General features: G+C 42.8%; 1 protein-coding gene and 1 pseudogene across 1 annotated transcript; both read right to left on the reverse strand.

Annotated features, from left to right (window-relative positions):
- Nucleotides 1–6,430: 6,430 nt before the first annotated feature.
- Nucleotides 6,431–203,079, reverse strand: ABLIM3 (actin binding LIM protein family member 3). Its single transcript, XM_054977806.1, has 21 exons — nt 202,300–203,079; nt 97,612–97,752; nt 83,703–83,886; nt 72,949–73,061; nt 60,630–60,756; nt 55,984–56,077; nt 47,127–47,214; nt 41,964–42,022; nt 40,687–40,758; nt 39,986–40,141; nt 35,246–35,275; nt 34,767–34,896; nt 19,764–19,898; nt 18,936–19,000; nt 18,255–18,402; nt 15,335–15,364; nt 14,779–14,837; nt 13,026–13,086; nt 12,097–12,104; nt 11,012–11,092; nt 6,431–8,689 (listed from the first exon to the last, which is right to left on the reverse strand). The coding sequence occupies exons 1-21, from the start codon at nt 202,310–202,312 to the stop codon at nt 8,576–8,578; spliced, it is 1,908 nt and encodes a 635-aa protein (XP_054833781.1). The 5' UTR covers nt 202,313–203,079; the 3' UTR covers nt 6,431–8,575.
- A 7,827-nt stretch (nt 203,080–210,906) lies between these two features.
- On the reverse strand, nt 210,907–213,859 carry LOC129327591 (uncharacterized protein K02A2.6-like; annotated as a pseudogene).
- Nucleotides 213,860–238,350: the final 24,491 nt, after the last annotated feature.

Below are 238,350 nucleotides of genomic sequence, written 5' to 3' on the forward strand. Positions count from 1 at the left end.
ATGCATTGTGTAGTCTAATCCTGTGTATGTTTACTTGAAAGCTTAAAGCTTGCTGGGCTACATTACACATACTCAAGAGTAAGCTCCATTAAATTTAGTGGGACTTTTTTGAGGGAGCATGTTTCGGCTTGTTCTTTACAGACTTATTATTTGGAAACAACCGCCTCTGAAAAGAGTGGCTCTTATTTCTGTGTAAACATGCATACGATAAAGCTGCTGAAATACCAGACAGAAGCTGACTGAGACTTTGTTTAATAAATGGAGTGTCCTGAACCACAATAATGCCTTTGTTATCTATGGAAGAACATAGCCTAGAGCTGCCAATTTCTTTACTGACAGATGCTCTGTTAGGAACAAGATGGCAGTAAGAACTTACAACAGGTGCAGCCAAGTCCCCTGCTGTGAATATGTAAAGAAGGAGAAAATGGAACCGGTGAATTCTTACCTGCATGCAGCTATTGAAGACCCGATGCTTATGTCAGGAAAGGACTGCAGCTTTAGTGCATAACCAGCCATTTCAGTGGGAAAAAGAAGATATTTGGCTTGTGCATTAGGAGAACGTGTAGCCTCTGGGAGGATACTAGTACAGTTCTTAAAACATGAGAGGGAGAGATTGTAAGGAGGCTATGGATTTTGGTTCTCTTTGATGAAAAGGGTCCCCAAATATGATAGTATATTGAATAAATAGCTAGCAGCACATTACTGCTGGGGACAGCCTTGGGAGGAGGGCAAGCTACAGAAGTGGTTAACCTGAGGGCAAAGTATGTGCAAGCCTTCAGAGGGAAACTAGCACCCAACAGAATGATTAAGGCCATCTACCTGTCTTTCAGGACAGATAGTTCCTACCCTCCATTTTCTTTACCTGTGTCAGCATTTCTGATTTTCCTTTGGCATTTCAGTAATTGTTATTCAGTTATTTTAAGAGAAAAAGTAATCCCAAACATATCTTTGAAGTATGATTCATAGACCACTCAGCCTTATATTGTCCTGCTGAATTCATGTTTCATGATTCATTTGATGGGCTGTCACAAACTAGCAAAATAGCTTTATTGCAAAAAGCTTTTTCACTTTGCAGTCGTATAATCCACCTGTGGTGGTGGTAGTAGTCCAGGCATCCTGGCGCATGAATTAGAAATTAAAGGTAAAACTTCAGGGCTGGTGTATAAGAGATGTGCAAGTCATTGGGCTCAGTTGTCTTTGCAAAAATATTCATCATTCTGTCTTAATGGTTTACGTAATGATAGATTTTACAATTCACTAGAGAAATAAGACTCATCACAAACTTTGTTGAACATTGGAGGTTAGTTTGAGTGTACATGTGTAGGTCGGCTTCTGTATACCCTTACTTGCCCAATGCAGAGTCCATATATAGTGTAGTGGGATTACAGCATTTGGTAGGACAAGACATTGGAGCTGGAGCAGCAACAGGCTTTAGGAACAAATACTGGTCCCAATGACTATGTGAAATGTATGAGGGAAAGCTATTTTAATTCTAGAATGTTGCCTGATTTGAACTTGGCAATCTGAGGGTACAGATTCATCTAGTAATTGTTTAAGTAAGTGGAAAGGCCAAAGAATGTAATGTACCAGAGAATCCACTTACAGTGAAGATGGCATCAGTCAATGGATTCAGCTTTTCTTGCCAATAAGCATTCATTGTAAATATTAGAGAATCTATATTGGCCACACTCCCTGGAAGTATGCATTCAGATTTTGGCCTATTGATTTTAGTTGACTAAACAGTTTTGGTTTCACCTATAATACTAAAAATATATTCAAAGATATATGAAATGCAAAACTCTCAAATTTTCCTGCCATTAATTGGAAGAAAAATGTTATGTTGTAGATATTTGTGCTTTTAACAAACTAGTACATTAAAAAAACCAGACAGTTTGCCACAATCCAACAGAGCAGTGCCATCCTAAATAGAGTTACACCCTTCTATGCCTGTTGACTTCAATGGTCTTTAGAAGGGTGTAAATCTGTGTAGTACTGCATTGTTAAGCAGATCACAGATATTTCTCCAAAGGAAAATATTATGAGCACTCTGAGAGTGTAACTTTGATACTTTAAAATGGGACAGTCCTGAATGAAGGATGACAAATGAGCAACAGGTTTCATTGCTACATTACAGCGAGGTGTGATATGTGCCTTGCTCATGAGCAGCTTTTGTAAAAGTGTTAACCTTTGTCCCTTAAGACAAATACAAAATAGAATGTAATGTTTCTTTTAAAAAAAGAGAGCTGCAAGGTTATACCATTTTACACAACTACTTTAGATGGTGTGTGGCTTGTTCAGATGAGAGGTTGCCATTGATTAACAAACCCCCGCTTTACACTAATTTCAGTAGTGATCAGTGAGCAAAAGCAAGCATATTGTTTTCCTTCCTATTCAGCCCTATTCTCTTGACAGTGGGACTTGTTATTTCTTCTGTGTGTGTGTCTGTGAGCTCATCAGCCTGTCCTGATTCATGTACATTGTTGTGCTCTTCAGCTGAAGCCAGAAGGAACAGGAGACAGATGCCAAAGCAGAACCACGTCACTATTGTACAGCAAAGGTTGTGCAAGTAGAGGAATACCTATATTCATCTACAATTAAGCAACCTAGCTTTCCTTTTACTATTATTGTACTATACAGTAGACGTTAATCATTACCTGATAACTAGAAGTTGTCTATCAATGCTCTCCAGAATTGCAGGAGCCATGATGGCTGCATCTTCCCTGATTACTCATAGAAGGATATTCAAAGGAGAAATTCTTAGTATGGGACTAGCAAAACGGGTGTTTTTCAGATTGAATGTGATCTGTTATAGTTCAGGATTCAATCAACATCATAACTGCAACTAACAGCAACATTCCTATCTTTAATGGATTAAGGTTGCATCTTCATTGTGTTTCATGTGCATTTATATTAACCGTACATTTCAGGAACACAATTTAGAGATTAAATGAAATGCAGGGTTAACATTGCAAACTTTTCCTTGTCATATGAAGTATGTGTAGTATACATTGTTATAACTATAATGGAAACCTGTCTTACAGTGGCATTCTGGGGGCATAACATTTGTATGAACTAAGTCCATAGAAAATAGTTTTGAGTTCTGAGCCTGTGTGCTTTGACAGCCGCACAAATCCAAATTTGCAGTCTGTAAGTTAATGGAGTTCAGCAAAGAAAATCAGCATCAGCAAGTATATTCTTAGGAAAGATACAATATTTTTTAAACAGGACGGTGCTTTACAAAAGGGGCAGTGGTGATTTGAATCAAATCTGTGGCACTGGAAGACAAGAAGTTTTAATCCTTCCCGTTGTCCCAGCTTCAAGGCAAAACCAGCATTTTTGGATTAACAGGTCCCTGGAAATTGTTTTAAAAATGGAACACACTCCAGCTGTACCGAGATGTTGGTATGAAGACGTTTACTCAGAAGCTCTGTATTTCCCTGAGTTTTTATCTGGCACTTCACCTATGGGTCCAACTAAACAAGAAGACTTTTTGAGCGTACTCTCATACCATTAGCCATGCATGGCACTCCTGAGAACTCACTTCCCCAGAATGCAAGGCTCAATTGGGATGAAGACTGTGGTGCAGGGTAAGAATAGACTTCAGGCTTCCCTCTCCCACTGACTTGACTTGAAACAGCCCCAGGGTGCTTTATTTGCCCCACTGAGGAGCTGCATGTATACTTGCTCACAAAAAACTTATAAAACAGCAGGTGATTTGTAGGATGATCATGTTCTTGAGTTATGCCTGATGGGAACAATATGATAGTTCCTTTCTATCTGATCCAATGGAGCACAGTGTTACATCAGTGGGGAGAAACACCCCTTTACACTAATGGGACAAACAAACAGCCTTTGCACTAACGGGATAGATACAACCATTCACACACTTTGAGGAGTGGAACTTTTCCACTTCCCTCTGCTGCTGCAGTCCACTGAGCCTTCTGAATATGAGCCCCACTCACCCAGAACAGCATGGGGGACAAATTGTGGGAGGGGGAAATAACTGCTTCTTTTCCCAAAGACTGAATTGCCCGGTGGAGGGAGGAGTAATGCTCAGAAGGCCTTATGCTTGTTCAGGACTTGTGATTACCCTCTGTGATGGCATAATGTTACATTTGCTAAGGAAGTGACACAAGATGACTGCCCCATCAAGCTCACCAGCTGTACCCTTACATCTGGGTTTATGACTCCTCAGCCTATCCCTACATACCAGCAAGGATACATATGAACCAGCCAGGAATATCTAATATCATAGTTCATGGTATAGTGGTTAGTGTCGGACTAGGATCTAGGAGAACTAGGTTCAAATCCCCATTCTAGCATGGAAGCTTGCTGGGTGAGCTTGGACCAATCACTCTCTCTCAGCTTATTCTATCTCACAAGGTTGTTGTCAAGATAAAATGGAGGAGAGGAGAATTATGTAAGCCACCTTGGGTCCCTGTTGGAGGAAAAGGTGGGGTATAAATAAAATAAATAGATGGTGTTACCTTACTCGGTCCTCCTGTCTACAGAACTTCAAATATACAAGGGGGAAGGAAATTGGAAATGAGTACTTCAAGGGCACAGCTAAGGCTCTCAACCAAGTAGTAAGAGCATACTGTTAAGGGTGCAACTAAAGGAGATAGTGAGAGATCCATGATTGAATGTTCCATGGTTTCCATATAGTGAATTGCACATGGTGAATTTCACATGGTGAGGTCTGCAGCCCTGAGGGAACTACAAAATATAACTCCTTGTATCTATGTTTTCTCTGGGGGATCAAATAGCAGCTACTGTGTATGTGTGGAGGGGCATTTAATTCAAGAGAATGGCTGGAAAAATGGCTTAAATCATGCTTCCACAATACCAATTGGAATCCCACCCACCCCCAGCTATTAACTTTTTTAAAAAATAGTAAGAAATCCAATAGCAGAACTTCCTTCATCATATCTGGTTTGGCTTGCTTGTGTGTGCGTGTGCACACATGTTTTGCATCTTTGTGGATGCTTGATTGTACTCAGTATGTGAAAGGTGTGTGTGTTTTGTGGGTGGGTCACATAGTGGGATTATTCAGCCCTCTCTGTGTATTGATTGCTGTGTTCTTTATATGCTTAACATGGGAGGGGGATGTGAGGGTTCACAATCAATGTTGCAATGCCCACAGTTATAGTTGTGTTGCCTGTTGCTGTGTTAAGCTGGTGTTAGCTCCAGCGAAGTCACATTACAGAATTACCCTTTCAGATAGGTTGATGGAGGTATCGCATGAGGGAAATCATTATAAATATGATGAGCTGTGTTTACTACTGTGCTGAAGTAGACAGAAGCAATTACTGACCCAATATTACAGCCATCAGTTCATTCCCCAGCTCATTATATGATGGCATAAAAGGATTCATGGCTCCTTCCTGACAAGATATTTTTTCTCTTTTTGTTACCCTCTTGTGGTGTCTGTGAAAGGGATACTTAACAGTAGCCAAAGACATGACAAATGGTCTTTAAGCCCAGAGGGGTGATGCAAGATCGGTAGCTTCCTGAGCTCACATTGGTTTAATGCAATTTCAATTTGTTGTGTAATGGCTTGCTGGTGTCAACTTGGGCTATAGTAAAGATATAAATAACCCCTCCAGAGGGAAAGTCATCATGTCTTTCTATTATCTAAAGCTGGTGGTAGAAAAGAATGAAAATTTGGAAATTCCCATAGCAAGGTTTTAAGTTATCAAACAGATAACACCTGAGGCATCTTTCTATGGTGGAATATGCCTGTTTTGTAAAAAATAAATTAAAAAAATTAGTCAGTTAGTACAACATGGGTAGAAATGGTTGTTGTGGATTTTCTGGGCTGTATAGCCGTGGTCTTGGCATTGTAGTTCCTGACGTTTCGCCAGCAGCTGTGGCTGGCATCTTCAGAGGTGTAGCTCCAAAAGACAGTCATTCAGGTGATACTGAAAGATCTCTGTCTTTTGTAGCTACACCTCTGAAGATGCCATTCACAGCTGCTGGCGAAACGTCAGGAACCACAATGCCAAGACTACAGCTATACAGCCCGGAAAATCCACAACAACCATCGTTCTCCGGCCGTGAAAGCCTTCGACAATACATGGGTGGAAATATTCATCAATCTTTCTGGCCGAATAGGAAATCACAGGAGAGAGACGTTATAGTGTAGTGGTCAGAATATCAGACTAGGATGGGGGTATATGTGTGGAGACCCAGATACAAATACCCACTTGGCCGTGGAAGTTCACTGACTGAACTTGGGCTACTCATTCTTTCTCAACCAAAATCATTGCAGAGAAAAAGAGACAAAGGATAGGGTATGTAATACTTGGAATGAAATATAATATGTAGCTTTGTGGCTATGATGTTTCAGATCTCGCCCCCCCCCTGCCCCCCGGCCCAAAAAGTTGCTGACTGACAAAAATATGAGACAATACACAATTCTTTTGTTCAAACAGCATATTAGGTAAGAAATCTTTTTTTTTTTAAGAAAGCAGAATAAGGTTACAATTTCCCACAGATAGACATTCCATGTACATTTCTTCATTCAGAAGGCTACCGTACTGATTGGATCTTTTATAGGAGGTATTGCTAGTGGCCAAGAAAGGCAGAAAGAGTCCAATAAAAACAATATAAAGCTAAGAGAAACATGTTCCAATAGGTACCAAGGCCTCTCTAAACTCACCTCCTTTTCTTATGATACAGCTATTTTTAGGCTTAACTGAAATCTTAGTATTAAATACCTTATTTATGACAAAGGCCAACAAACCTCAAGTTTCAGACAAAAATGCCTCCACATTTACACTGGTTTAGATATTATTTCATCACAGAATTTATGTAAAGCCAAGAGAGCGCTACATCTGTTTCTTTTTGTAATGGGTTTGAGATAGTGATACTGGCTATTCCCAGCAAAAAAAAAAAAGGAAAAAAAGATTTATAAGACTGTGAGGTCTCCCATGAGAATGCTTTAACTCAACTGGCTGCTAAATCTTTCCAAGCATGGCAGATAGGGGATGAAGCAAGGAAAGGGGTCCACTTTTAATCAGGTACATTCATTGATGGTCTCAGGACACAACCAAGGCAGGGTATGTTCCAGGAATCTGTGTGAAGCATGCACAATTTAGTACGGAGTGACAATGTTTAGCACCCTCAAGGAGGACCAATAGCCCAGAACTTTGAGTTGGGATGGAGTCTGGGTACAACTGAGAAAACGGAGGAGGGGAAAGCTGCCTGTCACAAGGTTGAGAGTAGGTAGGAGCTTGACTGAAGCATTTGCTCTGAAGGCATACCACCACTCCCCTCCTCACACCAGGCAAGACCAAGACACAGTATGACACAGATGGAGCCTTTCAGACCAAGCAGCCTGACAGTCTACTAGAGGTGTACTGCATATCTTCCACACCACAGTCCAACCCAAGAAACAAATGATGGGAGTGTCAAGTATTTTCAGGCATGCACTCAAGCAGCTTACACTTAGAAGTGGGAAGGGGTGAGTGGGCATTAATTTGAACAAAGGAATGTTGGAGGGGGGGCTAGGTCCCCATAGACTGCCCCATAGTTGTGGGCCTGATCAAAGGCATCTTAGCTTTTATATTTTAATAAATTGATTTACTGGAGTGGGGTTCAGTGAGTTTTTAAGTCATCATAGGACTGGGATAGGTATGTACTGCCATGACCAAGAGGAGAATAATTGACATATGCTAATATAGGTGTTTTCCTGGAGAATAGGTCTATTCATGGCTACTGGCAATGGCTACAAAATGAAATCTCCATTCAGAGGCAGCATATTTCTAATTAACAGAGGCTTGGAACGAGTGTATAAAGAACAAATGGCTGCAGTTGGGAAGAGAATGTTGGACTAAATGGAGCTTGGTCAGATCATGAGGGGCAATTCTTAAATCTTTCGTATGCAAACATGCTTACTTTACACAAGGCATACCTGCCAGAAGATTCCGTGGTTTTGATAAAAGAATTTTGATTTTTTTAAAAAGCTCAGTGCACACACAGGGACTAAGGCAAAGCAGTGGGAAGATGGAGCAGTGGAAATTTGACAGTAGAGACATAAGGCATCTGCTGCTTGGAAACAGGATGTGGGCTAGAGGGATCCTCCGTCTGACCCAGAAGGCTCTCATTACTTTCTTCAGTCAGGTTCAGGGCATCAGTGGGTCAGAGATGGACAAGGACATTGGCTCCTTTTTAAGTAGATGCCCCGTGACCACCACCTTCTTGCCTCGCTTGGTCTGGACTTAGATTTAAGAGACTCAGGCATGAGATACTGCAATGCCAAAGACTGCCTGACATTCATATAAGAAAAAGCTCAGTATAAAAACAGGATCCTACCTCCCCAACTCTGAAAACATTCTCCAAATAACAGTTACATTTTAAAAAAGGAATTAAAGAAACAAAGAGCATAAAAATATCTGTGAGACTTCACTCTAAAGGCTTTCAAAGAGAGCACCTGGGGCTCCTACTGTACAACAAAAAGAGTTATACAGTTTCAATATAGAGATCTTTCTATATATATATATATATTATATATATAATAATATATATATATGTATATATTTATAGGTATGTATATATTTATAGTGCAGTGCTTTTAAAACAGCCGCGCCTGCTTCTTCAGCTCATTCCTCTTCCACAAAGCCAGGCGGTCGAACTCAGCAATCGTCATGCCAAACACCTGGTAAAATTCCTCTGGCGACAGATGGCGCTGAAGGGAGAACAGACTGGCATTAAGTTTTTTGCGTTTTTTAAACATGGATGTGTGAGTGGAGTGATGTGTGCGCTTGTGGTTCTGCAAAAAGAATTGTGAAGATCTAAAGCTGCTTTTCGCACGTGCTGAATAATGCACTTTCAATGCACTTCAGTGATCGTTTCCCAGTGGATTTTCCCATTTCACACAGGAAAATACAGTCGCGAAGTATGCTGAAAGGGATTTGTAATGATTTCAAGAAATGGGTGCATGTGTCTTTAAATGTTTGGTGAGATAGGTGAAGAGTGGGGGGTGAAAGAGAGAGATGAGTGAGTGATATGATTGGTTGATGACAGAGAGTGGGCGGAGTGAAGGCAGTTTTCAGTTATTGAGGGAGAGGAAAAAGATTCAGTTAGGGCAAGAGAGGCGAGCTGTGTGCAGCCTGAGTGTGTTCATGTATTTGTGAGGGAAAGGCAACCTGAGTGGAAGCCTGAACTGAATGTATCTGTGAGACTATATATTCATTCTATTTGAAGCAGGCAAACTGTGTGTGCGCCTGAGAGAGAGAAAGGTTTGAGAGTGAAAAGAAAACAGGCTAGCTGTGTGCTGTCTGAGGAGTTCTCTGTGAGAGAAATATAGAGCCTAGAGAAAGAGGCTAACTGTGTGTGAAGCCTTACAAGAGATCTGTGTGAATGAGTTTGGATAAAGCAACTAGAAGAACTAAGAACGACTTTTATGTAACCAATACGCTTCTTAAAAAAATAAACTTTGTTTTGTTATATCCCAGAGTTATCTCCCATTCCTATCCTCAGGGCCACATAGAACCACGAAGGAGCCTGACGCTCAAACACGTTACAAAAGGGAAAATTTAAATAAAACATTTTGGAATAATATATTCCTGGTGGCAGCAAACTACCCAGAGGGTGTAAGGGGGAGATTTAAAGCAAAATCCACCCTAAAGAAAGTAAAGATCATAACAGGATTTATTCAGCATGAGTGAAAGCAGCTTATGTGGACACTATTGTGCTCTATTCTTCTGACTTCAGTCCCACAACAGAAAGGGAAGCAAAAGACATCTTGTGTGCTTTCTTATGTTTGCCAAAATAGGGGTCTTCTGCATGGCAATGACTGGCTGTAGATTTTCCACTGCTGCTGCTGCAGCTACTGATTCAGTGCAGTGGCAACAGGGCTTCCAGATGATGCATTTCCCTGCACTTTCCCTGCCCCATTCCTCCTCAGCTGCCACTACACCCTTCACCACCAGGGATCTTGTTTTGGTTTCTTTAAAAATCAGCAGTGGATGGATTGCATGCTAAGCATTATAACAATCTACCTCTTTGGTTCTCCAAACTGCCAGGTTTCATTTTTTAAAGTTTCTATATCTTGGCAATGAAGTGGGCTAGAGACTTACTTTTAAATCCAGAGGACCTAATAGGTAGATCCAGGGGTCATTTTGTAGAAAAAGAGCTGGAGGAACTCATTAGCATAACTCATTAGCATGACTCATTAGCATATGTGATGCCTCTTGACATCATTGGAAGCGTGTCATTAACATAACTGATTTGCATATGCCACACCCCCTGACATCACCTATCCTGGCTGTTTTGGACTCAATTCTGGCCATTCAGGGCCGAAATTGAGCCCAAAATGGCAAAAAGTGGCTGAAAATGGCCGAAAAGGGGCCTAAAATGGTCAGGATCAGGCTGCTGCTGAGCGGAAGAGTGCTCCATCACCCATCAGAGGCCCAATCCGGGCCGTTTTGGCCTCAATCCAGGCTGAAACGGGCCCAAAATGGCCGAGAGTCAGGTGGGTGGGGCCACCTGACGTGACCTCTTTGGGGAACTGCCAGAACTGTGTTCCGGCATGTTCCCCCTCGAAATGAGCCCTGGGTAGATCATTATAACACTATACTGATCTAACTATTGTCTTTTTTTAAAAAAATAGGAAACGGCACTTTTGAAGTGCAGTGCTCTTTCCAAATGCACTCTGGCTACCTATCAGCAAGAAATATCTGATCAAAGGAGGTTTGAGAAAGCGTGGATAAAGCACGGGAGTATCATAGAAAAGCAATGGATGGTAAGTGATGCTGTGTGGAAGCTCAGTAATAATCTGCTGTAGTTGGGAGTTCAAACGAGCAAAAATCCCATGTGGAAGTCATGTAGATGTTACGGTCAGGAGAGATGTGAACACATCTGTATTTAGCTATTTATATTTAGAAAATAACTGGGGGCGGGGCTTTTCTCTCTCCACCATTCCTCCAATCACAGACAGCCCATTGATGCTACTATGGTGGGAAGACAAATGCAGTTGCCAGTAGAGGCGGTGGGAGGTTTTACTCACCTCTAACCGAGTTCTATCCACATCTTTGGGTAAGCGGTTTCTCCCCCTTGTTGTCACCAGAAGCAGCTCATAGGGGTATATCTACAAGCCAAGGGTGAAGAATAGATGGCTGAGGCATAGTGTTTTGATTCATAAGCATGAAAAGAAAGTACTGGGACATACAACTTTGATAGAACTTGTCAAATCCAGTGGAGCAGTAAGTTTTTTTTTTAATGCTTGGATGCTTTACTGGAATAGAAGCCATCCTTTGACTATGTTTAGTGTGGGCTAGTCTAGTGTAGATTAGTGTACCATAATGCAAGTTGACATGACAGCTCAAGAGACGCTGCACAAGGGCCTGTCCAAATCATCTCCAAAGGATGCAAAGATGGTTTTAGTTATTTTATGGCGCTTTTCATGGACTAAAGTTAACTCTTGGATCATTTCTCTGCATAACTCCTGCTACTATCCCAGAATAAAGAAAGAACATAATATAATCTACAGAGTCACCTGACACACTCCAGCCCTGCTCGTAAGTTACAGTGAGCACACACATAATTTGTGTACAGTGTACACTTGGAGCCTAAGCCTTGCTTCTGTTTGCTCTGCAGCTGGGGTTGGTCCTCTGCTGTGGAGCATGTTCCTCTGGGGCTAGGCACTGTTTGGCTCATTGAAAAACATTGGTCTTGCATGAGCGGAAGAGTTTAGCACCAGAGGGAAGCCTTCCATAGTGGAGGCCTGTTCTCACAACAGGAAAGGGCACAGCACAAGTGGAAGCAAGGCTTAAGAGCCAAGCCTCCATATTTCACAAGTTGTCCCACAGTATATACACCGTAAAATATGGCTCCTGGAGGCAGAATTTTAGAATCCACAAAAGCATGCTCTACCAGGCTATACCGAGGCCTTTATGGAGAAGAGGCTAAAACCTCTGAATATGCCCTTATCCAGATAGGAGCACTTGAAGGCACGCAGGGATAGATATTTTCTTCTTGCCCACTGTCCATATGGCTTCTCTGTAGTAGTAAACTGATGGCAGTTTGTTTGTTTTGCCAAAGAGAAAATGCCCAAGGCTCTAGACGACTATCGGATTCCTGTGGAAAGGTTACCTTATATTCTGTAATGGATGAGAAGAAAGAGAAAGAAAATAGAGAAGTCAGTGTCTAATCCCTGTTTTGCAATAAGAGGATCTTTACCACTTCAGAATTGTTAGAACTATTATAATAAACTTTCCAAAGTAAAGAACAGTGTGATGCTATGGCATCTGCAATGAGGGGCATTCACTGTATCCTATCGGACCATGATGCTCTTGAATAAGGGAGAACCTGCTAAAATGATAGGCATCTGGCAACCCTGAATGTCATGTATGCATTTCTGTAAGTTTCATTCCTGAATGGGGCTCTGAGCTATACAGGGACCAGAGCCTCCCCCTGCGCCCCTCCCCCCCTGCAAGCGAGAAATACTGAGATTCTCTCTTGCTTTGGAAACTACTCCGCACATGTTTCAGCCAATTTTTGCAAGCAAGAAAGTTAGAAATTAAGGGCACACTAAAGTCAAAATCAAGCAGTTTTCAACTTCACGGCTTTCATTGAGAGAAACTGATGGATGTGCTTAGCTGGGACTTAAAGTAGCTTAATTTGGGGCGTCGGGGGTTGCCAAATAACATTTTGATTCTCAGGATGCTGAACTCTGTAACTTTCCTGTGCTTGCAACACACAGTCCTGTCTATGCACATCTTTGGCTAAGTTGAAACCATTATCAGTTGTTTAGCTTACCATGACTATAGAATGCATCTCACTAGGGCCTGAGCTTCAGTTTGCTACGATTAAGTCAATGGACCCATTTCCTTTAAAAAAAATGTTCTGTGACTCCTTTTTTCCAGAAAGATTCATCTAATGGCCTTAATCTATTGAAATGTAATCTGCAGCAAAGTGAAGAAAATCTATGAGAGCCCCTTGAACAAGGAGACCAGCGTAGCCTCCTGAAGTACATGCTGTGGGATCCCTCAACATTTCAAGTCTGAAGTTCTTCCACTAACCTCGCATTCCCCAGTTGACGGCATTTGTGCTGTCGTAGTGGAAGAGTTCAGCGCTTGGTGGCTGCAGAGTAAATGACATTACAGAGAAGTGAGTGGTTAGTATTTGCACAATTATATTAAAAATCTGTCTCCACTTTGCTGCTTCCATCAGTGGGAGCTTAGGAAAAGTAGTTTGGTTAATGGCAGTGTTCTTAAATATTTGCTTGGATATGGGGGAAACAATAGTGCAACAGTCTGTGCAGTTGAGGAACCGGGAAGTATATCCCAAAGATCATGAAATCAATCTCTTAAACCATTTTTTTTAACAAAAACAAAATAAACTTTTATTTTTTCAAGAAGCGTATTGGTTTCATAAAAGTAGTTTTTGTTAAACCATTTTTTTAAAAAAGAAAATGTCCTCAACATCATATGTCAACAGCCCCCCAACTCACATATGGCTCCTATTTTGGGAGTCTATCAAGCTAACGTTTTGCCAGGTGAAAAGCAGATTTGTAGGAGAGTGGTACTGCAAGGAAGTGATTTCAAAGAGATCATAATTAAAGAGATAGGGACTATAGAATTTACTACTATGTACTGTCTGTTGCTTTAAGTATGATCCTACTGGATAGTTTCTACATTGTTGATCAGTCTTCAAATTGCTTATGCTCTGTTTCAGCATTTCTTCAATTCTGTATTGGATTTTTGCTGGTTTTAAATCTTTGCAAATTTGCATTTATATAACCAATTACATTGTTTATTGAAATACCTTTGAAATTGACCGTACTAACTCACACTGTGTAATCCGTCTTGAATCTCAGAGAGAAAGTTAGACTATAAATAATGTAAATTAAACAAACTAATATTCCAAGTAGTTCAGGGTAGTATACATGGGGTTGTTCACTTTCATTCTCTCAACAACATTTTGAGATGGGTAAGGTTGAGAGTGATCCTATTGGCTCTTAAGTACCATGCACTAACATATTCTGTGGAGTTCTGCATCTCTGAGAGGTGCTAATGATAGTTCACACAATCGCTCTGCAGTCTGTGTTCATACAAAGTGTGGCTAATACCCAACGAAGCATCAATAGAACACTGTGCAGTTCTGGGATTGTGGGATCAATGCAGGTGGGGCCAAGATTGCAGCAAAGAGGGGGAAGAACTCTTCCTCCCTCTTGCATCAAGGAAAATGCCATATGCCTTATAATGATGTTTGTTGGATACAAACCAATGTTTCACCAGGCAAATCTTACTCAGTTCTCTATTATATGACCACTATACTCTCATTTAGCAGCGGTGTATTGAATATTACACAGGAAGCCTAATACAGTCTAAAACCATGTGAGCCCTTGGCCTGAATTTGGACCATGAAACTGCTTCTCTAGCCCTTTATAGCAAAAACAGAGAAGAAGAGTTCTTGATTTAGCTGAACTCCAGAAGCCTGGAACCAGTTCAGAAATATGTGAAGATTTGGCCACTCCTGCATTTTCAGAAGTGGGTGTGGCTTTCTAAGTCCTTCACGCCCACTGGCAATCTAATCTGCTGGGAATCTCTGGCACTTTCTTGGCAACAATTTCCGAGACCTTCGACTTCTTGGTATGATGGGATTCATATAACCCAGGAAGATACAGTCCTCACTTTTGAAACTGGAACTGAAGATTCTGGGCTTAGAATTTGGTCTTTCTTTTCCCAACATCATTCAAAGGGGGCATGCATGCCCCTACCAATGAAGATGTTAACCAAGAATAGTCAGGTTTTTATCTAATGCATCACTTACCCGGTGCAACCCATTTCTTCTGTAAGCAGGAAGAGAGGCAGATTTTGAAATGAGAGGATCTGAAAAGCAAAACGACAACAATCTTTATAAACCACAAGTACAAGAAGACTAGCTTATTTGCCCAGGAAAAACCCCAATGGCAAACATGATTAAGGCCCATGCAGAACAGAAAATTGCCAAGGAAAAATTGATCAGTTTTAATTCCTGAAAATGTGAATGGTGACATCTTCACATGTACTCCAAAGTTGGTAAATCATAATAATATGCTAAATAATGACCTTCAATGACATTTCCAAACTTTGGCTTGTATGGTAGGCTCTCGCATCTTGGCCAATGGGAGGTCTGTCTCTGCCACTCCCTCCCCACCTTGAAGATTACAGACATACTTAAACCAACACAGGAGAATAATCCTTTATCAAGATCTATCACACCTCAGATTTCATAAAGCAAAATCTGCTTCAGCTACCTCCCATTAAATACAGGGCCCTTTGCCTTAAATGCACGAAAAACCACAGAGAGAGAGAGAGAGAGAGAGAGATGCAGGAGATGCCCATACCGCTGTCAGCCAGGTAATGCATCCGGGGAGCTGTAAAGAAAAAGAAAGCAGAAAGTCAGGCATGTGCTTGAGACATCTTCCTTTCACAAGAGCTCAGGTCCGAATGCATCCTTATGGCGGGCTCACACAACATTCACACAATTATGTACATGGACACGCAAACTAATAGAGGAAGGTTAGCATGAAGCAGGAGGCAAATGGAGGCAACAGCAGTGGAAAAATTACCATTATACTTTGGAAAAGGCAGCTAGCTATTGCCTTGTATTGCTAGGATTAACATTGATGCTTTTTATATGGTTTTATATTATCTACCATGCATGACCGTGGAAAAAATAAGTGTTGTTTGGTGGAGAGAGGTGAGAGCTGTTTAATATTTCTACTCAAAAATTTCCTTCAAAGCACCAGTGTGTGTGTGTGTTGTCATCCAATTGCAAATGACATTTAGCAACTCCATAGGGTTTTCAAAGCAAGAGATGTTCAGAGGTTGTTTGCCATTGCCTGCCTCAGCATAGCAACCCTGGCCTATGGACAGATGCAGGCAACTGCATCATCATACAAAAGGAGAATAAAATAGGCTGCTTAGGTGCCAATGGGACCATCTAGTGGCCAGCTATTATAACTGCAGAAGCACATCTGCAGTACAAGCAGCCCCTCCCCCATACCCTCTGCATGAGGGAAAAATGACTCTGGGATAGTGTGGCAGCCCATCAAAGATTAATGAGAGACTCCTTCAGGCTTAGGCTGGTTGGGTGCCCCAGGGAATTCTATAGCATGAGTGTGTACGTGGGTGAGAAAGGGTACATGTTCAGCCTGGAATGCATATCAAGAGGTATGGGCATAGACAAAGTGGTTTATGCAGACAGTCAAATAAACGCAGGTATATTTGTATGTATGATTCTTGTGAGCATTATTATATTGTCCCAAGCCATATGTAGAAACTGAAAACACTAGGTGGCAGCACATCTAACATTCCTCCACTTCCCTGAAGTGCTGAAAATGAATGTATGTGCACATACGTATACACACACACACACAGCCTTTTACTTAGCTTGGTACAATATTCCTGACACATAAAAAATGAATAAATGACAAGGAATCCCTCCAGACACCCACATCTACCAGCTGAATTAATACAGCTAAAGTCTATTTCTCTAAGTCAACTTGACCTTCTCAAACTTTTGATGGTCCCTACTTATAAGTCTCTCCTCTGTGCCATGTAAAAGGTGGAAGAGTCTAGTGTGACTAGGCAAGGGAATGGTGGTGAGAGAATGCAAAGCTAGAAAGAGGTTAAAGTCTGGGTTGTTGTTTTCTATGGAAACTCTTGCTTTGTCTATGTTTTTAATAGTTTTGCATGAGTGCAAGCTTTGGAAACTGCCTTGGGTCCACTGAGTGAGGAAAAATGGCATTTAAAATTTAAATTGATCAATCAGTCAATTGTATGCATATCACACCCAGTTACTGAGTTCAATTCAAGTTTCTGGTTATTGCCTACAATGCCCTTAGTGGCCTTGAACCTACAGGACCTCCTCTCCTGCTACGCTCCACTTCAACAGCTTCACTCATCTGAGCAAAGTCTTCTAAAGGTGCCACCCTGCAAATGGGTAAGATTGGCAGCTGCCCATTCGCATAAATTCTAAGTGGTTCCTTGTGGAACAGCCTGCCTATGGAGGTCAGAAAGACCTCCACACATCAATCATTCCACAGAATGTACAGAACAGAAATGTTTAGGTGGGTATTTTAAAAAAAGAGTTTAGAACTGTAGTAGAATGGAAAAGTCCAGGAGGACATCTTTATAATGGAATAGAATTGTAGACCAGTGCGATGATTATTGTAAGTATCACCTGCTTTCACTGAATTGTCCTATACCTTATAATCCACTTTCTGTATTGTTTATAGTACATCCCGCCTTAGTTTACTGTTCACATTGTTCTCTAATTCTGTAATCCTAGTCCTATTGCATTGTTCACTGGTTGTCTGATTGCACTGTTTAATATCCTGTAATCTGCTTTGAGTCCCTGTGAGAAAGGCTGACTATAAATAAACAAACAACAACAACAGAGTAGACATTACTGATATGCACAGAATCACTCCTTTAAGGAACCTGAGGGCACTCCATTACTGCCCATTATTAATTTCTTCATGTTCACTTCAGTTCTGTCTTCATCCGTTTCACAATTCCTACAAGGAAAGGCTGAGGGCCTTGGGAATGTTTAGTTTGGAAAAGAGGAGATTGAGGGGGGACATGATTATTCTCTTTAAATATTTGAAAGGCTGTCATTTGGAGGAGGGCAAGGAGCTGTTCCAGTTGGCAGCAGAGGGTAGGACCCGAAGCAATGGGCTTAAATTACATGCAGAAAGATACCAGCTAGATATTAGGAAAAACTTTTTCATGGTCAGAGTAGTTCAAAGGTGGAATCAGCTGCCTAGGGAGGTGATGAGCTCCCCTTCACCGGCAGTTTTCAAGAAGAGGCTAGATGAATATTTGTCAGGGATGCTTTAGGCTCATCCTGCATTGGGCAGGGGGTTGGACTAGAAGGTCTGTATGGCCCCTTCCAACTCTGTGATTATGTTGCAGCAAATCCTGCCTCCAGTTTAGCTTAGTGATAATTAGTAACCAACATGTTCACCATAAAGCTGACCAAGTCCAATTCAACTCTAGCAGGGACCTAGAAATGAATGTTTTTTTTTTCTAGCCATGCTAGTAATAATTGAGGTGCTGTGTTTTCCAGGGTCCCAGGTTCAACAGCTCGTTTGGGATTATTCTGCATGGTCTACAATACCAACAGGCAATGTTATCTCCCATACTACAGTGACTGATGGCTAATGCCCAGGAAACGGTAACTTTTCTGTGTTCTTAATTCACAGAAGCCAACCCTCTGCGGACATGTAGGGGTCATATGAAATTTTCATTGTTACTTACAGCCATTTAAGGAGCTTTCATAGCCAGTTGTGTGAAGTGCTTCTCTACTGCCGGTTGCGCTGCGGGGTGGTGTCCAGGGATCAGCATAGGAATTGGCTCGTGCCTTCATTTCTTCCTTCAGTATCAACCTACCAATGCCAGTCTGGAGCTACGTACCATAACATGTTAAAAGAAGAAATATGATTAACATGATTATGAATATGTGGACCGCTATTTCCCCCCACAAATTTAGATTCTGCTGATGATAATACATAACATTTCCCCAGAGAAATCCCCCAGCAATGGATTATTTCTTCTCAATGGAAGATAAAGAAAACAGCCAAAGGCCAAGTACAGCATCTCCTCTTAAAAGGTTCCTACTTGAATCCAATAGCACAAGCTAGCACAGTGTGGGTTCAGCTGGTGTCCTTTGAAGTCTCTAACCAGTCAAAGGGGAAAAGAACCAGTCAAAGGGGAAAAGAACCAGTCAAAGGGGAAAAGCTACCTGAGGAAGCTAAAATAGTATTTCCAAGTCCAGCAGTGCTTTTGGGGTTTTTAGAAAAGATGCTGGTACTCATATATAAGGTTGTTCTGATTTCCACCAGTTGCCACAACAGGACTTGTGAAAGCCTCCCCCTCCCCGCTCCAAAGGTGCTGGTACTAAGTACCAGCCACGGTGAAAGAATGAAGACTGGTACTCACTTTGTGCATCCCTCGATCAAACCCATCTTCTTCTCCACCGGAGGAGAATCTTCGAACTCGTGGTGCTACAAGGAAATGTGGCCAAGGACAATCAGTTCAGAGAAACAACTTGCACAACATCATATAACAGCTGCCCAAACCTGCGTAGTTTACTAGGTCTAGGTCCTAGATGTGGATGACCCTCCTGCACCAAGGCTGTTCATTCAATTGTTCATGCTTTTCAGCCCTCCAAGCGATGGAGACACTTCCAGCTTTAGGAATCATAGCTGGGAACTCACAGCATGAAATGCACTTAACAGGACTAGTATACACAAAGAAGCCTGAGGTTTCTGTATCTCCAAGAGCTGTCTAGAAAGGGGAGCTTAGCCAGTGCAGCTTTTCTTAATCCTACCATGCAACCAGTGCCAGCTAATTCTCCCTCTTTTTATACAACCTTTAAAGGTACAGAAGGAACCTAAATTTATTTTGCATGTGGGGTGCCCAGTTCCCTCCCGTGCAATATGTCCCCAGGGTGGTGCTATGGGCCTTGGCTGCATCTCAGTCTGGGTGATGATGGTGGTATTCATCATATGGAAAGAATGCTATAGATAAGCTGCTGTGGCACAGTGGTCAAGTGGTTTGGCTGCGAATCAGCACTCTACTGGTTTGAATCCCACTACTGCCATGAGCTCAGTAGGTGGCCTTGGGTGAGCCACTCCTCTCAGCCCCAGCTCCCCAGCTGTATTGTGGGGATAATAATAACACTCACTTGTTCAACACTCTGGGCGAGGCACTAATCTGTCTAGAAGAGCGGTATGTAAGTGCAGTTATTATTATTATTAATGTTACCTTTGGGTGACCCCTGGAAAGTCCAGTACTCGGTCTCTGAGTGGTAATATGGGTCTGGAGAATAGGCTGGGCTGTATTTGGAGGACTGGGCAATATCCTCACTGGTTTTACTTTTCGTAGCTGCAGATTGGTTATCTGCAAAAGCAACAACAACAACAAAAGGAAGCTTCAGCTATTTAGAAGACTCTGGATCAAACAACATGATGTAAAGAACGGGGGAGGCGTCAGATTTTCAATACAAAAGTGGCACATGCTTGTGTGGGGAGCCAAACCTTCCCCACACCCACTGTTTGCCAAGGGTGTCCCCAAGCTTGTCCCCAAGGCACTGGCAGTTTTCTCACTTATGGCATCAGGATTAAGCTGGGGGGAAAGGGACATTGGAATGAAGACTGTGGGGAGGTAAACTCTGGCCAGGATGAGGTCTTAGCACTCTCACAACACTTTTGTGCTAAAAATTGAGTCCCTGCCTGCATCTCCTCTTTGAGGAAGCCAAGGTTTAAGCAAATGGGTCCAGTTTGAACTTCTGTTCTAACCTACCAAGTGACAAACAAGATTTCCTCAAAATTTATCACAAAGGCAAACAGGCACAGTAATGGTAAGTGGCAGCCCCTTTAGAAAATCAAGGCTCTGGACTTCCGGTTTGGGATTTATGGAGGTCTAACGCAGCTCCATTTGCGGAGCTGACCGGACTGCCGTTTTAAGCGGCCGGCGGGGTGAAAATAGCCCGCGGCCGACTGCTCTCAGGCGGAGAGCAGGCAAAGAACGCTCGAGACCCTAGGGCGCGTTGATCTCGGACGAGGGGGGGCTCTACACAACGGGTCCCCTCCCGATCCTTGAGGTCCCACCCTGAGACGGGTCGGCTACAATCTCTGCGGCAGTTTTGGGGCCAACTCGGCTGGCATAAGACCTACATACCCAAGCTTCGATTGGGGGAAAGAAGTGGAAAGGAGAATCTGAAATCGAAACAGCGATTACAACCCGAGAAAAGTGAAGGGAAGGTAAAGATCACTATCTTCCGATACGGGACAGATTGATAAAAACAGAGAGGAAAAAAAGTAGACTTTTAAACTGCAACAGACTAGTGAAAAGGAGGGGAAGCTTCGGCAGGAGTTGTATTAGAAAAGAGACTAAGTTTAAAGAAGTTATTAAAGAAATCGGACTATTGTTTTGAATACCTGTGGCTTTGGAGCTGTGAGAAAAAGACACCATCGCGAGATCTGCTGTGGGAAGACGGGAGACAGGAAGTGCGTAACAACAATAGAGCGGCTGGAGAGAAGCGGCCCTGGCTGGAGGGCAGGAAGAAGGGAATCGCCATCTTTGAGAGGGGAAGGGCCGCGGCCTCAGCGGAAAAGGAAGTAGGCCATATTGGATTATAAAATCATAGAGAGACCATAGAGAAAAGACGCCCGACATTTTGGACCCTTTAAAATTAATTTATGCAAGAAGACCGGGACATTTGAAATAAAAAAGGTACTAAATTTAACGCCACGGAGTTAAGGAAGAGAGCGGACTCGTGGGAGCGAGCTAAAGCAAGCCCCACGATGTCGAAGAAAGAGTGGCAATCGGCAATAGAAAACCTGGATAAAAAACTTTTGGAGGTGATTAAAGAATTTAAAGACATGAAATTGGAGCTGATTAAAGAGGTTAAACAGACAGTAAAATCGGAGCTGTCAGAAGTAAAATCGGAGCTGTCAGAAGTGAAGAAAGGTATGGAAACAATACAAAGTGAATTACAAGGGACGCAGCAGAGAGTTAAAACAGTAGAAGGAGCGATGGAGAACTTAGCAGATACGCAACAAACAGAGATGAGGCTGATGAGGGGAAGGATGGCGGTTGCGGAAAGCAGACATATGGAGAAGCAGCTCAGATTTCGCGGCCTGCCGGAAGTGGAAGGAAAGACAGCGCAAGAACAGATGACGGAGGTGTTAGCTGAATACCTGGGGAAGGAGGAGGAGGATGTTGTGGCTATCCTAGATGTGGCATATCGTGTGAATTCAAGAATTGCAACCCAGAGGAAACTACCAAGAGACATGATTGTACAATTTACAACAAGAAACATGAAAGAGAAGATTGTGACTAAACAGTTTCAAGATCCATTGGAGATCGATGGCAAGACAATTATCATAATGAAGGAACTACCCAGATCAGTGCTACTAGATCGGAAAAAATATAAAGGGCTAATCCAGATGCTGAAGGACATGAAAATCAGGTACAGATGGGAGCTCCCAGAGGGTTTGTCCTTCGAATTTGGAGGCGCTAAAAAGCGTATCAGATCTGAGCGGGAGATGGAGCGATTTATAAGGGACAATGAAAAAGACTTACCAACAAGATTATGAATATGGAGTGTAAAGTATTATCTTGGAATGTAAATGGACTAAATTCACCGAATAAGAGAAAAAATATTTTTCACTGGCTATTAAAACAAAAATGTGATATTGTTTGTTTGCAAGAGACTCATATTCGAAAACAGGATGTAAAATATCTAAAACTGGGAAAATTGGGCAAAGACTTTGTAGCGGCCTCAAGTAAAAAAAAAAGAGGAGTGGTGTTGTATGTAAAAGAGGAGCTACAACCAAAATTTATAATGAAAGATGTGGAAGCCAGATTTGTAGCAGTGGAATGTACTTGGAATTTAAAGAGAGTGTTGGTAGTCGGAATCTATGCACCCAACGGTGCAAAAGAGAGCTTCTTTGAGGATTTGAGGAAGCATTTAGATGATCTTTCATATGACCAAATAATTCTTGCTGGAGACTTCAATGGAGTGACAGACTTGGAACTGGATAAAAAGACTACAATGACACAAAAGAAAAGAGGACTATTACCAAAGCTCTTTTTTGAGTTGATTCAACAAGAGACTCTTGAAGATGTATGGAGGAGAGAATATCCTAAAAGTAGGCAGTTTACTTTTTATTCTGCAAGGCATTCCACGTTATCAAGAATTGACATGATCTGGGCCTCAAAAGATTTGGCGTTATGGACTAAAGATGTAGAAATAATGCCGATGGTAGGCTCAGATCACAACCCAATTATGTGGAAGCTGGGGAAAAGGAGGAAAAGGAAAGCATGGAGAATAAATGAGGATTTGTTACAGGAAAAAGAGAATATGGAAATATTGAGAAGAGAGACAAAGTTTTTCATTCAATACAACGTGAATAAAGAAGTACCAACTGATAAAGTTTGGGATGCTTATAAGGCGGTTATAAGGGGCATACTAATGGACTTAAATGGTAGAGCAAGAAAGAAGAAAGAGGAGAAGAGACAAGAGATTGAGGAGAAAATTAAAACTAAGGAAATACAGCTAAAAAAGAGACCAGGGAAAAAGAAATTATATCAGGAAATTAAGATATTGCAAGAACAGCTAACAGCAATGAGTAATAAAGAATTGGAGTGGAATCTCAAAAGGCTGAATCAGGAAGTGTTTGAGGGTGCAAATAAACCTGGGAAGTACCTGGCATGGCAACTGAAGAAAAGAAGGGAAAAGAAAACAATAAATAAAATTTGTGAAGATGACAAAACGTATTTGGAACAGAATACCATTAGTAGAGCCTTTTATAAATTCTACGCTAAATTGTATAATAAGAAAGAAGTAAATAAAGACTCAATAGCGTCATATTTGGAGAAAATGACACTTCCAGAAATTTCGGACGCTTGGAGAAATAAATTGAACAGTGAAGTAATGGATGAGGAAATAAGTAAGGCAATACAATCTGCAAATCTAGGAAAGGCGCCAGGGCCAGACGGACTTACAGCTAAATTTTATAAGACTATGGCCAATGAGCTGGCACCATTCCTAAAGGAGGTGATCAATGGAGTTTTAAGGGATCAAAGGATTCCAGACACTTGGTCTGAAGCGAACATATCATTGATCCCAAAAGAGGGCCAAGACTTGACTAGTGTGAAAAACTACAGACCTATATCGTTACTCAACAATGACTATAAAATCTTTGCGAAGATACTGGCGGAGAGACTGAAGGGGTGGCTTTCGGAAGTTATAGAGGAGGAGCAAGCAGGCTTTCTGCCAGACAGACAAATAAGAGACAATTTAAGGACAGTGATTGATGCTATTGAATATTATGATAAGCGTTGTGATAAAGAGGTTGGTTTCTTCTTTGTTGACGCTGAAAAGGCATTTGACAATTTAAACTGGGACTTTATGTTTGCCACTATGGAAAAGCTACAATTAGGCGAAAGATTCATCAGAGCAATTAAGGAAATTTATAGAGACCAGACTGCAGCAATTGTGGTAAATGATGAACTGACCAAGAAATTGATTATAAGCAAAGGAACAAGACAAGGTTGCCCGTTGTCTCCACTGTTGTTCATTTTAGTATTGGAGATTCTGATGATACAAATACGACAAGATGAGGAAATTCGAGGAATAAAAATAAAGGACTATTCATACAAGGTCAGAGCATTTGCGGATGACATAATGTTAATTGTAGAGGACCCACTGGAGAACATGCCAAAAGTGATAGATAAGATCAAGGAGTTTGGGGATTTGGCAGGTTTCTTCATTAACAAAAAGAAGTCAAAGATAATATGTAAAAACATGACTAAGCAGAAACAACAATTGTTAATGGAAACAACGGATTGTGAAGTAACAAGTAAGGTGAAATATTTGGGAATTGAACTGACTGCAAAGAATATAGATTTGTTCAAGAATAATTATGAAAAATTGTGGATTCAGATTGAGAGAGACTTGATTAAATGGAATAGGCTCAATCTGTGATGGGTGGGTAGGATTGCAGCGGTTAAGATGAATGTGTTACCAAGAGTGATGTTTTTGCTACAGACAATACCAATCATCAGAGACTCTAAACAATTTGAAAAGTGGCAGAGGAAAATATCAGATTTTGTATGGGCAGGCAAGAAGCCTCGAGTGAAAATGAAAGTTTTACAAGATGCAAAAGAAAGAGGCGGAATGCAACTGCCCAATCTGAGACTTTATCACGATGCAATCTGCCTAGTTTGGCTGAAAGAGTGGATGACATTAAAGAACAAGAAACTATTAGCCCTAGAGGGATATAAAAAAATATTTGGATGGCATGCATACCTATGGCATGACAAAGTAAAGGTCAACTCGATGTTCCTGCACCATTTTGTACGGAGAAGTCTATACGCAATCTGGAAGAAGTACAGAATTTACCTACAAGAAGGAACTCCTTGGTGGGTGGTTCCATATGAGGTGATAGACCCGAGAGCTGTTGACAACGAACGACAATGTTTGACATATAAAGAAATAACTAAAATAGAAGCATCTAAACTTAGAATAAAGACGCAAGAGGAACTATCACCGAACTACGATTGGTTCCAGTATAGACAGATCAGAGATTTGTATAACTCGGACTCTGTAAAGGGAGGTATACGAATAGAGAATTCGGAACTAGAGCAGACCCTTTTTAAAGAGGACAAGAAAAGAATATCCAAGGTATACCAAGTACTGTTGAAATGGTATACTGAGGATGAGACAGTTAAAACACAAATGGTGAAATGGGCTATAAATTTTAATAAAGAGATAACAATGGAGGCATGGGAATACTTGTGGAAGACTACAATGAAGATAACGACATGTACAAATATTAAAGAGAATATTTACAAAATGATTTATCGTTGGTACATGACACCAAAGAAGATTGCGCTAGGGAACTTGAACACTTCTAATAAATGCTGGAAATGTAGGAAGCATGAGGGCTCCCTCTATCACATGTGGTGGTCGTGTGATGTAGCTAGGCAGTACTGGGGGGAAATAATAAGAGAAATGAGCGAAATTTTACAATTTCAAATAAATAAGAACCCAGAACTCCTGCTACTAAACTTGGGAATGGAGGGAATTCCAGCCCATCATAGGACGTTGATATTTTATATGACAGCAGCAGCCAGACTTTTGTATGCGCAAAAATGGAAAGTACAAGAAGTGCCAACTATTGAAGATTGGATTTACAAATTGCTGTACATGGCAGAAATGGACAAGATGACAAGAAAACTGAGAAATCTGGACTCAGGGCAGTTTAACACAGATTGGGAGAAGCTGAAACAATATCTGGAGAAGAAATGGGAGGTGGGAGGAAAACTGTGGCAGTTTGAGAACTACTGAAGTATAATAAAATGTAGAGGGGGGTGACTTTACCGGGGGGGGAAGAGATAAATGTGAATTTATAAGCAGTTAGAATAACAGATTGATATATATATAGATATATATAGGTTAATAGATAGAATATTGATAGAAAATAATTAATGATAAGGTTTAAATATAAGTATTGGGTAACCAACAATATTTTCTTTCTTTGATAAGATTTGTATGCACCAAACTGAATGTACAGAAGAGTCAAATTGATTGACTATGATATGAGTTATATAGAATTACTATAAAAAGATACAATGAGTAATATATAGAGAATAAGTTAAATTGTTTGATTTAAATGTAAGATTTTAAATGTAAGATTTTTATGGTTTATGATATATAGAAATATTTAAAACTGGAAATGGGATAAATTGTTTATCCAAGATAGAACCAAAGACTTACAGTTTGGGTATATAACAAGAAAAGTAGTTAAGGATGTACTGCTTAGTATAATGGAGAATGTATACTTGTTTTAGATAGAGGAATTTAATAGAAGTAAGGGAAAAGGGACAAAGGGTGGGAAAGCTGTTGGAAGTCAACAAAAGGGGGGGAAAGGGAGGGGGTTAGAAGTGAAAAAATTTGGGGAAAATTGAATGTAATGTAAAAAATAATGGATTCTAACCCAATAAAATTTTTTTTTCAAAAAAAAAAAATAGAAAATCAAGGCTCTAATGGACTAATGCAGATACGTAATCTTCCACTTGACAGTGCCAAGTAGTGCTTCTTTTCAGTGAACAGATGAGTAGCAAACTGTATTTGCGCCTCACCTATCTACTTGCACTGACTATCCATCTGAACATCTGCCCTGCTCATTTGAAGCCAGGTCTGGAACTACCCCTGCAGCAGATTCCAAGCCCGAAACACAATGCAGTTTCACTGTGCAGTTTTATGTCAGCTGCCAGCACAGGTTCATTCTTTACATAAAAGGGAAGGCAGAGAGCAAATTGGACAGACTACCTGGATAGTGCAGAACTGACAAAACAGCCAGTAGCAAAAGGAGAAATGGCAAAGGGAGGGGCAGAAGGGGCAAGTGGGGCAAGGGGGACAGCATCCTTTGAATGACTGCTTGCAAGGCTTAAGTAATATGCAGCCTATGTCTGATCAGTCAAATCCCACCTCCTTTCCCAGCACGTAACTGTGGACTAAGAAATGCCCAAGATTTAACTTCAGACATGATCTCGCAGACCTCACCTAGCTGAATATTGATCTTCTGGGGCCTGGTCTACATGTGCAGCAGTATGAACTCCAGATTGGTCTACTTCAGATGGCAGACTGGGTGATACCATTTTTGCCTACGTCTGTGCATCTCCAGAGCAACCAGGACCCCAGAATTTTGCTTCCTGATCTTGGCAACCCTGAATTTTTGAATGCTCCCTTACGTTCAAAAATAACATACTTAGACCACTCTCTACTATCCCTCCTCCTACTTGGAGGGAGTATATTTTTTAAAGAGAAGCATTCAAAATGATTCTCCACCTTCAGTCAGTTGTACCTCATTTGAGGGTAGCCAACTCCAGGTTGGTAAATTCTAGGAGACTGGGGGAGTGGAGCGAGAGAAGGGCAAGGTTTGAGGAAGGGAGTGACCTCGGCAAGGTATAATGCTATACAGTCCACCCTCCAAAGTAGCCATTTTCCCCAGGGGAATTGTTCTCTGTTGTCTGTATTGTAATTCTGGGAGCTCTCCAGACCCCACCTGGAGATTGGCAATTCTACCTCATTCTGTATGACATAGTATGATACAGGGAATGCTCTGGGGGAAATGGAAGAATTGTTCTCGAATTCCATGAGGTCTGTATCATAAATGAAGGTCAAGAGAGAAGGTATTAAATGGTCCTGCAGGGGTCACTAGATGCCCTAATATTAAGGCTACCCTTCCTTCCAAAATGAATTCAATGAGTGTCAAACTTTAAAATAAGTTTGGTGTATACCAAGTCTTTTAAAAAATGTGAAGCTGGCTACTACTAGATGATACTCAGGGCCTATAGCCTTTATCCCCCCACCCCTAAAACTGCTGAATATGTGCTGATTTAAGGCATAGTGGCCTTCCATCCATCCTCTGTCCAGACTGCACATCATAGATGCAACTGCAACTGCTATTGCAAAAGTAAAGCAAAAGATCAAAAGTTAGGTCCAGGACTCAAAGGATGAGTCAAAATGGTTGCCCTAGTAAAAAAGAACTGTAGAGAATAATACTGAAAGGAGGTATCATTAGGACATGGCTAAGGAACCAGGATGCTTTGCACACAATAGCTACAGTCACATTGCACAGCCTCGGCTAAGAAACAGATACAAGCCTCAGATCCTCTCTGTGTCCCAATTTCATTCTTTTGGAAAGCTGCACCAAATGGTGAAGAAAGATCATTTTCCGGAAGAGGTGGAGGTGGTAAGCTGTGATATTAACACTTAGCATGTTATTGTCTCTGGTCATACAAGTTTTGCAAGTTTTAGAGGTGCTTCAAAACCTTATGAAACTCGTCTGACAATAACAGCAGTAAAAAGAAAATTATATGCATTTTGGATAAAGTTGACTTAATCGTACTGGCTGGTATCCAGCCAATGCTTTTCCATTGGAGGTAGAGCTGTAGCATTGTTGGCAGAGGGGGACAATTTCTACCAATTCTCTTCCCCCCACATGGCAGACTTCTACACTGCTCCCATGTTGTTTGTGATGGTCCCCTGACTCCCAGGAGTAGTACTTTAGGGAGCTCAGCGGGTTGCAGTGGCAGATGGGAGGCAAGCCCATCCTGTGCTTTGTTACTTTCACAGTATGTTTGATACGGCATACCATCTTCAGGTCTTTTAAAAAGCTTTGTCTTTCTCAAGTCTAGCTGATATAGATACCCCCTCAAAAGACAGACATATACACAAAATCTTACTTTTGAAAAAAAAAACCCTTCACATTAATCCAAAGAAACAATCACTCCTTGAGACAGATCAAGATGGGTAGCCATGTTAGTCTGTCTGTAGTAGTAGAAAAGAGCAAGAGTCAAGTAGCACCTATAAGACTGACAAAATTTGTGGTAGGGTATGAGCTTTCGTGAGTCAAACTCACTTCTTCAGAACGTGACTCATGAAAGCTCATACTCTACCACAAATTTTGTTAGTCTTATAGGTGCTACTGCACTCCTTACAATCACTCCTTAGTAGAGATGGGCACGAACTGAAATACTAACCAAAATTCATGATGAACCAGGCTGGTTCATGGTTTGTAAACCAGTGGTTTGTCAGATCCCATTTCTGACAAACTGCCATGAACTTTAGGCTGGTTCGTTTGGTTTGTTTTGTTTTTCAGTTCATCACTGCAGACAGCCTGGCACCAATCAATGTGTCCTAGGCAACAAGGGAATAGACTTCTTGCAGACCTTCTGCTGACCCGTAAGTGATGATTTGCTGGCCTGGAAGTGACATTTTCACAAACTGATTCATGAACCGGGGCAGTTTCGTGAAAGTTCGTGGTTCGTGAAACATGAAACGTGATGAACCGTGAACCACATGGTTCATCTTTTTTTTCTGGTTCATGCCCATCTCTACTCCTTAGTTTTGGATTCAGCACCACTTGATTGTCCACCACCATACACACCACCATACACACAGGGTGATGCATTTTGACTGCAAATTAAGCTGGGACAATTCTCTTTCCTGGGGCCCCAACCAAATGAGACACTGAAGATCCATGCTTGGATCTCCCTTCTCTTGAAACTTTTTATTAATAAAAGTTGAGGGGGGATAACTTGGACTGGGATTGCAGTGTTTGGGAAGGGTTTTAAAAATATCTTCCCACTGATTTTTTCACAGTAAAATTTTCCCCCTCCAGTGCTATTTGACCTGTTAGGAGAAACATCCCTATCTGAGTAAATAGCAGCTTAGTTAAACATCCCTGAATAAACAGCAGTGTAGGGGAATTTTCATCAGGAAAACAGCTTAGGGAGTCCTGATCCAAATCACTGTCTCCTCTTCTCCCCCAAAATTCCATGGTTGCCACCAATGGAAATCTAAATAAACAGGTGGTCTGATCACAGATTTGCAATGTCTTGTCTAATTAAGCTTGGTTACAGGGCATTAAAGGATAACTGGTGAGTGGTTTTCTTTTTAATGTGTGCCCCTGAACATGCATCAAATGGACAAATCTCCTGACTGTGTGTGCAGCATACAGCCTTTAGGGATGCGTAATCTGCATTACATAATCTTAAGTAAGTATTTTTAATAAATTTTCAGAGAAAGCTATTGTGTGTCCTAAATTAAGAGCAGCAGTAAAAAAAATTTTTTTGCTCTTGTACTAGGGTATAAAATGGGTTTCTCTCAGAAGGTTCTTTCATAAAGACAAAGAAAGCACGTCCCCCTTCCCCCTACAGAATAGCAAACCCCATGTCATATTATTGCCACTCATGTTGCCCAAACCAGACCCAAGGCTTGCAGGGGGCAGTCCGAGCCGTTCTCAGAAACATGCTTGGGACTGATACACACGAGAGAGGCAAAGGTAAGCTACTTACAGCGCAGCAGGGTGCAGACAATCAGCAGGGCAAAGTGTTAGGCACACAGGAGAAGGAGGAAGGAAAGAGAGGAGATACAGTTACCACAATAAAGGGAAAGCCACACCACTTCTAAAACAAAAAGAACAGATTGGTGAACACAGAAGACCTTTCTCCTCACAGCTAGGACCTGCCCAGCAGAGGGCACTTCTCCATCTTCCGTGGCCTCAAAGCCTCACCCCCAAAGAGTAAAGAGAATTGCTTCCACAGTGTGCTTGCCGTGAGTGCACCACATATGCCTTGAAGTCTATTCCTGCCCTGCCTACAGTTCCCACTCCTCCCAAGTTTAGATCAGCTGTACTTCTGGCTTCTTCTGCATACCGTACGTTGCCTTTTGGTTAGGTAGAGCAGATGCTGTGATGTGCTGGCATCTAATGTTCTCAAGGGGATAGTGAGCTGAGCAGTTAGAACTTTAGTGACACCATACTTGTTTCTTGATCACTTATACTTTGGTTAAGCAGCTATGAACTACCATATCCTTGGAACTGATTTCCAAGGATATGCACTTAAAAATGCAGCCCCATTGAGCAATCCACTTCAGAATAAACTTGCACAGAATCCCCATTAGGCTTTGTCCGAGTGTTCTCATGGTTCTTCTAGAATTATGGCTTTCTGTTGGGATTAGTGTCTCTAAGCTTGTACAGGAAGGTGGCTGTTACTTGATGCACCTTCTTCACTGGCCCAGGAGGTGGCCACCATATGGGCTATGTGACCTCTTCTTTTGATATACTGATTGCCACTGCTGGGGAGGAGAGGCTATTGGGACAGTCCATATGTTTACTGACTTTACTTCCCTGAGCTCTTTTGTTAGGACTTGGAGGTGTTCTTTATATATGGCTTACAGTGCAGTGAAGCTACTTTCACCCCATGCTAACATTTAAAGGCCTGCAATTAAGTGTGTGAGTCTAGTTGCATGAGTATTTTCCAACTGTGTGGCAAAGACCCATGCATTCAAGTCCGCTTCATAAAGTAGTGGGCCTTCAGACATTGTATGAGATGCACCCATGGAGAAGTGGCTCCCATGGCACTGATACATAATCTAAAGGGCATCTTAATGCACAGGCCACATGGTCTGCTGCATTTCATTTCTTTTAGTTTAGATAATTCAGAGGCCAGCTAGCCATCCCATTGGTACTTTGCCTTGGTTATATTTGAGGAAGCCTGTAAAGGCTCTTTAGGGTAAAGAAGGTCCCTACACTAGAATGACACACCTTGATGGTTCCACCACACCCAGTCTGTTTTTCTGCATCCTTCTTATCTCTACCTCTAAGGCCAGAAATTCCTCAAAACTACACTCCCCTTCTTTCCAGGGTATATCATGTCCTGGTCTAGCACTGACATCAACTTTCTGTAAAAGCTCATGGAGATGTTCCTTGCGCAGCAATGTAACTGAAACAGAACTGGACTTCATTATGTGTGTCCAAATACGTGCCAAAGCCATGCCCAAACTGTACCGTGTCTTTTATAGATGGGGGGTTTCCGGTAGATGTTACTCTCTGCAGCAGCTGGAGGCAAAAAGAAAGAACATGAAGGAAAAGAGACAGAAACAGAGAATGGGAGTAGGACCAGTATATGAATGAGGCAAGTCACAGGAGCCACTATGTTTGCCCACCTGTGATCAAATCACCTGCTCACTCCATTAAGTATTCACACACACCCCTTTTCCACAGCTATGTGGAATAAAATGAAGCAGCTTTATTCTAGGTTTCTACAGAGCAGAGATAGTCTGGGAGCTGCTTTGATGGGGAAAGAATGAAACTTCTATTTGGAGTGATGTTTACCATAGACAGCCACATGACAAAGAATGTGTGCATGCATAAGAGGTCATGCTGTGAGCATGCTCACCATTAACAGTATGAAGGGTCAGGCAGGCTTTTCTCCTCTGGGCACTCTTAGAGGCTTGCCTCAGTTTAAGAGAAGGGATGGTGCTACAGACCACCATCTTTCTGTCTTCTGGTGGCCCCAAATGATCTGTGAACTGGTTTCTCAGAGATATAGGGATCACCCCCTCCCCATCCTTGCCAAAGAGCTAAGCAAGTCAGCCAGAGTTTCTTTATACAAGAGAAAAGCAAAGCAAGCTGGGAACAGGAGCTATCCTACCAGCACACAGGTTTATTGATACACTGGACTGGTGGAGCACACTGAGGGCCATCCATAAAAGACATCAGCAACAGCTACTGGGACACTGGCAATCTGAACACCATTTCTGGTAGTTGTGATGATAGGAGGGTAATGGCAGGGGAAAGTCCAGAAAGTCCAGGCCATTAGGTGACACAAAGCATTTCCTGTTAAACAAATTCATGGAGGCCTAAGTGGCACTGCATGACTCCAGGCCCATTTCATTCCCCTTTTACTCATCTAGAGAACAGATAATAAGATAGAGCGGCCTGCAATGGAGACTAGGTGTGCCTAATCCCAGGTGCTAGCTTGGTTTACTCTGGGTCTGTCTTCTGATGTCAGCCATAATGGAGCTGTATGTGCCCCTAGCTGAATCCTAAGGGACTTGTGCTCCTCTTCTCGGATTGTCTGAGATCAATATCTTGGAGCTGTTTTCAGTTTTCATTTCACATATGCGGCTGCATGTGAAGAAGCACTGGAAGGAATCCAGGTTTAACATGGTTTGGCTTGAGGCTGCAGGACTGAAGAACTGATGCTGCCAGGCATTTGGGCAGGTGTGGGCCTCACCTGCTTTGAGTAATGACATATTCTAGAGTTATTTTGCAAAGCTGATTTTCAGACAGTGCAGGCAGGCAGATGGGAAGGGCATTACATGTACCTACTTGCATAATGCAAGGGACAAGTGTCGATTTCCCTCCCTCCTTCGAGAAGGGGTGGGCAGCGGCCCTTACCTGGTGGCCCCTGGAGGCTCACCTGGAGGGGAGCAGCCATTTGGCAAGCCCAGAAAAAATTGAGGGAAGGGTGCAGCAGGCCCTGAGGGGAGCAGGAAGAGTATGAGATAAATTAGCTGTCAAGGATGGGTGTAGAAGAAGTCCTAACTGACAGACAAGCTTTGCCTTGTGGTCCTTGAGGGGAAAGAAAGGGAGGAAAGTAACAGGGTGGGTCTATTCTTTGTACAGGAGAGAGAAGCTGCAGTGGGGGGTGAAAACAGACTTTGCAGGAAGTGGGGTTAAGGCTGCAGGTCTTGTTTATGGATGGCCTTTACCATGAGAATGCATCTTGCTGTTGCTAGCTGACTCTAGACTGGCAATAGCACTAGTCATGCAATACACGTATTTGGTACATGCATACATGCATGCATGCATGAAAAACAAAAGGCACAGAGCTCCTCCACAGGCTGGCCAAAGGCCTCCAGAGCCTACCTGGAATGTGGAAATGCCTAGGAGCCTGGTATGAGGTTGGTGTGGAAGACCTCACATCTAACTGGCTATAGTAGGGGGAACTGCGTCCACTCTCTGTTCCTTGAAAGAGCAGATTTGAGGGAGCAGCAGAGAAAGAGAGAGAGAGGGAGTGGGAGAGAGGCAGAGGAAAACCAGTGTTAAAAGCAGCCATGTTAGAAGAGTAGCAAGCCACTTGTGAATCAATGACGGGGATGCATGGATGGAGGGGTGGTAGGGGCTCCTACACACCATGGTGAGGGAGGGGTGTTGGGTTCACAAATGAATAGGAAACAAAGGAAAATTCCCCAGGTGCATGTCATTAGTGACAGTTCTAAACCCATTCCAGGGATATCAAACTCCACATCAGGATCTAGCTTGCAGAACTGATATTGGTGGTGCAGGGTTCAGTAGCATGTGTACCAGAGTCTTCGTTTTGGCACAGGGCGAGGTTCCAGTAAGCAAATATATTAAAGAAGACCCAGATAAATTCTGCTGGATATTCTTTTGGGGTGTGTTTTTCTTCCCTGTTCTGGCAATGCCTTCATACAATATGTCAAAATTCAGATCTGGTTTGTGTTCATGCTGAAGGATTACTACCTAGCATCTCTGACTGTGGCTGCACATGAATCCTGTGGCACCTGTTGCTTCCCACACCATCCACTCCTTTCAGTTTCAGCTCTGGCAGAGTCACCCTTATTTGACTTTCCATAGAAAAGAAGACATTTATATATGGAGTGAAGTCCCAGTCAGTGATAAACTCTTCTCTGTCTTGAGGACAGATAATGTACTTGGCCACTTGACTGTTTCTCTGCCAAGAAGTGGTCCTGCTCAGCACAGAAAGCTACACATGATTTTCAAAAAGACATTGCAACGTAAAGTCTTCTGGGCATCGGAAGATGTTCTGGTCCCGAATGTGCCCCTGAGAGAAGTTTGAACGTCCAGATGATGTTGCCATACTGGTTTGTGTGCGGTCTCTGTACTGAGCTTATTCATGAGGAAAGAGTCCTCTCCTTACCTGAGCGGTAATAATGATGTGGCGAGCGAGGGATGGTGGGTGACATGCCTTGGCGGCTGTAGGTTGGGGAGTCAATGTAGCCTGGGCTGGAGGCTCGCCTCTGCCTGATGTCCATGCTTTCATAAATGTCCTAGGAAGTCAAAAGAGGAATGATAAAAGACTCAGCCCCTAGGGAGGCATGCACACAGGCCCATGGCAAAGATCTCAGTACTTTTACTTTTGACTCCATTCTGGGAAAACCACTCCCTTCCCCATCTGATGTAACGACATTACATGGACAATTGGCTCACTCTTCCATTTTAATATATTCTGGGGTCACCTTCTACAAGCTAACTCCAAAGTCTAACAGCAATATAGTTCAGGCCCCTCAGAACTGGGATCTTCTTGGCCTTTTTCTTAATGAATATTTCTTCAATCACTCACTCTATGAGGCCCAGCCACACAGACCCTCATATTACCCTGGCATGCCATTTGATTACCTGAGAATATGGAGACAAAGTTCCAAGAGACTGGAAGTGACAGGAGGCCAGAGACCAGCCATGATGGAGTGAAGAATGAGGAAGGAAGGAAAAAGAGGGGAAAATACAATTACAAGCTCACATTATTGCTCAGGGCTGCAGCACCGTTCATCTCTTTCCCCCATCCCTCTGTTACTGTCCATTTAGGAAAATGACAACCTGTCAGGGCACGGAGGAAAACCTGGTGAAAACTCCAGAAGAACAAAGTGGCCATGAAGAGAGGGCAAAGCTGGCTATATTTTCATCTCCAAATGCTGAGAGAAAAAACAGCCAAATAGCTCTCTTCCCCTCAGACAGATACACTTCTCCATACTGTATTATCCTCTCCAGCAGTAAACAGCCCTCACAGCCACAAGCTCTTCCTTTCCACTGCCCCCAGTAACGGTTTGTTTTAAGAGTGTGTGTAATGACTCCTACATTCAAACACACACAGCTCCAGCACAGGCTAACTGTAGATGCAACACCCCATTCTACAATGCTTCATATATTACATTGGGTTCTTAGGCACAAGTGTGACACACAAATCTGGTAGACTAGACTGAGCACCTCAAATTTCACTGGTTAAAGTTATATTTGATCCTTCATACATGATGAACATGCAGGTTTTCAGCCGTTTCCCTGCTTTTTCTAATCATGTTTTCATGCTGTCATTAGGAAAAATATCTCTGAAGCAGCCCTATCTCAGCTTTCAGATTCCTCTCAAGTTTTCTATTTCTTTTTCACAAATACAAAGGACATTTCCTGTATATATTCATGTGAGGAAAGTAGACAAGCTTTCTAAGTGCCATTTATTTTTGTCAAGACCTCTTTTTCCCCAGGTCCATGTCTGGATACTTCTAACTGCAGCAAATACCACTCCACACCTGGCAGAAATGCACTCAGTGTAGGCTATAAGTACTGCACAGAGTAATTCAATGCAAGAGAGATGCACCAGACCCAGGCTGACATGCATGTGCTGACCAGGGTTGCCAGGTCCCATGGGGGCCAAATGGAGGGATGGGGCAATGGTGGGTACTTGCCCTTCATTGCTGGAAAGTGACAGCATTTCCAGAATGACACAGAAGCAACAGGTTGCACTGGGACCTATTCTCTAAAAATCAGCCCAAAACTTAGCATTTGGGGCTGATTGTTAGAGAACTGGCCCATGGTACAACCTGTCATTTCTGCATCATGCCACAAATGATGATGGTCCAGGTGCGCTCACATCAATATTGGCTGTGTACTTCCCAGGCAGACTACACATGGTTGGCTGCTCCCTGCACCTTCCCGCCCTGCCACTGGCTAGGTGAGCGGAGGTGGAGGGTGGTGGCTAGTGGTGGGAGACGCCTCTGCTCCCAGCAGGAGTTTGGCAACCCCTGTGCTGATACCACATCAGCGTTGTTGCATTACAGCATTGGGTTTGCTTGAACAAGGAGAGAAACGGCATGTATGAAGTATACAAGGAGAGGGAACCTGTTGATTTCAACTTCCCTTTCTGCCTACCACTTGTGCTCCTATGCCTGGCTGTTTGACTAGGGTGGCAAAACTCAGAGAAGGACAAGACTCACATACCTTTACTTGCCAGATGCAGTTTTTCTCACATCTCTGCATGGCAAGATGCATTTGCCAAAATCATCTCTTCTGTCCAACTATTTAAGGAACATGAGCCCTGTCCTCTCTTGCAGTTGGACACCCTAAACTTGTCCAAGGAGATATCTGTTATAGCACCGCCAAGTCTGTTGCCTTCCTAGGAGGTCCTCCTGCCTTTGTAAGGCATCCTCTACCCTATTAACATGTTTTGAAATTACAAAGAGTAAGCAAGGCTGACGCTTCTGCCTTCAGTAGCAAGTTAAAGCACAACCTTATTCTGCATCTGGAAAAGATGGAACATGGACTAGAGAAGGAATCACCGAGGAAGGGATGCAGCCAGGATGGAATATGGGGAACCTGTTGCTGGTCTCAGCTCAAACACCGAATAAACTAAACTAAAGTGCTGGTCATGGAAAGCGCTTCTGCTGGTCAGAATCAGATCTGGCCTGGCCCCTCAGCTGAACATTAGCAGGGCATATCAAACAGGGAGTCGAGAATCCCAGAACAGAACAGCCTTGAAGAAAGACAAAGGAGCTACAGAACATTATAGACGCTAGTAGATTAGAAAAAGGCTTGCTCATATCAATAAATATAATATGAATTGGGGCCCAGGTGTGTGAAATCTCCGAGAGCGGTGAAAGTGTCCAGTCAAGGACAGAAAGGAATGTAAGAGTTCAAAGAAGGCCATACTGGTTGGCAGCCTACAGATAATTCTATGTACGAGAAGCCTGTAATGATTATTTTTCATATTCTTCGTTATGATTAAAAGTAGCAAGAATGTACTAACACAGCTTTTATATAAACTGAAGGACAGCTGAGCAAAAATGTACATCCTAGCAAGTGGGCCAGTTAACTATTGTAAGAAGATGATTCTGAAAGTCTATAAATATGGGAGTCGGAATTGATAATTAGCTTCTTCTTGGAAGAAGCTCTTTGCCTTGTGATCGTACTTACTCTTGGGTAAGACATTTAATGGAGTCATGTAATTGCACTCTCGTAATTATCTATTCAGAATTAATGGCTGGTATTATCATGTTCTTTTAAGATAGTCAGTGTTGCAGATGTTAATAGTCACATTTTAATAAAAGATAAAATGGAAGTCAAGATTGTCTAATAGTGTTTACTTGTGTTCTATACCAATAACAGCCCGGTGTATTGTTGGGTGTACCTCCTGCTTAGAGATTAATGATCTGATAGAGGATAACTACCCAGAGGCCTAAGACTTTTCAGGTGCACACCTACATCTGAATCCGGCCTGACAAGCATTATCCAGAACATGATCCTGAATATGATACTCCCAATATTTATAACAGAGGAATTAGTAAGATTTCAGTAGATGTAATGGTAATAAAGACACTGTTAACACCCAGAGCTGAATCTTGCAATCCATCAGCACAAGATACTGATGGTCATGGATTTTCCCGTGTTCTTCGCCCCACAGTACTACTTTCCAAACATGGGAAAGTTTATTACCAGGATTAGGGGACCCATGTGGAGCCATAGCTATGAAGGTACTACTGGGTACTGTCTGTTTATGTAGATATGCTCTTACTGGATAGTGCCCACATAGTTAAACATGTCTTATTTATTTACTATGCTTTGTTTCAGCAATGTTTCATCTCTGTATTCGGATTTATGCTTTTTTTCAAATTTCTTCAACCTATAACCATATTGTATTGTTCACTGAATGTCCTAGTTGTTGACTTGGGCTGAATCCACACTTACTGGCATAGCGCTAAACAGTCGGAATGATAGCGTCTTCCTGGCACGTTTTATGACGTCATCGTGCCACGAGAACAGCATCGTGGCGCGATGACATCATAAAACGCGCCAGGAAGACGCTATCATTCCGACTGTTTAGCGCTATGCCAGTAAGTGTGGATTCAGCGTTGCACTGTGTAATCTGCCTTGAGTCTCAGTCAGAAAGGTGGGCTATAAACAACCTAAGGAAGTAAATAATAAGGCTGCAGTGGGGAAGGGAAAGAGTGAAATTGCTCCTCTCTGCCTCTTTAGTGAATATAGCTCTGCTGATAGAAGAGAGAATTTTTTTAATCCCCTTTCCCCTTCAGCCTCTTGACTCATATGGCTGTTACTCCACATGTGTTCTGTGACACTGATAATAAGTTTTCTTAGTGTTGGAGAGGGGAACACAGGAAAAATCTGTGGTCCTTGCACCGACAGATCACAAGATTCAACCCATGTAGTTTCTTTCTTGATTCACAAAGCTGATAAAGCAGGAATGCAGTGGAGCTGTTTCTTCAGTTCTACTTACAGAGGAAACTATAGGATGGTTCCCAGGAAGAAAGGATAGGTAATTTGGCTGCTGCTGAGCCATGGTGCCCTATCCACAGAAGATGTTTCCAGTTGTCGATGCACATAATTTCAAAGACTACCTCTTGGCCATCTGGCTTTTGAGTGACAAACTGGGAACTGGGTGTCATGGCTTGCCAAACCCATGTACTTTGCTAGAATGGCACATTTCTCGCACTTGCTCCCCATTTCACAAAGAAATTTGTTCAACAGAAAGTCCAGGCTGGACTAATCTTGCTTCTTCTTCCGGCTCCTCTCCAAAATAAGGGTAATGGAATGTAATACAATAAGCTGCAGTTACAGGGCCAAATTTTCAACAGTATTATTTAACAAATCCAGCACATACAATACTTATTTTCTGTTTATCAAGACATCCATCCTCCTGGGTGTCTCTTGCTCATCAAGGAAATCTGGGCACATTGGGAAACTCTCCCCTTTTATATGACACATTGAGGGATAATTTTCTGAGGAAGCTCTTTTTCCTCAGATCATCACATTTCATCCCTTCTCCCACATCTGAAGGGCTATACAAGCTGGATTTGGGAGGCTTTGTGCTTTTTCCTGTGTTCCAGCTGCAGAAGAGTATGCTGGCAAGTATGTTCACATCCGGTCTCACTCAGACATTTTCAGCTTTTTGACAACATGGGTGCTAAACAGTGACATTGGGTTCTGCTGTTTGTTTTGTTTTGGCTGTATTGCAGCTCCCACCCCCATCAAAATCAATGGCATTTACACCTAGGGAGGCTAAATAGGCCTGTTTCCCTTGGAGATCTTTGACTTGACTGGCTCCGTGTCTCTGACAGAAGTGCTGAGAAGCTGTACCTCTCCATAGCTATATCTCTCCAGTGTCTCATCTGACGTGTATCTGTGATAGGGCTCATAGGAAATGAGGTCAGGGCGTTGCACCTCGTAGATGGCTTTAATCTTGGGAAGAGCTGCCAGGTCTTTGTAATTAAGGATTTCATTATCCACTTTAGCCTAAGGAAAGGGAAGACAGATACAGAGAGACAAAGACAGAGAAAACAGTAAAGAAACAGGCGTTGGGGAGAAAGGGCAGGTTGGAATACATGGAAATGAAGGTTTCATCAGAGCAAACATTCAAGCAAACACCCAGATTGTCACCTCAGAGGTGAGAAGAAGGAAGGGTTGCACTTTACAAGAGTCTACAGGGCTTTCTCCAGGTAGATGAAGGGAAAGAGCAGGGGAGCCTGGAGGTTGAGACCAATGCCATGGGCATATGCATCTGAGCTCTTCAGTCAGATGCCACTCCAAAAAAGCCATATCAGGCAGGCAGGCATTCAAGGATGGATGGACATGTCAGATGTCTGCCTTTGCATTGTTCATTCGGAAGACTCTGTCCCCACTATGACTCTTGTACTTAACAGGTGTGTAGTTGGATCGGATGATGTCTTCTCACCCCTCCTGGAAACTCTAGGGTATAGCTGCCCCGCTTGCACCTGTAGATGTTGTAAACTTTAGTTATAGATATCATGTGCCACCTTCGGCAATAGAGCTGTACTCACACAGATGACACGGTTGGGGGAACCAATACTGGAACCAGGTGGGGAGATGGATGTTTCTGAAGTTCTTCTATGCTGTGTGGAAATAAAAGCAACAAAAATGGATTATAAGTCAAACTTTTCACAGCCTCTGCCTAATCCATGTCATGGAAAGAGACTATTTAAAAATTCCTGAGTAGGCATGTCTTCAGCAATGGCAAAACATTCTTATCTGCTTGCCTATACTCCTTCTGTTTATGAAACTTTCATTATTTTATGTTTTTCTGTGCTCTCCCAGTTACTGAAATACTTTGCAGTTTTAACCCCAACACTCCATCCATGTAGTTTAACTTAACAGTTGCCATCAGAGTCAAACAACACATCCAATCTATTAATTCATGTTGGGAGGGTATCAAGTATTGGATTCTGCACAGGGCATTTGTGGTTTATTTATCACAATCATACCTCATCTTTTGTCAGTCATGAAATTCAAGGCAAAGTCCACTAGATTCTCAGGAGGTCTTTCATTTAGGCAGTGACTGGACCCAGACTTAACTTCAGCAAGGTTGATATATGATACACTTTCAGATCGTACTCTACAACCAATGACTGCTAACTAATTATGGTTAAGTGTGTTACAGAGGGTTCGCGGGGAGGGGGGAGACATCCCATGTGTCTCCCTAGTAATTTTTAGTAAAAGGAAGGTATAATGAGATGGAATTGTGTTCACTGTTCCCTCCTTCCCCCCACTCCAATACATGGAGGTAACAGTGAAATACTGAATACGATGATGTGACATCATGTATCTTTACCTCAAGGATCATCTACTCTCATATGAACTTACTTGTATATTGTCTACTGAGGTTCTGGTCTTCAAGTCTCTCATTCAGAGGTACGGTGGGTGACCACCACCACAGTCTACTGCTTATCCCCAAATGTTTGGAGATATACACTTCCCTTTCACACTGCGCCGTTATCACAGCAAATGCCACTGTGGTTGTAGCAACTATGACAGCTACATTGAGTATGAGGAGTCTCCAGGAGTCAAAACTAAGGCTGAAGCCCACAAAGATGGATTGTCCCCCTTATTTATGTTTTCAAAGCCATTTGGATATGTCATCTCAATCCAAGTAACCACATCCCTGCAGACATAAACCCTCAGATGCTACATACTTCCACTTCTTCCACAACTGCTTGATTAGTCATGGCTTTCTAGGCAGCCATAGAAATATTTCAGGTTAAGTAACACAATTATCCATTGCTAAATTTCTGCTTCCCATCCCCCCCCAACTTTCTTTTACCTTTAACTTCTTTTCTGCTCTTGCTGCTTGTTTGCAGATGGGGTGCCACACTTCTGAGCCTGAAACACAGGAAACCAGAACGTCAGAGCTACAAACTCCCTGAGTTCTAAGTGATTGTATGATGTTCTCAACCCATCCCTTCTCTTGGCCTAGAAAAATGGTTGGCGCGGTGTAAAATAGCATTATTATTTCTATCAAAAGGCAGCACAAAAGGCAGGAGGAGGATATACCTTTGTAACTAGCCAATACAATACGAAGTCAGCGGCTTTTGCCTGCATCTGTTATGCCCCAGGGATATTTTTCTTGCAGCATTAGTAAGCATTGCCACTACACAGTCAGAGGCTTCATTATTCCTGTGAACAAGCTTAGAAACTTTGCCTGCTGTAACGCAGTCTATGTCATACGTGCCATTAGGAATAATAATAATAAAATATAGGTAAAACTGGCAGAGACCTTACATATTTGCAAATATGTCAGTAATATAGAGCACAGAAATAGTAATACACTGGCCAGAATCTTTTCATGAGGTTAAGGATTTTTTTCTTTGGAGGCCAGTGAAAAAGTCAATATTATAGGGTTTTACTTCAACAAGAAGCCAAGTGGCTTTTGAGATTATGCAGTTCAGTATCTCAGGAAAGAAATGAGACTTTGCCTCTGCAGGCACTAGCCTCCTTAACAGGGATGTTTATCTTGTTATAGATACAGTCTTTGCAAAGTAGGATATCTATAGGTCCCTTAATGATGATGTCCGTTTGTGATCATTGCAGGAATTAATATGCTAGTAGCTCCTTTCGGAACAAGGTATCAAAGCAGTTATTCCATAGGCAATTTTTTTCCTTTTCTGGTGGGTAGTTTTATCCATATTTTTATTTATCCTTCATTCCAAATAAATTATGGATGCTATGAGCATATTACAGAACCATTTTCTGTGCCTTGGATGACTCATACTGGTTAAGTTTTTGAGCTAGATTTGGTTGTAAAACGAGATTTCAAAGAGATCCCAGGTTTCTATCAATCTTTTAAAGGAAAATAACAGCCTTGCACAGGCTGATTCAGACTGTGGCCATGTACGGGAGAGGGAAGTTTAACTCTTTCATTCTTGCATGATTTTGCTAACTCCCCCCCCCCCCCCTATTTTATTAGCTCTTTTAAGGAAAAGGAAACATCCACCTTTAGCTCATTTTTTTCATTAAAGGACTAATAGCATAAAGTTCTGTTCTGGTTTCCATTTGCAAAACTATGCACAGATGAAACAGTTAGATTCCTTCTTTTCCCATCCTCCACATGGCTTTGATCTGAATTGGGGCTGCATGTCTGCAACTGTAATTTAAAAAAAAAAGATACTGGAAGATCTGATCCCAAATCTCCCAGTATCTCATCCATTTTGAATATTAGCCTTACTAATTAGTTTTATTAGGCTAGTATAGGAGTTCTTTGGTGGGAGGGGTTTGGATTTTTTTAAATGTTTTGTTTGTTTTGAATTACTTTAGCACATGTATAATTAATGCTGGCATTTGCTGTTTGTGATATCTTATTCAGTATTTACTAATTTATTACCAAGTAAATTTGTCGACTAAATCATTCTTGTCTATCTGTTATACATGTAATCTTTACAACAATCCCCGAATGAAGAACTAATCTCTCAAAATGAGTTGGGATTTATCATATTGGTATCAATAAAAGTTTGTCCCCTGTACCAATTTGATTTCTGTCTCCTTATAACACGTACCCTGAATAAGACATCCAAGGTGGTACTTTTGAGTGAGGACTGTCATTAGCAGAGTGACTTTCGCAGTACACTCTTTCAACCCTCGTTCCCATTTTATAGTTGCCTTGTCTGACGGAAGGAGGAAAGGAGACAAGCTCTTAGACCTACTGATAACCCTGCATGTCATTCATTTGACGGGGCTTATTGACTTTCTTAAGATGCTTCCACCTTAATGGTGTGGTTACAGCACATACTATCCGCTGGTGCTGACAAGAATGCTAGGAAGAGACACAGCTCTGACAGTGTAATATGACTCCACATGCTTCAAATCTCTAGCTGTATTCACTTCCCAGGATCATTGCTACAGCCTCAGGCCTGAAGCTAGCTACTTCTGGCTGCCAGTAAAGGTCAGAGTAAGATCACAAGCTCCCCCCACCCGGCCCTTCGAATATACAGCACCTTCCACTATTTGAATTAGATATACTTGTGTCTTCTTCACTGTACAAAGAGATCATTCAAATTGCCAGAGGACTGAGATCCAGTGTGGTGTAGTGGTTAGAGTGGCAGATTAGGATTTGGGAGATCCAGTTTGAATCCCCGCTCTGCCATGGAAGCTTATGGGTAACCTTAGGCCAGTCACACACTCTCAGCGTTAGCTACCTTACAGGGTTGTTGTGAGAATAAAGTGGAGGAGAAAAAAATGATGTAAGCTGCTTTAGATCCCCGCTGGGGAGAAAGGCGAGGTATAAATAAATAAAAATAAAAAATGTCAAGAGCTGCTTTAGGCTCTAAACAGAATGGTGATTGGACCCCTTGTCAAGTAATTCAAATTAAAAAAAAACAGGCTGTGGGAAGAATCAATATGACTTGGATCTGCAGCATTGGGAAAGTGCAGGTTTACCACCCCCTATGCCGTTGTCCAGATTTAAAATGTCCCTTCTGGGCTGTTGCAAACCCTGCTAAGGAGTGAAGACAGGTACTTCTGCTGGCCTCAATGGAAAAGAAAATGCTCAGAAAAGCTGAAAGCAGTTGGAAAAGAGGAAGTCACCACATAAAATGGATCAATTCAATAAAGGGAGCCTCAGCCTTCATTTTGCAAAACCTGAGCAAGGCTGTCAATGACAGGACTTTTGAAGGCTGGTAATTCATAGGGCCACCAGCAGCTGGAAGCAACTTGACAGCACATAACACACCCCCTTGCACTGTGCTTGTCTCTTATTCCTGATCTCAAAATAGGAGACAGAAATTTTCAGCAGAGAAAGGTACAGGGGCAAAGAGTTAGCCTTCCTTCTCAAACATTATAGCCCTGATCCAACTTAATATCCCCCCCCCAACACACAGAAGACTGCTTTTCGTGGTTAAGATATAAAGCAGAGGAATCAGATCATTTCGGCCCTAAACGGAAACTGAATGAGCTGTCTTTGCAGGCAGCAAAATACAATAGGCATAATGAACTTCAGCAGAACAGTCAGTTTCCATTATACCAGCTTGCTAAGACTTGAGTTTAGAACTGTAGGAGATTAGAATTTTCCTGATCTGTTATTTCAGCTCAGTATAGAAGAAGGCAAAGGACTGCAAGTCTTTCCCATAGCAGCAAGGATAATGTGAGAGAATCCTGATGAATATCCTCCATCAGAGGCACAGCATGCAGAATCCATTTCCAGACTGGTCTGGCTATCAGTGATGCCTCGACTGTAGACAATTTGGGGAAACACTGAGGGCTGAGGATTGGATCAGTGAAGGCTGGGGAGGCTGGGTGCATCCGATGAGCATGTAACGTTGCACTGGATGTGCAGGTATGTTTTCATGGACAGCTTGTCACTAGTTTTCCCAGAGAAAATGTTAAACATTACAGGAAAATATCTGATAGTATTAAGCAAGCATACGCCACAGACTTCTTCCGTATTGACTTTTTAAAAAATCCACAGATGCACACATGTGTCTCAAGAGGTGTATAATGTAGGAAAGGTAACACATGCATCTATTGCCTAGCCAAGGCACATGTTCTCCAATCTGGTGTTCTGAGTTTTTATGAGTGGTTATCTTCTGTAAGAAACAGACATTACCCTTCCTACAATACATCTGTTCATAAGACGAGTGAATTCAAGAGTAAAGTAAGCAATGTAAAAGAAATGAGCTCAGCTTCAGAAGGGTGAACAGGAAGAGGAATTGAGGGTCATTAGAAAGCAGCTTGGAATTCAGGGTGAGAATGCAGCTTTAAGTCTATTCTGGGTACATGGTAATGAACTGTGCAGATGCATTTAAATACACCTGGAGTATTGAAAGAGTGCTAGGTTATCCTGACCCTCCTAGGACCATCCAGTTAGTCTTCTCCCAGCCACAGAATGATTCACTTGCTGCCACAGCCAGAGCTCTATTATCCTTCCCTCTCCCTACCCAGCTTTTAGGTGCCACACTCTTCAAAACCACTGTCACCATAGCAACAGGTAATTCTCACTGGCAGAAGATCCAGCATGATGGCCAGGTGCAGTACTTTGGGGGAGTTTCTCTTTCCCCACACCCGCATCTCAGGGGCAGGGTTTCTGCTGGTACCAAGTTGGCTGATGGGCCAATGTGACACTAATGGCACATCCACTCCTCCACAATGCGCTAAATGTCAACTGTCACCCCACATAAGAACCAACACATCCCTAAGCCAACATTCCTGTTGCGCGAGGGTGGTAAGGAACCAACCCTGCAATTAACACAGATAGACACAGGGTAATTAGTGACTCAGGGTGACAAACCACTAAAGTTTGTCTAAGGGACAAACAGCCTCCCCTCAGCTGCAAATAAATCTACAGAAAAAAACTAAACCTCCAGAGATACCCAGCCCCCTGGAATTAAACATTTAAGGCACATACAATAACTGATATTGTTACAACCAGAAATCTTGAATAAGTTTTCTTTGCAGTATAATTATGTATCCTCCATTTGAAAATCTTGACTCACTGCTCTGTTAAATGGGACTGATTAATATTATTCTCTGCTCCACGCAAAATGTCATCAAGATCAGTCAACAGCTCTTTAGGAAACGATCGAACCCATAATGAGTCCATGCCAACTTCCAGAAACAGGCTCTGTCCAGCTGTGTTCTCAACAGCTTTGAAACAATTTCAGAAGAGTAAGAGCGGAACTATAAGTGACAAAAGGCACAGATTGGACACTTGTCAGCTTCCCTCAAGTTTTGATGGGAAATGTAGGCAGCTTGGTGGAATGTTGGACAAGTGACAGTTGAAAAGTCCATTGGACAGCAGTCAGAGAGCCAAGCTGCAAGACTAGGATGCCTACATTTCCCATCAAAACTTGAGGGAAGCTGACAAGTGTCCAATCTGTGCCTTTTGTCACTTGTGGTTCTGCTCTAAGTTTTCATACCTGGTTACTCGTGAGGCATGGAGGAGAGCAGACAGCCCATTCCATACTGTGACCTTATGGCCCTTGAACTGGTTCCATACCTGTGAGGTACATCTCTTCACCTTCTGTGAACATCTGGTGGCAACGCACACATCGGGCACAAGTAGGGTGATAATGTTTTCCTCCTGCCTAAAAAGAATCGAGAACAGAAAAGAGTGTTGATGAGCAAACAGAACACCTACATTCTCATTTGTGAGGGATCTCCTAAGAATGAGTTCATACAGTTTATCATATTTCTACCCCACCTTTTATCCAAATGCCCATCAGGCATGGATATCAATAAGGACACAGCTACAAAGTACAACCAACCACTTAAAAACAATGTATGTCTAGTTCCAAAGGGAAATGGAAAGCCATGGCCAAAAAGGCCCTGGGCTTAGCAGTCCCCAACCACACATCCATCAAAGAAAGGATACAAAGTAAAGCCTCCCAAAGAAATTTTAAACTACAGGGAGGCTGATATGGGAAGTGGCCTTTTGAAATATGCAGGTAGTTTGGGGCTTTGAGACTGTTTTGAACTTAACACAAAAAAGACATTGGAAACCAGTGAAGTGCCTTCCACACTGTTATATGTTCCAAGAGCACAAACTAATATCTTGCTGCTGCATTTCAAACCAGTTACACTTTCTGAACAATCTCCATGTGTAACCTGTATTACATTATTTTAAATTGAAAGTTACAAAGGCATGGCTGATGCATACAAGTGTCTTTGAAGGGGCCCTATCCAACCTTGGTAAAGATAAACAATTACCCACCAGAGAGAGGGAGTGCATTTGGAGAGTTCTATTCTATTTAATTTCCATAGACACGCATAAAACTCCTGGAACAAATAATCTCCATAGACACACATAAAACTCCTGGAACACATCAACCACAAAAGTTCTCAGCATATTCCCAATAGGTTAGAGACTGACTAGTAGAGCAAAGGGTCACCACTGCTTTGTACTAAGTGCTATCACTTATACCTGGAAAACCTTGTGCACGTTCGTGAAATTTTATAATGACAGGGAAGCTAATCACTGAAATAAAAAGTTTGCTCTCCATGTAGAGATGTAGTAATCTTTGAAAACAATAGGCTCCATCAAGGACTACAATGAGTAAGAAATGCGTGGGATCCACCCAAATGTGACAAAGATATTTTTGAAATTGCTCAGAACTGCCACATTGATTAAAGGGACCGTGTTTGAACTTACTTTCCGCTTATGTCAATCCAGTGACTTGACAAGGATTGACAGGGGAACAAGACACAGCACAGGGACAGCCAGGATGTCATCATACCTGTGAACTACCACTGGAGTCATGTGACAGTCTTGTTCTAGAAGCTGTCATTACATGGTCACTCTCTCATGATACTGGGGAGATCGGCCACTGAGCAGGAGTTACACAAATGATTTTCAAGTTTTATGAGTTTCAAAGATTTAGATGCCATCTTCCCTATTTAGATTTTTAAAGCGGTTTGGAACATTTGGGGTATAGGACTAGGGCTGCCCCTACCTCACAGGTTTTCCCTGGACAGCTGGTTTAACGGCAGTTAGAAACTTCACTGGACATGGCTCAATGGAATGCCTTGTTCATGACAATGGTGTTTCTGGATATTTTGGTGGTCATAAGAAGGCAAAGAGCAACCAACCTTTACTGAAAAAAATCCATCTTAATCTGGGAACAGAGCAGATAACATCCAGAGTACAGGGCCATGGCTATTCCTGCCTCACAGTTCTTCCCAAGACTGCTTGCTTGATTTCATTCTAAATGTTCCCACCAAAGGGAACTTTTTCTGGTGCTTTCTGTGAGTCTGATACTCCAGGATTAGAAATAGCAACCTACTATTTCGCCCACTTGCAGTGTAGCAGGGCTGTTCTCCTTGCCCTTTGAGAAAGATAATAGGTTTAATTGGTAGCTTGTTTCCACTCAAAAGTGTCTGTGAAGATTTCAATTATAGACTCACTTTCAGGGCTCCAGAGCTCAGATGCAGCCAGTGGTTTACCTTGGCACTTCCACTACAATCAGCTCGGTGCTGTATAAAGCATTCCCCCAAAGGGACATTTTACAGCAATAATAATAATAATAATAATATAAGAGAGGATGAGGGATTATTAAAGGGTGTGGGGAGAAGAAGGCCTTTAATTTGAGATAAAACTTTTAAGTTAAAGCCACAATTCATGCTCATCAATGTTTTTTCAAGAAGTGGGTCTCATAAGGACGGAGAAGCTAGTTAGATGATGAGTGCACAATTCAGCACACAATTTTTTTCATTTCTGCCATCATATGGCTGGTCTAAAATTTTGTTGCCTAAAAGCCATTCTTCTACTGATTGAATACAAAAATGAGTTATTAGCATAGCCATGGTTAAAGACTGACTGTAGCAGCGTGGCAGGTATCTCAAGCTGTATCTGCACTGGCTGTATGTCCTGCAATACATCTTGGGAACAACTGACACAGTCTTCATGCCCTGTTTCCAAGCAGCAAACTGAGGAGTTATAGTCTAGTCAATTCACTCCTATGAATAAAAATCCAAGCTTCAAACAGATGCAAATAGGATCTTCTTCTCCTGAGTTATGAGACTGGTCATTGAAAAGGAAACAACTGCTACAACTCAAGATACCCATCTTGACCATTGGATGATGAAAGGTGTTTGATCCTAGACTGTATTAAATCAGCAGCCTACACTTGCAAAAAATATGGAGACAATGGCTATCACCATGCTGATTGCTGCCATTCCAAACAGCTAGCATCCATTGATACAGAAGAGCCATAATACACATGGTGGGGGAGATGCCATAATTTGTAATGTCAGTCTCCAGCATAGGGAGTGGCTCTTTAATAGGAGGCATTACTTCCACCTCTTCTGGCTTTGATCAGCACTTCATTTGTTGGGGAAAATGATGTCTACAAAATGATCTCAGTAATTACAGACCTTAACCAAAAATCCAGATGTCACAAGAATCAAAACCATGTTGAAAAGAAATGACAACTTAGGATAAGGAGAATAATTTCTGGGATAAAATCCTGTACTGGCACACAAACAGGAGAGGGTGGGGAATGAATTCACCCAACTTTAATCCATATTTTTTCATAGAAAACTAATTCGAATCACTTTCTTATGAGCACTCGAACCTGCTTTGGCTTCTAAAGACGAACAGACTTTTTTGATTTCATATACCTTCAAGATGAAGCACAATCACAACATCAAAATCAGATCAAAGCAAGTTTCAGAAAACTTGGATTAAGTCTTCATTAACTGCAAGAGAGCAGCATTTTATCCTTGACGTGTTTTAAACCTTTAAAAAATCTATGTTCAGGAGCCAAAGCAGATTGAAGAGCCTGTATGAAAGAAAACTGCCCTGTCCTGGATAGCCCAGGTGAGCCTGATCTCGGCAGATCTCAGAGCTAAGTAGGGTCAGCCTTGGTTAGTAATTGGATGGGAAACCTCCAGCAAAGACCAGGGTTGCAGAGACAGGCAATAGCAAACCACCTCTGTTAGTTTCTTGCCATGAAAACCAGCAAGGGATCGCCATAAGTCTATGATTTGAGGGCACTCTCCACCATCACCATGAAAGGAACCTAAGTGTTACAGGGGTTGTGCAGCTTCATCCAAACCATATCTCTACCACTAGTGGAGCTTAGTATGTGAATGTATGAGTTGTTGTCATCACATTTAGTATTTCTCTTACCCTTGCAAAGAATAGCCAATGATATGGAATGGGAGCATGACAATGCTGAATGCAACCTTACATATCTTTTTCACATGCTATGGGGAAATGTGTGAAGGAAACACAGGTTGGCAACATCCATGTGTCCTCCATAACATCTAGATAGGCCCAGAAAATGTCTTTAAAATGAAGACAGATGCCCAGTTTGCCCTCATCTCTACCTTTAGCCACTGTTTTGTGCGTGTGCTACAGTACTTCAGTAATCCAGAGGAGTTAGCCATGTTAGTCTGTAGTAGCAAAATCAAAAAAGAGTCCAGTAGCACCTTTAAGACAAACCAATTTTATTGTAGCATAAGCTTTCGAGAATCAAGTTCTCTTCGTCAGATGCATGGTACAGAAACTGGTCAACCAGTTTCTATACAGTACTTCAGTAAGTTTTTCTTCGCTCAAATAATGCAAGTCCTGCCCTGGCCCCCATTGCCAAGACTCAAAACCAGTTTTCTTGGAACTTTATTATGTATTTTACATTATCTAGAAAGGCTGAGTTATTTTTATGCTAGACACTTTCAGGAGCCAATTTGTCCAAATGCAAGTCTCATTCAAAACACTTCTTTTTAAAACTCTGAGCAATTCAAAAACTAACCATGCACAGCGTTTCAGTGGTTTCTTCCACTGCTGCATTATCTGATGTTTCTCCCTCACACTTTCATAGTTTTTGAGAATGGAAATTTGAAAATCAATGATAGTCATGCAAATGAGGTGAATGAATCATTGAGAGCATTGCAACGGAAAGCAACAAATATATTCTTTTCCAAAAATACTCCAATGCCTTCAGCAAGACAACCTTTTCTGCTAATTCATGTATTCTCTTGAACTCCACAAAGATTTATGAGAATTTGCTGGCTGAGGCACGGAAGGATTTGACTGCCACTAAGGTGATGGGAGTATAAAAATCAAAGGAGATTGATGCTGTCTAATGTAATTTTGCCAAGAATACCAGCTCCTGAAGACTACTGAGCCATTTACAGGTATTACATCCCAATACTGTGAGCCTCTAGACTGAAGATGCAGTTCAGATGGTCAAGCGCTAGTATCTCTCGGTGGACAAAACTGGCCCCTCTGTGCTGATCCCAGCCCTTACTTGAGTGGTGTGCTACTATATGCTAGCATTGCTGATTGGTAGGATACATCTGAGTGACATAACAATTGCCAAAATGGCAGGGTAAGGAGGACTCCTTAGAATTATGGGGAATTATGTAATTTTCTAGTTCCAGACCTGCATCAAATACATGATGGTCAGACCTAAGATTAATTCAGGGTGGGGATAAACAGAATAACTCCAAGACACCTCCAGGAGCTTTTCCGAGAAAAATACAGCACATATCTAAGAAAGGTAAACAGACAGATGACTGGCAGAGGAGCTGACTGCTTCTGTCCTGCTTGCTCTATTTAGTTGCAGGAGACAGCTCACTACTATGGGCGGAACTACATGAGACAAGTTACATGAGTTTGTGCAAGCGTTCTTACTTAACATGTGTTTTTCCATTTGTGTTCTGTACACTTGCTCCCGCAATCACACATCTCTTGATCTCGTGGATGGATGGCCGTGAATTTAATCCCAGTTCCTCTGATGCTGGGGGATTGCATCCCGTGTTGCACCTCATCTTTGTGCACAGGCATGGGAAGGGGGGGATGGCTTGCTTGATTTTTGCCAGCCACTACCTCCCAGGCTCACTTCTCCAGGCACAGCCACACCACGGCCGCTTTGCAGGAGGGCAGTTCAGCAGGGGAGCCAACCAGGCACCGGAGCTCATAGCTCCTTGCCTGCTCACTGACTTTTTAGTTTCCCCACTAACACCACCTGCAGCTGACAATGACAAAGGAACACACACACACAGGTTTATGAAGTATGGAGATGTCTTTCCACACAGTTAGAGCTGGGTCTTGTGTGTGCTACCTGGCACAACATCTTGTGAGATTCATCTTTGGTTTGGCCCGCATGTATAGTAAGTTTCCTCTCTAATGGAGGTTTTACATAAAGGAGAAGCAATTATCCAACAGAGCAGACCACAACAGCCTTGTTTATTTTATATTGATTAAAATTACAGTCATTGTGAAAGTCTGATGCTACCTACCATGAAGAGACTGCTTATTACAATTCAGGAGAAGGGGGAGTGTCGTTCCTTGAAGACTCATTAATCATCCACGGCTGGCTGCGCATCTTAAAGTCATCTGGGATACCCAGAGGCTTAAACATATGAAGGCTGATTATGGATGCAGATAGTTAAAAGCACTCTTATGCCAGACTGTCAAGAAGGATGATGGGAGCCTATTGCTTTTGAGGGCAGCAGCATCCTGGGTTTCTTGCCCCTAGGCAACCCAACTCCTACACATCCTGTCTGATCTGTGATCACCGTGGTTAGCTGGCTTATTGTCTACAAGACACTACCTTCAGCTTTAAGCAAGGGTAAGGAAAACTTTGGTTCGGTTTGCATGCCAATATATAACCGAGAGCGACTACTGGAAAGAGACTGTGCTCTGAATCTCTGAAAAGAGGGGTTATACAATGCCCACAGGATCTCTGAATCCTCCTATGGCTTGGTAATCTTCACTTCATGACACATCAAGCATAGCCTTCTTTCCCTGCACCGTGCTTAAGGATTGCAAACAGCATCTTCCCACAGCCCCACTGACCTATTTCCAGCCAATCCTATCATGACTATTCCTGAAGCTTCTCTTGGCCAGGCTCTAGGAATCCCATCAAGGTGAGATGCAATCCATGAAATAGAGAAGTAAAGGGGATGCCTAATAAGGGCAGCTTCACATGTTACGGAGATGACAAATTCCTCTTTGTCCACTCTGGAGCCATCTTCCGCAGTGTTTACTGCTGAGTCACCTAGTAGAGAAGCAGGAATTTACCTTTTCCATTACAAGTGAAGTAGCCCTTAGATAACGAACACAGCTGAGTGCAAACCCAAGAACATGTGCTGTATTGTCCCCATGAGAAATTGTCCTCAATTTCTGTGCATTACAGTGCACTCTGAAGTTCCTAGCTAGGTAATCTCTGCCACTGAGACTCAGCAATATTCAGGAGGTTGCATTCCTAATGCCTCTCCAGTGGGCAAGAGCTTAGAATCAGAACACTCCTTAGTACACAGTGCTACCCTCTATGTGCCAGACAGTACGGCTACAACACATTCCCAGTGCTGTTACACATGTCTTGGCTTGATTGTCTGGGGCAGACAGATGGAAAATAGAGGGGGACCTGAGTTACAGCCAGTAAGCAATGCCTGCATTCCCGGCCATCAGGGGCTGCTTTGTATGCTGTGGGTCCAAAGATCCTTTCAGCGTGGCTTTTGAATAATAAGATGGTTAGATGCATGGCAGGTTCATGTCAGTTTTACTCTGGAGACAGGCCTTTATTTATGTCTGAAAGCAGATGGCAAGTGCAGATTTAAGGAGGGAAAGGGATGTGAAACTGACAAGTGCCTAACCATGCAAAAGTGGCATGATCACAGATTGTCTACAAGAAAGGATAATCAGTGGCAGGACTGGAATGCTTCTCTTCCTCCCAGCAAGAGCTCAGTTTCCTAAAAGAGAGGCACTGGGGCTCATGCCTCCCTGCAATGCATGCCACCTGCCCTGAAAACCTTGCTCCTTAATCCTAAGCATAGTGGGGGTAATCTGAAATGGCTCAGTGGTTAAGAAAACAGACTTCATGAATTCTGAGGGTTTTTATGATAACTTTATGATTCCTTTGTTTCTAAGTTCCTTTATGATAACTTCCCATATGCATGCACTGGGTGTGGGAATCAATCTCCTATTACATTTGTTGAGCTGTTTAAAAAATGAAGACTCCAGATGTGCAGGGGCAACAAAGTAGTCAGACCATTCACATTGCTTTCCTATTAAAAGAAAAACCAGCAACATTTTGACCCACCCAACTTGTTGTGGCTATTAACAGAAAGTGTCTCCTGAGAAGCATGGCCGCAGAGTCTCTGCTTTCGCATTCTCATTCTACAGGCCCCACATGCCGGCTGCTGGAATGCTTGCCCTGGGCTCTCAAGTTCCCTTTTGGAGGCCCAGCTTCCATCCCTCTGGCTCCTTTAATCTGCTAGCATACCGCTATATGGCTAGCAGCTGTGCTGGATTTGTTGCCACAGCAACAGACAGAAGCAAGGTGGGGTCCTGCATACAGAGCATTCTCTCAGGTGGATGTATTTGAGGGAAACATCTGAAAAATGTGCCAGTATCACCTGAAGGGCAGGTAGAGTAATAGATGGTTATTTTAGAAGCCGACACAGTTGAGCAGTGTTGCTGAACTGCCGGGGAAATGAGAAGCAAGCCAGAAAAGTACCTTTTCTGTGGTGGTTATGATTAAAAATGGCAGACAAAAAATTCACAAGAAGTGATTCTTTAGTGGCAGACCAGGCCCTTCACGGACAAAATGCCTGCCACACAATCACAGGCTTTGTGCCATAGTTTAGGAATATTGTTCTACTGTCCAGGTTGCGCTGTGCTAAACAGAGATTGGCCTTAAATTGTTTTATCGACATAACTCATTTTTGATTGTACAATTGACCTTTCCAGAAATTAGAAACAGTTATACCAGTCTTTGTTGAAGACTGAAGGAGAAGAGTTGGGATTCAATGGTGGAATCATGAGGGTGGGAAATGAACTTGTACAAACCAAACAAAGCTCTGCCATTCACGATTTCACTGCCACCACCAGATTATAAATCAGAAGGTACATTCCATGCTCTGTAATGCAGACACAGCCACACCAAGTCTTAGTCCTTCCCGTTTCAACTATATATAGCCAGCTATATTTAGCATTCTCTGTGCTTGCCTATATATTTGTAATGAGCAGCTGCTTATTCTCCTCCTGCCATTCACATTCTGAATGAATGAACCTATTTCCCAGGAACCAGCCTTTTGTACTAATATTAATATAACCATCTCTATTTTACATATATAGGCAAAGGGGAGAGGGACCTACCTTCAGGGTACAGAGGAACCTAGAAAATACCAGGAACAGATTTTTCTCACCCTTCTGATCTCCATTGTTAAATGATCTCCACAGCCTTGGTTTGTAATGGGAAGTGTCAGGTGTTCTGGTGCCACTTTTATAATGTTGATTTGGGCAGAGAGACATCACAGAGGTCTGTAGATCTCTTCTGATCGCAAAGGCGTGGCTGAATGCTTCTCTGACATCATGACAGCAATTCAGTGTCATACAAAGGACTCACCTCCAGGACCCTGCCGCTGATGTACCGGTTGCAGGTTTCACATTTAATGCCAAACTGGGCATGGTAGTCAGATTCACAGTATGGAATGCCATCCCTGTTGGAAAGATTCAGCTTATGAGACACAACAAAGGGAAATGGACAGTGAAGAACACCTCCTTTCCTAAGTACAGAAAGCCACACAGTTTTGCCATGTAGGCAAACTGAAAGGGCCAATGACTAAATGCAGTAAGTGTGACTGCACTTGTATGTTGTTGAAAGCCCTGCTAAAGTGAAGAGGGATCTCCTGCTAGGTGTCTATTCTGGGGTCCAGGCAGTAAGCAAGGAATGGACTCTAGTACATGCAGAGAGCATGAAGACTGCTTTTACGCTGTTCTTCAGGCTTTCCCCAGCCTCAGTCTTTCCCTTCCTGCTCTCTCCTCAGGCCATCCATGCTATAGTATGCCCTACAGCCACCACAACACTGGCTTCTTCCGACTCTTCTCACACTACACAGAGAGAACACAAGGGTTGTGTTTCAGATTTCACATTCATGCCTCAGTGTTCAGCAAGCAGCAGCAGAAGGGCAGCTTCAAGAGCATGAGGAGACCCTGTGGCAGGAAAGGCAGCCACCAGTCATTTTAGTGCAGCATCATTCTCTTTGCTCTTGGGAGGTATTCAGGGATTTAGGCTGAGTTCTCCCATTGCCAAGGCCTCACACTTGCTACAGTGATAGAGCTGCTTCAGTCAGCTCCAAATGCTCATCATTACTGGTGGTAGGATAATTTGGGGGAAAATGAATCTGGGTGGGAGACTGTGTGGAATTTCAGAAGGATACAATGGAATGACATGTCTGTTATTGCCAGTCTGCTAATAGTTTGTTAGTGCCCATTCAGACCACAGTACAGCTGCCTGAAGTTGGCTCTTCTTCATGAGCCAGGGCGTGTGTCAGAGAACCTTTCCCTCAGTGTCTACTGTCAGTTGGATTAGACTGAGTCAGAAATAACAATAACAGGCCTGGGATAGAGCTTTTTCAGCAGCAGCCCCCTACCCTGTAGAATGGCTTTCCCGAGTGTGACCCTTACTTTGCTCTCATTCCAGAAAGTATTCAAAACCAGGAAGGGCTCTTCTGAAGGATGAGTTTTGAGATTTTGTGGTGGGTCCAAGGTTGGGATTTATTATGGTATTTTTCTTGGTTTGCGAATTTATTTCATTGCTGTGTTTTGAACAACACTGGAACCCCTCTTGAATCCTTTTTAAGGAGAAACACAAACTAAAAGTGCCATAAACAAGCAAACAAATAAAATGCATAAATACATAATGAACAATAAATAGGCCTAAGGCTGTGGCCATCAAATGGGTAGGAGAGAGCAGGGACTCTCCCCAGCCCGATGAGGGAAGCCTAATGACTCCAACTGGAATGAGTGCCATGTGATGTACAGAAGAGAAAAGAGTAGAGAGGTAGAGGTGGTAAAGGACAGAAAGAAAGCAGGAATGCATTAAATAACCAGTTTGCTCTTTCCGTAGTGGCAAGACTGAGAAAAAGCAGTTTTGCACATTACAATTTCTGACACAGTAATTAATACTCATTTTAGGGGGAAAACATGCACAGCTTACTGTTCATATCATTCTGTGAGAGACTTTTGCTCATTTCCAAGTGTATATATTTATTTTGTCTTATTTCTCTTAGGGGATTTATATCCCACTTTCCTATTCAAGAATTCATAGAACAGCTTAAAAAAACAAAAAAATTTACATAATACAATGATATATTCCCATCTCTGTCAGGAAACAAACTAGGCCCTCATATAGTTATTCACGTTAACTTTTTGCCTGCTTGCCCCAGAACAGGCATTTATCTCTGTGTGAAATAACCCAGAGTGGGAGGCCGTTTGCCCTAGCAGTCATGAATTGCTCCAGCGCTAAAAGTATTAATTGATTAATCAGTGTGATTGAGCAATTAAATCATTAATCACACAATAAAAATGTAATGCGGTTTTAAAATTAGATCTTAGTGGAGGCTGTCCAGTAAGTTTTCGTGCAGATGGCAATGTTACAAACAATTATCTTTAGTGAGTTCAAGGTAGTTTTAACCTCAATTTTTCTGTGTTATTTAGCTAAGAGAAAACATTGTTCTCATTATATAGCTTCAAATATCACCAAGCACTGCAACTTGTTAATATCATTGTAGTTAGCTCCTATCAATTTTCCTAGTAAAGATATAAGCAGCATTTCCTGCAGCATGTTTTGCACACTGATGAATGCACACAGTCGGTGTAAAAGCTGACCTGCTGGTTCCCTCCCCACTGGCTTGATGTCTGGCATCAACATTATCTGACTGCCCATGGACTTCTGAATCTATAGCAAGGCCATATCCAGATATATTGCAACAATGGGTGGCCTAAGGTTACATAAGGGGGGGACGTGATATGTAAAACACCAAAAGTCGAAATATAAAGTCTAAGATAGTGTGTTCTTGTTGCTCATCCTAGTGTCTTTGCACTTATTCATCAGAAAAACAGAAACCAAGAACTTCTTAAAGATACATTGGGAAGAATGAACAGGTGTTTTATTAGAAAGCTGTGTTAATTGATTGTGATTTTATCTTGTATATTTTATCTTCTGTTGTGACTCGCCCTGAGCCTGCTTGCGGGGAGGGCAGGATATAATAATAATAATAATAATAATAATAATAATAATAATAATAATAATAATAATAATAATAATAATAATAAGCTTGCTGGCCCATTTTTCTTTCTATCTCTGTTTTAAGAGGGACCAGGGCTTAGATCCTATGAATGAGTTCCCTGCATGTCTCTACTGCAGACTATACTTCCTCTTCCTCTAAATCTTCTATTTGCCCAAGATTAGTGATTTTCAATGGGCCTTTGCACAAACTGATGTTTTAGCAGAAGAGGAAGCACACCCCACGGTACAGACGCTAACAGAAGCTTCACACCTGCTAATGAATGGGGGAAGAATGAACAAGAAACTCATGCTTCTTGTGAAACATATGGGAGAGCGGCCAATCTAAGGACTGAAATACATGTTACTAAGTATGTAGGGATGCTCAAGTGAACCTCATTTCACATGTTCCCCCTCCCACTTCCCAAGTATTCATTCACACAGTCACACTTCCATTTGCTGCACTTGAGAACATTCACTCATTCGATACCAGTTCCTCCTTGACTGCTAAAAGTATCCCATTTATTGTGAGGCACCACTGTTTTCCATTTTTCCCTTCTGATAACAATGTGGTTTGAAATTGGTACAAACTGTTGCATTACATTTTTATAAAGAAAAAGCTCTGGCTATGCCTTTCTTTGCTACTCCTATAGGTAATCTTTGACAAAGAAATTCTCTGTTTAGAACTGCCCAAATCCCATTTTCCCCAACCTCCCACATCCATTCATTGAAATGCAAATCTTGACATTTTCTCACACCTTAAATAAATGCAAATCTGCAAGTCAAAGGAGCATATAGTACTTGTTCTTGCAATGAAAACAGAGCTGAATAGGCACTCTGCCCTCTGGACTTACTTGCAGATGTAGGGAGCACAAAGGGAGCGCCTGTGAAAATGACATGCATGTGAGCAGGGCCGGTGCCACTGTTGAGGCTGTGAGGCGAGGGCTGCGGGGTCGGAGGGGGCACCGGAAGGAGCCCCGGGGGTGGAGGCGTGCGTCCCGTGCCACCGCCGGCCAGCCCCGCTGCCAGCCAGCCCTGCGCCGCCGCCACCGCCGCCGCCCGCCCCCAGGCAGGCACAGCAGACACGGGCCAGGAACGACAGGCAGCTGGGGCGGCGTGCGTGCGGCCTCCTCACTCCACCCCAGCCACCCGCCGGTGGCACTGCGTGATGATGTCATTATGGGATGATGTCATCACGCAGTCTGGGGCTGTGCGTGCGCTGACTGGCCTCCAGCGCCAGAAACCCTGGCGCCGGGGCTGCATGTGAGCCAAGCAAGAGACAGCCTGCATGTGAAATATTGCACTTGAGCATCCCCAGGTACTCAGTAACATGTATTTCCACTCTAAGAAAAGCCTTTCTGAATCAGACCCAAGATCCATCTAGTCCAGAATCCTCTTTCCAACATCATTCAGCCAGATGCTAACAAAAAAACCCAGAGTGGGAAAACGGCCTTCCCCTGCTATTTGCCCTCAACCTCCCCCTCTCAACTAGTATCCACCAGCATCCTGCCTCTGAAACCAGACATTTCATTTAGCTATCATGGTTAAGAGCCAATGGTAAATTTCTCTGTCTTGCCTCCTTTTAAACCCAATGGCCATCAGTATATCTTGTTGGCGTGTAACCTTCCACATATGAAATGCATAAATTACTAATGCATGTGGAACTCATAGATCTCACTACTATAAGGAGTGGGCAACTCCTCACAATAAGGAATGGGCAACTCCAGGAAGAGGTTCTTTTTAATTCTTGCACAAGATGATGTTTTCTTGACCTCAAGTGCTCCCCACTTTTCAAGCTGCTGCTATGGGCAAAACATAAGGCAATCGATACGTTTCTCTTGTGCTATTTAATGCCCCCTCCCTATTCTCACACCGTATATGTGATCCAAGTTAGGAGCCCCTGCTGCCTTCTTTTCATGGATCTTCCAGCATTTTGAAGCAATCCCCATCCCACTCCCAGATGTGGGCCAGGAAAAGATACATACTTGCTAATGTATTCTCCAGTCAGGATGATTCCACAGGTTTGGCACTTGAAGCAGCTGACATGCCATTGTTTCTCTAGGGCAAGGAGTGACTGGCCTTGCTTGATTTCCTCCTTGCAACCTGCACATTCTAAGAAACAAGAGAAAAAAGAGAATTAACACAAGAACAGGAGAAATATCATGAACGTGCGGGCTCTTCAGTTGGACAGTGAAGGACAGCCCCAACCTTCCAGACACTGGATGAGATCCCACAGATCTTTCCCATATTCCCATCACCCCAGCAATCCTTTCAGATCAAGGGAAATTTTATTCCCGGGCTTGCAAAAAAGTGTGCTAATAACCACATGGGTCAGGAAGCTACAGTGGGGAGGGGGGAAAGGCACTGTGGCCTCTCAAATCACATGGTTGCAAATGCATGTGCAGTCCTGGATTATCCGATAGGCAGACTAAGCATGTGCTTTGCACACCAGCAAAGCAGGGACACCAAAAATTGAGATTTTTTTTTAAATTGATATTTCAAAAAAGCATCCAAGCAGTCATCATGAGAAAAACTATCAGATCTTTGTTGGGTTTCCTAATTAGAGATGGGCACGAACAGCAATACGAACCAAAAAAAGCCACCAACAGCCCAATCTGCTGTTTGCGAACAAGCTGTTCATGAGGCCCCATTCTAAACGAACAGGTGGTTGTTGCAAGCCTCGTTCATTGCTGGTCGTCAAGCCAGACAGTCTGGCACCTGCAACTCCCTTGGCAATGTAGACAGGGATTGTCTGAACTCTGTTTGAACTCCTGCTGTTGCCCTGGAAACCCCAATCTAAGTCCAATTTAGCTTGATAGGCAAGTCTTCCTTCCAAGTGTGGACTGAAGCTCCAAATTTGTTACAAGAGGAAAAGACCAGGGGGAATGGGGGCTCCCAGCTCTGGCTTTCAGGGAAAGACAGCTGCTGTTAGAGAGACAGGGTGAGTGCATTGGAGCTTGAATTTTCTTTGTGTGTGGTGGGATAGGGATCTACCCCTTCAGGTTCCAGGGCTGCTTCCAGGCTCTGGGGCCAAGCTATTATTTATTATTGGTAACTTTCCTGGTGTCTGCTCAGGTAGGGTTTCTGGGAGTGGTGCAGTAGGGATCTTGATGGCTGGAGGAGAGCCTGCTGGCCCCCATGAACAACGAACATGTTCATGACAGGATCATGTTCGTCAGTGTTCGTTGTTCATGGATGGCAACAAACAATGAACACCATGTTTGGTTTTTTTCTGTTCGTGCCCATGTCTATTCCTAATACTTCACTACACACTCTTCCCCCATTTTTTCTTCTCTTTTTATTACTTATCTCTACCTGAACCGGGGGCATCCTACTTATGTAGATCAAAATAATGCAAGGAAATCAGATCCTGCACGTGTTGCAATAAATATATGTTCTATTATTTATATATTCTTCTGAGGTATACATATGTAACCCTATGGGTTTGGCTCTCTGTTGGAGTTGGATGGAAGAGGTATTTTGTCCCTGAGAGGGAGTGGTAGGAGGGCCTTGAAAAGATTTCTGAAGGAAAATGGAATTTTCAACACACTAATGGGCAGTTCTTAAAACATATCTGGGCAATGATGGTGTGGTGAAATCTTTCTAATTCTTGCTGAGAGGCATATGCAGAAGCAAAAAATGCAATTCTGGAGTTCTACTCAAAAAATTGTGGATGCATTAGGAAGTATAGCTGAAAACCAATAATAAAAGGGCAGAAAGCATTACAAACAAGAAACAAGAATACAAGAGTTTGTATTAGTGTTAAATGAAATTTTACAACACTGTCACCATACAAGTCAAGTTCTCCAAGAAAAAAAGTAGTTTTGAAAATGTATGTAGACCTCTGTCAATCATTAGTAAACCACATAAACACTTGGAGGACCGATTTTTCAAGATTTGAAGACATATCAAAAGATATCTTTTCTGATACTAACTACAAAGAAACCTAGTCCCAAATCATAGGCTCATAGGGTTGGAAGGGACCTCTAGCCCAATCCCAAATCAGCAAATCAGGAAAAAAACTAAGCAAATGATGGCAGTGCACTAGAAACAACACTAATCTTACAGATGATTTGTGCATATCTACTTACTGCACTATCATTGATCCACTTGAAGCTTATATGAAGAGGAGAGGTGAAGTGTACAAAGCATCATATAGATTTTCTTTTCTAAATGATATGGACTTATCTGACAAACAATATTCACAAGGTTCCCAAAAGCTAATTGACTTGTACCCTGTTGACTTGAACATGAATTTCTATGGAGAACTGTAGCAGTTCCACCATTATAGGCAGGCAAAGTTTAATGAAATGGGAAATATGAAATTCACATCCTTTTGGCATGGTAAGTTTACAGTGATTCAGATTCGATTCCACTTCTCTTGATCTCCAGAGTTCTGCACAAAAGAAGGAGGCATGAGATACAGAATTGTACTTTCCCTAGCTTCTCTCTGACTTTTTCCCCTGCACACATATGAATACTTTTTTGAAACTACTGTCAAGTTGCTATTAATGCATATGTGTGCAGAAATTTTACTCCATTAGTGCTTCCTCTCTGCTTTTCCTTGCCCTGGGTGCTGATTGGTTGGTCACCCAGTGGAAACCACCCCCCCTCCCCAGCTCTTCACAGCCTCCCTTTTTTTAAAAAACGAGGGAAGGGTTAAAAAACGAGGGAAGGGTTATAAAGCTGCAACATCATTTCTCATGCAGCTGTATTGTGAAATCATGACTACAGTGCTAACTCATAACCTTGCAAACTGAGCCCACAAATTACATTTTTCTCATCTGACTGACTACTTGGCGGTAAGAGAAGCCGGACAACAAACCCCAAGCAACTGAGCAACCAACTCCTCCTCCTTTTTTTAATTAGAAGAGGGTGGCAATGCTATGACATCCATGCATTGTACCCCTTTGAGCACAAAGTCTGCCCCATTCCCCGACAGTGATCCACATTCCCCACCAATCATTTCTTGGGTTTACTTTATTTATTTATATCATATTTGTATTCTGCCCTCCCCGCAAGCGGGCTCAGGGCAGATAACAACCTTAAAATCATTTTAAAACGTTCCATATTAAAACATGAAAACATCATATAAAAATGTTTGACTTTGATTTACTTTCTTTATAACCAGGGCTCATAGTCACGGGGTGGGGGTGGGGGAGTGTTTGTCTTAAGAATCTGCCCTCCCCATCTCAGAACATGGTCACATGTTGTGAGGAGGCCAATGAGAACTCTGTTAGGGCAGCAACATTTGAACATTTTGCTCTGGCAGAAAGGTGCCATGTTGTGCCAGGCAGACAAATCAAACCACGCCAGAGCAATCACAAAGAACTGGAACGACTGCCAGAAGAATCTGCAAGTAGAACAAACACAAAAAGCACATCGTAGATTTCCCTCTAGAACTGCACCACCAATCATCTCTCCAGAATTTTTTTTAAAAAATTGGCAGGCAGAGGACTGTCCAGTCAGCGAACACAGGGAGAGAGGGGGGATGGTAGACACACACTGAGTTCCAACACTGAAACACAACACATGAGCTGAATTTTTTTTTAAAGTTATGTTGGCTGCAGCCCCAGCAAACGGCGGCTCCAAACAGACATATCTCAATACGTCTGTAATAAAAAAGCAAAAAAATGCTTCAGTGTTGTGCAGTGTGGAATGCAGGGAACCCACGCCGATTCAGCACCAGTTGGCATGAATACTCAGAAGCACCATTGATCTTCATGACACGATAGTAGAAGACGGAATTCAGTTTGTATTTTCAAATGCAGAGATCACATTACGAATTTTTCTAATATTGATGATTACTAACTGCTCTGCAGAACACTCTTTTTCTCAGCTGAAAATAACAACACCACCATTCAATTTATATATTGCCCTTCAGGACAACTTCACGCCCACTCAGAGTGGTTTACAAAGTATGCTATTATTATCCCCATAAGAGGTGGGTGGGGCTGAGAGAGCTCCAGAGAGCTGTGACTAGCCCAAGATCACCCAGCTGGCTTCAAGTGGAGGAGTGGGGAATCAAACCCAGCTCTCCAGATTAGAGTCCTGCGCTCTTAACCGCTGCACCAAACTGGCTCAGAGAACAACAATCTGTCAGGACAAACTTGATTCACTTTCACTTCTGTGTATAGAAGCAGACATGCTTTATTGAGTTAGCTTTTATGAACTTATCCAGAATTTTGCAATCAGAAAATCTGAAAAGAAGGTATTTTAATTTCAGCATACATGTAAGTTTGGTGTCATTATAAAAATAAAATTATTTTTACAGTTTAGCATTGTTTTTATTTACATATTGGGGGCCCTTTTCAGTGCTTAGGACCTCTAAAGGCTCTGTCCATATGGATCCCGTAATCCCAGGAATAAAATTTCACAGTCAGGACAACTGAGGCAGAGAGCAAGTATATGTAAGTATTTGTTTATTCCTATGGAGTGTATTTGGAGCTTCTCAACTATTTAACTGTAACAGATGATTGATCTTCACACCCAGCCTGTACATGTCTACACAGGCAGCCAAGTTGGTGGTGACCATAATGCAGGTGTTCTAAGGGAGCAATGTACTCTATAGACATAGCTGTTACTACTCAAACATTGTCCCCAATTCAAGATGCTTTTTTAACTGCAAAAAATGATTCACCTCAATGGCAGCAGGGATGCCCTCACAGTGTGGAAACTGGGGAAAGCATTCAAGTTACTCATCAGAGTACCCAGTTTGACCATCATCTTGTATGTCTGTACCTGATGGCTGTGTAGAGTTATGAGAGGAAAGTGACTGCTAATGGCAGCACTGGAAAAGATAGTGAAAATGGCACAAAATGATTCTGTTAATATTTTTGAGTGATTTGAATGCTGCTCAAACAATTATCTTCTTGGAATATATTAGAATTGACAACATTCAGCTCAGCCCCACAAAAAATGCTAATTCCAGGATAGTTCTACTTTTAGGCCATATTTACTGAGCTTGGCTTGCTTTTGCATATTTTACTGTTGTCAGTATTGTGTTGTCGTGATGAAATATATCTGAACAAATAGCTCTAGTGATTCAGTTTGCTGCTAGTTTCCATCTCTTCCATCCTGGTGAATTGCATATTGTCATTTTAGCTCTTGTTCCAGCCGTTACAGTCAATTCTGTTACAATATTAAACATAGTCGGGAAGGGGGGAGAGAGAAACCCCCTAAATGAAATGCTGTGAAAACCTGGCACAGACACAAAGGAAAACTGGGGCGAAACCCTGTACATAAGGCTAGTGGGCAGAGCTGCTATACATCACCAGGTTTCGAAGATGCCAGGAGCCACTTTGCTTAATTTCTACACTGTTGAACTATTATGCGCAAGGGCTGGGAATACAGTGGTTTACTTGTGGCAGCCTTCCTCTGTGCTCCGTCTGAGTCCTCTGGAAATGATAGAAATAGAAGGACGTTTTTGGCCACAAGCGAGTGTAGGAAGAGCTGTTCCCTAACCTCTGTCTATCTTGGCCATGTCCGGCCTGCGGAGATATTTACTGGCCTCCCTTCCTTTCCCATTTCCCTTGCTGCCTGAGACCAGTGGCAGGAAGCATATGGGCTTGGAAGCTATGACCCTGATTTTGCTCTAAATGGCTCTTTCCTTCTCTCTCTTCCTTCGGCACTTTGAATTCTCCCAATTTTCAAGGAGTCTCTTTAGCACATGAGCAGATTATAAGACTTTCTGCTTTAAAAAAAAAAAAAAACCTCCGTTGTTCTTTTGGAAGGTTATTTCAGTAATCCCCAGCAAATGCAATGAGACAAAACATTGCATGCCATTGACAATGGCATGAAATGGGCAGTACTGATGCTGTACTTTCCTCTGACATGCCCGCAGCACAAATACTAGTGAGATATTTTGAGAACACAAAGCAGATCTGCACACCCTTTCTGTGTGCTTTCTTTAAATCTAGATCTTAATTCATTTGTGAATACCATCCCAAGTTTGAGGCTCATCCTTTACATACAGACCACTATTAGGGGGTGTTCGAGGAGTCTGTATATACTGTGGGTCCTTCTCACCTGAGAGCCTAAGCCTTCCAATAGTACACCCTTCCTTAACTCCTTTTTGAAATCACTACTAGATGCCCTTTTGGCAGCACTAGTGGAAGCACTTTAAATGAGGTAGCTACAAGTGCAGGAAGAGAGGCAGAGAGATGCTTTCTTAGCCTGTGTATATCTTGCATGCAACATGCAGCCAGTTATGAATAATGCATGGTGCCCTTGAGTAACCTGAGCCATTCAGCCTAGGAAAGAGATACATCTAGGAGTGAATTTCAGGGGAGGATGTGGTCTTCAGGTCACCTGACAGTGGTTCAGCACGAAGGAGAAGAGAGAGCAAAAACCATATATCGGTCTTTGCACATATTGGTCTCAGGGGTCTCTAAACAGGTTTCTGGAAATAAGGCAGGGATGAGAGATGGCGATGAGAGTCATTATTGCTGATCCAGCAGACTATGCTGCTGCCCTGCTTTGCTCCATCTCGTTCCTGGGCTCTCAGTAGAGGGCTTTGTTATCTAACACATCTGATTCTCAGAGGCCTGTTCCATTTATTTCTTGCAGTAGCAGAACCCTGCTTTGCCAAATCAGACACTTATTAACCCTGTAATCCTAAGAAGAGTTACAGCTTTCTAAGTCCACTGAAGTCAATGGGCTTAGAAGGGTGTATCTTCATTTAGGACTGTACTCTAAGTTGCTTACATTACAACATAGATCCACTTACAAAAAAGTAATTAAAACATTATAACAAAACTGAACCCACAAAAAATCAATAAATGTGACTAAGTAGTCAGAAGAGGGGGAAATAAAATCCAACAGATGAACACCAGTAGTCCTTCCAGAAGCCACACAAGCCCATTACAAAACCAAGACAAATAAATTTGACAAGTAACCTAACATCAGGGCAGACCAGGAAGGGAAAATGATTTTAGAAAAGGGTCTGGCCCCTAGGCCTGCTCTGCCCCACCAAAGGCGGGAGGGAGAAAGGTAGCCTGTCTTCCCAGCTGGGCAGGCACCTCTTTTCACATTTCATGCGAGGGTCAGGCCAGATGGGTGCCACCTCCCCTTATGGGCCCTTCTGTCATTTGGCTGGCCCAGTCCAGGTGTGTTGGAAGGAGGCCACTGGCCCATCTGAAGAAGTCTCGGAAGACATAATGGCCAATGATTAATGAACAATTCATCCCATGATAATCAACCTAAGCCAGAAGCCACCAGAAAAATAATCCCTTCTAAAAGACAAGAATGACTGGGCCTGATGGGCCTCAGAAGGAAGAGAATTCATAGTCCATGCTGCCACCAAGAAGAACCCTCTCAGGTGCAACCATCTGCCAAACCTCCAGTCTTCCTATCTACTATCTATGCTGGCAGTATATGGATCGAGCCATCTGCAGAGGATCTCAGTTTACAGGTAGGTTCACATTTGAATAAAGTAATACAGAAGACCTGGGGGACCTTAAAAGACTAACAACTTTTATACTGTTGTGAGACAAAGCACACTTCAGATGCTATGAAGATGCTGGAGCAAGCAGTCCTTCGTGTATCTCTTGATTTCTAACTGTTAGTGATTTCTATTTAGGTCAAACCACTGCTTTCCTCTGGAAAATGAATTTTATTCATTTTACTTCTTTGGTGATGAAAATCAGACCCTGGAGTAGCTTCAGGTTGGGTAGCCATGTTGGTCTGCAGTAGAAGAGCAAGATTTAAATCCAACAAGCTCCCTTAGTCAGTCAGATACAAGTAGAAGCATTTGCTCATTTGGAGTATTTGCTCAAAGAAAAGGCATTAACAGAATAATCTATTGGCACTCGTATTACATAAAACTCATTGTTATAAATATCACAAAGATAGATTTTATTTTATTTTATTATTATTGTGGTCCTTAAACCAGACATACAGGAGAAATACATATTTAAGAAATTTCACAATTAGACTAAAAAGGTAAAAAAACAGTTTAAAACTGATTAACATCTAAGTATGATAAAATTTTCTTAACCTAATTATTACCATACAGAAATTGGCTACTTGGTAAGTGATCTTTGGATCTTTGTCTGCTAAAAGAAAGTCAAGTTTAAATTTTTCAGAGAAATCCAGTTTTTTCTGGAGCAACGGGGTGATTAACTCTCTGCGTGCCACCTTATAGTGTAAGCATAAAAAACTCATTGCATAAAACTCATTGTTATAAATATCACAAAGATAGATTTTATTTTATTTTATTATTATTGTGGTCCTTAAACCAGACATACAGGAGAAATACATATTTAAGAAATTTCACAATTAGACTAAAAAGGTAAAAAAACAGTTTAAAACTGATTAACATCTAAGTATGATAAAATTTTCTTAACCTAATTATTACCATACAGAAATTGGCTACTTGGTAAGTGATCTTTGGATCTTTGTCTGCTAAAAGAAAGTCAAGTTTAATTTTTTCAGAGAAATCCAGTTTTTTCTGGAGCAACGGGGTGATTAACTCTCTGCGTGCCACCTTATAGTGTAAGCATAAAAAAAAAATGTGTTCCATAGTCTCCACCTCCCTTGACTGACGTACTGAGCCTTTCAGAAAAGGGGATGTTCTTGTACTTGCCTTCAAGTATGACAGAGGAAAGAGCGGAGCACCTGGCTAAAGTAAAGGCCCTTCTAAAACCCTTTATTTCCAAAGATGTTAAATAGTTTGCTGGTTCCACAGAGTATTTGACGTTTACCCACACCTTTATATTTTGTAAACTAGAGTAGTCAGATTGGTGTTCAATATCTTCGATTCTCTGCTTAACTAGTTTTTTTGCATGCTCTATTCCACAAGGAAGAAGCATTTGGGGAGAAAATCCAATTCTCAGCAGGTATCTCTGAACAGCCTTCAGCCAGTTTGATTGATAATTGTCACAAAATATCAGGGGGAACAGACCTTGTGGGTTGAGATTTCCCTTTAACCACATATATATAGATAGCATATGGACCCAGGCTTTGACTTTCAGATAGCCTGTCTCCAGTCTTACCCTGGCATTTGACACACACCTAGGGACCTGTAAAATGGCTCTTAAGAAGAACTTAGATTGAACTCTTTCCTGTGGTGCAAAGCATGAGCTGGGCGGCCCTATCACAAGGCTAGAAGGGCCAGCACAAAGCAAAAAATCCAAAGAACATCCTTCTTTCACAAATTTATATATAGCACAAGCCACTGAGAAATTCGCTTACATCCAAGGTTGTCAAATGATTGTTATAAATATCTTGGCCTGTTCTTGTGCCTTTGATGGTTGCTTGATCTGCAGATGGTAACAGATGATAATGTTTATCTGTTTCTTGAAAAGCTTCACCCCTGGTCCCTATAGATCAAAGGTCAAGTAAAGGCACAGGAATACTTGATTATTAAAAAGTTGGCTACCCTGACTTTATAAGCCTTGTTGAAATAAGCTATCATACATAACTATTCATTTTGACTGGACTCTGGCCCAAATTTGTCTATCTCCCACTCTGAAGCAGCCCTCTCATCTTACTTTGTTTAAGAATGTTTTTTGTAACTTGTAACTTGAAATGTCTGAAATTGCCAGAAAGCTGCCACCTGTATCATTCCAGAACTGCAGGGACAATTTGGATGGAATACAAAGCAAGATTTCATCACATTCTGTGACATCATATTGTGAGGTACCTCATAACAAGAAGGGCAAAAGAATGTGATGGCAGGGTGCAGTTACTCCATAGACCAGGCATGACTATGAGGTGGAGAGAGTGAATGCAAAAGCGAGTGAAGAGAAAGTATATTATCAAATACATATTTCTGTTTCCTCCTTATCAGTTGCCAATAGCAATAGGTTTATAGCATTCCAAGCAGGAAAAGGTCCTTTTCCCTTTTAACAGTTGTAAAACATGGCAAAGTCTGATGGGACAGCCTCTTCTTCCACTGGAGCATTTGTGTTGGGAACATTAAAATAAAGAAAGTCTGTAATCGATGGTTCTGGCTACCCAAGATGAGTCTCCCACCACTCCTAGCCATGGACAGACCAAAACATCATTAAGAAGCCATGACAAGTAAATGCACCCCCAATTCCCATTATTGTCTTTTATATCTCTTCTTATATGTTGTCCTTGATTATTCACATTGTGAAAGAGCAATTGAACTGATATTGCATAAGAATCTGGAGATTATCAGTAGGATACAAGGAGCCAGCCAGCCATATTCTCAGCTGTAGCCTACAGCTGCAGTAAATAAAACACAGAGGAGAACATATCCCGATTTCCAGATGATACGGATGTAATATAGTTCAGTTTGGTCATCCCAAGAGCAAATGGCCAGAGCACACCCCTCCCTCCAATCATTTCTAGAAATTTGGACAAGCTAGTCTTATGGATCCTCCTTTTGACTTTCCAGTAACAATGACAGAATTTTAAGTGGCAAGCAATTATATAAAATAAGGGCAGAAAAGGAGTAATCTTCCCAAATTCAGCCACACAAAACTGTACCCTGGTTCCTGGGGAGATTTAGGGAGATAACTTCCCTTCCCAACTTTTACATGTATGGGTCACAGTCCAATGTGCTGAAGCCCACTGAAATCAATGGACACAAGTGCTCAACTCCCCACTGCACTGTGGCCACAGACTTGTTTGGCAGCTCGCAGCAGTCTGGCCAGATACAGACTGCCACAGAAAAACACTGTTTTGTAACCACAGTGAAGCATTTTGTACAGTTCTTCTCTCAATCATCAATGTGTCTAAACAAACACTAGGGAACAGCAGCATCTGTTGCCTCCACTCTGATCCCACAGCCTACGGTGCAACTGCATCCAGCTGGTTCACAGCACAGTGTAGGATGCTCATCACAAGGCCCTTTAAAGGCAAGTCAGCATTGATAAATTTAGTGCCTCTGGCTTGATGGGCCGGGAATGGCATGATGTAGCCCATGAATGATAGTTTCACCTGGCTTTCTCTCCTTCTGGCTCTTGCAGCGCAACTTCCTTGGAGACTCCCCACTGATTGCCATATGTTATGCCTCATAGGTCTGTCTCTATCTTTTGTATCAAGACTTGGAAGAAAGGATGTAGGATAGAGAGAAAGTAAAAGAGAATATGCTCCATATATCCTTTCCACTGCCTTTCATTCAAGACTCTGCCACTATGTAAAGAAGGGGCAAGGCTGTGGCCCACTTCCTGCTTTTACTGACTATAATCCAAAACAATGGACCGTGGTGTATTAAACAGCTGCCTGTATCTTGCTCATTATGACCTTCAATTTGTCCTTTTTTATCTTTAATCGCTGTATTTATGCTTGTCTTGAATTTTGTTCTTGAATTGCTGTTAATTTGTGATTTTCTGTATATAAGTGTATGGTTCCACAGGATATTTTGTGAACTGTGTATATTATTTTTGCATTGTTATTTATTATAATAATTACACACAACAGAGGTCTTAATAAATTATTTAGTTGGAAAAAGTTTTCACAACGACTACTTGGAAATTTTTGAGTAGGCTTTCAGGAGTTAGCCTAACAGCCTGTGTATCATGTTGTGTATACATTCTTTACTGACTATCATGGTACATTTAAGACTCAGTGGTCTTGTGGGCTATGTCACTAATCCACCCTCCTGGAGGCCAAGGCTGGGCTTACACAAAGGAATGGAGCAAAGCCACAATGCTGCCACACCACTTAGAAGATCACAGGCATTTCTACTGTGCCCCATCAAGGACAGCTTGGTCTGCAGTCAGTTCTTGCAGGACAAAAGGCTTGTCCAAGGAGCCATTAAAGGAAGTTTGTGATCCCCCTCCCCAGCCCAGCCCCTCCCTTATCTGCCCAGACACTAAAACAAGCATGGCGAGTATATGAACACCAGATGTTCAGCATGGCCCAGAGACAGACACCAGGCTACCTTTAGTGTATATGACCACATCTCACCATGCAAGGTGTAGCCTTAGATAAGGACGCCATAGGATGATGGTTTTATATTTTTTTTTGTACATACCCAGCATAACCCAGAAGCCAATGAAAATAACCATGAGACATGTTTAAAAGAACCTTAGGATTTCAAAACCAGTTATGTTATCTTGGGGTCTTGCATGTAATTTTGGAAGATGCAGTTATGGGAAACCTATAATTATAATTATTTAAGATGAAACTTTTAGAAGGCAGGAATACAAATAGGTTTCTAAGCTTCACTGACATATACACTGGTTTCTCTGTTTCTGAGTCACAGAAACATATTCACATCTGCTCACAAAGATGGTCTCTGATACCACCAAGGTTTCCACAGCACTTCTACCCATTAGCCCTTTCTGGGTGCTGCAAAGGAGAGAATAAAGTTAAACGTGCTTGACTTACGGCTTGGTCCATGTATCTTGATGGGTTTGTTGCTGATCAGTGAATGGGAACAGGTTTGGCAAACACAGTCCTTGCCACTGAACGTAACTTTGTCTCCAATGGGGAATGGCTTTCTGAAACAGAGGGAAAGCCAGAAAAAGATCAGAAGTGCATGGATCCAAACAGAGATTAAATGGAGGACTTCAGATATCTGAGGATCTCCTTATTTTCTTGATGAATTATTGCCCTTTCTATTTATAGCAGCAAAAGTTGCAGTGGAGGGGCTACTTACAGAAAGACTAGTGACCTGGCTAAACTGTGAGATTTGTAAGCAAAAGTTTATCCAGGGTCCGCAGCCCAGCCCCCAGACTTACCTGGAGAAGAGGATGGAAGACCCTCAGGAGACAGATGCCCTGCTGCCCCAACAGACAGCCAGGTCCAGAACCTGCCAGCCACAAAGGGAAGGGAAGAGACACCCAAGCCTCAGAGGGTTAGAAGGAGCACGTGGAAGCCAGCCAGTCCCACCCTCTGCTGGAAGGCTGGGAGCCCTGGAAGGGAGAGTAAGGACAGCCAAGAGGGGTCCAGGGCCAGGGGAGAAGGCCCCAGAGATAGGGACAGCCAGCCATCAGACAGCAACCTTGCCGGCAGAGGAAGAAAGGCAGCAAAAACAGCCCAGGGCCATGCCCCAACCTGCAAACAGGAAGGAAGGGAATAATAGGGACCAGCTGGGAGCTCTGAGCAGGGGAGGTTTGGCAGCCAGCCAAGAGAGCACAGCTGTAGCTGCCCAGGGGCCTGAAACTCAGAGCAAAGGAGGCTTGGCAGCCAGCCAAGAGAGCCCAGCTGTAACTGCCCAAAGCAGCCAGACAAGCTACCCCAGGTGCAGCTGCTTGAGGCAGCCAAGGCCAGGGCTAGAGGGCAAATGAGGGGTGTGGCTGGCAGGTGGAGCCAGGAATAAGGGAAAGGATATAAGGGAAGTCCACCCACAGGGCATGGTGGGTTGTGTAAGAGGAGTAGGAGTTGTTGGAAGTTGGATGGAGAGAATGAGTGAGGAAAGAAGGCAGTGAAGATGATGATGAAGGAGGAAGGTGGACAGAGGGGCGGGGCTAGGTTGAGCAGACTTGCTGGTGACTTGAGAGGGTGCATGGGTGATGTATACCTCCCCTCCTACCACAAAGCGGGATCCTGCATAATCCCTAACGGCACCCCAACGATGAAGCCAGGTGCCCTGATGCTCGACACAGCAGCACCCAGGGGGAAAACCTGACAAAGTTGACACATCAAAGGCTGGAAACCAGAGGATTTTCTGGCAACCTCACTTTTGTGGATTCTGATAGCAGACCTTTGGATGATTCCCAGATTCTGTTCATACCAGTATTGGGGGCATAAAATATTATGCATGCTGCTGGTCAGAATTATTTGTTCAACAAACTTGATCTTAAACAGAGATTCTATGCTGGTTCTGTTTTCATGTCCTTTTATTTTTTGATATCTTTTTCTATATGACTATTTTGAATATTGCATTTTACTGAATATTTTAAATACAAATGGGGGGAAAGTAATTCTTTGAATGGGTTAATGCTGCTGCTAGGAGCACATTTTTTCCATTATATCTAGCTCATAAACTGGCCCCTTACTTTGCTGGCTTGGCTATGCTGATCCATGCTCCTGTAACTACCACATTGGACTACTGAAACACACTTAATGTGGGCCTACCCCTGAAGACATCTTGTACACTAAATGGGTACTAATTTTGGCAGTAGCGCTCCTCTGTGAGGTCAGCCATTTGGAATGTATAACTTCACTGCTACACTGGCTACCTATTTGCTTCCAAATCCCATTCAAAGTGCTAGTTACTTTTAAAGCCTTTCATGGCCCAGGGCCCTCATACTTATTGAACCACCTTAAGGTGCCTTCCCTATACGGCAACAGCAAGTTTTTTTCCATAGTGGGCCCAGTCTGCAGGAATGGCTTATAAGAGTGGGTGAGGAGGGTTAGGGTACCTTCACTGTCTACATTCAGGAAGGCTTGTGTGGCAGTTGTATTCCATAGACCATTCAGTGGGGAGTAAAATTGTTTCAGCAGATAATGGCTGCGCTTGTTCTGTTTCTCTGTATGTGTTTAATATAAATAAATAAATAAATTGCTGAAAACATCCCAAGTGCCCTGGATAGCAGCACCCATAGATCTGACTGCTTTTATGAAACATGTTATGGGACTCCATTATTAATCTCCTACCGTGACATTCTTTTAAAATAGCTAGCTAGTTCATTTTGCTGGCCCTGGCCCTGTCCCCTGCAGTCATTTTCTTCCCATGATGGATAGTGGAGCCCTGATCCTAATATGTCTCTTTATGATACTGTGCTTCCTCCCATAACTTTCTCTCTGTGTTTTCAGATTTGCTGATAACTCTGTGAGCTATCCTTTAAGAAGGTGCACTCCATCAATTCATGAAATACTCTGGTGAAACACCTATGTAATAGATCAACCTTCCCCATTTTTATTTATTTGACACATTTAGATACTGTCTTTTTACCATTGCATTCAAGGAGGTTTATAACTGAAAATGATGGCTACAATATAATATATACAAGGGGGGGGGGAAGGGGACAGAAAACGAAGAGGAAAACAAGCAAATCCAGGTACTAACTGTTAGATAACTTAAATAACTGTTCTTGTATATCTTGTTCCTAAATGGTAAACAAAAGTTAAAGTTATTTTTAGTGGTTCAAAGGTGATGCCTGCCCAGTGCTTGGTAATATTTTAAGAGGCTAGTCTTCTGTTTCTATTTTATGCCACAGTGGGAGGAAAAAGAGCTTTATTTGGGAGTTCCCAGTAGGGGTGTGCAACAACAACAAAAACAACATCCGGGTAATCCGGATCTGGGTTTCAGGGATACCAACCCCCCCCCCCCCCAAAACAGATTCTTTAATTTGTTAGAGAATCCTGAATTTTTCCAGCCATTATCCAAATTTATCTGGCCATTATTCTCTATGAGAAATAACGGGGAAAACTATCTGGGGGGCTGGAGAGGGAATAATTTTTAAACAAACGCCACCAAATTTGCAGGCTGAACCAACAAAGCCCAAAAGAATCAAAGTGAAGGAGGGGAACTCATGAGAGAATCCCAGTGTCCAACCAGAGAACCTCAGGTAGATATTCCTTCCTAACCCAAGGTGAAGCGGGGGTGGGGGTGAGGCTTGCTGGAGCCACATAATTTAAAAGGCAGTCAGCAGCAGCTTGAAGAGCTCTTTTGGAACTCAGGTGGGGGTAGAGGGGTGGGATGGGAATTTGCCTGCTGCCCCCTGTTCCCCATCAACCTCGCATAACTCTCCTGCCACAGTACAAAGCTTTCCTCCATTTCATTCTGCTGCCCTCTCACTCACTGGCTGTGCCTCCATCCCCTGCCAGGCTCGGAAGCTCAACAGCTCACCTGCTGTGGCGTGAAGCTTGCCTCAGCTTCACCCCACTGTCCTCTGCTGCTCTGCTGTGGCTGTCTGCGACCAAATAATCTGGCCCAGAAGAATCTGGTTGCCCGGATCTGATCCAGGATTTTCTTATGTGATCTGGCATAGCCTGTTTATGCTGGATCGGCATAAATCCAGCCATAAAACCAGATCATGAATCCTGGATCAGATACCGGTAGGCTCCAAATGTAATTTTTTAAAAAAAGGATGGCAACAGTTTTTACTCATTTCTCCAGCCCAGCAGCCCAGGATCAGAAAGATCAGAGGAGAAGAGATTCATGGTTGCACAGATACAAATAACCATCTCAGAAATCAACTGACTGAGTGTAGGGTGCATATATTTTGAATCAAATAAGTATGCTTTGAGAACAAAAAGGGAAATGCTTACACGAGAAACCAAACCATTAATCAAATCAATCTTGGTGAAGATGTGGCTTGCCCTCCAAAGCTACTGATATTATATACTTCATGGCCATATCCTGGACTAAAGACATACAGACAAACTGGGCTCATAAAGGGATGAGTGCTATATTCTGGGACACAGTGACCTTCAGGAAGACAGTACAGATAGCGATGATTGAGAAAAACTGCCCTAGGTGAATTAGGGCATATCTATAACACAAATAATACCTGTTTAACGCACCACTTTCAAACCTCTTTAATTCTTATGGCTTTCATCAGAAGAACCTTGGATATTGTATTGTATTATCAGTTGCCACTGATAATATTCAGTTCTTATCTTGTGCTTCCAATATATCTCAGGAAATCTGTGGAAACTTTGAACAGGTGCCTTGATGCAGTTTTGGGATGGATGTGAGCTAACAAACTGAAACTTAATCCTGACAAAATGGAGCCACTACTGGTAATGGGAAGGTTTGACCCAGGAACTGAGATATCTCCTGTTTTGGATGGTGTTCTACTCTAAAGGAGAAGGTTTGTAACTTTGGGGTGCTGCTGGACCCTGGATCACCCATTGAATAAACAGCTGGTAGTGGCACCCAGGGGGACCTCTCACCAGCTACAGCTGATGAACTGGCCGAGGCCGTTCTTCGGCAGGAAAGATCTTGCCATTGTGATGCATGCCTTGGTCACATCTGAATTAGATTACTGCAATGTGCTTCTACATGAGGCTGTGATTGAAGACTGCCTGGAAGCTACACTTAGTATAGAATGTTGTTGCTAGAATGCTGACTGAAGTGGGTCATAGGGATTGTATCACTCCACTCTTGTTCTATCTTCACGAGCTTCCAATTTGCCTTGGGACCAATTCAAGGTGTTGACCTTTAAGGCCCTATACAACTTGGGGCCTACATACCTGAAGGACCTACTCCCATATGAACCTAGCTGACCACTCGCGTCACCTTCAGAGGACCTGCATCAGGTGCCCCCATCTTCTAAGGGTGGACTGGTGGCAACCAGACAAAGGATTTTCTCTGTTGTGGCACTGAAACTTGGGAACTCCCCTTGGAGATTCATCTGTTTCCTTTTATTGCTGTCTTCCGCCAGCGGGTGAAGGCTTTTTGTTTTGTTTTGTTCCCTCACTAACTCTTATAGCCTTTCTTCCTGTTTTTATGTGTTCATGTGTTTATATTTTATGTCTTTATAATATGTTTTATTTAATTGTTTTAAGAATTTTAAATGCTTTTAATGGTTTACTGTTTGAAATGTTTAAATGTTGGTCACCTTAGGAAACATGAATTGGGTGGAAAGATGCCATAGAGATGTTTTAAATAAAAAAATAAAAATATAGTTTCAATATTCATTGGATGCTTTGTATATCTAATTCAGAAGGACAGCGCAGTAATTTGGTTATTTATTTTGCTGTGCATAGTCTCTCGCTGTCATGGGATTTCCTTCTTTTTTTTCCCCTGGACTTTTTTGCTATGTCATTGCTTTCTCCACAATCCAATATCTTAAAAAAGAGATGCAAATTGACAGGAAGGTAATGCTGTTACTTCATTCATGACATTTCAGTTTGAGAAAATATGCATAACTGGTTACTTAGGATCAGATATAATGGTTATATAATTTGTGACTTTGCTATAGAATTTGAAAATTTTAGTGCAGGCATCACTCAATGTTTGATTTACAATTAAGAAGTCTTAATGTCAATCTAAATATGAAAGGTCAATAATTAACAGATGCGGAGAATATGGAATTTAATTTTAAATTTAAAAAAAACCCTAATATTGCAAGAGTTGGCAATGCTTTTGTCCGCAAGCAAGCAAATCTGAGATGTTTGTCTACAGATGTAGACACAGGGTAGCAAACATGCAGGAACGCACACATATACCCAAAGGCATCAACACAAATTACAAAAATATTTTTTAAGACCCCACACACAGGTACCATGGCAGGCACAAACATGTATTCTTTGAGCTCCTGGGTGCTCGGTGATGCAAGGGACATCTCAAAAAATCTTGAGTTATGAGAAGAAAGAATAATGAATCTATTCTGAGGCTCTTTTTCATACATATGTGAGATCATGATTATGGCCAGAGAGACTAGGATTCAAATACACTCTTGGTCATGAAACTTTCTGGATGACCTTAGGTCAGTCCCTTTCAGCCTAACCTATCTCACAGAGTCGTCGTTGTTGTTGTGTGTGTGTATTGTGTGAAGACTCCTATTATATAAGAAATGGCTGCATATGGGCAAGCTTTTATGTTCAGATGGGTAGAATTGCTTGCCATGTGTACCATAATTTAATTCACAACTAAAGAGAAAGAAAAGTAAGCAATATTTATATTTATACTTATAAATAAGAGGAAGAAGGAAAATAGCCAGCAGCAAAGAAAATGCCATCAGGGAGGAGAAAAAGACCTGTATACCTACATGAAGTGTTACGTGCGAACACAGAGCATTCATACTTGAGGGACTGGATTTATTTCAGTATGCTAAATGGTTAAGCATTCTGAGGATTGAGCCGTTCTTTTTCTACTGAGTGCCAAAGCAATCACCATCCCATTAACCTTTTGGCCAGGGCAGGCAGTACACAGAAAGAGGTAGAGCTGCAGACTGGATATGAGGTCCCAGGGATCTCAAGTCCTAGACAGCAAATATGGATTCCTTCACTCTGAGCCTCCATGGCAGCTGATTGGTGGAAACAGATACTTCAGCTCAGAAGGGGAGAGATGGATCTGCTGATCTGGGCACTCAAATGACCCACAGGTGCCAATTACAGGACTCTGTGGGCTGCATGCACTTCCAGGATTTCCTTATTGCTCCAACATGAGCAGCAAAGAATTTTGGCTTTCCGTTGCTCCCTGCCTCATATTCACCTTGCCCAACTTGCACTTGCAAATTTGCATTGACAAGTATCCATCTAGGCAGGGGTCATTTCTTAGAAAAAGAGCGGCAGGAACTCATTAGCATAACTCATTATCATATGCCACGGCTCTTGCCATCACTGGAAGTGTGTCATTAGTACTACTGATTGGCATATGCCACACCCCCTGACATCACCTATCCTGGCTGTTTTGGACCAAATCCTGGCCATTCAGGGCCAAAATTGGGCCCAAAATGGTCAGGATTAGGCTGCTGCTGAGCAGGAGAGTGATCCACCATCTGTCAGAGGCCCGATCCTGGCTGTTTTGGGACCAATCCTGGATGTTTTGGGCCCAATTCTGGCCATTTTGGACACGAATTGAGCCCAAAATGGCTGAAAGGAGCCCAAAACGGCCAAGATTTGGCTACTGCCAAATGGGGGAGTATTTCCCCACCTGGCAGTGGCCCAATCAGGGCTGTTTTGGCCCCAATTTGGGATGAAAATGCCTGATCCAGGCTGAAATGGCCCCAAATGGCTCAAAATGGCCATTTGGGGCATGTTTTGGCCTGGATCAGGCCCCAAATGGCCCAGACCGGGTCTGTGCTGGGCGGCACTGGCCCAATCCAGGAGGTTTTGGCCCCGATCTGGTGCAAATGGGCCCCAAATGGCTGAAAATGGCCAGGATTCGGCCCAAAATGGGCGGGATTCAGCTGCTGCTAGATAGGAGAGTGTTCCCCCACCTAGTAGTGGCCCAATCAGGGCTGTTTTGGCCCCAATTCAGGACAAAAATGCCAGATCCAGGCCTAAATGGGCCCAAAACGGCTCAAAATAGCCATTTTGGGCATGTTTTAGCCGGGATTGGGCCCAAAACAGCCCAGATTGGGTCAGTGCTGGGTAGGGGAGGGGTCCCCCACTCGGCACCGACCTGATCCAGGCAGTTTCGGCCCCAATCCCAGGACCAATATGGTCCAGACCAGGTTGGTGCCGGGCAGGGGAGGGTTCCCCTGCCTGGCACCAACCCAATCCAGGCTGTTTTGGCCCCCATGCAGGCTGTTTTGGCCTGGATCCAGGCGGAAATGGGCCCAGAATGGCCGAAAATCAGGTGGGCTGGGCCACCAAACAAGTGACCTCTTTGGAGAACTGCCAGAAATGTGTTCTGGCACGTTCTCCCTCTAAATGAGCCCTGCATCTAGGTAGTCCCCATAAAACTGGAGGAAATTGTAGCTTCTTCATATTACTAGCAGCACATTAACAGCACACACATTTCCAGTCATGCTTCAAGAAAAAGGTATTATGTGACCAGGGCCAATTACACAATTACTTCCCATGTCTTCCTGTCCCTGATACTGGTGACAGTACTGGCAACATAAAAAGATATTGGCTATCTATATCTCTCTCATATTTTTATTCTACGTTCTCCAAAGAGTTAAAGTACCTTCCAAGTATATAGCTCCCTCTCCTCCATGAAGTAAGTTAGGCTGTGTGTATGAGTGGCCCAAGTTCACCCAATGAATTGAACAGGGACTTGAACTTTTTTTCTTCCAAGTACTAGTTTGATATTCACAGTATTGGCAACATATGAACTGAATTTCCAATGACAGTGAAACAGAGTCGCTTGTTTGCATGCAGTCTTCAACACTAACTAGGGTTGCCAGGCCCAGCCAGCAGCAATGAGTGGAACACCTGGTTGGGAGATATGGGAGGCTGGCCGTCAGCAGCGGCATGATGTCACTTCTGGGAAAAACTGGAAATGATGTCACACCTCTCTACTTATTTCTGGAAACTCTAAGTAAAACTATAGAGCTTTTGGTAATTCTTAGAGAGGACTGACATCACTTCTGAGTTTTTTGTGGAAGTGTTATCCATTCCCTCTAGGAATCTAGGTTTTACCAGGGTGTTTCCAGCTTTTCTCAGAAAGATATGATATCACTTTTAGGTTTTTCTGAAAACGATGTCATGCTGTCACTAACAGCAATTTTTTTAAAAAAAATGTGTCTCCTGCTTGCCGATGGAGTGCTGGTGGGCAAGGAGATTAATAACTGTTATTAAACAATGTGTGGGCCATAGGCTCAGCTTCTTTCACTATGGGCTCGTATTAGATTAACAAAGTATTTTTGAGTAACTGGAATGGAGCTGTGGTTGCTGCAGAGTGAATGAACAACCTCCTTAATAGAGATGTAAATTGTTAAACCCTTTACCATTAAATGATAAAGATTCAATTACCTTTTATACATTTCTGTAAACAATATTTATTGTTTAAACAATAAAGGCAATGATGAGCAGGGAAGTCTGCTATTAAGAACCAAGGGAAAAACTAGAGCATCTGCTGAGTTGATCCCCTCTCCCTGTATCTTAGGCTGTTTCTAATTAAATGACACAATTTTAATTGTTGTTTTCAAAAATAAAATTTTTATTTGTACTCCTTAATATAACTAAGCGGTCCCAGAACCATGGCAATGGTGGGGTCAGTGGGCATGCATGAATGTGGGCATGCTATATTGCTCGTGGAATTAAGATTAGGCTTCCTGTCACTCATGTTCACCCATCTCTCATTTTAATGCTTCCCTAATGCACTTCCAGTGGTATGAATGCCAAAATATAGACTTGTCCTGGAATAGTATATGGTATACAATGGCTTCATTGCTCCTTTGGGATACTCCCCGCCCCCCTCAGCCACCATTTGCAATTCCATCCATTCACACTCAAATTAATGATTAGATTAGCACAATGAGACATCAATACTAGCAAAATTACTCCACTCTTGCTTGACATGCTGTTTTGTGACACAACAGTAAATCACATAATCAGATCCTTTACAGAGACATGGTGATATTCATATTGCTTTTCTAGATGTAAGAATTATAACCTCATTTTCCCCTAGATTGCCCTCCCCATAGTATTTCCATTTTTCCTTTGCTTGCCAGTCCTCATATTCTGCCCTTCTCTTGCTACGTTCTCTCCTTCCTACCCAGCCACCCACCTTTTTATCTTCTCCTACATCTTGTCTGTTTTTATACATATTTATTCTCCACAATGGAGATGCAAAGCAGCATACATCATTCTGCTTCCCTTGATTTTATCCTCACAACAACCCTGTAAGGTAGGTTAGGCTGAGAATGTTTGTCTGGCCCAGAGCTTACATGACAAAGTGGGAATTTGAACCTGGATCTCCCAGATCCTGGTCTGAAACTATAACCGCTATACCACACTGGCTTTCTTGGGGTGTCTGATGTTGAACAGAAGCAAGCAGTGGCCCTTTTCACACTGCTTACCTGCTCCTGGAACGTTGCAAAATATTGCGCAAAAACCACGGAAGACAGCATCTTCTCCTTTTGTCAGGAGCTCCTTCTGTCAGTTTGTGTGTGTTTTAGATTTCAGATTTTTCTGCAAATCTGGGGCATTTTCCAGGTTTATAGAAAGATCTGGTTTGATCTGATCTCCATATTTATGTATCCTCTCACATGTGGATAGGTTGAGAATTTGATATATTGATGATGATATATATTTGAGTGAGGCATCAAAGATATATAGAGAGAGGTGTATTAACATGTCATTAGATATGCTGCTGTTGTATTATATTAATCATTTGCGAATGGATCTCCACCTACCTTAAGCAAGGCTACTCCACTTTTTCTCAAAATGTATTAGATTCATTTCTATGTACATTCTCAGGCCAATGCACAGAATCAGTTTAAAATGATGCACAAATATGCTTGGTTTTTCTCATTCCTTCACAGAATTGGCTGATGCATACATCAGGGGAAAGTTGTAATCCTCCAGAAAGTATGTATATAACCTATGAATATATGTATATAGTCTGAGAATGTATATACAGTGCATGAGAATTCCCCCTGCACTCTTGGTTCATCCTTTTATCTTGCAATACAAATAATGCAATAAAGGAAAAGAATTAATGGTGTAGTGCAGCAGTTTTACTGCACCAGCACTGCACCTTCTGCAGATGTAGGTTTAAGCACCACCTGATACACACAGTTCCCCAATGACTAATGACTACATATATTACCATCACAAATTCAACTCACCTGCACATGCTGCAAACAAAACATTTGGGGTGATAAGTCCGGCCCAAGGCTGAAATAACCTCTCCAGTGATAAAGTCCTGGCAACTGTCACAGCGGGTACCATAGAGCTGTTGATAGTCCTGGGTGCAGATGTATTCTCCATTTTTAAAGAAGAAGCCAGACTGAGCTAGGTCACAGCCACACACTGGAGAGGAGAAAACACAAGAGGGTCAGTTACCATCAAACTTTTGAAACACTTCTCTGAGGTCTCCCTACTGGGTTTTGATGGACAGAATGAACGTTCTTTGGCCAACTCAAAGACTCAAGTGTTAGAGGGAGTCAAGAGATCACAAGGTGATCTGCTTCATATTTGCAATGTCTACACTACTGTTATTCTGCTGTTTCCCACAGCAAACACAGAGCAGAGGCAAATTCCTTCAGACATGTGGTGTTGTGGATCCCTGACCTGTATGTACTGTGCATCTCTGCCATTCACACTTTTTCTGTTTGCTTCAGGAAGCACCAGAGCAAGGCTGGTGCAGCAACAGCAATCATGACCACTATATAAAGTATAAAGCATCTTTTTGGGCCAAACAGCACATTAGTCAGGAGATCTTGGTTTTCTTTAAGGCTTCAACAGGAGAGCTGGAGAGCTGGCTTGGGAAGGTAGTGCTGACAAGATTTTAAAACTCCCTTAGTGTTGTTTCTTCCAGTTGAAATCACCCTAATGAAATTGCAATGAGCCATAAAGGAGAAAAAATACAGCTAAAATATGTCCCTGTCTTTTTCTCCACCGTGGATCAGAGGAGCTCTTTACAATTGTTGTATTGTATAGGCAGTCCCAGTTCCTTACAAATGCCTGCTCTGAGAAGGCTTGTCACTTGTCCTGGTGCAAATGGGGTCACCATCCTGCACCCTCATGACATGGGGCCAGGGGCTATGTCCACAGAGGTAGTCAGCCAGTGGCTGGGAAGGCCAACTGCCATGCAGACGTCTGTAAGCCCTCACAAGGATAGCCCAGGTTAGCCCGACCTTGTCAGACCTTGGAAGATAAGCAGGTTCAGCCTTGGTTAATAATTGGGTGGGAGACCGCCAAGGAAAAGAAGGGTTGCTATGCAGAGGCAGGCAATGGTAAAGCACCTCTGTTAGTCTCTTGCCTTGAAACCCCCAGCAGGGGTTGCCATAACTTGGCTGTGACTTGACAGCACTTTCCACCACCATGTGATCTTCCCAATATGTGCAACTTTGTTTGAAAGGGATGGTGCGCATGTTTTCAGTCTTGGTACAAGCATACAATACAGAAAATACCTGCATTCTCCCTGGGGATTGAGGATATCAGGAGGATCACATTCTTCCCATAGGCTTGTTGAAATGTAATGACTGAAAAGGGCTTGAGGAATGATTAGAATCAGGGAAACAGCACAGGTGGAAAGAGCCAAAGTCTTCTTTCTCTCCCAGCACTGTAACCCGGATCCAACATTTCCCTCTTAACTGCTCTGAAGCTTTAAGATACTGTGAGGTCTGATCACGTTTTTTCCCATTAACATGTACATTGTTTCTTTAAAAAGTACAAGCAGCTTTAGTGCCAGCCTACATTAGGCATCATGTTTCTATGCCTGGCAGCTTACAGGAGAATTCTTGTGGTGCCATGGCTGCTCTATGTCGCCTCCTTCCTTCTCATCTCTAAAATGTATTTTCCAGGCTGGTTCACACAGTGTGTTTCTCTTGCACACAAGCAGTTCCCAGGCACATACTCCTATAAAGAAATGTATTGTATGAAATACCTGTTCCTGGGATTGCAGTAACTGGAGGCGGGGACTGCAGCAATCCCAAGTTGGCCATACAAGTGTAGCAGAACAAGAAAAAACAAACTGAAAGGTGTAGTGGGAAAATATAATTTATTCAACTTGACAATACTTACACCTATGTTTTGTCAGAGGTTCCGTGACATAGCATTGCCATACAGTCCAACTGCTGTGGGAACTTCCTGGCAATGCTATTTCACAGACCACCCTGATGAGGTATAGGCGAAATGTGTCGGGATTGTCAAGCTGAATACATCATTTTTCCCCACTGCACTTTTTTGTTTTTTTCTTGTTCTGGTTATTGGCTATTTTTCTTGTTCTGTTTTTTTGGTACTCCTGTGTAAGCGCACCACCTGCTTCAAACTTTCATTTATCTGAACTGTGTTGAGCATAACCTACACAACAGTTGCACAGAGAGTTCTGAATTCATTAATGTGGCTTGAAATCTATCAGTGAGCAAGGATGAAATTCTCTTTGGGACTTTTCCATCAACCACTGTAAAATATTTTGGGTCTCTTGAGCCTTTAAATATTTGGTTCCACTGTCAGCTGAACATGTGAAATAAATTGAGTGAAAAAAATCCGAGGTGATGAGCACTTAAGCCCTGTACAGTGTTAGAGCTGAGCTGGTCCATTCGTATATGCAAACCATCACTAGATGTTGATGGACATACATGTGTTAACCAGCCTTCAATCTCTGTCATGATCAATCAAGCCCCCTCACTGGGAATACAGCACAAGAACGCCGGGGATTTATTTTATTTTTTTGGTCACTGGTACCTCTCTTAATGAATTCTTTCTGCAGGGAAGTCCTCCCCCTTAAAAAACAACCCTAGACAGTCCAGCACTTCCTACAGCCCACAAGATGTCACTGTTCGGTTTCCGGCAAGATCCAGCAGAAAGACATGCTTTTTTGTGGAAGACCTAGGCCCTGCTGAGAGAAAACTTGGCTACTGCTTAGGGGAATTGTCTGTAACCCTTGGTGCATGATGGCAACAGACTGTGCCCTCTGTGATTGAACATTAGCAGCCAGCAAGATGCTCCCTGCGCAAAGCAGCTTGGCAAAGGGAGCATCTTGTTTCTGTTACTTCTGCTCAGGTAACACAATAAACCCATTCCATCCATGCTACTTCCCAGAATGCTGCAGGTGCATATCATTAGTTGCTACAGCAGCCGTTAGAAAGAACAAAAACATATGCAGCAGTGTTCCTTCTCTTCTGAGATGTTTGTGCCCAAACTCTGTAGTGAGACATGTAATGAGATGGGCAAAGGCCTAAGTCACCTGTGTCACACAGCTGTGGAAAGGTGGTAAGTGTGAATGTCAGCTTTCAAAGTGGCCTGCATCCTTGTGAAGCAGGCATGTTAACCTACCAGAGTTTCATGTGATTCTGCCAACTGGTCACCTAATCTACAAGATAGGAGCCTTCCATGTTCTTGTCATGTTCTTCCATGATCTACAGAACCATCACGTGGATACATTTGGGGTCCAGTTGGAGCCAAGTCAAGAGATATTTATATGACTGTCTTTTGAAAGCTGTCTTGGGCCCAAGATGAACAGGGATTCTAGCCCTGATTGCTAGGCTAAAACCTTCAAGCAAGATGCCAGAGAATTGACTGGGTTCCTGTTCTGAGGCCCATTTCTGCATGGTTGCCAAGTAAGGGAGCAAGCACAGAATGGAGGGAAGGCTCATGAGCAAACAAATAAAATCTTTTAGTACAAACTGTATGAGTTGCTGTGGTCTTGGCTAATAATAATCACATATAACTGCTGCAGCTCTGTGGGAAAGCAAGGGAAGCAGCGAGAGATATGGGAGGCTTATAGTCTGATCCTAGATGGAGTTAGGTGCAGCTAACACCACTGATTTCAACAGGCATGCCTATGCCTGCACTGGACAGGGCTGCCAATAGAAAGCATAGCTGAAATCAAATTGGCTGTGTAATCAGATGCAGGGTGGAGCAGAGAGAAGATGAGGGTGGATGGGGCGGAAACTATGAGGGCAAGACAGGTACAAGGATTTCCCTTTACTTTGGAAGCAGATGGAAAACACTGCCAAGTTCTCCCCAGCAGTTCTGCATTCTTTTTGAAGTTAGAGACAGTCTGGGCTCTTTGCCTGAGTTGTCTACACAAAACTCCAGAGGGCTGGAGACATACTTTTCTTATCAGGCCTTGCAAGCCAGCACAGTGAGAAGTATCACAAGAGAGAGCACAGGCTTGCCAAGTTGTTTGTATGAGGGTGGTTTCAGGTACAGTGTTTTGCCTTGGGTTGCCTGGTTACAACTCAAAGACCTGAACATTAGCATCAAAAATGTACCAGGAATGTGCAACTGCTGTCTCTCTTACTTGTTCTTTCTCCATTCCTCTGCTCCCCTTCCACCCCATCTAGCTTCAAGTGACTATCAGGAGGTCCCTTCTCTTCTGCTCCTGGCTTGGTGCCTCTTAGCTTTCAGAGGCCACCCGGCCACCCAATTCTTCCTTGGCTGTCTGAACCCTTTTTAACAGGAGGGCTTTAGTAGCGGCACCAGCTGCTGACCCACCCCTGGCTCCTCACCACCTGGGAGTTTCAAGGGAGGAAGGAGACCCCACCTGCTTCACCGAGGGAGCCTTTCCTTCAGGCAAGGAGATCCAACTGGCTACGGCCCATGTGGCTGCGTTCTCCCTCATCACTCTTTCCCTCCAGAGTCTCAGTACGGCAGGGGGAATTGCCAAGCATAATGGTCAGCCTCACTTTCCTCTCAAGTAACCTGCCTCCTCTATGGGCCCATCTGAACCATCTATTGCAGCCACTGTGAACTCCTGGACAGCTGATGGGTTGAGCTTTGATGACTGTCCTGTCACTGGGCACAGAGTACAGTCGGGGTGTGTGTGTGTGACCTCCTGACATAATGTTAAAAGTAGCATTCAGTTACTCAGGTTAGATCTGGCAGTTCTAATTGTATGGATGATTTTGTGGATGTATTCTAAATCAGGGTAGCACTGCCACTTGCAGACCATCCATTTGAATCAAGATCTCTGAGCTGGGCAGTCTACATGTACTAGAATAGTAAAGAGTCCAGTAGCACCTTTAAGACAAACCAACTTTATTGTAGCATAAGCTTTCGAGAATCACAGTTCTCTTCCTCAGATGCATCTGAGGAAGAGAACTGTGGTTGGTTGTTGTGGGTTTTCCGGGCTATATTGCCGTGGTCTTGGCATTGTAGTTCCTGACGTTTCGCCAGCAGCTGTGGCTGGCATCTTCAGAGGTGTAGCACCAAAAGACAGAGATCTCTCAGTGTCACAGTGTGGAAAAGATGTAGGTCATTTGTAGGTCAGTAGATACAAATGACCTACATCTTTTCCACACTGTGACACTGAGAGATCTCTGTCTTTTGGTGCTACACCTCTGAAGATGCCAGCCACAGCTGCTGGCGAAACGTCAGGAACTACAATGCCAAGACCACGGCAATACAGCCCGGAAAACCCACAACAACCATCGTTCTCCGGCCGTGAAAGCCTTCGACAATACATAGAACTGTGGTTCTCAAAAGCTTATGCTACAATGAAGTTGGTTAGTCTTAAAGGTTACTATTTTGTGACTACAGACTAACACAGCTAACTCCTCTGGATCCATGTACTAGAATGGCCTGAATATCACAACTGCGCTACCATCGTGACAGTAATGTTATGCCCCATAAGAGGAAGTACCTCTTCAATGAAATATTTCCTATTGCACCTCCTTGTCCCCCCAGTATAGTCAAGGCTCAGTGCAATGTTTGGAAGCATTCTGAGTATATACACAATGCAAGAGAGGGAATGGGTTCCCTAAGCTTTGGTAAATTGATCTCTCATTTGCCACCTGACTTATTCAATACCTCTCTGGCAGTGACCACAATGACTTCATATTTGATATGTTATCTAGCAAACTGTTAACAGTAAATGTGGAGTCATAAAAGAAGAATATCTGTTTTTCAGAAAAGGAACAAAATAAGGACTAGTTTGTGTACATAACAGATTTTCCTAGAAGCTATTTACTTCATGGGCTCTACATGCATCGGTTCAAAGTTTTATTGTTAGCCACAGGAAACTTTCAGCTTTCAGCTTCACAAGCATCTGGAAATCACAAATCCATTCTTTCATTCCCTGGTACCTTGCTGATTTTGGCATCTTCTCTGACTGAATCACAAACAATATGCTCTGCAACCTTGTTCTTGGGTCTAATCGCAGATTAGCTTCTTTCCCATGGACTTCAGCATTCAAGAAACATGCATGTGCTCACTCATTGATGTTTGCAGAAAAATAAGCACATCAGCTGGACTTGTGCCAGAGTCAAAACGATTACTCAGATTAAGCTAGCGCAGGATGCAGGTCTTTCTGTGCTACACCAATAAGCAGTGCCATGCTCCTACTTCTCAAAAGGAGAGAGGCTATATCCAAGAATTACCATAATGTTTACCAAGAATTACCCTTTTATTTGGTTATTAGTCAAAGTAACTTCCTTAAAGGAAAAGCCACTACCCCACAACACATGTATTTTACATATGAAAAGGAGGATTTATGTATAAATACCCATGAACTACAAATACGATGCTGAATTTAAAAGACTGCCCCCCCATGCAGGAGTTTGGACCCAGTCCAAATAATCCACAGTTGCTTTTAAGTGAAATTAAAGACTTCTTTCAGAAATCTCATCATAGATCTCTTATGTCTCGGGTCTCATCTGGTCTGGCACTCTCCTAATTTTGTTGTGGTTGGAAGCATTCGCCTCTGACACATCTGCTTTGCAGCAGCTTGACTGCCTGCCTGTCTTCCAGATGGTACAAGCAACACATTTACTCTCTCGCCTCTGAAGATGTGCTGTGTTTTGCAAGGTGACAAGATGCAGCATAGCCTTACCTCTGTTTCTGCACCCTACCCCAAACTTGCTTTCCAGAGGATAAAAGCATAATGTTTTCCTGTTCTCTGCAAGTGTGCTACCTATCATGGCTGGGTAGCCTTGTCCTCTGCAGCACCCACATTCAGAGCATACAAATAAAGCATTTGCTCTGTGTAGGCAAGTCCCATCACAAAGCACAGAATGCAAGCAAATAGGATCCACTGTTGTTTATACAGATCCAGAAAGTCTTCCTGAGGCCACTGAGACAGTGCAATGTTTGTGAAAGTGTGCACAAAACTTTGAGAACAATTATCTTTGGCAGAACCCTTTGCTAACTATTCTGGATGCAAGATTCTCCCAAGTCATTCAGATTAGCCGCTGAGTTACTCGCTCCTTTCAGTGACCACACACAGCCTGCACCTCATGCAACAGTGAAAAGCAGATAGCAAGTGCCAGAATAAATTTTCCAAAGTTTTCCAGAAATGACCTATTGTCATTACATATATAGTAAATCTATTTTTAAAAGAGCAGATTGGGTTTGGATCCTCCTTAATTTATATCTGAGTGTGCATCTGTAGGAAGTGCAAGTAAGATAAATACACCCAGTTGCTGATTGGGCTGTATTACCACACAGTCATGCTTCTCAGGAGAGGACCGATCCACCTTTTCTGTCCTCACAACCACATGAGAGAGGGAGAAACACTGCACAATGGGGACAGGATGATGTTTTCAGCTAAAGGCATGGCTATTAACTTTCGAATACAGAGACCAAGTTTTCAGAGAAGCTTGCTGAGTGGAAGAAGGAGAACAGTTCTGCCTGTAGCACACAGCAGGTGCAAACCCATCTGCTCATATTGTACTGGTAGGGTGAGTTACCATGGACCATGACACTTAAAGGTGCTAAGAAGAGAGGTGAAGAGATGTCATGTTCTTATATTAAGAATTTTCTGGCTCCAAAATGCAGTATAATATCAGATTAACTGTTTACATGAGCCATTATCAGAGGAAGAAAGAAACTATTTCTGCCTCAACATCTCCTGCTCAGAGGTCCTCAAGAGTCTCTCTTGAAGCACAACTCACTCACTGACAGTATACTCACAGGAGCCAAGGACTCAGCCTTTCTCAAGGTTTGAACAATTAAGCATCCTTGTTCCTTTGAGTTGTCATAGTGACTATCTGGACTTTTTGCAGGCCTGAATTGGCACTTTTGTTTTTGTTTTTTTACAATCTTGCTCTTGTTATCTTTTAAAAATCCACACATTATCTCAAAGAGATGCATTCTTACCCAAGGTTGACAATCACTGTAACACCTCCTTTTTGCCTCCTATTCTCTTGATGATTATTGTAACACCTTCATTTTCTGCCATCTTAAGAACTACTATTTCCCTCCCACTGACCTCCCATGGACCCATAAGAGTCCATCTCCACTGTACAAAAGAAGGTACAAATTTGGGAGCTGTCTCTCATCATCCCCGATTTTCTTGGCCTTCTGTCATCTCCACACTGCCACATGCACTCCTTGGCTTGTTCTGAGTGCAATTGTGTTTCAGAGATAATTGAATGTTGTGAATTACTTATGCTTATCCCTGCCCTGCTGATGGAAGGGGGGAACTGGGAGGAGCAAAAACGAGATGCTGTAAAAGCTAATGGACCGGAACAGATGTGAAAAGGGCTCCTTAATACAGTTACTGAAACAGCTGTTCTTATGGAGGGCTGTAACCAGATCTATAAATTGTACAGTGTGAATTACTAGAGCTTGGTAATGTGTCCTGTTAATTTCCAGTCCCACTGTCTTACACTGAGCAGAGAGTGCGGCATTCTCTCCATAGCAAGACTTTACTGCATCTGTGTCTGACAGCATACTACAAGGTACACAATACAACCCTAGGTACCAGAGTTGCCATTTAAATACCGTACCACCTCCTCCCTCTGCTCTGGAACCTGGAACGATGTCCCTGCCTTATATAGTATATCAATACTACAAATACACAATTGTCATAAATTCCACCAAAGAATACTAGGAATTGTAGTTTGGTGGAAGTGTAAATAACTCTGCTGGAGATCCCTAAATGAGAGATATAGACAAGTTAAGGTAATAGTGAGGGGGAAGGAGACACAGAAATGGGGGGGATTGAAATATGTGCAATATTCAATTCTAATGCTTCTACTTTACTATAAAATCCTTCATTAAGAACTTAGCATATCAATTGTACTACTTGGCATAGTTATGAAATTTAAATGTATAAATGCCTTAAAAGAATATTATTTATTTACTTCATTTATATCCTGCCTTTCTCCCCACTGGCCACTCAAAGCAGCTTACATGATTCTCTTCTCCATTTTATCCTCACAACAGCCCTGTGGGTTAGTCTGATAGTATGTAACTGGACCAAAATCACTCAGCAAGCATCAACAGCAGAGCGGGGATTTGAACCTGATTCTTCCAGGTCCTAGTCCAATACTCTAACCACAATACCACCTGGGCTCTCATAAGAATACAAGAAGAACTCTGCTGGTTCAGATCATATAGTCAAGGCTCTTGTTAGCAGCAAACCAGTTTCCTTGAAGGACCAACAACACAGCACAGCACAGAGACCAAGATGCAGCTCTGATGTTGCCTCCTAGTACTGGTATTCAGATGTTTATGGCCTCCTTTCAGTCCAGGAGTGCCATTCCACTGCCTGGGGCTCCCACTCTCCCCCCCCCACCGCTTACTTAGCCAGTGTGGGGGGTGCTTCTCAGGGTGCCCCCCGGGCGGCACAGCACACCCTTGGGCGGTGTGGCGCACCCCTGGGTGGCTCGGCACACTCCCACACCTGCAGCAGGCCTGATTATGACTGAATTGCATCCCACAACAGGCCGATTCAGCACCCTGGCAAGCGTGGGAGCACTGCCCCTTGATCCGTGCAATGATGTCACTTCCTGGAAGTGACATCATCATGCAAGCTGCACATGTACACACCATCGCCCCTATGCGAACACAGATACATGTATGAACCGCTGTGCAGTATGAACCGTAACATTTAATGCTTTTAAATGTTTTTAAATGTATTATTTAATGCTTTTAAATGTTTTAATGGTGGGTGATGTTTGTATTTTGTTATCCGCCTTGAGCCTGCGAAAGCGGGGAGGGCGGAATATAAATATAATAAATTAAATTAAATAGGAACCCAGGAATGGAGCGAGGTTAAGTGCCAGGCCCCTGATCTCCCACCGGGGGACCTGTCAACCTTATTTCAGTCACCCTGGCTAGTAGCCATTCATGGACCTTGTAAGTATACTCAGTACTAGAGAACTGCAAATTGCTGCATCCTAAACTACCTTAGCATATGTATCAACTTTTGTCATCTGATAGGTAGGAAAATATAAAAGTTGAAAATAGAGAACATCAATTTTATAGCAAATGAAAGCAATTGTATGATTTGGACAGAAGTAGTTTCATACAGTCAAAATCACATATTTGGATATTGAGATAAACCATGTAAGACTAAACACATGGAACTCCTCAGCAGATCACCATCATACACATTATAGCATGTTAATTACGGAAAAAATTAGTCACATTTAAACAATAAATATATTCTTGAAAATCTTATACACACAAGCATTATTATTCTCTAACTTTACACATTGTGTTACATAAAAAATATTCATATTACACATGTTGAGTGTGGAAAACTATGTCTTAAAAAGCATTTCACTCAAAGATTTCACATGAGGTTTTTCAACATGCTTAAATTTTCTGTAGAAGAATAATTGGGAAAAAAATCCTGAGGGAAAAAAGCCTACTCCTTCTGAGGGAAAAAAGCCTACTGTAAAACCATCATACAATGTAGTACACATACCACCATACATAACTCCCATTACAGAAATAATTGTCATCTCTCACAATCATCCCTGCATATATTATGAATCATGTTCCCAGTGCTGTTGCAATGGTATAGACAGGGCCGGCATGTCCATGGAGGCAATTCCGGCAACTGCCTTGAGTGCAGAGGCGCCAGAGCAGGTGCCGGGGGTGGGGGCATGCACTGCGGAGCAACTGAGCGGGAGGGCTGAGAGGACGCATGCACGCCAAGCATTCCCCCCTATCTCCTGCCTGTCGCCTCACAAACTGGAAAGGAGTGGAGGAAAAGTGATAAGTTTCTTTTGGGGGACTTGGTGGGAAGATGGGACGGAATAATGACAGAAGAAAGCAAAGGGGAAGGGAAAGGAGAAAGCAGGAAGGACCTAGAGAAACAGCTGCGCCTCAGGGTGTGCACTTTGAATGAGCTGCTGAAGACGCAAATCCTTCTTCCAGGCACAAGCCTGCTGAACATGAGGGCACCCAAAGACCATTCCAGGGTGGGCTGCTGCTCTCTCCCAGGATGCCCTTGCGTCAGGAGTGGGGAGGGGGGCTTGTGCCTGGAAGAAGGATTGCATCTTCAGCAGCTCATTCAAAGCGCACACCCTGAGGCACAGCTGTTTCTCTAGGTCCTTCCCGCTTTCTCCTTCCCCTTTGCTTTCTTCTGCCATTATTCCATCCCATCCCCCCCAGTCCCCCCAAAGAAACTTATCACTTTTCCTCCGCTCCTTTCCAGTTTGTGAGGCAACAGGTAGGAGATAGGGGGTGGAATGCTTTGGGGCTCCACCCCCACACACAAACACACACATTCAGAGAGGGCAGTGAGCAGTGGCAGAGAGGGGAAGCATCTCCTACATTTCCCAAGAAAACTTGCGCGAATCTCATCTCGTTTGGTCCGGCTCTAAGTTGCCCTGTGCTGCCACTGCCACTGCTAGCACACAGCTGCAGGCCAGGCACGGCAGGTGGCCAGGGCGGTGCGGGGCAACTGAACAGTCTGGGTGTGCATGCGCGCGCACGTGGCAGCGACAGCCCTGAAGCTGTCCCTGGCCTCGGGTGCCAGAAACTCTGGCACCGGCCCTGAGTATAGCCACACTAAGACTTTGCACATTTATATTCACAATGTTCCACTGTGAGACATGCCAGGTTAGGAAGGTGTCCCCTGAAAAGACACTATGCTGCACATACTAAAGTCAGTGTACTCTGTTCCTCAGACAAAGGTGGCAAAACGTCAAATCCTTAGGGACATGTGTGCTGCATATCTGAAAAATGCAGTCTTAGAAAGCATGCTCTAACTAGCACTAAACTAGCTCTAACTAGCACTAAAAGAATTTTTTCTCAGAAACTATGAATGCTGAATGTTTTCTAGAAGTTCTATGGATACTTGAATACTCTTCAAATTGTGGGTATCAGTAATTGATGCCTAGTGATATTTGATTTCAGTATTTGATATCTTATAATTTGATATCTTATAATCGTATTTGACAGCTGACATGCAATGGCATTTAGTATTTGACAGTATTGCTAGCTGATGCACAAAGTTATCACAGTAGTTTTTCAACTTTTTACTGCCAAGGAATACTTTTCATAGTCACCTCTGCCAGGAGCTTCTTTGTATCTGCCAGAGTTCTGGGCCATGTTCTGGGTACACAGTTCACACAGGGAAAGGTTGGGCCTCACCACTGCCGTTTGTGAATTAAGAAGCTTTTTTAGAATATATATACTCAGCATTCCTCTGTGGATGCATAATGCAGAAGATCAGTAGCAGGAGGCCAGATGTATGTCAGCTGTTCTTTTGAGAAACCCCTGATAAGCTTCCAAAGAATCAAGAACTTCTTGGAAAACAGTTCCAAAACCATATCATATTTGATTCTGTTTGATGGATGGATGGTAATAGTGTTTAACATTAAGTAGTATTTGATTGTTGACATATAATGGTATTTAGGGTTTGATAGCTGACAGCTTAATATATTTCATATTTTGAAGCGCACCAGAAGTGAAACAGCCAAGAGATGCTACCAGCTACATGTGAATTTTGAGGCAAAATGATCAAACTATTATTTTCCAATTCTGTTTACTAATTTCTCATTCCAAAACTTGAATACCAGAAAGACATGGTCTTATTATTTGCAAATAATCTTTTCCACTTTAGCTGTAATCAAAAGTAAAGCAGCTGGAACTTGGAACAGAAGATGTCATGGAACAGCCCCACTTTCCCACAAACCCTGTTCCAGCCCTCCAAGGCATCTAGGGACTCAGCAGCCACCCAGAGTCTCTGCCAGGCAATGTGACACTCTCCCGAGTCTGCCTGACTCTCAGAGGGGTTTTCTCATGTTTCTCTTTCGGTACACTGCCTCCAGCTAGACAATTTCAGAAATTTCTGCCAAGAGGGCCAGCACGCCTAGCTTTCCCTCCATGTTGCCATTTAAAGGCTCTGCCTAGTGCCCACATCTCCCACTACCCAATGACTGGTTACCACAGGGACAGTTTACCACATTTGAACACCCCCATGGAAATAACTATCTAGCAACCAACTGCCTCCCTTCCCTTTGCACCTGTTTTAGATACTGTGTTCAAATGGTGGAGTTTTACGAGTCTCGGAGAGCAACTACCATCATTTAAAGCAGAAGAGGGTTTATTGAAAAAGAAAAGTCCACACACATACTCTGCACAGCAATGGATCAAGCAAAGTATGCAAAAAAAGGTGCTGACATAAAGTTCTCCGTCTCTCATACCTACATATGCCCTACCTTGTTCCAAGCAGGCTCTTTAAACTTAAAAGGTACAACATTCTAAAAGCTTTCTGTTACCTTGGAGTCTTTATCTGGGCTGCCTGCCCTTTGTCTCCTCCTGCCACAGGATAGAGCCTGATAGGAGAGCTCTTTCCTGCAAACTATCCCCCAATGGAATAAGCCAAAATAGATGCTGTTCCTCCTTTGCCAAAGAAATTTATCTCCTCTTTTCCCCAACCTCTTGTGAGCCAAATCTTCCCTTCCTAGGGTCTCCAGTATCTCAAGTCTCTGTCAGATACCAGCTAAAGTCTAAGATAGTTGTTTCATTTTCTTTAGCGGAGGGAGCCATTTACGTTTACTCGACAGAGCAGTTGACACGATGGGTGATATTTGGTAGCAATTAAATTCCCCATTCCTGCCCATATTCTGTCTGCAGGGGGAAAAAAACATTTTAGAACCAAATGTGGTAGTAGGTGGGGATGCAGTCCCAAAATAAAGGGCATTTCTCCATAGGAGGCAAAATATTTCTTGCCTTTACCTCATTACAATGTTCACTAAATTGACATGCGAAGTCATATAACTTGTATGAATGTTGTTTGTCTCTTAGAGCTGTTGTTGTGAATCTTTGGGGAATGCTTCATTCTAACCTCTGTGTTCTTTCTGACCAAAAGAACTATAGACCTCCAGCAACACAAGCACTTACCTTGACAGGTAAAGCATCTGATATGGAAGTGATTGCTCTGAACACGCACCACTTCCCCTTTACAGGTATCTCCACAGCGATAACACTGGATAATAGTGGGACGGCCTCCAGCATTGTATGGAGTTTGTTGAAAAGGAACTGCTGGCAGAAAGAAAAGATAATACTTGTCAGTATGATCGACAAAAGGTATGAACAACCCAGTAAATCAACCAGTATGCTGAATATACTAGCTAATATTTCTTCTTTACAGAGATGAGCAAATGATAGGGGTCATAACCAAAGATTGAAGGAGACAGTGTGCTCAGGAGTGAGGAGAACAAAGGAACAGCAGACAAAGGAATGGCAGACTTAGCACTCCACATCCAATTCACATTCTGGCCTCCATCTCTCTTGGAAAAGACAAAGACAATGCCAAAGATGTTTAGCAAGAGAACAGAAATTATTACATCACCATAGCTCATGGGAAAGCATATGCCTTGCACATAGAACGGTCTCATATTTATATCTGGCACAGCTGGTAGACAGTACTGAGAAAGATTCACCTAAATTGATTCTACATAAGACAATTCTGTATATTAAAATATCTCAATAAGCTCTAATTGTTTCATAAAGTTTCCCATTCTATTCCTGGCACCTTCAGCAAAAAGGAACTACAATAGCTGGGGAAAGTCTCTGCCTGAGATAATGGGAGGCTGGTTTCAGCTACAGGAGACAATACTGGATCAGCAGTACAATCCTAAGCACTGATATCTATGGTCTTAGAAGAGTGTAAGAGTCCTTAGGGTTGCACTGTTAAGGAAGCAATGCCAAACTCAGTATAAAACAGCTCATTATAGCAATGATTACCTTTTGATTCTCTAGCCTTTAAATGCCAAAGATACATTTATTTTATTTATTTATTTTATCAAATTTATACCCCGCCCTCCCCATGAATGGGCTCAGGGCAGCTAACCACATATATTATGCATTAAAAACCATATACATCTCTAAAACTATATAAAAGCAATACAAAAGACTGGCATCATAAAGCATTCAGGCTATAATAATTATCTGAAAAACCCAGGGCAGCCACCAGCAAAGCATGAGATGTGTCAGAAAGGGGCAGTTCTCTAGTTCTCAACCAAAGACCCAGTGGAACATCTCTGTTTTACAAGTTCTGTGGAACTGTAACAGGTCCCACAGGTCCTGGATCTCAATCGGGAGTGTGTTCCACCATGCCAGGGCCAGGGCTGAAAAAGCCCTGGTCCTGGATGAAGCCAAGCGAATGTTCTGCAGACTAGGAACCACCAGGAGCTGCTTATCTGCAGAGTGCAAGGCTCTGTGGGAGACATAGTGGAAGAGGTGGCCCCACAGGTATGCAGGTCCCAGTCCGTAAAGGGCTTTAAACACTAAAGCCATCACCTTGAACTGGATCTGGAACTGAACTGGAAACCAGTGTAGCTGGTACAGCATAAGATGGGTATGTGCCCAAAATTGTGAAAATGTCTATGCGGACAAAATAAGGGCCTCAGTTTCATAGTTCCATAATTCCATTCATTCAGAACTGAAACTCAAACATTCAAAAAATTGTCTTCTCATATACACTTCGTCATCTACTCCCATCCATATTTGCCTAAACGGATACTGTGTAAAGCCACAGGTAAGTGCTACTTAAGCCAATGGACAAAAAAGCTGCTTGAAAAACAGGACCTCTTGCTAAGCATCATCTTTCCAAGGATGGACATTCGCAAGGGAATTTTCACATCAGATGCGCAGGTCAGATTTGTCAGGGTTAGTTTGACCAGATGCTTGGAATTTTTCAAGGAAACAGCTGACATGTGCCTGAGCTCTTTCCATCTAGGTAATAGATTGTTAAGTGTCCCTCTAGAATTGATTGAGAGATAAGGGCTCTCCTTTTAAATCCTCTGAGCACTTGGCAAAGGAAAGACTTCTTCCTTCATCTGTTTTCTCTATCCTTAACGTTTGCTCAGCAAAACTGTCTATTCTGCTGACCACTGAGGCTCTTAATAGATGATACTGCCTCACACCTTCCACTCCAGTGCTAGAAAGAGGGAGGACAAAGCTTTTGAAGCACTATTAAGAACAATGTTTATGAAAGAGCAGGGCAAGCAGACATCTTGGGGCGAACTGTGCCACTGAACAACAGTAATGTCATAGGCATTAACCAATAGTTAATACAGTCCAAACAATATTAGCAATTGCAACCGAAGCTTTTACTGGGAAATGACTGTTCTTTTCTAGTGGAAAAAACAAACAAACACCAATATGGTTGCTGGAATAATGCAATATGCTTCTTTTGGGAAATATATATCCCTACAAATATATATGGCCTACAAATTGGAAATATTTGTTTGGTTGAAGTAGGGTCGAGGACAGCAGAATCCTCCTATCTGAGTAAAACATCCTCTTGGATAATTTAGTTTTACATAGTTTGCAGAAAGCTAGGAGAGTGGGAGGTTTCCTGACTGCTTCATGTAGGCCTAGGGTTGCCAGGTCCCTCGATCCTCCCGGCGGGAGATCTGGGGCCCAGCTCTTACCTTCTGCTTTTTCTTTTTCCATGCACGCAGTGCACACACGCTTACGTGATGACATCACTTCTGTGATGTCATTGCACAGGTCATGAGGCACCCTGGGAGTGCTCCCGCATTCCCCAGTGGGCCGAGCTGGGCTGCTGTGGAGCACAGAAGCACTCCCTTGCTATGCAGTGGCCCAATTTGGACCCAATTCGTTCCAAATCCAGGTGGATTTGGGCCAAATCAAGCCTGAATCGGCCTGGATCCAGCCACTGTGGAGTGTGGCAGTGCTCTCATGCTACACAGCAGTCCAAATTGGCCTGATTTGGGCCCGAATTGAGCCCAAATCTGCCTGAACTGGGCTGCTGGAGCATGCCCCTCGGAGACATGTTCCTCCTGCCAGCCAGGTAAGTGGGGACGAGGGGTGGCGGGTGGAAGTGGGGAAGCCCCCACCCCCGGCAGGGGCCTGGCATCCCTATGTAAGCCGTTCCATAAGGTGGAGGTCACCACAGAGAATGTACATGTCTGGGCAGCTGTTGATTCTGCCTTTGTGCAAGGTGATGCCTTCTGCAGGCCATGTTCAGATAAGTGAAGCTGCCATGGTGGAACCTAGGGAGAGAGGTGGTCCCATTGAAAAGATGGACCAAGGCCTAGAAGAGCTTTGTAAGTGATAGCCTATACCTTGAATTGACCCTAATAACTGATAGATAATGACTGCAGAATGGGAATGATATTCATGCTCCTCTAACTTCTGAAAATAACCGAGCTTCAGCATTCTATACCAACTGGAGTCTCCGAGTTAACTTAGAGGGAAGACCTATGTAGAGTGCATTATAGTAGTTAAGTCTCTATGTTATCATGGCATGGATTGAGGTTGTCAGATCAGCCATGTCAAGTGTTCCTACCTGTAACTATCATTCTTCCATTTCCACCAAATGCAGCTCTTCACTTGTCTCTGAAATGACTCTGGCCATTCTCCATTTCTTCCTCTTTTCCCTTGAACTCCATCCCAGAACATTTCTATGATACCATCTTTCTTTCTTCAAAAATCTATGTTTCCCCCCCAAAAACCCATAGATAAAAAATAAAGTGTGTAAAGTCCAATTTATGTTCCTAAATTGATCCTCGGCCTCTCCCTTCTCCTCTGTGATTTCCAAACTGTTGGAAATCAGATTGTAAGTTCCTTGGGGCAGGAATTGGTTTATTTTCTTAAGGAAATCCCATGTTCACTGAGGGCATAGCACCGATTTTTAAAGAGATGCTACAAGGTATTGCTGCAAAGCACACTTTCTTGAAATAAAATATCATCACTAGATTTCAATGAGATTTCTCTGGAACCAGAGTTACTGAAGAGCAGTTTCAATGCCTGCTTCCTGCACTGAGAACAAAGAATCCACCAGATATTTGGATAGATCTTAGCCGCTTCACAGCCTTTGGAAAGAAAGACAAGAGGTCCCAGTCAAGGAATTAATCAACGTTTAAACAAACACCCATACAAAAAAAATCTGTGTTGGATAATTTATCCATCAATTATTATGGGTCTCTAGTCTCCAGGGGAAATTTCTTGGTGTCCATAGCAACCTGTCACCAAGCCTATGATCTCAGAGCTTGCAAATACTCTGAGAATTGGGGAGGGGGGATTTGAATATGATAGGATGGGGAGATAAATTAAATGGCAGGAAAGGAGCCTATGGCCATGGTTCTTATCTCACCACAAATTCCCAGAAAAGGAATGGTGTCGACGGAGAAGATTGAAGAGTCTGGAAGGCTCTAACCAGGAGATATGTGTGTGTGTGTGTGTGTGTGTGTGAGAGAGAGAGAGAGAGAGAGAGAGAGAGAGAGAGAGAGAGAGAGTGTTATACTCCTTTCTCCTTATCCAGGTTGGATGCCTCCTGGAATTCTTCCTTGCATTCACCTTATTTCCCTCTGCCCCCCAATTGTTTTTCAGAAGCTGCCTATTCTCTCTTGGCCCTGCATAGCAAGTGTTACACATGGCATTACCCCTTAACAGTGGAACAGCTGATCAGGGCAAAGCTCATTATGCCAAAATAATCCAGTAATAATGTAAGTAGCATTAGGAAACTTGTGGGCAGAAATACAGCAATCAGGGGAAGGGGGCAGGGACAACCGCATCATGGAATGCCTTAATCTCTCACTGGTTCACTCCTGCCTGAAGCAGACATGCTTACTTAGCAAGAAATTAAAGTCAGGTTCCCCTCATTGTCTTTAATGCATTAGTATGCTCTCGGCAGCGATGCAAAGGGCTACATGGGACAGAGTTCTCTAAGGTGTAATTCCAGCAACTTGTAGCCAGGATGATTTGGCCAGTACATTTTAATACATCTTCCAGCCCTCTCTTATGTCACCCACGTTCACTCTACCTAATATGCACAAGGAGAAGAACAGCAGAAAGGGGAACTCTACAAACGAATCCAGGAGCGCTTCAATTAATTCCTCCAGTTTATCAGCAGAGATATCGTGTCTCTAGGCAATAACTGGGAACACCATGCCCCATTCATTAGCATCTCATTGATAGTTCCATCAACCATGGTTTCCCTGTGTCAAGTAATTCTCATTCTGGCCCACAAAATCTAAAACTATGGACTGTTGCCACTATACTGTGAATTTCCAGGTAGCCAGCAAGAGAACAGAGGGGAATATGGAGGAGGATCATGATGAGATGCCATAGATGCATACAGTAAAGGAGTTCCAGATTTTACTGCCAGAACAGGTATGACTTCTCAGTGAGCCTGTTTTTGCTGACATCCCCAACATGAATGTAATACGTCTTCTGCTCTTCAGATTGACCCAAACCATGGATGATAGAAGTTCTGCTTTCACTTAACATGTTCAAGAGTTGGAAAGATATCAAGATATCTTTCGGTGTCTTCCCTGTCCCCAAAAGCTATGCCATGGAATAAATATATTGGAAATAATAGTTTTACTGTAGTAAAATCACACCCAAATAACAGCCAATTCCTCATTGATGCTTCAGAGCCTTATCTGACTTCTACACTTGCATTTTTCAAGCACAGAAACAGGTAGCAGTGTATAGAGATGACGGATTTAGCAGACGGCCCCCACTTTCTCTCAATTTATGTCTTGACTCTACAAGTGCAGAATCTGGAAGAAATGAGTGAAAATCTGAAGATTCCTGGCTGATGCTTGGCCATGACACTTCTACTTCACTTATTATAATGGTGTTATTCCCATGAATCTGAGCAAACACCTTCCCAGAGAGCCCTTCCATGCATTTATCTCTTTCATGCCTAATACCCACTGTGCTCCATCTTAGAGGTAGCTGCGATTGTTAGAAGGACAATCTGTACCTGTTAAACATTTTACACCATTGTGAGACGAATAGACTGTCTATGAGGGATGCAATGTTGCTACATGCTCAAAAATATTACACCGCAGGCCTTGTGGCAGTACATTGGGTAGCAGTAAATGCCTCGGTTATAAATGTCTTGCAAATGCAGAAGATCAGGAACAGATCTCAGGCCCTGGACATGTTTTGCTATGTGCCTGTTTGAATGGACTTTGTCCATACTGAATGATTCTAGAGCTGGTACACCCAGGGGATGAGGTAATCCATCTGAATGTGCAAAAGGGGAGCTAAGGTATGTTGTCAGGACCTCCCCTGCCCCCCAACACACAGTACAGGTCTACAGAAATCTGTGGAGGAAATCAGCCACAGATGCCATTGCAGAGAGAAGAGGGGAAGACGTTCCACCTGCAGCCCACACACACACTTACTATGTGAATGATGCAGTGCAAGACTCTTCAGTATTGCTGCAACTCACTGAATCTTCTCCCCCTCCCCACTCCATTGTTTGAATATTTCTCAAATCATGGCATGAAGAATGAATCTGGCTGACTCAGAGCATTAGATAGTTCTATACAGGGCTTTTTGAGGGGGAATGTGCAGGAACGCAGTTCCGGTAGTTCTCTGAAAAGGTCACGCCAGGTGGCCCTGCCAACCTGATTTTTGACCATTTTGGGCCTGTTTCGGCCTGGATCAGGGCCGAAACTGCCCAATTTGGGCCCAAAATGGCCAGGATCAGGCCCAAAACAGCCAGGATTGGTCCCGAAATGGCCAGGATTGGGCTTCTGACCGGTGGTGGATCACTCTCCTGCTCAGCAGTGGCCCAATCCTGACCACTTTGGGCCCCTTTTTGGCCATTTTCAGCCCATTTTTGCCATTTGAATGGCCCGGATTAGGTCCAAAACAGCCAGGATAGGTGATGTCAGGGGCTATGGCATATGCAAATCAGTTATGGTAATGAGTTATTCGAATGAGTTCTTGGAGCTCTTTTTCCACGAAATGACCCCTGGTTCTATATAATTAAAATGAGATTTGGGTCTATCTATCATGAACAGGTAACTCTGTTTAATATAAATGTTCAAAGTTCATTCTGTGTGATCACCTACCCTCATTTACAAGGGGTAATCTGTTCTTTCTAAAGTGCTCCAAGAGGAAGCACTGACCTTCTCAAGGTATGAGTTTTTACACTTCAAAATACAAGTTTTCCGTGGTCATGGCTAGCATCTCAAAGGAATTCAGATGTATATATATGATGCAAATACATTCTTTAAAGACTCTTGAAAACAGGATATCTTGCCCAATCTGAAAGGCTTTCCCCGTTCTTTTTGTCACCCACTGGAACTGTAAAGGGTGTCAGAGAGAGGTACTTCAACACTGTTCCTGCAGATATTAGACTTCCTGATACTATCTTACTGGAGGTGGTTGTAAATCAAAATCCTCCCCCCCACAACCCTTCATTTTCCCATTGCATATTACTGGGGTTCAGGCCAATCATGCTCCAAAATAACACCCGAATCTAACTGGCATTGAGCCAAGCTGTGCTTATTAATTAACCATATTTATACGATGCATCATTTGTAAAGGTATAGAGGTAACCCAAAAAGGTTAGTTGCGTGTGTGTGCATTTGTTCTTTTGTTTTTTAAATTTTATTTGACTTAGCTCTGACTTTCTTTCTGCGAAGCTTTAAGCAAGAACTTTTGCTCCCAGATTTCCAATTCTTGTGAAACATTGTCTCTTTTTCTTTTTCTTTTCTTTTTTTTAAATTTTAATTACTAACATCAAAACTACAAAACTACAAACTACAAACAGAAAAAGGAAAAAAGAAACAAGGGGGGAGGGAAAAAACAACATAAAAACACAGACTACAACTACAAGTATTGAATTCCCTTCATAATACAATTATTTAAAGTTAAACTTTCTAATATGCTATTAGATTGGTAGATCTTATAAGATACGAAATACAGTCAGGATCAGGTCTTCTTCCCACCCCACCCCCCTGCGTCTCGGTCTCAGTTCTCTTTGAACAGCTACAATAGCTGCGCTCACTCCCTCCTCCCCACTCCCCCCTTCAGATTCTGGATCTTCTTCTTGCTCGAACTCTTGATGATTAAGCACAAAATCCCTCAGCTGTACTTCCGATATTATCTTGTAGACTTGGTCTTTATATCTAAACCAGATACCTTCCGGAAATAACCATTTGTATTTTATATCACGCTTTCTCAGAAGAGCTGCAAACCTTTTGTATTTGAATCTTCTTTTCCGAGCTAGAAATGGAACGTCCTTCAATATCTTAACCTTGTTGCCAAGAAAGTCCAAGTCCACGTTAGTCGAATTATATAAAATGGTGTCCCGAGTCTTCTTAGATGAAAAGTCAATAATAATCTCGCAAGGCAGCTGACGCTTCGTTGCATATTTTGAAGATGTCCGACGGACTTCCAGAATATCGCTTTTTAACTCTTCTTTAGTTGCCTTTGCGAATGACGCCAAAAGTTCCAACACCAGATCCTTTAAATTTTCACTTTCCTCCTCCTTCACATTCTGTAAACGCAATACCGTCTAAGCACGATCCACTTGTAGTCCTATCAGTTGATTCTCCAAAAGCTTTACTTCTTTGTTTGTAGCTCTCATGAGTGTTGCATTTTCACGAGTAGATTTCTCTGCCTCGAGCGCTACATCTTTAGTGGTTTTCACTTCATTTTCAACTGAACCAACCCTTTGTCCAATTTCATTTAGCCTATCAACAAAAGGCTTCATAGCTTCAACAACCGACCATTTAACCACCTCTTCAAGAGTCTCTCCCTTCCCCTGCAACGCAGCCGAAACCGATTTGCCCACAGCAGGGCTCTGCTTTTTCATCGCCATCTTAGGGGGGGGGAGTCCGCCAATTAAGTTCCAAAACTCAATGAAGGGGAAGATATCCGAACCTTCTTAAGCTTCAACTCCCACCAATCCTTCGCATACGCTTAAAGTAACAGAAGGGATCCGCTTACTTACAGGTTTTCACCTTAAATCTGCTTGTTGCCGTTCTCCATGGCCCGTCAGCATGCGATGTGCTGTGCAAGTCTGCCGGCCTCCATAGGAGCAGACGGGCTATTTACCCCCTGGATCGACTTCAGGGGGCTCTTCCCGCAGTGCTCCGGACCCTGACCCCCTACCTGGGAGTCCTGGGGGTTTACCTTCGCAGGTCAACCACCCGGTCAGGCTGCTTGGCTGCTTCCTCCCGGACCTGCGGAGAGGAGTGTCCGACATGGCCAGGAAACCGAAACCGAAACACACATTGTCTCTTTTTCTTGTCTCTTTGCTACCTTTCTGAGCTACATCAAAGAGCTCCTCAACCTGTTTGTTATCAAAGTGCCTGCTCCTTCCCCACTCTTTTTCTTGCATCAGTGTCCTTTATGTTCTAAACTCCAACTTCTCGGTAAAAACTACTTTTTTCCTTTTTCCTAATTCCTGATTTCTCTTTAAGTCTTAGAATTATCTTTTGTGGTGATTCTGCCTGTTACTTTAACCAACTTGAACTACTTTTATCTGTTTGAATCTTTGGTGAATGTGTTTTCACCTCTTTTGAAGTATCTGGTGCAACTTTTCTATCCTGCACCAGCGATGCTAAACTTTCCTTGCTCTATTATATTATCATCACTGGAATTTTCACTGAAGAATCACAGATGTAGGCATCCCATTATCTCTTCAGGACAGGTTATATGGTCTTATTCTCACACCCACATGTACACATTTAGGCACAAAGATACACAACAGTAATCCACAAGTATCCAGGCTCTATTCTTTGGTGCATTATCCTATTGTATTTTATGGAATGCATACAAATTAATGTTCCAATCTTTGCTTATATTTTCTTCATTATATTTTTCTTAATTTTTGCATTAATAACTTTGCCTTTGATGTTGTATATATTGGCGAGCAAACCTTGTGTAAGATCTTAAAGACTGGCAAAGATTATTACATCTGCCTAAGCAAATGGGAACCTGTACTTCTGGTTTTCATTGTTGTTCCTTGTTAGTGATAGTGAGGATTGCAGTCAATGCGTTCATTATCATTCCTGCTTATGTCTATTTCAAATTAGTAAACATTTTCTTGCTTAAGCCTCAAGAATTGTCTATGTGGTTTCTTTGAAGTCAGCCAGATGAAGTTAATTCTCCGTAAGAGTCATAAGATCACTCTCTCTATTTTAAGTGGTGCTTTCCCTGGTAACCAGGGATAGTCTCCTCCCACTGGACCTTAGTATACAGAGAAACAAAGATCCTACTTAACACTTAGATCCCGTGTGTTGTGTTTTTGTTGGTTCTAATGGTTTATAAGATGTCATTTTATAATGCATGTTTTTAACTTTTTAGCTGCCTTAGTGTCCCTTAGGAGGGCAGAAAGGCAGGGTATACATTTTGTAAAATAAAAATAAATAAATACATACTTTGAAAAAATATCAGGATAATATTAGTGTGTTCTGAAACAATCACAATGTAGAAAACCACATAGTACACCATGCCTAACAGTACTGAAAATGCCAGAAACAGTAGACACTGGTTCGGAAATGTAGGCACCATCTTGCATCATTTTGCATGTTTACTGACCTAGAGGCACGATGACTTAAATTGCCACATCTAATATGAATGTAGCACATGAGGGACTCCTAAATGCATGATATAAAACATTAACAAACAACCACAGTAGTAGGACATAAGTAACTCTCATAAACAGAGATACATAAATGCAGACCCTGACCGCCTTAATCATTGAATCAGCTGCCGTAAAAGCATGATAGAGGGATAAAGACAGACTGCGCATAAAAGAGTTTAACAGAGGAATCAGTACAGGGACAGGCCATAAACAGTCTTAAAAGAGGCATAACAAATATTATATTGGATGAGTGGGAGGGAATTGCATCATCTAACCAGAATCTAGTTTATGACCACATGTCCACTCCTGAACTGGATGCAATTCAGGCATGTGTAAGTTAGGGAAAGTAAGCCAAAGGCAATGAACAGCAGATGGAGTGTGAGGTACGAATAGAAAGAAGCCAACCTAGGTTACGAACAGTGACATCCTAAGCAGAATTACTTCCGTCTAAGCCCATTGATTTCAATGGGCTTAGACTGGAGTAACTCTGCTTTGGATTTCAGTATAAGCCAACCTCTCAATTGGCCCTTTTGATTTTTCAGACATTTTCTGCATTTCCTTTCTAATAACCATCCTCACATGTGGCTTCACTACCCCCTTCTTTTGCACTCTGGAGGGGAGCAAACTGGAAGTGATGGATCACCATTAAGAACGCACATCATTGTAAGCCCACCCCTGCTGGCACCTAAGTGTAATTCCTTTCCTGGGTGATGTGTTGGTGTCTGAGTTTTCCACTCTCGCATGGCAACAGAACAGCTTGATCTAATTAACTACTTGTAATTAATTTTGGTAAAGTGCTTTGAGAAGTCACAGGTGAATGATGCGCTAAGAATGCAAAGCAATCTGGGCACAGGCAGCAGCAATAATGCATTGGTGAACGTGGTGCATGTCAGCTTGCCGCATGGCTGAAGGGCAAGAGAAGTGGGCATGACACAGACACAGTGTACAGATTATGTGACTGCGCTGATGAAAACATCTATAGAGCATGTGATTATTTTCTGTGTGCACTGCACCGTAGCTGTCCATATGGATGGTGTTTGTGTACAAGGTTAGCAATGGGACAGCAGCATAGTAACATACAAATTACCGAAGGAGGGACTTGATTTGACAGGGTCTCTTCCTTAAAAATGGCCCATTGGTTACATAGCTCCTGCCCATGCAGACTACCTGCCTTTATAACTGCTCCTCCCACTCCTTTCATATGATGATGGAAGCAAATGAATGATTAATCACATTAATCTCTCCACATTTCCTCCACTAATTGGCCTGTAAATCATCCTCTCAGAAAAATCCACAGAGTGTGGCAGTTGCCAAGGCCAGGGAATAAATTGCACTGTGGGCCTTACAGAAGAATGGCTCCCCAAGCTGGCAGCACTTCACTTACACAGTGTTACACAGGACAATGCTGAAAAATCATTACCAAAAAATCATAGCCGAAGGCCCACTCTGAGTAAGGGCCCGGAGAATGCCTACTAGCTATTTTGTAGTCCCAGCTGGATCTATTGGCTTTTGAACCTGAGATGCCTTGAATAGCCTGTCTTGGGCTCTGTCACCTGGTTTGTTTAGATTAGACTGTTGGTTATTTAACCTGCCTGGCACAATTGGGATGACACAATAAGAAAGAAAGGTTAAAGATGCTGTGCCAGCAAATGCCATGACAAAGAACTATGGAAATAACCATTCAAGAGTAAAGGCTGTTTTATCCACAAGTGACCTTGAAGGGTTTGTATAGAACTTTCCTCTCTCCCACTGTAGGAGACTCTCTACAGATGTAGGTGGAGGCTGATGCATTTGCTTACCAGCTGTAATTAGCAGCCACACAGCAGCAGAGGAATTAAATATGTCACTGGCTCTTGTTTAGCAGTTAAAGCCTAAACCCAATAAAAGCATCCAACCACATCATTTATAAAATTAATGAGTCACTTACATGCAAACCAGCTACATACGGTTCCTTTGGCAATGCCATTTCAACATATATTCTATATAATAGTCACAGTGCCATCCTAAACAGGACTTCTCCAAATCCTACTTGAGTCTGTTCAATGTGGCTTACTCCCATTCTTAGGAGCACTGCTTTTTTCTTTTCTTTTTTTAAAAAAAGAGGTGCTGGAATTCATGACGTTCTCCTTTCTCAGTCCAAGTCCCAAATGCACAAGGGGTGCCAGTATTCCATAAAGATGTGTCAGTACTTTGTACCAGTGCATACCCCCTAAAATAAAAAAGTCCTACAGGGCTGTAAATCATCTTGAGTCTACTTGGATTAAATTCTGAAATGGATTTTCTTTTATTGTTTTACTATTCCATTGTGAAATGAGCTATGGCTAGATGTGTAAATACATTTTGATGGAGTGAAAAGTGCATGGAAGATGGTGTTATTGTGCTTATTTAGGAGGATTAAGAAATCACAATAGCCTACACTTTAACCTGTAACTTTAAAATGGGAACCTAAAGGTGACTAATCAAACAGAGCAACAGAAGGGCAGTGAGCCAATTCACTGCAAAACACAAGCAGAAATGCAACTTCTTGGGGTCTGTCTGAAGGGTCATGAAAGAGCAGTCTTGCTGAAACTAAGCAGATTTGGACTGGCCAATGGCTTCTAGGGACCCAAGTGTAATCTTGCTGAAACTAAGCAGATTTGGACTAGCCAATGGCTTCTAGGAACCCAAGTGTACCACCTTAAGTTCCATGATGGAAGAAAGGCATAAACAAAACAAGTGGCAACCTGTAAGAACTTGCAGGGGAAATCTTCACTCCTCCCCTATGTCCTCTTTCTGTTCTTTGTCTGTAGGGTTGCCAGTCCCCAGTGGGGGTGGGGGAGCCTCTGCTCCCAGCCTCTGCCCCCTGCCACCACTTACCTGGTTGGCAGGAGGGGAAGTCCTGGGGAACAGGCCCTGCAGGCAAAAAACTTCCCGGGCCAGCACAACCGCAACAACATCACTTCCTTAACTGATGTCATCATGACCAGAAGAAGGCACGTTCCTGCACTTCATAGGGGCCCAAATTGGCCCCTGTGAAGCGCAGGAGCATGCTTGCTGCCTAGCATGATGATCTCACTTCCAGAAGTGATGTCACTGTGCCTGGTGGGAGCATGAGCACAATTTGCACACATGCAAGGAGATCACACAAGGTAAGTGTAGGGTTGCCAGGTCCAGGTTGGGAAATTCCTGGAGATTTGGGGGGCGGAGCCTGAAAAGGATGGGGTTTGGGGAGGGGAGGGGCCTCAGTGGGGTATAATGCCATAGAGTTCACTCTTCAAAGCAGCCATTTTCTCTAGGGGAACTGATCTCTGTTGCCTGGAGATCAGTTGTAATTTTGGGAGATCTCCAGCTATCTCCTGGAGGCTGGCAAGCCTAGATAAGTGCCAGGTTCCCCCTCACACTGGGAGGGTAAGGGAACCTGGAAACCCTATTTCTTCCCATAGCCTCTCTCCTTTTCCTTCCTACCCATCTTTGTCTCCCACCCTCTCTCATTCTCCCCTATGGCCTCTCCCCTGTGGCCCAGTTGTTAGAGGAGGGAGGACCAATGCTGTTCCTTCCTCAGGTGTTAGAGCAAGACAAAACAGAAAGTTAGAATGACAGAGAAGTCAGGAATCTGTTTACTTTCTATTTTTTACCGCCTTGAACTATCCTTTGATGTGTAGATTGCTTGTTCCTCATGGCATCCTTCTTCTCCCTCTCTTTGTCACAGACCCTCTCCATCTTGCACCATGGATGCAGGACCAGTCCTGCAAGCCAGTGCTATCCTTAGACTAGAAAAATAGGTAGGAATCTATCTCCTCTTTCCTATCAAAGTATGGAGTTCCCTGTAAGAAAGAATTGTCATTTCCTTTTTAAACATAAGACAAGTCTCAGAATATAACTTTATTTTCTCTTTTACACACATACTAGCCAGCAAAGCTCCTACATCCATCATGTGCTTCCCTGCAAGTGTAGCAATTCTGCTAACTTCCTAATAGTCTATGGAAGACCAATTTATTTATATTTTAATACCAGTTGTGTGGTGCTAACTGTGCAGGGCCCACTTACATGCAGGGAACCTGCAAGAACTTGCAGGGAATACTTCACTTTCCCTATATCTCCCTCCCTCAAAGTTCTTCTTTCCCTCCTCCTGGCAACCTCCATATGCTAACCTTTCCTGCCTTTCCCTTCCACAGCAGATTAGAACCTGGGTCTCCCAGATCCTACACTGAAGCTCTAACCAATATGCTACACTGGCTTGGAAGTGGGGGTGGGGTGCTGTTGAACAGTAGCAAGCAGCTGGGACTGCAAGTCATGCAAGCCATATGGCATCAAGTCCCCCATTGGTTGCTTCTGGGCCTGGCCCCAATGAGTCCTCCCTCAAAGGTCAAAACAGCCCTGGAAATGAATTTGCCCCTTTCCCCTGCCCTGTACTGACAAAAACCAAGCCTGGAATACTAACTAAACTGTTATGGTTGCTTGGTAACAGCCACTGAGGGTATCAGCTTAAAGTTACAGGCACCTTTTTATCATTTTGGTTTTTTTAACCCCCCCCCCCATGTATTTTTTTTTTTTAAGATTTCAGGTTTTTCTCCAAACCTGGGGAATTTTTCAAGTGTGTAGGTAAAATCTGTCTTGTCCATATATGGCTTCAATATCTGGATTTAAGTATCCTCAGATCAAGGCCACTTGGCTATTAGTGTATAATATAATACATAAAACTTTGCTGGGTAACTTTAGGGCTGTGTGTAGATGTTCAAAAGTTTGTATAGTGTATGTACAAAGAAAGATCTGGTCTCACCCCACGGTGTTTGTATATTCAGCCAAACATTTGTACAGCCCTGTGCACACATACATGTATATGCTCTTCTGTGCTTGAAAAGCTCTTGTGCACACAGTTTTCTTCAGATGCTCAGCAGAATATGCAGATATCAGGGGCAGGATCAATGGGTGCAATCCTGCTGTCTTCTACATAAGCATAGTATATATGCTTTCAAATGTCTGCAGAGATCATGTATGTTCAATCAGATTCAGATTCACTGAGATCAGGAAAACAAACAATATTTAAGCAACAATACCTCTAAAAGATGAAGTAACACCCATAGAAAACTAGCCACAGCAATCTTTCTTCCTCATCTGTGCCCTCCCAGCTTCTGTGAGCAGAGGCATCTCCTTCCAAGCCCCCAAAGCTCCCATTTTCCATCCTGCCTCAGTAAACTCTTTCAGCTTGTTAGCCATATGGCCAGCCATGTGCAAGTTCCAGATTGCAAATCACACAGTAAGGTGGTCTAGTGTGACTGCCAAAAGACAAAAATGCAGTCACCGTCTTGTAATTTCATTCCTTGTCAGGTATCTCCTTAGTCCAGCATCAGTCAAAATCTTAGCCATTCCATTTAAAGAAACAGAGAGAGACTGATTGCCTTTAAGACTAGATCTTACTTGCAGAGAACATATCAGTAGCAGAGCCTGGATGCTGAACTGGGGTTGTTTGGATCATCACTTTGCCTAGCACCTTAATGTCCTGCTGATAAACACATTACAAATGCTATAGAGCTAGAGATTGCTAATGGATGCTGATTACAGAGCCTCTCTGAACAGGTGGGAGGTTGATTGTGAAGATCCTCTTTCTTTCCACATATCTCCATGGTGACTGATGAAGATGAAGGCCCACATCCTGCCTGTTTTAATGGCACATTATCTTTTGGCACATTACTGGACGTCCCTGGATACATGTATTTTGGCAAGCAGTATTATTGCCCCCCAATTTTTTTTTTCAAAAAAAAGAACTTCGGATGTATTAAAACGTCTCACATCCCATTAAAAAAGAGTGAAAGATCAAAATCTGTCCTCAAGAGCATATTCGTTTCAACTGTAAGAAACTCTAATGGCTTGTAGTAAGTACGTATATATGAACTAATGCATGAACTGCACTCTTCTCACCAGCTCTTGCTTATTATACTGCTCCCCAAGAGCACACGATCCTCCTTGGTCCAACTTCAGGCCATCTGAGCCATAGTTTCAGTCTTACTTGGTTTGCCTGAGGAGATCAGGAGGACACTAACAATTTTCAGAAATGTCACGTGGTCCTTTTCAAGGATGTTTCCCTGTTGTCCTGATATCACTTGGCGGGGCTGTTGTTAACCCTGTGATTTAAACTGGATAGTTAGTATTTTTGTTATCTTTTTAAGATTCAGTGATGCATGTTTTAATTTGTCATTGTTCATGCAAAGTGGCATCTGTTTTTTATTAATAGCCTTGAGCCCTTTGGGGGGAAAGTGGGATGCAAATATTTTAACTGACTGATTAAACATGTCAGTTGTTGGGGTACTACATTAAGAAAAACCAGGGGGCAGTAACTGTATATTTGGGCTATCCAGATTTAAAGTACAGGGTGACCGCATCTCCTGGAACACTTCTTACATGCCACCTACATTTTCCAGACCTGCCCCCTCTTAGGATTGTCTGTATGGAACAGCAAGATCCCAGCCTTTTTCTGTGGTAGGTCCAGTCCTCTGGAAGGATCTACCAGACTGGGTGCAGATGGTGACTTCACTGTGTGGATCTCACAAAGTATATGAGGGCCAAACTACACGTTACTTTCTAGACAACCTAGGTCTGGGTTCAGAACAATGGCATGGGGGAGGAGGGCCTCCCGCCTTCTCTCCTGCACCATCATCCTGAGCCTAATCAGGCTTCTGGGGACATTAAAAGTGCCTTTCCCCACAGCTGCTGGGAAAGTGAGTGGGATTCAGGCAACCTGGACCCAACCTGTCAAAAAACATAATATGCAGTTTGGCCCCAAACAGTTCAATTTCAAAAGGCATTTGGAGGAGGGTCTACTCAGTGTTCAAACCATGTGGGTTTAATCTTGTTAATGGGGTGTTGGTTTTTTGTATCCTTGCAACTTATTGCATGGTTAGCACCTTGAGTCTAAGGAGATACATAGTACTATACATATTTTAAATCAAAAGAATACCAAATAAATGTAGAGGGCAAAAATTTAAGATTCAGCTGGGACAGCCAGAATAATCTGTAGCTGAGCTTTAAATTATACCTGGCGGAAAACTGAGAGACCAAGTGAGAATACGACAAGGAGATATCTATTCATTTATTTAAAATAATTTTATACCATGGTCTCTGATTAAAATCACTTGAGGCAGTTTCCAACACGACACTAAAACAATTAACACTATAATAAAAGCCAATCAGCAGCACAAAACACACTCATCCATAAAGGCAGCTAAGAGAACATTCAGTCTAAAAGATCCAACATAACACAGCAACAGCCACAAAATTAATCAAAACATTTTTAAAAGCATTCATACTGGCAGTGATAAATATCAACAAAGGGTATAACCATACTCGATAAAATGCCCAAGGGAACAAGAAAAGTTCTAGCCTGATGTAGGAATTCTGTCAGATTCAGTGCCAGGCAAACAGGTCAAGAAAAGGGGTTCCACCAACAACAAAATAGAATGCTAGTAATAAGGGATATAAAGACAAGATAGTTTTAGAAAGCCCCCCCCCCCCCACATTGAAGCAGCATAATAGATCACCATAGTCGCTCAGTCCATCTTTGGTATCCTGTCAGAGTCTATATAGCTCAGAGTGATACATCGGCTGACAGAGAAGTATAGCTACTGGGAGACAAATTGCAGTAAGCTGCTAGCCAAAGCTACGGAAAGCCATCAGGGACCTTCCTAGAATCCCTGCTAATCTGTGATGGGGATTAATGAGATATTATATAGAAGCAATGCGTGGAGTGAGCACATGGAAACTACTCTTTAAAAAACTGCACTGAAATCATTTCAGATGGTGGCTGTGCAAGCCCAGACTTGATATACGCTGTACTGAATTAGTAGCAAAGAAGTTGTCAGAATACCAGCAAAGGGTGATCAAGAAGATTGCTGTAAAACTTAAAGACATCACATTAACAGGTGGATAGGTGAATCTTGTGCATTAGAAGGATTTGATCAGACCCACTACAGCTCTTACATCATCAGATAAGATCAGATAAGACGATCTGATACATCATCAGATAAGATGCCTAGCTCTGAAAGCAAAACAAAGAATCTCCACCATCCAGAAAATATTTGACAGGAAGAATTTGGTCAAGGAGGGTAAACTAGACTGTGGGCTAACTTCATTCACAGCAGCCACAGCAGGAAAAACTGCTCTGGGGACTAGATCCAGCCCACAGAGTTCCAAGAGGCTACACACGAACTAGATTTTACTGGAACAGGGAAAAGGCACTGCCTTCAGTCACTCCCAGCATTACTTTAGATCTCATGATGCAATGTTTGTGCATTACATTTGGTTTGTCTGATTTTAACTAATGCCTAAAAATAAAATCATGACAGAATCAACCTCACATTTAAAAATAAATATGAGTAAAGGATAGTGGCATGTTAAGACAGTATTTAGATCTATAAGAAGCATGCAGAAAGTTGTTATAAGTATAAATATATCACAATAACTATTCTAAAAATATACACTTTAAAGTATTAGGAATGCTTATGAAACCCTCATCCAAATTTCTTCCTGATTTTGGGGTTACAATTTGCCTGATTCAGGAACAGTATCAATGCATTAGCAATCCATCATTTCCCCATCTGATTTCTGAATTCAGATTGTTGCACATATGAAGTTTGTCAGAATTTTCAATCCCTATCTTTTTTTCTGATGGATTACTGATGCATAGCAGCGCATATGTGCATTGATCAAATCACAGCTCAATAAGGAATCCCTATGAACTCAAATCCATGTTCTTTTTTGTACCGTGTATCAGTAACATGTAAGAAAAAAAGACACAGGGTACGGCAAACTATGCATCCATCAATTCCAAAATTAATTTTAGAAGTTCTCCCAGTGAACTGAAAGACAGGCTAAGGAGAAAATGTGGCACATCAAATCCATTCGCCCCAGTAAAATGTATAACTTAAATAATATACGTCTTTCAGTACCTCCATGAGCTAAACAGGTTTAAGATTCCACAAAGCTCTCAAAAAGAGAAGTCCAGCTTTCTAATTTCCAGTATTTTGTCCTAATTTGACATACAGTTTGCAAACATCAGACTACACATACATTTTCTTTCATTTAAAAAGACTTTTCCTGCCTCTTTCAAAGGTAGCTGCTGGAGCTGCCTTTTCAAGGAGGAAAATGGTAGAGGGATGGAGAAGAGTTCTTTGTACCCGCACTTAAAAAAAAAGTATAAATACCCCATTAGTTTTCTTCAGAGTGATCTATCTCATTTCTCATGAGAAAATACTCAGATGCCTTTACTGCAAACACTAACTCAACTTTGAGCAAGGCTGCGCAGCTGTCTATGCTAGCTTGCAATTCTGTTCTTTTCTATCCCACTTTCTTTATGAGAGCTTCCGAAGGCAAGTGCCAAGCATACTTTCTAGAACACATCTCTATATAGGACACTCTATGATGGTCCCACATGACAACCCATACACAGGCTTTATGCTGTTTTACAAATGCAAGTGGGAAGTGTCCTTTAGCAGAACTGAGCAATGCTGACAGGACACAAAAGAGAGAACAGGATCAGGTCTCTGAAGCACCATAAAGAACAACTTATTTCATACTAACTTGATACCCATGCTTTGCTATGGTATTTAACTACTTTAAATCCAGTTATAATACTTATGGGTATGTAACATTTTTTAGTTCGTGGGGCTTTTTTTGAGTTGGCAACCCTAGTGAACTTTTAGGGGAAGACTGGGAGGTGCATTTTACCTCAGGACACATTCAATGACTGCCAATAACAACCACATACTGTTCAGAATATGGGGGGGGGGGGTAAAGGATCAATCAGGCCGCATACGCAAATGACTTCTGTGTTCCAGCTGTCTCTTGGTGGGGATGTTATGATTCTCAATCAGCCTGCATATGCAAATGATCTTGAAAGGCTGGCCCAATTAGGCCAAGCTGGCAGTGGGCGGGGGCGCAAGCAGGCAGCAGCCTGCCAGTTATACAAGGAAGCTGTATCCCTTCAGGAAAACACATTTTATCCCTTTTTACCCCCTTAGGGGGTGAATTTCTTAAAATCCCTTCTTAGTGGGTGTTTACATCATGAAAGGAATGTCCTCCCCAAATTTCATGTTTCTAGGTCCAGGGGTTTGGGCTAGGTGCTGATGAGTCAGTCAGGACACTTGTCTTTATATATATAGACAAGCTTGATACCCATGCTTCACTACGGTATTTAACTACTTTAAATCCCTTTCCCTCATGACATCCTGGACAGGTCTGTGATAAGGATATTCACACTAACCATTGCAGAGAACAATAAAAGTTTTATATAACAACTATCTTAATACTAGCGCTTTGCTACGGTATTTAACTACTTTAGATCCAGTTATAATACTTACGGGTATGTAACACTTTTTGGTTTGTGGCGGGGGAAGGGGTTGAGTTGGGTTTGTAGTATAATAGCATAGTGCCCGAGCTTCACAAAGGTCTCTGAGTAAAGTGTGTTAATGTCGAAAACTGATGAAGTGAATTTCAAAATGTAACATTTATTGAAGAGATTTTAAAAGGAAAAGATTGTAGTGCAATAAATGAAGTGAAAAATACATACAACCTTTTTTTTCCTATTGAAGGACCTCTTGCTAGACCTCATTAGTGGTTTCCCCCTCAGGTGCTAGGATCACCAGGCTGCTGGGTGAGCTCACTCTTCAGCAGGCCATGTAGAACTGCTCATGTGAGAAGCAGTCCTCTCTCAAGTCAATTCCTGCCACCTTCAATATCTGCCCTGAAACTTGTTGATCGTCATAGCAAAGCAAACCTTGAGGGAGAACTGCAGTCTCTTGAAGAGGTTATCTGATGGTATGAATGGTATGTGTGGTATAAACACCAACTCCCCACCCCACCCCCGCCGAGCACTGCTGGGGAACATTGTGGCCTCGATGACGTTCCTATGGAGGGCTTTCACTCGCAGTCTGGTGCCATTGCAGAGTTTGGGTGGGTTGAGGTTCCAGAGCAGCATCACTGGGGCCTCCACTTTGAGGAGAAGCTTGTGGTCTGGGAAGCCAGGAGGGCTGAGAGTGTTGAGGAACTCCACGGGGTAGTGGACTGTGTCATCCATTTGCACCACTGAGTCCACAGATCTGTACCCTTTCTGCCCCTTCGAGGGTGTTAAGTAGTTTTTCATTCATGACGGCAGCCTTGTTGTTCTTGGGGGTCAGAATGGCATGCTTGCACAGCCAGTCCATGGACTTCTCCATGATAGTGGCGATATCAGGGTATATCGTGGCTGTTAGGTCTCCTAGGGTCGTTACTACTGTGCCCAGGTCTGCAGGGATGGCCACCCTTCCTTGGACTCGGGATACTCTCCGTCTCTTTTTAGTAGGAGTTCAGAGAATTCCCCAGCAGACACCTCGCCTCTCAAGTGAACCCTCATGTTCTTTCTTAGTGAGAGTTTCCTGATGAGAGGCCACAGATACTACGCCTTGACACACACAGTAATCTCATCAGCTCGAGTTCCCCTTGGGACTACTGGCAGAGTCTGCCAGAAGTCTTCAGCCAGCAGCACGGTGACTCCCCCCATCACTCTCTTGTAGCCCCTGACATCTTTGAGGGTTATGCTCAGTGCCTCAAAACACCCCTTGAGCACCATGGTGCTCTCATCCCAAACAATGAGCTTATAGTTCTGCAGCACTTGGGCCATGTTGTTTTGTTTTGAGATGCTGAACAGGGGTGTTTCTGCATGGATGAGGTTCAGAGGCAGGAAAGGATCATATGCTATGCCTGAGTGAGCCTTGACCTTCCATGGAAGTGAATGCCTCTCTACTTGTCTTCCAGGATTGCTTTGATCATAGAGAGACTCTGCTGTTCTGTGCACTTCAGGGTGATCTTGCTGGTACTTGGCCACTGCTGCTCGGGGCACTGCAGGAGTAGGATGTGCATATTTCTTTGCTGCATCTCTAAGTTGCTTCCTCCTTTTAGCATTGGTGTATCTTGCACGTCTGCCAGAAGGCTCCTTGGCGGCAGTAAGAGGTGATGGCTGCAAGAGGTGTGAGATGGAGTTGGACTGAGGGAGGGGTGGTGTGGTGGGCACTTTGGAAGGTTCATGTGAGAGGTTCACATTGAAATGGCCCCTAGAAAGGTCATGACCTTCTCCCCATGAACATTTAAAAACTCAGTTGCTATACTGACTTTTTTTATAAAATCCCTATTCAGGGGTTTTGTACTGTCTTTCTTCAACTGTCTGCAGTTTCCTTTACCTGATTTTTACCTCAGAACACAGAGTTCCACAGCTGACTCATCCGAGAGGGGGAGGGCGCAAGCAGGTAAGAGCCAATCTCCCCACAGGGAGATTGGCAACCCTAGAGGGGAAGACTGGGAAGTGTATTTTTACCTCAGGACATATTCAATGACTCCCAACAGCAACTGTATACTGTTTAGAATGTTGGGGTGATGACCAATCAGGCCGCATATGCAAATTACCTCAGGGAAGAGTGGCTGAATTGGTAGTTGACGGGGGCGGGGGGAGGAGAAGCCTGCCAGCCACACAGGAAAGCTGTATTCCTATTGGAAAACACAATTTACCCCTTTTTACCCTCTAAGGGGGCAAATTTCTTAAAATCCCTTCTTAATGAGCCTCTACATCACAAAAGGAATGTTCTTCCCAAATTTCACATTTCTAGGTAAAGGGGTTTGGGCTGGGCATTGATAAGTCAGTCAGGACACTTGTCTTTATATATAGAGAAGATTAAGCACTTTCATATAGTATAACCAGTATGATCAGATACTTCATGAAGTGGGAGTCAAGAAAACACTTAAAATAAGTTAGTCCTTAAGGTGCTACAAAACTCAGATCTTTTCATATGAGTAGGCAGTCCCTGATATAGCCATGGTCAAAGCTATTTATGGATCTGTAAGTCAAAATCATTCTCTTGAGACTGAAAGACTGTGGGGAGCCAATGGAGATTTTAGAATACCAAAGATTCTCCATCACCAGGAGGCAGGTTGTTGTGTTCTGCACCAGCTGAAGCTTTCAAACAGCCATCAAGGTCAAACTCTATGCAGAGAGCTTTACATTACCAAGGCACAGATTATGGTATCCAGCTCCTAATTCAACAGAGAAGCCCATGTTTCTACCTGAGTGAAGCCAGTAGAAAGCACCTGGAGAAGGTAAGTCATGGAAACAGGAGCTAAACCACATTTTGCAAGAGATTTATGGAAACATATGGAGCATGGGGAAAGAATTTTTTTGCTGGCCTCGTTTATAAAGCAACTTTTAAGTATTCACAAGAGCACTGCACTGGCTCTGCAGGTGGAAACACTGACGGTCACATAAAGAGGCCCATCTAAGTAGTGTAAAGGTAGGACCTCTAGGGATTTACTCAGAACTCTTCCCAAAGGTTAACTACCTAAACTGGTTTTGGACTTGCACTTCTGTGTGCATATGATAGCATACGTTTTAGGCAGAAGCCATTACACAGGCATATTAGATAGATGGAGAGAGAGAGAGAGAGAGAGAGAGAGAGAGAGAGAGAGAGAGAGAGAGAAACTCTCTGAGACACTAAAGTTTCATTCACAGAAGGGAAACAGAAATAGACAATAGAAACTATAGAAAAACGATGCATAATGTTAACCTTTCTTCCTTTTTTCCATCAATAAAACAGCCTTCTCTGACATCAGAGGACTCCCACTTGTCAATCTCAATGTAAGAACCAGCATATGGTCTCCAGAACAGGCAATCACCAGCCAATATGACTGCATTCATGTTGGGGATGAGGAAGCACCAGACAAAGGTGATGTTTTTCACACAGCAGCCTGCTGTCAAGAACAGGAAGGCTAGAAAGGGCATCAGCAGCTGGCACATAGCTGGCTTAACCAGCTGAGAATTTCACCTCGAGGGATAATGTGTTCGTACAGGGAAGGGCTAATTCACAGCCAGCAGAGAAAAGCTGCCATCAGCCCAACACAGACAGACCCAGGGTGTTGTCTGGCTCAGGGCTCCAGCTGTATTAACAGCTGCAGGGATTTCTTTCTGGCACCTTTGCTGGATACTCATCTACTCAGAATCTCCCCAGCTCCCCAAATGAACACACATACAGAGGTCGAGGAAATGTGTTTGAACAGACCTGGGGAATGCATGGAGGCTACCTTACCAAACATTCCTTTTATCAATTCACCCTCAGAGTCTCTCTACATGAAATGCCTGGGTGTGTGTTTGTCAAGTGCCAGGAGATGCAATGTTAGCTGGGAAGAGCAGTTTTAAAAGACGGAGTTGGCAGAGATCACTCCAGAGGGGAAGGATTCTCTCACAGCCTTCTGCCACCTCTGGTGTGCTGGATTGTCTCCCTGTCTGGAGCCTTTGCCCTGCTGCCCTCGCTGCTTAAAACTTTGAATTAACTGAGCCTCAGCAGGGCAAAGGCTCCGAAAGTGGGGACAGTCGGGCATGCCAGAGATGGCAGAAAGCTGTGAGAGAATCCGTTCCCTCTGGAGTGATCTCCACTAGGCTCTGTCTTTTAAAACTAAGCTTCCCAGCTAACATTGTGTCTCCCAATACATGAAGAACACACGTCAGAAGTCCTGTGTAGAGAGACTCTCAGTTTTACTCTGTTCCATCAAGCATACATGTGGACAAACTGATTAAATACAATAGATCCTAAATCTGATCTGGAAACTTTCTTTTTAAATGGAAGTAATTTGAAAGAGACGTCTCATTTTCTCCAACAGTCAGGTTCTGAATGTCCATGTATTGTTTCAAAAACAAAAAACCTGTTTGACCAGAGGTGAATGTGGGACAAAGTAGTATGTGTGTATATTGAGGGAAACGATAGGTCTCTCAAACCATTTTAAATTCACTTTAAAACTACTGAGTGTTAATGGCATGAGAAACAAAAATATGCCCCTCACACAGGAGATAAGATAGATACCCATAACTGAAGGCTGAATCTTCTGGATCAATTATTCATCACTGACTATTCCTGATGTAACAGAATATGTAGGACAGTATTCATATTGCCATTTCCCCAATTTTTTTCCAGCATATTTCTGTTTTTCAGTCTTATTCAGCTCTTGAAATGCCCAAGGCCTCTTAAGTGTCTTCCACACAGGGACAGGAGTTTGTGGTTTCCCCACTGCTGGTGTGGCTGCAAATAAAGTGCAGCAGCAAGACGGCTCCAACACGGCAGGTTTCCCCCCAGTTTCCTTGCCCCAGTCCCCTGGAAGTGCCCACTCGCTTTCTCCTCTGCCACTAGGACTTTTGCAATTGTATAAATAAAATTGGCATTAGAATATTGTTATATCAATATACCATTGTACTGACAAGCATTATAGTTTCTTTGAATTCCCAGATTTCATTTTTTACCTGTAAGTCTCTAGATCCTTCCCTTGTGGGGAAAGAAAATATAAAGAAAATTTAAGGAAAACGGCATATCTGCAAGAGAAGGGGCTAGAGGCTTACTTTGTTTAAAATGAAAGCTGGGAATTCAGATAAACTGCTATACCTGTCAGTACAATGGTATATCAATATAACAATATTCTACTGCCATTTTTTAAAATTAAAAGCCCTCTAGTGGTGGGGGGAGGAAATGGCTGCTGCAGGGACAGGTCAAGGAAAATGCCACATGGGCTGGAAAATCCGAATTTTCCCACACTGGGAAAAACCCAGAGGTGCAGAAATGCACCACAATGCTGTGGGGAAGCAGGAAAAAATGCACTTCCCCAAAGCATTGAACGCAGGGCAGCTAACCAATGTGGAATGACTGCCTGAGGGACAGTGAAAGACACTGTTCCTTGTTCCAGAAATAAAGGTAGTTTGAGCAGGGCCAAATCAAACTAATGAGCTGCCCCAGGCACCCCTCTTCCATGACACATCTCCTCCCAGGCTCCAAGGTGGGCTATGGAGATAGCATTTCTGTTAGGGTTGCCTAGTCCCCTTACCATCTTGGCAGGAGAGGGGGGACCCGACACTTTTTGCGTGTCCTTGTGTGCATGCTTTGAACGCACATGCTCCCAGTGCAGCACAATGACATCACTTCCTGGTGGCGGGTATGCTCCTGCCCTTCACGGGGGCCAATTTCAGCCTCTGTGAAGGGTTGGAGCATGCCCACTGCCAGGCACGATGACATCACTCTTGGGAGCGTGCCAGCTGCATGCTGGCCTGGGAAGTTCCCCAGGGAATATTCTCCTCAGCCAGTGAGGCAAATGGAGGCAGGGGGCAAAGACTGGGAGTGGGGGATCCTCTGCTTCCACTGGGGGACTGGCAGCCCTAGTTTCTGTAGCCCACCTTGAACTCTGCCCCAGAGGGCAGGAGCAGGGACACAGGAAGTGATGGTAGGCACAAGCCACACTTTCCCTCTCTACCCATGCCAACCCTTCTCCTCTTCAATGTAGTGCCCCAAGGGGCTGCTTGGTTTGAAACGGACCTTAATTTGGGTAAGAGATCACTGCCCATGGAGGTGCTGGAATCTATAAATATGCAGAATTCCTCATCGTACTTATTATTATTATTATTATTTATTCAATTTATATACCGCCCATCCCCAGGGGCTCTGGGCGGTGAACAACTAAAATCGATAAAAACAAAAACTAAAATCAATATACAAATAATAAAACAAATTAACAAGGTGCAGTGGTGGGGAGAACCTTCCCCAACCCAAAGGTGGGAGGCCGACATGGCACCGCCCCCTTCAATCACCAAACGCCTGGCGGAACAGCTCTGTCTTACAGGCCCGGCGGAACGATAATATGTCCCGCTGGGCCCGGGTTTCCATTGACAGAGCGTTCCACCAGGCTGGGGCCAGGACTGAAAAGGCCCTGGCCCTGGTTGAAGCGAGGCGGGCTTCCTTAGGGCCGGGGACCACAAGTAAATATTTATTCGCTGATCGGAGCGATCTCTGGGGAACGTACAGGGAGAGGCGGTCCCGAAGATATGCCGGTCCCAAACCACTCAGGGCTTTAAAGGTAAGAACCAACACTTTGAACCTGATTCGGAATTCAACCGGAAGCCAGTGCAGCTGGCGCAGGACAGGTGTGATGTGTGACTGGTAAGGTATACCAGTCAGGACTTCAGAGGGCTCCTTTCTCACTGGATGCCAGAGAAGGTCTAGGCATCAGTGCTTTTAAAAAAAAGTTCATTGAGGAACATCCTTTGTAATGGCTTGCTTTGATTTTGCCTTTCCCTCACTCTTTTTGTTACACAGCATTCATTCTTAGGATACAGTATCTGGATTCTGCTCCTAATGCATCAGCAGCAATAAAGGAAGGGAGACTCTAGGTCAGGACTGGAGAATCGGCAAAAATGTTTCGCAAGTGTTCAGAGCCTTGAAAACAAGATTTTGCAAGACAGAACTGAAAGGAGTTTACAGAGTGATAAGAGATTCTAAAAGAGAAGGTGTAATGAGCCTGGCAGTGTTGTTTAGGCGCTATAAGTTTGCTTGCAGGTTTGGATGGTGTTACAAACAATTTAGACGAAAATGCATCTTAGTGAATGAAGAAGAAGGGTGCAGCCAAGTTCCTTCTCATGCCTCATCTATTGGAGCCATCTGTAGAACATAGCAGAAAGGCGGGGAAGGGGAGCAGGCAAATTCTGTGCCACTGCTTTTTAGCTGGCCCTTGCCAGCCCCTCATTAGATCACAAGCAGTTGCTGCTTCCACCTTCCTTCTGCTGTCATACTCCATAGCTGTCACCAGTACGTTATGCCACCTTCTACTGTGACAAAGGAAAACAAACAACATTGTGAGAAGGTTGTGAGAGCAGCTGAAGTGGCAGATACCTGAACAGGTCCTGTCATATATCTGATAGTTGCAAAACAAGAATATATCAAAGCAAACGTGTACAGAGGCACTCAAAGAGGGGTCAGGTGACCAAGGGCTGTTTATCCAGAGAGATGGAGGGGAAACCATGGCAATTTTTTAACGTGAATGAATACAAAATAGACATTCTGCTTCTCAAATGTTCCTGATTGTCAGAGATGCCCCTCATTTGCACCCCAATGTCTTTCGCTGTCCTTCAGGCAGTCATAACCTTTGCAAAGGTACTGATGCTAAATACCTGAAATTGAAAAATTGGGATAAATTGTTTATCTAAGATAGAAACAAAGGCTTACAGTTTGGGCATATAATGTTAAAAATAGTTAAGGATGTACTGCTTAGAATAATGGAGAATATATATTTGTTTTAGATAGAGGAAGCTAATAAAAGTAAGGGAAAGGGGACAAAGGGTTGGAAAGCTGTTGGAAGTCAACAAAAAGGGGGGGGGGAAAGGGAGGGGGTTAGAGATGAAAAAATTGGGGAAAATTGAATGTAAATGTGGAAATAATGGATTCTAACCCAATAAAAATTTTTCAAAAAAAAAAAAAAAAAGCAAAGGTACTGATGCTCATCATGCGTTCCTGGTATTTGGATTTATCTGCAACTGTGTCTGACGGCTGTTGGAGACTATAATAATACCTATTGGACTTACAGCACAGGAGGCATACTTTGCTTAGTTTTGCTGACCTCTGATCAGATCTTTAACAGTGTGATCCTAAGCAGAGTTACTCCTTTCTAAGCCCAGGGATCTCTCCTTCATGCCTGACCTATTAAGTGTTTTATGCCTTGTATGTTTTTAAGCTCCGGTTTTAACTGTTTTAGTGATCTGTTTTGCTTGATTTTACTGTTTTTTGTAATGTGATTTTAGCATGTATTTTAGCATTTTAATTTGTTAGCTGTCTTGGCAGCCCTTGTGAGGGTAGAAAAGTGGGATATACATTCTGTTCAAAATAAATAAATAAAATTGAATTCAATGTGCCTAGAAGGATGTTGATTTAAGATTTCACTATAACTTTTCCCCAAGGCTGAGCAGCTTTGGAAGAATCACTATGTTAAAAAAACAATGCCCTTCATCTTTGCCTCCATCTTTGCTAATGTAAGGACCAAGAGGCTGAGGGGTAAGGGCCAGTTAATTCCAGCTTTTCTCACACCAATCTGTCCGTGCACTCAACCTTTGGTTGCACTGCAGGGCGGGAGGGGGGAACAGTTATACTCTGCATGAGTTCACTTCTTACTACTTACAAAATATTAGTCTCTGACAACTATCCTTTCCTGTCCTCTGATGGGTGCATTTTGTATTTATTCAAGTTTTGTATTTATTCAAGTTTTGATGGGGAAAACTGTAAGAATAACATTCATTTATCTATCTTCTGATTTTTCAGCTCTCACAACAGTTGAGCTATTATGTAGTCAAACGCATACAAATCCTCAGTTTAGCCACAAAAGGGCCAAATGTCATGTGACACTAGAGTTCAGTAACTGGAACTCCTGACTGAGTCCTAACAAACCGCCCCCAGAGGGTGGAAGCAGTGTGAATCAAGATTGTGGCACCAGGGAAGGGGGTTCAATTTCCCCCTACCCTGCTTTAAACCCAGTAGGGAAAAAGACAAGCACAATATGGGCAGTGACTTTTTCCCCGACCTGTGCTTGAAGCAACCTGGGGGATGATCTGTTTCTGACTGGAGAAATGGCATGAGGGAAGAATTACCACCACCCCTTCCACAGTATCAATTTGTGCAAATTGGGCTTCTCTGCAGCTGCTTGTACACATCTGGAATTCCAGTCACACAACTCCAGTATCATGTGTAGCTTGGCCCTTGGACACCAACAAAGGCCACATTCAGCAGTTTTGTCTGCTGAGTTTTGCTGAAATGGGAACATTTTTGTTACACTTTTCTATGCAGTAACACCACACCTGTACTGGTTCCCAGGTGTTCATAGTACAGACATTACACCTGGAATGCATATTACAGAAGCCTTGAATCAGCGTCATTGATGCACACAAACTAGGCGAGATAGGATCTCTGCTGTAACTTCAAGCCCTTTCTATTTCTTACTTCACTTACTTTCAGCACTACCTCACCCCCTTCTGTCCTCTTCAACCCCACCTCCAGTTATTGACAACTGCATTTTTCCAGTCGCGACTCACTACCATCTTGATATGCTCCCTCTTGGCAGTGCTTTTGCCTACAATAAAAAAACACTGATATATCATTTCATTTAATTAAATAATGTATTATTTTGTCGACGGCTTTCACAGCCGGAGAACGATGGTTGTTGTGGGTTTTCCGGGCTGTATTGCCGTGGTCTTGGCATTGTAGTTCCTGACGTTTCGCCAGCAGCTGTGGCTGGCATCTTCAGAGGTGTAGCACCAAAAGACAGAGATCTCTCAGTGTCACAGTGTGGAAAAGGTGTTGGCAGGTCATTTATATCTACTCAGGAGGGGTGGGGTTGAGCTGAGTCATCCTGTAAGAGTTTCCCAGGGTGTGGAATGCTAATGGCGGGAGGCTTCACTGTATCCTGAGGAGGTTCTTTTGCATATGGATTGGTGCTTGATGTGCTAATCTTCTCTGCAGGGCTATTGTCGGGTGTAGGGTGTTTTGTTAGCCTGGTGTTTTTCAGAACTGGAAACCATGCTCTGTTCATTCTTAAGGTTTCTTCTTTCCTGTTGAAGTTTTGCTTATGCTTGTGAATTTCAATGGCTTCCCTGTGCAGTCTGACAAAGTAGTTGGAAGTGTTGTCCAGTATTTTGGTGTCCTGGAATAAGATACTGTGCCCTGTTTGTGTTAGGCTATGTTCAGCCACTGCTGATTTTTCAGGTTGTCCAAGTCTGAAGTGTTTTTCATGTTCTTTTATTCTTGTCTGGATGCTACGCTTTGTGGTCCCGATGTACACTTGTCCACAGCTGCAGGGTATACGGTATACTCCTGCAGAGGTGAGGGGGTCTCTACTGTCTTTTGCTGATCGTAGCATCTGTTGTATTTTTCGGGTGGGTCTGAATACTGCTTGAAGGTTATGCTTTTTCATAAGCTTTCCCATCTGATCAGTAATTCCTTTGATATATGGCAAAAACACTTTTCCTGTAGGAGACTGTTTTTCCTTGGTTGTTTGATTCATCCTGGGTTTGATTGCTCTTCGGATTTCATTTCTGGAGTAGCCATTTGCTTGAAGTGCGTGGTTTAGATGATTAATTTCCTCATTGAGAAAGTGCGGCTCACATATCCGTCTTGCACGATCCACTGATGTTTTCATTATGCCTCTTTTCTGTCGGGGGTGGTGATTGGAGTTTTTGTGTAAGTACCGATCAGTGTGAGTTGGTTTCCTGCCGCCATTAGCATTCCACACCCTGGGAAACTCTTACAGGATGACTCAGCTCAACCCCACCCCTCCTGAGTAGATATAAATGACCTGCCAACACCTTTTCCACACTGTGACACTGAGAGATCTCTGTCTTTTGGTGCTACACCTCTGAAGATGCCAGCCACAGCTGCTGGCGAAACGTCAGGAACTACAATGCCAAGACCACGGCAATACAGCCCGGAAAACCCACAACAACCATCGTTCTCCGGCCGTGAAAGCCTCGACAATACATCGAACACCTCTACGGGGAGGAAACATTCCAACAGACCCGTAGATTTGAAACACTTCGGAACAAGAAAGCACATCTACTCTGTTCTTTAACCTTTCTCCTACGCTGCAGGGACACAAGAACCATTCCATCTTTTCTCACAACAAAAAGAATCTTCAAAACCACACAGGCGAACCGCATTTATGACCGTCTAGAACAGGCCCTCTTACGTGAGAGAATCCACACTACCCACAGAGAACTTGCTGCCACAGACAAGGAGCTATTTTGCCTGCATATCAACACCAGCCATAAAATCAGAAGTCAAGATTGGGACAAGGTCGATAACCTCACCTACAGGAAGATGGAACAAGTTTTTACCAACCACACATCCAGACAGAAGCAGAAGTTTAACAAACTACAGGAAAAAAGACAGACAAGCCCAATGCTCGACAATGCACGCATTGTCATCAATCTGACAGACCGTCAACTCTCACCAGAAGAAACCTCCATCTTGGCAAAGGGAGGAAACTTTGCAGTCACCCCCACCAGAATTCCTGTGGAAGACATCATTGCAAATGTAGAAGCTGCCATTCGTCATCTACCTGATGAGGAAGCTGAGGAAATAAGAGGAGAGACAGCCAGGATTCTACGAAAGGCAAAGCTTCCCACCAGCAATATAATATGCAAGGAGAGAAATGCCATCAAGACCCTCAATGCAGATCCAGACATCATCATTCTACCAGCTGATAAAGGCAATGCTACAGTGATCATGAAAACAGAGGAATACAAAAAGAAGATTAAGGAACTCCTGGACCCCTCCACCTACAAAAAACTAAAACGAGATCCCACCTGCAAAATCACCAGGCTAACAAATGCGCTGATCAAGAATTCCTCACTACATCCCGACACACACAGAAAACTATGCAAGACAGAAGCACAGCCACCTAGACTATATGGACTCCCTAAAATACATAAGGATTCAGTCCCACTCCGACCCATTGTGAGTGCCATTGGTTCACAGACATATGAATTAGCTAGACATCTGGCCGATCTCCTGCAGGACCACATTGGGAAAACCTCGTCTTACGTCAAAGATTCAGCAGATTTCATCAACAAAATCAGTTCTCTGAAACTCAATCCACAAGACATACTTGTTGTCAGTTTTGATGTTGTATCCCTGTTTACCAAGGTTCCAGTAAAAGACACTATTGCACTTATTAATCAGATTTTCCCAGAGGATGTAACAGCCTTATTCCATCATTGTCTGACAACCAGTTACTTCCAATGGGATAACGAATTCTATGAACAGATGGATGGGGTGGCCATGGGGAGCCCTCTCAGCCCAGTTATAGCAAACTTCTACATGGAACATTTTGAAAAAACAGCTCTAGAATCAGCACCCCACAAACCTAGTGTATGGTTTCGGTTTGTGGATGATACATTTATCATTTGGAGCCATGGGGAGGAAGAATTGATGGGGTTTTTGAATCATCTCAACAACATCCACCTGAACATACAATTCACAATGGAGAAAGAAATCGAGGGAAAACTCCCATTCCTGGATACCTTGGTCATCCGCAAAGCAAACTTTCAGTTAGGTCACAAGGTCTACAGGAAACCAACTCACACTGATCGGTACTTACACAAAAACTCCAATCACCACCCCCGACAGAAAAGAGGCATAATGAAAACATTAGTGGATCGTGCAAGACGGATATGTGAGCTGCACTTTCTCAATGAGGAAATTAATCATCTAAACCACGCACTTCAGGCAAATGGCTACTCCAGAAATGAAATCCGAAGAGCAATCAAACCCAGGATGAATCAAACAACCAAGGAAAAACAGTCTCCTACAGGAAAAGTGTTTTTGCCATATATCAAAGGAATTACTGATCAGATGGGAAAGCTTATGAAAAAGCATAACCTTCAAGCAGTATTCAGACCCACCCGAAAAATACAACAGATGCTACGATCAGCAAAAGACAGTAGAGACCCCCTCACCTCTGCAGGAGTATACCGTATACCCTGCAGCTGTGGACAAGTGTACATCGGGACCACAAAGCGTAGCATCCAGACAAGAATAAAAGAACATGAAAGACACTGCAGACTTGGACAACCTGAAAAATCAGCAGTGGCTGAACATAGCCTAACACAAACAGGGCACAGTATCTTATTCCAGGACACCAAAATACTGGACAACACTTCCAACTACTTTGTCAGACTGCACAGGGAAGCCATTGAAATTCACAAGCATAAGCAAAACTTCAACAGGAAAGAAGAAACCTTAAGAATGAACAGAGCATGGTTTCCAGTTCTGAAAAACACCAGGCTAACAAAACACTCTACACCCGACAATAGCCCTGCAGAGAAGATTAGCACATCAAGCACCAATCCATATGCAAAAGAACCTCCTCAGGATACAGTGAAACCTCCCGCCATTAGCATTCCACACCCTGGGAAACTCTTACAGGATGACTCAGCTCAACCCCACCCCTCCTGAGTAGATATAAATGACCTGCCAACACCTTTTCCACACTGTGACACTGAGAGATCTCTGTCTTTTGGTGCTACACCTCTGAAGATGCCAGCCACAGCTGCTGGCGAAACGTCAGGAACTACAATGCCAAGACCACGGCAATACAGCCCGGAAAACCCAAAACAACCAATGTATTATTTTACTTCATTTATATCCCGTCTTTCTCCCCAATGGGGACTCAAAACTTACATCATTCACCTTCCCTCCATTTTCCCCTCACAACAACCCTGTGAGGTAGGCTAGGATCAAGGTGTGTAACTGGCCCAAGGTCACCCAGCAAGCTTCCATGGCAGAGCTGGAATAGAATCTGGGTGTCCCAGATCCTAGGCCGATTCCAGACGGCCCTCCCCATCGTGAAACATCGCGCGCCGTCGCGCGTCGTCATGCAGAAAACGCGAAATATCACGTTTTCTCGCGCAGCCCTAATCTATCACTCTAGCAACTACACTACACCACACTGGATTATGCTAAACGTAAAATGCTCTATCAACCTAGTTCAGCCCTGAATGCTGCTGTGAGCCCAGGAGTGCATAAATAAACCTAGCATAATTCAAAGAAGCAAAAAAACTTCCTGGGGCCATTTCTCCTTTAATTAATTAATTACTTTATTTATAGTCCGCCTTTCTCACTGAGATTTATGGTGGATTACACAGAGTAAATCATTGTAATAAAGAGAATGTGACATCCAAGCCAACATAATCTGACTACGATTACAGAAATCTGAAACAAAGCAAAAATACTAGATACGATCTGTTAACAATGCAGAAAATGGTATTACGTAAGTAGAAGATAATGTGGTAGGAGCAAGATAATACATGCAGCAAAAGAATAAAGATATTACACAGTGGTCTAGTCCACAGTCTCACTCTTTGTAAAAAAAAAACACCTTATTGAACCTTTCTATTGTAATACAGCCTTCTTACCTTTTCAAAAAAGCCCTCCTCAACAATTCTGTTTTACTTAGTTTGCAGAAAGCAAAAGTGTGGAAGCCTTCCTGTCCCCCCATTCAGGCCATTCTTCAAGGTGGAGGGCACAACAGAAAATGCATGTTTCCCATTAAAAGCTTGTCAATGTCTATCTCTTTCTAAGTAGGAGAAAGGTAAGAAGCTGCTGAGGTTTTTTCAAGAGCTGGCTCTTCTATGGCCCTGGGTTCATCAAGAGAACCAGCTACATCACTTGCTTGTATTACATGTGGGGTCATGAGGAAGAAATCTTCCCACACTGTAGGGGGAAGAGGCACAAAGTTAATTTTTTTTTTTTAGTACTACTCATTCTAGACTCTTCTCTTACAATATCTCACTGCCCTATGTGGTAAAGTTTGAATTGGCGCTTTTAAAAACAATTCCGTAATACATACTACAGAATGAAACATAATATCTTCATAACAGCCTAAAGAAGCACTGCTCTAAATAGCATTCTATTCATTGTTATTTGGGCAGGGGCAGAGAATCTTTGTGCCATTTTGATTTCTCTGGAAATATCCCAGCCATGTAAGCTTCTGCAAGAGGCATAATCTTGTACAAGGTCTCCATGACAAAATTACCAGTGCCTGCTGGACAAACAGAAATGCCTCAGTCACAGCCTACACCGGGGCTGACAAGGGAAGAGGTGTAGGGGCTGTCAAAAGCTACATTACCTTCAAGGCTTTGTTGAGAGCTGAGGTCCCTGGAGAGCATCAGTGATATCATTTTGCTGGGAATTAAAGAAGGACATGGAGAAGAGTAATGTGGGGGGAGAGAAAGCTAGAAAAATGATTTAGAAGACAGCTATAAAGATGACAGAGCTGGCAGAAGAAGGAGGGAACACAAATCAAAACAAAAACTGAGAAGGAAACAGACAGCGCTTCGTTTCTGGCTGGGCTCATGGAAATTGTTCTGTGTTCTCAAGTGATGAAGGAAGCTGGCCATTGTGTGCAGTGTACTGAATAACCCTGTTACCTGCTAGTACAGCCAGCAGCCTTAATAGCCTGTCTGTTGCGTTCAGGATGTTTACTTCCCCAAGATCTGGCATGCTGCAAAGCCATACGGTAGGCTAGCAGGAGGTATGAACCAACAACCCAAAGGTGGCTTCCTGGATAGGCAACAGGTTGCCCTTGCATTGTTTACTTGACTACTTGTGTTTATCATGCTCTACACAATATGCATGTACACTATGTTGCAATAATGCTGCTGTACCTTATTCTGCTTCAGTGGATCACTCAGCACACAAAGCAGATGGGGGGGGGTGTTCCCCATTCCTCAGCCCCTTCTGCACCGGGGCCATAACGCCTCACTTTCCCAGAAGTCAAGCCAAAAGGCATGGAATCAGCTTGTATCTGGCCGTTCGCACCTCTCATCAGAGCAGCGATGAATCACTGGCAAAGCTCTGTTCCTGCCTCCTTCTCTGTTGCCCCCAAGCATCTGTTTCTCCACCCTGGGATAAAAAGAGAATCTAAAACTCCATTATTTCTAATTCCCAGATATTTAGCTTCTTATACAATATTCCCACCTTTGCCAAAGCAAAAAGAATAAAAAGGGAACTTCCCCCTGATGAACCACTGATTCATCGATCCTGCCCTGGACGTAATTTTTTTTAAAAAAAGAAGAGTGGAGGGGGGAGAATGGAAAAGAGGGAAGAGGGAGCAGCAGTCTGGATGAGAATATCCAATCACAATGCAGGGGGCTGGCAGGGGACAGGAGAGAGGGGAAAGAGGGTGGAATACCAAAAATGGGATAAAGAGTATACATGGCAAAACAGCCTACCCCAAAGCAGATTGTTTTTAAAAAGTCATGGTATAAGTGCTCCCAGGAAAAATGAGGAAAAGCCACATAGTGGCCAGAGTGGCTACTCATGGCGATAAATTTGGTGCAGACAGTCACAAAAAGGAAAAAAAAACGCTGCAGTTTAGGAGCTGAACCAGTGAAACAGACCCATGCAGACTCAGCTCTCATTCGGAGATCATTTATCGTACAACATTTATCTCTTCTGGACCTACATAGCAAAAAACCTGCGTTGATATCCTTTTACAAGATAATTTCTTTACTCTTAGCATGTTGATAAGTAACAGCAACATCCTTCAGAATACTGACCAGGAAGTCAGGGAAGTTTGTTCTGATGCTGCAGCAGTGATGGAACACACAACACTGCTTAGAGACAGGAATCAAAGTTGCCTGCAAGCCATATCTTTGCACGTGGAGGCCCAGACCCTAATTTTAAGTCTGTGAAAAGGAAACAGCTTTACATGCTTAACTTCTTGTATAGTTCTTAAAACAACAGGAACCTTCCAAAACAAAAGAGCTGACATTCTAGCACTAGCTTTGCATTGTCTTACCTAGCATCCACCAAAAGACCAAAGCATTTTCATGAACTGAAGAATTTCCACTTTCAGAGCATAACTTTTTTGCTTCTTACCTTTTACTGCAGGCCACAATGCCACGATCCCCAGAATGCTGTCTCTGTCCTCCAGGAAGGATTTTCAGGGGCATTATCGGCGGCAGCAAGGGAGGGGGGAGACAAAAAAGTCATGCTGCATGGGAAGAAATTCCATCTGTGGAAATACTCCAGTGGAGCCAAGGAATCAGGGAGAAGCTACACCATTCACCACAACATGCCTGCTTTTCCAGGATACCTTTTACTGCAGAACACCAAAGTGAGGTTTGGGGAGGAAAAAGGACCTTGCCATGGCATAATTCCATAGAGTCCACCCCCCCCCCCAAAGTAGCCATTTTCTCCAGGTGAACTGATCTCTGTGGCCTGGAGACCTGGTGTAATTCCGGGAGATCTCCAGCCGCTACCTGGAGGCTGGCAATCCTAGCTATAATATATATAGCTACAGTCAGTATTCCATTACTTCTCCTCATAATAAATTGACAGTATGGCTTCTTTCCAATTAGAAGAACTGACTGCCAAAACATATCCCTGTGGTTAGTCTCAGTTTGATGGAGGTATAAAACAAGAGGAAGATTCGTTCCCTCTGTCCATCGAATACGTTTTAGGCTGCCTTTCTTCCAACGAGATTAGCATGGTCCTCCCTTCCTTTTACCCTCATAACAGGCCTGTGTCTAATAGCCTAGGCCTCTCAGAGCGAAGCTACAAGTGACGACGTGTATTCCTCCCTGTTCACTTGCCATTCACTTGCTCTCCACTTGATCAAGTGGAGCGCAACTGAATGGCAAGTGAACAGGGAGGAATACACGTGAGTCTGTTCACTTGCCAGGCAAGTGTCATTCGTCACCTGTAGCTTGGCTCTCAGAAACTATTCTACACCATCTTGTCATTTGCCTATACGAGATCAGCATGGTCCTCCCTTCTAGTCCATAGGTTGTACTTGCCTAGAGATAGCGGCTGCCCTGCTCTTTTTTGTGTTCCTTTTAGCTTTGATTTACTTCTGACATGACATCTTAAGTCTTTCACAAACAAGTCTGCACTGTCTTTAATAAAAAACTTTTCTTCAACCTTCCAGTTCTTTCAGTGTAGTGTGCACTCTATCACCCCCTGTGGTAGCCTAAGGGAATGCACTCCTTACATAATTACACGATCAGGCTGAGAACCTAACTACACGTTATGTTTTCCGTGCATCCTGCTCAGTTCTACCTTGGCTCATGAGGGCTTTTGATTAGCTGCGCATTGCTAATTTTGTACTCAGAACTCAGTTTCCAGATCCGCAGGGGCCCAATTTGGATTGTGAGCAATGGTATGCTGGGAGAGGGGGCTTTAAGCCTCCCTTGATGCCATTTTCTTGTACATGTTTTTATAGTGAGGCAAATAGTGGCCCTCTGGAGAACCCTGCGAGACTGGGAAACAGTGTATGTGTGTGTGTGTGTGGGGATGCTCAAGTCAATAAGCCCCCCTGTCCTTGAGCTCTATGGTCCAATCCAAATTTAGCCTATATTGCCTGGGAATTGGGTTCTGAGCACTGAACTCACAGACCACATCTGAAGTCCTCACAGCAGAACCAGGGAGGATGCATGGAAAGTGTACTCTGTAGTAGTTAAGTCCTCAGAGTGATACTATACTACAACCCCTGGATCACATGGGCTGCTCTCTGTGGAGGAGGCTATGGAAATGGACAGGGGTCAGACAGGTGAGCAATATTAAAACAAAGAGGTCAGTTAACATGAAATGAATCTTTTTTAAAATAAGGAAGTCTCACTGATGTTTTCTCTAAGTGCAAGTGAAGAAAGGAGGTATGCTTCCATGGAAGATGCCCAAAATACCATAGACAGCATGAGAGCAAGTCTAGCCACTTCTAAACTAAAACCAGCACTAGACCCCTGATTTATCAAAACCATCTCTTCCACTAAGATTCATGGTTGCAGGCCAGCCTACATCACCACGTTAAAGCTCACTAGGTAAAGGAAGTTTCTCCCATACTGAGTAGAAGCCGCTCAGTTTTAGAACTGACTTCCTCCTCAACTTTGAATTTAATCTCTTGATTTTAATGTTTGTCCTGGTCATTTATTTTGGAAACAGCAATTAAAGTTAAAGCAATCAGCAAGTAAACTGCCCAAGATCTGAGTTTGATATTTCAGGGCAAGTCCTGAAACACTGCTCAGATGCTTTGCAAAATAATAAGCCACAAAGAAACTGAGCTGTATTGCAAATGCTTTAACCCTGTGGAGCCTTGCATAATCTGAGTTAATAGATCAATGCCACTTTCTTCACAAAACCTTATTCTCTTTCCAAATCTAGAGATGTCTGATCAACAGTCCTGCAAGAAGATGCTGCAAGATGTCTACTTCATAATTTGCAAGCATAGTGAATAACAAAAAATGTTCAAAAACCAACAACACAATCCAAGTAAAACATTTTATTAGGAACAACCCAATGACTCATAACAGTGTGCGAGCTTTCATCAGAACTCTTCCTCAGGCTGGATGTTACCCCCAAAATTGTTTTAAAAGACTTTGGGAAGGGAGAATGCCCAGGGACATAGTGTTGTTCTGTTAAAGCCTGCATATTAACATAGTGTCTTTCTACTTACAAAACTTTCAGCATTCAAGCACGGTTTTGAATTTATCTACATTAACAAATCTGTTCCGAATAAATAGCACCATTTCTGGCCGTAAGCCAGAAATGTAAACCAAGATGTAGACAAATTTTATATTTGAATAGAAAGAGCAAGAAAGAAGATGGCCACCACTTCCCCTCTTTCCACACGTAGGTCTGAGCTTTATATTTCATCATGCCAAGCTGCTGCCTGCTCCCACAGGACAAGGTATGAGAGGTATTGTTCCCCACCTCTAGGTGGGACATGAAGATCTACGGGAATTACAAGTGATCTCCAGACCACAGAGATCAGTTCCTCTGGAGAAAACAGCTTTGGAGCATGGGCTCTAGGGCATTATACCTCACTGAGGTCCTTCCCTTCTGCAACCCCACCCTCTCCAAGTTCTGCCCCAAATCTCCAGAAATTTCCCAACCCAGAGTTGGAAAAACAAAATTGAGAGGGCAGATTTAAATATGACTGAATTCATACCCAACTATGTGGTAACTATGCAGCATGCCCCTGGCTCAGGTTCTGAAGGCAGAACTTAAAGGAGCAGGAAGACAGCTTGGTGAAAATTGAACAAGGGCTGCTTTGACAGAGCCACTTGACTTGTCAGCATGGCACACTTCCGCCTTTAATCAAAGAGCCTGGCACTGGCTAACCAAAACAACTAAATAAACGAAGAAGCAAATGGGTTAGAGAGTGTAATGGTGGCTCAGGGCTCCCTGCCACCTGGCAGGCTCTGCATTTCAGGACTAGCTTCTACAATGCATGTTCCTCTTGGGAGACGTTGTTAATCTTTGCTTTCCAGTAGAAGGGCTCTGCCGGGAACACTCCACTACTGCCAGGAACAGTATGTGTGTGTAGCAGACGTGTGGGCTTTAAGGCTCTCCTTGGGTTTGTGTTTAGTGGATATACACTGTGTTACATTACCTTGCAGGGCCTTTGCTCTGCCAATAGCAGAGTTTGTAGTGAAGTCATACTGAGTTCTAGCCTCACAGAACCCTTTAAAAATTTAAAGGAAGAGGCAGAGAGAGTGCTGGTCTCTGTGGTAAACTATACGAGGATGTATGCATTGCATTCTACTCTGTCTCTCTAACATGCATAGCAACCTACAATAAATGGTTCTTGCTTCTACTGCCTGCTAGCTGTTTTTCCTTAAAAAAAAAAAACCCTCCTTGGAGAGAGTGGAACACTTCCGCTTCGGCTGTAAACTCTTTTTGAACTGGAACTACCTTCATGTCAGTGTGAGTACAGCTGCTGACAATCGTGTGTGCTTCTTCGCAAGCAGTTGTCTTAGTGTGTGAGACTGAATATAAGCATTCATCACAGTGAGCACAGCAGCTGTGGTGATGAGTGGCCAAAAGAACAGTAAAAATTCAGGAAACAGACCCCCATACCCAGTAGCTCACTGGAACTTCAGAGGTGGGTGCAGCCAGAGTACTGGAGCCGGGGGGTGGGGGAAGACGGACAGCTGTTTGCAATTTCTACAGGAAATAGTTGCTGTTGTCTCAATGCCAGGCCAGAGCTGTCTCTGGAGTGGGACACAAGCTGGGTGGGGTCTGTCTTTAGCATAAAGATCAACAAACAACTCCTACAGGTTGCTGGCATTTGCAACTTAATCCCTATTCACTACACTCTGGGAAGGGGCTGTGGGAGTTTAAAGACAGCCAGGCTTATAGTCATATATCCTGGGCTTGCCCTGTATTATGGGGGGAAATCCAATTTTAAAAATCTGCCACAATCAAAGCTCTTTTCTGCAGCCTTATGACTGTTCTTAGAACCTCCAAACCTTAGCTTCCAATGCAAATTCTAGTTTTCATGACTGCATTTCCATAAGCAAAGATGTTCAGCAAATAAGCAAACATGTTCAGCATGGTCTTCAGTTTCTAAGCTGATATCTGCAGATCAGGTTGGCTCTTCAAAAACAAGAGAAAGGAGAGGAAGTAATTACTTAGCTGATATTATGTATATTTGGCTGTGCCAAATGTTTGCCCATTTTGTTGGTCAGGTTAAAGGTTGTTCTTTTGAGGTCATATGATGGTTAATAGAGCATACCAGAGAATTTCAGAAGAAAATCAGTCTGTGTTGTATAGATTACAGCAAAATTATTAACCCTGTGGATTATGAAAAGCTATGGACAGTTTTGGAAGAAATGGGTGTGCCACAACATGGATTTGATGCACAACCTGTACTCTGGACAAGAGGCTACTGTTAGGATAGAATATGGAGAAATAGAATGGTTTCCAATTGGCAACAGTGTCAGATAAGGATGTGTATTATCTCCCTATTTGTTCAACCTATATGTAGAACATACCATAAGGAAAGTTGGATTAGATTTAGATAAAGGTGGAGTGAAAACTGGTGGAAGGAATTTTAACAAATTAAGATAAGTAGATGACACTACATTACAGGCAGAAAGAAAATTTGAAACCACTACTGATGGAAGCTAGAGAAGAAAGTGCCAAAGAAGGATTGCAACAAAACGTCAGGAAGACAAAAGTAATGACTACAGAGTAATTACACAGTTTTAAGGTTGACAATGAAAAAACTGAAACAGTTAAAAGATTTTGAATTCCCTTGCTCAATCATCAACTAAAAGGGCAATAGCAACCAAGAAACCAGATCAAGATAATCCGCATTATATTATAGATGTGAAAGCTGGACAAAGAAGAAAGCTGATAGGAAGAAAATTGATTTATTTGTAATATGGTGCTGGTGGAGAGTTTTATGGATACTATGCACTGCAAAAAGTGTTTTCTGGATAAAATCAAGCCTGAATTCTCCCTAGAAGCTAAAATGACTAAACTGAGACTATCTTGCCTTGGTGACATCATGAGAAGACAAGACTCCTCAGAAAAGACAATAATGCTAGGAAGATTTGAAGGCAACAGGAAAAGAGGAAGACCCAACAAAGATGGGTTGACTCAATAAAGCAAACCATAGTCTTCATTTTCCATCTGAGCCAGGCTGTTAATGACAGGACATTTTGGAGGTTATTCATTCATAGGATCACCATACATTGGAAGTGGGGTTGCCAGGTCCCCTTACCTTCCTGGCAGGAGGGGGGAACCTGGCACTTACTTCTATGACATCCCAGGAGTGGCATCATTGTGCAGGTCCCGGGAGTGCTCTCAGGCTTGGCACAAGGCTGATTTGGGCCCCAGACAGGCTGAAGCTTTAAGAACTGGCCTGGCGCGAAGCCTGGGAGCACTCCCAGGGCCTGCACAATGACATCACTCCTGGAAGTGATATCCTTGTACCATGCCAGGAGCTCACCCTGGGAGGCCCATCCCTGGTCCTCTTCTCCCCACCAGCTAGGTGAGTGGTGATCGGGGGGGGGCAGAGGCTGGGAGCAGGGAATCCTCCACCCCCAGCGGGGGACTGGCAGCCCTATTTGGAAGTGACTTGATGGCACATAACACGCACACTTGGCGGGAGGGGGGGTTCTGAATTATAAGAATGTTATCCTTTTTTAAAGCTTATGTGCTGCCCTTGTTTTCCCTCTCTGCTGCTGTCTCAGTACTATATCAGTTATGGTTGCCAGGTCCCCCGGAGTTCCAACCAGGGGATGGGGGAGTTTGGGGAGGATGCACCTTAAAGACTAACAGCATTTTATTCCATCTTAAGCTTTTTTGGATTAGAGCTCACTTCTTGTATCTGAAGCAGTGGGTTCTAACCTATGAAAGCTTACTCTGAAATAATGTTTTGTTATTCTTTAAGGTGCCACAAGACTCATGTTTATTTAAGGCACATCAGACTAACACGGCTATCCCTCTGGATGCTCAATTCTTTGGCTTTGTTTCAAGGCAATTACTGAAGAATTGCCTAAAAAGGAAGGCACTTCTTGATGCTGCCAAACGTTTTGCAAAAACTACCCGTTTTCCTACTCTCTCCTAACTACATGAACAAGGAGATATTAAAAAGGAGATACTGAAAAATACAATATTGAATTGTACTAAATGTCACAGGCATAGGTGCTCTGCCAGCAGGCTATACAGGAACATAGTCACTCCAGTATGCTGCATATGCTACTCATAACTGGGGCATTTCCAGTCAATACTCCAGATAAATTTGAAGTGGGCACATTGTACTTATTGTACCTATTGGCAGTCTACTGTAAAATGACTCTTTCATCGGAATGTTTACTTACTTATTTTACCATTTGGGCAGTGGTTCTCAAACTCTGGGTCAATTGCTGTAGGTTGTTTGCAAGGCTAGGTGGCAAGACGAAGAATACAGCAGGTGGAAATGGAAGATCTGAGAAGTGTGATGGTTTGCCTCTGCAGAGCATGCAAAATGGCCATGAAATAAAGCCTGTTGGCCAGTAATACTACATATGTACACTCAATATAATAAACAAATTATAAACTAGTTCAGGTCTCTGATGTGAGATCCCTGCAATTTATGTTAAGGGGGAAAGTAGCACAGAATTACTTTGCAAGGAGATCTTGAAAATTATAGTAAATTTAGAAATGGATCTCAATAAGTAAAGTGAATTCAGAAACATACAAAAGCTTATGCTGAAATTTTTTCCTCATTAAACCGCCACTAAACTGTTTTATTTTGCTGCTTTCACAGATTTCTCAATACACTTTGCAACTGGATTTTACTTTGGCTGTTTCCACATGTGCTCTTAGAGAGATGGCCCACTCACTGAACGCTGGTGGCTTTCCCCTGGGAATCCAAACAGCTCTGTTTGCAAAACAGCTGTGGACCGTTTGGCTTCCCTTTTTTGTCACCTTTTCTAGGAACATGCTTTTTGCATACCCAGAAAAGCACGCCAAAAAAAGGGAAGCCAAACGGCCCACAGCCATTTTGCAAACGGAGCTGTTTGGATTCCTGGGGGAAACCTGGCAGTGTTCGGAGAGTGGGCTGATCCTTTAAGAACATGTGGAAATGGCCTTTGTGAAACAGGAAAATCCACTTGCAAAGAATTGCTAAAGTGCATTCAAAGTGGATTGAAAGTGCATTATCACAGCTACCCCTCTGGAATGTTTATCATTATGATGCACCATTTTGTGAAAATCTGTATATGAAAAAAACAGGTAAAAATTAACATACTATTTTAGACAGGGGGAGGGAAGGCAAAATGGTATAGCCTAATCTTATCAGATCTTGGAAGCTAAGAGGGTTGGTACTTGGATGGACAACTGCCAAGGAAGACTGCAGAAGACGACACTGGCAAACCATCTGCTTCTCACTTGCCTTGAAAACCCTTAGCTGGGGTCTCCATCAGTAGATTGTGACTTGATGGCACGTACGCACACACATTTCAGATGGTAAGATACAGTCATATGCCAAGACGGAGGCAATAATAGCGATCTTTTGGTGAATGACAACCTTCTTCATGAGTAGCTAATTTGAGAGCATTATTATATCAAGAAAGCCACCTTCTGGCTATTTAATGACTAGACTATTTCCCACAACATTATTTTACCACTCTGCCAAGGTAAGTCAGCAGTTCCCAAATGCACATGCTGAGAACATATGCCAAACAGCCTTATTTGTGAGCCTCACATCTGTGTTCCATGCTTATGGAAGGCATGTGGTCTCCCCATGTGGGGGGAACCATATCTTATGCATCTCAGTAGACACAATATATACTACTTAGGTCTTCATGTGGTGTTTGAGAGATTCCCTAGATAACATGCAGTCCTTCAAACTCACAGTGCTTGTAACAGCCTTGGGACTTCAGCCAAAGGCTTTCTACAGTTTCTTTCTTCAAAGCACAGTTAAGAATATTGCTTCATTAGTGCTCTGAACCACACACCCAGTTCCAACAAGAAATCTGACTGCTGAATGAATCTCAAAATAGCAGTGGTTAAAACAGAGCTGCCTTGGTTATTAATCTAGGGTGCAACTGACGTCTGAAAGATGGTAAAGGGCCCAAAGACAGCTGTTGTGCTAAGAAATGTTCATGTTAAAATATTGGGCCTCTGTGAATTCTAGCTCCAGCCAGTAACCAACACTGGGCTGTGTGGCATTCTAACGTGAAAGAGGCATCCCTTAATAGTAGGATTGTTTGTAAATGTTGGCAAGCTTGTACAAACAGGCAGCATTCAGGCACCACAAAAATGGTTTACTCATGATGACATGATTCAGGAAACTCTTGAGTTTACAAATTCCCCACCCCCACCCCACTTTTGCCTTCTCTTCCCCTTGCATGTCATGCAGAGATTGAAAACATTTGCAAAGTGCTGTCATACCTGAATAGGGCACTTTAACAAATTGCCGGCAGGCGGGGTGGTGGTGGTGGTGGTTGGCCTACAAACCAGGATTCTAAAGTTTAATCTAGATTTAATCATAGCTTGTAAACAAAAAACAAATCTCGTTTTGAACGTGCCCAGTTTGCTTTCATAAATTCACATGACAAACTGCGGTGTTGTTTTTTTCTGAACACATACTGGTTTGAAATCTTTATTTGGTTTTTCATAGTGTATATGTCTTTTATTGGTTGCCAGGCCAAGGCTACATTTCTAGATGATATTCCATAATGCATTAGGGCTTGTTTTAGCACTTGATCCAGTAGGGAACCATAGGTTTTTTCAATGCTTTGAACATGAAACTACCAATCTGTTTTAAATCAGCACTTCAGGATTTCCACAAAGCTATAATATCAGAACTCTTAGCAGCAAATCAAGAGTTGATCACAGAAGCCAAGCTATTACAGATGATACTTAAACAAGGCAGAAAGAGATGCCAAAAAGTACATACACTGGCGCTGAGAAGAGCGCTGAGATGAGAATGAGCAGCTCCATTAATGATGGCTGTTGCAAATCCATGGTCTTTCCTTCAGCCATATCTCAAGAAGAGATGGACATGAAAGGGAATTCCTCCCTACTCCCGTCTCTCACTGAAGATACCTCATGTGAAATATTGCTGGGTGTTCTGTAACGCCACCTTCCTGCACAGCCACTGGAGAGATAAGACGCACGTGCGCAGCTCCACATGTAACTGCTGAAGCTCAAGACTTCATTTCTAGCCATTAGGTACGATTCTAACTAGTGCCCAGAGCCTCATGCTCCCGAGACTGCCACAGTGTCATACCAAAAACCCCATCAACAGTAACATCAGATTCAGCTGTCTAAAACTCCAACGAGTCACGTATTTCCAAAATAACAAATGTGGCTTAGAAATAACCAGTGTGAACTTGAACATTTACTTTTTGTACACATGAAGCTGCCTCATACTCAGTCAGACCACTTGTCTATCACGATCAGTATTGTCTGTTCTGACTGGCAGCAGCTCTCCAGGATTTCAGTCTTTCATATCACCTGCTACATGATATTTTAAACAGAGATGCCACAGACTGAACTGGAGACCTTTTCCAAGCAGAGCAGATACTCTGCCAAAGCCTTGGTCCCACCCCACAATAGTATTGGCTTTTCCTCTTATCTATATACCAACACACACACATGCCTCATATTTCATTTGAAACTTCTTAAGCCATAAGATAATTTGTAGATCTATACTATACTTTACCAGCTGCCCTGGCTTTGTACAACATAGTTATTATAGGATTCTTCACAAATATCTTATACGTTAGTAGCCAAGTAGCCCTGATCTGTGGATGCTTAAATCCAGAGCCTGGACCATGAATGGACAAGATAGGTTTGCAGAAAATATGGAAACTATATAGTTTTTTTTTAGTCCCAAAATGATAAAAAGAGCCCCTGTAGCTTTAAGAATCAGATGCCCTCAGGGGCTGTTGCTAGGCAACCGTGAAACATCATCCAGTTTTCCAGGCTTGGTTTCTGTCAGTAAAAGTCAGGGGTAGGGGGTAAGGCCCTTTCCAGGGCTGTTTGGGCTTTTGATGGAAGACTCATTAGGGCCAGGCCCAGAAGCAACCACCAGATGACTTGATATCATGACTTGCATGACTTACCCAGGCCCAGCTGCTTGTTGCTGTTCAACAGCACCCTCCCCCCAAAAGCCAGTGTAGTGTAGTGGTTACAGTTTCAGAGTAGGATGTGGGAGGCTCAGGTTGGAATCACCACTCTGCTATAGAAGTTCATTGGGTGATACGGCTGCCAGGTTCCCCGGTGGGGACAGGAATCCCTCACCCCCACCCTCCACCCCCTGCCACCACTAACCTAGCCAGCAGGAGGGGGGCTGGGGAAACAGGCCTCTCAGGCGCACTCCTAGGGCAGTGTGATAACGTCATTCCCAAAAGGGGCCCAAATCAACCTGCTACAAAGCGGAAGCTGCCCCCAGGCCCTGCATGATGATGTCACTTCCTGGAAATGGTATCATTGTGCTGCTTGTTTGGGCCCCGTTTGGGCCCCAAGTTGGCCTGCTGCAAAGCACAGGAGTGCTTCCACGGTGGCACGATGATGTCATTTCTGGTAAGTGACACCCAGGCCCTGTGCGGTGCGATGATATCACCTCCAGGGAGAGGTTATGGGGCATGGAGGGCAAAGAGAACCTGGTGGAGGAGGAGAAAATGAAATGCATCCCGCAACTCCTTGCAGGTCCTCCACTTGTTGTATATTATTGATTCTAGAGGTGGTATGTTGTTGATGATTGTTTGTTGTACTGTCAATCAAGGCATAGTTGCAGCATTATTGAAATGTCAAACGATACATTGGAGCTAGTTATTCTAGGGTGTTATTTCCTTTTTAGGACAAAGCATATCGGTTCCTGGAATATTGCTTATACAAGTTATGTGCCCTGTTTTGCTGCCATATAGTTGACTCAGTGGCTGCCGCTGCTGTTTTGTTGTCAAAGCATTGCTCACAATGAATTGCTCATATTATTTCAATTTCTTTAAAATAAATTGGAGTACTTCCTTGGGTCAGATATAGAAAAAATGGAGGAGAAACCTTTTTAAAAGATGCAGAAGTCACATTCCAGTCCCTTTTGATCAATGTGCAAGGAAAGATAGTTTCTATGTAAAATGACCCTATCATGATCCTCCTACAAGGTGACAAGGGAAACACCTTCCTTTAAGGCATGCACCTACAGAACAAAATCCAGGATAAGGTATCAGAGGGCTGGGTGCACTGACAGAATAATTGCTGAGAGCAGCCTTGTACATCAGCGGTCATATATACTTCCTGGTGCATGTCAGGAGCTTGAAAGCCCTTTTAGTTTGGAAGTCCTAAGCAGGTTTCAAAATGAGAAAGCCTCACCTGGGCTACCAGACTTGGGTTTTGCACTGCATTTGCTCAGATAATCGCAGCAGATTATACATGCTTGGCAAAATAGCCTTCCCAAGCATCAGTCCAGGCTGACAGCCCAGCAAATAGATCGCTCAGATCTTGGGGAGTCTCTTCATTCTTGCAAACCTGTATTAACAATAGTATATGTAGCCACATGTGCCCAGCATAGCTGTGACTGCACTAATTTGTTCTATTTGGGGGGCACTGTCCACTGACCCAGAAAGGCTTCCTGTTTCCAAGTGGGGAACCAAGAGATTAATAAAATCCCTGTATTTTAGCTAAAAGCAAACATTCTTTTTGCCAAAAGCAAAAATTCTAAGCTTTGTTTTTTAGCCCTTATGTGGTCTTGTGTAGTTTTAGTTCTTTCGCTTGATCTGTAGGAAAACGGCCAAAAGTGGAGGTGGGGTGAAGCCACTGTTATATCTCTCAGTATGAGAAGAGTTGGAAATGAGAGAGATTGGAGTTAGGTTTTTAGCAGGCTGAAACAGACAGAACAGTGAATACCTCAGATAATACACCAACAGCCCACCCAAAACTCTGGGAAATGGTAAGCATCATTTGGGCCGTTTCCACACAGCCGGTCTTTCCTGCACTCTGCCTGCTTTTTGTGTGTCCCCCCCCCCTCAAAAGCGCTTACATTGTGCTTTGAGGTCACAGGACAGCCTCTACAGTTCTTAGTAAAAGTGGTTTGGGAGGAGAGGTCAGGCACTTTCGTTATTGTCACCAGCGTCCCTTTCAAATGTGTTTTTTTTTGCTCTACACATGCAAGATTGCATGCTGAGAGCTTTGTGGGAGGAACTAGACTGATCAGATGATTCCTCAGAGCATTTTAACCATTCACATGTCCAAGAATGCAGAAGAAGCGCTCTGTCAGCCCATGGCAAAAGAAAAGACCAAGGAAAGTGCAGGCCCAGAAAAGGCGCCAAAAAAATGGAAACCAAGCAGCCTGCAACTGTTTTGCAAACGGAGACATCTGGAATTGTGGGGGGAAGCTACCAGCATTCCGAGATTGGGCTGTCCCTACAAGAACATGTGGAAATGGCCTTGGACATCAGTTTTTTGCATGTCTCCCACACAACTATCAATTGCTCTGAGGGTAACTTAGAAGGATTTACTGCTAAAGGACTATTTGAATGCTATTTAGAGGAAACCTCTATTTTGTTGTTCTTTTTTAAAAATGTAAACATAGCAGATATTTGTGCAAGATTCCCAGGGTCTTAGAGATGGATGGGATTTAAATGTAGTTACATGAGGCAATCAATAGCTCTTCTAGGGTCATTTATTTTGTTTATATAATAATCATCAGTTGTTATTACTCAGAATTATGTTGCATAATGGATCATGAAATGGTATGATCTTGAACACCACAGCTGGGTGCAAATACTATTGTAAAAGAGCTGCAAAGGTCTCTTAAAAGGCTGATTGTGCAGAATCATGTTTAAAAGTGTTCTCATGAAACCCGTGCCCAAGTTTTTCTCTTCAGAGAGAACAGCAAAAATTTCATGTGATATGCTTTTGGTCAGTTGAATTCCTATGCTAAAATGGTGGTAGTATAGTCTACGAAGAGGGGGCTAGCACCTCAGCCAGTGTGCATTTTGGCTTCTGCATACATATTACAATATCATATAGATGGAGATTCCTCTCAATCACTCCTTCATATGTTGCCTTCATGCAGGCTGACATTCATGTGCAACACAAACTCACCATATGGATTAGCTAATTTCCTCCATGCCAATATACGCGTAGGGCAGGGGGGCACTATTTATAGTGCTTTGCCAGAGATCCACAGGGGAAAGGGATGCACCTAAACAGCTTGCAATATAGAGGAAAGAAGGTATGACATGGAGTGATTTAAAGCAGCTTCCAGCAGCTGTGACGTGCACTATGGTCCTTTGAATTAGGATCAGAGGGTTGGCAAGAAAAGACACTGACTGGCTGTTTGAAACCAATAGCTCAGCCCTTGGAATGCTAAAGGATGGAGTGGGACCAAGGAGATATAGTCCTAATGCAGTCATCATTAACTATTTCAAGTATAAAATTGAACTAGTTTTCATCCTCTTTCACAAAGCAAAAGAAATTCAGCATAGAGATGGAAAGCTGCTACTCTGTGTCCATAGATCATAACAGCCAATGGCAGTATTAGCTGGATACCAGAAGTTCAGTTTTGTGCGGCTCTGGCATTTTCCCATCAGGAGCTCTGAAAATGTTTCCAGGCCTCTTCCTACCCTTGTTCAACTGGCCTCTAAAAAAAGGATATAACTTTAAGAGAATAAATTGGAGCCTTGAAAAGTAGTTCAACAGGTGAATAATTCTACCAAAGTCAATGGACTACCATATGCTTCATTTTAAATGCACTGTAGGCCTAGGTCCTCACTACCATTCCTCTGCAGTCATCATCACAGATTCCGATTAGTGTTTATCAGTTTTCCTGCTCCCTAATTCTGCTTGTTGCCTCCCCCATATGCTGGACAGATGTGCGCAGTGTTCCAAGATCAGCATATTGGGGTTGGGAAGGGATTGTTTGATGAAGTTGGAAACAGATTCCCACAGAGCAGCTGAAGATGGAATTTCATTGTTACAGCTGTTTCCACTCAAAAGTATTGCCAAAGTTGTTAAGAACACAAACAACATATTATGCTAATGGAGTACGTGGGGTGGAAAAGTGCATCTTTTATTTCTTATTCTTGAAGAGCTTTGATGGCTCACAGTCCACAATAAAACAGAAGTTAAAGGAGACAACTGTCCTCCTTCCTCATCTATCAGAAATGAATCTGGCTTGAAGTACTGTAGAAGAAAGGTCAGATGAAGTGGTGGCTCCCATAAATGGCTGTTGTCTGATTGCAACGTTATACATGGGTGGTTGCGCACCTTATCTTCAGTGAGGAAGGTTGTTCTGAAACATTCATGTGGTAAGGATCAGACCAGTATTTTCCACCTAATATAGACAGCAGCCTGCCCCTGTTTGTGTTGTTCAGTTGGACAAATAAGGGGACTACAACTTTGCAGGTCAATGTCCCTAAAATAGGCTATACAAAGAATCAACAACAGATCCCATGTCTGTTGCTGCAATCTGTGAAGGTGAAGCTGCCAGATGAGAAATGTAATTTCTTGTTTATATTTAGCAAGCTCTGCACAACATTTTGCATGATGCTGTTATGTTTAAGGGTTACTCCAATCTAATCCCATTAAAATCAATGGTCTTAAACAGGAGTAACTCTTCTTAGGATTGCACCGCATCTCTTGCCTTCCTAGAAATCAAGTAGACCATGGCTATCAACTACCTCCTTATACTGCATGACTTTCACATAGAGATAACATAAATCTGACAAATATAGGTTGTTCATCCATAGTATGTAAGTGTGCAATCTTGTAACCATTTCACACAAATTAGTGGAAGCCACAACAGATATGAACAAAGACTTTGAATTGCCATATTATGTGTTTTTATGGCATGCTCTGGCTTGCTTAGACTGCCACAACTCAAGCTAATCCATGGAATAAGGCAGCTCAATGACCTGTACTAAGCAACCAGCTTTCAGTAGCTTCTATACATTTGAAGATCACTTGTACTAAGTCAGAACACTGGTACTATTTAGGGCAGTATAGTCTACTCTACAGGTTCCCAACATTTTTGAGCCTGTGGTAACCACTGGAATTCTGGCACAGGGTGGTGGGCACAACTACACAATGGCTGCCAGGGGAGATAGAGCCAGAGGCAGAACCAATCATAAAATGTCAGTAAATGAGGTCATGCAAAACTCTAATAGTAACTTTTTAACATTTCAGACAGAAGCTTTGTTTAACAGAATGCCTTTTAAGATGAACATGTTTAAAAATATTCTCTTGCATATACACAGTTTACCTACAGTCACACAGTGGAGTTCCTTGTATTGTAGTGGTAGCTGCTGCTGAAGCAGTTTTTTAAAGATCTGCACAGACAATAAGATCTCCAATGGCCAATCAAAAGCCCTGCTGAGCAAAAGTCGCACATGGCCCCACTGACTTTCTAAATACACTAGACAGGCACCAGAAAAGGTGTTGATAGGTGCCATGGCGCCTAGGCATCATGTTGGGAATGGGGAACCACTAGTCTACTCAGACTAGGTAGGGGTTCTTCTGGATCTCAGGTAAAAAAAAGACTCTTCCAATCTTGTTAGGTGAAGATGCCAAGAACTGAACTTGGGCACTTCTTCATGTAAAGCATTCGTTGCTGAGTCATGGCCCTTTCCTGGACCTGCATGTCATCAATCAAGATGAGAGGGCCATCAAGGCACCAAGTCTTCATACCTATCTGAATTCAGTAAGGAAGTGCTACGAAGAAAGAGAGGAGTTAAAAGGAGATGCTGCCAAATGTCTAGTTCATCATTTGCAAGCACAGTGGATAACAAAGGTTTTAAAAATTCAAAAATGAAGAACAGAATCTGTGAAATACATTTTATTAGAACCAACCCAATCCAGGAGAGGAGAACGTTGTTAATGGCTTTGGGTCTCCATTGGGGAGAAAGGCGGGTATGAATGAATGAATGAATGAATGAATGAATGAATGAATGAATGAATGAAGATTAGGCTGCATGCCAGTTTCTACAGATTACTAAACCTGACCTCTCTACTACCAGGTCCAATGCTACTACAGTTCAGAGGATCAGGTTTCTGTTTAAGACAACAGATGACAATTGAACTGGGGGACTATGGACGTAGAAACTTATGTATGCTAGACACAAGCACAAGAGCCACATATGAGTATTTTTAAGCACTAGGTGGCAGAATAAATGTTTTGAAAATAAGCTTGAAAGGTAGCCCTGAAGATGGGTACAGGAGGTTCCTCCGTGCATGAGCAATATCATGGGAGAAAATGCAAAGTGTGTGTCAGAACATTTAATAAGTGAGAGATAAAAGGTGAATTGTTTGCCAAACAAAGCAGGATTTGACATTTCAATCATTTACGGATGATGATTAAAAAAACACAGACCACAAGTGGCCTTAAAACCATTTTTGTATCCTAATCACCACTAACAATAATATTATTTTATCTACCCAGTAATGGTTGTATAATCAAATGTTTCACTAGTTCTTAGAAACAGGTGGGTAGCAGTTGTAAAGAAGCTCTGTTTAGCTCCTAATGAGTTGTTTGGACTTCATAATGAAGAACATAAACAAACTAAGGGCGGGTTTCATGCATGCATTTATATCATTTCATATCTTTATCCCTGATTTCACTACGTGTGAAAACATTCTTTTGGCAAGTACCATGTCCAAGGTGTGATATGAAAGTTTTGTCTGGTTTTAGATTTGTGATCACCCATTCACACATGCAAGTCATCACTTGATGACTGAACACATAAATATACATATGTGAATCAGCCTTGAATATTTAAGACCACAAGAATGAAGAGCATCTCAGGGTGTTTCCTTAGGAGAATATTTTTCTGGCCAATTCAAAATGGAACTAATTTGGTACAATTTATTTACACTACTTATATACTGTTATTCAGTGTTTAAATTTGCAAAGTACTTAGAGTATTAAAAATAATAAACAAACCATAAACTAGTAAATGATTAACACATTAAAAACCAGATCAAAGCACCAGATCCATCCTCTTTAAATATCAATTCAGAAGGTAAAAGCTCTATTCTCAAAGGCCTGGGGGAACTGAGAACTAAACTACATGAGATAAATTACACGAGGACGCTCAAGATGCAATGTTAGCCGGAAAGCATAGTTTGAATTTCACCTCTCTCTACAGAATCGGCAAAGATCATTCCTCAGAGGGTTTGCTAATAATTGCCAAAGCCTTAGGGGAGACAAGGAGAAAATTAACAAACCCTCTGAGAAGGTATTTTTGCTGGCTCTGTAGAGAGAGGTGAAATTCAAACTATGCTTCCCGGCAAACATTGCGTCTCCCTTCACTTGAGCATCCTCATGTAATTCGTCTCATGTAGTTTAGCTCTAAGATGTTTTTGCTGCCAAAATGAGGCAAGAGTTTAAACCAGGCATACTTCTTGGGGCAGGGCATTCCACAGTATCAGACAACTCCGAAAAGGCCTCTGAGAATGTCAGTGTTGCATTCGCAGAAGTTGTGACCTTAGTAAGGCCTAATGGATAGATTTTAAAGCAGAATAACATATACAGCAGGAATCCCTGAATCCAGACCATTTAGGGCTTTATAAGTTAAACCCAGCATTTTTAATTGTCTGTGGAAACAACAGCACAAGTGAGGAAGATGATGTAAAAACCAGTGTACCCAGTGGGGTTTTTTGTGCCAGTATTCACATATACAGCTGCATCAATTTCTACCAATTTCACCCACTGGGAGAGCCCTGAAAAAAGGAGTTGGTACCCAGTCCCTGCTCTGACCTGGATGGCCCTATCCTGATCTCAACAGATCTTGGAAGTTAAGCAGGGTCGGCTCTGATTTGTACTTAGTTGGGAAACCAAGGACGTCCAGAGTTGCTCCATAGAGGCAGGCACTGGCAAACCACCTCTGAATATTTCTTGCCTTGAAAACCCTTTGGATTGCCAAAAGTTGGCTGCAACTAGATGGCTCATTCACTGTCTCTCAACCTCATCTACCTCACAGGGTTGTTGGAAGAACAGCATACAAATGGAATAAATGGGAGTCAAGTGGAATGCTTTAGCAAAGGCTCTGTTGTTGTATCATCCCGTTTTGCATGCGGTCAAAAGTACCTTTGAAACAATTAAATAAGGAGAGGCACAGAGAGAGAATAAACAAGCTGATAGTAGTCTCATTCTGACAGAGCAGCATTTCCAGAAGGGATCTGCGGAAGACACAGTGTGGCAAATCCATGTGGGTAACAAAGGACAGAATGGAAACATTCAAAACAGTCCTTGGTGTGCATGTCAAAATACTAAAAATGAGGGGAGAATCATCTTAATTGTAATCATTCTGTTGGATATTCTCAAATTTGTCTGTCTGTACTCTGTCATGTAGGTACATTCTGCTGTCCTATCCATTTTGTAGCTCCATTATATTTGCTGAAACATATGGCTGTTACATCATGGCTATTACGTCTCTAGACTGCCCAGAAGTGTTATAAATATAGAATGTCATACTATTTGAATTCAGTTGAAACTAGTAGACTAACCAAGACAGAGGATGCATTATTAAACTCTGCCATACAAGATCATGGATGAGTAATCTGTCATCCTTCACTGTGCATTGTAATGTTGGTTCCTGCTCTTAAGAATCCAGCCATAGGTCATCTTCTATCACAAGGATCCAAAGAAAAACGATACAGATATTGAAAAACTTCTGTTTTAATCTCATCTTTCATGGCTTCAGTATGCAGCCCAGGCAATTTATTCACTTTTGGGCTCAATTCTTCATATGAAAAATAAGGAGGGAAATCAGGTTGTATACAGCACAAAATTTCCATTTGCACTAGAGTTCTTGCACAAATGGAAATGCAAGTAAATGACCATGATAGATGCTAGCACTAAACAAAACTTATTGTACCCCTTGCCACTTGGATTTCTGATTGTGCAAGTTCTGATGCAACCAATGATATATAGGGAGGAAATTGCTAGGTGTTGCACAAGATCTTGTGTAAGTGGAACTGTGTTAAGTCTGTTTATGTTTCCGCTCGCACACTGTTGAATCCAAGCCAATGACTCTCTCACACATTTACTCTGAAGGCTGATAGAACTGGGACTATAAAGTACTGAAAATTAATAGTGCAGTCCTAAATATTCATGTTCCATTCTGAAGAAGTGAGCCATGACTTGTAAAAGCTCATACCCTACCACAAATTTTATAGGTGCTACTGGACTCTTGCTCTTTTCTACTACTACTACAGACAGACTAACATGGCTACCCATCTTGATCTATGTTTCATTCTGAACACCAAGAGCTTCTTGAATTATGAATCAACGATAATACACAGACCTTTGTTTAGCATTAGGTGAAAGTTATGATACTGGAAAAAAGTTACCAAGAGCCAGGAATTGGACATTCAAAAATCAGAGCCTAATTAATAATCCAAGACTGGATGATACAAAGACTTAAGCAAATTCAAGAAAACATATTATCAAGCCACGCAAAGAAAGACAATTGTGAGACAAGGCTGAAAGGACACAAACATGACTACAAAAATATTATTTCTTGTGGTGAACAAGTTAAATTCTGTCTTGCTCAACAACAACCAGCCAATGAGAGCTATCAGAATGCTGGGTCTGGTGGCAGTTGAGCTCTGTTAGAACAATTAGAAGAGGGGATAGGGATGCCAGGTCATCTGGGCTTGAAACCAGGAAATGGGAGGGTTGGGAGAAGTTACTCCAGGAGGATTGGCCTTGTGTGTGCATGCAGTGTGCGGGTGCTCTGGAGCACTTCCTCATTGCTCCCCGGGCTCCCATGCCATGTGCCTTTCCCCCCATTGGCCAAGTGAGAGGTGGTAGGGGGTGGAGGCTGGGAACAGGGGATCCCCCACCCCCACTGGAGGAATGGGATCCCTAACGGGAGAGAAGGATTTGAATTGCTGAAGGGAGGCATGGCTGAAGGGAGGCATGTCGGCGAAGTGAGGGCATGACAGAGCAGCAGCAGCAGCAGCAGATCCCTTGGCTGGAGCTTCACCGATGTGGTGGCTGTCTCTGGAGCAGCTCCCCAGGGTCAGGTAGGCAGGCCGCCGGACACAGGGTGCCATGGGAGAATGCGGCAGCTGCCTGTCCCAAACGATCTTTGGGGGCCCTTGCGTCTGGCGGGCTTGTGCCTGGAAGAAGTATGCTGCTGCTGGCTTCCTCTGGCTCTTCAGCAATTGAGGGGAGCCTGAAGCTGGCAAGTGACTCTCACAGAGAGGGGAAGGAGTCTCCTACACTTCCCAAGTAAACTTGCTGGGAACATTCTCCTCATTATATATTTTATGTCTGGAAGTCCATCTTTTGGTTTCCTTCTTGAGTCCCAGAAACATAACTATGCTAAAATCAGCAAATATTTAGAGATTTAAAATTATTCAGGCATCAATTGTGGAAAGGTTCTCAGATTCCAGTGAAGATAGCTACCAGAAAACATAAAGGTTTTTGCTGATTATTACTTCTTTGGTTCCAGAGACAATATTGTTCATAAAGAGTTCTCTTTACAGAATACAATAAACTAGAGAGTTAGACAAGTCAAACAGCAAGTAAATGGGATTATATTTCTGGCGTCTTTGGTTGGGTGAGGGCAGATACTCCACATAAATAGGGCACAAAAAGCATTTAACATTATAGATCCAGAGCATAGAAGATTGTTAAAGTACACTTTCTTTTCTGTGTGGCCTCCAAATTCAGAATTAATCAAATTATGTGGATTTCTGCCAACATACTTTGATTAATTGCACCAATTTCCTGTGCATGAGTTTCTTCTCCATGATGTGTATTACAAAGATCAAACCCTGCATCCACTGGTATAATAATGGATGGCTACTGTTCCACTCTACAGAATTCTCGCACATTTGCAGCAGTCTGTGTTGAATGGCTACTATCTAGGCAATAAGAAAAAAACTGACAGTGGAATATGTAGATATGTATGTAGCCAAATGTTGTTCATACGACCCCAGAAGAATACACGAAGTGCTAGACAACAATGTTTAGGATGTAATGTAGATTTTAATCATTAAACTCCAGTTAAGTGTTGTTTCAAAAAGCTTATGGCACAAAGCCATTTTCTAACCCATGCAACAACTGCCACCTGTCTGGATGCTAAAGAATTACGTATGCTTTCATGAGGGGATAATATGCTTCAGAAAAATATATTCTGCTAAGAAGGAATGCATAGCTTCCTTTCTCATCTAATGTAATGCCTGCTTCAGTTACTGATTTGACTACCACTAATGAGAGATAGCTTTGAGATTCAGGGTAGGTGTGCATGCAAAGCATTGAGATAGAAATGCTGAAGTAACACATGCCCCTTGATTGCAAGTTGGATTTGGGGAATCATGTCATCTGTGATCTGCCTGCCCCGATCTCTCTCAGTATTTAAAAAGGAAATATACTATAGTGGATGAGGCGGCCATGGCTGGTGATTCACACTGTAAACTTGGTTATGCAAAAACACTGTCATAATAGTGCAAAAGCACTATTGATGCTACAGTTAAGGCTCTATACGTGGAGGGGAGGGGATGAAGGAGCAAGCTCTGTACTACCATACAGCATATGTAATTCAGGACATCTGCCAAAAAAGAGATGACTGGATTGTAAGGATAAAAAGGTGCTGTTCAGTTGCAACAAGCTCATGGTAACCCCATTGAGTGGCATTCCAGGCAAGAGATGAGCAGAGGTAGTTTGCCACTGCCTTCCTCTGTATAGCAATCCCAGTCTTCCTTGGTGGTTTCCTAGCCAAGTACTGACTGTGACCAACCCTGCTTAGATCCCAAGCTTTGAAGAGTCTGGGTTAAGCTGAGCTATTTGGGCTGCTCTGGATTGTAAAGGGGCACATAAATATATTGTAAAATTTCTTCACTATCTCTCGGGGCAGAGGAACCCCTCTCGTCTCCTCCCCTGAAGCCTCCAGCCTCTGTTGCCCATGAATAACTAGAAATGTGGAGAAAGTCATGAGGGGAGTGATTTAAAGTGGCTTTCATGTGGTGGCTGCTTCATGTATACCAATGACAAGCGAGTCCTATTTTGTCAGATAAATTCTTTCTTTGGGCCTTTCAGCAAGAAAGCCATCCTTTATAGTGATGCAGATGTCTATGTGATGTGTTCATATTATCATCAGGAGGAATACTGTGGTAGAATGCCCAGCATCCACTCCCATAGCCTCTTGCACTTTGGTTTACAAGCCTAGGAAACAATAAGCTGCAGTTCAAAGCTCTTGCCATTTCTCTTCAATCAGGTGTCTTTGTCTCTATTGACTCAAAACCAAGGGCTTCCGTTTCAGTAAAAAAAATTGACAGCAGCAATTACCCTTTTGGGGTGGGGGGTGGCTGGGCTATCTCGTATGTTTATTTCTTTACCAAAATGATTTTTTAAAAAATGCCTCAGCTCTAGCCAAACTGTAAGTTCACAGGAGATGTCTTCTCCCACTCAGTTACATGAAAAGCCTCATAATTTCTTCATGGTTCCTTTGATGTATGCTGAGTTATAAGGCACATAGGAAGTCTGTTACTGCCAGATCTGTAACTCTAGACAGCATTTGAAATATGATGTTTACCATATTGGCAACCTCCAGGAATTATTAACTGTACTTTCTGCAGTAAGGTACGAACATGAGAAACAAATTCTCATTGGTCTTTGCCATTTGCCCCTTCAACGCTATCTGAGCAGCGTTTCCTAATCTCACTTCAAAATCCCAGTTCATCAAGTGATCAAGCAGAAGCAGCAGTTCATGAAGTATTTCAACAAGATGGGCAGAAGCAACAACATGTGTAGCATGTTTCTTAAAAAGAATAAAATATTGCCATTGCCCACATGATAACAGGCTGATCTCCCAGGACATTATACTTTGGAATAGTTTCATGATTTGTGAAGAGATGCATTTTTTAGAGAATCCTGCCAAATTATACTACTAGCAAGTTATGAAAATAAACACTCTCAATAAATAAATAGGCTACTTTGATGGGATATTATTAGTTTCTTTGCTTCCCCTCCGTTGTGTGGTACAAACCACACATTTGAAAGCATTCTGGAGAGCATAATAGGATGCAACATCCTGCTAAAATATATGTCTTGGTGTGAAGAACTGTACTGGATATTGGTTTGGCCATGTGGAATATCAAAGAATTCAACTTGATGCCCAAGGCCACATCCCCCACATATTATACATATCCACACTGTAATGCAATTCCATTCACCATAACAGGGGAATCAAACATTTGCTGAGCTACAGTTAGGGACCTGGAGTTAAGCATTGTGTCCCAAATGCTACAACTGCCAGAAATCAAAGAAACAGTTCAGGAAAATAAAGTGTCCAATGTGACCAGATTTAGGTCAAACTAGAAAAAACACTGGGAATTAATTGGTTAGTGGTCCTAGGTATTTTTCTTTTGTCAATAGCAGCTGTTCAAGCCCCAAGTTTGGACTGTGGTATAGGAGGACAGAAGATCCAACTTGTTCTTTCTGTGCCACTGATCTGCCCTGAACAGTCATATAAAACTATTAATTGTGGAAAACATAATAAGCATCATACAAGTGTTTTTACATTTGCAAGAATGGGGCAAATAGCAGCTGGGGGGTCATCTGAGGTTGGGAGACAAGCAATGGGCTGCAGTTTAATTTCCTCCCTTCCCATGATGTGGCCCCAAGCCAAACTGAAGGTCCATGTAGCTACTACTTACCTGACAGGAAAAAGTACCCTCAGGAACTCCAGCCATAGATCACCCAGCATCACATCTAGCTACACCCTTAGACAGACCAAGCAGAACTAGTCTAAAGAAACAGGTTTATGTGAAATAAGTAAAACCTTGGCCGTTTCCACACTACTCACCTTCATCCGGAATGCTGCGGAACGTCGCAACAAAAAAAACCCCCACGGAAGATGTGCAAAACTCACGTGAGAAGACGCTATCTTCTCCAGTTTTTTTGCGACGTTCTGCAGCATTCTGGATGAAGGTGAGTAGTGTGGAAACAGCCCTTGTCAGCTTGAATATCTAGGCTTACTTCCTTAAGAAATGCTGTAGCTTAAGAAAATGTGCTTCTGGAATACAGGTGCCCTTGAAATTTCATCTAAAATGAAGTGAATTTGGGGACTTCTACCCAAAACCAAACATCTGAGAAATTTCCAGGGAAATCAAAAGATTTGAGATAAGCAAAGTTTCTCTGGGGGCTTCCACACATCCCTAGATTGTCAATTGACCTTGTTGAAAGGAAAATTTGAAGTTTTTTTGGGAAGGGGGACCTGCACAGATGAAATATCAGAGGAATTTTGATAATAGCAACATTTCTCAAGTGGTTTCTACACGTTCCTACCCTGAGGTGTCTTCAGTCTCAAATATTTGTGAGCTTGCTAGTCCGCTTAGAAAACTGGCACCGTGAGAATGTCAAAGAACCTCTTCCAACAACATCTGTCATCACCTTGAACTATGCATTTCTGGGTTTGCCCTTGTGAAAGCAGCATAGCCACACCTCTCCTTTTAGATTCTCCCTCTAGCTTGAAAGGAATCTGGCAAAACTTGCCTTGTTAACAAGCGCACCCTAATGATACATTCAGGTTTGGATGCACTGGATGTCTTTCCATTATAATCAAAAAGAGTCCAGTAGCACCTTTAAGACTAACCAACTTTATTGTAGCATAAGCTTTAGAGAATCACAGTTCTCTTCGTCAGATGCATCTGACGAAGAGAACTGTGATTCTCAAAAGCTTATGCTACAATAAAGTTGGTTAGTCTTAAAGGTGCTACTGGACTCTTTTTGATTTTGCTACTACAGACTAACACGGCTAACTCCTCTGGATCTATTTCCATTATAACATATGCATTAGCTTTACTGTCTAAAATATTAAACTTTCCAGTCAGCTCAGCAACAACATGAAACCAGCTGGAAGTGTAGTGCTTGTGACAAACCTATTCCTTTAATCCGGCTCAGTTTTTTAGACTTTCCTATCCAGAACGTATGATAGCCACTCCAGGGCTCATTTGTGGGTGAGAATAACAACAATAGTTGTTGCAGAAACTCTGTGTAGAGAAGAAATCTCATTTTATACAATTTGCTTCTGTTTAAAACTGTGCTGCCTCTTAATTTTGATGTTTGGCCTTCAGGCTACAACAGGAAGCTCTGCAAAGATACAGTGGGCTAAAAAGTTTGGCATGAGGATTTATGGGAGAATAAATCATGTGGAGAAAGTGTGCTACTTGAACACATCCTGAAATTAGGAGTTGTAGTCTCAAACACTTGTTCTGTTTAGAAAAACCTTCCACAAATCACTTTAAAATGTACCAAGTCACTGGGTTTAACTGGAAAAGAGCTAGCTAGTTTTTATGCTGTTTCCAGAATTAACAGGCTCTGCTTTTTTACTCTTCTTTCTCCATCTCATTATTGAACAAAACTGAATGTTTAATATCCTTGGCTGAAAGACAAATGAAAAGCATATTACTGAGCTGTGAGAACGGCAGTGTTTCTATGATGGAGCTATTCTGCCTTGGCAAGATGCGCCCTGGTTTTGAGCTGTCTGATAAACAGATTTAAGTTAACACATACACAGACGTTTGCCTGAAGCCAACAGCAGGATAGAATTATATACAAGAAAAGCTGGCAGTGCTTTAAGTTAATCAAATCAGTATTTAACGTAAACCATTAGAGTTATTTTTCTAATAGCAATTGATTATCAAAAACCCTCCTGATTTACAGAGGTTTAGTAATGATGCAGGAGATTAATGCAACATACAGAGCTTAATCCTTAGTAAATAGGATGAGTTTTTTCCTTAGTAATGAGCTATTATCATGGTATCCTCATTATCTGCAGTTGCTATCTCTGGGTTAGGAAATTCCGGGAGATTTGTGGGTGCAGCCTAGAAAGAGTGGGGTTTGGAAAGGGGAGAGACCTCAGCATGGTATAATGCCACGCAGTCCACTTTCCAAAGCAGCCATTTACTCCAAGGGAACTGATCTCTTTGATGTGGAGATCAATTATAATTCTGAGAGAGCTCCAGGCTCCACCTAGAGGTTGGCAACCCTGCATTATCCCATTAAAGGCACGCAATAACATTCTAATGTTTAGAAGATAAACACGTCTTTCAATATTTTGTCTTCAAAAATTCACCAGACAGCTATGAATACCCATACTATAATCCAGGTGAACATTAGCTGGAATACACTGTAGTGGAAGTCACGGTGACAAATTAGGTTTGCAAAATGTTTTCATTCATTTATTTTTTGTTCCATGCTACTTCTGCTGGGGCATGCACTCTGAAAAGCGTTCATTCATATCTTATATTATACCAAAGTGTTTCCGTGTAATTGGAGTGTCTGTTTTTACCTGTTTGATTTCCCCACCCCGAACCTAACAAACTTAACTCCACGGGTTTTGTAACTGCTCTCATGTGGATTTCTTGAAGTGCTGCTGACATGCACAGTGAAGAGGAGCAAGTAACCTTGCAGTTGTTTAATGGGCTTTTTGATAAGGTATTATAGAGCTTTAAATTAATGTCTACCAGTACGTGGTGGTTGCCTGCTAAATCTTAGGAGACAGCCCTTGCTGCTATGCTTACTTTATGTACAACTACTAGTGGCTCATTAAAAATGTTATTTACAGAAGATTAACAGCTATAGTGGGAGAAACTTGGTGAGATCTTGCTGCATAATTAGCTTTTTGTTACTAGCAATACTACCTTCCCCAATCCTACAGTGTTAAAGATACTTCTATACTATGAATTAGGAAGGCCCACATATACACGTACACCCTTACCACACTCACAACTGCGCATCCTATTAGTGATTTCCACTGTATGACCCACTATACACATATTGTATCTTAGATCAACTGACTTCCAGCCCATGGAATTTGCATCATTCATTCATTCATTCATTCATTCATTCATTCATTCATTCATTCATTCATTCATTCATTCATTCATTCATTCGATTTATAGCCCGCCTGCCCTGCAAGCAGCCTCAGGGCAGGTTACAACATTTAACAGGAACACTCAAGGCAGTTAACAAATATAAGCATAAACATCCTATAAAATACAACTCTTAATTAACCAATCATGAATAAAACAAAACAGTAATAGCATTTCTATTACAGGTGGCTCAAAAGGACTTCCAACATGATTAGAGCATTAATGACAGCCATGTGAAAGGTTTCCTCTCCACTACAGTCTACTTGGGATTAAGATCTCACAAGAAGTTATTGTTGTCTAGTGTGTCTTGGCATCAATAGAGGCTTCATATACACTGGAGGCCAGGGTGGTCACAGACAGGAAACTATCCTATGACCATGTGTGAAATGACACAATCATATCATGCTGCAAACTGGAGATTTTAGCATTTGCTCAACATGATTTAAAACACTTGGAAAGCCACCTGAATCTTTATAGGCCATGCTGAATATGTGCACCAACCTCCTGTGCCAGTGTGATACAACAAAGCAATTGTGCCATACTCTGCAAGTACTTGCTGCAGTATTTAGTGTCAGAGGAAGCTTTTTAGACCCACTGAAGAATGCATTAAAACCTAGATCTATGAGAGCCTCCCCTCCCAAATCTGCCACTGAATTTTCACATGAGTAGAATCCAGTGGAATACTAATGAAAACCACATCAACCTTCTTAGAACACATGCTACTGTTACAGGAATGCTGCAAGTAGAAGCTACTTTGGAACTGGACCAGATCTCTGTAATGGTATAGATACATGTCAAATCCAACTAGTGAAATTCTTGGATATATACAGACATTTTTAGATTTTGTTGCCTGCCATGTTCTCATGGATCTTTACTAGAGATGGGCACGAACCTAAATACGGACCAAAACCCACCACCAGCCTGGTTCGTAAACCCAGGGTTCGTGGAAGCCCGTTTCCATGAACTTCCACAAACTGGACTACTGGTTCGTTCAGTTCGTATTAAAAGGCCAGTTTAAATGACCGTTTCCCCGGGGGAAATGGCCATTTAAACTTTTCCTGCCGCTTGCAAACAGCAGGTCCCTTTAAACTATCAGCTGGCAGGTGGCAGGGGGGAATCTCCCCCTCGCTGCTGGCCAGCTGATAATTTAAGGGACCTGTCGCTTGCAAGCGGTAAGGCCCTTTAAACGGCCCAACTCCCAGCCCCCCAGCCCCATCCTCCAGCCCCTCACCCCCCCTCCCAAGCCTCAGCCCCCCACTTGCATTCCATGTGATGCTGGGGTGGTGGAGGCCTCCTCCGCTGCCCTGCAGGCCTGTGTAGCAGAGGAGAAGGCCAAAAACGCCCTTCCCGCCCCTCAAATGGCAGCCATGCCTGCCATTTGAGGGGGGGAAAGGGCATTTTTGGTGTTCTCCACTGCCCTGCGGGACTGCAGAGCAGTGGAGGAGGAGGAAAAGGGCCCTCCTGCCCCTCAAATGGCAGCTGCAGTGCCATTGGTGGGGAGCTGGGGCTGGGGCTGGGGCTTGGGGGGAGTGAGGGTTGGGGCTGGGGCTGGGGGCTCGGGTTTGGGCCATTTAAAGGGTCCTGCCTTGCAAGCGGTAGGTCCCTTTAAACTATCAGCTGGCAGATGGCAGGGGAGGGATTCCCCTGCCTGCCAGCTGATAGTTTAAAGGGTCCTGCCCCTTGAAAGCAGCAGGAAAGGGCTCTTTAAATGATTAAATGCCCCTTTCCCTGCCAGAAAGGGGCATTTAAACCCCCAGAACCACGAACCACAAACTAGTTCATAACTGGGCCAGTTCTGTTCCAGTTCGTGGTTCGTGGAAACCCCACGAACCATGAACCCCATGTTTCGTTTTTTTCCTGGTTCGTGCCCATGTCTAATCTTTACCAACCAAAATGGTACAAAACTCTGGAAGCTGTTAATATTATCACAGTTCCATTTATTTCAGTGGGCCCTAAGGGCACTTATAAATGCATGGTACTAGATTGTGGCCAAAGCCACTTAACAGTGATTCGTTTCTACCTGACCAGACATTTGTTTATACAACAGGAACGAAAAAAACCATAGTTAAGAAGTTTGAATCTTTCCAGTTATGGAAACATTCTCATAACATTCATTAATTTTATTCTGAACTAGCTTGATACCCATGCTTTGCAATGGTATTTAACTACTTTAAATCCAGTTATAATACTTATGGGTATGTAACATTTTTTGGTTTGTGCGTGTGTGTGTGTGTGTGTGTGTTTGAGTTGGCAACCCTAGTGAACTTTTAGGGGAAGACTGGGAGGTGCATTGGACCTCAGGACACATTCAATGGCTCCCAATAACAACTACAGACTGCTTAGAATGGGCGGGGGGGTGAAGACCAGTCAGGCTACATACACAAATGACCTCTGTGTTCAAACTGTCTCTGGGGAGGGGGGGAAATGAGGTGTGGAATGTCGTGAGCCCCAGTCAGCCTGCATATGCAAATGAACTTGAAAGGCTGGCCCAATCAGGGAAGAGTGGTCAAGCTGGCAGTGGGTGGGGGCGCAAGCAAGCAGCAGCCTGCCAGACACACAGGGAAGCTGTATGCCTTTGAGAAAACGCATTTTACCCCTTTTTACTACCTTAGGGGGCACATTTCTTAAAATCTCTTCTTAGCGGGTGTTTACATCATGAAAGGAATGCTCTCCCCCAAATTTCATGTTTCTAGGTCCAGGGGCATGGAGAATGAAAAAAAGCCACACTAGATGTTCCCAAGGACCTACATTATGAGCAGTAAGATTAATGATATACTCTTGTAATCTAATGCACTTATTTGCATTTCTGACTTCTTTTTGCTTTGTGATCATTTAGGAAGGAATGCTCACATGTAAAGGAGGTATAATTTGGGCATTAAAGTGCATTTGGATATAAGCCCCAAAGGCCTAGAAATATCTGAGGGGATTTATAAAGCACTCCTGTCAGAGTGACTGGGGAAACCACTGCACACTCTGTTCAGAAATGATCCTAGACAGAGATAGACCTCCTCCACCTTTCTGCTGCCTCACTGAGTTGATAGGATCTCTCCTCATAATTTCCTACTCTTATTTTCAATAAGCACATGCTGGAGGAATGGCAAATCCTGGGCAATGCCTCATATAACAAACAGTGTGGATGCCAGGCAGAATCAGTCACCATGGCAACCCTATTGCAGCTGAGGTGAACAAAGCTATAGAAATAAGAGAGAGATGGAGGAAGTATATTCAGCCACCACTGTCAACTATTCTCATACACACACAAGTCATGGATGAATATCAATAAAGAGGAAATGATGCTGTCGTCTGTGATATAATACCAATAAAGTTTTGATCTTGGAAAGCTTCCACAAGTCTACCTCTCCCTTCTCTCTCTCTGGCTGCATCCTGTATTATCATTGTACTAAAGCAATAATTCACAGCTGGACCTGTGTGGACAAGATAATCCAGAAGGTGAAAGATTGCTACTGTGCAACATTAGCACAATACCTAATGATGTGTGAATGGATCGTCTCTCCTTCTTTCTTTCTGTTTCTGTGGTACTTCTATAAGCAGGAATGGAAAAGGCAATCACTTCTCTGAATCTAAATTAGGGAGAACAGTTTCTGAGAGTCAGTGTGGTGTAGTGGTTAGAGGATCTTCAGAGACCCACGTTTGAATCCTCACTCTGCCATGCAAGCTCACTGGTTGACCTTGGGCCAGTCATACACACTCAGACTAAACGTATCTCACAGGGTTGTTGTGAAAATGGAGAAAAGGAGAATGATGTAAGCTGTTTTGGGTCCCCATTGGGGAGAAAGGCAGTGAACAAATGAATGGCTGCCTCCTACATAGACTGTTGCACACAACCAGAGCATCCTTCATGCATCTAAGGCAGAACCAAAATTCCAATTTCAACAGAACATAAATAAATTATCTTAAATAAGAATACAAGCAGTTTCAAAAGGGTGAATATTTGAAAGTCCATAGAAAAACCGAGTCACCATTGACTGGTATCTATGCAAAATTGAAACTCCTTGGGATCCAAATATTAGACACATTTTTTTCTACTGGGGTATATGGTTCAGAAAGGTATATGAATCATTGTCAGGTCTGGCAAACGATGAGGAGCTGTGGTGGCTAAAGTGATGTACTGCAGAGGGACAAGAATAGCTATGGGAAAGCAATGCAAGAATAAACACATGCAAAACATTTGCAACACAATTTAAAACAATTTTAATTGTCCAGTAGTAAGTGAACTTTTTTTTAGCAGTCAAGGGGCTGCTTGTAATATGGGTTCCACTTGTGGTATGAGCAGAGGGGAAATTACTCATAATTGCCTGCAATCGTTTGCATATTTACTTGGAAGTAAGTTCCATTAATTTTAGAATTACTTTCAAGTAACCGTGTATTGTACTGGGGTGCAAAAAATACAGGTAAAATAAAACTGAACAAAGCACGACATGGTATTGTAGGGCAAGTCAATTGTCATAGCCTTAGCAAGCAGAGTCCCTTGATTGTTGAAACTGGAGAGGAGATCCAGAAAATATATTGTTGTGAACTTGGAGGAATGGGCAGCTCTGTACTGGCTTAATTTATAATTCTGGCCTAAAGTGGCATGCCTGGGAGAAATAGGAACCCGTGACAAAAAGAACAATGTTGTTTCTTTATTATTGTTGTTGTTATTGTTGTTTTATAGTCTGCCTTTCTCACTGAGATCTGAAGTGAATTACATTCTGCAAGTGAATACAATATAATCAATAACTAGTCCATTTACAGCAAAAATACAATATGATCAGAAGTTGGGCCCTTCAAAGAAAAAAGAATACAATAGGTACAGCAGCCACAATTTAAATCATGATACGCTCACAAACTGAACACTTCAGAGAGGCAAGCCACAGAACGAGTGGCCAAGTCCAGTCAACTAAAGAGTTGCGTCCTTGGTAATGACACCAGATTACATCAGCTAAACCAAACTCTTGTCTGAGTTGGTGAGTGTTTAACCCTGATTAGCAAAGTTGAAAGTCCCACGGCTTTCTATTCTCGGACTGCAACTTGTGATCAAGCATCTGTTCCAGGTGGAAGACACTGTGTGCGTGTGCGCACGCGCGCACACCTTTCCCACTTTCTAATCAAAGGACACCCCCAACACAGAGAGATACTTAGACTCTATACCTTGAGTGGGCCAAAACCTATCCTCTAAGAGACCAGCTTGACCAGCCTTCCCCCACAGTTGCACCACTGAAAAAAGAGCAGCACTTTTTAAAACCGGAAATGCTGCATATAAATGCCCAAATACAGAAACCCATTTGGGGCTGAAACCTTCACCCTTGAAAGCTCCCCCTCCCACCTGCCCCATCAGCATCTCCTTCCAGGTACCCCTTGGGAACCTCCCAATGCACAAAGCTTTCCCTCCAAATCTATAACAAGGATGAATTTAAGCCACGCCCCAAAGACACTCTATACCAAAGTCTCCCCAACAGATAAGAAAAACACCCTTTCTTCTCCCCCACAAAATTATCATTCCACACTTTTAGAATAAGGGAACCCCCCCCACACAATATTCTAAGAAGAAACCCTATTTTGCCCCCCTCACAAGGCTTCCCTTCCAGGACTGGGAAGCTCCCCCTCCCTCCTAAATTATTCCGTTTCCTCCTCTCTTCAAAAGAATCCACCCTTAGCCCTTTATTTGGTCCCAGGCCAGGGCTTTATAATTTATAGTACTACTTCCCCCGCTAAAAGGCACATATTATGATAACCCCCTCCCCGATGCTGCCTGATGAAAAGGGGAGGGGTGCAGCTGCCCTTGGTGAAAGGTAGCACCGCTGATTATAGATGTTACCTCAGTGGGCCTTAATTGTTAATGTTTCTGCCAAGTACCCATTAGGGCCCACACACACATATACACACACACAGCTGAAAGGAATGGACAGATAAGAGTCTGTGTGAAGAAACAGCAGATTCCAGCAGAGGCTGAGAAAGAAATGGTCAGATACTGCTGCAGGTTGACTGAAACTTGGAAGTGCAGAATTCTGTCTCTGGGGATCTGATGTGGCATAGGGGGTTTGCCACCCTGTATGAGTGCCTCATTGCCGCCACCTTAATTCTACTTGAAAATAAAACAAATATTACCAAATTCTCTACATCAACAATGCTCTCTATTCCAAAGTGAACCAGCTCAGGTAAGCACTGCAGCTGGAACTTTTTCACTGTTTGGGGAAGTGGGAGTGTACAACAATATGTTGCAAGAAGAGTTATCACTGAAGCCTGCAAGTCACCTGATTTCCTGACTTAGCTGGTCCATCTTGCCACTGCCAAAGGCAGTTCTGAAATAAAGTTTCTGATACCTGTTCAGCTCTCAACTACCTCAAATTTGATGTAAAGTGGGTAGATTCTGGAATGCCCTCAATATATATTTGGCCATAAACAACTGAAGCAAAACATTTCCAGCTTTTTTTACTTCATACCACCACAATTATGTCCTCAAACCTATAAATGGAGTTACAGAAAAAGAAACTGAAGTAAAATATTAGGGCCAGGGTTGGGAAACAGCAGCTGAAACCTGTCAGCTGTAATGGAAAATAACACCCCACTTAAGCTGTTTATTCTAAAGAAATATCAAGTCCCAAAGGGGATGTTCCCCTCATGCTGAGTTGGCCTTGTGATAGCCGAACACCAAGTACGGAAACAGCTACTTGCATGGAGGCAGCAACTGCCAGAGCTGCTCAGCCTCTGGGCATGATGCACGACTGTTGCTAAAAAACTGAGAAGGCAGAAGGGTTGGTTGCCTGGGAGAAGGCCCAAGAGAGCACTCAGATAACAGAGCATGAGCTCTAGAAAACTCCCGAGGAATGAGTTATTGCTCAATAACTGTTGCTGAGTGAAAACTCTCAGCCATTTAAATGAACAAAAAATGAGGGAGAGGAAAAGAAAGAAAACTCGGAAATAGTGTGCATTCCAGGTTAATGGCCTAGGAATTGTCTGAATGGAAGGGATCTGTTTCCCAACTAGTTACAGGGCAGAATTCTTGCAAGCCAAACACCCGGTTATGCTGATCACAAATGGACTGGGAACAGAGCTTGCAGATAGAATTGGCTTGAGAATCTCAGCAAGAACACTGGTGGAATGTGAAGAGTTAGGTCTCTTTCATACAGGCACTTTGGCTTCTGAAGAAAAACAGATTTTTTTTTAAAATAAAAAAGGTCCAAAGGATAAACCTCAACAACAGCAACAAAACAGATCTAAGGGGAAAGGAATATCTTCACAATGGAAGGGGTTAGAGGTTTATTTTTTAAAAAATGAGCTGGGAATTCATAGAACCTGTTACAGCTATTGTTATAGTAGCATACTGATACAATAATATTCTACACTGATTTTTTTAAAAAATTACAATAGCCACAGTGGCTCAGGAGAAGAGTGGCTGGCAGCTGTTGGCCACTGCCATAAAGACGAGCAAAAACTCAGAGCAGCAGCAACATCACTTCCAGGTTTTAGCCTGAAGTGACAGTGGCATGTCAATGGTGTCCTCCTTCCCCAGCGGTGTTTTGAGAGGATTTTGCTCACTGAAAGCAGGCCGACAGCACTTCTACTTCAAGAAGCCAAAGCAGGTTTTACCATTAAGGTGTACTAAACCTTTAAAAAAAATACCATTTGCCTTCAGATACCAAAGTGTGTGAAAGAGCCTGTATGGAAGTGACCTGAAAAGGGGCAATGTTGGTTGTCTGATGTTTATCCTTTGCAATGAAACAGAATATCAAAAGAATTTGAAAGACATGTAATTGTAGGCTTCTCTAGAAAGGAAAGGCTTGCACAGCTTCTCTAACATTAGTGCCACTCTAAAATTTAAATCCATTGTTTCATGCTATGTCTTTGAGCGATAATAAGGATCTTCTGCATTGGTGGAAATATCAAGATTCGGTAAAAGAATATGAGGAAAGGATCTCTCACAGGACTGGATAAGTAATATTCTAGAACTAAGGACAATGTCGCACATGACAAAATCCACATATGGGATAACTTCTGTGCAGCAATTTGCTCAGTCTTGCATGAAGGTTGTAATATGAGACGATTCTAAATGTCTATAGCTTCCTGTGTCTACATACAATGTACAAATATTGCAAAAGTCAAGGACAAAGTATTTTAAGTACTTTTTCCTCACTTCTCTCAATATTGTGACCAAAACCAGCTTACAATTTAAAACCAATAGATTATCAGCTACATAATAGCCACTTTGGTGTAGTGGTTAAGAGCGTGGGACTCTAATCTGGAGAGCCAGGTTTGATTCCCCACTCCTCGAAGCCAGCTGGGTGACCTTGGGCGAGTCACAGTTCTCTGGAGCTCTCTCAGCCCCACCCACCTCACAGGGTGTTTTGTTGTAGGCATAATAATGGCATACTTTGTAAACTGCTCTGAGTGAGCATTAAGTTGTCCTGAAGGGCGGTATATAAATCGAATGTTATTATTATTATAAATAATCATGGCTTCCGAGTATGCGCATAGTCAGCGAATTATAGATGTATATGATTGTCAGACATGGTGACCTGCACAGACAACAAATATAACTTACTGTTATCAAAACAGTGCAACAATGGACACTTTTGTGCTTTGGTATAAAATTTACATATTAACAAAAAAAATCTCAAAGATCCAGGCAAAATTTAGAATGGTAAAGGAAAACAAACACCTATGCATATGCATACTCTATTTGTTGTCTATCATACTCCTATGTACTGCAGATGATTACAGTAAATGGGTTGGAAATGAAAGCAATCCATCTCTGCTTCTCCACAACGTTGCAAACTGCTAAGCTACTAAGCAGCTGCTGAAATGCAGTAAGACAATTTCCACGTAGGAATTTAATCATGGATGAGGTGATCCTAAGAACTAAGTACCATCATGATATCATGCATGTATGGATCACTGAGTTGCACAGAGGCCTTCTGTGCAACTCTTTCATCACCACAACCCAAAATTGATCAACAAAGCTGTTAATATTCCTTTCAAATCAAGTTTTTAAAAAGAGTTTCTGGCAATTGCGTTGGATTCAGTGGAAGGGTCAAAGCACATCTTAAACCCTAGTTAAAATCATCTCCCTCTTTGGTCTCTGTTGACATAAGCCATGAACAGAAAAGGGAGAAAGAGGTGATTTTACCTGATCACTACAGTAGTGCCCTATCATGTGGCTCATTTTTACTGATGAGGCTTTTCCGGACATGAGAGATGAGTTTAAGGTAAACAGCAGGCTGGTTGGGGATGGGGGAAGATCTGCTCTGCCAACTCCTTCTGTGAACTCTTCCACTAGATCAAATTTAATGTTAGTGTTGTAGTATTAACTAGTCAACCAGGTGTTAGAACAGTGTTTCCCAAACTTATTTGCATGGAGGAACCCCTACATTAATTTTTCAAATTCCAAGAAAACCCTTGGAAAATGTTTACAGGCCAGAAGCTGATGGTGGGGGCTGTTAAATTACTATTTTTGTAGAGTCTCTCTCTCTCTGTGTCAGTTTACATCACAATAAAAAAGTGAGCTATTTTCCTGTCTTTTTTGTATTACCTGTTTTCTTTCAAATATCAAAGTATCAAATCAAAATAAAGTTCGCATCCAAAGTCAACATAAGGTTTACTTTCAATGTGATATTTGGATTTGTATATTTGGAATTTTTCACACTATTATTTATTTATTTATTCATTCATTCATTCATTCCATGATTTCTTTCAAAATCCTTGACAATGTTTTGGTTCAGACACTGCTTGGGAAACACTGTGTTGGAGAGTGACCTAAACCATAGATTCCCACAGATTTTAAATGAGGTTTAAGATGTACTTTATATTCATGCTGCTTCTCTCCTTACATTCCTTTCCTCCTACATTTCTGCAAACATCCAAGAGCTAGTCTTCAAAAGAAGAAAGGCAGTGAGCAGACACACATTTAGTGTTCACCAATGCCTTTCATCACCATCAGGGAATAATGCTAACTAACAGGCGCTTTGGGGGCCATACTTCACCGTCATGCAACAACTGACGCGTGCTACTTACCACATGGGCCATCTATGGACAGCTACGTGAGCTTCAGGGTTTTATCCACTTTTACAAAAATGTCTCCCTTCCCCCACTCCCAGCTTCCAGAACACAGACCTAAATAAATCCATCTGTGCACAGTAAGCACGGGAGATCCTCTTAACATTCTGTGTTCCCTGCACCACAATCAGCATTAAGCATGTACTCAGAGGATGCTAGGTACAAGAATAGAGGCATTCTCTGATAACAAATCCATTCATGCGGTTAAACTAGTACACTTTGAGGTCAGCACTATTGCCAAACCAGCACAGAAAACAAGCTACTGAAGAGCATTCTTCTCCAGATGAAGTGACATTCCATCTCCAATGGCCTCTGAGAGCCAAGTCTTCCATCTCCTCATTAGCAACAATTAACGTGCAATCAGCAGCAGGCCTGACCAACTTGGCATTTTCCAGACAAGACCTCATTTGCAATGTTGAAGGCAAAGGATTGAAAAATCTAGAAATGAGTTTGTTTAACCTGGATTCTGAGGAAGGAAAAGGAATCATTGCGTTACATTTGCCCCCTTGTTGTAGGTATGAAATCTTGTGTTTAGATAACTGGATTATCTCAAATAGAATTTCTGGGGAAAGCACAGTGTAAGATATCTTTGCTAACTTTAAAATAATATAATTATTTTAGACATTGTAAGGAAAACCTCTTACAGGACAAGAAGTCCTTCCTGGAAGATCAGATGTGTAGTGGGATGCCTTATTTCTTGAAAGGATGTAATCTACCCCCTACCTACCCACTCCTCAAAAGACACAAATCAAATCAGAGGGCGATGGAATGAAATGAGGATCATGCCCACACATCCAGAAATAGACCATTAGACAAGGTAATGTGTATGTCTGAACCTAAATCCACTAAACAGGAAAACATATGTTGCCTTGAGTAGAAGAGAGACAGCCAAACAATGCTTTTCTATCCGTGCAACCACTTTGTAGAAACTTGTGAACTGATTTTTTCAAGGGCTTCCTGTACAGTCTGATTTTTAAGCCTTGTGTGTTAGGGAAGCAACTGGGAATTTGGTGGACCCAGTCATTAAAAAGTGGATTCCCTATAGATTACTTCATCACAGTGGGAGGATAGAATCACCTCACCATTATGAGATGTTATGGTTTACTACAACACTGGTACAAACAGGGTGCCTGTTGAGATTCTCCCTGCTCTAATAAACAGGGAATTAGCACCAGGCCTTCTCTGCACCAGAATTTTAGTGTGGGTCCGTGTTGATTTCAGCTGCATAAATGCCTATCTGACTCAAAGTGCTTATACAAAAACAAGAGGGGACTGGCATAACCACAGTGGCACCAAACTGAATAATATATCAGCCTGAAAACTTGAAAAAAAAGTGAGCACAACGTTATACGTCCTGACTAGAATCTATGAGCAGAATTTGTTGTGTCTTGTTACCTCCCTAGTCCCCTTCTTTGTCAGCCACTGTTCCTAGTTCAACAGATATTTGCTGATGCCCTATTTCTCTTGTTTATATTTTGGCCAATCACCCAGTCCTGAAAATTAACTAGATGAAGATCAATAGTCCAACTGATGGGAAATGACAGAAAATTCAAAGGATGTTAATTTAAAAAGCAAGTATGGTTGGCATGTGTGAGTGCACAGTTGTACAATTCTCTGTGGTTTCTTTTAAATGAGATTGAGGAAGACCCAAAACAATAATGACAGACAAGCCATGACTGCACATTCACAACTGAGGCCATTGCAACCAACTCAGAATAACTAGCACAGGCAAATCTAGGACTTACTTGTAATGCAGGAGCATTTGGAAGAACAAAAAAGACATGCATGGAGTGGAAATTGCCCTGAGTGTTAAACACAGTAGAAAGGTGTGGCGCAAAATACTAAAAACAAATGAATATATAAAATAAGCTACACCAACTAACTTAACCAAGAAGGAAGAAAGGACGGCAGCCCTCTCCCAGCTGTGCCCTAGTTTCTTCATTTAGAGGCAAATGAGGAGATAGAAGCTTGGTACAGACCCCACCCCTGCACACTGACTCACAGTGTGGGGAGGGAGAGTGGGAAGTAGCACACTGGCCACACCCTTTGCCTCCACACTATTGCCTGATTGTCTTCAGGATATGATTGTGCAGAGGAAGTTTCAGGTGGGTAGTCATGTTGGTCTGTGGTAGAAGGGCAAGATTCAAGTCCAGTAGCACCTAAAAGACCAACAAAGTTTCCCAGGCTATTCTAAGTGCTCTGGGACCTACAGCTGTTTTGGCTTGGAAGAACAGCATGGAGGTAGGTGGGTTTCAAGCTCCTCCTCCTTCTGTGTTGCACTCCTGAGCTAAATTGAGCCCTGGAGCACTTGGGAACATCACTTCTGACTCTTATCTGACTGTAAAAATGGCTTGGGGAACCTCCAAACTGAGTTGTAGCAGATGTAACATCTCGTTTGGCCCTTTGAGGAGAAAAGAAAGCAGTGAAGTAATCCCAAAGCCATGCAACATTATAAATATAATTGACTTAAGTGTGAAGAACTGGAAGAAAGGAGATGTAACCAGTCTAGACACTGGGCAGACCATGTCACAGATTAGAGATGTTGGAAAATATATGGCTTTACATCTACTAGGACCATTCCTGGTGGGCGTACAGCACCATCCTAAGCAGATAGGGTTCTCAGGTGCCTGCCAGTGGTGGGAAATCTCCCAGTGGTTTGCCCCATTGCCTGCCAATCACTGGCAATCAGCAGGAGGTTTCAAGCCACCCGGCGATCACTACCAGTGGCAGGCAATCCAGGCAGCAGGATTGAGCAGCAGGACCACAGGACTCGATTATGTCACTTCCTGAAGTGACATCATCGATTATGTCACTTCCTGAAGTGACATCATCATGCTTCATGTGGGAATGCTTCCGCACTTCATAGGGGTCAATTTGGGCTCCAAACAGGCTGCTTCTAAAAGATTCAGCCCGACGTGAAGCACAGGAGCATTCCTGTGTAAAGTGTGATGACATTTCTGGAAGTGACATCATGAGCGATCTCTGCAGTGTGGGGGGGTGTAGCACTGCAGGCGCCACTCATCTTGGCTTGCTACAGAGCCATTTTCACTTCCTAGTCCACTCCTGGGTAGGAGGGGCAAATTCCCCTCTTCTTCCTTCTTCATGCAATGCGGCTTTTAGTAGGGGTGTACAAAATGAAACAACCCCCCAAACACCCCAAAATCACTGTTTCATTTTGTTAAAGTAGAACCGTGAAAATCCGGAACCAAGGTACAATGGCATACTCCCACCAAAAAGTTGAAGTGTTTCATTTTGGTTTGTACTTCGCAGCAGCAGCACTAGGCTCACACAGCAGCATCTTATTTTTCTTAAAAGCATTCACCAATCGGGTCTTAATGGAAGTGAGCCCTTACTTTATTAATTAACTCTGTTGGCAGGATGGAGAACGAGTGCAGTGTGCACAAGTGTATCTTTTTTCCCTGATGCTGTCCATGAAATGATATTGTCTGCCTGCCAATCGGGTCCCTACAAAGGGAAACGCCTCCCCGCCTATCAACTCTAGAAATATTTGGAAGGAGAAATGTGTAGACTTCAATCATAGGTTGCAATCTGAAAGACTCTACCCTGGAAGTATGGACTATTGGATAACATGGGACTTACATCTGAGTATACCTGCTGGGGTGCCTCCTGGTTTGTTTTGCAGTGCTACCCAGGCACTGGTCTGTTTCCCCCACCCCTATCAGGGCCCTTGGATAGTTGCTGTGAGGAAAAGTTCCACAGGGCATGTGTGCAAATGATCTGCTCAATCTTAAAACTTTATAAAAGCCCTGGAAGACTTCAATTATAGGCTATGATTCCAAAGATACTTCTTGGGAGTAAGCACAAGGAAACATGGTGCCAAAGATAGTAATTTATTGGCACTATAGAAAAAGAAAAAAGTGAACATAAATCAGGATTGTTTTTAATGTTGCCAACTTGGCCCCACTATCTCTTAGCCAGCCAGTTTCTCACCATAATCTGCACCTGCTGGCACTTGCCTTCTTCAGGGCACATAAGTGTGTGTGTGTGCATGTGTGTGCATAGCATAACTGGGTCACTGGGTCAATGGTTTAGAGGGAGGACAGTGTTCTGGGCAATTTTGGTGCCGTTAGGTGCAAAAACAGCTGACCTGAAGAGTCTGGGAGCTCACATTGCAAAGAACAGGGCCAAAACTCATGAGAACAAAAAAACCCAAACAGATTAGATTCGAAGTGGCAATGCCCCACCAACCTACCCACCCCCAATAATGGTGCATTGTTGGGCTCGGAACCCCTGGAACAAACAGGATTTTAAAATAACTTTGAGTCCATCTGCTTATTAGTCCCTGAGGCTCCTTGCAACCTCAGCAATCAACTTTTGCATGGTCAGAATATGGGGAGGGGGCTCTGGTTAATGAAACACAGTATATTCATGATGGTTCAATGACAAAAATGAATAAACTTGTTGGATTGTATAAAAATTAAATTTGAAGGTAGGGTGAAGCCCCACTAACAGCCACAATCAACCAGCAGTTATTCAGAATGGTTAGTGATCAAATGTCCCTGGTGAAGTCCCCAACCACCAACATACACACATTTATTATCATAGTTCATACATCGCTTGCATCACAGAAAGCTGAGCAATAGTGCAATCATATCTCAGGCTGACAATGCCATTCGTTCTGGCACCTGCACCTGCTGTGATACAGGTTGACAGGAAGATTTTGGCAGCAGCTGATGTACGTTTACAAGGCAATTCCCACACACATGTCACTGCTGCTCAGCAGCACAGAAGTTGTAATAGATCTCAGAGATTCACAGTGCATTATTCAGCAATGACCTCTTCACCTCATATTTCAGACATAAGGAGTTGAACCCCATGGCTTGAAATAGATTGGGTCACAACCTGTATTATGGGATGCATTAATAGTACTCTCCATACCCTTCCAGAGTGCAGATCACAATTCCAGCATGGACAGCTTTTAGCTCTGTGACTTGGAAGACAAAGACATTTTGGGTCCATTCAAATGTCCAATCCACAAAAAATTCAGCGGACTTTGTTGAATTGAATCTTATTTAGATGGAACCATTGATAGCAACAGAAAAGAGTTTTGTTTTGCCCACAAGGAAAAACTTTAACCCAGAGAGCACACAAAGGGTGTGATTTTTCCAGCTGACCAAGGTATCCCATTCCCATTCATTTGATGAACAAGCACAGCCAACTCACTGGCACTTTTTCAGAAATGCACTTTGAGATCTATCAGTAACAGCAGCCCTGAAACTGAAATTTTCAAACTCATGGGAAATTATCAAAGCAAGCAAAACTGGATCTGGAACAATTAACTGTACTCAGAAATACATTGACTTTAAACTAAACACACACAAAACATATTTGAAAAATAAATACAACACAGATCGAGAGTAAAATTTTTCCTCTGATTATCCCTGTAAGTGAAAGATGCATGACAGGTAAATTATTTCTTTCCTTTTGTTAAAAATTGCAAATGGGAAAAGTATGCAATTCGTTGTGAGCTCTTCTGCAGAACGATGAATGATAAGCTAAGTGGCTTCTTTGAGCTCACATACTACACTAACAAGGCATTTTGTGTTCACTATTGCAGAAAAATCCATTGGATACTAACCAGTAGTTAGCAAAGAATTGAAACTGGAATGTGTCAGAAGAATTTTATAGAGATAAGAAAACATGCTCTCTATTAAACTGTCGTTCTTTTCAATGTTACAATTTTGGCACGCAAACTGTGCCTCAAGGGAAGACTGCATGACTCGTGATCCTCCAAATATGTGTCACAGTTGTCATTTTTGTGTGAATATCTCATCACATGTACTAAAGCTAAAAAATAAGCACGTGTTCCCCATTCACACAAAAATGGAAACCACATGTATTGGGAGAATTGCATGTAGTACAATCTCATCAAAACTGTAATTATTGAAAAAGTTCTCTTATGAAGGGGAATGGTATCATTTCTGCAGTGGCTAAAAAGCTTTATTTACATGCTGAAATTCTCTAAGAGTATTCAGACATCTTACTGACACATATGTAACCCAATGGAACATTCTCTACAAGCCCGTGGAGAAATGCTTTCCATTCATACATATCCCCAAACAGTGTGGTTCATAACTGACTTGAGCTGGTCTGAGACAGCATAAATTCCAGTTGGGTCACTGTCTAAAATTTTCAACCATGTTGCAGTTTGGGCTTAATAGTACAGAGGGGCTTCTTTCATCTGCATACAAGAGCACCAGGGATTAATAAGCCACTGAGAGTTCAGAATGGGGGGGGGGGGTTGTATGACAGCTGGTCTAGTTGGATACATGTGATGAGTCTTCTGGCTTTCTGGCCAATCTACAGTGTGCTTATGAATATCAGAACCATGCTTTTCATAGGTCTGCTATCTACCTATAGGCAGCACAATAAGACGACCCCATGTTTGGAAAATCAGTTGCATGCTTCTTTGGAACGTGAATGTTTCCATTACTCTATTCACTGAGTTTTCCCTTCTTACCTTATTAGGTAAGTCCACCAGCCCCTTTTGCTGTTTCTTGGCTATTTTTAAAATGCAATAGAACAGACGCTTTGACTAGTAACATCCCCCAGGACGGAGAGAGTTTATCTATAGCCCAGCCTGAGCAGAAGTCGCCTTATACTTTTTTGCGTACATGGATAGCATGCCAGGGTTTTCACAGAAAGGTGGGGCTCATTGTTCCTCAGCAAGTACCCGCTTTAGCAAAAATGCTCCAGGAACTGTGACTTTCTTCTTAGGGGAATTCACAGTATCTGCAGCGAGAGGCTCTTGGACCTAGCCTACCTAATTCTAAACAGCTACTTTATCCCTCAGTATACTGTCTTCCTCAGGCTAATTTTTAAGAAAGTGAAAATTTGTTATCTCACAGGTGGAATTTCGTATTTCACTGGTATTCTTTAAAAAAATGGACATTAAATGGTTCTGAATATTTCTAGGGAGGTGGAGGGGAGAAACTTCAGCAGGGTAAAATGCCAGAGTTCACCCTTCAGAGCAGCCGTGTTATCCAGGGGAACCAATCTCTGTAATTTGGAGATTTGTTGTAATTCTGAAATTTCCCCAGGCTCCTCCTGGAGGTTGGCAACCCTTCACACATCTTATTTTAGTAGCCTAATTGAAAATAAAAATCCATGGTCATGATGATTGCAGTAATTCCCTCAAAGATCCTACCAAATATTTTAGATAGATATTTGCTGTTCCTCCATCTATCCACCCACACATTAAATTGAGTGACCTATGTTAATACTATTAACATATGAGAAGATCAGTCACTAAATGCTAATTGTTTTATTCACATCATGTACACCAGTGATTTTTCAACCCTTTCAGAGCTGGAACCCACCTTTAATTCCAGCAATATGTCACCCTCTGAGCTGCCCGCAAATGATAAAAAGCCACATGAATTACAGTCATGTGACATTATTCACATGACAAAAAGAGATTGGGACAAAGCTATCGCCTCCCAATGAGGAGGCTCTACTTTACTAAGCTAAATGGGCCGTTGAAGAAACAACTTGCTGGAGTGGGAGGTAGCCAGACCAGGTGGGAGGAAGATAGAAAAGCCAAGGAAGTGTGTCTGCACAGCAGAGAGGGAGGTTTCCTGAACCTTCCTGTATTAAAAAGGAATCTACTCCGCCACTGAGCCCTTTCACATTTCCATTTTAAGCCAGTTGTTATCCATTGCTATGTCAACTTCATATAAAGTGATGAGGGGATGGTGGTTTCAAACAGCATTTACATGGTGTAGTGGTTAAGAGTGGCAGGACTCTAATCTGGAGAACCTAGTTTGATTCCCCATGCCTCCACTTGAAGCCAGTTGTGTGACCTTCAGTCAGTCACAACTTTTTGGAGCTCTCTCAGTCCCACCCACCTCACAGGATGATTGGCGTGAGGATAATAACAACACACTTTGTAAACAGCTCTGAGTGGGCATTAAGTTGTCCTGAAGGGTGGCATATAAATCGAACGTTGCTGTTGTTATCTGTTTATGAACCATATGTGAACTATTGTCGAAGGCTTTCACGGCTGGAGAACGATGGTTGTTGTGGATTTTCCGGGCTGTATAGCCATGGTTTTGGCATTGTAGTTCCTGATGTTTCGCCAGCAGCTGTGGCTGGCATCTTCAGAGGTGTAGCACTGAAAGACAGAGATCTCTCAGTGTCAGTGTCACATATTCACACATTGACACTGAGAGATCTCTGTCTTTTGGTGCTACACCTCTGAAGATGCCCGCCACAGCTGCTGGCGAAACGTCAGAAACTACAATGCCAAGACCACGGCTATACAGCCCGGAAAATCCACAACAACCATATGTGAATTGCTGTGGCCAGTTCAAACAGTGCAGCATTTTCTGGTATGGAAAGAGGCTACCTCCTCCCCTGGGCCACCAGAATTTTTCCATTAAAAAAAAACTGGCACAAAAATATTACTACAGCATCGAAATGTTAGGTGTACACATTCTCTGAATTCCCAGCTTTGGTTTTAAAAAAGTAAGTCTTTGGCCCCTTCCCTTGTGGAGATATAAGGAAAAAGGCATATATTTGAAAGGGAAGAGACTTGAGACTTACTTTTTAAAAAAAGGAAAGCTGGGAATTCAGAGAACCTCCTACACCTCTCATGACAGTGCTACAGCACTGGTCTATATACGTTCAAAAAAGGAAACACACTGGAATTGGGTGGGAAAATAAAAAAGCAGCACTGTTGGAAGCACTATATGGACATTTCAAACAGTACTCTGCAGAGAATGGGAAGTGCACTGAAAAATTGAGAAAGGAAACGAAAAGTTTTTTTAAAAAAATCCTCATTGCAAATGCGACATAAGTTGCTTTATCTGAAAAGGTAAAAATTATCTATTAGTAACCAGCAACCAAACCAGTTGTGTCTGAATGGCACAAAAAACCCACTAGCAACCAGCAGCCAGAGAATGGTTTACAAAGGCTGTGTGAAAAGGGCTTGATGACCTGGCCTGACCCCCCTGCTGCTCTTCTCAGTATGTGAGTGCATGTGTGCATGCAGAAAGAGGCACGACTGTAAGAGGCAAGTCCTCCCCAAAAGCTGCCAGAAATTGGCAGCTCCACAGGAACTTCATGGCCCAGCTCTGCAAACCACCTGATTGGGTGGCAGGGATGGAAGTTATGTATTGTAGACCACTGGTGTAGACCATGGAAGAGAAAGAGAACCATGGAGCTTCAGCCAAAGGATATAAAAGCAATGGCTTTAATAAAAACATATTATGCTAAAGTTGTTTCTGGAGATTTTTAATTCATCAGCAAGAAGCTCTTGTTGATCAAGGCAGGAGGAGGCTGTAATACTCTGTACACTTACTTGGGAGCTTGCCTCATTAAGCTCAGCAGGACTTACTGCCAAGCTGTGCTTAGGGTTGCCAACAGCCTGGAGAAACAAATGTTCTGCCTCTTTCATATAGACTCTACGAGGAAATGAGCAGGTGAAACTTTTCGAGGCTAAGCAAAATCACCTGGTAAATGACACCCCATTAAGCCCACTATAGGGTTAGGGCTTTTTTTTTTTTGCAGGCCAGTTGGCAACTCTAGGTCTTTGTGACTGATTAAGATTTCTGGATTACTGAGAAAATCTTTCATGCAGCAGTTCCCATTAACAATAACAATCCATCTGGCTGTCTTGGCCATTTACATGTGTACACACTAACCTAGCAGCAGGAAGCCTGCTGTTGCTGAATGAGATTATACACTCTACATAGCCTGATAGGCTCCCTGCTGCATTCTAATGTGGGGAGGCACTGAGGGTCCTAGTCAAGACTTGTTCTAGCCTTTATTGCCTCCCAGTCAAATTATTTCTGAAAGCCAGGTGTGGTGAGAAAGAAGCCCCCTATTCCAAACAGTGCAATGAAGCAGTGCCATTGAATAGGCCATCCAGCTCTTTAAAACATGGTCTTCATCTGGCATGGGTGTTCACAACAAAAATAAACATCTATCTTAAAATGGAAGCAATCTAGTGTTAACTAGTAATGTTCTTGGAGGATGCACTCATAGTAAAATTGAGCCTATGTGGTGTAGCTGTGAAGAGTGTCAGACTAGGGCCAAATCCACACTACATAAATTTTCCCGCAGTTTTACAACTTTTTTTGCGCAAATCTCAGTGCTGTTCACACTACCTGTTTTCCATTCCACAGTTCTCTCGCTTCTCTTTCGGTTTGGTTTTCATCGCCAGTTACTGGTCTATTGCGGGAGTTGCACGGTGGACGTGAATGCCTAGAAGCGGATTTCGAGCGCCTTTTCTTGAAACCACCCCCACTTCCGTTTCTCTACCCTGAATAGGAAACCCATTCCTAACGCGTCGATTGGCTTATTGTCCCCGCAAATGCTCCGTACTCCATGAACGCTGGGCTTTCATAGCTTACTTTGTTCTATTGAAAACATTATTTTGATGTTGCCAGAATAAAATCTCGTTGCTGGGGAAAGTGGTCTGCAGAATTCAATTCTCAGTGGCGCGATGCGGACCACCACACATTTTTTTCCTTTTTAACATTTTTTTAATCTGATTAATGTAATATCGAAATTCTGCCAAATATTCTTACGCAATTCAGAATATAACGGAACACATAGGCACTAAAGATTCCCTTTTTCCCGTGGCCACCGCCACTTCCTAAATATTTTCATAATTACTGAAATTTGAAATGGGATATCTTTTTGCATAGATCCCAATTTGGTTTTCGGACGCAATCTTGAAAGTTAGATAGATGCATTGAGGAGCCACTGCACCTATAAAAATCCTATAAAAAATCCTTTTTATAGGATTTTTAAGTACCCCGCCAGAAATGTGAACCAATCGCTACGAAAAGTGGCACGTGATATATCACTTTGCTGATGTTTCAGTATATGGTGATTTCGAAATAACAGAAATCTGTTTAAAAAAAAAATTGGGCGGGAAGATTGATCCCCCGCCCACTAAGACGGCTTTGCCAACGGATATGTGAACAGTAGATCGCGCAAGGAATACGTAGTTTCAGCATGAATGTGAACAAACAGGTGAAATTTGTGGGTTGGAAACACACGGATTTTTTCCGTTAAAAAAACGGAAAATAGGTGAGTGTGGATTCGGCCTAGGACCAGGAAGACGGGGGGTTTGGATCTCCACTCTGCCATGCAGCTCTGCCTTGAGCCAGTCATTCCCTCTCAGCCAAACCTCATGGGGCAAAATGGAGACTAGGAGAACATAGACACTGCTCTGAGGTCCTGGAGTGAAGAGAAGAATTTTTAAAAATTATGATTGATAGTATTACAGATGTTTTGAATTTCTGCTTAAAGAAGAATACACAGTTCTGTGCACACTGTTATCAAAATAGACCAATTGAAAGTATCACCTCACCGGCACTCTCTTATCTCTGAGACCAACAGACCAACAATATTTCAAACAGCTTGGATATTTATAGCTCTTAAGATGCCCCCAAACACTTCAAAAGCTCACCCTGCCCTGCCTTAATCTTGGATGTGGCATAAAAGCTGGCAAGGTTGCTAGATAGCAAAGTGATGAAATGTAAATGGGAAGCTCCCGCCTCATACTCATGGGGCATGTTTACATGAAGCATTGTTCAGAGAGGTTGTTTACCATTGATTATCTTTCACTGGAGGTAAAATTACTATGCTCTCTAGCAGTCATGCATCCCTCCATTCATGTTCTTCTGTGTCCTCATATGAATGATTCACCTTTCCTATGTCACTGCCAAGGACACTTTAATGGCTATTAAGAATAGTCACATCAAGTAAACACCTGGATCAAGAAGTTAAATTAAACAGAACTCCACAGCAAAGCAGTCAGAGGCCAAAGAACTCAGAGTAGCCATAAAGACAATTAACTCTGGAAATCTTAAAGCTATGGCAGAGCACATGTTTTGCATGTGTAAGATTTAAAAAATATCTGACATGCAGATAGATTTAGGCACATAGCCGTGTTGGTCTGCAATAGAAAAGCAGTATTTGAGTCCAGTAGCACCTTAGAGACCAACAAGATTTTCAGAATATAAGACTTCAAGAATCAGAGCTCCTATATCTGAAGAAAGGTCCCAGGTTCATTTTAAAGGATCATGGGTAGCTGGTTTGGGAAATAAATGCCTGAAGTACAGGACAGCTGCTACCAGTCAGAAGAAGCTGAAACTGAAATGAACTAACACTCTCAGTATCTGTCTCTTAGGAACTTGAAGCGGCATACATGGTTCTTCCTTCCCCTTTTTATGCTCACAATGACTCTGTGATATGGCTTGAAGGAAAGATAGTGCCTGGTCCAGAGAGCTTCCTGGAAAAGTAAAGATTTGAGCACAGGTCTCCCCAGTCTGGCACTCTTATAACCACATTGAGTAGTTATGGCTGTAGCCATGAATAACATGAGAGGCTGCATGGAATACAAAGGAGAGATTGGGGAAGTCTACATTTCATGAACTTAGGAATGGCTAAAATTCTCTGAGGGGAAAAAATATCAGGAGCTGTGGAGAAATGGGTTTACAAAGTAAATAAGTTTTACTTTGGAGGTTTGGGTTGTACAAAATCTCGCCTTTAGTTTTAAAAAGTTTTCCCTCTCTCTTAGCAGAGAATAGGCAAGAGGGGGGAAGTCAAGCCAATTGCTCTCCAGCCTCATGCAGCAACACTTTAGACACTGAGAGACCTCTGTCTTTTGGTGCTACACCTCTGAAGATGCCAGTCACAGCTGCTGGCAATATGTCAGGAACTACAATGCCAAGACCATGGCTATACAGCCCAGAAAATCCACAACAACCATCGTTCTCTGGCCGTGAAAGCCTTCGACAATACAACACTTTAGAAATTCCAGGGACTGCTCTCACCAGAGACAATGAAATGATCAGCTCACACCTCCAGCTAGAAGCTGACACCTAGAAGGGGGCAGAGACTTGGGATGTGAAAGAGACTAGAAGGTCTTTTCTTGGAGATTTCAGGAAAGGCTTCTATTACCCAAGAGGGGTGGACTAACAGAAATAACAAAATCCTTTGGCATAGAGAGGGAAGCACTCTTTGGCCTATGGAGAAGGAGCTATCACATTTGGGCTTCTACAAATGGCTGCTATTGCCATATGGAGAGCTGCTGGCCCAGTAATAGAAAGCTGTTAGAACACTGTAATTTCCAAGTAAAAGAGCCTGCCTTAGAATCAGAGCAGCCAGGGCATGTATAGAGTGAGGGGCCGAGGAATTGCATGGTTACACCTTTCTTTCAGATTCCTTGCTCTGCCAGTATGCATATGTACATTTTCTTTTTAATAAATGCTTTATAGATTTGAATGCTGGTAGTTGTTCTCTGTGCCACATAGACCTTCACTGTTGGAACATGCCATTTAACATAAGTGCCAGGAGAAAGGAGAGGGCAAATTGGCAAAAACAAACAAACCCAGCGCTGTGTAAGTGCAGTAAGCTGTTCCTGTGATGACCAGTCATTGGGTAGTGGAAGACACAAGCATGTCATGGGGTCTTAGAAGGGCAATACAGGGGACGGAAGCTGGGAGCAATGATCCTCTCAGCACTGGTACTGAAAGAGGGAAAGAAAATAGCTCCAATGGTCAGGAAAAGTGGAACAGTAGTGCATTGCTGGGTGGAAACTCCAACAGCCGCTGGTGCCCAGATGCCTCTGAGGGCAGGACAGAGCCCATGGTTAGCGGAGCTGTTCCACCACAGAAGCAAAGTAGACAGGGAAGGTTTGCAAAAACAGATAATCTTACAGAAGGAAAAGTTATAATGCAGAATCCTGAGTAGGCATCAAGAGCAGGGCTTTGAACTCTTTCTAGAGAGATTCTACTTCTTAACAGCATCATTTAGCATTTAGCATTAACAGCATTGTGCCTAATTACAATTATCCCAAAGTACTGTTCAGTACCACAGTTTGAATCTAGTGGTCCCAGGAGGAGGTCAAACAACAAAATTCCTGTTCAGAATGAGCAGCTACTTAAGAGAAGAGCCTGGTTATCCTGCAACACATTGCTCCTTATACTGTAAGGCAATAAGGCACCAAGTACCTTCTGACTTCACTCACTTCCGGCCATGATGAAACAGTCATAGCAGGAAGAGAAGCTCTGAAAGGAAACCAGAGTCCATGCAAAGGAATGGAAGTGCGATATGAAGGACAAATGCCTCCCTAAAATAGCTCAAAGACAGCAATGCACAGTGAGACTGCAACAGCAAGCCATTGGAATAGCCACTCATAGTGATCTGCAGTAGCAGTGTAGCATGCCTGTAAGATGCCCGGGGTGAGAGAAGCCCTCACGCATGCGTGGGCCCCTCTTGCCCTCCCCAAGCTACACCACTGATCTGCAGGCTGATACACATTGACTCGGGGCTCTCCTTGACACTGCACAGAATACGGGTAATCAATGTCAGATGACAAACCAGACAATTCTGAATAAACACCTCTCATTATTAGACATTTGTGGTAGATTTAGGTAGAAGAATGCTGAAGTAGGGATTTACAGTGGCAAAGGACGGAGAAGGACATTGGTGACAGATAAATTAGCAAATGCTATATATTTGCTGGGCAGAAGACCATTTATTATTTGGAAAATTGTGGATAAGAGAGGAAGAAGTGGAAAGTCATTATCTGAAATGGTCCTGACATGGTGGGTGAATGCAGACAAGTATTTAAAACACATATATCCGCTTGGTAACCTGGCTGTCTTGGCGGTTGCAAGTGATGATTTTACTCCCCAGTTTACCACACACCCAATAACACATTTGCACCTAAAGCGTGATACAATTCTTTTTGCAGTGTGATACCGTGGCCAGCTTACCCTAGCATAAGAGAACACATCCTTTGTTCCATTGTATGGCCCTTTGTGGCCCAAAATCCTCTTCAGTTACTTGTACAGAAGTGTGATAAAATTTTCCACACTTACATAGTAGGAAAATGCAGGTGACCGGCTTACCATGTGTTTAGATGTATGCTGTGATAAGCTACCAGTATTTCAATTATCATCTGTAGTCACCTAAACCTATTATGGAATATCAGAGAAATATTTCATACATCCCTCACCATATTTAAATTGTTGCTGTATAAGCATATTAGCGAGAAAACAACAGGCTTATACCCGGTAAATAATAACAAACAGTGTAATAATAACAAACAGTGCCACCCGGATATCTATCAATAATTAATAAACAATTTTCTGAAGTATACTCTATATATTCATGAAAAAGTGTATTCAATCAGTCATGGAAACAAGCATAATCTCTTCGCAATACACATGTAATGGCTTTTTACAATCCAATGATTTTCATAGTACTCCCCCAACAAGGTATCAGAACCTTAGGGTACACAAAAACAATAATGGTAGTGCCTTCTGGTCATAAATCCATTCCGAAGAGAGGCTCTCGTGAATTCATGAAGAGTCTCACGTATAATCAACGTCCCATCAGAAACACAGAGTTATTCCTAAGAGAGGCTCCTATGGATATCTAAGGAGCCTCACTTGTAGTCAAAGTCTCAATAGGTTTCTTCTCTGAAGATGTGTCTCGACAACAAGGTAAGTACTCCAAGGGCTACATAAGCGGAAGGGGTATGCCAACCTGTAATTCCTTTGCTTATCTTTTCACAGATGTTGCCAATAGTCTTCAGTTGGACCCCTTACTCCAAGGAAAACAGCCACTGATGGTCCTAACTGCAGCCAGCTAAACGGCAGCTTTCGTCAGGACAACTTCCTCAGGAACCTGTGGCCAGCCTGTTGTGAATTCGTTCAGACCCACCCATGGAGTGATGCCGTGTAGATGCATACCCCTTCCGCTTATGTAGCCCTTGGAGTACTTACCTTGTTGTCGAGACACATCTTCAAAGAAGAAACCTATTGAGACTTTGACTACAAGTGAGGCTCCTTAGATATCCATAGGAGCCTCTCTTAGGAATAACTCTGTGTTTCTGATGGGACGTTGATTATACGTGAGACTCTTCATGAATTCACGAGAGCCTCTCTTCGGAATGGATTTATGACCAGAAGGCACTACCATTATTGTTTTTGTGTACCCTAAGGTTCTGATACCTTGTTGGGGGAGTACTATGAAAATCATTGGATTGTAAAAAGCCATTACATGTGTATTGCGAAGAGATTATGCTTGTTTCCATGATTGACTGAATACACTTTTTCATGAATATATAGAGTATAAGCATATTAAGCATTTCAATATGTTTCAGATCTTGATCAATGCTTGAAACACAAGTTCAGTATTCCCCCAGACTCATCATCCCACACCATTCATCTTCTAAAAGACCTAGTGATATTGACAACAGCTGTGATGTCAGAACATTCCATCAGTGACACTTGACATGTTCCAACAAGTGTCTCTGAGCAAAGAGAAGCCACTACCAGAAACCAAAGTGTAATAAATACTGAATAGAAATAATAAAATTATTTGCATCATATAGAATAATGCATACAGAGTATAAAATATAGAGTATAACAAATACTGACTGTGTCAAATATTAGATATCCTGTACAGGTTGTAAAACACTACCAGAAACCAAAGAACAGGTATCAAGTATCATAGACTCAATTGTTAAATACCAGTTACTGTTCAATAACTAATATTTCATCAACTACCAAATACAACCACCAGATATCAAATATTGCAGTTTAATAACTGATATTGCCACATAACCAACAACCATTTCTGAAGAGAGGTATTTTGGAGATTCGTGACAGGAAGTACAGTTTAGCTGTGAATGTGTGGGTCACCTCTGGTGGTAAAAACAGGGCATGGAGTTTGCACTTTCTGTCGGCTGACTCTTATTTCAAAAGCATATTATCTGCTACAGAATCCAAAATCCCATGAAGTTCACAGCTATGACTAGAATTTGTCCTGACACTGTTTGTATAGATCTAGGGCAAATCCACATTACTCATTCTAAGCCGCATGTTCCCCGCATTCCCCACGCAATCCCGAGTGCCGGTCACATTACCTCATTAAACAGACGCATTTCATTCGCGTTTCTCCCGAATATGTGGTCACAGGTTTTCAACAGGAGTTTCACAGTGGCCGTGAACGGGCCAATGCGCAATTTACGCAGTTTTTTTAAAAACCACCCCGCCTGTCTCTCCAGCCGTTCCGAGAGTTCCTATTGGCTGATTCAACTTGCAAGTGCTCCGTAGTCTGCAAAAGACTGTTTTTGACTTCATAGCATTGGATTTATTGATTATGCTGTTTCTGAATCAAATCTGGTAATTTGAAAAATCATTTTGGGGTGAATCCATCCTCAGAATGGACTCGCGAAACTTCCTTTTTAACTGTTTTTTATTTTTTTTATTTTATGTTACTGTAATATCGAAATTACGAAATATCAAAATAATGACACTCCAAGGAAGTGAAACTTCAGTAAAATTCAGGCACTGAACTGTCCTGCATAGGAAATGCCCACGAAAGCTTCCCACATGCTTCCAAATTTCCAAAAAAGAAATGGGAGAGAGCCATCAGTGCTGTCAGTGGGGGAAAGAGAGGCATCATTATCTTCAATGATGTTTCTTTATAAGGCAAGATCGAAATAACGGAAAAGTGCGCTCAAAAAAATGTAAAAAATGGGCTGGAAAAAAGGTCCCGCCCCCAAAAAGCGGTTTTCTAGCAGCAGCCGTGTGACCGGAGGGACGTGCGAGAAAGACAGATTGGAAGCAGGAATGTGAACGAAGAGGAAAAAATCACGGATTGGAGGCAAATGGAAGATATCCGATAAACATGCGGGTAATGGGTGAATGTGGATTTGACCCTAGTTTGCACAAACGCCAGAGTAAGTAATAAAGTTGAAGTTGGGCTGTAGTTCTTCAAATTGTCAGAATCACATTAGCCTCTCTTGTATTGGGAGACCACACTACACACAATCCTCCTGGTACATATGATCGCCATTTTGTCTGAAAGAAGCAACATGTTTATTTTCAGCTTCAGTACATGCAAACCAGAAGTTTCTAGTCTATGTGTACCAAAGTTGAAAATACATGTGTTGCCCATTTCGGCCAATAAAGTGATTGTGTGTATCAGATGTAGCAGGCTCTCTCCATACGTATGGTAAAACGTAACAAGTGAAAGAGGCTATATTTGAATGTTAAACTAAGGAAAGACCTCCCCCTCCCCAACACAATACAACATATTAGCATATCAGGAAGGCGAGAATCCTTCGCGTACATGCAGTTTTTAATAGGATTAGTTTGTATTCAGACATGTGACAACCCCGCCCCCCCCCCCATTTGAAGTATAATCCAGAAACAATTTCATCTGTTCTTTGCCTGAATTGTGCCTGATGTATAGATTTTGACCAGTGGTGCTTCAAGGTCTTTTGCCACACACCCCTCCTGCGTCCATGCCTCACTGCTGCTGTCTCTACTCCACTCTGGAGCAAGAGGACATAGCCGACCATACCTATTTGCTGCTCTTTCTCTCTTTAAAAATAATGTGACAACTTACAAGCCATGCACACTGTACAGGGCTAACTGAACTTGCATGAACTCACTCTTCTAGAGAGTTCAGTCATCATTTGACTGGTTCTGGCAACAGGTGACCAGAAATGGTGGCTGAACTTTCATAAGAAGAAAAAGATCTTGTGAGACATTGAGAACTGACGTGTGTGACAGGTTGTTGCACTGTTTAAAGAGGCCTGGGGGAATGAGGAGGTGAAGAGGGTTCTCTCCTCTGGCTCCAGGAAGGAGGTGGCAGTCAGGTGGATGGCAGCAGGTGGGACCGGAGGTTGACACTCATACATACCTGCCGCCAAATAAATTTGCAGCAGGAGGTATCAGGCTGATTTATTTAAGAGTCAGCTCTGATTGTGACTGTGGGAGAATATTAAGATAAAAACCAGTAATAGCTAGAACCACCGCAAGCCTAGAAGATATATTTAAGATAACTTAAATGACTCTCTCAAAGAGAACTGCAAAGGCCTCTTAAAGTGTGGAGAGACTCCAATTCTATGAGGAGATGAAGGAGCCAAGTGTGACAAGCCTGAACTAACTGGTTTTTATACATCAGTTTTATTTACCAGAGTCCATATACACAGATTCTGCCTTAGAGTGCTGTTCCATCAAGCCTACTCCTTTCTTTACCTGTATCTGTGCACTGCCATTCTCCATTATTTCTACTTCTCATCAACTTCCCTGCCAATATCACTATACCTCCCAGAATGCATTTGTGAAAAAGGCAATTGTCTGGGTCTAAACTAACTAATTAGATGTTCCAAGGACTTTCATTAGAACTCTGTCTCAGCACAGCAGCAGCCTCCCATTGAATTTTCCTATACTGTCTCACTGGATTTTAGAAAGCGATGGCAGACATCAGACTGCCCCCTGGTTGACAACTGTTCTCAGAATGCATTAGTCCACCCTGCTACCATCCCAAATATCATTATCTTGCTAAATTAAGTGTGCTGCTATCATTAGGAAAGTTGCTTTCAATTTTATCTGAGCACGCCAAGTACTTAAAATAATTACATTTCTCCAGTTGAATTTATAGTTTGATATTTATCAGTCTGTAGGAGGGAAATTAGAGAGCTTTGTCAGAGACGCTGCCCATTGCCCAAGAGGGCCCAAGAAAGAAAATCCTGAGATGACAAGTAGGTCAACCTAAGGTGGAAAGATGTATGTGGCTTACAGCAAAAAAACCCACCCCATTTTAAAATTGAACTGCTGGGTTGATGCAATGAAAGTCTGCAACATAGAGGGACAAGCAGAGCCCACCAGCCTTATGATGCATCCCATCATGAGCTGAATAAACTTCTCTCTCTCTCTCTGTCTCTCTGCTACTTGCCTGGGCCTGCAAAAATATGAGTTATTCAGCATCTAATAGCCTTCAGAATTTAGCTATCTGCTTTAGGCTTAATGACGGGTGACGTATAAGCACAACATATTTGCAAAGTATTACACATCTTTCTAATTAGGATCAAGTTTAGATATCACATCTTATATACAACAGATAGAATTTGAAAACATACCTGTTCATAAATAAAATGTGAATATATTTCGTTAGTATGTTTATATTAAATGCCTATAAGGACAATACCCTTAATTGGTTTTCTGAACAGATCCAGTTCGTAGTACAAACTTAAGTAGAAATTTTTTGCTGAGACTGAATTGCAGGCCACTCATCCATGGCTAAATCAGAGTCCTTATCTGTGCCTCTCTGAGCTCTTCCAGCCAAAGAGAGCTGGGACCCCTGCAGCTCTTCAGCAACCCACATGACTGCAGTGAGACAATGTGGCACAGTTCCATGGTTGCACTAAAAAGTACCCTGACTCTTGGACATTTCTCTTCCTTTGAAGAGAAAAAAAATGTATTTTTTCACATATAAAATTGGAATCTAAGAAGGGAATAGTAGGACTAACGGCAATAATACCATGCACAGCAAGAATGAGTCTTATGTTCGGCATGGTTAGGACTCTCCATTAGGGCTATTATGTTTCCCAGGGGGAAATCGCTGGCAACGTGATGGTGTCACTTCTGGCACAACCTGGAAGAGACATCACCACACAGAGGGCAACAGGCTGAGGTATTGGTTCCCAGAAACTAATCAGTGCACTTCCTGGCAACTGCTCTAAGACGATCTGGAAGTTAAGTGACTACAGGTGGTAGCAGTTCTATGAGATCTCACCCTTCAAAAGAGAGGGAAGCTGATTCTGTCCCCTTCTTCTGAGATGAAGAAGAACCCCTGACTCCATTCCTAGAAAACTGCGAGGGTTCTATTTCATGGTCACCGGATAGGCGTGAGAAGAATTCACCCTCCATCCTTAGAAAAGACGGACAAACTCTCTAGAAAATCCTTGAGGACCCCCAGAAGTTCAGGCCTCAGTTTGAAATCTGCTGCTCTAGCAAATCCTGATGGATGATCACAGATAGCAACACTCAATCCTTTCCCCAAGAGAAGTATAATAGGGCACAGGGACAGAATACAGCCATATGATTCTTGTTTAATTACAGGGGGACTTAATAGAGTTTGCTGGTAAGCACTCTGTAACCACATGTCCTGGGAGATTACTGTGTAATAATACTTAGTGGATGTAACTGGGATCCTGATTTAGTAGACAAAAATAGTCATTTGGTGCTCTTATTCCAATAAGATACTTAATATACAACCTCTCCTGCCCGAGAACGTATGTCCCCAATTCCATTCATCCTGAGATGGAATACCAAAGCACTAAAGAAATGGAGCTACTTTATGTTTTCCAACCAATAACATATCCTGAAGCCAGTGTGCTATTCTCAAGTGACTCTTAGGAGTAAATTCTCATTGTTATTTGTTTTCCCCCTAATGAAGTCCACAATGGCTAACAGAAGAAATTGTGGAATCACCATGAGCTGTACACCTCTACAGGAAGATTCCTGGAAAAACTAGTACTTGCTTCCTGCAGGGATGATTTTCAGAATTCTCTTAATGAAAACAGCTTTCTTGTGGCCAGTGATTCCCACTTACACCTTTGTGGATTGCTGCCCTAGTAATGTGCATCATAACAATTATATCGTGAATCAGTATCATCCCACCAGCTTATGAGAAATATCAAGCAAGAGTGTGGAGACTCATAATATGACAGTGACAATCTGCATGGCAAGTCATTCTAAATGTCACATGCAGGGCAAGGATAGTTTGACACAGCAAGGCAGTTCTAAGCATGCATCAGCCTTCATAGGCAATCCTTTCCTGTTTACGTGTAACATAAGAGTGGACTGTGACAACATAAGATGAAGGCATGGGGGAAGTGAGGTAGATACTCCTACTCAATGTAGCTTTTACCATTCTCATCTGTCATCTCTCTGCTGAGTCAGCTGAAACATATACAGGTTGAAGTAGTAGTATCAGTAGTAGGACAGTAGTAGTAGTGCGGCAGAAGGTTGAAGGGATTTGCCCAAGGTCAGCCCTCCTTAGCTGCAGTAGCTCAGGTCAGTAGGGACCCAATACATACCATGGGGGTTAGCTCAGTTTAATCTCCTTTGGGCGGATTTTCACTAGTGTTGTGTTCTGTTCTCAGTGGAAAGTCAATCACACGGCAATACTTTGCTATGAATCTATTGCTCGTAACAGAACTGCAATTAAAGTTGCAGACTGTCTGCAGCTCAAAGGCCCTGCCAAGGCACAGCGCTGTGCAGGACACAGCGCTGGAGGGCATTCAAGAAGTGACTCACTGACCACTTACATAGGTGTGGTTCCTTTCAGGTCAATAGACCTAAACCATTGAATGGTCCTTTTAAATGCACTTGAATGTGAGTGGAAAATTTGAGACAGAACTCTTTAAAAATCAAAACTGACCAAAGACTCCGGATGCTCTCTACTTGTTGGTCTAAGAGTCCTTCAGAGGCTTAGCCTGAGTACAAATTGGTGTACTTGGAGCAGTGAACAAGCTGTGGATCTGCACCATTCATCCCTTTTGACACAGAGATTTGAACTCCCATTGAGCTCAGGGGCATCCAGTTCTACCTGTTTCTAGAACAAGTGCTGGTACAGAGAGCTGACTGGCTGGTCCTTGGAATAACCACAAAGCTATGCTCTCTCTTGTCCACAGTAAAGTTTCAAATAAAACAGACTGACTTAAACAAAAAATAAAAGGTGAAACTGGATAAACTTAACAGGCGCTTGAGTTTTCTTTTAAAGGCCAAAGCCTGTTCAAAACCTGAAGAGAAGGGTAAAAAATTTTAACTACAGTCAAAGACAGGCAGTATAGCAAAAGAGCAAACCCCTTTGTGCCTGCTCTTGTAGGAGATGATTTAGTGGTGACATGGTTTTAACCAGCAACAGCAGGCAATAATCAGGGACCACTGAGGTTAAGATTAGCGCTTATTAGCATATGTAGGCTGTGGATCCAATGCCTGTTCATGGAAACTAGGTCTTATTGCATATGTAAAGCAAACAAGTAGCCAAAGTTCAGAAGAGTAATAATGCTCTCTTCTACAGATGTCTATTTAAAACAAACAAACAAACAAAACACAGAATGCCACCAGAGCTGGAAGACATTGTAAAGCATTTGTTTAAACTAATCATAGGAAGGTTAATGCCTTTTTTAGGAGGCACTAAATTTTCATACCATGCTCAATCAGTGATTTGCATTATTGCATAAGGACAAGTAGAAGACTCTCTCCACACACTGTTTTCAGTGGCAGAGGCAGCAAAAGTTGGCTGATACAGAATGCTTTAAGATCTGCTCCTCCAGCAACCGAACTTCTATCACAGGAAGTGTAGGAAGAAATGTCTCGAGTTAGCAATGTACTCTACTGTAAGTATTTTATGTAATGATAGCTTATTAGGTGCTACTGGTGCTGATGAACTATAAATACAGTCCCTCTTAGTGTACTTACTCTCAGTCTAGTAGCACTAGCAACCACTCAGCACTGCCCCTCCCCAATCTGATTTCGTGTGCCTGCACACACCTCCATCTGGCTTTCTTCAGAGTTAAAAACAGTATCTGCTCAACTGCATTTTACCCAGAATGGCCAGTGTGCTACAAACATGGGAGACAAGATACCTACAGTACAGTCAGGACAGGAATATAGTAGGGCTCTGCAAAGCTTCATAGGAGATTTAGAAACATCAGACCTCTTAATTTCAGCCAGACTATGCCTGCTGATTTTAATGGACAGTTTGGAAAGACACAGGTTTTTGCCTCTTCAGTAAGCATAATTATTGTTATATTCATCCAAATATTCAGAGTGTTATTCAGAGTGGATCTGATTAGTCGGAGTGGATCTGAACCTTTTTGACCATGTCTGAAGTTTCTGTGTGCATATTGACACGCATTTGAAAAGCCTTGTGCACAGCTTCTGCTGGCAACAGGTCTATGGATACTGTCCATCAAAAAGCAGAATGTGGACTTGGAAGAATAAAGTGATGACTCTACTTATCCAAATGGTTACTGGAGAGGATGTGGGGTCAGTAGAAATCCACTTTCCCTTTGCCATACGTATATGACCTGATACGTGGCTAGATCTGTAAAGTTATTTTCTGCATCTTTCCTGGCAATGGCATGCACCCAGGGACTCAGCTTCAACAGGAATGCTCAGAGGCATTGATGTACTTACTTATAACCTTATGAATTCATTTGTAGCTAATTAGTGGTGCTAACTAAAGCAGGAGGTATATTAACAGCTTTACACATGTAAATACCACTGCTACAGCATCTAGACCAGCCTTCTCAAATGCCAAATTAAATTCAGTATCAGTGGGAGAACAAAGAGCCTTTCTTCCAGTTTTGTAGTTCTCTCCAACAAGCTCCTCTGAATCTGCATGTCATGACCTCCATTTGCAATAGAGAGAAGGTGGCATTCTTTTGTAGCATTACTCCATATACTTGCCTGTCCATTGCTATCCACTGTAAGCAGCAACAGGTGTATGCATAGTAAGGGTCCCCCAAATTAGGGATAATCTTGGCACGAAACACTCAGCTTGCTGGTTTGTAATATTCATCAAGTGATACGAAACACTTGTGTCAGACAAAGCCAGAAACATAAACAGCATGACAGATTGTATCCCTAACTCATCTGCTATGTTTACTTGCTTCACCCATGAAACCACTACCATATACTAAAGGTTTATAGCACCACAGAAAAAATAAAACACAGTGCGGTCCAGTCCAAGTGCAAAACACTGCACACAGAGACAACCTGCCACACTGAGTAGCCCCTCAATATAATTACAACAGTCACACAGTGACAGTTTCATGTGCAGGGACCTTCGATGATAGCCATACACAATGGGATGTGTTAGGAGGACAAAGCAGCTGTTCTCCTCCTTGTTCCGGACAGAATCCTGATATTACTGTAGCACATGGCTTAGAAATAAGAGGCTTAAAGGAATCTATGAGGCAGATACTCAGCTGCTATAAACTGGCATAATTCCATGAAAATCAATGGGGTGTGGTGGTGGTGATTTACATCCACTGAGGTTCCTGCCCAATGTCTCTTGCCTGGTTTCCTGAGAACATGAGAAATATTATTTATGATTCATCCAGTCAATGGTAATTTCTGTTTGTAAAAGTGCTTTATATTCCTTATCTCGTTTATCACGACAACAAATGTATGAGGTATGACGTAAATATATCCTCTTTATAGATGAGGAAATGAAGAAGCAATCAAGGCTGAACACGGATGTCAAGTCACGTCTCCCAAGAGCTGGTCCTGCAGGCTGCTCTGTTCATGCCATATAGCAATATGTTATCTGGGAGACAGAGAGGATTCAATGGATCTATCTGCAGCCTTTGACAGAATAGATCATAACATCCCGTTGAGGCATTTGGAGGCAGAAGTGGGTATCAGGGGATGTGTCTTGAGCTAGTTAAAACCATTTCTCATGGAATGGACTCAAAGGGTTGCTGTTAGAGACCGGCTATCTTCAGTGTGGGAATTATTTTGTGGGGTTCCACAGGGTGCATCTTATCCCCATGTTAGGTATCCAACCTGTATGTAAAGCCTTTGGGATAAATCATTCATAGCTATGGAATTAGATGACATCAATATGTGGATGCCACCCAGCTCTATATCTCTCTGTCCAAATACTCTGATGATAAGAGTAGAGGTTTTAAATCACTGCCTGAGAGCTGCAGCCAGTTGGCTGAAAGCAAACAATTAAAACTGAACCCAGACAAGATGGAAGTGATGCTGGCTGGTAAGCTGCAGATACTGAAGGACACTGTGCTCCCCACTTTCAATGGGGTTCCGTTGACCCTTATAGACTTGGTTAACATCCCATGGGTTATACTGAATGCAGAGCTAGGAAAGCAAGTTAATGCAGCTGCAAAAATTGCCTTACTCCCATTCTGCAGTTACTCCATTGTTCCCCTATCAGTTACCAGGCTCAATTCAAGGGTTTGGCCATCACATACAGAGCCCTTCATGGCCTTGGCCCCTCATATCTATGGGACTGCCTCTCTCCCTATGCTCTGCCGTGGCAGCTTTGCTCATCTGAACAAGACCTTCTGCTGTGCCACCCTGCAAAGTAGTGAAGTCAACAACTACCCATACTCACACATTCTCTATAGTGGCCCCCACTTTATGGAATAGCCTGCCTGAAGAGGTCAGGAAAGCTCCCCCTCTCCTAGCTTTCCACAAACTATGAAAAACTGAATTATCCCGGGGGGCTTTCGTACACAGGTAATAAGACTGTAAGGAAATGGTTCAGAGAGATGCACTGGTACAGGAATAAGGTCTGTATACTACTGTGTACCGTTTGTTGCTGCAACTACGCTTCTACTGGATAGTTTCACATTTGTTTAATATGTCATATCAATCTGCTTAATTTTTTTTCCCAGCACTGTATCGGATTTCTGCTTGTTTTGTTTCAGCATTGTTTTTCAGCTCAGATTTCTACTTGTTTTCAAATTTTGTACCCTATTGAATTGTTTATTGAATGTCCCAATTGCTGATCATATTGACTTATTCTATGTCATCTGCCTTGATTCTCAGTAAGAAAGGTGGACTATAAATAATGTAAATAAATAAATGGCAATTTTCTGGCCCGAGAATAGTTGTTCACGGGAGGAACTGAACCCATCAGAGCATTGTGTACCATCTAAGCTGGACACAGAGCAAAGAACATGAGGACTATTTTTTAGCTTGTCTCAGCAATGAGATCTCCTATGCTGAGTAGCACAGAGGAACTGCCAATAAAACCTTTTTTCAATTATCTTGGCTGAGGAATTTGTAAGCTGGGGAATTAAACTAGAATGGGATGCAAGCCACTTACAGCATTAGCCTAATATTCCACTTCAAGACATAGGAGACTGTATATGACAAATACTTTGACAAATGCTTATACAGCAGACACTAAGAGGTGGCATGCATCTTAAGATCCCTATACCTCCGGGCATAACCCCCACTAGAAGCAACAGAGTATTATTTGGGAAAGTCATGGGTCTTCCAAGTGTAAAAGGAGTTAATGAAGGGACCCTGATCTCAAGTCTAGTCACTTATGTATGTCTATAGTTCCATCACTCTGACCTGGATAGCCTAGGCTAGACTCATCTGGTCAGCTCTCAGAACCTAAGCAGAGTTGGCCTGCTTGGGTGATCCAGGGCCACTATGCAGAGGCATTATGCAGAGTACCAGAAGGAGATCTAGGGCCACAAAGCAGAGGCAGAAAATGGCAAACCGCCTGTTAGTCTCCTGCCTTGAAAACCTCATCCGTCAGCTATGACTTGACAGCACTTTCCATGACCACCATCGTTCCATCACATACTACCAACACCCTCTAGTGTGACCAAAAGTTGGGATGTTGCTGTAAAGATATGAGCATGTTTCATTGTTTGTCATTGGGGTGAACAAGGATCAGATTTAGTTTCCATTCTAATAGTGTCCCAAAAGGCATCACTTTATTCTCTCTCCTATCAATGAATGGTGGCCATTCGTACCAGTAGGAAAAGTAAAGCACTCAGCTTTGAGATTCCATTGCAGTAAGAGCAGTATGTGTCCCCTTCCACTGGCAACAGACAAGGATCTTGTAGAAGGTTTCATCCCTCCAGGGAACCTTGCACTACACGCCCTCCCTCCACACATCTCCATCCCATCAGGATGCTCTGTACTAGCAGCATGATAATAAATGATGGCACACTAATGCACATAGGTGGATCGCAACAACAAAGAAATGGAATTCACTTTTTTCTTTTCTTTTTTATCCTGGTCAGTTCGAGGATTCAGAATTTTTGGTTCTGGATTTGTCAGAATAGCATGGTTATTGCTTTTCACATTTTCATTAATGTTAATAAGCAACAAGGCATTTTTATGTTTTGAGAGAGCACAAAGTGTTTTGCAACGGGAGGAGAGTGTAACTTGGTTTCTCAATGCCATGGTACAGAAGGGAGGACAAAGGCATACGGATGGGGCACAACAGACCGGCTCAGCCAATCTGGGGTCTGGCTCAGCTAGGCACTGATAAGATAAAGGAGAGATCCCAGGCTTCTCACCTACTCCTTCTGTAGGTAAACCGCCAAGGTGCTCTTTCTCTCTTCTTACTGTCCTATTATGACAGATAGCAAATATGCCAGATGCTCTTTTGGGGTTGACTGAGAACCTGTCACAGAAACACAATCAATGTGTGTGCTTGGGGAAGCAGTGCTTAGTGGTACTATAATGGATTTATGAAACACTGGTCCTGCAAACAGTAATTATCAGCATCCAAACTGGCTATTAAGCTCTGGAGAAGGAAACAGCCATCAAATACTTGTCGTTCGTTGCGTCTGTTCCCTTGAGAGGGAAACCTTCTGTCCTCCCTTGCTTTTTGTTCCCTGCAGATGTCTGAAACCAGGAAAGCAGGAAACGCAGCTCAACTCCTGCTTCACCAGTTCTCAAATGTATCACCTAGGTGAATGATGTAGGTAAGCTAATGCCTTTTGTTATCCGGCATCTCTCGGATGAAGAAGAATTTGACAGCTATTGTCTGTGCCAGCACAGCATCCTCGTGCCTGAAACATGACTTCCACAGTCCACGTCCCAGGTGTGGCTCACATGGAAGGCCTCTGGAAAGTTTACTTGTCCATGACCCAACCTGAGAAATCTAGAATCACCTGTTCTCTGGGCTAAAGTGTGCTGCCAAAGAATCTTTTCCCCTTGCAATCTGTCTTGGAGCTGCACCAGCACCACCTGCTTGTATTGAGAAACCCAGGATCAACAAGATATGCTCAGCGAGCTGGCAAAAAGCAAGAGGGAGGGGCCCCAGCAGAGAAAGGGTCGCCAACATTCACTGGCTGCTGCTGCCCAGTGGGTGGGAATCCCCCTCCACAGATAAGACATTTGCAATTCAAAGTCAAATCCCAAGCTCAAACAGCCACACAAGACAGCTTTATGTTTTGTTAACCTATTAAGCTGTATTCTACAGAGCCAAACCATTGATCCATCAAGCTCAGTACTATCTACCCTGAGTGGCAGTGGCTCTCCAGGGCTCAGAAAGAGGAGAGTTTTTCCCAGGCCTGCTACTCAAGATAGTAGCCATCTGACATGGAGCCTCATGGAGGCAAAGCCTGTGCTCCACCATTGGGATATGTTTTCCCCATAAGCTGGTGTGATGTGTGGGTTGCAGTGGTGTCTTGGATTGGCTTCATTTGGTTGGCAGAAGTGCCAAGGAAGGAGGTGCGGAAACAACAGTTGCAATGACACTGAGAGCAGAAAGGCAAAATGAGGTAAACTGAGAGAAAGCCCAAATCTTTAAATGGTAGGCTCTTTATTCGCAACTGGTGCTACAAAATGGGCACCAAATCTAACATCCAAATCTGGACCTTTGCAGCACATTTCTTAGCCTGTTTCTACTTGCTTAGGAATTCGGCTGTGGTGCCTCTGTGCATACCTTTCCCACATTCAAGACGGCTCTTTACAATCTTGTACAAGGCATGGGACATGGATCTCAAAACTGTCAACACATACAGCACTCCCCAATAGGAAGCTGGTGTCCCCCTAGCTTGAACTCTGCCACGGGACTCTGGCAGCAGCATCACGCCCTTGCCTACCTACATAGTGGCAAGAGTGAGTACACTACACAGCAGAGTAGCAGGGGTGTGCAATTGCACAGGCTAGCTTCCAAACCATGCTGCATGCAGACAATACAGCCTAAACACAGCTGTCAAAAAACAGATATGGAAAGGGAGAAGGTGCCAACAAACTCATCATATATGTCTTGCATTTTGAAGGGACGGGGAGAGAAAGAAAAGCAAACCAGAACCTAGGAATTGTCTACCCAGCTGTGCCATTCCCCCCCCCCCCCGCAAAAGGAAGCCGTTATTCCTATAGCCAAGGCAAGAAGAGCCGTACTTACTGCTGGTGCTCATGTTGATCCGGTTGTGCTCTTCTCATTCAACAAAGGGAGGGAAACCGTCCTTTAAATTCTCGCCGTCCCCCCCGCCCCCGGTCCCTCTCCTTTCTTTTGGAGAGGGGATCTTTTAAGATATATATATCTAGCGTTTTCTTTCCGAGAGAAATATACATCGAGGTCCGCGTGATTCCAGTCTAATTCATCCGCAGGTGTCTTCTGGATCCCGTGCTATTTTCTCTCTGGGCTTAATCTCGGGCAGGCAGATAATAAGGTCAGGGGTGGGGTTAAAAAAACAAGAGGAGAGAAAGAGAGGAGGAGGAAGAAGAAGAATCCGCCGGGGAATGCGCCCGCGCAAGGTGCCCCCGCGTGCACTTCTCGCCCCCTTTTCCCGCGGGCAGATCTCCGGCGCGCAGCCTTCCTTCGATCCGGAGCCAGGCGCCAAGCTCCGACTCCCGTTCCAGGCTGCCGGGCTGAATTCTCAGCCAGTAGCTGTCATGCAGCGCAGAGCGATTCCAGCGAGGCTCTTCTCGCCGCTCAAGGGGGTGTGGATCAGGGAAGGACGACGAGCGGGGGGAGTTTCTGCGCACAGCTTGCTTGGTGAACGAAGAAACCAGTTCTCTTCAGTGCCCCACCACGACCACCACCACCCGGGCGCCGTTTTAGTAGCGCTAACGAGCCTAGAATCTCTTCGCGACGAGCCCCGCCTCGTGCGCACCTTGCTTCGGCCAAGTTGGTCAATAGAAGCCTCGTTCAGGTGCAGCGGGAGGAGTTTTCGCCAAGACAGAGAAGGCTGCAAATTGGGATGAAAAGGAAAGAGGCAGAGAGCGGGAGGGAAGGGAAAATAGCACCATTGGGCAGGGTTTGTTTGACTGCTGGTGGAAAACGGGATGCTGCTTGCTGCCACCTGCTGGTGGAAATATGACGTCGCTCGTTGCAGGCGAGGCATCAAGTTTGTAAGGGGGGAAGGTCTCTTATTCTTTGTCAATGCCAAGGTAATAAATGCTTTACTCTGATGCCATTATGATTCAGTGGATAGGGATTTGGTCTGGCTTGCAAAGTGATTTCGTTTGTGTGAACGCTGGATCTCAATTCCCAATCTTTAAAATAGGAACAATAGCATTTGGGCCCACCATTTCCAATTAGGGAGACACAAAAAAGATTTCAGAAAGAGCAAGGTGGAGAGGAGACAATGTCCACACAGTAGCCTGTTTATTGGATATAGTCAAGATTAAATTAGGAGGGGGGGGGGGTTAGACTATTTTCAGAGTGTCTTTTGTGATTGTTTTTAAAAAGTACTTCCTAATACACTGAGATACTCTTGAGTAATAATAATATAACCTGAAAAGGGGGAGGAGAACAGAAGCCCCTTTTCTAGGGCAGCTTGGCCCTTTTACTTACCGGGGACGTTCCTCCTCAGATTGCTGCCCTGAATAGCCTCGTCTTACATTGGGCCATTTTAACTTTCCAGTCTCCTCTGCCCCTTTCCCTCATGACATCTTGGACAGGCCTGCGATAAGGATATTCACACTAGCCATTGCAGAGAACAATAAAAGTTTTATATAACAACTATCTTGATACTCATGCTTTGCTATGGTTTTTAACTATTTTAAATCCATTTATAATACTTATGGGTATGTAACATTTTTTTTATAAAGTTGGTCTTGTAATATAATAGTATAGTATCTGAGCTTTATAAAGGTGTTTGAATAAAGCGAAGCGTGTTGGTACCAAAAACCAATGAAGTGAATTTCAAAATGTAGCATTTATTGAAGAGATTTTAAAAGGAAAAGATTGTAGCACAAAAAATAAAGTGAAAAGTGCCTCTCTACTCGTCTTCCAGGATTGGTTTGCTCATAGACAGACTCTGCTGCTCTGTGCACCTCAGGGTGATGTTGCTGGTACTTGGCCATCACTGCTCAGTGCACCGCAGGAGTATGATGTGCATACTTGCTGCATCTTTAAGTTGCTTCCTCCCTTTAGCGTCGATGTATCTTGTACGACATCTGCCAGGGGGCTTCTTGGGGGCAGTAAGAGGTGATGGCTGCAAGAGGTGTGAGGTGGAGTTGGACTGAGGGAGGGGTGGTGTGCTGGGCACTTTGGCAGGTTCATATGAGAGGTTCGCATCAAAATGGCCCCTAGAAAGGTCGTGCACCATCTCCACATGAACATTTAAAAACTCAGTCACCGTACTGACTTGTATATAAAATCCCTATTCAGGAGTCTTGTTCCATCTTTTTTCAACTGTCTACAGTTTCCTTTACCTGATTTTTACCTCAGAACACAGAGTTCCACGCTTGACCAATCAGAGAGGGGGGGTGTAAGCAGGCAGGAGCCTGCCAGTCGCACAGGAAAACCAGGCTCCACAAGGAGATTGGCAACCCTAGTGAACTTTAAGGGGAAGACAGGGAAGTGCATTTTACCTCAGGACACATTCAGTTACTCCCAATAGCAACTATGTACGGTTTAGAATGTGGGGATGAGGACCAATCAGGCCGCATATGCAAATGGCTTCTGTGTCCCAACTGTCTCGGGGGGGGGGGAATGCGGTGTGGAATGTTGTGCCCCCCAATCAGCCTGCATACGCAAATGACCTTGAAAGGCTGGCCCAATCATGGAAGACTGGCCAAGCTGGCAGTGGGTGGGGGTGGAAGCAAACAGCAGCCTGCCAGCCACACAGGGAAGCTGTATCCCTTTGAGAAAACACATTTTACCCCTTTCTTAAAATCCCTTCTTAGTGGGTGTTTACATCATGAAAGGAATGTTCTCCCCAAATTTCATGTTTCTTGGTCCAGGGGTTTGTGCTGGGCATTGATGAGTCAGTCAGGAAACTTGTCTTTGTATATATGGACTAGCGCCAAGGCCCATTGTGATTTAATACAATGGGTTCTAGCTGAGGGCGCTAGGCCAAGCTGCCTTGTGCCACAACGGGCTGGGCAGCCCCCTATAGCCCAGCGGCCACCTGTATCCCAGCCCAGTGCCCCCCTGTATCCTGGTCCAGCAGCCCACACAGCTGTGCCATGGCCTGGCCCAGTGGCCCAGCAGCCCTGCGACCCTGCAGCCCAATGGGCCATGCCACTGCGGCCTAGCCAGCCCTGGCTGCCGCGGACCACCAGGCTGCCCCACACTGCAGCTGGCTGGGACAAAGCTTCCCCCCTCACTTCAGTATGCTCCGAATCTTTATGGAGCATACCAAAGCGATTTAAATATTTGACTCCCAAAGTGGCTTAGGATTCGGGGTTCCCTGAATTTTTTTTGCCTGTGCACACCCCTAGTATAACTGCCTCAAGGTAATCCAGTGAGCTTGCATAATAAGAGTATGGATCTGAACCTAAGTCTCCTACATTCTTGTCTGAAATTCTAACTACTACACCACACAGACTTTCATGGGATGGCTGCTGTTGAACAGCAGCAGCAGCCAAGCTTGGGTGAGTCATGCAAATTGGGTGACAGTGAGTCACTCAGTGGCTGCCAGGCCTGGCCCGGCCCCAATGCATCCTCCCTCAATAGCCAAAACACCCCTGGAAAGGCCCTGCCCCTCCCCCTATCTTTTGTTGACAGAAACCAAATCTTGTAGGCTAGCAAATGTCTTGTTTGCCTGGCAATGGACACTGAAGGCATCTGTTTCTTAAATCTACAGGCATTCCATTTATCATCTGGGATAATTTTAACTCTCCAATGTCTTTTTTTAACATTTCAGAACTTTCTGCAAACCTTGGGAGTTTTTGAGGTTTGTAGTAAGTTCTGTCTTATCTGCTCATGGTTTCAGTCTCCAGATTTAAATATCCACAGATTTGGCCACATTAAGAATCAGATATATTGATAAATGGGGACCAATGAGAAACCCACAAGGAAATTCCCTCACTGGTATCTGCTTGTTTTCTGGTTTCTGAAACCCACCCCCCAGCCACCTTCCTCTACCCTTTCCTCCCACTGCCGCTTCCTCTTCCCATCTTTTTCCCTCTCACACCCTACTTCTTCTCCCCTCTTACTCCCAACAATGGTCCCCACCTCCCCTCGTCCACCTGCTGCCCTCTCTTTTCTCAGTTTGACTTCCCTGCCATCTCGCTGCTCTGCCCACTCATCCATCCATGCCCTTGCCTCTTTGCCTGTATACCCGTTCCTCCTCATCTCTCACTTGGTGGGCTAGCCTCTTGCCAGCCAGTCCAGCAGGCTGAAGTGCTGCCACTACCTGCCTGCCTGCTACAGCAGCTCCCCCTCCCCTGCTCACCTCAAGCAGTGGGGGGGGGGGGGGGTGGCAGCAACAACTCCTCTCTCCCCAGCCCAAGTAGTGTGGTGGTTGCGGCAGCTTTTCCTCCCACTCCTCTCCACAGCAATGGGGATCTGTTCCCCTCCCTTGTGCTCTGCCACCCTCCCATCACTCTGTTCATTCGCACATCCTCCCCACCTTACTTGGTGGGCTGGCCACTTTCCAGCCCGGCCGCCCACCCAGCTGCCTGTCTGCCATGGTTGGCTCTCCTCTCCCCATCTTAACCAGTGGCCGTGATGGTGCCCACTCCTCTTCTGTCTGCCCGGCTTACGCAGTGGGGCTGTATCTTGCACTCTGCCCACCAGGCTGTCCCCCTCCCCATTCACCTGTAATCTGCCACTCTGCTTGACCGCTTCCTTCTGTTACCCCTCTCTTGTTACGGACTCTTAACAGTAGCTGCTTTGTTTCATTAAAAAGTATGTGGAGGAGGCCTCTGATGTTACATTCCTTACAGCTTCAAAATGCGCACAGCGGATCAGCCAGAAAAAGGCCACAGGTGTCTCTCACCTCAGTCTCTTCTATCCACCAAACTACCTCCTCCTCAACCATACTGCGTGATGCCCTTCCTATACTGGCTTTCCCCCTCCCTTGCTCTGTGTCTTTGTCCTCCACCAAATGCCTTCTAGTTGCTTAATTTGGGCCATTTTCCCTTGATACTTTTCATGCCTGGAACTTCCTCGGAACACTTACATGTCACCTCTCCCTCTTCCTACAAATCCCTCCTCAAAACCAACCTTTCTAGAAAATTCTGGGCAAGTTCCTGAGATGTCAGTTGCTACTGAAATAAATGTAGCTAAGTTTGTACACCCCCTTTTCCCTTTCCTTTGGCCTTCCTGCCCTCCCTTCCTTCTGTTCTCCCTCCTTGATAAAAAGCCAAAGCAGCATGTTCATCAACAGGACTGAGTACACATATATGTATGCACACCTTTTTTCCTGATATAAGAATGATGGAATGTAAGCCTGGGACTTTTGAAGAAGGTCCACAAAGCTTTGCCTGATGCATGTTTAGACTTATGATGATTTCTGTGTTAAATGACACTCGGATTTGGCCATTTTCTGACCATTTTCAAAACTATATATAAATCAATGAAATGTGTGACCTAGGAATTATAGCTGGGCAAAAAAAGAAGAAGTTAGAATTGGAATGTACCCTGCTTCATCAAGTGTAGATTTCATTTCCACTTTTACAACCCCTATCCAAGACTTTGCCGATAAATGGATCCTATTCTTGTACAACCAAGATCATTATACCTCACCCCTGTGATGAGAGAAGGAAAAGGCAGATGTTTCCCAGGCTACCAATATTAAAATGATCAAGAAACTACCATTTATTTGTAAGAAGACTCTCAGTAGGAGACACGGGTTTTGTTGCTATGCAAAAAATTAAATGGAACAGCCATTAACAGCTGTATGCTGGAATTAGTATGAGCAATGCATGAGTTTAATTTAAAGCGAATCTTCAGAGGCTTTTCTTAGTTATAAGTAATCTTGTACTGCAGAGACTCACTCTATAAAATATGTTACAGACCAGATTGGGCTAGACAGCTTCCACATTTTCTTAACAGAAAGATCTAGGAACTGTAGGCCCTTTGACACAGGCTATCTATCTTGTCAACAAAGTAAACTTGTCCCCAATGGAAAGAGATGTTTCAGAGGTACATGCTAATAAACAGCCCAACATCTTAGTGCACACCATGCAATTGATCAAAGAACGAAACAGCACTCTGGGTGAAAGTGAGGAGATCCAAGTGCCAGACTTTTGGAGCGGTGGGCAGCCTGACACTGTGCACGTTTACTCAGAGGTAAGTGCTGAGTTCAATAGGACTTCCTAAGTAAGTGTGCATAGGATTGCAGCCTTAGTTAACTGAATAATCAATAAAAGTAAGGATTACACAAAATAAATGTTGGGATTTTAGCAAGTGTTTCCATTTCAGTCATGAAAGACTGAAATGACTATTTGTGTTACTAAGTTAGTAAACTTATTTGCATGTAACCACTTAGGCCTCGAATAAGGATTCTTAATGAAGTAGAGTTAGGATTTTCTATTGGGCAACCTGTTTATTGGGGGGCAATTAAGTGATGCTATATACTGAAATTTTATTGCTCTTTGTCTCAGTTGCTTTCTCCCTTGCTTTCTCAGTCTCTCTCACTTGCTTTTCTAGCAATATGTAGTCAGCTTAGCAATTTCTTATTTTCCTCCAATGTAACCTTATTTTTATCCTTTAGTAAAATATTCTTACAGAGCTATACTGGAGTGTGTGGCTGTTCTCATTAATTCCAATGCACAATCTTTGCATTAACTCTGCTAATTTCCAAAAATAAACTATTTCTTCCTGCTCCCAATAATGTATACATAGTTTATATTTGTCATTATCATTAACAGGTTATCTGTTATAGTAATACAGAATGCAGCAGCATGGCTACTTCCAGGGGGCTGGTCCCAATTTAGGCATAACTCTGGTGCTACAAGTACTTAATTGGTTGCTGGTTAGTTTATGAGTTCAGTTCAATGTGTTGATTATAACCTAACTCCCCTCATGGCTTTGGACCCTCATATCTATAAGACCTTCTCTCTCAGCATGCTTCACTGCAGCTGCTCTGCCCAGCCTGATTAAACCTGTTGAAGATGCTACCGTGCCAACAAAAAGTTTTATGTTATGGCTCTACTTGGGTGAATGGACTGCCTGACACTGCCAAAGGGCCCCTCCCCCACTTTAGGCATGTTGTGAACAGGTAAACAGCAAACAGGTAAACATGCCACAAGCAACAGCTGTGATCACTTGTGAACCAAGTCTCCTTGCCACCAATTGGCTTGACTAGCTGCTAAACAGCTTTGCAGGTGGACAGTAGACAGAGAATTTTAGTTTCATTTCCTTCTGCCTTGCAAGCAGCTTTTGTATCTCCACATTAGGTGAAATCAATCCTTTCCCAGGTCAGGGGTGGTCATATCAAGTAGTTAAATGCTGTGCACTAGTGTGTGGGATATCACAACTGCTCTAAGGTGGTGCAAAAACATGTATGCATGAAATAACTTCCACGATACCGCAGACTGAAACAAACACTAAACAGCCCCACTTCTTTTTTAAAAATGCAGCTTTATTTTATGGTCACTAGTCACTATATTTTATAGTTTTATAGCTTGCTCACTGTTTATTTATACAATTAGATGCAAAGCAGCAGATTATGAGAAGTCTGTGGGGGAGGGGGAACCTAGGACTATTATCACACTGTGAGTCTCTCTACGTAAGGCATCTGACACCTGAAGAACACATGTCGGGAGATGCAATGTTAGTGGGGAAGGGTAGTGGGGAAGACAGAATCAGCGGCAGGGCAAAGGCTTTACTATACACTGGAGCTGTGTGAAGGGGCTGTGAACTGCCAAAAAGGGAAACTTTCGCTTATTATATCCTTTCCAGGTCCAAGCCCGGCTCTGGAAGGGAGCTCCAGCCCATTTCCATTCTTTGCTGCCCTCTGGTTGTGATCTCACACAGTTTTAGACTCCAGAGGTGAAATTGACAGAGCCTTGGGGGAGGTGAAGATGAAATTAACAAACCCTCTGAGGAGTGATCTCCGCTGGCTGTCTTTTGGGTTAACATTGTGTATCCCTACACTTGATAAACATGTTCTGAGGCAGCTTGTGTAGAGAGACTTTTGTAATCACTGTACTCACAGGAGCTGCTGAATGTAACACTGCTTTATTCTCAACCAACAAGGAACTAACACAGAAAAGGAAAATAAGTAAGAGAATAGTCTAGGGGGGTGGAGTTTTCCTCCATCCCATAATCAGGTTCTAGTTAACTCTTTACTATCCATTTTACTACATCCCTCCCCCTTTAAGCCTTTTTTCTTCTTTTTAGTAATCACCCGAATATAGTCTTTCAAATACTCACGTCGTCTTGCTCTCACTGCATAGCGGTGTGCTTCCACCCCATCATTATCCCTGGGTCTGGAAAGGTCTGTTTTGCAGAAGCTTCCCTACTTGGTGACCTGGAAGGGGGCATCAAATTACAGTTAGCATCAGTCTCTGAAATACCACAAGGACTCAGCTTTTCCGGGCATTCCTGTTCCTCTTCCCCTTTTTCCGACTCTTGCACATCAGTTCTCCAGCAGATGTGGTCTTGATGCCACCTGATGACTCGGCCATCAGGTAAACCAGTCTTAAAAGATAGAGGCCCCGTCGGTGCTTGAATTCGACTGGGGATCCAAATAGGTTGAAAGGTACTAAAACTTTTAGTATAGACCTGATCCTGTACTCCCAAGTCTCTATCTTTAGAATAGTAATCATGGTTACGTTTTTGAAGAGTCTGTTTCCTCTGTACTTCCTCTTCTAGTTTGGGTCACATTCAATCCAAGTGGGCCTGTACCTGCCTTCCCATTAACAACTGGGCTGGACTCATCCTTGTAGTGGTCTGGGAGGTGATTCTATATGTCAAGAGAAATCAAGCCAGCCTGGTCTTCAAAGTCCCAGAAGTCATCTTTTTCATTCCTTCTTTGAAAGTTCTGACCGCTGTCTCTGCTAAACCATTTGAAGCTGGATGATAAGGGGATGTTTGTATGTGTTTAATTCCATTCTTCCGCAGGAACTCCTTAAATTCCTTGCTGTAAATTTTGGCCTATTATCTGTGACCAGTACCACTGGAAGTCCATGACAAGTAAAGGTCTGTTGCAGTTTGTCATATGTTAGAGCTGAGGTTGTGGAGTTCATTGGGGGAACTTCCATTCACTTGGAATGGGCATCTACTATAATCAAGAACATCTTCCCAAGTAAAGGTCCTGCAAAATCTAGATGTATCCAAAACCATGGTTTTCCAGGCTACTCCCACGGATGTAAAAGTGCCAGTGCTGGTGCCTGCTGGTGTTGTTGACAATGGACACATTGTTTGCACTCCTGTTCTAAATGTGGCCACTAGATGTAGCTGCAGGCTAAAGCCTTCATGCGAGAGATCCCAGGATGGGCTTCATGCAGTTGTTGCAGAACCTGCTGTATTCCTTGGAGGGGGGGATCACAACCCTAATACCCCATAACACGCACCCATTTTCCACACTTAGTTCAGCACTCCTGCTCCAATAGGGATGAATTGCTTCTCTCGGATTCTGTGGGGGCCAGCTGTGCAGAATGAACTGTGTCACTTGAGACAGAATTGGATCCTGCTGGGTCCAAACTCTGATCTGAGAAGCTTGTACTGGTGTTTGATTAAGATGCTCCTTTAACAGTTCCACTTCCTCAGGAGTATCTTCAGTCATTGGTGCTCCTGGTATTGGTAATCTGCTCAGGGCATCTGCATTTCCATGTTGATTACCCGCTCTGTAGGTTATCTTATATTGATACGCTGCTAGTGTCAGGGCCCAACATTGTAACCAGGCAGCTGCCATAGTGGACACAGCTTTATTTCCATTAAAGAGCCCAATTAATGGTTTATGATCTGTGACAATCGTGAATTGTTTCCCATACAGATACTGATGGAATTTTTTTATGACAAAGATAATGGTTAGGCCCTCTTTCTCCACATGTGAATAACCTCGCTTTGCTTGATTGAGTAACCTTGAAGCATATGCTAGAGGCTGTTCTTTGTTATTTCCCATGTTGTGTGACAATACAGCCCCCATGCCATAAGATGAAGCATCACAAGACAAGTTCAATTTCTTTGTAGGGTCAAAATGGACCAGTAGATCTGAAGATTTCAGCAGCTTCTTAGATTTTTGAAAGGCTTCTTCTTGTCTCTGTCCCCAGTGCCAGACAGTCTCTTTCTTAAAGAGAAAATGCAAGGGCTCCAAGATGGCTGAGAGGTTTGGAAGGAATCGATGGTAATAATTCAACATCCCCAAACAGGCTCTGAGTTCTGTTGTATTTTGTGGTGCTGGGGCCTTTTCAATAGCCATTATTTTATCAGCCAGAGGCCGAACCCCTTCTTTGTTAATTTTATATCCCAAATACTGGACTTCAGGCTTCATAAAAAAGCATTTGTTCTGTCTTAAGAGCAGGCCAGATTCCTCTAATCTTTGAAGTACTCGCTCAAGCGTCGAATGATGTTGTTTATCGTCTGGGCCAGTGATAAGGATATCATACATTCTAACCACTACCCCAGGAATCTCCTTCAACAAATGTTCCATAGCTCTCTGAAATATGCCTGGGGCTGAAGAAATACCATAGGGTAGTCAGTTGGATTGGTACAAGCCTTTATGAGTATTTATTCTGGTGAATTTCTTGCAGTCCTCTTCCAGTTCCGTTTGTTGGTAGGCTTGGGATATGTCCAACTTGCTAAAATGTTGACCTCCTCCCAACACAGCCAGTTGGTCCTCGGTACGTGGAATCAGGTAGTTGTCTAATTTTGAGATTTGATTTACAGAAACTTTATAGTCCCCACAAATGTGAATGGTTTTGTCTGGTTTGGCTACAGGGACTATGGGAGTTGCCCACTCTGAAAACTGCACAGGAGTAATTTTAATTTTGTCCCGAATAGCATATGGAACAGGCCTAGCTTTAAAATATTTTGGCTGAGTCCCCCTCTTTATATATATCCTTGCTTTAACACCTTTTAAAGTCCCCAGTCCTTCCTGAAACGCTGCTGGATGAGCGCTCAGGAATTTTTATACTGCTGGCATTCACTTCAAGTCCAGTTGACATATTTCTTCCCAGTATAATCTTAGTTCTTTTAACCAGTTCCTGCCTAGTAAATTTGGTCTATCACCCTTTATTACTATGGCCTGTAAATCTCGCCGTTGCCCTTTATAATTCACAAGGATCTACACTGACCCTACTACTGGAATATTTTCCCCAGTGTATGTCTGCAATTTTACTTTTGCATTTTCCAAGGCCTTGGAACCTATTTTACTTTGTTGATGAGTCTTTTCATTAATCACAGTTACTGAAGCTCCTGTATCTATCTCCATGCATACAGTTTCATTATTCAATTCCATAGTGACTGTATAGGGTTCCACTCTTTTTGCCTTTATAGAATACATTGTGTGGGCAAGGCCTTCTTCCCTTTCTGCCTCTTCCAAATAGCAAGCTTTCGGCTTCTTTCCTTCGTCTTTAGGAGGATGTCTCTCTCTCTCTGGGCTTTCTTGCACTCTCTGATAACTGCATTTTCTGGCGAAATGTCCCACTTTTAAGCATTTATGGCACTGAGATCTTTTATGTTGACAAACCAAGGCCGAGTGACTTCCTCCACACCTGAAACATCCCTCTAGGGCTGGAGTCGTTTGCTTCTGGCTTTGGGTTTTATTTAAGGGGTTCACCTGAATATCTTTGCTGGCTAGGTGTAAATCCTTAACATTTTTCACCGCTGCCTCCATGGTTGTTGCCAGTTCTACAGTTTTGGCCCAAGTCAGGTTCCCTTGTGGCAATAACTTCCTTTGAATGTTTTCATCTTGCACTCCACACACAAATCATTCTCTTAACATATCCTCCAAAACATTTCCAAACAAGCATTCTGTAAGTTTTTTAAGCATATATTAAGTCTAATATAGATTCTCTGTCTTTCCTCATTCAATTACAGAATTTAAAATGTTCCACAATGACATTAGGTTTAGGAGTATAATGTTCAGTCAAAACCTTTTGCAAATCTGTTAAACTTTTGTCTCCAGGCTTCTCAGGATGCAGTAGGCCTCGCAAGAGTGCATAGGTTTTGTTGCCACAAACACTGAGAAATACAGCTTTCTGCTTAGCTGCCTCGGTAATCTCATTTGCCTGAAAATATTGGCCCAGTCTTTCAATGTATTGCTGCCAATACTCCTAGATTAAATTCCCCAATTTTTCCATACAAGGCCATGTTTAGAATCCCACCTTGTAGCCAATTTTGTGACCACTGTACTCACAGGAGCTGCTGAATGTAACACTGTTGTATTCTCAACCAACAAGGAACTAACAAAGAAAAGGAAAGTAAGTAAGTGAACAGTCTAGGGGGTGGTGGAGTTTTCCTCCATTCTATAATCAGGTTCCAGTTAACTCCATTTTATTACAGAAACTCTGTGTAAGGATGTGCACAAGTGGGGCTCCTGTAAAGTGTGGGAGCACTCCCAGGGCCTGCATGATGATGTTACTCCAGGAAGTGATGTCATCATGCCATGCCAGGAGCATGTGAGTAGAGAAGAAAGATGAGTGTCAGGTTCCCCCTCCCCCTTACTGGGAGGGTAAGGGCACCTGACAACTCTAAGTGAGCTTCATGGCCGAGTGGGGTTTTGAATCTGAGTCTTCTCAGTCCAGCCCTCTAACTGCTACACCATATCAATGTTTTGCTTTTGGCTGTCTACCCTCATATTTTCCTCTAATGAAAACACAGACATAGTCAGAGCTCAATTTTGGAAAACATTTGATTTCTTTTTCTTATTGTTGGAAGAACTTTATCACTAGCTCTGTTTTTCTGTCATGTTCCTCACATTGTTTTGCTGGGAAATGAAATCAAAGTGGTTCCTGATAGATTTGGGGAACTTTGTTCCTGACTATGAAGAACTTGTAGCATTAGCCAAGAATGGGCCTGACAGACATTGCACACTGTTTCCTCTCCTCCCACTATAGTTGTCAACTCCGGGTTGGGAAATTCCTGGTGATTTGGGGGTGGAGTTTGGAGAGGGGAGAGAGCTCAGCAGGGATGTGATGCCATAGAGTCCACCCTCTGAAGCTGCCATTTCCTCCCTGGGAACTGATCCTTGTAGTCTGAAGAGCAGTTGTATTTCCAGGACATCTCCATACCTCACCTGGAGGTGGCAATCCAGCCTCCTAGAATAGCGTGCTGACCCCAGATGTGGTCATGCTGTCTTGCTTTCCATGTTACATACTCATATAGGAAGCTTTTCCAGATACACTTAGATATAACCTGCAGACTTATACATTGTGATATCCCTGGAGTAGGGTTGCCAGGTTCCTATATCCTCCTGGTGGAGGGCGGGTGGAACCTGGCATTTACCTAGTGTCCTGAGCATATTTCTCTTCATGCACACTTCCACACCAATTCAAAATATAAATGCAATTTATTTAAACACAACTATGAAACATTCCTGGATCAGTAACCAGTGACCCCAGTGCAAAGTCCTACTCACAATCTCTTGGTAAAGTAAGCAGACAGTTTTGTGGATTTAGCCAGAGGCTGTGCCTGGAACAGCGTCCAAAATATCCAAAAGGCCTTGTCACAGCAGGACTCTGTTTGTGAAGATGCTGCCTGAATCCTGGAGCTTGCTTGTTGCCCTAGGAGCAGTTCCCCTTTTCTCCTAGCAAGATGAAGTGGGGCAGCTCTGTATTAGGGTGCTGGTCTCAAAGAGTCAACAAGTTCAGCTTCTGCAATTCCTGTTCTTTGCTCTTCCTTGCTTCTTCAGCTCTTGTCAGTTACTGCAGTTCTCCCAAGGAGAAGGGTTCAGCTCTTCCAGCTAGCAGATTCAGCTCTATGATCTTCTTAGCTCCAAAGCTTGGAAACAAGCTTTGCCTTCCAAAAAGCAGCAGCTTCAGCTCTCTTCTCTCTCTCCAGTCTGTCCAGCTAGCCTAGTCCTGAATTATACCACCCCTCCTAGTCATGGTGACCTCTTTTTTATATACATGCCCCATGGGCCTTTGCTAAACTTGCAAATTAAACAACCCTAGGTACAGCTCAGTTATCTGTTAGTCTGGTCTATCTATGTATCTGCAGTCTATTAATCAGGCCTAGGTCCTAGGCCCCAAACCTTTTTTCCAGTACAGGCTTACATTCCACCTTTAGCAGAGGGACTAGATCTATCGCCAAATACACTATAAACTGGTAATCTGGCACCATCTTCAGGAATGACATCTTATTGGACCTGGATATTGGAATGACATCTTATTGGACCTGGATATTCCATTACTGGCCAAGTGGCCCTGATCTGTGGATACTGAAATCCAGAGACCAGAGCCATGAACAGACAGGCAGATCTTTCTACACACCTGAAAAATGTCCCTTCTAAAATCTTAAAAAAAAAACATTGGGAGGGTTAAAAACATTATTATAAAATAAACACCTGTAGAAAGCACTCAGTGGCAACCATAACAGTTTAGCCAGTATTCCAGGCTTGGTATCTGTCAGTAAAAGATGGGAGAGGGAGGACAGGGCCTTTTCCAGGGTTGTTTTGGCCCTTGAGAGAGGACTCATTGGGACCAGACCCAGAAACAACCACTGGATGACTTGATACCACATGACTTGCATGACTCATTCAGGCCTGGCTGCTTGCTACTTGTTCAACAGCAGCCCCTTCTCCTCCCCAAATTAAGAGCAGTGTAGTGGTTAGAGTTTCAGAGGAGGATCTGGGAGACCAGGTTCAAATCACCACTCTACTGTGGAAGCTCACTGGGTGACTTTGATCCAGTTATACAGTCTCAGTCTGACCTGCCTCTCAAGTTTGTTGAAAGGATAACGTGGAGGCAAGGAGAATGATGTAAGCTGCTTTGAGTCCCCATTGTGGAGAAAGGCAGTATATAAATGAAGTAAATTATTACATATAGAAGATGAAAATGAGGAGCACATAAAATGTAAGTTGTTTAGTGGGTTTGAAGGAGAGACAGAAGTAGGGAACGGTGAGCATGTAGAGCCTGATAGGAGGAGGGAAAAAGGAAATAGTGTGGGGAAAAGGATACAGGGAAAAATAAAATACTCCTCCTCCTTGCAAGTTCCTCACTATTCAACTGGGTCTGGTTCAGCAACACCAAACAACAGGGCTATAGGGAGAAGCTGCCAAGGGGGGCAAGGTGAAGACAGGGGGGCAGACGAAAGTGGGTGAGAAGGAGAGAAGGAAGCAGGGAAAAGGGGAGAGACTATGGGGGGCAAGGAAGGGAAAGAGGACATGGTGGGGGAAGGGAAAATGAGATGCCCCCTGCAAGTTTTTGCAGGTCCACCACTTGTATGTACTACTGTTCTGGGTAATTTTTAGTTTAGAGATCTTACTGGATATAATAATAACAACAATGAGCAGCAATGATTCTGCTGGTTTCTATTCTCTGACTACTTATTCCACCAAAGGAATATTTCACACTAAATTGGTCAGTAAGACAAAAGCATTAACATAGGCCAGAATCAACTGGCCAGAAAAATCAGCCTGGCCTACTACTATGCCTTTTCTTCAGCAAAATGTATTGGCATTCAACTTGTGCTGCACCCACTTACATTTGTTAGCATTTTCCTTCAGGTTTCAGTACTGACTAGAGATGGGCACAAACGAAAATATGAACCAAAATTAAGCATGAACCAGACCAGTTCATGGTTCACAAACGACGGTTCATCAGCTCCCACTTCTGACGAACTGCCACGAATTTTAGGCTGGTTCGTTTGGTTCATTTTTTGGTTCGTGACTGCAGACAGCCTGGTGCCAATCAATCAGTGTCCTAGGCAACAGGGGATGGACTTCCTGCAGACCTTCTGCTGACCCGGAAGTGACCTTCTGCTGGCTCGGAAGTGACGATTTTCTGACCCAGATGTGATGTTTTCACGAACCAAACGAACCGGTTTGTGAACCAGGGGCAGGTTCGTGAAAGTTTGTGGTTTGTGAAATTTGATGAACTGCATGGTTCGGGTTTTTTTCGGTTCATGCTCATCTCTAGTTCTGACTTGAAAAGCCCTGCATAGCCCAAGACTCACCTGAAAAACTGCCTCTGTATGATTTCATGTACCAATTCAGATGCTGACCTGTTCATATCATAAAGAGTGTTGTTGTTTGTTTTGGAAATTAGGAAAATATGAGCCAAAGTCACATCCGAACAATGTCATATTTTAAGATGGGAATTTTTATAGTTCATTATTTTAACATTAATGTCTGTGATTTATGTGTTTTTTCCTTCTCTTAATTCACTGGACTTGGTTATAATGGCCTTTGGATATACACAATATACACTTTTGTACTTGTACTCATGTGCCAGTTCTGTACTAAGTCTGCTTCATATTCCTTCACTTCATCAGGTAAGAACCATAGCAGCCTGATGCAGGGCATTTACTGTAATAATGTCCACGTTGTGGAACCGTTTTTTCAGTAACTGTTCAGAAAGCATTCTTCATTTCTGGAGAGGATGTAAAACATTAACTTTTCAGAGGACATTCAAATGATTCATTTCTGTTTGACGTATATTGTGTGGCTATGTTTCTTTATCTGTTTTTTTGGCATTTGTATAGGATCTGCAGTTTTTTGTTGTTTTATGTGCTTTAAGATTTTATTGATATTGTTAAACTGCCTTGAGCTTCTGGAAAAGTAGTATAAAATGTTATGAATAAATAAATGTAATAAGGGTTTCATATGCAGAAATCAGCAGGTGAAGCTTTTTGTGGCAGTAAGTTAAAATTATCACATACAAATAAACAGTAGATCAAATTGCTTTAAAGGGACTGATGCAAAAGTTAGTAATCTTTGGTGAGATGAAACAGTATCCCCGTGAATCAGCACATACAGGTTTATTTAACCAGGTTACTTTTATTATTTAAAATGCACAAAAAGCCATAAAGTTAGTTTGAGAAGTAAAAAGCAAAACCTTTGTTTGAAACTTTGTATTAGTGTTAAATAACACAGGCAAACATTTAAAGCTTAATTATCTACAAGAGATCCGTATTAAGGAGCAAATTAGAGATCCCAGTCTTTATGCAGAGAAATGTGGAAAGAATCGTTGTGAATTGTTACCATAGCATTTGCTAGCTACAGTTGAAAATACTATAACAGCAGCTTTACAGTGCAATCCTAAACAGTTACACCTTTCTAAGCTAATTTACTTCAGTGAATTTAGAAGGGTATAACTCATTTTAAGATTGCACTGAAAATAGTATGCATTTTTTTCCTTTCAAAGCTTTATTTTGGATACAGGACATACAAGAACAAATGTAATCAATTCTTAAATAATGGGATAAAAATGTATAAGGTAAGTATTGATAATTTTCTCAATTACAAAAAATTTCTTTGTTTAACATTTTACATAGAGCATACATCTTTATACAGGTATGAATCATATCAGGAGAACAAAGTGATCCAGGAAGGCAGAATAACAGACAGAAGGCACTGCCTTTGTGGTTACCCTAGCAGGACAGCACAGATGATTTGCCAGCATCTAGGGTTATCAGTAACCAGCAAGTAGGACAATACAGATCTGGAACAATTTGCTAGTTTCTGAAAATGCTGGCATGACATAAGCTTCTCTTGCTCCCCCACTGTGAGGCAGATTTTCCCTCCAAAACAGTCAAGATTGCTTGCTGTGGCTAGGCTATGTCGAGATTGCTTGCTGTGGCTGGGCAGCCTCTGGTAGCTTGTCTCTGGGTATAACCTTAAGTTCCTTTTTGTCCCACACTTTAAAACGTATATATTTTTGGTTTATATCTCATCCCAAATATTTAGTAGGGGAGAAGCAAGAGCCCACATCTTCTTTGAATGAAATGGCACTAGAGGCTAAGGTCAAAAGGAAATAACAGGTTTATTAAACAAGCAGGGTTGGTATAGGTAGACAGGGAAAGAAAAACTGAGGTAAGCTTTGATTGTAGAATAGAATACTTCACAAGCATTAGGCACAATAATCTTCTTAAAGCTTAGTTTCAGTAGTTACAGATCTTAAAAGCAAGAGGTTGGTAGTTTCAGACTTAGGCTACTTTAACAAGCTTCCTTCAGAGATTTCACTTTATAGCTTAGGTGTTCTGACTTCAATACAGTACTCTATTCCCTTTACACCAGATTTAGGGTCCTCCTCAGAGTCAACCCCCCCCCCTTAGACGCTGGGCAGGAATTATTCTTCACCAAAAGACATAACCCTGATCACTTGGCTGAAGGGGAGTCTCCTTTTACTACCTATTTCCTCTGCCAACAACCCCCCCCCCCCCAGTTCTAACTTGTCTGTGTAAATCAGTGGTGGCTTTCACAAGTTCTTTAACCAAAGTTTTCTTTAAACCTAAAGCTTTCCCAGGGCAACCTTTTCCTTTTTTCAAATCTTTTCCTGTTACAAATGTAACAGAGGATTATATATTTACCTTGGATTAATAAAATATATTTCTAACTCTATTTGACGCACATAAATTGAGTGATCAGAATTTATATGCCTAAAGTAGGACCTTGGGGAATTACAGAGAAAAGAGCATGGTAACATATAAATCTCTGTGCTTTGAAAATGTTTCTATAGTTTTATTTATTTGTAACATTTCTATGCCACCTTTCCATCCAAATAGGGTTCCCAAGCAGTGACCATCAAGGAATTAAAACATTCAAACTGCATTTAAAAGGTATATTTAAAATATTTAATAAAACAATAAAAACACATAGACATACAAACATAACACAGCAAGGGAGGGGCGGGCAATAAGAGTTTACTGGGAATACAACAAATGAAACAGAAAACTCTTCATTTGCTGGCAGAAGATAATAACATAAGGAAACATCAGATCTTTAGGGAGGGAGTTAAAGTGCCACAACCGAGAATGCCATTTCTGGGGTTGCCACCCATCTAGTCTCAGGTGGTGGGGGCATCCAAGGTAAGACTTCCAAAGATGACCAGACTAGACAGGCAGGTTTATATGGGAGAAGGCTGACCTTAATGTATGCTGGCCACAAGCTGTATAGGGCTCAGGGATGTCATTCCCCTGTGAGGAAAGAGCATTCCCTATACCCAGCTGCCACACCCCACTCACTGCCAGCAGGGGGGAAATAAAAGGGGAAACAGAGGACTCACTGGCCTGTGCACATGCTTGCTGGTGATGTAATGACATCACTGGCAGATGCTTAATGTCACTTCCTTTATACTCTGAAGTGATGCCAGCATGTCACTGATGGAGCCATAGTTTGGGGGCAAAAACCATTGAAGTTTTGCCCCCAAATCAGAATAGTTCCAGTGGACCAGCAAAGTGATGGTGTCACTTCCAGAAGTGATACCATTATGTCACCAGGTAAGTTTCTCTCTACCCCCTTGATCGCCTCTGCTGGTTGTCAGAGGTGGTGGTGGCTGGCAACCCTAACAGGGCTATAGAGGTCAATACTATCACCTTGGACCAGAAGCAAATTGGGAGTCAGTGTAGATGGAACAAGGCTGGAGTAATATGGTCCCTGTGACCTACTCTAGTCAACATTCTGGCCTCAGTATTCTGTACCAACATTAGTTTCCCAACAATCTTCAAGGGTGGCCCCACACAGAGCACACTGTAGTAATCTAATCTAGGTATTACCAGGGCATGTGCCACAGTGGCAAGATCTTTCCTGCCCAGGAAGGGCTGCAGCTGGCTCACTAGCTGAAGCGGGTGGAAGGAACCCTTGGCCACTGCTGCTACTTGTTTATCCAGCTGGAGGTATGGGTCCACTAGGACCCCAAAGCTATGAACTTTCTCCTTCAGAGTGAGTACGCCCTATCAGAACAGAAGTCATCTCCATTCCTGGGACCATCTAGTTATAGATATCCACATCCCATAGACAGTAATAATATTGTGAGCAGACCATGCTGATGGAGAGTGTAGCTTTATTTATATACCAAAGGTTATACCTTGAACCAACTAGCACTTATGCTATGCATAGCGTCATTGATTACAAAAGGTGCCCATTGTTATATAACAAGGCACAATAAAAAAAGATAATGATGACACAGTACATTTATTTATATAAGCTAAACCAGTATTTGAATTTCAGTTTACAGAGCTGAGCAGTCTGTATGTATAATTAAAAACCACTACAGTTCAGATTTAAACTCAACTGTTTCACTTTGTTGATAGTAGAAAGAAATACAGCTAGCATCTTTCATAAATTAGTTAAGGATGCTGTGAGTGGCAGAACGCAAAAAGAGATCAGTATCATTGTCCTCCTGAGCCATTTCCCCACATCTTAAAAATAGTGCCCCACTCACGGAATGCTGGCAGTTTCTTCACATGATTTCTGACGTCACCCAGATGCAGGCAGTGATGATTCCATTTTTATGGTGCCACAAAAATGGAATCATCACTGCCTGCACCCAGATGACGTCAGAAATTGTGCAAAAAAACCCCATGTGGAGAAATGGCCCTGATCTCAGGCTGATCAAGGAGTTAATATAAACCCCACCTTTATGGAGGGTGCACTCTTCTTTATGAATCCAGTTTGCAGTTTGGTCGTGCAACTGGAGCTGCTTCTAGGGAAGCATGTGGCAGAAGTGTCCAAGAGTGCCTTCTCCAAGCAAGGGCTAATCTGCCAGTGGCAGCCTTTCCTGGAGAGGATGGGACCGACCACAACTATGCATGCATTAGGCTATTGCATTAGGCTACTGAAGCATTAGGCTACTGAAGCATACGCTAACTGAAGCTGCCCCTGGAAAGTGGCTGGAAACAATTGGTGCAAAATATAGCAACAAGAGAGGGGCCTATCGCACAAAACATTCTAAGCTATACAAAACAGAAAAAAAGTACAACCACTGCACACTAGGGATGCTTGAACACCTGCAAATTCAGCTTGCGGTCTGTTCACCAGTCACGAACAAGGAATTGGTTTTTCATTAATGAGTTTGGCTGTTCACAAACAGTTCAGGCCTGCTCACTGGGTTACTTTTAACTATGGAATGAGTACAATACAATGCAATTAGTAGCATTTCACATATGCATATTTTTGCACAGTCTGATGGGATTTCTTTCCCCCACCCCACTGTTGTTGCTGCATGCTGCCTGGCAGCCAATTGTATAAACAAACAGTGAACAAATTAATCAGTCAGCCAGTGGTTATAAGTAAGCACTATTTCTCTCCCCACCCCCCAAAGTTTTACCATTCATTTATGTATGTGCTATTGACATTAGAGCCAATGTAGTGTAGTGTCAGAGAACCAGGCTTGATTCCCACTCTGCCATGCAAACTTGCTGGGTGACTTTGGGCCACTCACATGCTCTCAGCCTAACCTACCTCAGAGGGTTATTGTGAGGGTAAAATGGAGGCAAAAGAACTGCTTTGGGTCTCCAGTGGGGAGAAAGGTGATGGATGGATAGATGGATGGATGAAATTTTGTGCACGTGCATTTTCCCACAGTCTTATGGAGGAATAGTTACCCTTTCATTTCATTTCATTACCTAACCTGACCATTCATGACTCTGAGTGGAATCATCTCACCTACTGTGCAGATGGAGAAGCCTCTCAAGGCAGGGAAAATGGAAGTCCACCACCACAGGGAAATGAAATGCCATCAACACCGCTACTCCACAGCCAGGGCCAGCACCAGGGTTTCTGGCACCTGAGGGCAGCTTCAGGTCTGCTCCTGCGCGCACATGCATGCACATGCATGCACCTGGACTGTGGGGCGGCGGGCGGCTGGGTGGGAGGGCTGCCCGCTCAGACTGCCCCACACTGCCGCCACTGGCTTGTGCTCCCAGCTAGGCACGGTGGGTGGCTGGGGAGGTGCGTGTGCGTCCTCAGCCCTCCTGCTTCATTGCTCTGTGCGCCACTCTGGACGCCTGGTCTGCGGCTGCTGCTCCTGGCCGGGGGTGAATGCTGGTGGAGGCAGTGGCAGCGTGGGAGGGCTGGGAGGCTGCAGTAGCTGTGGGCCAGGTGTGGCAGGCGGCCGGAGTGGCACGCGGGTGGCTTCCCATCCCTCCTGCTCAGCCACCCGCGCACTGCTGCTGCCAGCTCCACAGCATGTGCCCTTGCCCCTGGTGCCCCCTCTGGTGCCTCAGCGCAGGAGGCAGTTGCTGGACCTGCCTCAATGGAGGCGCCAGCCCTGTCAACAGCTACAAAGATTTTCAACAGCCATTTGCAAGGGACAGGTGAACAGATTTAAGCTTCAGCTCCAGGGTTGTGGTGGCTGTCAAACATGCTACATTTGTCTATCAAACACGTTCTCTGCAAAGTGTGCAGCATCCCTACTCTGTGCTGATTGTTGTCAGGTCACAGAGCCAGACATGGAACCAAAGATTAAAGGCAGTTGCAGTCTCTTTGTTCAAGTTATTTTCCAAAATGGAGACAGCAATACACTTCCGTGAAAAACAGGGAGTTGGGGCTTCTTGACTAAGCTACCTCCAAGTCAGACAACTGAAGCACTACTGAACTCTTCCTCTTTCATATCTACAGGCTCTTCCCCTAGGGTGGGTAAGAGATTCTTTATGACATGCAACAAGGAAAATCACCAGTTAGCCATTTAGGTATATGCAAACATGGTACGAAACGTGAGATACATAGTAAAGGATCTTTGGATCTAGCATCATTATTTTGATGGCAGAGTAGTACAAGAATCTTTACATTCAGGCTGTGGTTTGGTCAGGAAGAGGCAATTCTTTAATACTCAATTAGCAGAACTTTAATACTCAGCATCTCATTTATATGAGGCAAGAATCTGAATGCTTGGATGCAGAGCATTAGACAAAAAGGAAATTTCACGCTTACGTACGTATCAGAAGTGTTGAGACCACAGTTGATCAGCATTTAGAGTTCAGCTTCTATCTATATCCTGTGACATCCTGCATTTGCAATACGGTAGTCAGGGGTCATTTCGTAGAAAAAGAGCAGGAAGAACTCATTAGCATAACTCATTAGCATATGCCACACCCCTTGACATCACCAGAGATGTGTAATTAGCATAACTGATTTGCACATGCCACACCCCCTGACATCACCTATCTTGGCTGTTTTCGACCCAATCCTGGCCTTTCAAGACCGAAATTGGGCCCAAAATGGCAAAAAGGGGCTGAAAATGGCTGAAAAGGGGCCCAAAATGGTCAAGATTGGGCCGCTGCTGAACAGGACAGTGATCCACCGCCTGTCGGAGGCCCGATCAGGGCCATTTTGGCCCCAATCCAGGACGAAACGGGCCCAAAATGGCTGAGAGTCAGGTGGGCAGGGCCACCTGACATGTGACCTCTTTGGGGAACTGCCGGAACTGTGTTCCTGTGCGTTCCCCCTGAAATGAGCCCTGATGGTAGTAATGTTATTATACAACAAAGTTGCTGAGAGAGTTTTAGCCTCATGACAAACCAGGTCAGTTGATACATAGGTGGGTTTCACTTAATTCATAATTTATATTATTCGGGAACTTTTATGCTGTGCGCTACTTTGACAGCTCCTGTTTTTGGTCATGGATGTGGACACTACTAAAACTGCTCCCCACCCACCACTCCCAAAGCAGCAACTTTATAGGTGTACCAACTTGGTAGTCAGCTTTTTATTTTTATTTTTTGTAATGGCTTACTTTTTCCTTGATTTTTCTTTGAATAAATACAAGTTTAAAATATTATTGTTACAGAAAACAATTGTTCTGCCTAGATTATTATTATAAATTGCCCTGCAAACAGCTAGAAGTTGGTTGTATTCTACTGTGCTGTAAGGGTAAGAACGGATGGAGGAGACAATGGATGTACTTTGAAGACAAAAAGTGGATTGCAATCAGGGCCGGCACCACCATTGAGGCGGTGAGGTGGGTGCTGTGGGCGCCACAGGGTTGGAGGGGGCACTGGAGGGGTGCGGGGGGGTGGAGGCGCATGCCACAGAGCTGGCGTGGCTGGCCTGCAGCTGCTGCAGCTGGCCAGCCCCATGCCGCTGCCGCCACCACACACCCCTGGCTGGGCGCAGCAGCCGCAGGCCAGGCATGGCAGGCGGCTGGGGTGGCATGCAGAGCGCGGGCAGCCTCCGCGTGCCGCCTCAGCCACCCGCCGGCCAATGGGCCTGGCTTTGCTGCGTGATGACATCATCACGTGGTGATGATGACATCATGCACTGCATGCACGCACATGGGGGGGTGGCCGCGGGCCTTGGCACCGGCAGTGATTGCAATGGTTTCCAAATTTGTTCCAGGTCCATATATGTCAGAAGTTCATAGGTCTACATGTCCTTTGGATTTGAAGTATCCTCATTAAAAAGAATAAGAATTAACAAATCTCTGTGTGTGATAAAAAAAGAGGTGAAAGTTTTGGGCAGCCTGTTCCATAGCAATAGGCAGACCAGAAGTATAAGCCTCTTGTCATATCTCCCCCTCCCCTACCTTGCAGGCGAGTGATATAATCTGTCCGCTACATGGTAAATACATTATTTCAGTAGCTGTTGGGAATTTTTTTTTGTCAGCTCAAGAATGAAGATGTGTGATTTTTCTCTCTATGCCAGAACTCTGAAACTGTAACTGCTAGGCAGCAGAAAATGCTAAATCGTAAGCTGTTCTTCAGGCAGTCCCTATTCTAAATGTACTATAGTCAGACTGTGTCTTGTGTGGGCCTGTCCTATTTGATTTCCAGTATGCATTCACAACAATTTTTATGATCTCTGGGGATGCAGCCTCACAGAAGAAGCATCTATTCCAAGATTGTTCTGCTGGGACCAAAATATTTAACATAAGTATCTGCTGCCATCTATTGACTAAACAGGAGCATATAAAAACATTTTTGCTTTTATTTTTGCAGTTAATTGATAACTGTGTTGTCATTACTAGGAAGATAGCATTAACTATGAAAGATCAACAGGGAGAGCTCTGAATGATTTACAGTTTCTATACTCTTTGGCTGCAGAAATTGGTCCAGAAAAAGACTTTTTCCTCACCTGTTGTCCATCTATACAGTTACTGAAAGTTATTCGACGACCATTGATGCTTCTGAAGACAGTAGTTATTGACCTTAAAAGGGTTTAAATGTATATGTCCCCTTTAGGAATATTCACAAGGGTATCTTTGTGTTCAGAGATGTTTGGAAACACCAAACATAAAGGCTTATAGGTTTCAAAAGCTAGCAAAGTCAGGAGAGTTTCCATACTTGCATCCAGCCAGCATTACCTCCTGGACCTTCCTCTTGGGATTCCCTATTCTGCTAGTGTAAGACTTGGGATATTCTGGGGTCCTGCTGAAGATCAAAGTGTAGATCGACCACAAAAACTACAACTTTGCTAATAAGTAAGCTTCCACCTTCCTTCACAGTTACTTGATACAGTTTTTTCAAGCAGCAAACCAAATATCCTTGGAGTGATCCAAGAACAAGAATTTAGAATATTATACAGTGTGTAATTTGAATGATGATAATCTCAAGAGCTGACAGGTATTATCTAATTACATTTACACAACAGCTTCTAACATTCAGTGCCTAAAGTCCTGCGCAGACATTATTGTAGGGGTGGAGGTGGGGAATTGTGACGACTTTACTGACTGACTTCTCCTTCCTATACATCCCATTTCTACATGTTGGACTGCATATGTGAATTTTGACTTATGTACCCTAGCTTAATTCATGCAACCTGTACATTGTAAAACTAACACGAAGAATTTATTTACACAACTGGAAAAGAGCAGAGAGGAATGAATGTCTATTGGAATATATGAATCTGACATTTTCAGTCATTAAAAAGTGTTCAGGAAAAAATCTCGTTTCCTGTGACAGAAACTGCTAATAGATGAAAGTAACAGGAGTTGAATGAGTAGGATTTGCAGCAGGCAGCCCTCAATACTGCTTTGTCAATGATAACAAGTCAATGACAGCGACATCCCTTGGTTGGGAGCTGGAAGAACGGAGCTGTTAGTTCAAGCAGTGTTGGTGGCTTGAAAGGAGACTTTTGAAGCACGACTTTTTCTTGTACTTTGATGGATTCTGGATTCTGGGACATAAACTGATGTGTTGTCTTGGAACTGAAACTTATTGCTGCAGTTATATAATTCCTTTCCAGTCTGTGCATTTAATGACAAAACTTTCTTTTCTCTATGATTCTGGATCATAAATCTCGTAAATTCTCTCCTCCAAAGGAAATTGATATTGCAAAGGCAGCCATGAACTTCCTGCCATACAGGAAACAGGAAGCAAAACAAGAAAAACAGTCCATTCTCCAAAACTGACAATTTGCCAGGTTTGACAAAGCTCAAATTTTGAGAATTTGAAAAAAAAACCCCAAACCTTTACTGAAAAAATACTTATCTAAGCAAGCTCACCTGGAAATTAGGTGTGATGATCCACGTGAATTAAAACTCTCTTTGAAATGTGTTTAAACTGGCAAGAAACAGGAAGTGAAATTCAATGGTTCTTCTATTGCATTAAATTAGCTTTGCACAGAACAAAAGTGCAGGCTGAGAGAGTCTGATACTGTGACGTTTGAGTTCCTCAGGACTTTACCAAGAGGAAGTAAATCAGGTCTTTTCTTTTCCTCTTTGTATCGTGCAAGGGTATGTAACAATGGGACTGCCAATGACTCTCAAAATGGGAACTGAGCTCAACGTTTATTGAGTTATTTCAAAGAGGGATGTTAGTGCCATGCCTTCTGTTAAAATACTTGTCAGGGAATCTAGAAGGAGAAGCCCCATTCATGAAGGAACAAGCTGCAAGTCGAGTCCATCTTCCCAAGGCCTGACAATTTACCATTGGACAACCGATTGCCCTGGGCAAAGGCTAGCATAGGGCCCTAGAATCACTGCAACTCTCCCTCCACTAGGGCCAAGCAAGGGCTGGCATTTTCCCCTTATGAGAATGGGAACCAATGCCACATCCCAAAAATGGCTGCCTGAGCCACAGATAATTACAACTGTGCTTATATACCGCTCTTTTAGACTGATTAGTGCCGAACCCAGAGCGGTGAACAAGTTAGTGTTATTATTATCCCCACAATACAGCTGGGGAGCTGGGGCTGAGAGGAGTGGCTTGCCCAAGGCCACCTACTGAGCTTATGGCAGTAGTGGGATTTGAACCAGTAGAGCACTGATTTGCAGCCAAACCACTTAACTACTGTGCAGCAGCAGATGTGGCAGGTATGAGTGGCTGCCACCACCAATCGAATGACCTGAGTCCTGGCCAGGAGGGTGCAAGCGACAGTGGCAGGAGCCTGCTTTTCATTGGGGGGTGAAAAAGCCATGGCCAGTTGGAGCCCTCCAATGTGGCACTTGGGGCAGCTGCCTCAATTGCCCATTGGCTAATATTGCTGCTGTTCTCCCTGCCCTTCCTTTGTCCTTCTCAGGGCTGTAGACACTAGGACAGTGAGTTCCAGGACATTGCACCTTTTCATTTTGGGGGGCATTCTGTCTTCCTAAATACCAGCACCATAAAGATGCCTTCCGATGTTGAAAAGTAATGGAGAATCCTCCCTAAGGAAAACTGAACTAACTGAATGGGTAGATTAACCCATGATGAACTGTACATCTGCTCTGGAAATGTCTGGATGCAAAACATAGAAATGTATATAGTTTTTTAAAAAATCTTTTAAAACATTACTGTTTGTTTTCTATTCACTCACCAATTCTGCAGTAGATGTATGCCAGCTATTTAGCTCTAGTTTTATAATTAGAATAGATGGTTATTAGGATAGCTGGTATGTTACTGTCCTTTAAAGAAACAAACTGCATTCTGGTAAAGAGAAAACTGGCTTTGTTTTAGTTATCTAATTTCATTGACCATGATAAAATCTGCAGTGTGTCACACTTACCTAGACATTGCGATCTTTTTGCAACGCAGTTTAGAATTCTGAATCTCCCCTTTTAAAGGAAATTATGGTTCTGATGCTTATGACATGTAAGTTTATACCTTGAGGAGAGATTATGGCTCAGTGCTGCTACACATAGTTTGTATAGAAAAGGTCCCAAGTTCCGTCCTTGATATTTTCAATGAAAAGACCTTGGATAATAGGTATTGGCGAAGAGCCATCTCTGCTTGAGAGCTGCTGTCAATCAGAGTAGGCAATGCTGAGGTAGATGGACCAGAAGTATCTTTGTAGGAGATGGCCACTGTCTTAGAACCACCAGGCAGAATTTATGTGGGGGCCATTGTTCCATTTATTCCAGATGTTTCCTTCCCAGATTACAAACATTCAAAGCCATTTCCTGAATGCTTTCCCCCAACTGCTTCTCCTTGTCTTTTCATGATTGCGTAATAGCTTGGTATCTTTCAGTGTTTCTGTGTGCTTTCATTACCTCCACATTTAGAGGCCAGGCTGGAGTCTAATTTGACTAGCTTCAGTTAAAACCGCACACTAGGTGACAGCATGAACATATTTGTATCTATGCAGTAAAGTTATGTACATTTTCCTAGCTCTCTATCTCACAATCAGTGAACAGCTCTTAGAGTTTAGTACTTCTAAGTAATTTAGTGTCGTGGCCTGATTTTGAAGTAGAGACATCAAATTGCACAGCTTCTAGCCCCCTTAGTAATTCCCTGGGCCTCCCAGTCCCCTTGGCTTTGGCATATGGATGCCACTGCAGGCCTCATCGTCACAAACATCCCACTATTCAGGTTGATGCTTACACTGTACCTGCATCAAAAGGCCATTGATTAACCTGCATTATTTATGAATTTAAGGCTACTTAGCCTTGTTGAAGATGCAAGACAGGGATATTTCTAGCAAAGCTTAATAAAAAAACAAAATAGCCCATGAGTGAAAAATCAAGATAGGGCATGAGTGAAGGTGGAACAAACCAACCTCAATCTGGCAGCTGCTTATTCAGCGATGGGAACTCAGGCTGCCAGGAGCAATGGCCCACCAACCAGGTATCTATCTTTTTAAAGCAAGGCAGATTCATGCAGGTTGCAAGGGTCCCAGTTTTCCTTTCCTTATCACCCACTGAGTCAAGGGCAGGAGGAAAAAGCAGGCACTGGAAGAGATGGAATACACCCTTCTCATGGAAAAAAGGGAGTTGGCACAGGCTGCCTGTGGTTTTCTTTCCTTGCATGTGTGTTGTGTGCTACTTCTCTTACAAATACATATGTTTACTTGTTTAGAAACATATCTACAGTGTTAGAGCTGTCTGCTATACACTGGTTCCTAAGAACAAGAATGCACTGGGATGATACATTCATTGGGGAGTTAAAACGTCTGTGTAAGCGATAAAGGGTGGCATCAGGAATCTGAGCACTGGGGACTGAAGCTACACAAACAGATAATTTTTTAGCCTGATCTGAGTAGTTGAATTGAATGGAATACAAAAACAAATATTTTTTTCTGTAGTTTCAGTATCCTAACTAGGACACAGTTTTGCAGGAGCAAAAGATCCTTTCCAAGATTCAGAAGCCTGCTCTTCGATATATTCAAGGTTAAAATTGCTCACTTTAAGTATATTTGTTGGGATTACAGAGAGACTGAAGCTCCTTGGGAATAGTTAGATAAGCATTTGGAAGCATTAAGGAGACTGTGACCTTTCTTGAAACAATTACTTGGGCTGGAAGAGATCATAGGAAGTGTGATTTCTACTAGATTACGGAGACAGCATATGTGTATTCTAAAGCACTACAGCTTCAGTCACACGACTGCTTTCACACACATTGGATGCATTATAGCAATCATTTGTAACTGGATTTCCTATTTCACACAGCACAATCCAATTGCAAATGATTACTCTAGTGCATTGAGAGTGCATTATGCAATGATGTGTGAATTTAGCCAATGTCTGCGAGTAAATTCTCCTAAGACTGGTTAGGTTTTAAGCAGTGTGTTGTAGTATTCATTTGAATGTGTTAAGGATTGTCTCCCAGAAATATCTGAATACAGTCCATAGACCTTAGAGCATGAACTTTTATGTTGTGTGTATGAGAACTACAGTAGCCATACTTGTAAAAGAGACCTTTGTGCCTATGGGCTGGGTGATGGTGGTGGTGATATTAGTTGAGAAATGCGGGTGCGAATGACACTCAGCTCTATCTGCTGATGGACGGCCAGTCTGATCTTGCTCTGGATTCCTTGGCCAAGGGTCTTGAGGCTGTGATGGTATGGTTACATCAGAGTCACCGGAAACTGAATCCCCTGAAGACAAAGGTTCTGTGTCTGGGTCATAGGGCAATTGAGCTGGGGACCCGGCTCCCAGCCCTCAATGAGGTACAATTGAAACCTTCGCTGACGGTGAGGAGCCTGGGTGTGACCTTGGATGCCACACTTTCAATGGAGGCCCAGGTCATGACCGTTGCCAGGTCTGCCTTTTTTCATCTTCGACAGGCCAGGCAACTGACACTCTATCTTTTGCCCTGGGACCTAGCCACAGTAATCCATGCAACGGTCACCTCCAGGCTAGACTACTGCAACTCACTCTACACTGGGCTGCCCTTGGGCCTGACCTGGAAGTTACAGCTAGTCCAGAATGCAGTGGCACACGTCTTTACCGGAACGCCAATCCAAGCACACATTCATCCTGTGCTGTGTCAGCTGCACTGGCTCCCAGTGGAGTTCCGGATCTGGTTCAAGGTGTTAACCTTGGTTTTTAAAGCCCTTCACGGACTGGGACCTGCATACCTGTGGGACTGCCTCTTCCATTACGTCCCCTGCAGGGTGTTGCGCTCTGCAGACAAACAACTCCTGGTGGTCCCCGGCCCGAAGGACATCCGTCTGGCCTCAACCAGGGCCAGGGCTTTTTCTGCCCTGGCCCCAGCCTGGTGGAACGCTCTCCCGCTGGAGATCTGGGCCCTGAGGGACCTGTTACAGTTTCGCAGGGCCTGTAAAATGGAGATGTTCCACCGGGCCTTTGGCTGAGTGCCAGCAGGTGTCCTCCTTCTTCCATCTAAGACCACCACTTCTTCTGGGGCTGCCCTCGGCCATCTGCTATGCCCGTATACGGACTCCCAATATTTGATTAAATAGCCTGCTCCTGGACTATTTTAATGATATTTAAAAAATTATTATTGATTTTATGTTTTTGTGATTTTAATGTATCTTTTAATGTTGTTAGCCGCCCTGAGCCCATCTGTGGGGAGGGCTGGGTATAAATGGAATAAAATAAATAAATAAATAATAAATTGCATATGCATGAATTTTTTCAGTGGTTACTCCCAATCTTTCTTCTCTCCTAATAAAAATACACATCATTGTCTCCATCTTGATCTTCAAACCTGTTAATATTACTAAGATTTTAAAAAAGCACTCTTAATAGAAACTTGCAATGTTTTATCGGAATGACAGTAATAATTTCTGTTACTTACAGAATGCATAGAATCTGGTTATAGGAGCTGAGGTGTCATTCCTCTATTGAAGCTACCTTATAGCACTCCTGGGAACAGCCTCTACTATCAACGCATGCAATTAAAGATTAATTCATGTTCTGCCAGTTGACCTCCACTCCGTCATATTGAAGAGTGTTGTGAAAAGAAGTTGTAGAGAAGGATGGTCATATGATCAAATTTCTGTTGCACGTAAGAATTTCATCTTTGTGCTTCCCAAATAAGGGCAACTCTTTTGAAAACTGTCCCTTCTGCACATTCAAGTAATTCTGAAATAAAATGTTGGAACCATTTCATTACTTAGGCAACAACAGCTTCTAAAATGATGCTTTAGATTTATTCAGAGCAGGTTGCATTAGGTATCTGATGGGAACCATATCTTTTCCTGAAGTACCATGTGCTTCATTGGATCTGGGCATTGGATTAAATTAAATTTAGATTCTTAAATTCTTTGCAGGTCTGATCTGCAAAGGCTGGACCATAGACTCTACCATTGACATGTGTCTCTTTTTTGTGGAACTTGTTTTTAAAAAATGCTTCCATGATCCTGTCTCAGAAGTTACATGTGTCAGTGGTTCAGAAACATCTGTGGAACTTGTGACAGACTGGAGGAGCAGCAGGATTAAGGAGAAAATTCCCTTTAGTCTCCTCCTACTTTAACAGAAGACCTTGCAGTCTTACCCATGGGCTATATTGCTGCTGGGAGGCAAGGTGGGGTGGAGGGCTGGCTTCATGCCCAAAGTAGAAGCAGTGGACCCCAAAGGGGATAGAGCAAGAAGGAGTGAAGGAAGGGCTTACACCATGTCAGCAGCCCCTCATGATTCTTGCCACCATTCTGTGGCAGCAGCTGGACAGATGACTCCTCCCTCCTTGGATGTCAACTGCAGCTGGGGATGCCTGTCACTCACAATGTGGCAGTTGGGGAGTTTCAGGGTACTGGGCTGGATACACCAGGATGAGTCATGCTGGCTGGATGGCTCACTCATCTTTTCAGGGTCCTCTTGAGGGAGCCAGGAGAAGCCAAAGAGTACATGCCAAGTCTGGTCATTGAGGGCTTTATCCGGAGTGTCAGGAATGGCTGGGTCATGCCCAGATGAGTGCAACACCTCATGCCATCCCATGGTGCCCAGCAGGCTGGATGGGAAAGGCATGCTATCAAACTTCAAGTGGCTTGTTCAAGGCAGTGGACCCATTGCCCCACACCCTGCCAATGCTTCAGTGGCTGTAATCAATAAAGTTGCTGCCTATTTTCACCCAAATTAATTATGTCATTGTGCTATTTGGCTGGGTACCAGCTTCACACACAGCCTATATGGCAGCGAAGTAGGGAACTCCACGTTATGAGGGTGCCCTGTTGCAACCAGTGCAGCATGGGGAGGGGGGAATGATAAGTAAGTGTGGGCTTGGCAGATGCCATTTGCCACACCTATGCCACCTGCTCATCCCATCTGATCTGCAGCTGGACACTAGAGATTGTGTGTGGTTGGCCATGCAGTACCTGGGGGAAAGAAGCCTCTCTAAGGTTCACTGCTGCTCTATATAGAGACCTGACCCCAAATACAAGTCTTTTTTTTAGACCTTCAGGTTTGATAGGAAGAGGTTTAGCCTTACATAGACACTGATTCATTAACCTGTCAAGAGATTTAGGGAAAGGTAGTTTTTTGGGGCAGAGGGGGTTGTTAGGCAGAGATTATCTTACTCTGGGGAATTTTAGACAAGGTGACCCCAGTGTATAAGCAGAATGAAAGTTGCATGTTTAAACACAAAACAAACAAAAAAAACATTACTTTGGTGTGTTTTATTTCCTCGTAAATTTCATGTAGTTGTGTGACAAAAGCATTCCCTAAAATGAAACCACCTTTAAATCACAACTGAAGTACTTGTATGCAAAATTTAAAGGCTACCTGTGTTGTTGCTGTTCTAAATAATAAACTAATGTTCCCTCCTACGGCTTTAAGACCACATTAGTCGGTAAAACTCAGACATACACTGTAACGTGCAGGAAGAACGCAATGCAATTGTAAATCAGCCTTTATGCATAATCAGTAATTGACTCAGAACTTGATACAAGCTTATTTAAAATGGCTTGTTTTTTACACATGTTCACCAGCAGCAAGAGAGAACCTGGAAACTGTTTTAATGGGTACATATGAATTTGGTGTTAGCTTTTTCCAGTACTGACCACAAACCAAAATGCAAACATCATTTTGTATCCTGCCTTCTAAAGGCTGTCAGGAAATCCTTTCTGCACGTAGGCAATCAAGGAATACTCCCCTCCCCTTTCCCTGGCCTAAGTAGCTAAATATACCAGGTAGCTATCAACTGTGCAAGGAACTCAGAATTGCATTCTTTAGATTCCTCTTGAAAGTATGTCTGCCAAAGGTTAGAATTCTAGATAGCCCCTGCTAGGTTTCCAATGGCAATGTATTTATAGACAGAATCTCCATGAAAACAATGAGATCACCCAGCATAAAATGATATTATGTTGTACAAACACTGACTTTTATGATAACGACTTCTAATGGTAAGATTTATGTGTATAAATTGATTATTGCTCCTGTGACTTACATGTTTAAGGGGATATTGATGATTTTTATATATGGTTTGTAGAGGTAAGTAAAAAGAACTTTTAAGGGTGTACATGCAATTTGCAAACAATATATCATTTAATGTATTGTCGAAGGCTTTCACGGCCGGAGAACGATGGTTGTTGTGGGTTTTCTGGGCTGTATTGCCGTGGTCTTGGCATTATAGTTCCTGACATTTACATTTTTTCATTTCATTTACATTTTTTCATAAAAGCTCTAGTGTTATATGAACATACTCAAAACAGCTAACAAAAGTCAAAGGTGTATCACTATTGAACAGAAACATGATATCATCCAGTGGTTTTATTTATTTACTTTTATTTATAGCTCATCTTTCTTGCTTAAACTCCAGGCAGATCACACAACGTAAAATAATGTAATCAGATATCATAAGACATCCAATAAACAATGCAACAGGACTCAAATTATGTTAGAAAAACACTGCAAAAAGAGAAAGGTGTCAGACATGATATATCATTAAAAATGCAGAAAATATAATTACAAAAGAGGATGACAAATGTTAAATAAAATTAAGGGTTGTCTTTGGTCCTTCTTTAGATATATGGTTGAATGCAGCCATGCTGATCCATAGAAAAATCCAAAACAAAAGCCATATGCTATTTTTATTAGTACTACCAAAAAACCCCACAAAACAAGTACATACTTTTGAATTCTGCCATAAGCCTCCCTACAGACACTCAGAGTAGAAAGATCTTTTTTTCTCCTTTTGCCTTTTTTAAAAAAAATATCCAGAGCACTGAAGATTTCTGGCAAAATCTGAAAGCTTGCAGACAGGGTTTTCAGTTCATGTAGTTAGTCTTCACAGAAGGTGTTACATGGCTTTTATTTTTCTTTATATACATACACATTATTGGTATAATCAGAGGTAGTTGTTTTAGATGTTTACGTGTTAATGGTATAATTACTGCTGCACAGTCCCATATATGCTTCTGAAAAGAATAGTACTGGTATACTCAGTTTTACAACTCCGTTCATCCATATGGCTACATTTAACAGACCAAAACAAATGGGCTATTTCTGTACTGCTACAGAAGCCCCGTCCTTTCAGTTCCTTGTGAGACTGATACTTTGTAAAGAGCAAGTGCCTGTGACTTCCCTTCCTTGTATATCACCCATGAGGTCACAAAGAGCCACTTGCTCCTACACAAACTTGACTGTTTGCAGTGGCCCTGTTTGATGTGCTCCCCACTGATATGTGAACATTTACTGGGCTTTTCTATGGTGGTGCCTCATCTTTGGACCTGCCTGCTCCCAGCAGTTCACCCGCCATATAGCCTTATCTAGCTTCAGGCACTGTGTAAAAAGCTTTTTATTAATCCACACTTTTGGGTGCTTCCTCTTCTTTCTTTTTTCTTCTTGACTTTTAATAAGCTATGTATGATTTTAATGTTGTTGCTCAGTGTGGTTTTGTTATTGTTTATCATTATTTTAATTCACTGTACTGACTGGAAGTTGCCATGGAAATTCCTGAGCTTAGAATTTTGCAGGGTATATTTTTTTAAAAAAATAATAAACAAATGATATGCTACTGAAAATTGCACAAGAAGAGGCACAGTTCATACCACATATTTTGATTTGTCATCCTTCATTCTTCTTTATCTTCTCACTTACTTTTAAAAAAAATTGTGAAAACTTGCAACTTGAGATAGAGAAAAAATTGCCAACATAGTTTGGACAGAAATTGCAAACTGTCTCTTCACTCAGCCATTTTCCTGTTGTTCCCCTTTCAATCAGAATTGAAATTAGCCCTGTTGAAATTACAATTCATATAGTATAGTCCATTTGTGGGGAAAGCAATATTAGAAATATAATAAATAATAATAGTGTACACTTGATTTTTCTTTATATATGCCTTGAGTAATTCTCATGTTACATTCAACATATGTAGAGCTGAACATATGACTGAAACCCCAGGTATATCCAGGTACCGGTTTTTGGTTTCATTTGTACAGTGTACATTTTGGTTTTTTGTTACAAGAAGTTGTATGCAGGTTCATACAGTGAATGTATGCAGAACCTGCAACATGTGAACAGGGCCACTCTTTACATTTTTAATAGCAAATATATCATTGCATCCTTGCACCCATTAATCTTAGACACTTGGCTTATTTCTCTCGTTTTTCCTTTAGCAGGCATAAAAACTGTTTACATCATCATCCATTCTCAAGTCCCCCCTCCTCCCACATAATGCATCTAATTTAAGTGAGGAGGGAGGCTTTTATGGATGCGTGCAATCGCAAAAATATCAGCATTTGGGAGGGAATGTAATTTTAAACTCAGTCTTACAGTTATTGGAGAGGCAAGTGTGTACAAACTGGAAACATGGACCATTGTACCAGGGCAGGGAAGAATAAAAGAGAGGGCAGGGTATACCGAAATGCGCTTCAAGTACGCCAGTTTACACGGGATGTACATGTGTAGACGT

This window comes from Eublepharis macularius, chromosome 4 (assembly GCF_028583425.1).
Source record: "Eublepharis macularius isolate TG4126 chromosome 4, MPM_Emac_v1.0, whole genome shotgun sequence".
Taxonomy (NCBI): Eukaryota; Metazoa; Chordata; class Lepidosauria; order Squamata; family Eublepharidae; genus Eublepharis; species Eublepharis macularius.

Coding starts and splice junctions, on each gene's coding strand:
- ABLIM3 (XM_054977806.1), bottom strand. Junction 73,062..83,702: donor TTTGTTTGCAGCATGTGCAG/GTGAGTTGAATT, acceptor CCTCTGTTTCAG/AAAGCCATTCCCCATTGGAG. Junction 40,759..41,963: donor GAGCAGAAAAGAAGTTAAAG/GTAAAAGAAAGT, acceptor ATTTCCACACAG/CATAGAAGAACTTCAGAAAC.